Genomic DNA, 222,251 nt, shown 5'->3' on the forward strand with positions numbered 1-222,251 from the left:
TGCTGTACCGCATAGCAAAAAGTTCTTAATAGAAATCTCTCACCTGATTCTGCAGCCTTTGCCTCACACGTACCTTATTCCAGCCGGTGTCAGGAGGTAGAGGAAGATGTAGTGTCAGGCTGGGAAGATTCAAACAAATCCTTCCTCCAGGCCCCTCTTGTAAAGCTCATCCCTGATCCCCACCACAGGCAACGCAGCGTCAGCCAAGGAGATGTCTTTGTTTGCCACTTTGAAAAGCTGTTCCATTCAGGATTTCAGAAATTGGAATCCTTTCATTCCAGCTAAACTAGACAGCTTGGCTTGTGTTTCTGTGACAAACTATTAATCTCTCTCACAGACAACAAGCATACATGTTGGAGAGAAGAAAAGCTTTGCTTCTGGACTACTTCTGAAATAACACAGGGCTTTTACAAGCTCTTATCACCATCCCAGTAGAGCAGGACTAACAATGGCACATTTTCTTCTGGAACAATTTATTGTATCCATTTTTTTTTTGTGCTTCCAAAAAAGCAACTAAACTATTCTGAAAGGTTATAGATTATAACACTTCTTTAAAATAGATGAAACATTTTAGTCTGCCCATTATCTATTTCCATGAGAAAATCTCCACTCTTTCCCTTGAGTTCCCCTTTTGTGTGCAGTCTAGACTACCATAATAGATTTGCCTATTATTTTTATGACATAACTCTGAAAACCAGACTCTCATAGAATTTGGTTGTTAGAAAAATTCTGCTCTGAATAAGATAGGACAATGTGTGGCTTTAAAAAAAAAAATCATGAATTCCTCTATTGTTGGTTTGCTTTCAGAGTTGATTTCTCAGTCTAGAAAAGCTAAAGCCATTAAATGTATTTCAGATTGTGCCAAACATAGCAATATCTATAGGAACATTTCCTTTTCCTACGCTTCCTCCTGTGCATAGGGAAGTAGTGGAACTCCTTATGCAAGTAAAAATAGAATTTGGCCTTAATTCACTATTCATAGAATCACAGAATGGTTTGGGTTGGAAAGGACCTTAAGATCATCCAGTTCCAACCCCCTGCCATGGGCAGGGACACCTCACACTAGACCATGTCACCCAAGGCTCTGTCCAGCCTGGCCTTGAACACTGCTGGGGATGGAGCATTCACCACTTCTTTGGGCAACCGGTGCCAGCGCCTCAGCACCCTCACAGTAAAGAACTTCTTCCTTATATCTAACCTGAACTTCCCCTGTTTCAGTTTGAACCCATCACCCCTTGTCCTGTCACTCCAGTCCCTGATGAAGAGTCCCTCTCCAGCATCCTTGTAGCCCCCTTCAGACACGGGAAGCTGCTCTGAGGTCTCCACGCAGCTTCTCTTCTCCAACATGAACAGCCTATTCCAAGCGATAGTAAAGCAATCACCCCAAACCAACACGAAATACAATCTGTAGCCACCAGTACACCAAGCTCCAGAAACGGCTAAAAATTCTGAAGTAAAAATACTTTTTTCATTCTTTCTCATCATTTACTCCTACAGGCAGGATACATTTCCTACTGCTCTGAGGAATGAGGTCTAATAAATAGTAGGAAAGAAATTGGTTGGTGTCATGACCATGATACTACACTTCTTTACTAAAGAGCTCCTCACTGTGCCTTTCAACTAGACAGGACAGACAGGCAGCCTTACATAGCATCATAGAATAGTTTGGGTTGGAAGGGACCCCCAAAGCTCACCTGGTCCAATCCCCCTGCAATGAGCAGGGACATCTTCATCTAGATCAGGTTGCTCAGAACCACATCCAGCCTACATGACACACTCTAGTTTTGTATTAAAAATAAGGTTGCTTGAGCTGTGGTTTCTGCTGAGTACCTTTATATTAAACTATTCGGGGTGTTATTTTGACCTACTCCCCAACTCAACCTTCTGGACTGCTTCTTGGTACTGTTTTACAGTTGGAAAGGACAAAAGTCTTGTTAGTGGTGTTAAATGGAACAGAGATTCCTGCTGAGGAATTATTGATCACACTTGAGTGATCTATTGAGGATCACATGCAGGATGTCCTTCTCCCCTTAAGGTTTACAAATCTAATATATTACAAATATTAACATTACATGCTAATTATTTTCATGTAGGAAAATATTAAGCTGGGATGCACATCTCTGCTGTAAGAAGAAGATTTAACCATGGATTTTATGGAGTATTTTATCAAACTCATAGAACCCCTTTACCAAAAAAATCACTAAAAATCATTATTCTGCCATAACCACAACCTTGTTCAGCTGAAACACTTCATATAAAATAATTGTCCATCTCCCTGCAACCTTAAAACTAACAATTTTAAACACAGCAAAACACTGAGCAGATGAAAAGTGCAATTTTATTTCATGTTCACTGTCCTAGAAATCTCTCTTCAGTTTTGCAGGTTGCATGCTGACATGCAACTTAGAACTAAGATTCAGACCCAAAAGTCCTTTTCCACCTACAATCTAGGACGTATTAGATAGATTTGGGTTTAAGGCTAATTGCTGTTAGGTGACACTTAGCTAAATCGCTGTATTTCCTTCCTGTAGCTGCAGTTGGAAAGGCCAGTGTTTTATTTTTATAAAGTAAGACTAAGAATTTTACTTCATAAAAACTCTAAAAAGACGCTTCTCAGAAATAACTTGTGCAACAGATTGGTCAGAAAAAGTCATTTTCATATAAAATCCTGTTAGAGGGAAAAAGAATCCAACTAGAGTCCCTGTAAATACACTGATGTTCCAACTAAGTTTGTAATGAGGTTAAAGCAGTTAAAGGCACACCAGGTTTGCATCTGCACAACACTGTCACACTGCGATAATCCAGGCTTTCATTCTGCTCCAGACAGTTCACTGGAACACTTACAGCAGAACACATGCTTCTCATTACCAATTTTCTCTGCACAAGCAGCTCTTAAGACCTGCATTTCCCAAATTATTGAAATCTAACTCCATGGTAAGAAAACATATCCAGGAATCTTTCCTGTAGTCCTGTAAGGAAAGAGGGAATTATAAACAGCCTGTCCATCAAGGTATATGCACTGGCCGTCTATACCTGCTAGTACCTTCTTTGCACGTGTCACATTTTGGGAAGTAACTGGAGTTATTTTGGCAATGCTTGCTTACAGGGAGAAGTGAAGTTAACTTTTGACATTGAAGGTGTCACTGACATCCCCCTTGGAAGTGTGGTGACCTCTGTCACAAAAGGAATGTGTGGCGGTTTCTGTTGCAGTACTGTTAACCACACATAGCATAAGGTTCACACAGTGTCTCCTCTTTAATCCATCCTTTGGAAGACTTGAACTCTACTTCCCCACAGACCACCCTAAGCCAACAGCAAGCTTCTGCTTTCCAAAGGTGCTGAAAGGTTGTATCTTTTCCTTCTCATAGAGCTGTAGCTGCTCCTTAGATACCACCACATATAATGGAGGAGGAGTTTAGTCCACCACATAACTGTGACAGCCTCTAACCTACTGCTCATTTAGAGCAGGAAATTCCCAACAGTTTCAGCCCCACGACACTTCCATTTGCTTTGGGGTAGGATGATTTTGCTCTGTGTCCCTTTTAGTCTGGGATGACAAGTTCCTCATTCTATCCTGCCTACAAAATAAATTGCTTCTTGGTACCCTGGACACATAGGAACAGAGCTTGCAGGGATGCTCACTTAAACTAAAGCTATCCAGAGGATTCTCACAAGGGAAAAAGGATTCTAAGGATAGAAATCCTGCTTCTTTTTTAGTTCTAATTCTCCCTTCAGAGTGGAAAATGCCAACCACAAAGGAGTGTGATCAAAGACTAAGTTTAGTCACAGGTATGACAGAAAAAAGGCATTTAAAATATACAGCATTTAAAAAATATAGCATTTAAAAAATATAGCTTGCCAAAGGTTGAACATTAATTTATGGTGGACTGAAAAAGACAGATGAGTGAAAAGACAGTAAAGCTTATAACAGAAAAAACATCTCTAAATCAAGGACCTGACTGTGAAAACCTGAAAGAAAACAAAAATCAAGAGCCTTAATGAATTGGACCAAATTGCTTACACATAAATCATTTACAGCAGATAGAATCTGGAAGCTACCAGCTTGTCCTTAAAAAACTTGGGGAGAATGTTAGAGCTTTTACTTCAGCACAGAGTGCTATTTGCCTAAAACCAAAAGCTGCAGTTTCCTACAAACTGTTTCATAATCACTTCTCCAAAAAAAGCCTAAATAGCAGTTTGGTTTTTATTCCTTTCCTTTTCCAACATAAAAACCCTTTAGTTTATTGATTTCCAAGAGGAGCAAGCTAAAGAAACTTGGTTTGGAATTAGTCTTCTGTTCATCACTTGGGGAATAGATTTTCATTTCACAGGCTGTTCAACATAGAACTGGGAAAGCATCCTGTCATAAGGATAGCTGTATATATATATGACAGCATGGAAGGTAAAGACAATGCATTAAAAACATGTGGAACTGCCTAGGGGCAGTGCAGAGTCTAGGCTTGGCTATAATGCTGTCACTCGACTGAGATAAATCAAAGTTACACACCAGTCTCACTTGGAGGTAGAACCTGTGTTTTATCCTGATATCACTCACAGTAATATCCTTGCATTGATATTCTGTAATCCACAATCCCAGTTACAGAAGCATGCAAGAGACTGACTGTTGTTCCAGAAGGGGTGTTACTGTTATCTGTGGGTATAAAGTGGTGGGGTTTTTTCAGATATCCCTCTCTGAGGACAGTTTAAATCAGATTAATGACTGAAAGACACATGGTGAAACTGAAGCAGAGATCACTGGTAAGAAAAGATTAGCCCAGGGAGATGAAAATCAGTATTGTTAACATTTAAAATAAAAATAGTGAAAAGCACTGTAAAGTTTCCAAGCAAAGTTATCACATACCCCCTGAAATCATAGATGACACAGAGCTCCACCACTCTTGTAAATACCAAGAGTTTACTGAAGACACAGCAATAATCTTTGTTCTATTTACTCCTAAATTGCAATCTGAAGTTATTTTACTTGTTAGAGAGAAAAGATTGCCTCAAAAGTTAAAATCACTACATAAGAGCAGGTAATACCTCAAGTCAATATGTTAACACAAATATTAGCAGCTCCATTTTAAATAGAAAGTGGACTTCAGGAACTGGCAATTGCCAGAGGCCAGGATCAAGTCTATGCTGATGACGTTTAGAGCACTGGACACTATGGACTAGTCTGACTCAGATTTCCAAACCACCTTTACAACTTTATTCTTATTTTACGACACAAACCCTATTTCCCTACCTTTTTGTGATCCTTCAAAGTTACAATAGGTTAGACCCAAAAACAAGGCTAAGAAATAGTATCAAAAGCAGATAAGCCACCGACCTCCCAATATTAGAACTAGTGAGTGTTTCAAAGCTTTAACAGAAGGGTGACACCTTTGGGTTCACCTCCTTACAAGATTTTATTAACATGGCTTTATATTAGTCACTGTGTTAGCAGAACAGCTCTGTTCTGGGATATACACCTAACACTAGCTTCCCAACACAGTTCACAGCTACAGATACTGGAATCTTTCATAGGGCTTATCTTAAAATTTGGGTAAGGTTTATCACAGTTTCATAGTTCTTGAAGAACTTAAACAATTTAAAGACTTATTTCTTCAGTTACCATTACCGTATATAAATATTCCACATTACATACATTATCTCACTGTTTTCACTTGGGTATTTACATACTGGCTTCCATTTTAAAGGCTTGCAGTAAGAGTTTTGTAAACTCACTTATTTGAAGGATGTGACTGGGGGAAGGGGGAAAGTTTCTTATCTTTCCCTTTGCCTTCTGACCACATTTGGGCATCAGCATTATCCACATGAATATGGCAAGCAAGATTCGGCTAGCAAAAGAATTCCATTATCGGTGAAACCCCACAAAGATTACATCTTAAAGACTGCAGATGGATAATTTCTCCCTTGTAAGACACAGTCATTTTTCCCAGTGTTTTTTTTGGTTCCTTCTTAGAATCTATTTTTAATGGATTTGTACATACTGTAGAGAGTTCTTTTACAATTTTCAGTTTAGTCTATAAGTGGTCTCAAAACAACTTAAAGGTGGCCACTACCCTGCTGCTATTGTGATGCCCACAGATACTCTGTTGTCCTTTCCTCTGCCCTGTCACCAAGCAAAGGCCTATCTAATTCGATCTCTGTTTTCTCCCTCAGCTATTACTATTTTCCAAGCTTTCCCTTGTACTGAACTTCTCATTTTTTCCCAAGGACACATCAGCTTATATTTTTCCTCTCCGCTCAGTTACATTCAATTTCCTGTTTCCAAGATTTTTAGATTCTGTTCTGTTATTTCTTCCTACTCAGTGTTTGTAACACCTAACTTAAGATCATCTACAAATGCCTTTAATATTCTTATTACAGTCTCTCTGATCTGGGACATTCATCAAAACAGACGAGTTGCTTTCTTCTATACAAGAAGAAATTAAAGTAAATGCAAAATGAGTTCAGCTAAACTTAAAAAGTAGAGTTGAACAGAAGCCATTGAAGAATAAATAATGTACATGAGAAGCTCTCCCAAAAGAAAAACCCCATAAAACAATTAAGAACAGCAGCAGATGCTCAATGAGAAGAGGGACACTTAGGCAGGATTAGTTCTGCCATTTCTAGGATGTCATGAAGTAAGAGTATAAGGACAGAACAAGTTCTCTACATTCCCTTCATTCGCCAAACATATCTCCTGGTCCCGTCACGTCAATAATCCTAGAACTAAGCTGGACAGCTGCATGGGAAAGTGGGAACTACAAGGCTTCTTTCCCTGCTTTCAGGAGAAAGCTTTTGCAATGGACATTGCATGGTAAAGTAAAAACTCTGCAGTCATTACACACCCCCCCCACAAATGAATGGTTTGGAGAAAGGACCTTTACTGAAGAATGAGGTAAAAGCTGAAGTCATTTACAATGAGACTCAGGACATTAACAGATTGTTTCAGTTGTGTGTTGCCCAGACATCCTTGGAAATTTACAGCTGGCAATTTCCTCTGAATGCCTCATTCCTTTCATTTCAGCTCCACTCAACATCTGTCTTCTCTTTTCCTTTGCCTTATCTTCCTCAGCTGTATTTTTCTCCCTTCCCTAGTCTGTTTACTAGTCCTCCTCTAACCAGCAAAGAAATTATGAGAATAACTTGATGTTCTTCTCTTATTTATATGACTCTCTTATTTATATGACTCCTGTTTTCAGAACGAGCTCTCCTAGGTGCACACCACCTAGTGCTAGTACACTGTCCAAGGAAATAGATTCTGCTTCTGAAAAGCCCCAGGAGACTAAATTAACAGTAGCTAAAGAAGGTCTTCTGCTGAACTGCTAAAGAAAATCTACAGAAAGGGTGTTAAAACAAACAAAAAAACAGCTTTCAACAGTAAAAATATTCTTTGCATAAAAAGATAAAAGGAAGGAAGAGTAAGTGCTACACAGCTGTTCAGCTTCAGGGTGAAAGCTAGTAAGCACTACTTGCCCATCCACATAATCTTTATTTTGTGACAGGCATAGATAACAGTGGCCCATCCCATCACCCATGAACAGTATGTGCAGGGATTAGACAAGCATTCAAAATGTATCAGCTACCACAAATTGTAGGGCCCTTGCGAAGAACAAGCAGACTACAAAAGCTTATTTACTTAATTCTGCCCATATGCTTCCCACATTCCCCCTTGGGTTTGTGGCTTTCATGGAAAGCAAAGATTTCCTCAGAAAAGGTAGAAAATAGCTTCTTGAAGTCTCTAAAGTGGTTGTATGATATTGCACAGGACTATTTCCACACACTTTCTTTTTGCAAAGGAAAACTAAAGCTAAATAGTCCTATTAATTTCCAACTTCAGTCTATGTTATGTATTTCCTCCTCTGCCTTGGGAGTAGTACCAGCAATACTGGCAAATATTCATACACACTTGCAAAAAATCATCTCAGAGCACCCAAATTTCAGAGACAGTAAGGTAACAAAGGTTTGAATCGATGTGAAAGATCAGTGTATTAGACCTGTAAGCACTTCTCCAACATGGCTCCATGATATAATACATAGTAGAAGGGCAGTAGTAGGGTACAAGACAGCTGATCATTTCAGCATGTATTTCCTAGGCCACAAAACATTCCTGATAGTATTTATTAAGATTAAAATTAGTAATGTATGTCAAATGAAGAAAATAATTTGATCACATCAGGAGTTAAATTGTTGAAAGAGACCAGAAGTAAGCAACACTTTCGCATACAAAAATACTAGTGAAGAATGTCATACATAACTTCCAAGTTTTTTCAAGCCACTCAGGTTGGAAGGGACCTTGTGACATTCTCTTGCCCAACCTCCTAATTGAGGTAGGATCAACACTGAGTTCAGACCAAGATGATCTTGGCTTTGTTAAGCTTAATTATCTTCACAGTGAAAAATAGCCTCCTCATCTCCAGTAGGAGAGAGTACTTCAGTTTACACCTATTGACTCTTGTTGTCCTTATCATGCTCTCCATAACACTCACTATAGGCACTGGGGCTGCTAGTAGGTCTCCCCTACCCCTCTCTTCTCCAGGCTGAAGCAGCCCAGCTCCCTCAGTCTCTCCTTCATCTTGGTAGTTGGCCTCACATGGAGTTTTCAATCTCTTTCCTGTACTGATGGACCAAAAACCAGGCACAGTGTTCCAGATGCAGCTACTGAGTGCCAAGTAGAGAGGAATAATCACTTCACTTGATCTCCTGGTTATGCTCCTTTTGATACAGCCTAGTATGCAGTTAGCTTTTATCACTACCAGGGCACACTGCTGACCTGAAACCCAAGCAAAATTTTCCTACTGATTTCAGCAAGGCCTAAATACCAGACTGAACATCTAATAAAGGAGCCAACAGACAGGGAGCTGTGGTAACAAAACAGCAAGCATAAGCTTACAACAACTACTGATAGTATGTGTGTCAGAAAAGTTGAGCTCCAGATATACTCACCCCACTAAAACAGCTGCTTTTTGCATGGCAGCCCTCAGCATCTGAATCAGCCTTTACTTAGCTCCTTATGGAAAAGAGATCAGAAGTATTCTGCTTTCTCACCCTATAGCATGTTCAGCCACAGCTTACATAAAGATAGGAGGGCAATTTCTAAAAGAGATTAAAATGTTATACGAGATAAGCAGAGTCAGTGATACTGCTTCCCACTACAGGAGAGCTAGGAACCATCTCCCTACTCAAACACACACTTGCAAAACTAAGCTCTGTTGTGTTTGTTACTATTGCAGTTTATTACAAACACATTTCACTCTGGGGCATTATCCACACCTGATGAACATGCGAAAAGCTGCATCTACTCTTCTGCCTCACACAGAAGTAGTTAACATTCAGTTTAACAAACCAATCTGAAGGATTTTAACTCTTTTCTCCTGCACAAAACCAAAAAGCCCACAAGCCCCAAAACAAACAAAAGAAGGAAACAAACAGAAGTGAACCTTCAGCTCAAGCTGAAGGAGTTAAAAAAGAATATGACTTTTTGGTCTCTTACATTGGTTTGTTTTGAACACCAGGGCTAGCTAGAACATCAAAACACACAGACACACTGTTTATTCTAAGTGCTAGAGTTACAGCGCTGTTTTTAACCCATCAGCAGCTTGCTATTTCTATCCAATCTATTTGAACCACTTTCAAATGCAATCCCATCAACTACAATGCTACCTTCAGTTATGTTACACTGCAAAAACTAGAGATTTGTTAATTCTTACACAAGACAGAGCAAGATAAACAAGGCAAGTTAAAGCACTTTGTTACCATCGTGACAGAAATGTTACAGAATGCAGTTACTTTTATGCATGATAAAAAATGTGAGTGTTCACATTCCAGCTCTTCAAATCCTTAAATGCTGCAAAAATTATCCCGAGAGATTTGATTTATGCAGCCCTCTGCTGTGACTGCTGTAAAACAACTGTGGCTTGTAAGGAAAAAAGTCTCAAAGTTACAGCTTCCATTTATGAAAAGCAGAATAACTCACAGCCTGTGAACTTACAAACTACAGAGACATCACACAAACATGGGTCACAGCTTCTACAAACACCTTCTTGAACTGAGGCAAGCCCAGATGATGCACAACTCTCAGTCACACCTCCTCCTGCCCTCACCTCTCCAGCTGACCTGTGACTATCCCGGTGGCACAGCTCTTTCTCCAGCAATATATCACACAGGACCTAAATTTGGTATCAGATGGTCTTGAATCTCCTCAGCTTCTGCTGAAACATAAGTGTGTATTTGGACAGCAGTGTTGTTTCCCTGGCCATCCCAGAATTGTATCTATTGAAGCCACATAACACAAACCCACAAAATGCAGACTGAGGAACTGGAATCCCCACAGCACTTCTGGAACTTGTAAGGCAGTCAAGAACCATAGTTATCAGAATAGTGTAAGTACATGTAATTATAGTTTATGTATCAAAGTATGTTCTGATTTGCATACTACTAGAAATCTTTTAGGGATCACTACAGAAGCCTAACGTTAAATTGTTACATTTCACAGAAGGAAGGGATTAAAAAAATCATACGGAAAAAATGCAGATTTGGAGCATAATCCAGTGGTTTCACGGCTGAACTCACACTATCTGTAAAGCAGAAAGCTAAGAGAAAGACTTCAGAAACACACAACTAAGTTTCCTTACTATGATTTAGCAGCAACAGCACTGTCCCTGACTGCTGAGAACCTCCTGCTAGGATACAAACCTCACACCAATGGTAATTTAGCGGCGATCTTCATTTAAATCAGTTGAGATTTTCTGCATGATCATGCCCCATGTCCTACAGTATCAGCATTAGGGAAGGCAACTACACTGAACCTAAGTTTCCTATATAAAAGGAGCCTGGTGTTTCCAGGCTAAACTTTGATTTATTGATTTAGTTCTGACAAACTTTCTCTGTGGTGACTCTCCACCAGTGAGGAAATGCCTGTTCAAATAGGAAACACATCACACCACTGCTCAATATCTAGTATTAATTCTGTAAAATGTCCTCCTTGTTTGGACTGTGATCTCAAAAGCAGCCTCAGCTAAAGAAACAAATGCAGTGGGGAAAAAACCTTCTGAGAGGAGATCCTTCTTCAGTTCAATTCTGAACTACTGCACATACTTTGCAATGTCATACGTTCACATGCTATCATCGAGCTCATTTAACACAACAGAGCAAGCTCCCAGCATCAATAAATATACACTTGTTGATGGATTCTTGGTTGAAAGAGTTAACTCCCACATAAACCTTAAACTCTTTTGTAGAAGCTATTGATTTTCAAAGAAGCATGAAGCTTTCTTTAGAAGTCAGTTTTAAGGTATTGCCAGCAGGTAATCAAAACGTTATACACACAGCTATCATCTATAATGCAATGAAAATTAAACGAAAATCATGTAAACTGTAGAGAATCAATTGTTAGGAGAAGGTTACCAACGTCCTCCGATAAAACTTCAAATATTCATGTAGGAAAACTGGAGGAAAAAGCCTTATTAAGCTGGTGCTGTAACTATCCCTCGACTTAAGAAAACAAATACTGAAATGTCTTTGCTAACGCACACACTTTATAGGATATTAAAAAAATAAAAGAAGAAAATAAGATACAGGCAGCTTGAACAATAATCATTCTAATGTTATTGGACACTTGATGTTGGCATTCATAGCTTATAGAAAGATCCCAAAGCCCTTTCCTGGATTACTTTTCTCCCTCCCAAATGGGGTCTTGCAGGTGCCCCAGCCTGCCCATTATTATCCCAAGCATGTATGGCAGAGTACTTCTTTCTATAATCACTCCATTCAGTTCTGCTATAGATTTGTAAGCCTTGAGAACTTATCCAAGCAGGTTCAACCAAAAGCTTCTTAGCGCCTCCAGATGAAAAACAAACAGTAATTGAGAGGCTTATATTTCACATGCCAGGAGCTCAGACAACTACCAGGGCAAAACACTTAAAACCATAATGGAAATGATACATGTTAATATAGGAGCACAACTTCTTCCATTTTGCAATTCAGTTTTGTAACTTCTATTTTAAATAACTCATTGATCAGGAATCAAAGGGCTTGTTTTTGTTAAGCCAGTCTGTTAACTTCCATGAGTGCTGTTTTACAGGTTGCTATAGTTCACAGTGTAAGAAAGTAGTTCGGCAAACAACATCAATATAAAAAGTTAACCTCTCTATGTGCCACTGAATACTCTGGAGTGCTCTACAGGACTGCTAAGGACAATTAAAAGCTTTTCAAGAGATTAGTACTAGTAATTCCAGATCTTTGCTGTGCTTCCATTTTGAAAAAAAACAAATCAAACTCAAACAAACACACCCTCCCCCCAACCCCCCCCCCCAAACAACCTACCCACAAAAACCTGTCAGAGCAAACCCAAAGGATTTTCCCAGCTTCTCAAATACAACTCCATGGTTAGTTTTTACAGTCCAGAACAGAAATTAGGACAATGTAAAAAGCCTTTGTGAGCAAAAGTCAGCATTCTGAAAGGACAGACTGCTTTGTGAAGGCTCAAGCTGAACACACAAAAGAAAGCACTATATTCTTTTTTCTTTTAAACTGTGCAAAAGGGTTTTAAGAATAAGCTTCCCTCCTATACACCTGGGCATAGCTCACCCTGCCATGAAGCAAGATTCCTTTGGATACCACCAAGAGGACATGGCTTTCAAAAGTATCACTTCTATGACGAGTTTCACTGACAGTGTACTGCTGTCCCACAACCATAATCAGAGGGGAAGTTTTGCTTCAGACAAAGCGATGAGAACTTGTTTCTAGAAGGACATTTAAATACTTTATAATATCATCATGGAATGGTTTAGGTCGGAAGGGACCTTAAAGATCATCTAGTGTCCTCCTCATAGAAATTCGTTTCAAGTTTTCTACAGCTATCTTTTTTTTGTAATAAGGAGATGAAATTTTGAAGAAATGCATACGCAGGTACCAAGTACCTTCACTGCACAAGGGTTTTTCCATATGGAAGTTGGCAAGCGCATTCTTCCGCTCCTTCAGGTAGCAACAAGACATGCAACCATAGCCTGTTGAGTTTTCGGGACCACTGAAAAGCCAGTCTCTGCCCTGAGATCACCCCTGTTCACATCTGGCAGATGACCACAGTTCAAGATTTCTCTTATTGTTGCCCAAAACAACAATAAAGAAACCTCTCAACACATAATTTTAAGTGTTAAGAAGAGACAGTTCCTTTATTTCAGCGCTGGGGACACTGGGGATCGCTTCTGCAGTTGTGTCCTCTGAGCTCAGCAGGAGACATGTATTTATGCAGCTTAAACATACATATTTATTCTTTTTCCTGAAAAGTTATACATAGTAAAAGATTTCCCTGACCTCACCACCACAGAATCCTTCTCCCTTGCGCTGGCACATGAGTGTCTTCTGGTGGTCTTTGAGGGTTTCCAAGACCCTTGGTGGTCATTCTCCTGCTGTCTGCTGGTTCACCTCTCTTTGTTCTCTTTCTTGATTCCTTGCCAGAGGTCACAAGCTGCTCAATCCTCAAGAATGAGCCCGTTTGAACTGGGTTTTCTATACATTTGGTTGCCCTGGCTCGTAGTTTTCACAATTCTCGGGATTTTCAGTTCCTGTTATCTTGGCTTGCTATTGTTTGTCTGCAGCTGCAGTGAGTTGCATATAAGCTAAAACTAAGCATATAGCTACTGGCTCATAACACTTCCATTCTGATAAAAGAAAACCAACAACTAAACAAGCCCCAAGCAACCCACTCCCCAAAAAACCACCAAACCGAACGTTTTCCCAGTTTCTCAAAGACAACTGCCTCTCTAGCTTTTCCAGTTTAGAACAGAGATTAGGGCAATGTAAAAAAGCCTTTGTGAGCAAACACCAGCATTTCTGAAAGGACAGACTGCTTTGTGAAGTCTAAACAAGAAAGCACTATTTTTTTTCCTTTTAAACTGTGCAAAAGGGTTTCAGAATAAGCTTCCCTCCTATAGACCTGGGCATAGCACAGGTGAACACCACCTCGCTCTGCAAGTGTGGATACCACCAAGAGGACATGGCATTCTACAGATCAAAAGCATCACTTCTTTAAGGAGTTTCACTGACAGTGCACTGCTGTCCCAAAATCATCATCAAAAGAGAAGTTTTGTCTCACACAAGGGGATGAAAACTGCAAAACTTTTTCCTAGAAGGTCATTTAAATACTTTATAACATCATCATAGAATGATTTGGGTTGGAAGAGACCTTAAAGATCATCTAGTATCCTCCTCATAGAAATTGTTTTCATAAGTAAGTTTTCTACAGTTATCAGGTTTTAAAATGAGGGGATAAGGTTTTGAAGAAATGCCTACATACGTCCTGAGTACCTTCACTGCATAAGGGTTTTTCCATATGGAAGCTGGCAAGCACATTCTTCCACTCCTTCAGGTAGCAACAAGACATGCAACCATAGCCTGCTGAGTTTTCAGGACCACTGAAAAGCCAGTCTCTGCCCTGAGATCACCCCTGTTCACATCTGGCAAACAAGCATTCCTTCTCAGACAGTTCAAGATTTCTCTCATCTGCAGGCAAACCAACCTGAACATTGGCAGGCAGCTGTGAGAGCCTGAGGAACACAGCTGCTGCAGCAAGCTGTATACCCCATGAACACAGGCACCATAGAAGATGGGGCACACACCATCCTTCCAACCCATGCAGGCCTTGGAGGAGAGAACAGGACCGCCTGGGTAAGGGATAAGCCAGCAGCCACCCCTCATTGGTGCCTCTCCTGCTCACACAGCCCACTCTACACCCAAGGATTTAACCACCCACTGGCCTCGGGACACCCAAGCAGCGCCCCATCCATGGGCTCACCACGCACTTCACTGCCCGCCCCAGCTCCAGCGTATCAGCTGGGTTGGAAAAGACCTTTAAAATCATCAAGTTCAACCTCTACCCAGCACTGCCAAGGCCACCACTAACCCATGGCACTGAGGGCTTAGTTTACACTGTGAACACTTCCAGGGATGGTGACTCCAGCACTGCCCTGGGCAGCCTGTTCCAATGCCTGAGCACCCTCTGGGGAAGGAATTGGTCCTAATCTCCAATCTAAACCTCCTCTGGTGCAGCTTAAGGCCATTTCCTGTTGTCCCATCCCTTGTTCCTTGGGAGCAGAGACCAGCCCCCTCCTGGCTCCATCCTCCTGTCAGGCACTTGTAGAGAGCAAGAAGGTCCCCCCTGAGCCTTCTCTTCTCCAGACTAAATTCCCTCAGGTCCCTCAGCCGTTCCTCATCACACTTGTGCTCCAGGCCCTGCACCAGCTCCATCGCCCTTCTCTGGCCCCACTCCAGCACCTCAATGTCTCTCTTGCAGTGAGGGGCCCAGAACTGAGGCACAGGATTTGAGGTGCGGCCTCACCAGTGCCCAGTGCAGGGGGACAATAATTTTCCTGGTCCTTTTAATATAAAGATATTAAACAACACTAGCCCTAACACTGACCCCTGAGGGACACCCCTAGCGACCAGTCACCAACTCAATGCAACACCATTCCCCACCACTCCGAGCTCTGCCATCCATCCAGCTTTCAACCCAGCAAAGAATACCCCTACCCAGGCGATGGGACCTGTGAGGTAACGCAAAGCCCGCCATCACCACACGGCCCCCTCAGACAGAACCTCCCCTCCCCATATCCTTGCGGTCACACGGACACAGCACCTCAGCGACCCGAGAGGCACCCGGAGCCCGCCCGAACGGAGCCTAAAGCCCTTCTCGCCCTCAGGGGCGCCCCCCGCTTCCCCTCAGGGACGAGCCCTCAGCTCCCAACGGCCACCGCCGCCCCTCCCCCCCGCGCGCGCTCGCTCTCCCCTCAGCAGCCCCAAAAGCCGCGCTCAGACACGCGCGTCACGCCGAGCCGCCGGCCAATCAGAGCGCGGCGACACCTGCGCCCGCCGTTTGCGAACCGGAGGCGCGTCCGCCTTTTGAGTGACAGCTCCTCTGGGCCAATCACCGAGCAGCGCCCCGCCCCCCGCCCCCCCTCTGCGCACAAAACGCTGCTGGAGAGGGGGCGGATCCCTTCTATCTTATTCCCCCCCCCCGCTACCGCTCGCTCCCTCCGCCCCTCCGAGGAGCTCAGGTGATTGACAAGCTCTTCGACCAATGAGCGTGGAGGCCGCTTGCGCGGCGGCACGGCTCGGGACCAATGGGGGCGCCGGCTGGGCGGAGGCCCGAGGTTTCCAAACGCTCCGCGGCGCCATGGGCTGAAAACTAAACCGAGATGGAATCTCCCAGTCTGAACCGGTTTGAGCCGGTTCCGAGCCTGTGGCATTAGGAGGGGGAGACGCGCCGCGCTCAGTCCCTGCTACCACCACCGCTGCCTCCGCCGCTGTGCGTGTGACCTGCTCGTAGGGGGGGAGCCGCCGGCGCAGCTGAGGGGGGGGGACAAAGTTTAGTGCGAGCCCGGGGGGGGGTGGGCATGGGGCTGAACTGAGCTCCCGCCGGGCCTCGGGGAAAGGCGGCAGCCGCAGCGGCACCGACAGACCCGGCCCGGGCCTGGGCAGCCAGCGACGCGGGAGACAGCGCCAGGGCCCCGCCGGGCCAGCCAGGGCCGCCGGGAAGGTAGAAGTTCCCTCCGCCCTACCAGCGGCCTCGGGAGGCCGACCCCCCCCCCCCCTTCCTTTCCCTTCCCTCCTCCCTCTCCCCGAGCGAGAGAAGGGGAGCGCGGCCCGTCTCTCGGGAGCGCGGGCGGCCGAGCGCCTGGGCTGAGGGGAAGGCGCCGAGGGGAGCGCCCGCCCGGGGGCCGCGGGCTTGTGCTGGGCGCTTAGTGCAGTCAGGCCAGGGCACGCTTCTTGCAGGGGTAGTGTGGGGAGGAGTGGCGCTCCTTGTCCATACCCGGCAGGGAGGAGGAGGAGGAGGGTGCGCTGGTCTTCCCCCCCACACCCCTTGGGTTCTTTTTTGGAAGGGGGGGAGGGAGAGAGAGGGTTATTTTTAGTGGCCTTTTTTTATTTTGGAATTATTTTTTTGGCGTGTGGTTAGAAACTTCGCTCACCCACCCCTACTTTTTGAAGGAAGAGGCTGTAAGAAACACCTAGGTAAGTCCGCGCTCAGGCTGCGGGAAAGGGTAAGGGGGTGGGGGGGGGTTTGCCGCGATGAGGAACGCGGTGGGGGGGTATTGGGGGGGGAGAGCGCTCGGGAGGAGGTGCGGGGCAGCGGGAGGGGTACGGCCGTGCGTGTGTATGTGTGTGGAGAAAGTGGAAGGAGAAGGGGAAGGAGAGAAACCCGTGAGGGGCCGGGCGGGGGGTGCTTAAAATGGGGTTTGGGGTCTGAGCATCCTCGGCCTGGCCGAGCGGAGCGCTGATGCTGCGGGAAAGGCGGCAGCGGGGCCGCACGGCGGGTGGCTTTGCCCGTGGTTAGGAAGGGGATGGAGCGGGCTGGGGGCGGGGGGTTGGGATCGGGTACGGGCAGAAGCGGGGACATAATCTGTAAATTATTAGGAGTGGAAGTTTCCAGAAATATTTTTGTGTGTCTGTGCAGCAGTATTGAAACGTCCGCCTGGATCACGTGGGGGGCCCTGTATAGAGCGCAGGGCTGGAGCGGAGGGAGGGAGAGGAGGAGAGAGGGAGGGGCCGCGCCGCCGCCGGCCCGCCGCGCTCCGCAGGGCCCCGGCCCGCCCGCCCGCTCTCCGCGCCCTGCTCCGCCGCACCGGGCCTGCTTCCCCCCGCATCCCCTCCGTGAGCCGGGCGGCGGCGCGGCCGTGCGGTGGGAGCAGGGGAAGGCCTCCGCGCTAGGGTGAGGAGGTGATTTCGGGCGCGGCCGTGCCCGAAAATGACTGCTCCGAGGTGTCGGGAGGATGTCGGCGGAGCGGTGTGATTGCATCTCGTACATTCACGTGTGTGTGTGAAGTGGGGAGGGGAGGGATCGTCTCGTTGCGATTGCGGGTGTGTTTGAAGTGTAATGCGGCTGCGGTGTGCTCCCCTCCGTGCCGTGCAGCTGGAGGAATTCACAAGTGATGCAACTAATTCGTTGGAAGAGGGTCTCGGGGCGGTAATTCACTTGCGTTCAGTAGAGGAATTGCATGCTGAGGCATGGGGCTGAGTGACTCTCCCACGATGGCTTTTTTTGGGTTTTGTTTGCTTTTAATCGCTGCCCCCAGTGAGCTTTAAGGTTGAAGGTGCTCTAGGGTTCACTGTGAATACTCAACGTTTCTCACTGCTTAAATATATGCTGCTGTTCCCGTGCACGACATGCTTAAATGAGTATATCGAGTGTATCATAACCTAACTGTTGTGTTAAAGGTCCAGGGTCATTGGGAGTTGGGATAACTATGTAAACAGTGCTGCAAATGCAGTTCTTTTGACCTTCGGTAGATGTCAGATTCTCGCTATGTTGTACTTCACATTTTTTTTGGTTAAACTTTTTGTTTCTATTTCCCCCACAGTATTGAAGAATTGATTAGTGGTGGCTCTTAGAGCTGAGGTTTAAACCTGTTCCGGAGTTCAGGCATGATGGGGAACAAAGTATAGGAGTCGTAGTAAATCAAAGATTATAAGCTTCGTGTGGGTGCAGTGGAGTGAGGAGTAGGAAATAGAGTTGGTTGCAGTTGGTATTGACCACAAAGCCGCCATTTCTGTATTTCAGTTTGCCAGTAGGTAGGTCATTTCGAAGATAATGCTGGGAGTGGCAGAGGGCCCTATTCAAAACATTTCCTTTCTGCTTCCATGTGGTTAATAACTTCTCTGCGTCACGTGGCTCCTCGGTTGCGCTCTTAGGGCTGCCTAAAAAACACCCAAAAAGGCTTGAATGAGAAATGAATGGCCCTACCTGAGGAACGACCGGTTTACGAGGCTCGTTGTAGTTTGAAAAGCGCTTTCCCCGCTCCCGGTAGAGGCCAGATGTGAACAAAAAGGGGCGTGTCTGGTGGGAGAATTAACTGCGCTGAGCTGCAGAGCTTATTCATGGGGGCAGTTCACTTCTAGTAGTGCTGCTTACTGCCCCTCTGCCACATGAGATGTGATTTCAAGTGGCCTTTTAAGTTGAAAGACTTAAATCGGTCTTCCCTGCTGGTTTGTTTTGTTTCTTGCTTCTATATGTAACACTGGATTTTGTAAACTTTAGGAGTTGTGGGGAAAGGACAGATGTGGAGTGTTAGTTTCAATTTATTTATTCTACATGATGTTTATTTCCTTCTGTCTTTCCAGGTAGATGTTGTAAAAAGGCTGACTGCATGTTGAGATGGAGCTCTCAAAATGATTACGTTAGTGTAGTAATACTGTTTTACTTCAAAATACAATTAAAGCGATTGGGTTTTGAAGTTAATATCTTTCTGTATAGAAGTAAATGAAGTTCCTTGACACTCTTGCAAATAAGCATTTCTAAACAAAAGATTTTCCTTGTCTGTATGCTTCTGTAGGATTTTCACTTAATTAGTCATTGCTTGGGTTGAGGCACAGGTTTGTCTTGCTCTTAACTTTTGAGCATGGCTTAAACATGCAAGGCATAAAATGAATGCTTATTTACACATGGAGTTATTTAGTAAGAGCAAATCTGCCTTCTAGCTTACTCTAAAGGGGTTGGCTGGGTGTATGGGGGTGTTTCTGGAAGTTTCAGATGGTATCTTTCCAAGTATGCAGATATCACTGAAAAAGTTACAGTAGAGCTCTTGCAGTGTCCAGACTTCTGGCTAGTTCTCAAATGAAGCTTTATGGAAGATTCTGAAAAGGGGGGTGAATGGCAGAGAGCTGTTGTGGAGCGGAGGGTAGGAATATGTGTTACAAGTGCCAGTGCCTGTGAGAAGAGGGCAATGAACTTGGTCAGATGCTTCCAACATGGGGGGGTGGTGTGAAAAGGGTAGAGTGTAACTTACCATCCACAGTTCTGTGGCTTCTGGCTTGTTTTCTGGCTTTTCACAATTGCCTTGTACCCGTCTCTGGCGGGTAAGCATCTTAGATGCACACCCACAATCACATACACCCCACCTGACTTTCTTTGCATAATATCAAGGCTGCAGTATCTAGGACAAAGAGTTAATGCATGTGTGGCTGGTTTTATGGGGCCTGAAAGCTCCAGTAGAATTCCATTTCAGTTTGAAGTGGTCTAACGTGATGCATGGAGTAACCTGCCGACTTCACAGTCCTCTTACTTCATCCTCTCAAAGTGCCTTCAAACAGTCAACTACCTTAGTTTCAATGCTAGTTTTTCACTTGTATGTAGTTAACTTATAAGATTTTGTTTTCCCCCAAGTATTTGGAAAACATCCTCTGTCTAATTTCTTACTGTGTGTGTAGATCATGCTTCACTTCCATAACCAATTATCGAAAAGCTTTTTAGAACTGATCTTCTAAATGTGCGTGTTGGGCTTGGAAACTCAACATCTGACTGAGATTTCTAGTCTGGGTTTTGGTTGTAACTATATGAGGTGTTTGTACCAGCAAACTTGCTGGTTTGCATGTGTTTAGGGGCTGGTGGGGGTTCATAGCTGCTTTGAAATCAGTTTTAGCTTCTGATAATGCAGCCTGTTGACTAGCAAGACTTACTATGTGCTATACCTGCTGAAGACACTGAGAATTTGGCAGTGCTGGGTAACGGTTGGACTTGATGATCTTAGTGGTCTTTTCCAATCTAGTTGATTGTACAAATTTATTTGGGGAATTTGGTGAATTCTATGAATTTATTTGGGGAATTTGGTGAATTCTTCAGAAAGACTTTGTCCTGCTCCTTGCTCAGCAATTGAGTGTTGCGGTTAGTGCTGTCCAGTATTGCTAACGTAGCTCGCCTCATTCAGATGAGATGCTGAAGTTGAAGCACTTGCTTTATAACTACATAGAATAATAATGTCTTGATTCTTTTTTTGTTTGTTTATTTTGCAGTAATCTATGCCAGCAATTATGACAATGTTAGCAGACCATGCAGCTCGCCAGCTGCTGGATTTTAACCAGAAACTGGATATCAATCTCTTGGACAATGTGGTGAACTGCTTGTACCATGGAGAAGGTGCGCAGGTAATGTGGACTTAGAATCTATGTTTATTGACTATGTTTAACCTTGTAGCAAATCAGTTGAGCAAAATTAATTCAATAAAAATCAGTAGTATTAGTGAATTTACTCTGCTACTGACTGGAATCTCGCTGGTAATTCACGTGCCCTGATTTAAAGACAGGCCTCATGTTATGAACATTGGAATGACACTTGGAATGACGTTAGTTTAGCGTGTGTTCATTTCTGGCATGCCTCCTGCTGTTGAAAGGTGTTGCCAGGTAAAATTTGGTAAGGGCACTTCTGCTTGCAGCTTGCCTTCTCTGACTTAGTCCATCAGGAAGGTCTGAGTTACCTGTAGTTTATTACTGTAGATGGGATTGTGAAGCCATAAACTTAATGATGGCTTCACCGAAGGATTGTATTTAAAAGAAAAATGTTAATGACATTATTACTGTATTTGTACTTAGAAAGAATCATAGAATCAGAAAACCATGAAAAATCAAAGAACCATGTTGCACACAATTTAAGAGACGACTTTGTTCTTTCTTGTGTCCTCTCCCACCTCCCATTATTGTTTGTCTGGGGGTTCTTGCGCTCTTTCTTTGGCCTTAGTGCAGATTGTGAAGTCTTAAGTTCAAACTGGGAGAATGTGCATTTGTGGGCTTCCATATATTGTCTTGAAAGTGAATCTTGTATTGCTTTGATGTATTTCTTGAACTACTTCGGAAATAAGACTTAAATGTTGAAAGCAAGTATTGCTAGAAGGGTGTTGGCAGAGGTCCTGTTCTGGCAAATGTTAATTGTTTGTGCTTAACAAATTGGGAGTTTCAGTGTCGGGCATCTCTTCCTAAGATACTCTTGCACAACAATAAGTGAATTAAAATGAGACAAAATAGCTGATGCTTTTCTATTCCTTCCAGCTGTTATACTAAACAGTAATATACTTGTTTTGTGTATGTCTTAAAAAAAGCTTTTGTAAGACTTAATAATGTGAATTCCTACAGGTTCTGAAAATACTGTGCTGTTTCTTGAAGTATTTGCATTTTGAGTTTCCTGAATTCAGTTACTAGCTATAGTTTTTTAAATGCTGATATGACAGAAAACCACTTGTAGCTTTTGCTTTCAGAGTATGGAGTTCTGAGTTCTTGTTCTGTGATACGTTTGTGTATTGTACTGCCTTACAAAGTAGGTGGTGCTTGAAGTGTTGTTTGGTTTGAATGGAGTTAAAGTTGGGAAAGTTTATGAGGAGAATAGAAGATTCACATTAAATGAAATGGTTGAATTGCCATTGTTTTGGTGTTGTGGGAAGTTGCTTCACTTGAAACAAGCTGGGTATAGTCTCTGGTGTTCAGAAGATTAATGTAGTAAGAAGCAAAAATTCAAGAGCACTTAACTGGCAAAAGTGAATTAGGAGAGAAGCCTATTTTAAGTGCATGTGCTAATATGTGTCACTTCAGTGAAAGTTTGGTTTACTATTCTAGGATGTTTTCAAAGGTGGAGGCATATTTCAGTGAGTCTGAGCTCTTACCTCTTCCAAGGAGTTCAAAAGTTCCTGCTTCTCTGTGGAGCCTATCAGCTCAAATCATGTCCTAAAGGGTGACAGGAATAAGAGAAGTTGAGAAAACTAAGTATTAAAATTGGGAGATTAACAATAGTTTGCCTGGAGTAGATGAGTGTATGCTGGGGTAAAAAAGGTCTAGAATGCAGCCTGGATGGCCCGTGCTGAACTCGCTTTCAAAGTCACCTGTCTCCTCCTTCTGCTTAACTCTTATCTCTGCTTGCAAACCCCTTTATCTGCTGATCTCTGCTAGGCAAGAAAGAAGCTGTTTTATGTCCTAACTTCTGGTTGCTTTTTTTTCCTGTTCTTGGGGCTTTTTTTTCGTGTGTGACTCTGAAAAGAATAAATATCCCCAACCCTACCCCAGTGCACCAGACTTGAGACAACTCATAGATGTTTACCTGGGCTTATCCCAGGCCCTTAATTTTACTGGTCTGTTAGATCTTCACATGTCCAGAAAGATTATTTGTTATCTGATACCCTTTTTGGTAGCAACAAAACAGTGAGGCTTCAATCTTGATTCAGCATTACTGTTAAGTTTATACTGGTTTTAAAAAACTACAGAAATGGATGTCCAGAAAAGGGGTTAGTGGGTACGAGAGCAAACTCTTCAGTGCTTGGGAGAGGAATATTGAGCTGTGTGTGAGTTGTTGGTGTTGAAATTTGTTCCTGTGATATGTCAGCAGTATTAGAAGCGCTAAGGAGGCCGCTATAAAAACACACCCAGGCTGAACGTGGAAGTAATAGTTACTCTTTCCCCTTTATCTATTTATGTTAAAGCTCTGATGTCATACTGTGAGAATATGGCTGTACTGCTTTTGGAGTTAAAAGGAATATTTGTGTGGTACTTCTCCATATTGAATCTACAGGGGTTTCCCTGCTAGTTCGTGCCAGACTGGGAACTGCTCCCCTCTATATGCTCAATTGTATGAAGAAGGGATACCAGTGTTGTACAGATATTTTAGACATCCTTGCTCTGTACTGTTGGAGCTTTTAATTGTTACTTGTTAAGTCCCATACCCAATTTGTGTTTCTTGCATTATATGTGTATAGATTTTGGGTCTTGATGGGGTTTCTGTCTTATTGAAGAACATTATTTTCTTACACCAGTTGCTGATTAGCTCAAGTTTGTTCTTGTAGCAAACTAGAAATCTGCACAGCTGTAGTTAAGTTCTGTTGAAGTTTATCCTAAAGTAAAGCTTTAACTGCTTTGTAATTCCATTGAATTGGCTCTACAGTGAAAGAATGAGCTAAGTTGTGATAATTGTGATGTGAAATATTCATCTTGTTGGTAAGACAGTGTCTGATGGTGTAGATGATGCAATTTGCAGCAAGATTTGTCAGTGCACTGCGTTTTTGAAAATAGCTATCATTTGGCTCCTTAAAAAATGCTTATGGGCACGCAGGCTTTTGAAAGGATAGCTAAAATGAATTCAGCTATTTCAGTGTGTAACTGCTTCAGATGAGGTTTTGCAAGTTACTGAAACCATAGTATCTAGCACAAGAGTTGGTAACGTCAGTCCCAAGGAAGAACAAACCATTGGCATGACCAACTCCCTTCCTCCCCGCAACCAGTTTCTATTACTGTTTTGTAAGCTGTTAGATATATCAAGAGATTCCTCAAAAGTAGGGATTGGAGGTCTCTAATGCTCTGCTCCCTGGTTCTTCAAAATAAACCCAACAACTTCACAGCATGATACAGTACTCCTTAAAGCTGGCACTTTATAGGAATGCCTTCAGTAGAACCAGAAAGATTGGGTGCCCTTGAATACAATTTTACCTGGATGACTTTCTTGAAGGGGAGAAAACCTCAGTCTCTAGTATGTTTTCCCTGTAATGTGTGCTATTCTCACATGTCTAGATGAACTGTTCGGTATGGAAGAGTGGAAGTAAGTACAGGACTGTCTTGCATCAATGCATTTTTGGAGTTTGGTTGTTAATACTTCAGCTGTCACATGGAAGGAGGCTTAAGGGACTTGTTGCGCCTGCTTGAGTTCTGTAACGCTTGGATAAGTGGTTTAAAGATGTGTTTATATATTAATGTCTTCACTAAGAGTATGTAATTTCTTAAATGATCTAATGCTAATACTTTTTTTATTAAACTTGATTTTAGCAAAGAATGGCACAGGAAGTCTTGACTCATTTAAAAGAACATCCTGATGCGTGGACAAGAGTTGATACTATTTTGGAGTTCTCTCAGAACATGAATACCAAAGTAAGCAAATTAACTTTTATTTATTTGGATTTCCTCTTTCTTCCATTCATAAACTTTGAGGAAGGTATCTCATTTTTAGCCATAGACTTTCTTGATTCAAGCCACATTTTTTTTATTGTCTGGTTTCCAAAGTTGGCTTTAAACAAGAATTGTAAATGGACAAAAGGACAAACCTCCTTTTATATTGACAAGAGTTTCCCCCCCCTCCCCCTTTTTTTTTTTAAAGGAAGAGCTAAATTGGAAATACAGGGGTTTTTTCCAAGGCACATACAAGCATAATGTCGGTTCCAAAGACTGGTGTGTGTCTGTATACATCTGAGTGATGAAAAGTCTCCTAGAGCCACATTTTGTCCTTGGATAAGTGCTTGGCTGCTCTTGATCATAATGAGAGCCATGTGCGCGTAACTGAGGAGAGAATTTGTCCCTAGGTGTATGAAAGACAAAATAGAAACCTTTTTAGGCCAAGATTTTGAGCAATCAATGAAAGTTAAACACCCCAAACCCTTTGTAGTAGGAGATTAGTCTTTACTAATGTGCAGAACGCTTTACTTTGTACTGCTGGTTTAAATCCATCCATCGTGGTAGAGACTCAAAGGGGCAGCATTCAGGTTTTTTTTCTACAACTTTAAATGCTTAAGACTTCTGAAGTTTGAAGCGAAAAGTTGATGGAAATGTGTTTTCACTGTCTTTGATTATCTCAGATAACTGACATGCATGTTTTTCTGCTTGATACACTCTGTGTTCGAACAGAAAATAACCGTGTTTGGCTGGTTTCTGAAATCAGGGGTATTCATGAAGCAGTTCCATCTTTTTTTCATTGCTCTCTGAAGTTTAGGGGAAAAGAGTTTAAAGAACTTCCTCAAAGTGCTAACCTTTAAGTAACAGTGTTTGCCTGTTTGCTTGCCTGGTAAACTTTGCTTTTTATACTGACAGACATTACTAATGTTTAAGTTGATTTATCAACAGTATTTTTAAAAACTCAAAATTTGTCTTGTGAAAAATGAGATGATTAGAGGAACAGAAAGAAAGCAACAGGTAAAGAATTCTTCAATTTACATAAATTGCAAATGATTTGGTGCTAAATTTATGCACTATGACATTTGGCTTTTATGCAATCATATTTTTTCTTTAATTAAAGCTGTTAACACTACCTGATATTAATCATAATGTTCCATTATGTTGATTGCTTGTAATAGGAAGAAAAGGGGTGTCTTCCTGTGCAACTGACACAGCTAGGCTTTGACGGCAGGCCTCCACAAGGTCTACCCTTTTGATTCCCTTTAACTGAATTCTGTTCATCAATTGTTTTTGTTTCTTGGGAGGTGGGAGGGAAAGGGATTCGGTGCATAGAATAAGTAATAAGGGTACCACAGACATTTCTACCATAGGGATCATTTCATGCCTTTTTTTCAGTCTTTGCTGTTACCTGTCCCTCATCTACATAACTGGGTAGCGAATTGCTTTTAGTTAGAAATAAGCAGAACCAAGAGCAAATGAACTTTGGAAGACTTGTTTTATGAGCAGTTGAAATGCATGTTTTTGTGTTCTGTTGGAATAGTTGATTTCTTATACTTCCGATAGTTCAAATAGCAAAACTTTTAACTGGTGTCAGTGACTTCTTTTTGGACTTAGTGTATCTGATTATCAGGGAAATAAGGAAAATTAGAACCATCAAATCAAATGAAGCTAAAAAACCAAAATGAAAAACCCAGAAAGCCCCTTGCAGAGTGTTCAGGCAGGCTGAGGAAGCCTTCAGACATGGTATGTGTAGGTGAAGACTGCATACAGTGATTACATTACTGCTGCAGTTTAATTTCATATGCAAGTGTTAGGAAAAATGACTAGTACTGAGGAAGATATGAACAAGACACTAGCAGAGGGCAGAACTGGAGTCACATCTGTACAAAGGAATGAGTAGAAATCTAGACAGCATGAACCTCTTCACAGTTTAAGATACATGAATCTGAGTTAGATGCTTGAGCAGATGATGAGGGATAGGTGTAGCAAATTGCTGGAGGCTTCTCTCCTTTTCTTTGACTTAGAGGAAATCCTAAGCAGGGAACAGAAAGACTAAAGATGAGGTCTGGCCTTAGTTCAGGTCAGGATTTTCCTTTAGGTGGGAGTTGGTCATCTAGTAGTGCTTTTGTAAAATGAAACTAGGCTTGCCATTCTGGTCTTAAAAGATAAATAAGCTGACTTGTAGAAAAAAATCTGGAAGCAAAACAGTCGTGGTTAGCGTTATCTGAAAGGGTTAGTGCTACATGTGCCTGCAGAATCTAGAAATTTAACTGGTGTTTAGATCTGCTTCAGGAAAGTTAGCACTGTCTGATACCAATGTGTATACTTTCAGCATTGTTAGAAGCTTTTGTAAGTATGTTTTGTATTGTGAGCCTGGCTCAGTTGCAGATGGTGTCTGTGAATCTATAGCAGTGGCTGAAATCACTTCTTGTGAAGCAAAGCATTTTTCTTAAGAAGGTTTTCATACATTTCCTTCTGTGAGCATTCCCTCGATTTCATTTAATTATGTTAAATAATTTTACAGATTTAAAATCTAGTTGATAAACTTTTGCTGCTGACCATGGAGAAGAAAAATACCATTAACTATGATAATGCATACTTGGTGCCCAAGGTTTTTGGAAGATGACAGAATGCAAATGCAGGATGTACACGAAGCTCATGGGAACTGGGTCTGATAGAGAAGCAAAGGGATGTAGGTTATGTTGAGAACAGCAAAAGTGGTATTTTAATGCAATGTAGTTTGGGACAGTCGACGTTGTGTTTTTTAATTAAACTGAAGCGTGTATGATCCCTTTGGTTGAAATGCTCATGATCCTACTTTGTATAACAACTAACCGTTTTAAAGAGGAACTCTTATTCTCAGCCAAACTTTGAACTGTGAAAACTTGAGTTTTACCTTTCAGGCATTGATGTGATGATTTATTTTTTTTTTCTTCCTAATCCACTGCAGATAAAGTAACAACAAAACTCCTCGTCCCCTTTTCTCTCCTGTCCATTCATGTTAATGGGGTTTTACACATTAAAGTTCTTCATCATAGCACCACAAACTTCTTTCCCTGTTACTGTGAGTTGGCAGTAGGGACAAATGGGCAGAGGGACTGTGGCCTTACCGATTACTTTACAAACCTATCGGTTTCGGGTAAGAACATAGGAAGGAATTCCTGAAAGGTAAAAGGATTTCCAAGAGTTTATTCACATTTCTGTTATTCTTTGACTGAGCACAAAAGTTCATCTTTAAATAGTAGAAATAGCTGCCATATTGGGGTGGGTATTGAAATTAAATAAACCTGTGGGTTGTCTTGCTGTTCCTAAAGTAACACACCAGGGAAGTTTGGGAATTCCTTTCTGTAGGAAGTGCCAGTGTCAGGACATGTGATGCTAAGACAAGATCTTTTTTTTTTCAGCTCTTAGAAGAACGATAGGAAGCTTGAGAGCATCCAAGCTGCTAAATATTTTAGGAGCCTGGTTGTGTTAATACTTGAACATATGAGCAGTCATTTATGATAGAAATTCATATCTGGCTGCTACTTCTCCAGATAGCCAAAATTGTCTGCCAGAGAGAGGGCTTTTCATTAGTATTATTTCCCCCTCTCCCCTCCTGGTGTGAGCATGATCAAACAGCAGGACTTAGAGTAGTGAAGAGTAAAACAAGAAAAGAAAAATGCATGAAACCTCAGTAAATGGGTGAATAGACATATATATATATATTTTTAATAAAATTGTTAGCTTAATAATCTCGAAGTCTTAGACGTTAAGTGTGAATGTCTGATTGATTGAGAGTCCTGAAAGTTAGTTAGTCCTACAGTAATGTACTCACATTTTGTTCTTCTCCAATTTCAGTATTATGGACTGCAAATCTTGGAAAATGTGATAAAAACAAGATGGAAGATCCTTCCAAGGAACCAGTGTGAAGGTAGGGAGGGATTTTTGTCATTTCCTCTTAACTTTGTGTGTTAACTGAGATTTAGACTGTCGGTCCCCATTTAAGTCATTTTCAGCTTCAAATCCAATTAGACTAGTAACTTTTTGTCATGTAGTAAGACCATCTGTGCTTTTTTGGATGATTCAACCATGACTTTCCCTTTTGTGATAGTGGTCTAGGTGGGGTGGTGAGCACCTGAAATTCTGTGAAGGTAAAAGGTGTGACTGATGGTTTTGGAGCATCATTGGTTAAGTGTTGCACTGACTTACCTGAAGATGTCTAACCATAGGCAGCTTGGAGGTCAGCTCCTGGCTCTGAGGTAGAGGTTTTGTCTCTCTCTAGTTGGCACAGAAGTGTACACAGCCCCACCAGTATCCTGTCATGTTTCTAAGGCTACATGGTCCATCTGCTAGCATGTGTAGGTTTATGTAACTTTGAGATTGTAAGCTGTTGTGATGCTTTTAAAATAGATACACTAAGACTAAATGCATAGTCTTAACGACTAATGGTAATTCATTCTTTTAGGCAGTGAAATACTGTAAAGTCTGCTTTAATTCATGTCGGTGTATGTGCAGCTACATTGCTGTAACTGGCAGCACAGTGTAGGGAAAACCCCTAGTCTTCTGTCATTGCAGAGTCTGGAAGTCTTAACATAAATGCTGTATTGTTTAATTTATTTCAATTTTTTTCCTTCCTCCCAGCTTGCAATGTGTGCTGAATTTTAGACGTTACCTGTAGTAAATGGAGGTACCTCTATGGTACAGGATTTGTGCTTGTTCACACAGCTTTCTGTCAAGCCATGATAACTTGGACTTCAAAACATGAAGTACTTTAAATTCTTGACGTTGAATGTTGTTCCATGCTTTTTAGTAAATGCTGGTCTTGGAACTCATTAAAGTTATTACAATGTTCTGTGTTCTGCTGTGAATTTTTGTTAACGCTGCTAAGATGTGTTTTACATTTTTCCTCAGAGTGCTTTGGTTCTGAAACTGTATTGATTAAAATGTAAGTGTTGATGGAAAAAAGTGTGTAGAGGGAGACTTCCACATTTCTGTGGTTACTCTTCTCACCTTCCCTCCCCCATCCCTTCCAACTATAGGTTGACAGATAAAGCAAAGCTCTTTTTGAAAGTGAAAGTAAGGTTTCACATTCATTTTGCTCTTGGAAACACACTTGTAGGTTTCTAGGAAACAGGTTCAAATGAGGCTCGGACACAACTATGTCCTTCTGAGAAGCCAAGGGAGCACACTGAAGTTAAGTCTTCTGTGTACCTTTAGAGTATCTCAACTTACTTGTATCTTGTTGTATGAGCACTTAGTTTCGGTATTTGGAAGGTGCTCTCCTAATGTTTTTGGCTGTGGCAGCAGAGTAGGAAGAAAGCAAAGAGTCAGTAGTTTGAAGCAGTTGCTCAGCTTGCTACTGCCTGCTGGTGAAGGGAGGTGTATTAGAATAGGAGACAATGCTGAGTTAGACTTACTTGATAGTTTGGAACTGAACAAGTGCCAAATACAGAATATAATTCAGTAATTTTAAGTCTTATAAAGGGACACTCTTAATGCATAGAACAGCTGAGAAACCGTGGCGGTAGGGTGAGGTGGTTGGCGGTGCTTTGGATCATGTTGTCTCATTTAGTCTCAAGATGTCGTGGCTACATGGCTTAAATGAATTGTGGAACTGGTATATTTGAGTTGGTGCTTTAGATTTTTGTTACTTCACTGTGTGCAGGCACGATGGCACTGTTTGAGTGGTTCCTGTCACCTGAGAAGACACAATAACTATAGCTCAATACATTGCAATGCAAAATAAAGTTACTGTCTGTAGCTCTGCAGTCAATTTTAAGTATTATTTTTCTGACTTTTGTACTTTTTCTGAAGACTTTGGGGAGGGGAAAGTCCTTCATCCTAATGAATAAGGCAGAAGCTCTTCCCTGTGAGGGTGCTGAGGCGCTGGCACAGGGTGCCCAGAGAAGCTGTGGCTGCCCCATCCCTGGCAGTGTTCAAGGCCAGGTTGGACACAGGGGCTTGGAGCAACCTGCTCTAGTGGAAGGTGTCCCTGCCTGTGGCAGGGGGTTGGAACTGGATGAGCTTTAAGGTCCCTTCCAACCCAAACCATTCTATGGTTCTATAATGTGTGTCTTTAGTTTAGCCTTTTAAAATATTTTTCCCTTTCACAAAGCCAAACTAATATTTGTGACTTTTATTTTCACCTTTTAGGGGAACTGGGTTAGTTGGTTTTTACTTGTCTGGTTTCTCTGCTACATCAACAGAAGAGGAACTAAATATATTTAGCTACCATGGCATCTTGGCCTCGGTGGTTTAGGAGGGAGAATCAATGTTTAATCTCAAATCCAGTTTCATTTGGTCTGTGGTGGTAGTTGGTGTTTATTTTTTTGGCTGATGGTGCTGACTGGTACAAAAGAACTACTCCAGAGCTCATTCAGGTGCTTTGATTACCTGGGAGATAAGAAAACTGGTTAAATTGAGGATTTTTTTTCATCCTGGCTCCAGTTCTTCCTTTAGTTGACAGGATTTTCCTTTTGGAAGTGTAACTAGTAAAATATGGGTGCAGGAAACTGCAACTCAGTGTAACAAAGCGAAGCTTAGTAGCAATTCCTGCAGGTTATAAATCAGTTAATTTTACCTTATATCTTACTTTATAAGACTTAACATGTCTAATTTGATTTGTGTAGTAAATACAGCTGTCAGATCTTACTTTTGGGTAACACAAAGCTAAATCCATTTATGAGAAAATACTGTTTTCCCTTTTTAGCAATAGTAGTGCTTAAGAGTTGAAGTGAAGAACATCCTGAATTGAGCTGTCAGTGAATGGAAAAGTTGTATTTCTCCCAGATTTTTCAGGGAGGTTGTTTCAAAAACTGTCATTAATTATAGAGCCTGAACTGTAGCCTTTGAGTTGTGGGTTTTTTCCCAAGTTGTACATCAGGATGACTTGTTGTGTCTTGAGGTTAGCCAGGGTTTTGTTACTCCTTCAGTCAGAATGCCTGGGAGGTTTTAGCTTCCAAATTCGAAATGTCAGTAGGAAAATGTGTTCTTTAGACTTGAAACTCTGTTCTTAAGTTTGCTCTTATTTTAAAATAGCTTTTAGTTGGACTCTTCTGGCCATGGTACCCTTTAACTTGTAGTCGTGGTTTAAGCCCAGCCAGTAACTTGGTACCATGGAGCCACTCACTCACTCTGGGCGGGATGGGGAGGAGAATAGAAGTCATATAAACTCCATGGGTTGAGATAAGAACAGTCCAATAACTGAAGTATAATACAAAACAACTGCTACTGATAATAATGATAAGGGAAATAACAAGGGGAGAGAATATAAAACTAAAAGGGAAAGGGAAAAAAACCCAATAAACACAAACGCTGCTCACTACCTGCCAACCGCTACCCAGCCTGGCCTGAGCAGTGATCTGGGCCTTCCAGGTGGCTCCCCCAGTTTCTATACTGGGCATGATGTGCTGTGGTATGGAATACCCCTTTGGCTAGTCTGGGTCAGGTGTCCTGTCTCTGCTTCCTCCCGGCTTCCTGTGCCCCTCCTCACTGGCAGAGCATGAGGCTGAAAAGTCCTTGATCGGGGTAAGCATTCCTTAGCAACAACTAAACCATTGGTGTGTTATCAGCATTGTTTTCAGACTAAAGCCAAAACACAGCCCTGCACCAACTACTAGGAAGGAGAATAATAACTGTTACAGCTGAACCCAAGACACTTGTAAAAAGTCTTTCTATTCCTCAGGTGTCATTGATTTTGAAGGTTGAGGATTGTAAGCACCTTTGGAGAGCTGATCTGTATCCTCCCATAGTTCTAAAGCGGATATTGGGCAAAACAATGAGTTTACTTTTCTGAAATACTTATGTGATGAGTGTGCTTTTTCTTGTCCTTGAATTTTTTTGGTTTTTTGGAGTTTGTAGTTTGAACCAATGGGTTATTTAGACAGAAGTGGAATTTATGGGGCACAATTGGTAAAATTAGGTTCAATCTGATGCTTGGCCTGCGTGTTCAGCCATGAGACGTGTTTAGTCATAGACCATAGCAATGGGTTACACTTGCTCTTTATAATGCATTTAGTCCCTAAGAATGCTTTGGATTGCTTACATGTGTACAAATGGTGTAATGTGGTTTTCATTCAGACCTTACTGAGGCTGCTTTAGTGGAAGGTGGGTGGCATATTCCAGAACATCTCATGGAGTGGTGAACTTGCCTTATTTCCAGGGTATTGTACTACCATTCTCAAGCAAAAGTTTGCAGTTACAGAGGTGATATAAATTGTTTTAAATTCTGATATTCTGTAGAGTTGATTGTTCAATAATACCTACAAAGGATGTGATTTGATTAAAGTGCTGTGGTCTCGGGAAGATTTTCTCTTACAGTGTGAAAATCTGGCTAGAAATAAGGGCTTCTTGGTCTTCAATTCAGTGATACGTGTCATTAATCCTGCAATGGGTAATGAAATTCAGTTCCTGTGAACAGAGTGAGCTTGTCTGGAGTGTTTTGAGCTGGAATGGATAAGCATTTCTTCATTATGAAACCTGAATTGCTTGTACAACTTCCCTCAAAGTGAAGTGTTCAGAGAGCTGCAGTTTAGTGGCTCACAGGAAGGCTCTGGAGTTAAGTGTAAAGCTTTTGATGCAGTTTAAGCTGCTGTAAAGAGTGTGGAATGATGAGATATTTTAATGGAAATTTGTGGCCTGCTTCAGGAAGAGGTGTTTTTTGATTCTCTGTGTGATGAAGGGGGAATGAACTACAATGCACTTGTGTATGTGTGTAAGACAAGCTCTGTGCCCTTTATAAGAATTTTCATGATACCTCCTTTTGTGTTGAAAAGGAAACACATAATGAACTGAGTTCACTAATAGGGACAGATGATTTGTGGGACAGTATAGGAAAGCACTGTTTCTTAAGACTAAAAGTAAGATGGCATTTTTGGCCACGTTTTGGGACTGCTTAAACAGTTAGTATATACATGCATACAAACATCCCTGAAGGGGACAACTCAGCTTTAGGGTTTGACATCCTAATCTTGGTGGCAAGCTAACGTTAATTTGCTGAGTTCTGTTGTCCACCTGCTTTATTTATGCCTCTTATTCCTTAATATAAATGGAGAATTTCTTAATTTTAGTGCATTAGTGTAAACTTGCATCTGCAGCACCAGCTAGAATAGTTTTCAACGCTTGCTAGGTGCTTGTGCTCTAACTGCATAAAGGAATGTGCTTGTATGTTTTAAGTGTAGTAAGTGCTTTTGTCTACTTACTGACTGGGCATTCATGGTAACATGCTGTATTTGGTCACGATAGGAGCTCAGGTTAAACAGTTGATGAGATGTAGTTGCTTCTAAAAACACCTTCAAAGGTTGAACTCCAGGGTATTTGACACTGCTCGAGTTTAGACTGCAGAATTTACCAGTTTTGGATAATGTGATGTTCCTCAGTGCCCCTGTTCAGCTCTAACCATTGCATAGCTTGGGTCACTTGTGAAAACACTTTCCCTCCAGAAAGTGTTTCAATGTTACTGCATGTTTGCCTCTGTAGAGAGTCAACTTGCACAGAAGGACTACAATATCTAATGCTCATCCAGATAACAGTGGTGCTGGTCCAGGTCTTCTGCAGCTGCTGATGCCCAGCCTCACTGATAATTAGAACATATTTTGATGTTGCAACTGGGCTGATCTACTACTAAACTGCTGTGGATAAAGGTGTTCCTCACCTGAGCACTTTATTATGTCTTCGAGCCAGTACTGGTGCTTCTCTGGCCCTTTGGTGAGTTGGTTCAGGGGGCTAAGCTGACAGGAGACAGTTGCAAAACAGTTTTGAAATGACTGAACTTTTTGGTAACTATTTTCCTACTAGTTTAGCCTCCAAAAAAGTTCCTGAGCAGGTACTAGGACTGTCAGTGCTGTCTCAATGGCAAACAGGATCTGCCTCCCTTTGATCACAGGTTGTCATGGGATCAGTGTAGTTGTAATGTTGGATGGTCCTTGAAGAACACTCCATGTGTCCTGGGTGTTGTGGTTGGGTTTTTTGTGTTATTAGAAGGTCTGTTTTCCAGGAATGTCTGTCGCTTCCCATTTGGCTCCGTGAAGGGTCTGAACTTGGCACTTGTGTTGTTGCCATCTTCAAGACTTGTTCGGCTGCTCCTGTGATTGAAGGAGACCTTCTGGGCAGCGATGGTGGGGTCGTGCGTGTCCTGTGCTGCCTCCTTAAAATAGTACTTCCTTTAAGTTCTCAAACCACTGATTTTAGTAAATCCAATGGACTACAACCCTTGAACAGTTTCTTGGATGTATTTGCTGAAAAATGGTAACTAGCCTGGGTGTTGGTTTGTGCCAGAGCACAAAGCTGAAATGTTTGTTCTACTGGGAATTATCTTTCCTGTGGAATAAGATCACAGAATGATCGGGCTTGGAGGGGACCTCTGAAGATCATCTAGTCCAATGCCCTGCCAAAGCAGGGCCACCAAGAGTCAGCTATTAAATATTAAAAACCCATGATACTTCAGTTTCAGGTGGAAAATGCCATTCAAGCCAAAAAAGGTATTAGAGAATTGGAGAGCTGATGCTTTTAAGGGCTTAAGAATATGACTTTCTTCACTGGATGGAAGACCTGAGAAGCCTGCAGCGTGTGTGTGTGTGTGGAAATAAGCAAGCTTTTTAGGTTGTCTTTTGACAATTATGACTAATAATCGATTTTAGTTATTATTTTTATGGGTTTTTTTTTTGTTTCCCCCAATGGAGAAGCTTTGGAGTAGAATTACTCTTTTCATCTGCTGATCTCAAGGAATGATCTATGGTAGCACAACGTTCAAGTTGGAACTGAACTACATAGTACTACTGATGCAACAAGATGGAAAATATGTAGCTTTGGAGTCTAATAAGAACAAGACTCACTTTCTAATTCCATTTGGAAACGCAGAGTTGCAGCAGTACGCTTCCCTTAGTGGTTTGGCAGACAGTTACAATAGTTGAGTTTCTGGCACTGCAAACCCATTTCCATACTATTTTGGGGGCTTTCATGTGTCATTTGTGAATGACTGTACTGCTTCAGCAAGAGTGTGGGGTTTTCAGCTTTAAAATAGTAGGACAGGCCTATGATGTCAGACTAATGCTAGTGCTTGGTAAGAACTCTTGCCCAGTGACTGACAGTGATACTTACTGTCAGTGGCCATCCTTCTGGAGTGGTGGGGATTGATCCCAATTGATAGTGATGAATAGTTTCATTTGTTATCGGAACGACCTGTAGAACAGCTCCTCTCTAGTACGTGTCTAATGGCTCAAGGTCTAGACCTGTTTTTTCCAGGTTTCATGAGAATGCAGTTGCCAAACTATTTGTTTAATCTTGTTGCTCAGGCTTGAAATGCAAATAAAAAAGGACTAATTCTGGTAAAGACTTAGAAATGTTTTAAAATGTAGAATAGTGGCTACGGGGAAATGAAATGTCTTCAACATAAAGCATCCTCCTCAGTGAAGTGACAACTTGTTCTAAGCCTTCAATGTATGCTTTTGTCTGCATGAGTCAGGTGATTGTCTTGTTGAAGAACTGATTGAAACCAGATTTTGGGTTCCTGAATTTGAATAGCAAAACATGCACCTATTCTGAAACTTCCTTATGACAAGAAAACACTTGCCTGGTCTGAAGTATTTAATCCCTGCTGTGCTCAGGTCAGTCATTGAGTCAGAGCTGTGTCAAAGTAGAACTATTAGTAATGTTCACCTAGTTCATCACTGCAGATCCTCTGTGCATGCCTCTTCTTGGAGTCAGATGGTTTTGTACAGCCTGGCTTTAGGTATGGATATTGTGATGAAAAGTCACTTGGAAAGCCATTGTTTGCATGTCTTTAGTGAATGGTGAGGAGGGAGCTGAGCATTAGTGGCAAAATGAAACTTCAAGCAGTACAACTTGCTACAGTGTTTTGTTATGGTGCTTTTTGGGGGTGGTGTTTTCCTGTGGTGGAGCTGAAAGCTCTAAAGTCATTTAAAACCATTTGTAGAAGAAACACAACAGTTGATTTAAATACAGTCCGTGCCCCCAGTTGACAAAAAACCGAAAGCAATAAACTAGAATTCATTGGGAGCATTGTAATCCATAGCATCCACGTGTGCTGTAAAAGCACAATATCCAAATCCAAGGGCATTGTGCTGTATTGGTGAATAAAGTTTCAGTTTCGTTCTTGTAAGATGATGCAAGGAAAACTAAGCTCTGGCACAGTGTTTAACTTTGAAATGCTGTGCATGCTGTGTTTAAAATGGGTCACCTGGAGCACATCTGAACTCGTACATACAGTCAAGGTGATGTTATCAAAGCTTTCTGTGCAATTCTGGCTAAATTGGTGTTAAAACTAGAGTCATGCTTAAAAAGCTCTGTTGAGTCTTGGATTCCCTTTCTATTAATAAAGCATTAGTCAAAGGAGAGGTGGAGGACTTCGGTTTGTATTTTGTCTTGCCCTTGTAAACATTTGGCTGAGCAGTAAGAATATATCTGCCAGGTTGGAGTTGGTAGGTATGGTCTGAACATGCATGATGGGTGGAAACATGTTTCACTGGGGGAGCTCTACAGTTGCATTTGTAAGTACCTATTGCAGTATATTTCAGGGTCTGGACATCAGTGCTGATGCCATCTTTCCATCTTCAGCCTAATGTGGTGTTGTGCAGTCCCACCCATGCAACATTCCTCAATTTCTTGCAGCCTTTAGGAAGCTGATAGATTGATGTGGTGCAGATTACTACAAATACGCTCTAGTCCTTAGTCTGTTTTCCTTTTGTTTCACTGAAGTAGCTTCATCTTAAAGCCATTTTGTACATTTGAAATGATACCCTTGCCGAATAGATGCAAAGGTGGATTTTTCCATCTAGGAGAAAAATCAAGAGGGATGCTCACTAATAAATGCATATATGTTCCTTAGAAGTGTTTCTGTCTAAAATCATGTGAACAATCTGAATTCAGAAATACTTATGACTGTATTCATGATATGTGGCACAGTTGAAAATAAATTCCTAACTCTTCTGCAGGTATTAAAAAATACGTTGTTGGCCTAATTATCAAGACCTCATCTGATCCAACATGTGTAGAAGTAAGTGAATTCTCTTCAGGGGAGGAAGAGGGAGGGGGATATTATGCACAACCTGACTCTTTTCTTCTCTTATCCAGAAAGAGAAAGTGTATATTGGGAAATTGAATATGATTCTTGTTCAGGTGAGTTAGAGTTTATAAAGTTCTAAATCTTAAAGTCTTTTTGCCTTTGCATATGTATCTAACATATGGATGTTTCACTTTTCAGATACTGAAACAGGAATGGCCAAAGCACTGGCCAACTTTTATAAGCGATATTGTGGGAGCAAGCAGGACTAGTGAAAGCCTTTGTCAGAACAATATGGTGATCCTTAAGCTATTGAGTGAAGAAGTGTTTGATTTTTCCAGTGGCCAGATTACTCAAGTGAAAGCTAAGCATTTGAAAGACAGGCAAGTATATATATTTACATCTTAATAAGTAGGGTAGACTTTGTGCTTGCTGCTAAATAGTTGCTCTCACTTTTGAGTGAACACCTACAGCTGTCTGATTTGATTTATGAGGCCGAGTGGGTTACTGGTTCTTCCTTAAGCAGTACTCTCAGGTGATACCCAGCTTCTTTGTACACACATTTCTACCTTACTGCAAGCAGCATCTGTTGACTGATGGTTCCTACCCTTTTAGCAGAGCATTTCAGCATCGCTTACATTTCCAAGCTAGAATTTGCAGGCACAGGCTTCAAGTTCAAATTCAGGACCTGTTCTGTGAGCACAGACATTGTGATTAAAGTAGATATTGTGGAATGTGGAAACACTTAATTATTTTTATCTTTTACAGCATGTGCAATGAATTCTCTCAGATATTTCAGCTGTGTCAGTTTGTAATGGTAAGTCTTGTTTCTCTAATGATGTCTTTAAAGATTCCCCCATCATGCCCAACAGCGTCATAAACATTAATGTTCCTTTGCAGGAAAACTCCCAAAATGCTCCTTTAGTTCAAGCAACTTTGGAAACTTTGCTACGATTTCTGAACTGGATTCCTCTGGGATATATATTTGAGACCAAGTTAATCAGCACACTAATATACAAGGTACTCATGCCAGAATTGACAGCTCTTGAATGTAAATAGAAGTTGGAAATAAGCTTAGCATGTAACACTTTTACAATACTCTTTTCTTCTCCCAACAGTTCTTAAATGTTCCCATGTTTCGAAATGTCTCTTTGAAGTGCCTCACAGAGATTGCAGGTGTCAGTGTAAGCCAGTACGAAGAACAGTTTGTAACACTTTTCACACTGACCATGATGCAGTTAAAACAGGTAATGCTTTTTGTAACCTGTCTCCTGACTCTTCACAAAATCAATGTCCATAGAACCTACTTCAGTTTACATGTTTATATTCATTATAGGACAAATACTGTTCTTCAGTGGTATTTATGGCTTGATCAGAAGATGTTAAGTGTAGTTTTCTGACTCTAGATCGCACCTATATTTCTGTTGCATTGATCTGATGAACGTGAGAGGCATTTTGAGCACTAAGGCTGTGTCTGGTGGGGAAAGTTGAGAGACGCAACAAAATGTGCATTGTGAGCCTTGAAAGACCTGACCTGACCTGTCTTTTGCAAGTTGCTATTTAATGTTTGAAACTGAGAGACATGTTTGTCACATAAAACCCTGTTTTAAATTTATATAATTTGATGTTTCCTCTCCAAGCAGTTCAGATTCAGGTACATGTGTGTGTAGCTTTCCTCGTTGTGTGTGCATCTTTATGTGGACAGTTGAAGAAGGTTTGGTTGTTTTGGGGTTGTTTTGTCCTCTGTTTGCAATGTTAGTCCATGCTGGAGGTTCTTTAGAACAGGCATACTTCTTTTAATGCCTCCCCCTCTCCTCCAGCTTCCAGCAGAGCTATAGGGTTTTTATAGTTAAATTTAATCTGGCCTAAGTTGGGGTCTTTGACGTGTTTTGCAACCAGCAGGTTTTTAGCATGACTGTTGTGAATGGATTTGATGCAAACTGTTGCATTTATTGCAAGGGTTTGACTCGCTCTTATCTTTGTAAAATGAAGGTGGAGAACAATCAAAACCACGCAAAAGCTGGCAGCAGCCAAGTGTGTTAAACTTTGTTCTCTCTATTCTGTAACTTAATAGTGTTGACATTAGAGTGTAGTTCACTACTTGATGACAGTGTTGAAAGTGTTTTATTTGTATGATGATAGAATTTAAAAGCCAATGCATCTCTTAAAAGGTGGCAGAGATCTCTACAAGGGTATTGAAATACATATTCCAGTGTCCTTCAGAGCCTTCTCTGCTCATTTCTAAATATCAAGGAGGAGGCGTTTCATGTTGTTCTAACATTATGATGATGTAATGTTTTGAAACTTCATGTTACTAGGGGCAGGTAACAACCACATTTTTGGAACACCTTTGCCCAAAGCCAGTTGGAAATGTCTGTAACAGAGTGAATACTCTCCTTGTTTACAGCTGCTGCTCCAAAGGGTGGATAAAGGTTTAGTTCATTGGAACTTCTGGTGTCTGTTTGCATTTTTACTTTGCTGTCCACCTTGGGATCAGGCATGAAATGAAGGAGCTGTAAGACTTTAGTGTAAGAAAGCTCTGTAAAGAGGGGGTACCATGAAAAGCAGAAGGGCTTTCTTGTAAAAAGAGCAACATATTTGCTAAAATACAGTAGTTCTACTTCTGTATGAAAAGAGAAATCCTTGCTTAATGTCTGTGTTCTTTTTATTAGATGCTTCCTTTAAATACCAATATCCGACTTGCGTACTCAAACGGAAAAGATGATGAACAGAACTTCATTCAGAATCTCAGCTTGTTTCTCTGCACGTTCCTCAAAGAACATGGGCAACTGATAGAGAAAAGATTAAATCTGAGGGAAACATTAATGGAGGTACGTTGCTCAGTTTATCTGCTTCAGAGTGTGTCCTCGTACTCAAAGGATGTGGTTCTAATACAATCTCTAGATCGTTGTACTTAAAATGGGTCGGGGGGAAAGAAAATCCTATTTCCTTCATAATTAGTAAATCTCATACAAAAAAACCTTTCAAATTTGTTTCCTAATGTGCTTTAGTGGCCTTCTGTTTTCAGTGATCCTGTACAATGTCTGAAGACATAAATCTGTCCCTCCTCCCTCTTCTTACTCGTTCCTCATTGAAAGTGTTAAATACTGCTTTAAAATAAATACATATATTCTTTTTCTATGGGTCTTGATGTACTTTACTTGCAGTTTAACTCTCCTGGAGAAAGTGTTGCTGTGACTGTAATCAGTCTGTATGAAGCAGCTCAGTTAGGTTTTTATTTAGCACTCAGAGGTTACGCACATGCTGTGGTTCAGTGCTTCCGTCCTGGTGTAACTTGTTGCCTCATTTCCTAAAGATTAACTGAAAGGTTTTGAATGTCATCCTCAAGGATGATACTCTGTTTCAATGTAGTAAAAGCTGTGTGTAATGGCAGAGCTCTAGCAAGTGACTCTGCCTGCTTTGTTGTAGTATTACTGGCCTTGGAGGAGCTGGGCTCAGTTGCCAGCTGCCTTACAGTACTCGCTGAGAACAAGATCTGCAGTTGTCCTTCCTCTTGGCTTGTTCCCTTCTTGGAGACTGCTGCACACTTTACAATTTTGACAATAAAGTGCAACTTCCCTGTCAAAATCACTGGGATCTCTGGAAATTCAGCTAAGAATGAAGGGTGGAAAGGCTTATTCTAGGTGACTGCTAAACACTGAAGGTACTACCTCATGTGGTGGTGGAGCTGGGTCACAATATTAGGGAGTTTCAGTTGTGTTTTGTTAATCTCTGGGAAATGAGGCTATCCCTCTCCCACTGCTGAGCTCCAAGGGGATGAAACTGGCCCCATAGCCCCTTGAAGCACCACTTCCCATGCCCAGAACCAAGCCCTGTGCTCATATGGAGGCAATAGGGCAAGGAACTGACCCAAGACAGAGGTAGAAAAACAATACCACAGTTTAAACCTGGAGACCAGGTTCCATGGGGAGGGAGAAGTACATCTTGCAGGTGGATCAGGGGTTCTCTAGCATGTCCATCTCAATCCTAGTCTGTTTTCCAGCTAGGAATTCTCAATGTTTCTTCTAGAGGTATTCTTCTGCAAAATAAAAAGTATATTAATATAAGTTGGTTGCAAATACCAAACTGCAGCTCATTTAGAAGATGGACTAAGAGGAGTATCACTTTTCTGTTTTAAAAAGAACAACTGTCAACAGTTCCCAAATAATTCCTCAATTTGCAAATAGTAAGCTTTCAAAATAGCTGTGAATTGGGGGAGTGCAGCAAAAGTTTCCACTTTAGTTGAGGCTTTATTAGGAAGACCTGTATAAAAGGCTGAAGCTGTTGTATGTCCTTTGCTGTGGTGTGTAAGGTGGAGTGCAGTTCTTAGGTGCTGGCCTCTTCTCTTGTCCAGCATAACTGTATTAAATTCTTCTTTAAAACAGATATTTACAAAACTCAGAATGACTTTCAGTCAATTTTTCAGGATAATAAATGTTCAGCAGAATCCTTAAGCTGGCTTAAAATGGTGGCAAATTTCACTTCTATAAATTCCAGTGTAATGGAACCTAACTGCACAGCTTCTTTAAAGCTCTGTGTCATTTTAACCTGTTTCATTCCTGCACTTTGGATGTAACAGATCTGAAATTATTCCACAGATTCATTGGAGCTGTGTAGACTAGTGGAGGAAGCTACATCAGTTATTGCAAGTGAAATTGCCAACAAAAAATGATGGTCATAAGACTAATGTGTGGTTGTTCTGAATCTCTCTTTTGACACTGTAGATAGAGATGCTGAATCAATCAGGTTTTAACCATCTCAAATAAATGCTCTGAGTTGCTGCAGTACCTGTGCTATGAAAATGTCTTCAGATTTCATTGTTTCGTGCTGTTTGCCCACTGATGGCTGTTGCTTTAACATCTTCCACCAGGGGACTGAAAAATAAGCTGGGCAAAAAGCATTTGGCTGTGTAGTTCTTGAATTCTATGGTTGGTACCTCAGTCTGTCCGGATTGCAGCAGTGGCCTTCCCTCCTCAGCCTGCTGTGGCTGTTCTGTCAGTGAAGAAGTTGGGAATGTTCTGGTAGATGACTTGTGGAAAGCAGGGCAGCAGTATGGCTGTGATGGTTGAGTTCTTCAGGGTATAAAGATCCAGAACAGAGTAGCAGTAGTAGTCTTTGACAACAGTAGTCATTGCAGCTAGCTGTTGGAGGGGGTTTTGAGGCTCTCAAGCAAAATGCCTTGCAGAAGCTCCAGAGGCTGCAAGTTTGATAGTTTACCGATAGGCTGGTTTGGCTATGCCACCTGTAAAGATGTCTTGAGGTTACTTTACATTTAGAATTGATAGACATTTGGAAAATAACAGTAATTGACAGGGTGCTTTGGTTTTGAGTGGCTCTGCAGGTCAGAACTGACTTGTAATGTCACAGAATCATAGAATCAACTCGGTTGGAAAAGACCTTTAAGATCATTAAGTCCAACCATTACCCCAGCACTGCCAAGACCACCACTAACCCGTGTCACTGAGGGATTGCAATGTTATGCTGCTTGTTCCTAACTTTCATGTTAATGTGGCATTCTGTCAGTATCTGGATAACTGAACTTGAAGCAATGTGGTTCTATCCGCTGAAGTTACTAATCAGATGTTTCGACCACACTTTTCCAGGCTCTTCATTACATGTTGTTGGTATCAGAAGTTGAAGAAACTGAAATTTTCAAGATTTGCCTGGAGTATTGGAATCATTTAGCTGCTGAGCTCTACAGGGAAAGCCCGTTCTCAACATCCGCTTCTCCATTGCTTTCGGGAAGTCAACACTTCGATGTTCCTCCAAGGAGACAGCTTTATTTGCCTGTATTGTCCAAGGTAATCCATGCTTAAGAGAAGGAACTGTAAAGGTTTAGATACTGTTCCTGAATTGGAGTTTTTGCTTCATGTTAAGAGTGACACAAGAAAACTTTCCTTGCTTTGAGTGGTAGGTAATTGGTTCAACTCTAGTCATTTAATGTGCAAAAATACTTGAAGATGATTCCAGTCAGTATTAATAATGGTGTTTCAGTTTAAGATATTTGTTGTAAAATATAAGATGTAATTTAAAAGAAAAATAAACTCATATTAAACTGTTTCTTTAAACATATAAAGGTTAGAGGTTAAACATATAAAGGTTAGAGGAAAAAAGTGGGTGTGTGGAACAAGTGGTCTTCAAAAGGATCCCTAATGTGCATTTTGAAGCTCTAGAAAGTGTATTTCATAGGTTGGGGTTTTTAGCTACTCAGGTTGTAGAGAGAAATCAGCAGGTTCTGTTCTTAACAGCTTTTCGGTTAACGTGGCTCTGTAGAATCTTAATGTGAGCTAATCTCATGAAGTGCTGGATATACCCTTTATATGGGTCAGGCTGCCTGACCAGAGTGCTCTGACAACGCCTGTGGAGCTCTGGGTGTGTTTTCATGTTAGGGTTTGATTCCATTTTACCTTTCCTTTGCGCCCCACAGGTTCGATTGCTGATGGTCAGCCGCATGGCTAAGCCTGAAGAAGTCCTCGTTGTGGAAAATGATCAAGGGGAAGTAGTACGAGAATTCATGAAGGATACAGATTCCATAAACTTGTATAAAAATATGAGAGAAACATTGGGTAAGTTTTCTAGCTGGTGTTTCTGGGCTCTAGGTCTGTGCAGGTGCATGTTACAGAAGGTTAGCTTATGATCTGATTTATTATGTGTGTAAAATGAGTATCAGGGAGGAGTAGTACACAGACTGGAAAGAGGGGAGGTAGTGCTGCTCTGAAGTTTTCTGTTTGAAGCATGTAGTGTTGTATAACTTGGTTAAGTAGTAATAAACTACTTAATTTTTGTCCCTTGCCTTTACCCTTTTAAAACAGCTTTTGATATTTCTGTACCAAGATGTTTCAGATCCAATGGAATCTTCTGTCAGAAAGCTTTTAAACTGCAAGGGTTCTGAAGTGGACTTGCTGGTTATTACTGTAGTTGTAGTCTGGTGCAAACCAAGTGCTCCTCAGCAAAAATGGTTTCTCCTTCAATAGGTCTTCTGAATACTTTAAAATCTTGGTATAGTTTCCTTAAACACAACACTAAATTCCAGCCTGAACTAAAGCCTCAAAAGTCTTCTCCAGAGTTAGTGCTGAGGTCTTGTAATGACCTTGCTTGACAGTACAAAAGCTGCAGTTAATTATAGCTCCTGTAGGAATGAAAAATGGAAAGCTGTGAGCACACTGAAGAACACCAGAACCACTATTTTTACAGCATTTAATATAGCAAGGATGTTTTATTTTTAGTATGTGTATACTAGTATGCTGCTATCTTTAGAAATCTCATGTTCAGCTGTGACTGATCTTTGCATTGATGATCCCTATGTATTGTAGCGATAACTTAAGGGGTTTTTGAGTCCTAACTGCAACTTGAGGGAGTCACATATTTAGGACATCAAGTCTTCAGTACTAAATATTCTTCTATCGAGGGCACATGCTTTAAGGGAGAACACTGAGTGTTTAGTAAGAGGTTTCTGAACTAGGGGTTGGGGGAAGCTGTGTGATGCAAAGTGTTTGTGGAAACTTTCATTCTCACTTCTTTACTTGTGATGGAGGCACAGCCAGCTTTAAGGAATTGTTCTAACACCTTCTCATATGGAACATAAAGAATTGTTTTATTAAGTTTAATTTGCTGTATTAAACTTATGTCCTGAGCCTTAGTCATATTTCCAGTTACAGGGTTATTTATATGGAAGTGCAGATTTAGTTATGTGTGATTTCTGATGTTAACTATTGCTTATAGTGTATTACCTTTAAGATTCACTTGAAAGCAAGAATGTGGTGGAAGCTGTGTACTGAGGCACAGTAAAAACCTGTATCTGAATCTGGCCTTGAATTGCTTTTGACTTGGAAGAATTTTGGATGTGGTATTAGAGACACTAATCCTGTTGGGGACTGATGCAGGTGTGCGTGTTGTGATACTTGAATCTTCCCATCTAGACTGGTTCAGGAGTGCCATCTCCACTTCAGTGCTGGGTTATTGCAACCAACAGACTTACTGACACTGAAATAAAGAGTGGAAGAAAACAGACTGACTTCTCACACACAGTAGAATGTCCCCCATAGGCAGCCAGTCCCATATTCCCTGTAGACCATCACTATGTCTGCCTTGTGTTAATAATTCAGCTTACCAGCCAAATCACTTAAGTTGCTGAGACGTGCATTGCTTTAGACTCTGCACATCACTTGTATGTGGTGTTTTGCTGAGATCCCTTGAAACAAAAGTAAGTTCTTAATAAAACTTATTGTCTGTCTTTAAAATACAGTTTCAACCAATTTGTGTTTGCTTTTTAGCTCGTTCTGTCAGGAGTTCAGGCAAGAAGCATTGCCCTTGCCTAACAATTCGGTTGTCTCTTTCTTAAAACAAATATAACTTTGCCTGTGGAGTTGTGATCCAGGTTGATGCTTCAAAATGTGCCTGTTCTCTCTTGCTGTCTTTCAGTTTACCTTACACATCTGGATTATGCAGACACGGAACGAATTATGACTGAAAAACTTCACAATCAAGTGAATGGAACAGAATGGTCATGGAAGAATTTGAATACCCTCTGTTGGGCTATAGGCTCCATCAGTGGTGCAATGCATGAAGAAGATGAGAAAAGATTCCTTGTTACAGTAATTAAGGTATCGTGGTGCAAAACTAATGGCTTTGTCACACTTCAGAGTTTGTCTTTGAGAAACTAAGGTTACGGAAACACTGCTCTGTGTTCTTAGTTCTTGTGTGGCCAGCAAGTTGAGAAGAATAAACTTAAGGCTGATGAATTCATTGGCCATGAAAAATGTATTAATCTAAGTTGTTTTTTAGCAGTGAATATTTCAGGGATAAAATTGAGTTGGTGATGGTAAGTTTTTTGGGGATACAGAAATGGTGAAATAAAGTAAAATAACCTACATTTTTTAACTAGTCTGCACCCTGGTACTTGGCTTTCCATATAGTCATTGTCAAACTAAATGTTTGGTGAGTATCAGAGAGTCACAGAATGGTTTGGGTTGGAAAGGACCTTAAGATCATCCAGTTCCAACCCCCTGCCATGGGCAGGGACACCTCACACTAGACCATGTCACCCAAGGCTCTGTCCAACCTGGCCTTGAACACTGCCAGGGATGGAGCATTCACCACTTCTCTGGGCAGCTTGTTCCAGGGCCTCATCACCCTCACAGTAAAGAACTTCTTCCTTAGATTTAACCTGAACTTCCTCTGTTTCAGTTTGAACCCATCACCCCTTGTCCTGTAACTACAGTCCCTGATGAAGAGTCCTTCTCCAGCATAAATATGTGCATAGAAAGAGTGCAGGAACAAAACATTTTTACAAGGGCAGTGGACCTTTCTTTAACAAGTCATACAAATTCATACAGAAGATTTACTTTAATTTCTTCTATTTGCTGTGGAATCTATATTTTTATTGATATCAACTACTCAGTATTCCATACTGTGAAGCTGTGGAAGCCCCCCCTGCAGAAATCCTTGGTTCTATTTTAAAATGGAGATTCCATAGTTGAAAACACGGTGTTCCTGGTTTGGCTGAAACTTAAATAGTTGCATCACCCCAATCTTAACCTACTCTTTACTTATTTGGACTTTGACCTTGATTATGGCATTCCCTTTAATACAGCTCCTTGTAGGATTTTATACTTGTATTGCTTTGAATTGAACTGGACAAACTTGGGAGAGGAACCTAAAAATGTCCTCTCTTGTAGGATCTCCTGGGACTCTGTGAACAAAAGCGAGGAAAAGACAACAAAGCCATTATTGCATCCAATATAATGTACATAGTAGGTCAGTACCCGCGGTTTCTGAGAGCTCACTGGAAGTTTCTGAAGACAGTAGTCAACAAGCTGTTTGAGTTCATGCATGGTAAGTAATTTAAGAGTTAAAAAGTAATGATAAATGCCTGTACATGGATATGTACAGGGGGAAAACCACAAACTACAAAGCAGTAACTGCCTTGTTTTAATTCAGAAACCCACGATGGTGTCCAGGACATGGCGTGTGATACCTTCATAAAGATAGCACAGAAATGCCGCCGGCACTTTGTTCAGGTTCAAGTGGGAGAGGTCATGCCATTTATTGATGAAATCTTGAACAACATTAATACAATCATCTGTGACCTTCAGCCACAGCAGGTACGTTTCATTCAGCGTTGTGGGTAGTTCTAAACACCAATCAGAGTTACTTCATATTGAAATGGAGTAGTGATTTTCGAGGCTTGAACTGTATTCATGAGGTTTTTGTTAGTGCCAGTGTTCTGGTATAAATAGCACGATCAGGTTGCATCACCAAGATCTCAGTTGGGAAGCTTGGAAGGAGAATTGGAGCGTGTATTAGTTGGAATCTTGATTTCTGGAATGTTTTAGCAAAGAAATGAGACAGAATCTCATTTTGTGGTTCTGCTTCAGGAAAGAGCAAAAGGGCAATACCTATAATACCTATAGCTCTTGCGTTTGGGAACAATCCCAAAAGTGCCTGTGTCTGGGAAGGGCACTGCTCGTGGAGTGAGAGTGTAGTGCACAATGTGACACACAGAGATGTTGCAATAGTGTACTTTGGGCAGAGTGGATCTGGCATCTGGAAGAAGGTGCTTAAAAGAGTGATGTAACCTGGTCCACAGTATAAACATGTCTGGGAATACTTAGTTAAGTGGCATATGTCTGAGCTTCCTCACTTCAGGACGTGATGGCAAAATGAAGTACTCTGGAATGCACATAGTGGCATCTGAAGGGAAGGGGATGGAGGTTTGGTTTGTGCATGATGCAGGTAAGGAAAGAATGGAGAAGGATCTTGTGAAGGCAAGAGGGGAAAAGGGTATTTAGACAGTGAAACCCACTTTACACTTCAGAATAGCATAACGTTTTGCTTGCTCCTTTTTAACCTTCCTGTTTGATTTCCTGTTGTTGTTCCAATCAGGTGCATACATTTTATGAAGCAGTAGGATACATGATTGGGGCACAGACAGACCAGACTGTGCAGGAGCATCTGATAGAAAAATACATGTTGCTGCCTAATCAAGTATGGGACAGCATAATTCAACAGGCAACAAAAGTAAGCTCATAAATTCTAAGTGTGTTCTGTGTTCAGGTAAAGGAAACCTGCGAAATGTTTCTCTTACCCTGGGTTTGTTTTTCACGTGGCGTGACATTAAGCGTACGTGGTGAACATCACTCAGTAGTGATGGCAGTGATTGATGTGACAATAAAGGTGGTGTTTTGAGAGAAGAGACTTAACTGACAAAACACTCGTTTTAATCTGATTTAAAGGACAATTCTCTCTTACTGTACAGAATGTTCCAATAGGTTTTTTTTTTTTCCCAAGGCTCCCTTTTATCTGGCTTAGAAGTGGGTTTTCTGAATAGCAGAGAAGTTAAAATGTTAGGAATACAATTCACTCTTGCTCCTTTCCCTTCCATCATTCTCTTAAAGTACATCTTTATTTCTTCCATTTCTTTCAGTCTTTTCTCCACGTATTAAAAGACCAACAGTCCTGTACTGCACAAGAGAGCACTCCATTTGGAGTTAATCTGATCCCAGAACTTAAGCAGAACTTCAGTTCTGTTTCTTACCCTGGCCTCCCTCTTAAAACATACTCCCTTTTCTTTGGATCACTTCTGTCTGGTTTCACCTGCTTAATTTCCCCTTTTTGACTAGAGTAGTGCTTGTACCACTGCAGCAGAAATACTTCTGCAGAAGAGCAGAATTAAATGAATTGAAGCTTTATCCTGACTCTATTTAAGGTGGTGGCAAGTGCCACTGAAGTAAACAGTTATATATAAGTCTGTAAACTTCAGTGATATGTTCTTTAATGCAGTGTGTAAGGTAAAACGACTTAAACTTACACTTACACATTGAAAGCTAAGTGTGGTTTTACTCCCTAAACAACCTGGACTTTCTGTTTTTTCCAGAATGTTGATATTCTAAAGGATCCTGAAACAGTGAAGCAGCTCGGTAGCATCCTGAAAACCAACGTCAGAGCGTGTAAAGCAGTTGGCCACCCCTTTGTGATTCAGCTTGGAAGAATTTATTTAGATATGCTGAATGTGTACAAGTGCCTAAGTGAAAATATTTCTGCAGCTATTCAGGCGAATGGTAAGAAATTCCATGTTCTTCCTGAAAATGGGGGTTAGCTGTGTATGGCACAGGTCTTGGAGTACATTCCAATCAGGCTGATGTTGCTGTGTTCATTTGATGTTACTGTGTGTCTTTTATTGTTTGGGCAAGTGGAGAATGTTAGATGGAGGGTTTTTATCCAGATGTTTTATCACAATGAAGAACTGATTTTAGAAGGAAGGAGAAATACCTATAAACGAGAGCTTAGGAAAGATGCAAAGCACCAGAGATGCTTACTTAGAATTAATGGGCGTCTTGCTGAGACAGAGTTGTAGCATGTGTTCTTTTAGCTTACTCTGATTTTGACTATTAAAAGACTATCTTTAAATAGAATCTCATTCAAAAGACGTTGGCAGCGTTTTGGTATGATACTGTGCTACTAAATAGCTTTATTACAGCAATGTAACCGTAGTGAAGATGCCTGAAAGTCACAGTAAACCAGGCTTGCAGAAGGAATTCTCAATTGCCCAGCCTATTATTACTAGATGAAGTGGGTACTATGGTATCTCAGTACCATGTGCTTCTGTAGTAATTCATTTCAAGACTGAATGAGCTGGTTGCTGAGTTCTGTGTCGTGGTCAGTTTTCTTGCTGGTGCAGACCATGGTATTTGGAGATGTGGATGTTCAGTAACGTGGTAACTGAGCAGCTGGTTTACCTTGAATTCTGAATAAAACTGGCTGAGAAATCAATACCTTCTGATTCTGCAGCTCTGATGGCCTAGATTTGTCCTAGTTGGAAACAGGGAAGTTTAGGAAGCAGTTGCTAGGACAATAGTCCTGATGTGCTACTTGTGTCTTGTGACTGGTTCCTTGGAGTATGTTTTTACAACTGGCTCTACCTTGCCAGAGGTGGCTCCGATGCCAGCAAAAGTGATCCTACCCTTTTCCTGGCTGCACTCCTCAGGTTTTCCTGTGCATGTACTGTAATGGTTGCATGGCTGTGCAGGTCATTAAACCTGGCTTTGCTGATGAGATTACATTGATTTGGGGATAAGAAACTGAACTAAGGGTAAGGCTTCATAAGGATAAGTGCAGACTTCATACACAAAGGCAAATGGAAGGAGATTATTTCTCTTAGATGAAATGAGGAACTTTATTGTTTCTCCCCCCCATCACTTAACAAGAACCAGATGTAGGCTCAGCCCATGTGGTTCAGTGGATATGGGTGGGTTTCTCTTACTTGAAAAGTAAGTTGCAGCTTTGTTTTTGAACCCTGTAAGCAGGGTACTGTCAGTAGTAGTTTCGTAATGCTAAATGGCAACTTGGACCTGTGGAGTTGGAGTGGGGAGGTCTCTTACTTGCTAAATACGTACAAAAAATCTTTAATAGTCTTTGTAATTTAGATATAAGAATCAAGCATTCTCTGTTTTGTAGTATCAACTGAAGTTAATCTTTTTCTTACACCTTACCTGATTAACTAAAGCTTCACAACCTTTTCAGGTGAAATGGTAACAAAGCAGCCCTTGATTAGAAGTATGAGGACTGTAAAAAGGGAAACTTTAAAACTCATTTCTGGCTGGGTGAGCAGGTCCAATGATCCTCAGATGGTAAGTAGGTTCATTTTATACAAGTAACTCCTAAGAATTAGGAACAACTCTGGCTTTTGTTCTGTTGTTGACTGAAGCAGTGGGTCACAGGAACTTGCTTCAGGATGTCTGTAAGATACACAGGAGAAAGTATGATCATACAGAGGTAAGCCTGGGCTATGTTTGAGATACTTCAGTTAATTTTAGCTGAGAGTAATCCTAAAGGGAATCAAGGAGGTGTAAGAGAACCCCATTGGAAGCCCTGCTGGATGGATGGATGCATAGGGGAGTTTATGGAAGTGTATTTCAACTTTGTTAGGGACAGTATCATCTGTAACTGAACGATGAACTTTGTTATAAACTGTATGCTGGAGACTGTTCAGTAACTGCATTGTTATAACCATGGCTTCCTCTTTCAATTAGGTAGCTGAAAACTTTGTTCCTCCCTTGTTGGATGCAGTTCTCATTGACTACCAGAGAAATGTTCCAGCTGCTAGAGAACCTGAAGTACTCAGTACTATGGCTATCATTGTCAACAAGCTGGGTGGACACATTACTGCTGAAATACCTCAGATATTTGATGCTGTTTTTGAGTGCACATTAAATATGATCAACAAGGTAGGCATCTCCCTAGGGACTCAAGAGAAATGAGGTGTTAGAAGAGCATTAGTCTTGGCTGTGTTGCTACATCTGTAAGTGAAAGATACCCTTTCCTTGCAGTGAAGGGAGGCAGCCTGTGGTAAATGTGGAGTTATTAGACAGTTTTCAACTTACAGGAATTAAGTAGGGGTTCATGCCTTGTTTCATTGAATATCATTTCCACATGTGGTGTCTTGTGGATCGTCTCCCTGCTTTTTTGCAGTCACAAAGTGCATTTGTGGTGCTTGAAGTGGTCCCTGATCAAACCATGATACTTGTTTCGAAGTCTGTCTACTCAGATGTTTTAATCTCATTGCCTTAAATTTCTCTGTTTAGTTGTTGATATAAGTAATGAGTGATTTTTCTGTGCTGGGGACTCGGAATGTTGTGCTTCTGGAAGCAGAAGTGTCCTTCAGTCAAATATCAGCGTAGCACTAACTGCTGAAATTCATAAATACTTAAAATTTATGAATATACCTATTGATCAGTCATTTTGAGTATTTCCTCATTATTGCAGTTCTTACAGTGTGCAATATGTATTTGCATAATACTTGAGTGCTGCCAGCTGAGTTAGTGCTACTTTGCAACAGGGTGTAACCACAACTTGTACCCCTGTAGCAACATAGGTGTTCAACCAGTGCTGAGACCATCTGCCTGTTTGTCTGAGGACGGAGTAGTGCTGAAGGCTGTGTACTGACAAAGCGGGGCTCAGCCCGTCTGTGTGGTGGAACTCTAGAAGACGGTCTTAAGCTTTGGTGGGGAAAACTGGGAGGAAAAGTTCACTGAGAAATGTGATCTTTGCTTTGTGTCTAAGGTTATTTTACACCTAGGATCGAAATGCTGTTCTGTGTCAGTCATTGACTTGCTCTACTTAACAGATCTTACGATGGATCTTAAGGAAACATAACTTTTTCTCCCCTTCCTCCATCTAGGACTTTGAAGAGTATCCTGAACATAGAACAAACTTCTTCCTGCTACTCCAGGCTGTAAATTCTCATTGCTTCCCAGCGTTCCTGGCCATTCCACCTGCACAGTTCAAACTCGTTCTGGATTCTATCATTTGGGCTTTCAAACATACAATGAGAAATGTTGCAGATACAGGTAAACGGAAGGGTTTAATATGCAGTATTGGATGCTATCTGGTAGAATGGTGTTTTCTTGCATCTTCTTTAGTCAAACGTAACGTTCCAGCCACATGATTCTGTACTACATTTGCACAAGAATAATACTCTTCTGTGTCAGCTTCAAGCTGTCAGCCAGGTACACATGAATGGGCTGAAATACTTGGATGCCCTTTCACTCTCATCTGTTAAGAACACACCTTTATGGTTTCTACTTTCTTTTCCATGTGAGGGTTGGCACTTCTCTGAAACGGCTGAAGTGATGCAACAGCTCTGCCGGGTGTTCCAGCTCCTCTCTGTAGTGCTGCCTGCAGGGTTTGACAGTGCCTCAGAGAGACAGTTGTGAAGTAACCACGGAAAAGCCCAGCAGAAAAGTGAATGATTGGGGTAGGGGCTGAACTCAGAGTCTGGGAGTAAGGAAGGGGAAACACCTTAGATTGAGAAGGTAGATTCTTCTTCCTTTAGACAAGAACAAGCTTTTTAAACATGGGGTGAAATTTCATGGAGCAGCTGAATGTATCACTTGATTTAACAGATTGGAGTAATTAAAAGCCCTCCAGAATGACAGTTATCAAGGGAGACTATAAGTGAAGCTGTATAAGAGTCTCAGCTTTCTAAGATCTTGGGCTTACTGCACTACCTTGACTACTGGGTAGAATATTGTGAAGCCACTTAGTTTTTAGCTAACTGTCTTGCATCAGTGTTTGGAAGGGATGTGGGATAAAAAGATCCCTTTCAGTTGCATTTCACCTCGTAAAGTAATTGAAGCTTTCATGTAATCCTAAACATTAAAACATCTCCCTTTATTAAGAAACACTTCTTTTGGTGGAGGGTTTCTCTCACCTTCACTAGTACCACTAAAGTGATGCAATTGGGTCATTATGCTTCTATCATCTAATAATGCAGAGAAAATCAGCACGCTCTGTAAATGTGCCTGTGGCCCTCTGGGGGCTACTGGAGGAAGTGCCAGAGACAATCCTTACATGTGTAATGCTTCTCTTTTCCGGGCCTGTCAGAGTTTCTTGGGATACTTGTTTCATTTTGGAAAGGCAAAAATACACACAGATGTTTTAGTGTTGTTCCGTTAGTAACTTATGGGTTTTTAATGTGTATTTTCCAGGACTTCAGATACTTTATACTCTACTACAGAACGTTGCACAAGAGGAGACAGCTGCCCAGAGTTTCTATCAGACGTACTTCTGTGATATCCTTCAGCACATTTTCTCAGTTGTAACAGACACCTCGCACACTGCTGGTAAGAATGCACAGATGTGAGCTGGTTGATGAAAACAATCCTTTTGTACACCAAAATAGTGTCACACATCTGTTGATGAGTAATAACGGCCTGTGTATAACTTTGATCTGTTCAGGTTTGACAATGCATGCATCAATCCTTGCATACATGTTCAACTTAGTAGAAGAGGGAAAGATAAGTACTCCATTAAACCCTGGGAATCCAGTGAACAACCAAATGTTTATTCAGGAGTATGTTGCTAACCTTCTCAAATCTGCGTTTCCACACCTGCAAGAGTAAGTCTGCCACCATTCTTTAATGCATTCAAGTGGGTTCCTATGTCTTGAAATACTGACTGGTGTGTTTCCTGTTAGTGCCCAGGTGAAGCTGTTTGTAACAGGGCTCTTCAGTTTAAACCAGGATATTCCTGCATTCAAGGAGCACCTAAGGGATTTCCTGGTCCAAATCAAGGTATGTTTGTGTGCTTGCTTCAAGAAATGAAACAGATGGTGCAGGGCATCGGTGACATGGTCTAGTGTGAGGTGTCCCTGCCCATGGCAGGGGGTTGGAACTGGATGATCTTAAGGACCTTTCCAACCCAAACCATGGTTGTTGGCAGTGTTTCTCAGTGTTCCTTTAGGAGATACAAGTTATTTTGCAGCTGTTTAAAATTCAGTGAGAACTCTTGTCAAATGCCTTGCATGACTCTGGTGGATCATGGGATCTATTTCAGTGTGATTTAATTTTATAAACTGGGGTTAAATGCCACCACTTTACACAGCGCACACAATTTGTATGTCTGAAATGGCTGCAAAACTCACTCTAATGGGAAATAAAAGTTGATTTTTAACCAGATTTTGTTTAAATTCTGCTTAGGATTGGGATGTGTTTTGAAGCTTGCTGAATGCTATGCTTTTGTATTTCTGAAGATGGTAGAATTCAGGAATTTTGTAAGGAAGAGCTTGTTGTTCATTAGTTTTGAGGCTGCAATCAGCAGGTATTTTTGGATGGAGCTTTGAGCAACTTGGTCTAGTGTGAGAAATGTCCCTGCCCATGGCAGGGGGTTGGAGCTAGATGATCTTAACTTCCTTTCCAACCCAAACCAAACCCTGTTTCAACATTGTTAATGATACTGCTGAGCTCCAAACACTGGGTTACGATAGCACCCTGTTTTGTACGCACAGTGAACATCCTAAAATGTGTTCCACTCCTTGATATTAATTCTGACATTAGGAACAGAAGGCAAAGCAAATAGTCTGGCAGGGAACGTGAAGGGAAGATGTTTTCTGTGTCATTTTGGAAGCTTCTTACTCTGCCTTAAAGCACTCACCAATAAACTAATGGTTTTATGTGGATCCCACAGGAATTTGCAGGTGAAGACACATCAGACTTATTCTTGGAGGAACGAGAAACAGCCCTTCGGCAGGCTCAAGAGGAGAAGCATAAACTTCAGATGTCTGTACCTGGCATCCTTAATCCACATGAAATTCCTGAGGAGATGTGCGATTAAAAACAAAACACACAATAAAACAAGTTTTGCAGTTTTCTTTCTGTACAGCTACTTTGTTGTGATAGAAGAAAACAGCACTTGGATATTTGTTGACCAAAATGATGCCAATTTGTAAATTAAAATGTCACCTAGTGGCCCTTTTTCTTATGTGTTTTTTGTATAAGAAATTTTCTGTGAAATATCCTTCCATTGTTTAAGCTTTTGTTTGGTCATCTTTCTTTAGATTTGCATGAAGTTGAAAATTAAGGCATTTTCAAAGTAATTACTTCATGCCCATTTTGTGGCTAAGGGGAAAATAGGCAAAAACATAACTTGTAAAAGACTCTATTGCAAAATCCTACAATTTTCCTGGAAGAGTATCGATTTTTAATTCGGGATCATTTTCTTTCTAGCCTGTCCTGCAGCCTAGGAGGAAAGGGAATGAGTAAAAACGGATTGACTTCATTGTTAAGCAGAGGATTATAGCGCTGCGTTTGTTCTGAGCAGTTAGCAGCTTTTTGGACTGAGTGGTAAGGCTAGGCTACATGTATTTGCAAGTTGTATGGCAAGTTTGCAGCAAGATCATGTGCATATCATCATCCCATTGTAAAGCAACTTGGAAAGAGTATGGGAACACAGTACAGTTAGTTATTTTTACACAGTTCTTTTGTTTTTGTGTGTGTGCTGTCGCTTTGTCGACAACAGCTTTTTGTTTTCCTCAATGAGGAGTGTTGCTCATTTGTGAGCCTTCATTAACTCGAAGTGAAATGGTTAAAATATTTATCCTGTTAGAATAGGCTGCATCTTTTTAACAACTCATAAAATAAAAAAGAGAAAAAAAAAAAAAACAAAAAACAAAAAAACAAACCTCTGGCTTTTGAGATGACTTATACTAATTTACATTGTTTACCATGCTGTAGTGCTTAAAGAACACTACTTAAAAGCAAAATAAACTTGGTTTACATTTATTTTTCTTTCTTCGGCTTATTCTTTTCTTGGATGAAAATGCTGTGATCATACTTCAGCTTTGTATCCTGAAGGCGTAGGAAAAGTTCCTTGAGGGCTTAGATAACTGTTGCTTCTGGCTTGCCTCATCTCAAGGACTGTGCTTGAAGTTAACCTGAACTCAGTTGGGTTCCATTTGGAAGTACAATAGCTGTCCTGACTTACCTCCATAAATACTCCATACTACATTACTACAAAATGCCAGGAATAAGGTACTCTTGCTCTCTCTCCATAGGGACTCTTTGCAATTGATTCCAAAGAGGTATTGCACTGTATCTTGACTAAACAATTGATACTAGTATGTGTTAATGACACATGTAGACAAGATCTACAGTTATTTTTCTACCTAAAGTTTTGTAGTTAAATGATTTTCACAGATATATGAAGTATGGATACAAAAAGCAGTATGAACACTGTGTGTAGTCTCGGCTTCCCCGTCTTTGTTATGTCTCGTCTCTGTTTGCTAGCAGTTGATGTTAAGCTCTCCCAAAGTTTATCCATTTATTTGGCCTCTAATCTTCAGATTGTCACTACGATGCGAGGTAGAGCTGTTCACACAGAGCTGTAGACCAAGGTTAGGCAGCTGTGGAGGTGTTTTGTGTAAGTTTGGATACTGTAGTTAACTTTTGTGCTGTATATTCTGTTTAAGGTAGAAGTATATGAGTTAGCAGCGTTCGCGTAGAGTTCAGCTGTGACCAGGATGTTCCTGGTCTCAAGTATTGGCCCCTTTCTGTTAAGTGAGCATCTCTCCAGTTTGTTTTGCTTGGCTGGCCCAAAGAAAGCACAGTGGCTCCTGTGTGAGGATCAGTTGGCAATACAAATGTTGTGAGCTGGCAGTTGCTACTCCTTGGAGAGAAGGTTCCTCAAACCCTTCATGGCTAGGACTTAGAGCCTACCAAAACTGTTAACTGATTTGATAGTTACAGAGCTCGTTCCTTTCTCTCCTTAAAGCTCATGGTTTAAACTCGTTCATGTCTTCCTGTCCTGTTGATGTATGGCTCTGTTCTGTGTGAGGGCGGGAGCTTCTTTCATAGGCAGCTTGAAGTATTAGAAGTAGTGTTGAGGGGTGCATCCGGAATGGACATTAATGCTGAGGTGCAGCATTATAGGCCTGCAGATTATGAAAAGCTGGGCAGAGAAGTAAGAAAATCTTATTAAAATGGAAACACTGATAGTGTGACATCAGAATAATCACATCCCATGAGTCACAGAGCTAATACTGAGTTGGTTCTGACACGCAGTGGCATTAACAATACATTGAAAATGGTTGTGAACAAAAAACACTCATATGTTTTTATGCTTGTTTGTTCTTTGGGTATTGAAGATTCAGGTTAGTCTGAGGCTCGTGGTATGGTTGGTTACTGAAGAATTGAATCTGACCTAAACTCAACAAATCCAAAATGTATCTTTTAAAGTTGATGCAGAGTAGAGTTGTTCCCGTATTTTGCTGACTTTTGGATTATCTAGTAACACTTTAATCTTAGGTTTTGCTTCCCTTTTAGAGCTAAAATCTTAACTGTGGTCTTGTTATCTTAAGAATTGGTGCCTTTCACTGAGCTCTGCAGATGCTATAAAACTGCAGCTTATGCAGAGCTCTGGATACCATTGAAGATGTGATGTGTGTGTGTGCATATTTCTAGTGCAGTTACCCTGAATGTGGACAATACAATGTACATCTAAGGAAGTTCTAGTTCTAATGCACACTTTGTAAATGAAAATATACGGATAAAAAGCATGAACCATCATATAAACATCTACGTAACCTGTACTTACATGTAAACCAATGTTTGTGCATATTTCTATACAGATTTTCCAACCCCAACAGTTCTGTGTACTCCAGGTACATTCATAACTACAGATATTAAGGGTGTTTTCTGTGTTTACATGAAGTGATTGCCTGTTAGCTGATGAAGACACCCCCAACTACTTGTTTCAGGCTACCATGATGTGTTTGCTACTGTAACCGAAGCAGATGATTTTCCAAAGCATTTTAGGATAGTTTGGTTTTTTCCTTTTTTCCTTTTTTTTTTTTTTTTTAACTAGAACAATTTGGTGTGTGTTAATCTGGTTTAAGTGAACTATTTTCCAATAAAGCTAATATTTATGCAAAAAAGCTTTAGAAATGCTCATCTCTCCAGGAAGCTTTAAGAGTTACTTCTAATAGTCTTTAGCACTGGCAAGAAGACTTCAGCTGTGGGTTTCTTAATGGAATAAAAGATCAGGAGGAGATGCTGGAAGTAATGCATTAAAACAGAGAGAGGCATTGACTGAAGTGAGGAACTGATACCTGTTTTTGCTGGGAGGTATGTTTAGACTTTTCCTCTTTCTCCCCGCTTAGTAGCTTTGTCTCCAAGTGTTACGGAGCAAAATGGAAATGTTGGAGGTGGCTTTTTAATAAGCATTTTGGTGCCAAATTTGAGTAAAAGAACACACCTCTCCCCTTGGCTGCCCTTCATGAATGCACCTCTGCACTGGATTTCCTGACTGAATATATCTTTAGACTGTCAGATTTAGGAGATCCTTTGCTTCATTGTCCAAGGCTGATTCCTTTGGGAAAAGGCTTGGCTGTTCCAGTTAAAGGATTCATTTTTCAGGTAAGATTTAATGTGAAATGCACCTTAAAGCACAGGAAATCACTGATTTCCTACACACACCTGCCCTGTGTGCTGCTATTGGTCTTGGTACATGTGTTTCTCACTACCTGCGAGTGCTTGTTCGTGCTATAAGTGGGTATAAGAAAACGGCTGAGAAAAGATGGGGTTCAGGAGGAATGTTTTGGAACTTAAGAGTAGGGGTGGGAATGACAGAATTGAGACAAAAACAAGGCACTCGTATTGTCACTTTTATTTACCCCTTGTAAGTTGAAAGTAAACAGCACTTTTTCCTTGGCAGTGCATGGGGTATTCTCTTCCAAGTCCCCCATTAAAGTATGTTGAGGGGCCTGGGCTTTTATTGTGAACACCTTTTAAATCTTAGGTCTGTTTCTGACTCTAGAAGTCTGCAGTCTGTCATGGAGTCTGTAATTTCAGACTCATGAAGAATTGCCCAATTTAGGTTGGAGGATGGGAACAGGAGTTAAAATAGTTTTCTCTGATGTGACTAAGTGTGTATGTGCTGCAAAGAGCTGACTGCAGCTGCTTATTGCCACTGCTGGTTATTCTACATGTATATTGATAAGCAGGTAGTCATGACCAGAGTTCTCTTGTGGCATCTCTTCAGCATTGGATGTAGCTTGAGGGGTTTTGCATCAACCTTCAGAGCTGGTTTTAAGAACTTCGAAGATCTTTGCAATTAGCTTGTGAATTAGCAAGCTCTCCCCAGAGCTTTAGGGGTGAGCAGTTTGCTTTCAGGATTAACTTGACACTTGCAACTGTGCCATCATGAAAGTTCTCCAAAGGAGCATTGTAAACATGGGCTTTACCGGTAAAAAGCCTAAAAAAGGTCCAAATGTACAAGAAGAAAAGCTATCTGCAGTCTCTCTTTGTAAGATGGTTCAGTGGCTGGTGGAACTTGCTCATGCTCAGACACGTAGCTGTTGCCTTGCTTTCAAATGAAAGGGATAAGATGATCGGTCACCTGACAACTACTTGATAGACAGAAATAATCAAAATGAAAATTGAAATACGCCGAGGGATATTATCCCAAAATGAGGTTGAGAATATGGGTATAATCCATAGGCACTCATCTGGAAACAGGAACGGTTAGACTAGTAGCACTGAGTCTCAAGGTAATTCAGCCAATTCTCCAGTACTACAGAAGTACTCTAACAAAAAACCTTCCAATTGAACTGCTACCCAAGATTACAACCTCAGAAGCAGGCTTTAGGATGCAGTCTGAATCAGCTCCAAAACTGGAGCTTGCCCTGTTTACCACGCTGTACAGTGTGATCCTTCCCAGACCCAAAGCTGGTAATAACATTTATTAGAATGCAGACTATTCTCCTACCAAAATGCTGAGTTAGTGGATTTAGAAGCAGACTGTTTAACATAGCTTGATGGCGTGTTGAGCATTATCTTCTATTACATGAAATGTTTCTGGCCTAATAAACAGGGCTATGAATTACTTTGAGTGTATTCTCTAATGGGTAAGTCAGAGTAACTGTGTCTTCACAGGATGCTGTGATATCAAAGTCTACTTAGATGTGAACCTGTTTAAAAAGGTTAACATGCTGGTAGGGCAATGCAAGTCAAGTGCTGGGACTTAGAGTGTGTAAATTTAAACTGATTCTGTGGCACTTCAGCCAAGTTTCATTGGTAACTTACAAAGACTGACTGACTTTAGTGAAATGAAGGGTTTCCTAGGCAATGGATTCCAACCACTTCCAGCATCATTCCAGACCAGAGGTCACAAACAGAACTGGACTGGCTGGAATTACCTTTTTGACACCATTCTCTGTATAGCAGATATTAATTCCTTGCTTTCCAGCTGTCACAGCTCCCATCTCCTCGTAGCATCTGCTGATATCACTGGTAGTTTGCCTTTCATTGTAAATCATGGCAGCAATCCATTTGGCTGTCATCGTGAGAGGAAGGGGAACCTACAGCAGAGCAACAAGTTCAAACACAAGGTAATTCAGTCATCCCACATCAGACAAAGCTCTGGTTAAAGCAGTTGATGTGACTAATGTAAAAAAAATGTTTCAGTTAAGTCTTTCACATTCCACTATTACTGTTCTGAGGTCAAATGAAAAGTATCTATGTTCATACAGAAAATGAAAACTTCAAAATACAAAGTGTGAGGCAGGCTAGGAGAGGATGAAGTGTGTGAAAGAATGGGCAGTGATGGGTCTTGCTACCTTAACCCTTAATCCACCTCAGGGTTGGTTTGGTTTTGTCTTTTGGTAATGGTTAACTTCATCTTTACGTTAAAGAAAAACAGGGTTGCAGTATTAGTTCAGTGCTGGGACACAGTGGGATGTTAATTTTGTGAAGTATGTATATTCTCAAACTCTTCATCCAGTCCTACATTTGGATTTCGGATTTGAGTTTTGCTCAGGTCTTGCATTTATCCCAGTTACTCCTCTGAAAGAACTGTGCTGGCAGTTTACCAGAGCAAATATTTCCAGATGAGGAGCATCATAGTCCAGGGAAGGAAAGGGCCTCCTGGGGATCAAACAACCTTGCAAGGATGGCATGAGAATAAAGGTCAAAAGAAAAAGCACGAGGCTGATGATCACTGCAACCAGGCCAAGTTGTAGCTCCTATCTTCTGCTTGGAAGCCAACATTTAATTTAAACAAATCTGATTTCATCTCTATTAAGAAAAATTATAAATTCTTGTGTGCAGTAAAAATAATTCGGCAACATTCCAGACTGCACAAAAGGAGTGACTCAAGGTCACCCATACTCCTTTGTTGTATTCATTGAATTTGGCATGTGACACCACGCTTCAAACGGCCCCTTCCTTGTGCTGACGCGGGTGTTTATGTGGAGCTGCAATCACATCAAAGAGCTGATTTGTCAGAAAAACTATCTTTTAAGGTGCTTTGGCAGTTAATTTTGGTTCTGTTCTAAAATACACTGCAAGGTCTGTATAAGGAAGGAAAAGAGGAAAGAAAAGTGCAGATTCACATTGGATTATGCAGATTATAGAACTATGATTCTATCAAAAAATGTGGTCATCTTCCACATGCAGACAACTCCTTTCATATAGCCACTGATTCATTCCATGCTAGCAGGAATACCTGGGCAATATGATGTTAAAGCTTAAGGAAGCAAATAAGCATGACTTCTTGGAGATACAGGGTTTAGGTTATCTTGGTGTGACAAAGTTAAGATGCTTTCTAAGCTTCACCTTGTACAGCCCCGGCTTCCAACTTTAGTAACTCTTTTCTTCCTCTTATACAAGTTTTTTGGCTATCTGGAAGAGATCACGCAACCCCAAAAGGCCTTACAGGGTCGTTTTAATAACTAAACCACCACCACCACTGTAGTTTAATAACTAACTAGTTAGTGGTGGTTAGATTTCTGTCTTTCAACAGGAAAGACATTGTTTAGGTAAGACTGTAACTGTCAGGAATTCAAACATCTTTAGGTTGCATAACAGGAAAGCTCAGTAAAATGTTTCAGGGAAGTTTTTAGTTTATTTACTCGCAGTTCTCTTGCCTCTTGTATTGATATCCTTTGTTATGCTCAGAAATCCTGTTGGAAAGATCCTCGCATTAACAAAAAATGTGAATTAAAGTGATAGACAAGAAGGAATCTGTGTTTCATGTGGACTCAAAGCGGTTCCGTATTGGTTTAATTTAGTAAATGGAAATTTCAGCAGGGAGTATTTCAGAACAGCTATTCTTGTTGATAACCCTACCTTTGGAAAGTATTTAAAAAACAAGTAGTGACAAGAAGCCTGGGTGAAAGATCATTCTGGTATATTCCTGACTTCCACAGTAGTTGTTGTAGCTGAGACTGGGTCTGTTATTTACAGTAAGTTGTCTCTTGTTTTTAAACACCAGTGGGGTTCTTTGCTTAACAAACTGATGCCTTGAGGACTGTTAGGAGGAGAGTGTTCTGTGCGCTTCAGTGGGAGGCTACATCCACAACCACCAGTGCTGGGATCAGCCTGTGTAAATATGCCCATGGAATTAAGAAAACAGAACTGCATTTCCACGACGACATCAGACTTGTAATTTATATTTCTTCCATTTAAATCAACCACTGAGCAACTCAGAACAGGTTTGGTTTTTCTTTTCCTAGTTTCGCAATTTTATTTTACTTTCTACCAAACTGTACTGCGTCTGCATTGCGGCTATTAATAGATTTGTTTCCTTAATCCTATATCCAAGTCAGTGAACTGGAGGCATTCAGGATAATACACTAACTCGCCACTGGGTGGTACTACAGAAGTAAAAACCACTACACAACGCTAGAGAAGTGCCAAGATCCATCATGTGATCCCTATTCCCATTCCATGTACCTGGGAAAGGGAGCACGTTAGTGTGCAACTTGAACAGAGGGCAAAACCGTGGGGTTTTTGTATGGAAAACCGCCGTTTGCCTGAAAACGTGTCTTGCAGGGGTCTGAAATCTTGTTCAATATGTGCCCAAGACGGAGTTAACTCAAGGGCTGGTTGCCATCAGCATAAATTATGTAACTTTAAAGTTAATTTTAGGAAGTAAGACTGTGTCTTTTCATGAAAATGTGTTATTTCCAGCCCTTCAGGTGCTGTAGTTGCCCTTAAACATTTATTATGGAGAATAAATCACTAAGAGGAAAAAAGCAAGGTGGAAAACTGTATGAGGTAAAAATAATGTGATTTTTTTTGCATAAAACGCTACCTTAGTACTTTAAAAGTGTATTATGGGGATGCCGGGATCGGAGCTCCCCTCAGCCGGCCCCGGCTCGCCTCAGCCGCGCTGGGCGGGAAGGAGATGGCCGACGGCTCCTCCGTCCTGCGCCCCGCCAGCGGGGAACGCCAGCAACCACCTAAAAAACGAAAAGACCTGGAAAACCCGCCTGGCATGAGACCGCTTCCCCGCTGCCCAGCGTGCCCCTCAGGCGCCCGGCGCCGCCTGCCAAGCGCTCCCTTCAGGCGGGAGGTCCCAGGCACCCGACGTGGAGGCGGGCAAGGAGGGGGGGAAAAGTCCCACCGCGGCGACCGCTCGCATTTAAAACGGGAGAGGCCGCTCCTCCATCCCTGTCACAGCGGCGTATGCGCGGTATTGGAGGAGAAAATTCCCCCCTCACGGGAGGCGGGAAGAGGGCAGGGAAACAGCGCTTCCCGCCCTTCCCACCCCGGGAGCGCGCCGAGCCGCAACCGCCGCCGACCGCCGCCGACCGCCGCCATTTTACCCTCCCGGCCCCGGCACCCGGCCCGCCCCTTTCCTCCTCCTCCTTCCTCCTCCTCCTCCCCGCTCGCCAGCCCGCCGCTCGGCCCCGGGGTGGGATAGGCGGAGCGAAAAGGAAAGGGAGGAGGAGGGACTCGGCCACCTTCGCCTGCTGCCTGGTCGGAAACTGCCGAGCTGAGCCCGAGCGCCCTGTCCCCCCTCCTCCTCCTTCCCCCTCAGCAAAATGGCGGCGCGTGGAGTCACTGGGAGCCAGTGAGTGACTCGGCTTCTCCTCCCCGCCGCTACCGCCGCCGCCACAGGCTCATTTGCATTGATCAGCCGCCCCATCCCCCCCTTCCCCCGGATCCCACACCGGCCCCTGCCTCTTCCCCCCCCCTTCCCTTCTCTTCCTATTCCTTCCCGCCCCCTCCTTCCCCTCCCCCCCCACCCCCCCCGGCTGACCCCCGCCCCGGCCCCCATCAATCATCAATCAGCAGCACCGAGTGGATCAATCAATGGTCGGGAGGAGGCGGCGGCGGCGGCTGCTGCTGTTAATGAACAATGTGTGAGAGCTGCGCCGAGCTGCTGGAGGTGTTAAATGAGAGTAAGTGCGGCCGCCCTCCCCCGCTACCCTCCCCCCAGCACTCCTCGCCCCGGGCCGGGACCCCACGTACCCTCCTCTACACGGGCTGGGTTATAACCCCGCTTCATCTCCTTCCTTACCCCCCCCTTGCCCTTCCCTTCCCCTGCTCGCCGCCTGGCTCGGGCCTCCTGGGCGCGGGGTTACCTCTTCTCCCTCTCTGCGGGGTGGCCATAGAGGGAGAGCCTGCTCTGCGGCTTCCTTCTTCCCCTCCTCTCCGCACCGGGGCCGGGCGACTTGAGGCCTGGGGCGGGTGCGCCGAGGGGCTGTCCCCGACGGGCCTTTCCCTGATATCCCCCCCCCCTTCCTTCCCTTCCTTCCTCCGCCGCCTTTCCCCCTTTCCCGCCTGCCCCCCGGGTGTCTGCGTGTGGGGCCGGGCGGGGACGTGACCCTGCCGCCGGCGTGAGGAGCCCGCTCCTCGCCCGGCATCCCCGGGAAGCCGCGGCGGGGCCTAGCTGGCTCCTCGCTCGGCTGAGGAGGTGCCTGGGAGCCGCTCCGGTGGCTGCTGAGCAGCTGGAGGCCGGGCCTGGGCTGGGTCCCTTTTAAGCAGCAGACAAGGCGGCTCTGAGTGATCCTGCCTCCCCCCTCCCCCTCGCCTGTCCGCGGTGTGGTGTGGACGGGTGGGGGGGGGGCAATGGGGGACGCGGTGGAGATGGTTTTCGGGTACCTATTTCACCGAAGAGACTGCTTGGCTGTGAGGGAACCGGCGCCTGAAGGAGCCCTGGCTCGGCTTTGCGAGGGCCGGGCTGCCGGAGGGGGGGAGGTGGAAGGAGAAGGAGCTCCCGGGTGTTTCGCTTCGGGGGTGGTCTCTTGCTTCCTTCCGAAGTTTCCTCTTTACGAGTATTACCAGAGCAGCCGGGAGGGTCGGCGGGTTGATAGAGCAGGTATTCCCCTCCCGGTACCGCTGAAACCGGTCTTCATTTTGGGCACGGAATCCTCTTTACCTTTCCTGCAGTAGGCCTCGTGTATCCCTTGGAACCTGCTCCCAGCTCCCCGCGGCAGGCAAGGTACCTTCCCGGCCTCTCCGAGGCTTGTCTCTGGGCACTGCTTCATGAACAAAGACCAAAAACCAGCATTTGTAGAGATGCTGAGGAATTTAAGCAGCTGAAGTTGTGATTAGCGGGAAGTTTGGTTATCTCGAACCTTAAACATAAACATTTTTCCTGGTTGCACACTGCGGTCTGCTTAGAGGCAAATCGTTTTCCAGTAAAGTGAAGCACAGAATACTTCCTAGAACAGGATTTGGGGAGAGTTTTCTTTTCCTTAACTCTTGTGAGGCCTAGTTGCATGTGGTGGTTGTTTATTCCTGAAATATATCAGTGGATACTATGATAGTCCAATGTTGGTCTCTTTCTTGCTGGGGAAATGATATTCAGGGATGGCCAGTGTTTTATTTGAAAAGTGAAAATGTATTTGCAAAACTTAACTTTCAGGAGAGCCCAGAGGCTGGAATAAATCAGACTAAAAGCTTAAAGAGAACTGTTGGGTTGGTCAAAATGTTTGCCAAGTTTGAGTAAGCTTGTCATTCCAGTATCTTGTTTTGAACAATCGTTGTGATGTTTACTTCATTTACATCTTGTATCTTATCTTTCTCAACCGGAGAGGTGGGGAATGTGGTGTTATTAGTGACTGAATGTTTATTTAAACAGTAGGTTCAAAATGAGACTAAACTGTCAATGATACACTGATGACAGTTGTTGTTGGAAGAGAGAACTTAGTTTGGTTTGGATGGATGGATAATCATTGCTTAGATGTGATCAAGATCGGTACGATCGAACAAGGAAAAGAAGTTGTAATGTTAAATTTGATATTTTAGGGAATCTCTGTAATTCCAGTATGGGCTCATTTTTAGAACTGTTGTAAAGTAATTGGGATTTAGGCAGCTGATATTCCCCTACAGATAAAGCAATATCTTGAATCACTTTAACTTTTTCTTTTTTAAATCTATGACTAGGGTATGGGTAACTTAATGGTTGTGTGTAATTTAAGATATAAACCTGCTACTTATGAACAGGAAATCTGGCTTTTGAAGTCAAATGTATTAGGGAGATGGTGCACTACTATTGCTGTATACTTACCTGACCAGCTACCATCAGATTTGGCCTTTCATTCAGAGAAACAAGCACATAAATAAACATAACTACTTGGTGTGTGTGTTTGGAAATGAAGGCATATAGGATGGTGCACTGTGTGTGCCACCTACCTCCTCGCTGCATGAGAACGAGTTGCAAGGGAGGTATACTTCCTTTTCTAACTTCAAGTTGTGTTCCTTGCATTTCTGAAGCAGTAATTAGAGGTAGCACACAAAAATAATGTCAAGCCTTGGTTTTTAAAACGCTGCAGCAAAGATGATAAGTGGTAGTAAAGAATGAGGTCATGCCCAGAATGTGTGAGCCAGAGACTGCCAGCAGCTTCCTTTTCTGCCCGCCGAGCATTTGGGATCGCCTCTTCACTGAGACTACTGAACCAGGGTTTTGAAAGAGGTCCAGGAAACATAATCTAAATTGTGTTAGAGATTTCTTCCTAAACCAAACATTTTTATAGGGAACACGTACTGCCCTTTGTCTTCATTTACCTTAATGTTTACACCATAGTTATTTGGTACCACTTGTAACACAGGTCATGTAGAAAGTGAATTGACTAACAACTCTTGATGGATTGTTTTCAAAAGGACACATGGGAAGCTCCAGTTTTCTTCTGCAGAAGATACCCATTTATGGAGGACAGAAGGATGGGATTTAACAATTCTGCAAGCAGCCAGGCATATTTTAACTATAAGCCCCACTGTAAACTGGTACAGTATTAATCCACACCTCAGAACTGTGCAGAGCTGGAGCTTTTGTCTAGCACTGACCTTTGCATAGGCCCAGGGTTAGGTCTTGCTAAAGCTCAGTACAAGACTCCAGGTCCTTAGGCCTCATTTTGTAACAGGTAGTCAGTGGATCTGCCTCTGTGGCACTCCTAAGGGCCATCTGAGATCTGTGGGAGTGGAGACCTGTAGCTTGAAGGACTTTGGGTTTGGTCACATATATAAATATATATATATATTTAACACAAAGCTTCATTGCTATGCTTAAGCATGAGAAGTGGGCAGTGTTTTATGGACAGAAGCAGCGATGTTGGTTTTGTTGGGGTGTTTTTGTTGGTTTGTTTGGGTTTTTTTCCTTTTTTCCTCTTGCAGCATCTTTATTTTCAGCATTTGATCTAAGTATGAAACCCGGTGAACTCCCTGATCTTGAGGTTATTTCCTGAGAAGCAGTAGTAGTTTCAAGTTATGATTTGATCCAGGAACTCGGTAAAATACAAGTTCCTCAATGAAATGCCCAGGCTACAAAGCAGTTTTTTGCATTTCAAGACAATCTGTTGTCCACTGAGAGTGAACAGTCTTAATTTCTCACCGAGTGCTGGAAGTGTGTTAGCATCACTTACATCTTCCTAGGCAGGGCTTTAACAGGAATAAAGCCTGTAAAAACTCTGATTTCTGAAATGATCTTCCACAACACAATCATTTTTAGTAGCCTTAAATAGAGAAAAGAAGACACAATAGCTTACTATTTAAGATAAGGGCACTTATTCACAGAAGGCTTAAGAACAGATTCTCATGGCATGAATTACAGGGGCTCACTTCAACGTACACAGTTTCTACAGGAAGAAATGCGTGGAGGACATTATGTGCTTTCATGTTAATTTACAGCATTCTGTATCCCAGAATGAACCCTGCTATCGACACACTGCACATTCCTTGGTTTCTCTGGATGCCAGCTCTTGTCAGTCTAGGAGGGATTATATTGAGTTTCATTTGTTCTTTAGTAGTATTTACACTACTGTGCTGTCCGGGGGCCCTGATCAGGATAGTTCTGTTTTGGTAGGCACTGCACCGCCACCCATATAGTCTGAACCCTGAAGTAAGCCAGAATATCCAGGAATGTAACATCAAACAGGGATGTTGCTGCCTCATGTCTTTTACACCACAGTTTTGCAGGTTGCTCTGTCACACCTGAAGCCAGGGTAATAGTTTGAGCTACCTGTAGAACCAGGCTGTCTCTGGACACTTATACAGGCTTTGCTTGAAAGTATAGAGTATGTGATGCTCCATGATAAGTGTTTGAGTGCAGGGTCATTGTTTTAGGCTTGGGATGCTGCCTCTCAGCTTGAAATGGAAATTCCATCCTCAGGATGGGCCTGAGTCAGCTGGGTTTGTAGTCCTGGCTGTGGCGTGTCCCAGAGAGCCCAACTGGGCTTGGATACCTCTGAGGCTTCCCTTTGGGATTGCAGCTGGTGCTGATGTATGTTGACTTAAAACTCCTTAGACTATTTTGGTTTAGGTTTGTTTTGTTCTTGGTGTTTAGTTTGGTTTTTATGAAAGTGAGGAAAAAAAAAACCTACAACATGGAAAAATGAGGTTTCATTATACAGTGGCTATTGTGGGTTTAGGTAACTTTGGTAGGCCTGGATTATTCCTGGCTCTTGGTTTCTGAGAACTAAGTTTTTCTTCCCAGCATTCTGCTTTGCTTTCTTCAATGATCGCCTTTTTAGTGCATTTTTTTTTTCCTAGCAGCCCTGAAACTTTATAAAATCAGCTCACATTGATGAATAGAGGCTCCCAGGTATCATTCTATTACACAAGCTTGCAGGTCATTTTTCTTGTTTTCTGTTAAACCTTTAGTAAAATATACAATAAAACCCAAACCAAACCTGACACAGTTTAGTCAACCACAGGAGATGGATGTAGGCTGATACTTGTTGTTTTCTGTCAGTTACCACTGTCAGCTGGCCTGCAGAACCATTCCCACTATGATCAGGTCCATAAAACACTAGCTTCAGGATAGCCCTGAATTTGGATGCTGAAGATGCTTGGCTTGACTTCTGGTCATGTAGTTCTGGCATTTAAGGAAGTATGAAGAGTAGATGCAGAGGTCGAGTGAGGCTGTGCTTACTACCTTGAGGTGGGTTAGAAATCAAAGTATTCCTAAACCTTGCAGCATTTGGTTTGCTCTTTGGGGTTTGGAGAGGATGAATATTTAATGCTGTGAATATTCATGTATAATTTTAGACATTGAGTCTATGTTATAGTAAGATTATTACAAATACTGCATAATTAATATCACTTGGTCTCCAACAGCTGCTGTCACTTGTTCAGTGGTTGCCTGTAAGCTTCAGTATTGATTATTTGACTATCCCTAGTGTTTTGTGCAGATCTAGGGTTTCATTTGACTGATGATTCCTCTTTTACAAAACCATTAAAATGTTGTCTCTGTTTCGTGGCTTTTTCTTTTTTCTCTTTTTTTTTTTTAAGATTCATGTTTTCACTTGCATCATATTTCCATGTTCAGAATCTCTGCAGAGACTTTGCCCAGCTTTATTATGTTAACCTAAATCTTCACTGTCTCCTGTCGAAGAAGTTCAGTTACTTATAAAACTTAGTTCAGTGATTGTTTCATGTTGACTTTTGTATTTAACCCCTTTTAAAAGGGGATGAGCAGCCAGACTTAAAGGAAAATGAAAATGACTTTTCCTTTATAGCAGTAATGCCAAATTGCAATGATCATGGACTGTGGTGAAGGGCTACTCCAAATGAATCCCAGTAACCAGAGGAAAAAATATGGAACTTGTATCCTTTCCAGTTGCGAACTTTGTAAAGCAAAAGGGAAGGTGACACTAAGATGAAGTTGCTTTAACTTGTTGGTAATTGCAAAGCAACGAAGGGAAAACTCTGTGACTTTGATAGCTAAAAGGCTTTTCAGAGAGAGATTTCAGCTTTTGTTCTGTGCAACGGTTTTGGTTCATGTTACTTGATGTGATCAAAAATGATTTTGTCCTGAAACTTTTCCTGTTCAGGCTGCTTGAGACTGGTTCTTTCTTATTGCTCAAGCCTCTTGATCACTGATGCTGAAGATGAAGTTACATAAACCCCATTCTGCTGAGTTTTGCTGTGAGTTATGGACCGTTGACATGTATTTTCTGAGATCTTTCTGTTTGTGCGTAGGGAAATCTTCTGTTGGTTAAGTACTTGTTACATTATCTTTAAGGCCTAAGAAAGATGTGAAACAAACATCCTTACATTTCCTACCAAGGCGTCCCTGCCCATTGCGGGGGGGTTGGAACTAGATGATCTTAAGGTCCTTTCCAGCCTGAACCATTCTGTGCTTCTATGTAATATTAAGGAAATTATTTATAGTAAAGCTTCTCAGTTTTTATGCTGCACATGCTTTCAGCCTTCCTTGTAGCGGGCCTGCACAGGCTCTCCGGTTATATTCCTGCTTAGTTATGTGAATAACTTCAAGGAAAATTGAGAAAGAAAGAAAAGCATTCCTTGCTTTGCTTAGTTTTTCTTTAAAAGATATTTGACTAGTGTAGAACTTAAAGTCATCTTGTCTCCTGTGTAAAAAACCTTCCTGTTAGATACGTTCTTTCCATACCTTTTGTCACTGTATGGCCTTTCTTCTGTAAGGGTCATTTTCAAGGTAGAGAAGTCCTGAGCAATTCCTGAGACATGTCCAAGCTGATGTGGTTTAGCCTATCCTGGATGTTATCAGTGTCAGTTCTTAGGGGAGACTCACTGTTACAACTGTCCTTAGATGCTCAAGTGATGTGGAGCCTAAAGGGGGATTGGCAGTAAAAGGCTGCTCGGGCTGGGAATCACGAGCTGCGGTTGGAGGGGCAGTACCTTGGAGAGCAGACGCTGGGCCTGTTCCTCTCTGCCTGCCTGGGAGGCAATGCTTTGGCTTCTGGAGAACCAACACTTCTATCTTCCAGGGAGGGACTTGTGTAGCTTCAGGGGATTATGAGAATCACCCTTTCTTGTGATTTGTAGAATTCCCTTTCACTTATTTTTCTTCCACGTTAAACAGGAAAATCTCTTTCCTCATTGTTAATACTGACTTTTCACTTCGTGGCTTTTAATTCCTTGCTACTTTGATTTCTCTGTGTCACTGCAATTTGTGTCTGCCTTCCTGTGTTCTAGTAACACTGAGTCAGAAAAGAGATCTTGCTTTCTGGAATCCTGTTCTGTGGACAAGTGATGAGCAGTCTGCAATTTGGTGTTTTAGAGATTGGAAGGAGAAAGCAGTGTTTACTTCTTGGTTCCTTTAACTTCTTGTATTTCTTCTTTGAGTATTTAGTTTCATCTAAATACCTGACAATCATCCTCTGTCCTGTATCTCATCTTTCTTGCAACTCTTCTGTTAGCTTTCAAAGTTGTTCTTTTTCTGTGCTCATAATCTTTTCCATTTCTCAGTTTCTGTTCTGCTTACCCATATGCTCTTTCTGCTTTTCCCTCTCTCCTTCACCCTGCTTAATTCTTGGGTGCTGATGTATGTATAATCTTGCGTCTTCATATTACTGTTTCCTTTAACAGGCTTCCATAATAGATTTTTTTTCTTTTCCTTTCCAGTGTTCTCTTTGTGACTGTTCAGGTCTGATTCAGAAAAGATGAGAAACATCAGAAGCACAGTCAGAAGCTGCCTGTGGAGGATGGCAGTGCTACAGTGGTGTCCTGGTGCTTCCAGCAAGTCTTGTTAAGTCTCCCACTGTACAGAAGAGCGCTTCTTAGGGAGGGAGAGAAAGATTCTCTGTACAGAATGGGTGTATAGATGTACTTTTGCTTTTCTAAATTCCTTCTTTAAATGTAGCTCATCTGTTAGTTTTACCAGCTCAGGTAGCCAATAAAGCAGGATTTTTGCAAGCTAAGCTGTGCATTTGTAGTTGTCAGGATGCTGGGCCAACATGAAAAATAATCTTGCCATCTTCAGAAGCAAATGGTTGTGATGATTACTCAATGCTGCAATTAAACATAGTTGTGGCCGTTTAATTTCTGTTGTTTAAGCACATATTGGGGTAATTCCTCTGTTTCATTTTGTGTAGCTAATCAGCAGTTTGTAGAATCTAATATGTGAAAAGGTGAGAAGCCATTCTTAACTTCTTGTACGGGAATCGATTTGCAATCTGAATGTTAACCATGGACATGCAACTGTGAGGATCTCTGTGGGTTTCTCAATACTTGGTAAAATACTCAGCTTATTTGTAGTTTTCCAAAGTTTTACTTTTGGAGTTTTCCAGATCTGGCATGTATAGTGAAAGGTGGACTTGAGGAAATCTGGTGCAAGTGCCTTATAGCTATATGCAGATGCATAGAACTCCTCAGGGAGGTTTAGTGCTGGAACAACTGGTTGAAGAAGTTGAAACTTGCCAGAAAAGCCCTTGTGGAAGAGGTGCCTTTGGGTGTTGACCTTTATTTAGTGCATTTGCAGAAGGTCTGTAAATAAGACTTCAAAACCACACAACAGTTGAGGCACAGTTTCTAGATGAGCACCCCTCAGCAGATCATTGATTCCCATCTGGGAAGCGAGTGGCAACGCTTTTTGTTGCCTCTTTTCACACCAGATTGAAGAAGCCTCAGATTTATTGTGCCATTTGATGCATTGACTTCTACTTGAGAACTTTTAATCTGTGTAATTGTATATGGAAACAGGGAAAGTTCAGGATGAAGACTAAAGGAAGGCAAGGCACTGTGGTCGTTAATTATCTTAGCCAAAAGGCTTCCTGTATACTGCTCTTTAGCACTGTATAGATCCCTTAATAGCTGTGAATGTGCTACTTCCATACTGCTGTGCTATTGAGCAGGCAGGGATATTTCTTGTAGCTCCTTTTGGCAGGTTCATGAGAATAACTGGAGCTTCCTGCAAGCCTTGGAAAAATTGTCTGGTGGGTTTTTTTTCTTCCAGCTATAGAAGTGCATCAGTTTTAATTTCTGACTTGTATAAAACCAGTGCTCTCAAAACAGGAAGTATTTCTCTCCACTTAACAGGAGTAGAAGTCCCATTTTTAAACTGCAGGTGGATTTTTCTGGAGAAGGTAGTTTTCCATTAGCCTCCTACATGTTCTGCTGTAGGAAATGATAGGTATAAGAAGTGTACAAATGGTGTGGTATTAATGTGTGTGCCTTATGCTGTGCAACACTCTCTTTATCTCTGTTGCACTTCTCAACTCATTTTGGGGGGATTTGATAACTTTTAATGAGAGCTTAATTTCTTTTTCAAGAAGGGGTCGGTTGCCTGATGATTAATCACTGACACGTAACTATTAAATTCTTCCTTTAAGTCACAATACAACCCCCTTTGTTTTTATCACTAGTGAAACTCTGGGTTAAGTGTATGTGAACTGAAACCCCGGTGTTTTTCAGAATCCCTTTGTGCTCGTGGTCTGCTTCTTGCAAAGCTCTTGATCAGTTTTCATTCTAAACTCTCTGGGAATCAACAAAACCAACACTGCTTTCACTTTGGTACTCTTTCTGCTTGGAGAAGCTGTGGACAGTGCTGGAAAGTGGCATCTTTGCAAGGGAGGACAACTCCAGAGAAGCTGTAGAAGTGCCGGAATACCACAATCTACTGGGGAATTTGGGAATTGGTCTGTCTGTGAAAGACTTACGTATAGCACAGCTTATTCCACCCTTTTCAGTCACCTGGTGTTTTGACAGGAGGTGTGTGGTGGAATTACATTCTCTGCTAACATCATCAGTTGATACAAGAGTCTGAACACTTGAATTTTCCTTCTTGGGACTAGTATAGGATAGCACTGGGGAGTGTGAGTTCAGGAGCCCATTGAAAGTAAGCTCTTTTGCTTGGTTTAAGGATGGTCACTGCAGTAAATTCTTTGCTGCATTGGCCAGTCTCTGACTTCTTTCACAGTTAAGAATACGCTATTGGTAGTTTACTTATGGTTGAAGTAGTTGTGTTTTCTTTCTTTTCTGACCTACTTTTTCTTCTTAATCTCTGAAATTAAACTTTTACCACAAAGTATTTCAAGTCTCAATATTTGATCTGCTGATGTAATATTTAAAGTGATACAGTCTGATCAAGTTGATCAGATTTGAGATCAATTTTCATCACAATCTTGGAACTCTCTGAGGTTTAACAGTGCTAGTCTGAACCTTTCCAAAGTGCATTGGCTTTGTACATTGTGTTTAGCCACAGTTACAGCTCCTGACCCACGTGTCCTTGCTGATATGGGACTAAGGAAACAAAAATGACATCTCTGAATGTGTTTTCTGATGGGGGGAGGAATGCTTGTTATGAAACTTCACTGCATCTTGGAGATGCTTGTATATCTAGACCATAGGCTTTGCTTTCAGCCAGCTCTTATTTCTTTTAGTCTCCAAGCTTTCAGGAAAAAAAGAAATCAATCTACAATTATGTTTTAGCCAATAAATTACAACACTTTCAGTGGATTAGTAAATACAGATAATCTAGCAAAAGTCGAGTGCAGAATTGGAGCCTATGTTTGAAAGGTGAGGGAGAATGCAGCTTTCCTGCTTGCTTATCCTTAATATTCTCACTGGTTTATTCTCCCTTTGCAATGAGGATCGCTTGTGTCTGTGTTGATGGAAACAAGTAATACCTTGGAGTTCAGATGCTCAGCAAGCTCCTCTTAGAGCTGCCTGAAGCTCCATTTAGTATAATGACCCATTGCCCATTGGTATCTGTCTTACTTCCTTGCTTAAGCAGGCTCAGATATACTTTGCAAGAAATAAATTAATCATATTTGCCTCTCACAGATTTTGTCCTTAAAACCTGGAGCACAGTCATTTGGTGCTTTTGTTGTAAATCTACTGGTAATCTGTTGCTTCTTACTAGTTGTGGTGACTCAGTCATGGGCCTTCTCTTTATGGTGGTGGTGGGGAGCTGCTGTTGTTTTCTGTAGCTGATTCACAGTGTGCCAAGTGGTACAGCTGAACTCATTTGCAAGGTTCTCTCTTGAAAATAGAATGCTTCCTGGAGTACCTAGTTTAATTTTTGCATTCCTTGCTACTTTTAATTAAGACTAAGAGGAAGCCTCTTTTTAGCTGTTGGAACCTCGTTCATGCAATTAAATCTTTGTTCTACCTTTAAAAGAGTTTGATAAACTTTGAGGTTTATGTTCTCACCTTAAAGTAGTGTTCTAAAAGTTCAGAGCTGGAGTATTGAAAGAAAAAGAATTCAAATCCAGAGTCGTTCAGGTAGTGATGTTGTTGGTTTAGAAGTTAATATGTTATTAAAAGGAAAGAGTGCAAGACAGGCTGAGAGAGTTGGGGCTGTTCAGCCTGGAGAAGAGAAGCTGCGTGGAGACCTCAGAGCAGCTTCCAGTGTCTGAAGGGGGCTACAAGGATGCTGGGGAGGGACTCTTCATCAGGGACTGTAGTGATAGGACAAGGGGTGATGGGTTCAAACTGAACCAGGGGAAGTTTAGATTAGATATAAAGAAGAAGCTCTTTACTGTGAGGGGGGTGAGGCGCTGGCACAGGTTGCCCAGAGAAGTGGTGAATGCTCCATCCCTGGCAGTGTTCAAGGCCAGGTTGGACAGAGCCTTGGGTGACATGGTCTAGTGTGAGGTGTCCCTGCCCATGGCAGGGGGTTGGATCTGGATGGTCTTACGGTCCTTTCCAACCCAAACCATTCTGTGATTCTATGGTTCTATTTTAAACAGAAGGTAAGCAATCCTCTATCAGAGCAGTAGTTGACAGTCTCAGCCCCAGCTTGAAATGTACCTTGGAGTAGTTAGTGATATGCTTGGAAATTTAGGTTTTATGCAGTGCTTGTCCAATCCTGAATCGATTCCTTGAGAAACTTGTGGTGGCCGTTGTCAAAATATTGTGATGGGCAGCCTGACTCTCCACATGTAGTACAAGTTTTGGAGCTGTCAAGCAGATTTCACTGTATGGAAATACTACTTAAATTGAGCTGATTTATTTTCTTTTTATTGAAAGAGGAACTATAACAAGTTTAATATAAAGATGAAAACGCAGTCTTCCCAGAATTGTAGTGTCTTATCTTGGAGTCAAAGACAATTTACAATACTGAGTTAAAATAGGACTTTGAAATAAGACTATGACTTTTTTGGGGTTTTTAACTCCAGTGAGTGGCACACATGCTTTGAAATTGCTTTATAGGCTTTTTCCTTAGTAATATATAAGTTGTCTTTCCCTGGTGCGGGAGTACTGCAGGATCTTTGCTGCTGAAAACCCCAAGATAAAAGAAGCATTAGGAGGTACAGCACAAAGATACCACAGATCTTGTCACAGACACCTTCCGTCTGACATTAGCTACCACTGACCTAGAGCTGATAAACCCCACCAGAGCCGGGCTCACCCATGCTATACCTACAGGTGGCTGCTCCCCTCACTCAGGCTTCCATGGAAGTTCAAGAGCCTGGATGCTGTGCTGGTCTTAAGCAGGCTCTCTGCGTTCCTGCTGTGTGGTGCTGGGGGCAGCGAGCCCTTTCAGAAGCTGAGGGGTTGAAAAGGACAACGCTGGGACTTCTTGGGCCAGCAAAGCTAAAGCAATATCCACAAGCTGATGTTGCACCATTTCCTACTAGTGTTTGATCAAAAAAGCTGTATCCATGTTACACGGTGTTTAACTGATGCAAGCTCATTCTGCTCCTGAAACATTTGATGAGTAGTTTTACACCACTTTGTATCTGTGCCACTCCGTGCTGGGTGTGATACTGCTTGTTCTCCCACCACTGGCATAACCCAACCTGAATTGTATATTTCACATTCCCATCCCATCCAGACCAAATTGCTGCTGCTGAGTAGTGCTGCATGGATATGGAGTGTCTGTGGGCTTTGAACTGTGGCCAACTGTGTGTGAGCAGTGTTGAGTTTACACAGCATAGTAACTTTGCTTTGCTTTGTCTGAAAGATGCAGTGCTGCTTCTGGACCCGAGCTGGCTAATGAAGCAGCACAGTTGTGTTTTGTGTTTGAGATGGTATATCTAAGAGTTTATTTAGGTTATAACTCATCTGGATAGTTCTGGGTAGAACCAACTCCACTGTTCTGCATAAATTTTCAGTTGTTAACAGATTTGACTGCGTTTAAAATAATTTATGTGAACTGTTCTCCTTGGAAGCAGTTGCTGTGGCGTGTTCTATTTGGGAAGGTGAAAGTCATAAGATCTTAACATTATTAAGAATAAGGACAGTTGTTGGCTTAGGTAGATGTCTATGGCCAGTCTAAAGGTGGCATTTTAACCCAAAGCAATGACCTAATGCTGAAAACTTGAGGATGGCTTCACTTTTGGAAGATGACAGTTAAATTTCATGCAGCTTTTCAGAGTCAGCTTCTGCTGTTCTGCTCCAGACTGCATTAGCATAGCATGGCAAATAGGTGTTTGCTGGAGAAAATGAGAGAGCTAGGATGGAAAGGGAAATGTAGAGATTCGAATAGAGAGCTTGGTGGTGTTTGCAGGGGAATAGGGAGGTAGCTGGAGGTAGCACTTACCTAAGATCAGCTGATTTGCCCTATTCGGATGAAGTTGTACCTTCAAAGTGCTGTGTAGCTGATGACCGTACCAAAACTTGTGCTGCTCCTAGTTGTGTAACTATGCTATGCACTGGAATATGGAATTAAAACCCTTCAGGCCCTTCTGATCTGGTGGAGGCTATGAGGAATTGTGCAGGTGCTGAGGAACCAGCAGGTGACTGATTTGGGGGTTGGTGGGGGACCAGTTGTAACTGCCTTTTCCTCACTCTTTTGAGTAGCTTCTGTATTGCCATTCATAAGAACACAGTATTATTTAGACATTCAAATCTTTGACAAAGATTGAAATTGCTTTGATACTCAAAAGTTCAAGTGTCCGACAGAGGCTGGTAGCATGATCGCAGTTTGTTTTTCTAAGGAAATGAGACTTTTAAGAGGGTCGCTAATTTCTCTCTTGAAGTTTTTATGTTTTCTCTCTAACATTTGCTTTGTAATCTCTGTTGTCATCAAAAGCTTGCAGGAAAGCAATAAATTTACCAAGTTGGAATATTTATATATATAAGACATTTAGAGTTTGGTTTAGACTTCGAATGAATTCAGGTGTGTTGTGGGCTGGAAGCAGGTATAGTTATCCATAGTGCTGTGCTGTAGTGGTATGAGGAGGGGGGCATTGGCAACTTGGTGTCATAAAGATAACATGAAGGCACCCCTAAAGCACCTTACAATAGGATTATAGATTTTTATTACTACAGTATTTTGGGTTAGAGACCTGATTTAACCTAGCATTAGAACAATGTGAATAATACTGAAGAATTAACTTGCTTTTTTATTTGACAGTACATTCTACCATAGTGCTTCAGCATTCTTTGGTTATGTGTATCTAGTCAGTATTCTGGGGTGCTTTTGTTTTATGGAGACTGAAGAATGGAGAGAAGACTGTTTTTTCTGCACTGAAAAGTTATGGGGAAGCTTGGACAGTTAAACTGTCACCATTGAACTTCAAGTTGACACTGTCCTTTTAGATCCTTGTCAAAGATGGCTTTGTAAAGGCTTGGAATTGCTCTGGTGAATCAATCTGTCATGATTGAAGGCAGTCATGAATTCTTTATAATAAAACAGTAATTCTAATAAATGGAAGTAGAAGGGGATGGGAGATGCTAAACTCCGTGGCTATCATATTCCTTATTGATCATAAGCAAAAAGAAACTCCCTACAAATAACACAAAACATCTCGATGCATAGAAAATATTAATGTGCTGGTTCTCTGTGTGAACAGAAGATTGTGTATATATTTCTTTCAAGATTAGTATTCTTGTCCCTAATACTGTTTTTCAGTGCATAGCTCTGTCTCCTGTATTAGTCTGTGTCAGGGAACAATTTCCGACAAGAATGTCTTTTGAAGCGATCTAATCTTTCGCATGAGAAGCTGATACCAGATGAGGTTTTGGGGGAGAGCAGGGGGGAAAGGAAGCATACTCTGTATGCAACTGTACCTTGTTACACTTTGGAATATGTAGAAATTAGTTAAATCTATTTAAAGTTTTCTATCGTTGGCTTTTTAACTATATTTGGTTTCTGAAAGGAGGGAAAATATGCTTGGAAAATGATTCTTTTTTACTTGTCATTTGATTTTGTACTTAGTGTGATAAGTGACCTTTGGATATAAGATATTCCCCACAAGTCTAGCATGATAGTTGTCCTTGAGGTCTAATTACAGTCTGTTCCTCTAGCTCTGAAGTTCTTGCTAAAAATGCACTTATGACCTGAGCTTCGTTTGTTCACAGTTGAAATGATATTGCCCCTTCTTTGCAGTTGATTGATTTAGATTTTGTGTGTTTTTCTTGGGTCAGTAGTTTTTTGTTAATAGTTGGGGGTTTTTCTTAGCTTGGGAGATCGTGTTGTTTCTAGTACTATAATAAGCTTTTAGTAAATCAGCCTTTTGTGGAAGATGAGGTAAATTGCCCAAGTTTTCATTTAAAGCAAGCCAAGTAAAATGGGAGAGTAGGGAACGAGCAGGGAACTACTCTTTTTATCCTGAAATGTTTAAATCTTCACTTGGACCATCATGTGTTTTGGCTTCTTGTCAGCTACTTGAATAAACATTTGCATTTTAAGTCTGTCTTTTTTTTAAAGAACACCTGAAAACTTCCACACTAGAAGATGTTAAAAATCAAACAATTAAGAATTATTGCTTTGGGGTTTTAAGCAGCTCAGCTCTTTCTATATGGTGTTTTGTGACCAAAAAGATCTCTAAACCATCTTCTTGTAAAGATTCAGTGAAATGAGACATTGCAAGTGTGCAGAAAGACCCCATTTCCTATTTTGTGTATTTGTAGAATATATTTAGCTGGAATTTATATACATTCTGTCTGTCTTTCTGCTGCTTAGCTCTGTCTTGGATGTATCTGCTTAAGGTCTTCAACATTCCTTTTTTTTCCATAGTCTGATAGTAACTGTATTTTTGCTTTCTTTGCCTATAGATGGAGCAGCATTAGGGTGAAATTACTCCAGATGGGACGGGGCAGTTTTACGTCTGTAGTCACTACAAAGGTGTTCACTTCTCTCAGCCTCACACAGCTCCTACCCTGAGTATTCAGTGGCTTACAAAGCAAACAAAAATGGGGGTGTTTTTTGGTTAGATTGGTAAGTTGGGTTTGCTCAGTTCCTGGTCTGACTCTTGGGGTTCCTGCAGGAGCAGTAATGGTTTTTGAAGTACATGGCTACAGATGCTGTTAGTAGTGTGGGCTTGAAGTGGGTTATGTTGGTTTTAAAATTGGATCTAGTGCAGGATGAAGGTGTTTGTGTGTGTGGAAAGTTAGGGAAAAAGAAGGATTGGAGAGTAAGAAGGTCTAAGGGGCTTTAATGGAGAAAGCAAATTTGCTGGAGTGGATTTAAGGAAGGAGAAGAGGGTTGAGCCCATAGAGCTCAGGTGTGAGTTAGGGAAGACATCCCTAGTTGTGCGTGCCTGGAGAAAGAAGCAACTGCTGGAGACGGCGCGAAGGAGCTGAGCCTGGTGTTGGAGTGCCACTGCCGAGAGAGAGCTCATGGAATGTCTGGCTGTAAAGCTCTGGAGCACTTGGTGTCAATTCTCATTGACTAGAGCACACAGGCTGCATTTGGATGTGCTTCAGATGCTCTCAGAGCACCTAAGTGTGCCTTAGCACATCCTGTGGGAATCACTGCCTTAGGTATGAAACTAGGGGAAGTTGGATCCACCGAATCAATTTGCAAGAAGGAGGCTTGTCACAGGAAAAGCCTTTACAAAAGTTTGGTATGATGGTTGCTGCCAGGTTAGAAACACTGCAAGGGTGAGAGATTGGGGAAGTAACAGGTTAACAAGGATCTAAGGCATTCAGGGTGCTCGAGTATGAGGAAGAATAAAAGCACCTGCTTTATTTATGTGTGAATGGATCTGTTTTAACTACTGTCCCATTCAAGGTAGAAGAAAACTACTTTGAAAAGAGAGAGACATCATCAGTATCAATTGGAAGTGAAATCACATGCAGCAGGGGAGTCCTTACAGAACTGACTGAAATCAACAGATGTGCAGGAATGCTGATGAGTGTGTTCGTTTCTATCACTTTTCTCTCTGTACTTAATTAAATAATAGGCTTCATAACCAATTGTTGCTGTACTTCAAGCTGCTGTGTCCCTAAAGAGAAGTGCTGTAAATCAAGAGTATCCACAAAGTTGGTATTCTGAATAAGACAAGAAGTCAAAAGCCTAAGATTTAAATTCTGGTTGTGAGGACATAAATTAGCTGAGCTGAAAAATATCCTTTCTGCTAAGGAGCAAAAGAGAGAGCTCTAACTGAGGTTCAATAGGAGAATCACTGCCAGATGTGTCACTACCCGTCTTATAGTGGCACAGACTTAGATCAGCTCAGTGGAAAACTGCAACCTCAGTGTGGTTGCTCCTGTTTTGAGCTCCCTGAACAACAGGAACAACAACAATATTATTTCTACTTACAGAAAACAAGGGAAATGGTGTATGTAGCCACTGCATCAATTAGAATGATTAGTAAATGAGACCAGTTGAAGTTGGACGACATGTGAGATGTAGAATGTATAAACAGGAACATAACAGGTTTCTCCAACTAGTGCATATACCTCCTGAGGCATTAACTTCAGTATTTCCATAACTTCTACATTCTGTGCACCTTACGTGGAATTGCAGCTTTTAAGGGACCACTTTACTTTCAGTTCTTCAGGTTTTCTTATCTTCGTATAGAGGGAAATTTGGGATCATTTCAAACTATTGCAGTGCAAAGGCTGCTCTGGAAGTTAAGAGTTACTGTCCTACTTGTCAGTGTGTGTGTTTTAAGTAGGGTGATGTGGGAATGAAAGAAGTTTTATAAAGTATATTATAAAGAATTATATAAAGAAACCCAATTCTACAAGTTAGAATTAGGTTTGCTACTGAATTACTGTCAGTGGTTGTTGTGTCAAGTTTGAAACAATGCTCACAAAATGCTCAAAATGAAGATTTTATGAACCTTTTATGCTGGGCAAGTCTCTTTTTTTAGATGCTCTCTCTAGTTGAGGATCTTTTTGTGGTGAGCTTGACCTGAATTGTTTGACAGTTGTTGGTTTCTTCAGGGCTGTGCTTTGGCCTTAAGAGAGTCAAGTGCCATGGTAATTCATGGGGTTTTAAGATAAAAAGTATTATCAAGTGATACCCATCTTGTAGTCTGCTTGTCACTTCTGGACTGTGCCAGTGTTGTGTAGGGATCTTCAGAGCCTTCCAGGAGTGAGACAGCAAAGTGATGTTTAAAGTTTAATGGTATCCTACTGAGAGACTGCTTTTTGTGTATTTTTGTGTTTGTATGTGTGCATAGATATAAAAATATGTATGTATGTGCATATGTAATGTCCTTATTTCAAAGAAATCGTAAGTATTTGTTTTGTGGGATTATTCTCTGAAGTGATATTCCTCTGAGCTTCACTTTCTGAGCTGTGCCAGCAGAATTTCTCATTAGTTTTAGTTTTTGGAAACCTGAATTGATAGATGCTGGAGAGGGACTGTTCATCAGGGACTGCAGTGATAGGACAAGGAGTGATGGGTTCAAACTGAAACAGGGGAAGTTCAGGTTAGATGTAAGGAAGAAGTTCTTTACTGTGAGGGTGCTGAGGCACTGGCACAGGGTGCCCAGAGAAGCTGTGGCTGCCCCATCCCTGGCAGTGTTCAAGGCCAGGTTGGACAGAGCCTTGGGTGACATGGTCTAGTGTGAGGTGTCCCTGCCCATGGCAGGGGGTTGGAACTGGATGAACTTAAGGTCCTTTCCAACCCAAACCATTCTGTGATTCTGTGATCACATAGGACCTCATGAGGCTGGGGCTGGGAAAAAAGGTTGAAGTTGGGATTCTGAAGAGCTTGCTTCTGTTGGAGAACCTTTCCCACAGAGCTTGCTTGGGAAGTAAATTTGTGAGCATGTAATACTTGAAATTGCATGTGAAATGTGGAAATGATTACTTATTTTTGTTATAAATCAAACAGTTGAAAGGAATGCTGAGATTCTGCATTTGAGTAGCAATTAGATAATTGGAGAAGTGTATGGAAATTTAGAACAGGGAGGAAATGAGAATTGTGCACTGATGGTTGGGAAGAGGAATGTGGCCAGTAGACAAAATCCAGTGCCCTAATATGTAATTGGTTGATGGATTGGTGGAGATGTGACTGCTACTGAGAGTTGGGTTTTTACAGTGTATAAGCATTTTTTTAGATGGAAGTGGGACATTTGATAACACCTCATTGAAATAGTTGGGTTTTGAATTCAGTACATGAGTGTTCTGGTTCCTGGCTGTAATAAATGTGGTAAGCATTTATCCCATTGTCAATTAGTTATGGTTAAATGTCAGTATAGACGTGTGTATATGTGAAAGTAATAACCATCAATGTAACTAGTCTGAAATAACTCATGGTCATCTCAAAATGCAGATGTCTAATAAAAGCAGAGCAATTGCATGGGTTTTTTATTTGCTACTAATACATTCATGTTTTTGTTTTCTTCAGTATCAGACATTGAAGGTGCTGATGGGTTGCAGCTCAGAAAGGAACATGCCCTCAAGATATTTGCTTACATCAATTCCTGGACACAAAGGTAATTTTGGGTGGAGGTTGTTGACGATGCTGCATCTCAAGAGTAGTTTTCCACTCTTAAAAAATACAGTAGAATGAAGTAGAATGGGCAGGTTATTAGTGTGTAGCTAAATGATAGTTGGAGAGTAAAGGGCATTTTACTACTTATAAAGATAAACGTGTTAGTGCATTTTGGGCAAGGTGTATTTTGAATCTGATTGGCATTCTGATGCTGTAATAATTGTGTAGCAATAAATATGCCACATTGCAAAGATAAATGTGTTGCTGCTTTAATGTGAAATTCCCTGAGCAGCTTCTGTGGAAACAGTGTAAGGGAAGAAGAATTTTAGAGAAGATCACTCTGAACGGGACCATCATGTTCAATTTTTCTCAGTGTCCTGATACTCTGAGTCAGGATGATAAATGATTGCAGCCCATAGCTACTAAACTGATAAAGAAAACCCTTTGCACATGGTTCTCTTAAATCAACTTTATTATTCTTTCTAATCTATTTACTGTTGTTGCTGTTGGTTTTGTTTTAAAGGAGCTATTCTGCTTACCTCACAGCTACGTATTTTTTTCCAGCACAAGGAATTGTATGGATATTACTTTTTAGAAAGGATCTGCAGTAAGGATGTCTGGAATTCACTGTTCAGCAGTGGTCACAAGACCAAACTGGATCGTCAGAAGTGTTGGGAAAAGCATAGAGAATAAACTGGGAAAGATTATTCTGGTACTTAGGAGACTCCAAAAGAAAAAAGGAATGTCACATTTTGGATACCTGTGAAAGCAGAATCCTCTTCTTCCTCATCCTGCCCAAAGAAAGCACTCAGAGCAAATTCATTATCTTGTGCAATATGCTGTTAGACACAGAGAAGGATTTTTACATCAAAATAGAGAGCAGCAACAGAAAACAGAATAGTGTCATTTCTTGACAGGGGCTAGATCCCAAGTTTGTCTCAAAACAACTGCAACCTGGTCGTTTTCCAGGTCATCATCTGTTTAGTTTTGTTCTGTTCAAGAGCTATTGCATGACAAATCCAACCTGAAGAAAAACTGAAGACTGGATAACATTTAACTCTTTATCTTCTGGGTTTTTTTTTTACCTTCCATGTGTATGGTTTCCTACTGTAGAAGAGTAGGAAAACAGCCCTTAACCTAGTGAAAGCAGAGTCTAGCAAAGAGGCCACGAGGAGTTTTACTTTACATTTAGATTTCATGGCCTGTTTCTACTCTGCCAAATTCTTCTCTGCAGTTGAGAGTCGTGCTTGTTGTTTTGTGCTTGAAGCCCTCCTTAAGAACTACTTTTTGTTACCTGTAGTTCAGATCTCTGCTTTCCTTGAGAAGACCTGCTGGCAACTCAGCCTGAAGAATACCTTTTGATTTGTAGCACACTTATTTTTTCATAGATCTTCAATTTTTGAGGGAGTTCTTCCTGTGAACACATTCAGGTACATGAAGACCTAAAGGTTTTGCACAAACCTCTATCTTGGAACAAACCAAAGTGCCTTTGCCCAATAGAGAATTCTCCACTGTTGGTTGGCATTCAAATACAGATCCATGAGGAGTATTCACCAGCCTGTTTTCATTATTATTGAGAATAATTTGTTACAACCAAGTGGGGTAGTAATTTGTAGACATAAATGATGGACCTATTGTGCATAGTTTTCCCCAGGGATAAATGCTTGAGGATACACTCGGTTTTGCCTGCAGTTCCTGTTGTCGGTTTGTTACTATGAAAATACATTTACAAGTAAATCACAAGAATATCTTTCAAATGGGTGAAGGCACAATCCACTTACACACTGCTAAAAGGTTTTTTTTGTTCCTGTATAGATGGAACAAAACGTTTTAGATGCTTCCTTCACTGTTATCTGTGTTGGAATTAGAGAATACTGAATGTTATCTTTGTGTCTAACCCACTGAAAAGAGATACCTGTATTCAGTCCATATCTGCTTTAAGAGCTGTAGCTCAAGGGTATGTTTGTATTCCATCGAGAGAGGCAGCATGACCCTCTACCTGTCATAGTTCTGAGCTCTCTGTCTTGTTTTCTTACAAATTATAATTGATTAAGCCCAGTTTCTAGATTAAATGCTGTCCTTTGCAGAAGAACTTTTTAATCACTTCTTACTGATGACTTCTTGCTCTGTATCTGCTGTTTCTTTCAGAAATGATAGATGTAATTTTTATATTACTTTAATATCTGAGAACTCTCATCATGACCTGAAGTCCCTTGTTCTCCATCTCACAGGAGAAAGGTCCCTACTGCAAGTAGACCAGTTTACATAGCAGTTATATCATTAAGCAGAGTTTGAGTGAGAAAGAGCTGAGCACATCTCAAAGATTCTCTTACAAGCATGTAGCCTTCAATGTTAGTCTTCATTGGAAGCACCCTTATTGATTGCTTCTTTACATTCTCCAGGATTAGAGCCTTTTAGGGGAACATCCTCACCTTTGCTCATTAATGAGGTGGTTGCTTGTTTGTATGGAAGAAGCAAACATTCCCAGGCAGTAGGTTGTAGGGGGTTTATGCACCCAGAATCAGTTTGGCATATATAGTTATCCTTGCCCACAACTAGAGCTATATTACAGAGTTCCCTAACTGGGTGATTATTATATTGATAAAGGGATGGTGCATAGTTTCCCCCATTGTTCTTTTCAGTTTACAGTGTGTCAGTAGATACTCAGGGGAATAATCTCCGAGCCTGCAAAGTGAGGAAAGCCACAAGGATACTTCATACTGCTTTTTCCCACATGGGTAAAGGGCACCGATGTACACGGGGTTTCTATCCAAATGCAGATGAAGGAAGCGAGCTGAAATACTCAAAACAAAATAATTTTGCAGCCCTGTTGACTTAAAAATAACCCGAATGAGTTCTTACAGGGCCAGCCAGCACGTGAGGTGTTTATTGCAGTGAGTATCGCTAGAGATAACCAGACAGGAAGTGATTCAGAAACATACTGAGGAACGTTGCTGCTGTAGTAGTACAGTGACCTTGCTCCTAAGATTTATTTTGTATATTTTACTCCCAGTGGCAGCTGCTAAACGATAACAGGAACTTTATAGTTTTGGTAAGCATTTGGAAGTAATGGGATGGTCACAGGGTTTAAGAAAGGCTTTGTGACTCCCACTTGCTGCTGGGTAGAGCCTGTTTCAGTTGGATTGCTTTTCTTTTACAGATCTGTCAAACATTTTGTTGTTAAAAGTGTTTTAATGTGCAGAGTTCTTTTGGCCGGTTACTTGTTCTGCTTTTTAGCTGCTTCAGGAATCTTTATTTCTGTTTTTTTCTGTTCTCTTGCAGACAATGTCTGTGCTGTTTCAAGGAGTATAAACATTTGGAGATCTTTAACCAAGTAGTCTGTGCGCTTATTAACTTAGTGATTGCCCAAGTTCAAGCTCTGCGGGACCAGCTCTGTAAACATTGCACTATTAATCTCGATTCGACATGGCAAGATCAGAGTAATCATGCTGATGAGCCCCTGAATGTAGAAAGAGAGTCTCATGAAGAAGAAAATGGAGATCGGCAAAAATCTATAGAGAAAAAATTAGATGCTGCAAGAACTTGTATCCTGACAGAGGAGGAGTCTGCAAAGAACACCGATGCTTTTAGCTTATGGAGCACTGATGAGAAGGAAAAGTTGTTGCTGTGTGTGGCAAAAATCTTTCAGATTCAGTTTCCTCTGTACACTGCTTATAAGCATAATACTCATCCCACAATAGAGGTATATCTTCTCTTTATGTGTATATCGAATGGTTTTATTCTCTTTAATAAGTAGACTGTGTGTGTTTGGTGGTAAGTTGCTTTCACACAGGAGGGCACGTTCTGCCCGCCTGTTGACTGCAGTAGAACTTTTCAGAGAAACTTGTTAAATCACCACATACTCTTACACTTTCTTTAAAATATGCTTAATTGTTATAGGTAATATATTGATAAGTGTTGGATGGAACTGTACACTGAATTATTGTACTTTTAAATAACAGGAAGGCAAAAAGGGGACTATAGCGAAGCCTTTCTTCCAGGAAGGTAACCCATTAATAGTTTACTAATTTCTTTTCATTACAGTCTATGGGTGCTAGAAGCAAAGCTTCATAAACTAAACTTTGTGCAAGACCAAACTTACTTGTTGGACACTGCTGTTTAATTGACTGGAATAACTGAGCTCTACACAAGTAGCTTTGTTCTCTGGTGCTGATTTTCCTCTGTGGTATTTGTTATGGCTACCACTCACATTTCCATTCTTTTCTTCTGAAAAGGAAAAAAAACACCAAACAAAGAAAAAAGCTCAAAAAATCCTTCTATGTTTAATTCAGTTTCTGAAATGAAATACGATGGTGTTAGCCTTTTCTAATTGAAACAATGCAGTTCTTTGAAAGGTTGGACTTTGATCCAACTTGTGGTAGTCTAATAACAAATAAACAATTCTTGTACAGTATTTGTATGCAAAGAAATTGTGTATTTAGCTATTAAAAAAGCTTCTATCCAACAAACTTTTGAGAAAGTCAAAGAGAGTTAAAGTACCGGTAACTCAGTCTTAGTTTCTGTTTTGCAAGTTTTGGGAGTTCTGTTGGGGCTAGAAGTGGTTAAGTTTGCTTTTTAAGCCTAAGTCCAAAATCAGAAGATAGCAAGTTGTATGTAATATTTGGTTATATATGCTAGGCTGGTCACAAGATATGATCAGTTCTTGGTGAGTGAATCCTGCCATATCTGACAATAAATTCAGTTAAAACCCTCAATACAGTGGGGGTTTTGGGTGGGCTGGATTTTGGTTTCTTGTCTTGTCATAGAATCCCAGACTGGTTTGGGTTGGAAAGGACCTTAAAATCAAACAGTCCCAACCCCCTGCCACGGGCAGGGACACCTTCCACTAGAGCAGGTTGCTCCAAGCCCCTGTGTCCAACCTGGCCTTGAACACTGCCAGGGATGGGGCAGCCACAGCTTCTCTGGGCACCCTGTGCCAGCGCCTCAGCACCCTCACAGGGAAGAGCTGCTTCGTTATCCCAAAATATGTGTTACCAGGGGTTGTTTTACAAATACACATGTGTAGAAAAATGAGGCAAAGTTAGGATTTGTGGATTTCAGGTTTTCCATTGTTCGTTCTGGCCTGCCTTTTAAACTTCCACCAGACATAAATAAATCTGTAGTTCAGCCTCTGCCAATAGGAACTGGGGAGGGTAGATCCATCTTGTCAGTTAAGTAGTCATTGATTTATGTCTTTTAAGTGCTTTATCTTTTGTGCTCCCATGGGATGCCTACTGAAACCAGCTTCATAGGAATATGCAATGAACATTTCTGGAGCAGCTTTTCTATGTATAGGCACATTTGCTTCTTTTAAATGACAATTTCATATATTTTTTTTTTTGTTCTTCTCTTTCAATTTCATGTCCAAATGATAAAAGGAAATCTCAGTGTGCCTGGTGGGATTTCTCTTTTCACTTGATGTGCAGCCATAAAGTGATTTGGACACAGATGTGCTGCAGATTGCTGTACTGTGAGTGGCTCTCACTCTAGACATACTAGTATACCTAATTTGAATTATTGAATACATTCATTAGCTATCCTAAAAACATCATTTAAAGGAAGCTGAGATGGAAAAATACTTTCCTGAGGTAATAGACAAGTGAGGGAAAAGTTCTCTTACCTTTCTGCTAGACTTTTTGTGTTGCCAGGTATGGATTACAGAGGTATCTGCTAGATTTGTGGTGCACCTCTTCCCTTTTTGGGGGGCCATGTTTTATTTGCATTTAAAAGGTCTGAGCAGCCATCATCTTTCTCACAAGCTGAGATTTTCTGTATCTAGGACACACCAGGATTGTGTTATTCTAAAGCAGTAACATCAGCTGTTTTAATGTCAAAACTTCTGCTACCATGAGTAACTCATTTACTGAGGTTTAGAATTCAATTTTGCATTTCAGTCTAGAGCACAACTTAGTTGAATTGAGACAATTATTAGTCCCAGTAATGGGAGCACTTTTTGGTTTAGATCAGGCTGGAACTCAGTCCTCAAGGGATCATAAAAGAATACCCCCTGGTTTAAGTGTCTCTATACTTACAAGCTCAACAGATGCCTGAACAGACCAAATCAGACAAGAATTCCTTGGGAGGAGCTGCTGTAGCTCTCCCCCTCTCTCTAAGCATTTCTTCTGCCCTGGAAAAAGGGGCATTTTCTGATGCCAAACAAACTCCAATCCCCGCTCTCACTGTCTTTGGAAATTCCAGATTCTTGAGATGAATTTGCACAATTCCATTGAGTCATCACATCCAGTAAGGGTTCACTTTGCCTAGAAATGACCAATTAGGCTTTCACAGCGTATTACTACCTCCTGGTAAGGATTAGCAGTCAATATTGCTGTTAGCCTTTGCTCCCTAGACACCTCCAAGATCTTTGTTGTTAGGGACAGCAGACAAGTCTTGAAGTCTAATCCTCTTATCAGGTGCTTGTCAAAGCCATTTTACACTTGACCATCTAGTGGAGAAGAAAACCATTGGTGTGAAAGTAGGAGGTTTCCCCTAGTTTAGGAGTTCATGAAGTTGGATGAAAATGAACAACAAAGCAACGTTTGTTGGTAGTCAAAGGGTGTCTGCCTGTGTACGATCCTATAGATTCTTTCCTTCATAAATGTGGGTAAAGAATTATTTCTGTCCCTTACACCACTTCTAAAGTGAGAGTGTGAAGACCAGGGAAGCCTGAGGGGTAGCCAGAAGGGCTGTGGGCTCAGCAGAAGCTGCCTAGAACAAGTGACCTTGCAGAGGGCAGAAAGGTCCCTGAAATATGCTGTGTATGAGCACAGTGAAACTACATGATGTGGAAGTAACTCGAGCATATTGACAAGTATATAGTCTTGACTTGTGTAGCATGAATATGAGTCTGTATAGACTGAATGTTTGTCTCAGCTTTTCTTAAACTGATGAGGAGCCTAAAGAAAAATGTCTTTCTGCTAAGTTTGGGTTTCTAAAACAACACTATTAGTTGCAGCCAGTGACAGGTCAACCCACTCCAGGGCATAAATACTGAACAAATCTGTAAAGATGACATCTGGAAACACACCATTTGCTTCTGTTGAAATTTACCACTATTTTTGGTGCTGGGAGAGGCCTTTGTGTCTATTTTCATTCCAAACAACTAAAAATACTTTTATAGCAAGATTGTCATCGTACCTCAACTAGTACGTTTTATCACAGAATCATGGCATGGTTTGGGTTGAAGGGACCTTAACGCTCATCCAGTTCCAACCCCCTGTGACGGACAGGGACACCTTCCACTAGAGCAGGTTGCTCCAAGCCCCTGTGTCCAACCTGGCCTTGAACGCTGCCAGGGATGGGGCAGCCACAGCTTCTCTGGGCACCCTGTGCCAGCGCCTCAGCACCCTCACAGGGAAGGATTTCTTCCTAAGATCCCATCTCAACCTCCCCTCTGTCAGGTTCAAGCCATTCCCCTTGTCCTGTCACTTTATGCCTTTCTAAAAAGTCCCTCTCCACATTTCTTGGAGGCCCCCTTTATGTACTGTAAGGTTACTTCAAGGTGTCCTGATGCAATGGTGTTTTTTAAAGCCAGATTAGATTCCTTTGAGGAATTTACATATTTCCTTTTAAACTCGATCTTAAGGAGTTCTCAGTCTCTGTTCTGTTTCACATCTGCAAGAACACAACTCATGATTCCAGTCTCTGAACTGCCGTGCTTCTAGTAAGCTTTGCAGGACTCAGGTACCAGACCTTTGTGAGGTTTTGATTTCTGTATTTTAGTAACTATAGTTCACTTGACAACAAATCTCTATTTTATTCAAGAAAACTAATAAAATTTCTCACATTATTTCTGCCTAAGTTTTCATGAGCAGAGTGCTCAACACCTTTTCTTGCTACTTGAAAACATACCACCTACTGGCTTCAAAGCTGTTTTAAAAATAACAGAGTATCACGAGTTCAGGCATGACTTAGAGTTCAGCAGAAGGAAAAAAAAGAGAAGAAATGCTTAGCTAGAATATGAGCACATTGAATAATTCAAACTTGTATCACACTTAATCCATCCAAAATTGCTTGCCTCCAGCATCCCCTGGTACAGTTTTAAGCAGCTTACTCCTACGTAGCTATTTGAAATATAGTCAAGAAACTTCATTTTAAAAATGAACTTTACATTAAACTTACAATTGATGTGTGAATATGAGACCTGGGTGTTTGGCATGGAGGGATGGGAAGGAGAAGAATGTGTGCTGTAACTCCCTGCAAGTATCCATGGCAATGCTGTGGTTTTACAGTCACACTTAATGATACCTTCAGTGCCCTTCTGCCCCCAGCCCATGTGCAAGATACACACAAATACGTGTTACAACCCTAGTAAAGAAAATTCCTCCTTTATACTGCCCAACGAGTGGCTGTTATGAGCATTAAAAAGAAAAGCTATTTTTCCAAACCCTTTCGGTTTAATACTTCTAGAAAATAGATTTCTTCTTGCAGCAAATAGCTAACAGATTGATAGGGTGATAGAATTCCTTCCCCCTCTTCAGTTAGTTTAATCCTGTACGAAGTGTGACATTTATTTCCTATGATGTGTTTTGTTACATATAAAAGAGTATAGTAGTTGAAGGTAAAGAGTTTTAATATTCTAATGGGAATTAATGGTTTGACAGTTTAGCTTCATAATACATTAAAAGTGGGGTTGTAGAACATCCTACACTTCATCTAAATGCAGATGTTTGGATAGATGTCTCATCTTTATGCAAAAATTGCATTAAAAGCACCTAGATTGGGTCTGTTCTGTAATTCTCAGGCTGGTGTGCAGCCAGAGTGCCAGACTATCCCCTTGCAGTATTCCTGTTGAAGAAATTGGTGATCTGAAGGCAGAGGGGGGGGTTGAGGAATAATCTGTTCATCCAGCTATTGAGAGCTACTGCTGAGACACTATCCCAAGTGTGTATTTGTGTGCTTATAAATATATCTTAACACAGGTAAAATGATAAACTGGAGGAGTGTGTTTTGCAACGTAAAAATGGAGCAAAGCTTCAGCTTCTGTCTTCCTCTAAATTAGGATTTGGTTTTTTCTGTTAGTTGACTGTAACATTTGGTAAAGGTCAGTTGTTTTTATTCTGTAAATGTGTTTTTATTGCTTCAGTTAATTTCATTCTTTTTCTTTTTAAACAGGATATTTCTGCTCAAGAAAGCAATATATTAGGGGCGTTCTGTGATATGAATGTAAGTTGTCCATTTCTAAGTAGGTTCCCATTTCCTAGTCAGTTGAATAGCCATGTTCACTCCTCTGCATGGATTTGTGTTGTAAGCTTTAGAATTTCCTCAAGGTCTGATCTAGTATTAATTGTTTAAATTCTTCTCTTTTTTCCCTATTTCTAGGATGTAGAAGTACCATTGCACTTGCTTCGTTATGTTTGTCTGTTTTGTGGCAAAAATGGCCTTTCCCTCATGAAGGATTGTTTTGAATATGGAACCCCTGAGACACTGCCATTTCTTATAGCACATGCATTTATTACAGTGGTATCTAATGTAAGTATTGTCTTTAAATTGGTTCATCTTAAACATGAGAAGTAAAAGGACTGAAGTCTGGAAGAATTCTGTAGGACCAGGGAGGGAGAAAACCACTAGATTTTCCTTGTTAGGAACATGACATTTGCTGGTCCACCGAGCACTTTGTCATCTAAACCTTGTACATCTCCTGTATTTAGATAAGAAGCAAATACTTACAGGAACATTGTCAGAGGTCATTTCTGTCCCTGAAATTGTGTCATGGAAATGTTTTAAGCTTCCTCAGGTTATATTAACTTCTTACCTGTTTCCTATGTGGCATAAAGGAAATGCCAGTGGATTCCTTTTCTTCCAGTTTCCTGTGATTTTATATCGTTACACATGTTTGCAGCGTAGAGGTAATTATCTTTTATTTTCACTTAGCTTTAGAATACGTATCCTTCATCACTTTTCCACTTTGATATAATAGTGATTTTGAACTAGTAGAATTGTGAAATGATTTTAGCAGAGATTTGGAGGAAATTGGTGATAGTAATAAAAACCAGTCTCTGAGGAAGGACATATAGAGACTTAGTGTAGTGTGAGAATGTGAAATAGTGACCTGTCTTGTGGATGTTACGTATGGCCAAAAAGGAGAACAATAGTTCGTTACACCTTGTAGGAAGCGAGTTTAATGTAATTTTGACATTGATTGCAATTTTAAATACTTAGAATCAGATCCTTCCTTCCACACATCTTCCCTCCTTCCTTGTTGCTGTTACTGACCAGCCAGGATGATGTTCTAAAGAAGTATTGTAATATATTTGCATAGAGGGAACCAGTGACTGAACTAAAGCCAGTGCTGGTGTTCTCTATCACTCACTCCTGATCCTTTTAGCATAATGGTTCTTAACTTGCAGGTCAGAGAACAAATGAGCAAGGCCATGGTAAGCTCCCTTCCTGTAAGCTTGCACGGGAGGACTGTTGCAGGACCTCTGTATGTTAAATAGCAGAGCTGTGTACCTTCTGGCTCTTTATGATCTGATGAGCTTTCAAGTGATGATCTGATGAGCTCTTCATCTCTAGCTGTTGTCAGTGCAACATAGAGTCTTCATCAAACCATCTGCTGAAAATGTATAGTCTTGTAGGTTATTCTGGGTTAGATTTTAGTCATGGAGCCAAACGTTTTTGCATGCTGGAATTTTGGTTTACTTTTTTGTGAGAATGGGCAGAACTGTTCTGAACAATGAGTGGCAGCTCCCTGTCGCACCAGCATTTGTTTTCAGCAAGCATTCTGACTGCAAATCCCATTTCCTAGGTACCCCATAGATATCCCAAATCCTAGATATCCCATATACCAGTGCATGGTTATAAACTGCATCTACTTTTCGTCTTTGTCCTTTTTTCAAGTCTTTATTTTTCTCCACATAGATTATTTTCTTTATTCACAGTGATGTGCTCTAACCCAGAATACTTCTCAGCAAAGTTTCTCCTTCTGTATAATTACTTAGCAACTTTGCATTTATCTTTTGTTCTAGTAGTTAATACATTTAGCTGTCTCTTGCAGCTATTTGAGATGAATGCAGTGGTTAATCCTGCCAGATAAAATTAAATTCAACCCAAGCCACACCCAGTAGAAATACTGTTTCTTCAACCTCTTCCAGCATTATATCTTTTATCATTCAACTTGAATCTTTCTTCTGAGCTCTGCCTGGCTTTGCTGGCAAATCCATGTGAGTTAGAGGAAAACTGGTTTAAAAAAATTCCTATCTTTAGATTTTTCCTGTCAGTTCACTACGGAATAAGGAAATGTTTTATGTGTAATGTGCTTTATTCATCCACTTCCTGCATTTTGGTGTCACTCAGTGAACTTGTTAGCAGTGCTTCTGACTTTCAAATGCCATATGTTCATTAATTCCAAATGAGGCAGCTAATTTTTTTTGACAAAATACATTTTACCTTGCTGATATTAAAAGAGTTTTCTCTCCCTCTACAATGGTGCATAAGCTGCTGATTTTGATGTAATGTTTCTCTTTCCCTGTTTCTTTTTCCATCACCTCATTCAACCAACATAGGTGACTATAAATAGTGAATAAATGTTTCTGATTGCCTGTGAGATGATATACCAGACACCAATAAAACAAAAAGCTGTATTTTTTGTAGAGAAATATATTGGTGATCACAGTAAGAACTCTGCAAACCTGTCGTGGATTTATCCCAATGCATTTGAGTTGATGACACTTCTAGATTGTGTGAGATTTATGGATGACCCTGTCAAGAGCAGCTCAGTGAACAGCTCCGCAGTGTCAACTCTTAACTGGTTCACAGTGTGTTAAGCCAGAACCATAGTGTGTAGTAACTCTTAAGTACATTTTCACAGTTATACTAACTCTTGGGAATGGCAGTTAAGTAGCCATTATTGTAATGAATCCTAGAAATGTCCGTGCTGGAATTTGAAGTCTGTGAAATGAATGAGTTGTTTAACCACTACCTTCAATGTTCCAAAAATATTTTCAGAAAGGTTTGTAGTGTGGCTGAACCAATCCGTTTCTCATTAAAAAGTTAGGCTTAGTAGTAAGCTCCAGGAAGTAGAATAGGTGAAGCTGGAAATAGTCAACTGAAGTCAAAGAAATAATTTGCTATTAAGCACTAACATTCAGCTTCAGTGGTGTGGAAAGCATCTGCTCTGTTTCTTCCACAAAGGAAGGTGAATATCTCATTAAGTGCACTCTACAGGTGCATGTAAGAGAAGACCATTACTACAAATTAGTAAAGTCTGGGGGAGCTCAGCTACTTGTATGTGATTACTGATGTCTCCTTTATATAGAGGACATTACAATTATTGAAAAGGTGTTTCCTTGAACTTTTTTATGAGCAAATCTCATTTGAGTAAATGTCTTTGTCAGACAAACGTCTGTAGTAATAAAGCCAACAAATGTAATACAATGCAATTTACTTCACACAGGGAGTGTGTGAAGTTGGCACACTCTTGTTCTTCTCCAGCTCAAGGCTCTGCAAGATGCTTTCTTAGCAACCTGTGTGGTGGTAGGACTGACTGTTCCTTCTTAGGAGATTTCTTTGCTGTACTTTTTAGTTAGACACTTGGATCCTCCTTTCTTCCTGCATTTCTTATTCTGCACTGTTTACTCAGTCTAACTACCTTTTTTCCTGCTGGTCATCTTCAAAGCAGACGCAGAGAAATCAGTGACCTACAGCTTGTTCTGTGGAGGGTTGAAACCTCACTGGAAAACCTGTCATTACTTCATTCCGTACCATTTCAGTTTTGTGGATGCTGAGGAGGAATAACTGCCCTCTCAGTGGAGATGAGTGAATTGAAAGAATGCTGGTGGTTTCCACAATGTTGGTTTCATTTTCCTGTATGAAACTTCAAAACTTAAGTCAGAAGTAAAACCTGTTGAGAGATGCACTGCCTTTAGAAATTAAATACCTATGATAAAGAGCAAATCATACAAAACCCCAAAACCTCTGAAGCTTGAGAACAGAATAGATGCAGGAAATAGTTTGTTTTAAAAGCAGGTGGAGGCAAAAAGAAAGTATGTGAAAGGTATGGATTTTTAATGTAATACTAATTATGTTATTTTAATATATTTTTATATGCTATTTTATGTCGTTGTATTTAAATAATTTAGTATATTTAAGTTAATGGTGAAAATTACATTTTCATGTATGACGTAAAATTATCCATTAATTCAATTCAGAGGATGAAGGTTGTATTTAATGCAAGTATACAGGTGAATGAAATAGCTTTAGAAGTTTGAATTAATACAGAGTGAAAAATTACTGTGAACAATGAAAGCTCTACAAAAGAGATTATAAAACCATTTCCTCCTTTTATTTCACAGAGAAATATATTTGCTTTTGTGTTTCGTACTGCATAGGAAAAAGAGCACATCGTCTTAAAAATCAGACTGTGTCAATACAATGGTATCTTTGTCATCCTTGCAATCCCTTGTCAAAATGTTACTTCATTCCTGTTTCTAGAAGCAGCATCTTCTAGTTGCACTTTCTCTCTTTGGGATGTTAGCACTTTTTTCTTCTTGACACTGCCAGTTGGATCAGAAGCTTATTCCAAATGTGGTCTTTTTTGCAATGTGAAGATTTGGCTGGTTTCTTTTCAAAGTATTCAGATTTAGTGAGAATTTAGTCCTTGGCCAGGATTTATTGCATCAGTTGCAAAGATTAAACCATCCTTTTAAGAATAAACACGGAGATGCAAATTGCCGTGACCGCTTTGAGTGACTGAGGGCGTTAGGTAGTCACCCGACTTGTGTGCACATGATTAAACTTACGTGGGCAGTAGTAAGAGCTGCTAATGTTTCATCCACACTACATCCCTTACCTGGCAAGTAGTTGTCTTTCTGTAACAGGTTTAACAGGCTCGGCATTCCTTTTTGAAATGCAGATGGAACTCGTTACTGCCTAAGTAGTTTGGTTGGTTGTCTTTTCCTCACAGCGGGGCTGAATAGCTGGTTCAGGGGTTTTTTTTCTCTGCATACATTTTCTTCCTGCATACAGTTTTGCAAAGGTGGTAAAAGGCAGACTGGTAAATATGAGAATGCAAATGTGGTAGTGAAAATACTGCGCTTAAGCACTGGTTATGAAACATTGGTTTATAGGATATATAAGGACTAAGAAGCAAAACATCAACACAAGTCACATAATTTTACTTGATTTAGGAGAGATGTGCAAGGACCAGAAAGAGTGGAATCATTTTCTTGTAGACTTTAAAAGCAAAAGCAAAAAGAAACCCCACGAGGCTGAGTAGCAGTTTTTCCTACTGAAGAAACTACAGAAAATATGAAAATGAGACATCTGGGCAGTATGATTCTATTTATACAGAGTTTATGTTTTCCAGTTGACTAGAAGGAAAGATGGAACTCCTGTTGACAGTCACAGAAGCGTTTCTCAGATAGCAGTTTTGAAAGTTAAGAAGTGGAAAGAATTGAATGAGAAACAACAACAAAGCCTTTTTTAAAGTGGGGTTGCACGTGAAATGTACCATTCTCATTAAATGTCATTAATGAATTTTCTATCTATTTATGTTTTTGCATTATAGATCAGAATATGGCTACACATCCCTGCTGTCATGCAGCACATTATACCCTTTAGGACTTATGTTATCAGGTAAATTTTTACTTTTAAGAATTTTTCTTGTGGGACTTTCTGACAGCACCTATGAATAATTTCAGCTGATACACTTTTAATTGTTTAAGTTGTTGCTCTGGCTGTACCATTTCAACAAGGAGAGTGAAGGTAATGTTTCAGGGTAGTTTGGGCAGGTCCTTACATCTATCTGATTTCAGTATCAATCAGATCAATCTTGTTAATAGCATTTTCAATGTGACATTCAACCCCATCCTGACATGTTGTGTCAGGTTCAATTGTAATACAGTTGCACTCACTGCAGTATCTTCATAAAACTTTACATTACATTTGCAATGAGACAATGTAAGTAGAAGGGCAATATGTAGTCACTGAGATTTCATATATTGAGTTTTAACACTGCTTCACATTTTGATGTTCTGTATTTCCAGCTGGCAGGAACTGAAGTGTGATCAAAAGTCTCCTCGCACTTTTATGTATCTAAATATATCCAGTCCCAAAGATCTTCTTTATATCAAGCTGCCTATCATGAAAAATACTTTAAAATTAAAGTATTTGTGAAGATATTTAATTATATGAGCTATGTATTTTTATTGGGTTTCTCAGGACAATAGAAGAAATCCAACGAGCTGCTGATGAAATGATCTTATGTATGTGTATCTGTCTGGAGGTGGAGGGATGTGGTCACACCTAATTCCCCTTCTGGTGGCCCAACATTAAACTTCTGGTGCAGACAACCTCAAAGGCCACTGCTCTTGCATGGGCCCACAGCTCCTCCAAGGCTCTGGATTTCCTATAACTAATATTAGAAATGTGCTTATACTGGTTGTAGCTGACTTCCCTGGTAGCATGTGCCTTTATAGATTGTATTGCCTTAACTATACCCTTATAAAATCAGACTCTTAACAAAATAATTACATTGGCAACAAAGAAGTGCACAGAACAATGAGGCTCAAGAACTATGTTTTGTTTTATAAAATGTTCTGGTTTTAATTGTAGAGAATTTTGATTGTAAAAATTGAAGTACTGGTTTGGCTGTCAGTCTGTCTTGCTATAACATGGGCTCTACTAAATGATACCAGCAGAGAGAAGAGTATTCTGATCTTTCATTAAAACATATCACTCCTGAGTTACAGTGCACTCCTTTAATGCTGATGTGTTATCTTTGAAATCTCATAAAGGTAATTATTAATCACGGAGCAGTCTAGGAAAGACAGGCAGAGGATCTTCAAGTTCTTGTCTCCGTACATATTCTGCTAATGGTTGTTCCTGTACCTGGGAATTTGGGTCATGAGCCTTACCTGTCTTCTTGCAGTGTATGGAAATTACAGAGTGTTGAAGGATCAACAATTAGAGATAGGCTGATAAGAAGGAACTTGAGTGAGACAGAATAACACAACCTGCAGTCTTTGCTGTTAGTCCTCACTTGCTTGTCAAACTCTAATTCTTGTCAAACTCTAATTCTTAAAGCATTTCCTATTGTATAACTGTAGATGTGATTACAGGCACTGGAATGAATAGATATTTTTCCTGTGTTCTCCTCATCTCTTCCTCTTTACCCATAGAATATTTGCATCTGATTTGAAATGCAGTTTGTCAGCAGCTTGATGCCTGTTCTTAGCATTTACAATACATTCATGTCAATCTGAACAGTAATATTGCTACAGGATACATCTATGGAAAACACTAGCAGTTCAGAGAAGGAAGGGGATGTTCTCCCAGGTTCCATTTTTCACAACTGGATCCAGATGGGAGATCTGGGATTTCTCAGCGTCGTGAAATCCAAAGTCTTTTTTGTGAAGGTGCACTTACAGAGTGGGACATGAAGCTTGGAGGCCATATAACAAAAATCATCTCTAGTGCTATACCTTTATATGGGACAGAAGTTAACACAGATGCCTTTGGTGAAAGATGACTTCCTTGATGTATGCAGCTCACCCCATGTGGTTGTCAAGCTTACAGATCGTGTCTTAGCAGCTTGGGTCTCTAGGTCTCCATCTGCTTTTTACTTTAGTGAAAAGAAAAAGGCAAACATGATCCTGGGCACACAGCACCGCACCTTTGAGACAAATCCTGCCATTGCTTTTGCTGCTTGAGGAGGGTTTTAGTCTAGAATGAGTTCTCAGGACTCTAATTGACTGTTAGTCCAAATTGCTGGTCATGTAGATGCCTTGCAGGAACTGATCAGCATAAGCAGAAGGAGAGATCACCTGACTGACATCTTAGCAGCATCTTTTATCAGATGAGGTCATCCTTTATGTTCCTGTTCTGTGGTTATTTTTACTAGGAGTGGAGGAAATGAAGAGCAGAGTGTGTACTTGGGTAGAGGAGACCACTGCTGGAATTTGCAAAGATTATGGACACAATCCTGTCATTATTGCTGCTACTAAGAAAAGTAGCAATAAGAAAAGGCCAATGAGTGATATTTTCTGCCTGGGGAATGGAGCACTAGCATTCATATCTTGCCTCTGAAGGGCCTGTGTTTTTAAGGGGTTTAGGAAAGAAAGAAAGGACATGAATTAAAAATTACACCTTTCAATAAGGAAACAAAGTGGGTTTGACCCTCCTCAAAAGGAAGCTGTTATTGATCCTGATATCTTAGAATTCTGCATTTCAAATTGCAAAATTCTCATGGAAAAAAAGAAGAGACTGATTGACAAAGTGACTCAAGAAAATAAGTCATAAATTCCAGCACATATATATATATATGTTATAAATGAGGGCAAGTTGTTGATGATGCCTCTTTGTAAAGAGACATTGGTTGCATCTGACGTCCACCTCAAGATCAGAGATGAGAGATGCTCTGCATGGTTCCACATACTGAATGCCTCAAGAGAGCAGTAGCTATAAACAGCAGTGTTTTGAGGGCAGTGTTTCTTCAGTGGCAGGATTGTTGATTGAAAGTGTCATGGGCAGTTCTGTCCTTTAGAAAGAAGACGACTAGCGATGAAGCCCAGTTTTATGAGAAGGGATAAAGTTGTATGTCTGATATTTTAAGTGCCTCTATAAACCATCAATAGTGCTGGATAGGATGGAGGAAAAGACTTAAAATTCTTCTTTCTTTGACAGCACAGTTGATATCACCTACTTAATGTTCCTCTGGTAAAATCCGAGAGCTGTGTAGCATTAGCACTGACCAGTATCATAGTTCTAACCCTTTCGTCTCCCATCCCTTTTTCCTTTCTCCTGCTTCAAGATGGCTCTTGAGAGGTTTATCAGGAAAGATTCATGTCTCTGCCCCAGTTAGGGAGAAACAGAACGCTCTGTGCTCAAGCACATTGAGAGGAAATTGCTCCTGTTAGCTGTGTAGTCTCGGCACAGGGCACAACCATAGCCCTGGTATATGCAGAGGAAAGTACATGAAGTGGAAGCTCTGAACAGAAGTGTTGATCCTCAATGCTTCCTGTGGAATAGAGAGAGAGGGGACGCAGCTGGAAGAATTCAATTTACTCTTCTGCTTAAAAATACTTTTCTTAAGAATTTGGGGTTTATGGGAGTGCCCAAGACAACTCCTTGATACTAAAAAAACCTCCTGTAATAAGCCTCAACGTTTTCAATTGCAAAAAATATTTCACTCTTCCAAAAACGTGAACATTTCTACTGTAGATACAAAAAATAAACAAGTCGGGAGACAACAGCCAAGAGTTTAAGTGAATTCTTCCTATCACTGAGGAGCTCTGACTCATTCTGTTAGATATCCCTTCTGCAGCTGTGCTCCAGAGGAGTCATATTAAGGGAAAAATGGTTATTTCACAGCTGAGTAGCTGAAGTCCTGAAGCGTAAGATGTGATTGTAAGCGTTACATTAATGTGGAACTGCATGTTTAAAACTGATCTCTCTCTATCCCCAACTACAGCAACTTAAATAGCTGTAGTAGACTAAACCTGACTTTTTAAAAAGATCATATATATGTGTTGCTTAAATGTGGATAATACATACTCACTGATTATTCTAAGTATGCCAAGCTGGCAGGACAGGTCCTGGTACAGATATAGGCTGTCCTTTAAGTATATGTATAAAAAGAGGTATGTTTCTTTCCAAGAGTCTCATTCAGGCAAAAATTGTTCATACATTCCTTTAAGGCTTAATGCTCATCAGAATCAAAAAGATAAAAATTTAGGAATTAAAATAGTGCAGGACAGAACGGGAGCTATTATTAAGCCATTATAGGAGTCAGTCACATTCACATTTATATACTGTATATCATGTATACAGACATACATGATCGTTCCATATCCCAGAGGTAGTAACAGAACTAGGTATTATTACCTAGGTAATAGTACATTGATAGGAGGAGAGACATAGTCTAGGACTTTCTTTTTTGACAGGGAGATGGCTGTTACAGGAGTGATGAAGACAATAGATAGGGAATGATAATTCACAGGTTTTCAAAACCAAGACATGGTGAATCTGCAAGACAACTGCCAGGTTGCAGACTGAAGAGACATGAAAGGAGTTTGTTTTTCATGCAAACATAATTGTGAAACTAAGAGGCTTAGGTTAATGAGAGAGCATAAAGTATAAATAGAGATAAATTAATTCACAGTAGCAGGTAGATTCGTCCATTCTTTTATATATGGGATAAGTCTTTCATCTGCTTTTAGAGTGGCTATTTTGGGCTAAATGGACCTTTTGCCTTGCTCCAGTATCACTGTTTTTCTATAAAGTAACAGATGTAGTTAGCGTAAAGAAAGATGAGTGTTAATTGCTCATGCTATCTGACCATGTCTTTTTTGTTTAATAATAACATTCTACTGGTAAAAGCATGAAGTAGACTTAGTTTACTGATACAGATAGGTTTAGGCCACTGTATCCTTCCACAGTAAAAAATGAGCCTTGGCCTACTCTGACAGTTTCTATAGTTTTAATCCTGGTAGTAAAGATACGATCATATGTGATTTATGACTAGTATAGTAATACAAATATTTTCTTGTGTAGATGCAGTTGCATTTGTAAAGACAAATATGAAATCTTCATTGATACTAGGCTTGGGTAGAATAATCCAGTTGCCTTAAAGAAACCTAGAATGCAGGTTAATGAATAAAAAGTGCTCTTTGAGCTTTCTTTAGGGCCTTCACAAAACAGATTATACTGTTGAAGTACTTCTGTAGCTGTGAAAATGCATCTACATGGTGGTTTCAGTTATAAAGTGGGGTTTTTTTTTAAACAGTCTCTTAATGATGTTATAATACAGCAGACACGGCACAAACCTGATTCAGGCTTGGACTAAATGCAGTAAATGTGCTGGAAGAACCTTAAAAATGTGGTTGTAGAAAGAAAGTAGGTTTATAGTCATACTGTTGCATTAAAATAGAAAAGCTTTTGTGATATACACTAGGTCAGTATAGTTGCTTCACCAAACTTTGTAGTGGGAGGAAGATTTCAGATTGAAGTCCTGTTGCAGAAATCTAGTGAAGCCATAAAAGCACCCTTGTTCCTGTATGTGTAGATGTGTCCATTCCCACAGGGCTGTTGCATACAAGCGCTCTTTATCTGCCCTATGTAGGATGAGAAAACTCATATAATTCATTTGAACATCTTTGAGATCTTTAGAAATCCTTCACAAAACAGAGTGTTCCCTTCTCATTGCTGCTTTTGTTTAGAAATCAGAGCACAGAAGCATCAGTTTCTTGCCATGATCTAGTTTCCTGTGCCCCACCTGAGAAGACAAATTTCCCAGTTCATAGCAGTGGAGGATCTGATTGCCTTGGCCCTCAGTAGTCCTTCTTGTGTCCTACTGTTACATATCCGTGATTTCCATCATAAATCTACAGTCTCTATGATTATTTGCACTCAAGTCTCTTTTCTGTTTGACAATGTTAAGTATCATTTAAGTGTGTTTATTTTAAGGCCTCTGCATAAGAGCTATGAAAAGGGCCTCAATCTAAATAAGTCTCAGGGCCTGTATTTTGGCTTTTTAAGAAAAATTTACTGATGTTTATATGATGTAAATGCAAAGGAATGGTGCATAAATCTAGTTAAGTGTACTTTAATATCTCTTGTGTTTTTTTAAAAGATTCATGCATCTATTTGGCTGGTCTCCAAGGATAGATCCAGGCTTAGGCTGTCAAACAAATGGATTTTTAACACTTCTGTGTAGTTAAAGCTAGTTTGGATGTAGCTGAAACTTCAAAATGCTGAAGTACAGCGAGAAAAAAACAATGCTAACCTTGTATGCATGTCCCTGTCACTGGGCAATCTTTAATCCACAGTCCTTAAATCAAAATAAGCCCAGGATCTAAACATTCTTCTCTTATGCATTCAGGAATCCTCAACTGCGTCAGTGTTTTGTATAGATGTTCTTGTATGTCTTGATCTTGTAGTTGCTTGGGTAGGACTAAAGTTGGGCTAACTTCTAAAAGTTAGTGTTTATAAATTATTATTTTATTACCATTAATAATTTTATTAAGCATTATTTTAGGTGGATTATTTTCTCTGCCTCCCATTTGCAGAGCATATCTGTATTGCGACTCATAGCACGTGATTAGATCACCTTTTATGATGAACCTGTTGTATTTATTGTATCAGAATGTGATTGCACAATTATAATGTTTTTCTGTTCTGGGACTGAGACCACAAATAGGAATATATTAAACTTGAGAGTATCCTCACTGTCAGAGCGTGCTGCTTGTGGTCCCCTGACACTGTTTCCAGAAATTCAGTTTTAAAGTGTATTAATATCATAGGATCATGGAATGGTTTGGGTTGGAAGGGACCTGAAAATCATTTAGTTCCAATCCCCTGCCATGGGCAGGGACACCTTCCACTAGACCAGCTTGCTCAAACCCCATCCAGCCTGGCCTGTTTAAGCAGATTGTGACACTTAGTTTTAAATCAAGTAAATAAACATGATACAGCTATCCAGAAAGGGCACCTTGCCATGAAACAGATACAAGATTTAGGATTCCAACCTATATCTCTGAAGAACTCCATGGGTTTCTGTCATTTTGTGGAATGAAAGAAATCTGACGAGGTTTCAAATAAGCAATTTATTTACTTTTTAAAATACTATGTGTCATTCTGGTTTTCCTCATTGTTTTTTTATTGTTGCCAACTTCTGATTTTGGTAGACTAAGGCTTAGTACTCTTACAGCTATTGAAACTATCTATTTGCTATAATCAAGAAAGCGTTCCAGGAATGTTCTAGTTTGAATCATACCCTTTTTTTTCCCTTCCATTTGTAATTTATTCCAGGTATTTATGTAAACTGTCAGACCAGGAGTTGCGACAGAGTGCAGCCCGGAACATGGCAGATTTAATGTGGAGCACAGTGAAAGAACCATTGGATACAGCCTTGTGTTTTGATAAAGAAAGTCTCGATCTTGCGTTCAAATACTTCATGTCTCCAACTCTGACAATGAGATTGGCTGGGCTGAGTCAAATAACAGTAAGAACTTTTTAAAAACCTGAATAATATTTAGGAAAAAAAATGTTTCTTTTTGTGCTTTATGAGTTACAGACTTGTTTTGGGGGCTCTTTTAATGTGTGAAAATGCAGAATCCTCTTATATCTGCAGCCTTAGGAAATTATAGCCATGATTGTGAATATAGGATGCGCTGAGAGAGAACTCCAAGTGGTGGTTATGTTCTGCAGCATATGGAATGGAACTGTTGCACATTTCCTGAACAATTTACCATGCTAAAAAAACCCTCTTACAACCATGTTTTGTGACAGCTATGTTGAAATCAAGTCCCTTGACATCGTTATATTTGTTGTTTACACAGGCTTTCAATCTGTTTTCATTTTTACCTTTACAGTGTCTTGACTCTACTATAATTAGCTGCTTCTTTGTATTGTACATACCTCTTTTTCCTGTTTGTTTAGTATAGTCTGTTTCTCAAGAGAGAGCACTTTTGCATTAATTAGCAAAAGACTGAACTGAAGAGGTAAATATATATAGCATCAAATAGAAATAGATTAAAACCAAAACCCCACTTTTCCTTTTCCTATGGAAATGCTCCACATTGCACCACCCATTAAGATCTGTTGTACATCCTCTGTCTGAAAGTCTGAAAATAAGAATCCACCAGTTGTTTTATTTTTTCAAGCATGTAGTTCATTTAGGACTGTGAAATCATGTCATTTTAAGTAGTTCTATGTTTTGACCTGTCCTGATTGATAAATCTGAATGTAAAAGTGAGGTTTTAATAACGGGACATGTATTACCAAAAGCAGAATTTTACACCCTCACAGTAAAGAACTTCTTCCTTATACCTGACCTGAACTTCCCCTGTTTCAGTTTGAACCCATCACCCCTTGTCCCTATCACTACAGTCCCTGATGAAGAGTCCCTCTCCAGCATCCTTGTAGCCCCCTTCAGACACTAGAAGCTGCTCTTCTCCAGGCTGAACAGCCCCAACTTTCTCAGCCTGAAGCTTTATTTTTGTTGTTACCTTGTTTCTCTTTGATTTCATCTACCAGTCATCTGTTGAGGTGGTTCAGCTCCAAAGTACACTCTTCTGTCTCTCCTAGTCCCTCACAAATAGGACTCTCTGTTTTCCTGTCCTTTCAGTTACAGGTGAACTGAAGTATGTGAAAATGAATACTCAACTGATGTGGTTGTCCTTCCTGTTTCAGTTTTTCAACCCCTTTTTATTTGGTTCTGTGCATTAGTGAAAATGAAAGTGCAGCCTTGTTGAGTGTTTCCTGAGCAAATTCAATACAAAATTTGAACAGTGCACATTTCATAGAATCCCAGACTGGTTTGGGTTGAAGGGACCTTAAAGCTCATCCAGTTCCAACCCCCTGCCATGGCGGGGACACCTTACACTAGAGCAGGTTGCTCCAAGCCCCTGTGTCCAACCTGGCCTTGAACACTGCCAGGGATGGGGCAGCCCCAGCTTCTCTGGGCACCCTGTGCCAGCGCCTCAGCACCCTCACAGGGAAGAACTTCTGCCTAATGTCTAATCTTAATCTACCCTCTCTTCTTGCATTGGTTTCCTATGTAAAGAGTTTAATTACCTTTGATGCCTGAGTCTTCAGACAAGGCTAACTTGAGAGATGCCTTTTAATTCTCACCTTCCTTTGCTGAAGACTTCATACCTTTGTTGTACTTCATAACTAACACATTTCTGTTACATTAATTGAGTACAGGCATCTTTAGTTCCTTCAGTGTTTCATATATGGTAAAACATTGTAAAAGTATTTTATTCACTCTGGCATTTCATGGTAAGGAAACGTGAAGTGAAAGAAATTGCTAGGAGGTGACGAGAATAAGGTGGTGCGACACTGTCCCGCATGTACTTGGTTTTGTGAGGTTGTGCCAGAATTGTACAACTTCAGTTGAAATTACTGTAAGAACTGTTTGAAAATTCCAAAATCAAAAAGAACACCTTCTGTCAAAATTCCTTTGGATAAGGATTTCGTATGGGAAATTTGGATCAACATGTGCCCATGGATTTAAAATTGATAATGGGGACAGTTCAATACTCTTCCACTCTTTGATCCCTTTCAAAATAGTCTTGGTAGGGGCACAAGTCTTCAGAAAAGCCAGTGAACTCTCACTTCTTCATTTGACCCAATTCTAACTACTTACAATGATTTCTTCATCAAGTTCTGTTCACATGTTTTTCCACTCCTAAATATGCTTCATTTGAAAGTATCTATTAATAACTTATCTATTAATAATTGTATAACCAGGCTCTCATCTCTCACTAATTTCTTCAAAAACACTTTTTCCCCTGAAATTTATTGAGATCAGACATGAATAAATCTCTGTGCAAAGGCTGCAGGATATTAGCTGTTACCCAGGTTATAGAATGCATGTACCAGGCTTGTTTCAAGAAAGAAAAGAGTAAATATTTTGACAAAGTTATGCAACAAATTGAATTTGAATTTCAAAAATTCACATTCCTTTGTCTTTAATATTTTGAAAGCAAAGTAAGAAATAATTCTTATTACGTAGTTTTAAACGTTTAAAAACTATTATGCACAGGTAAAGAGCTGGATGCAAAGCCACCTCTGTATCTTGAAAGCTGAGTCTGAGGAAAAGGGGGGTAAAGAGATGGAAACCTTTAACAGGCTTTTGTTTTTCGATGAGATATCTTGAATTTATCAGTTCCTATACGTTTGAAAGCTTCATTTCATATGAAAATACATAATTTTCACTCTCCACTTTTGCAGACTTTCACACTGATAATGTGACAAAAGAAATCCTTGCTGTTGTTGTGAATGTTACAATAACGGGGAAACTCATCTTAAAACACCAGTTTCCAGAGTGTGTGTTTCATTCCTCATGAAAACCTGGGTGCAAAGTGACTGCCTCACACCTTGCTTTGATTTCTGGAGTGGGTGGAGTTTTGTAACATCATTTAATTGCTTTAGTGAAAGAAAGGTCAATTGAAAAAGAAAAGTGATGCCTCTTGCTACTGGAATGCCTGTTCAAAGTTTTGTCAAAGCAACGTATTTAAAAGCATTGAAAGTACTGGAAGAAATTGTTTACAGTCACTGATACTGTTTATAAATATAAGAAAACTACCTCACAAGGTGTCTAGATAAAATGTTAACTTTTTTCTTCCTTTTTCTAACTGTAGAACCAACTTCATACCTTCAATGATGTGTGTAATAATGAGTCATTAGTTTCAGACACAGAAACGTAAGTAGGAACATTACTATGAATACTTTCAGTGTGCTATATAATTGCAGTTCTCCTGTATTGTTGTTGTGGATTATACAAAGTGGGGAGTGGTGATAATCTGAGGCATTTATTAGAAATATTCTAAGCAGAGGTTTAATAAATGTTTTTAAATGTTAACTTTAAAAACATTTCTAAATGTCTCTGGTTTTTTCACTGTCTTAAAGCATAAAAGCCAACGTAACCTTTAGAAAAAAGCAGATGCTGAAGTAATAAATACCTATAACAGGCCATTATCTCCATTATGATGTATAAATAAGAACCAACTAATTCATATCCAAGTAGTATTTTTGCCATATTCTTATTTCTCTTGATTACTTAGTTAACAAAACTTGTTGTGCCATCACTGGCTCTCAGCCTTGTGATTAGTTTTCCACTGAGTCTGTGAGGCTGTGCTGTTGGTTTTCTTCAAAGTCCTTGTTTGTATAATTCAGGTGTGTTTAACAGTTCTAAAAGGGACTCCCATAAATCTTAGAGAAGATTCATGGGTGGGATTATGTTCCAGTGAGGAAATGTACTCATTTTTATAGTAACTTTAATCTTATTGTTAGAACTCTCCAGAATTTAGACAGAAGTATGTCTTTTGCTAGTTGAAATAACTGTTCTTTTGAAATCATAGGCAAAGTATGTAAAATCTAGGATATTACTTGTGACTCTTTGCATTTACCTTGGGGGTTGTATTGCATCTGTCTCGCTACAGACACACTCCTGTGTCTTTTGCTCATCAATGAGACGTCTGTTGCAGCAGCAGTCGGCTTGCTTTTTTGTCTGGGTACTTTTATTATAGCTGGTTTTATTTGAACACCTGCTTATTGAAATGTGGCAGCAGTCAGGACCACAACACTGTAGATTTCATGTAAATAACAACCTGAATATTTGAAGTGAAATTTAGGGGAATAGGTTGATGTTTTAATAATAAAGGAATCAGAATCTAGGGCAGCTTTGTTTCCATAAAGATGTGAAAATACCTTGAGAATAGAAAAGAGAGAACCACTTGTGATCAACTTTTTCTTGTCCTTTGTTGCTAAATCAGTAGGTGAATGTGAATCCATGCTCTCCATTTATTGCAAAGCAAATCTTGATACATAGTGCCAGGACAAAAATAAAGGACTCTCATTAAGTGTGACATAAGTATCTAACTATGACCTAATGAAACCTGAATGTCATGTCATTAAGCTCATGCACATGTCAAAATATTTGCATTACTGTAATAAATGTATTACTTTAATATATACATAAAATTATATATATTTTATATATTATCTCACATATTTTGTGGCCTGGGAGAGGTGTTGGGTTTTTTCCAAAGCCTCTAGTTCTGTAGCAGTAGAAGTAAGTACTACAGGAGTATGACACGTTGGGTATGTGAGGTGGTTTTGGTTGGCTGGGGTATTTTCAATGTTGTACTGACAGTTTATGGTGTATTCTTACACCGGGACTGCCAAACCTCAGTTTTACCCATTTTTTCTCTTCCTTCCTTCATGTTGAAAATCTGAAACTGAGGTGTTTCTTGGTTAGTTCATCTGAAACACATTGCAAATGAAATAATTTGTAACTAGGAGTAACTAATTAAAGAACGTTAACAAGAAGTTATTCCACCAGTTAAACCTATTAAAAAAGCTGTTTGATTTTCTGTTTCAAATGTAAAAAACGAAAGTTACCAAGAGGAGGAAAAGAGGAGGCTGCTTAAATTTCCTTGCAGAAGAGCAGATGTACTGTGCAGGAACATCAGTTATTTTAAAGCTGAAGGAAATTGTCAAATTCTCATTTGGGCTATTACTTTCTTGGCAAGGGCATCTGTAAACAAGCTGTCATTTGAAAGGAATGCAGCATGAACAGAAGACCTTCTTCTCCACTTTTGTAGTATGTGGCTTTTTTTAATCTGAATTCCAGTCATTCTGGTGGTTTACCTGAAAAGTTGGGTACGAATCAGTGTTGAGTATTGCTGCTCACCTTCAGATGTCTTTTGGAATCACTGATTTCTTCCAGCCAAACCATGAGGAAAGGCTGGTGCAGAAGGATGGAGAAAGCATCTCACTTCTACAGTTTGTTCAGTACAAAGCTTCCCTCTCATTAGAGACTCTGTTCATGAGGAATTTTTGGATGAGAAGGCACTTACGGAGTTGGCAGTGATTGAATGAGCAGCAAAAGGGAAGCTTTTCATTCCTATTTTCTTTCCTTAGTGGAGAAAGGAAGTCTAAGATTTATTTTGTACCTTTGTAGCCTCTGCAGATTTATCAAAGGAAGATGTTTTGCATTATGCCTGGTCATCCCCATTATGTGTTTTGACTTTTCCAGATGCGTTTGGAACTGTCAACCTTTGGGATTTCTCCTTCTGTATCTTGATAAGGTGGGTTTGCGGGAGGTATCTTCTCTTTTTAAGAAAGAGCTATCAGTTCTAGTTCTTCCCTTTTATTTGGGAGAATCATCAGGATTTTTCAGCAAGTATTTTGCAAGAGTAGCCTCCCACCTTTATCTGCATGGTTGCAAATTTTTCCATGGTAAGATAAGCTAAAGCATCTTTTGGCTAGGAAGTCATTGGATTTCACAATGTGCACTTGAAAACAGCAGAAAGCCAAGAGAGAGAAATCTGTTTTCTCTCCGTAGGTATTTGTGTGTCTTTTCAGCTTTAGTTTACTTGACTGTCTTCTCTAGGCTGTGTGGTGACTGAGTATGTGTATTGTCAGGACATGTGCAGTGTCTCAGTGACTCAACTTCATAATATCCCTCAGAGAGATACTTTTAATTTAACTGTTCCTGGCTTTTAAGATAGAATCAAACTCTTTGCAGTCTGAGGTACTGGAGAGTATGAAATCTATTGAAGCTAAAAATAACAGGACTGAATAGAAGAGTCTTCAAGTCTTTCAGTAGTGATTCCTCAAACTATTTTGCTGATGTTGGTTAGTGAAAACCGATCATGTCTTTCAGGAAAGGAAAGATGGTTTTTATGCTATTTGGACCACGAGAGGAAAAACTCTTGTTTTTTCCTTAAAGAGGACACCACCAGCTGGTGGAAATAACACATGTAAGGAGATATTTGTTTTGCTCCTCAAGTGGAAGGCAGCCAAGAACTTGAGTTTCAGGTTTCAGGTTGATGCTGCCACGACCTCCTGCCTCATTTAAAAAACTTGACTACCCTCACTTAGAAATCTTCTTAAAGAGTGATTTTAGGTGTGCGAAATTCCTTCCACCTGTGAATGGAAAGGTCTGGGCTGTTTCTTCTCATTTCTTTTCCCACTCTTATTTATTGAGATGTGAAACTGCGCATTTTGTATTGCTTTTTCTGTTCTCTTAGCTCATGTTAACTCTTGCTTTCTCAATTTTTTTTGTCTAAGCTCACCAACTGAATTTATGGCAGCATCATTTAAACGCCTCTTCCCATCTCTCTGTTCCACATTCCTGGGATCTTCTCAGCTTTTCTTTGAAAACAAATAGTAGTAAAGCTTTTCACCCAGCTCACTGATGTTTCTTTCTAATGGCATAAACCTTTCTAGTGGCACACGCAGTGGTTTAATAAATATTCAGGATGATGTCAGAGTGGTGGTTTTGGAGCCTGCAGAGCATCACATAAGAAGATGGATGCTCACAAACAAGAACGTGTGCTTGAATGTGTGTTGGGAAGGTGTCTGCTTTATCCTCGTCACATTTCTGAGCCTAAATAGTTGAGATCAATATTCTACATCTGCTGTTGTGTTGTAGATGCTATTTCAGTGATTTTGTCTTCATCCCTTGCAAGCTGCTCGTTCTATTGCTACATCTTTCCTGTTGAGGTTTGACATGGTATTTTTCAGTGACGTTGCTGACTTGCTGTTGTATTTCATCCAGCTTTGTAGCTGCGTGGTGAATTGTGTTGGGAATTGGCTGGTCGGATAAATAAGGTTTTCTTTGGGGAGGGTTATTTTGATGTGGGATTTGTTCCTGGATCTGGGTCACCATGTGGCTACCAAGTATTGCACCACAGCCTTAGATTAAAATGTTTCCAGGACTTTAACCCAGTCCTCTTACAGAGAGGCATTCTTTGACCTACCAGGAGAATGCATAAACTGTACTTTCCTTCCAGATAGTTTTATTTACAATAACAAACAAAATACAAGCTGTGGTACTCACCTTTTGTAAGTACAGCTCACAAACATCAGGTTGTATCACAACTGCATAGCTGCCGCTCTCTTCCCTGCAGACTCATGGAGTGCCTGGGGAGATGAATGTCAGAAGTGCTTGAATTTCATTTCTTGGAAGTAAACCAGTTATTTTTGACAGATATGAACTGTCACTGAACTTAAATTAAAAGTGTAGGGAGAAATTGAGTCTAGAGATCATCTAGCCCAGTACGTTGTGGAGATTTCCAGTGTAAGAAAGATTTAGAGACAACTAAACCAGAGTAGATGCTACTTTTACTTTTTCATTCTCTTCTTTTCCTCCCTCACCCACAACACAGACTCAGAGAGAGTATCAGGTTCTTTAAGCGACTTGTCCCTTGCTATTCCAATTACTAAATCCATGAAAAACAGCTAATACGTGTTATTACCAAGGTGAATGTTATTACTGCTAAGGTCTGTATGACGTAGGTACCCAATTTATAAAACCATTCTTTCTATAGCTGCATTCACATTAGAGGGAAAAGCATATCTATGCTTTGATCATAATGCATGTTTTCCACTCTCCCTGTTTCCTTCCAGAAGACATCCTTCATTTACACTGAAATTAGCTTTCTTTGGTGAATCCTTCAATCTGCTGTCATAATTTCTTAGTATATCAGAGAACAAAATACTTGGTGCTGCTAGTAACATCATCCTTTCAAAAGACAGTATATTTAGTGATGGGTGTGCCTTCAGCAGAACTTTCTGGGAGGAACAATTCTCTCTGGGAAACACAAAGGCAGCATTCTGCCTTTCACTACAAGGACCTACTTGTTTTTGGTCATCCTCAACAAATCCATATCAAATGAATGTTTACCTTCAGAAATCTGAGATGTCATTTTATCACAGTTGAGCTCACCAGTGGGATAAAGAGGTTTTTACTGCTGAGAATACATCCATTAAAAAAAGGCAGTCCTGCAAAAGAATAATCCATTATTTCTGGGAAGAAAAATGTTGCAGATTAAAGATAGGGAACTGCCATACCAGTTTAATAAAATGTGAAGGAACTCACTCTGTAAGGGAGTTTTTGTTCTTTCCTTTGAAGTAGCTAAAATACAACATATGACTCTGGATACAATGTCTAATGGACATTGTGCCACTAGCAGAACTACTTGGTTTAAGGAGACACACTGAGGAGCATGTCCTTTCGTATTAACATCACCTAGTGAATCTAGCTGCATTTAGCTGGGATTCATTCTGAAAGCTGGGATTCATTCTGAAAGATACAGGTTTAAAAATTCAGATCCAAGAAGAAATGAAGTGGTCCTGGAACAAAATTACCTCCATTGACCTATGACTCTGTGTTAAGGCTTTTGCCTCTCACAGAGGACCATATGCACTGATTTTTTTCACATCTCATAACCAGAAGTGCATCCCTTCAGGTCTCCTGCATCTAATGGTTATATGGTCACTCACGTCACCAGATCCATCTACCTTTTGTATGTGCACAATGCAAGCTATGAGGCTTTCTACTTATATTTTGGTCATGTAGCAGGAACGCTTGTGCCCACAGCAAGGAGAAGCACTGTAAAGCCATAAGAAGGAGCTGAGGGTGAACAGGACCTTTTTTTGCGGGCTGCATTCAGTTTTCAGAGTGTGAGTTGGGCACTTGGTGATTTAAGATGAATCTGTAATACCAGGTCTGCCAACTGTCTGACAAAACATATAGTAACAGAGCTGTAGTCTCTTGAGCTCCATGGGCAATGCCACTGTGGTCACTTGGGCTTGTCAGCATGGAGGCACGTGGCTAAGAGCGTTTTTTAGAGCCATATTTGTTACTAAAGGAGACTGGTAGCATATATTCAAAGGAATAATGAGTTCCTTTAGCTGTAAAATCTGCAAAGCCACAGCTTGCATGTGGAAAGGTCTTACTTCAGTTTTTATTAGACAGAAAGCCCTGAATGAGTCTGTAATGTCCATGCTCCAAAGTTTGGCCTGGGGTAGGCATCTTTGGGGCGCTGGGGTGGTGGTTGGGTTTTGGTTTGGTTTTGAAATGAGGCGGTAGGAAGTTAAGTAGTTTTTGATTCCATGGAACAGATACGTCTTCTCTTTTCATCCCTCTTTGAGCAGATACCCTGACAAACTGACTTGACTTTAGAATGAGAACTGATTTATTAATAAGCCATAAGTGATATCGCTGGTAAAATGTTGTACCTTGCAAGCCAGTTATTACTTAAGTATTAGGAGACATTGTCTTTTTGAACAATATAAGAATATTTGATTCCCGATATCCTGGAATTAGAATAGAAGATGACAGGATAGGAATGTGTTGTGTAATAGGTTCTTTGCTCCTTGAGTTCATCCATAGAGATCAGGCAATTCTAGACAACTGAAGAACTGGCAGCACGCCCCAGGAAAGTGAATCCTGTTTGGAAAACCTAAAAGGCATCTCTTTTTACCTAATGATTCCCGTTCTCTTATTGCGAATGATCCAAGATCGGCAATCCTGGAATTTTAACAGCAGCCATAAATGTGACACAGAATCATGGAATGGTTTGGGTTGGAATAGACCTTAAAGCCCATCTAGTTCCAATAGCAGCAGTAAAAATACTTCTTCCTGTAGTCCTCCAAGACACCCCCTCCCTCCCATCCTCTCCTCCTTGGGAAACAGAGCGCTTTTATTCCAGGGCCATTTAAACTACAGGCTGTGCTTTAAATACTGTGATGTCTTCTAATTGCTTCTGGTGCCAAAATCTGGGTAAACAAACCTTTGCTTGAAAGGAAGGAATAAAAAGGAGCTTATGCACTAGTTTCCAGACAGGGCAGTCCTTTCTGGAAGTTCAACTTTTGTTTTGGAAAATTTGGATTCCTTGTCCTGTTCTGTTGGAGTGTTTGCTTACGGATTGGCAGTGGGTAAAGTTCCCTCTTCTTGTGGATGAAACAAAATGAGAATTTTGAAGTACCTTTGTGCTACATGTGTGTAAGTATGACCATGTAAAACATAGGGGTTTAAAGCTGGATGAGCTGCTCTTTATGAAAGAGAATCTAAAAATGTTTCTATTTCTAGCACTCCCACCTTTAGCTGCATTTGGGAACTCAATAGTTCTGGAATTTCATCATAAACCTGGGTTAAACAGCAGTGTTTATCAAAATCTTACCTGTGAGGACTTTGAAAGTGGTCTGTTGAACTCTATTAATGGGTCGAGTTGTTGGTTACCTGTTTGCTAATGATCCAGGGGGGTGAGTGGGAAATGGTTGGTGTTTGGCATTAGTCTTCCAGCTAAAGAAAAAAATAGAGAAATCATTTTCTTCCTACCTGAATGAATGAACTTTGTACTCAACGAAGTTTTCCTATGCTTACTACAATTGCAGATATGAATTTAAAAGACATGCTGTGCTGGGGCAGAGCACAGTGTATATATTGTGGGCAGATAATTTCACATGTTCCCACTATTTTTCCTCTCTAGGTCAATTGCAAAAGAGCTTGCAGACTGGCTTATCAGCAACAATGTAGTTGAGCACATTTTTGGACCAAATTTACATATTGAGGTTTGTATAATATTATTATTTATAGTATAAACGCGGAGGAGTAACTAATTGTTCTAGTAAACCTTTCCTCAATATGTTCTCCCTTTGCAGATCATCAAACAGTGCCAAGTGATTCTGAATTTTCTTGCAGCAGAAGGGAGACTTAGTACTCAACATATAGACTGTATTTGGGCTGCAGCACAGGTAGATACAAAACTTTCCTAATCACAGGAGTGATAACTAAAACCCAAATAGAAAATGCCAAGTTGTTTTTGGTTTAGCTTTTTAAAGTTGAGTTTCTTTCTTCTTCTTGTCTGTTTTGCTCACCAGAATTGTAAGTTAGGTAACTTCCACAGTGACTGGGGTTTCATTAGATGCAGAAATCCACCTTTTATACAAGAAAAACTTTTATAAATGCTTTTATACAAAGGAATAAAAAAAGGCAGTTGTATAGCAAGGACATAGTATTTTCACTAAGAATGGGGATAAAGATTGTAAGGTAGATGTAATGTTTTTACTGTTGTGCTAAATCGCCTTGCTCCTGTGTATTGTAGCTTCCATTTCTGTTCCTCCTGGTGGGTACAATCAGGTGACGATTGTGGCAGTGAAGTTTACAGCTGTGCTACAGTGCTGGTGTTAAAATGTATAGAAGGCTCTGAGGTTTTATTTTTAGCTCTGATACTCTGATAGGCTTTTTCCCTTCAGAAAGATGTATTTGTTTGCTACTTCTCAGGGATGGATATGGTTTTTATTTTAGGTTGTGAAATGTTTTATTTAGGGGCTTTGAGTACAGGAGACATTTTGATTTCCTGTTGTGGAAACTGTTTTGCTGTGGTTTCATTCTGCCTTTATTATTGAAAAAAGCCACTCAACAAACAAACAAAACCCAGAAAAAATCCCTCAAGGTTTCAGTGTCAATTTTTCTGAAAAATCCACACAAAATGAAGGTCAGAGAAATAAAATTGATCTTTCGAACAGGAATAGAGAGAATACTTTTATACAGGTTAGCATTTGAAAGGGGTTTTTTATGTGTTCAGTGTTTCTCTGTGATTTGTTTCAAATACTACTTTATACACATTCTGAACCCTCTATATTCCATTGTCATTATAACATGCAGCTGCTCACTGTAACAGCATTCCCTCCAAAAAGGCTCCAACAATTCTCTGTATCAAAGTAATTAATATTTATTTATTGGACTTCTATTTTTAAAGCAGTATTTTACCTTCCTTAATGTTTTCACACATGCAGTAACTCACACTAGTATTAGACATCTGGATTTTTCCTTTCATCCTATGTTAACAACTTAATATAATTACCCAAATGAGATAATCGTTTTACAGTTCACATGTTCATTTTGACATACTGATATATTCAAAATACATGTTTGATATCAGACTGAAGTGTGTCCTAATCACTTCCTCTAAAAGGTTTAAACCTCTCATGTTGTTTAAAACGCCAACACCTTTAGGCTAAAAGAATAGGAGACCTTAAAGAATGTATTTTCCACTATTTAAACTAACTTGTGGGCAAAAGTTTATCTTCTCTGAGCTGAAGCAGCTATCTCAGGATGTTTAAGTGCATCCTTGTATAGAACCCACATAATTTCATTCCAGTTCGAATACTGTGAAAGGTAGCCTGTACCCCATAAACTGCTGACACATATTTTATATGCTAGAAAAGCAAAATAAAATAAATAATGAAAAAATTGAAACCCCTTTTGAGGTGCACTTGTGGTAACCAACGTGAAAAATGTATTTTCTAGAAGATCCTTGTAACTGTTATTTAGTTTTTGAATATCAGCATCCTTACGAACATAATGAAACCCTTTGAATGACTATGAAAAGCGGCATTTAACCGAAGAGGAAACATCTAGGAGCACTGTCACTTTAATGTGTAAATAGAGTGTACTGTTAGCTAAACACATTGTCATATTTCTTGACATCCATTACTGGAAAGACAAAAGAATTATAAATAATCCTCACAGAGTTCACACAGTCTGTTCTCTCAGTCTCACATTAGCCTGTAATGTCTTCAGTTGTATTTACCACTTCATTGCAAGTGTTATTGCCCTCAGAATTTAGCATATACACTACTATTTTAGAAGTTCTATTTAAGTTAAAATCCAGTTGTTCCCTTCACCAAATCTCTTAGAACTGGAGCTAAGGAAGACACTGTCACATTGGATTTCACTAAACTTTATATGCTTTACAATGTAAAAGTTAAGTTTGTTCAGAATTAAAAGTCTGATGTAGTTTGGAATTCTTGGACAAATGATTCCTGAGAATTTGTGCAAGTATGTTGTTTAATAATATGTTATTTAATAATTAATTTTATCCATCTTTGAATTGTTTTTTGAGTTTATTTTGCTGTTCCTGTTACCTTCTCTGTTTGTACTTCGTAGCTAAAGCATTGCAGTCGTTACATACATGACTTGTTTCCTTCCTTGATCAAAAACTTGGACCCTGTCCCACTTAGACATCTTCTTAACCTAGTCTCAACTCTTCATCCAAGTGCTCACACTGAACAGGTAAAGACAAGGCAAACAAAATCACTGTAGCAAGAAAAGAAATTACGTTAGTGTATTAGACAAGCATTATGGATTAGTCTTTGTGTTTCTAAAGGAATGCATGCAAAAGTAATATTCACTAATGCATAAGAGGGAAACCATATGAGTGAAGTCATGTTTCTTCAAGTAGGCCTTTTCTGGCTTCTGAATTAAAATCTTTCTGAGAGATTTTTGAAGCACTGCATAAGCACTGTAGAAGATTTTAACTATGTCTGAAGTTAGAAAGTGTTTCACATGTTGTTTTGTGCATTCATTTATTCTGATGACTTTATGTTGGTGAACTGCCATATAGAGAGATTAGTGGCTTTTTGATACAGAACCTACTGCTTCTTAATAGCACTATTACCTGTTTCTGTTTATAGACCTTGTATTTGGCCTCAATGCTTATAAAAGCACTGTGGAATAATGCACTAGCAGCTAAGGCTCAGCTGTCGAAACAAAGCTCTTTTGCATCTTTGCTGAGTACCAATCTGCCCATGGGAAACAAAAAAGGTATGTGGTTTTCCAATAGATCTAGTAGTTAAATTTTCAATTTTCTCCTTGTTGCCTTTGGACCAAAAGGATGTTTAGAACTTTTTACTTGAGGTGTTTTTGAAGAGTGTCATGCTGACATTTTTCAAGCAGAAGTTGAGGATAAAGACAAAAGCATTAAAGCTTTGTGAGCCCATTTGAAAAGCTTTCTATTTCCAATCAATTCTGTTTGTATATCTAAAGTAGCATGTATTTTTGTATTACTTTTTTTCTTTTTTAATTCAGAGGATGGTCCATAACTCATCAGTTAACTTTTCTTGTTCTGCTGAACATCTGTAACTTACATAGCTCCATAAAATCTTACAAAGGCTTATCTAATTTTTACCTAGTTTTTGATATTCCATGCTATTTCTGGGGTTTTTTTGCTTCTATTTTTCCTTGACTGTGTATTTCCCCACAGTCATTCCTAAAGATGCTGCCAAGCCATTTTACTGTAGTTTCCTTTTCTTTTCCTACTGCTGATTTTTATGAATCGTGGACAACTATATGCTGACAAAAAGATTTTTAGTCACTTATTTTTCCATCCTGCTTTTTTCCTTCAGAAGAAGAGGAGCTCAGAAGAGCAGCCCCTTCACCTTGTAAGTATAGTTCTAGAAGTACACCCCAATCTGATACGTTTGATACTACAGTGGTTTTCTACAGCTATGGAATCTGAGTAGAGGAAGAAATGGTAGAAGTTTGATGTTATGCTTTTATGGGAAGTCAAATGAATCTTATATTTCATATAGAATCTAGGAAATTCATAGAGCTGTGCTGTGTACTGGCAAGAAGAGACATCAGAATACAAATCTTGTAGTAAAATGCTCAGTGTTCTAAAAAGGGTTTTTAGTGTTTAGGTACACAGACTGTTGGGGTTATCTCCCTTGTTTAGCTGCTTGCAGGAAGAATGCTGTTGAGTTCAACATTTGAGGCAGATTTATGTAATGCTGTTTCATTCCAATTAATATATGTCACAAAGTAACTGGGAAGTGTGGTTTTGAACTAGGGTCACCAGCAGCCAGCCCTCAAAGTAGTGACAACAGTGACACCCATCAGAGTGGAGGCAGTGATATTGAAATGGAGGAACAGCTTATTAACAGAACAAAACATGTACAGCAGCGACTTTCAGATACAGAGGTAAGAGCTTAAATCTTAGTCTGTGAATTTTGTTACTGAGTTGCTTATCAAGCTATAGAAATAAATTATTACATTAGAATGTTGCTCAGAGCATTTTGTCATTGGCAGCCAAACAGAGAAAGAATGAATGCAAACTTGCAGGTTTGACATATTTCCTTATAATGAAGAATGGTGTTTGGATGGTGATGGTGTTGATTATGTATTTTCAGTGTTGTTTTATTTTGTCATCAATCTTACTGTAATAATTTCAGGAATCCATGCAAGGAAGCTCTGATGAGACAGCCAACAGTGGTGAGGATGGCAGCAGCGGTCCTGGCAGCAGCAGTGGCCACAGTGATGGATCCAGTAACGAGGCCAACTCCAGCCATGCAAGCCAGTCTGCTGGAAGCCCTGGCAGCGAGGTGCAGTCTGAAGACATTGCAGATATTGAAGCTCTCAAAGAGGAGGAGGATGAAGAGGAAGAAGATAGGAGTCATAATCCCCAGAAAAGCAGTAGGAGCACAGATCTACAAAGCAGGAAACTGGAATCACAAACAGGCATTTGCCTGGGAGATTCACAAGGGGCATCGGAGAGGAGTGGTGCAAATAATGGGGCAGGAAAGGACCACGTTTTTAACACTGACTCTGTGACACCAGTGGATAATCGAATTAGAATGTTAGATGCTTGTTCTCATGCTGAGGATGCAGAGCATGACATGACAGGGGAAATGAGCACTGCTCACATTTCACAAGGGTCTCAAGATTCTTGTATAACTCACACAGGGGACTTCCTTGGGGAAACTATTGGAAATGAATTATTTAACTGTCGACAGTTCATTGGGCCACAGCATCACCACCACCACCATCACCACCACCATCACCATGACGGGTAGGTATTTCTTCTGATTCCTCTAGAACAGAAATAAAAGTGGTAGCAAAATACTCCATTTGGGCAGACATTCGTATGGACATTTTGCTGTGGTTCAGGATAATTTTGTCTGACACCTGATAGTTATGGCAGATAATTACACAGTGATCTGTTTTGTTAACATCTGATTAAAGTCATCTATAAAGGTTTTGTACTGAATAAAGAAGACAACATTTAAGAAGATGATAAAATTGTTTTGGCAAATGCTGTATTTAATTAACATTAAAGAAGTCAACACAATCATTATGATAGTGAGACCTTCATCTGTAATTGTTTTCCAAATTCATATGCAGGTCTGCTGTTCAGACAGGCGATTCATCCTGACTTCAGCTTTAGGGAGATGTCTTCTCGCTTGTAGTCTGCTAAAAACAACTTCCTCTTTGATATTGTCCATTCTAATCTTCTTCTTTTCCAGGCACATGGTTGATGATATGCTAAGTGCAGATGATGTCAGTTGCAGTAGTTCGCAGGTCAGTGCAAAATCAGAGAAAAATATGGCTGATTTTGATGGGGAAGAGTCTGGCTGTGAAGAAGAGCTCGTACAGATCAATTCACATGCTGAGCTAACATCTCATCTTCAGCAGCACCTTCCCAACCTTGCCTCTATTTATCATGAACATCTTAGTCAAGGTAAGAAAAGAAAAGAGAAAAACATTATGCTTCTAACCCAGTTCTATATCATTTTGAATTAGTTTCCAGTAATTAAAATAATCATTTTATTTTAACCATACATATGTATTTGCCCAAAGAAACCGTGGTGGCTGCTGAGATTTTGCTGTTTCTCCAAGAGATTCATTTTTGTATGACATTAGGTGTAGCTGTGTTTGCCTTTTTAATTCCCCTCCCCGCTCTCAAATTTCTACTGGAACTTTTTAGTGCAAGTTAAAACGAATGAAGGCACTGAAGAGCAAATGTTGTTTTCTGAGAAGGTATTAAAGCAAAAAGAAAGGTGGTACTGAAATGCAAAGGGGTTTTTTCCTCTCTGAACCCTTACATGATTTTTCTTCTGGTGGGTGGATCTTACTGTGATTCTGTACATTTGTCATCTGAAATGAATTAACCATAATGGGCTGTAAAGAGGATAATTTTGGAATAATGAGTTAAAATATAACTTGATATCTTCGGGAGCTCGCTGTAAAGGGCATTTTATGCTATTTCATCTTACGCTGCCGAGTCTTCGAGTTGACTTCAGGGTGCAATTTTAGATGCTACTAAAACACTCCTCAAGAATTATATCATCTTTCCATATGCTATTGTGGCAGCTTTGTTTTCTGTTTTATCCTCCTTTTAAATATAATGGAGGGTATGGTTGCTGAAGGTTTGACATTTTGATTCACTGGTCTGGCAGAACCAAGTTTGCTATCTTCCAGCAGACACTAAAACCAGTATTATTTATATCTTTCCCTGAAACACAGTGGAGTAAGAAGTTTCTTTTTCTTTAGGCTTAACATTCCTTCTTATGTGGAACTGAATTATCATTCCAGCCTGACACTGAAAATTTGGAAGGCTTTTTCTTCTCCACTCCAGAGTTGAATAAACTACTAAAACTGCAGTTAAAACGTGCTGTAAATCAGCATCTTTTTTCAATGTTTGCCATAGCTATTACACGTTTTACTGAAGATCCAAATTGCATGAGACCTTCAGTGCAGATTGTTCTTGACACCTCTAGTTTTGCACGTGCAAATAACTACAGTGTTCTGCATGTGGTCTCCATTTTCTACTTGACTTTGCTGTTACATGAAAATAGTATCAAGTAGTAGATAAATGAGTGGTGCCAGCTGTGGCCACATAGAAGAAGGGAGATGTCTGTCAGTGTTTATGAAAACATGATGAGTTTCTGTATAAAAAAATGGTGTTTGTTTTTCCTGTTTTTTAGTTAGTTATAGCAGATCATGGAGGGAATTTACTGCAGTGTGCTGCTCTCTTGCTTTCCAGCCATGGTAGTTATAAAGATAGCTCTCTTTGGACCACAGAACTATAGAAAGACTTAAGAAATACTTTAATTACACTACAAATTGAATCTAATCAAATTAAAAAGCAGTTGCACCTACATCTGCAGTTCCTAAATACTGGTTTTATTGCACCTTGCCATTAGCCAAAACCAGTGTCAATATTGCCTTAGCTGCCCTGTTGACTTCCTGCATGGTCATAAGGTTTTGTCTTCTTTTAAGAACCCATGTGTGGAAAAAGGCTGCAATTGCAATGTTGTTATGTGCACTTTGAAATAGCCAGATTTACAGATAAAGCATCTTGTTATTCATGCACTTAGGGAAGAATGTTCAAGACTAGATGGTTCCTTCTGTTTGTTCAGTAATGGTCTTTATCTTTTGTTCCAGGACCAGCAGTTCATAAACATCAATATAACAGCAATGCAGTGACGGACATTAATTTGGATAATGTTTGTAAGAAAGGAAATACCCTTTTGTGGGATCTGGTCCAGGATGAAGATGCAGTAAGTTGAATACCAGAAAACAATGTTTTTTAAAAGAAAATGGATATATAGTCTTCAGTAACCTTTCTTTCTACTTGCTGTAGATTCATCTCTCTGAAGGGTTAATAAATGAAGCAGAGAAGCTGCTCTGTTCTTTAGTGTGCTGGTTCACTGACAGACAGATTCGAATGAGATTTATTGAAGGCTGCTTAGAAAATTTAGCAAACAACAGGTAATTCAAATCATAACTTATCTGGTTTTACAGGTATCTATTTTGTGACATCCAGGAAACCCAAGCTGACTGTAATGGTTATTTCATTTTACAGGAAGACAAGTTAAACCAGACACAAGTGAAAGTATAAAAATAGTTTTCAAGGTGTCATAGATGTATCTGAGCTGCCATTGTTCTGTTCTATCAGTGTCCTGAATTTCTCATCTTGTTGCATTTGTCCTGCCTTCTGCCAGAGGTTCCTTCCTACCCTTTGGTAAAATCTGGACCACATCTTAGCCAGATGAGTGCAAGGTCAAGTGCCTTAGCATAAGCATTTGGAGCTGAATATTTAGATTTTACATGCAAGTGGCTGAGGAACATTCAAGTTCTTTTCCACCAAGTCTGTTGTGGGGTCTGTTCTGAAGAAGCACCTGGAGGTAGAATTAATACCTTGACCTCAGATAACTTGTTTTAATACCCACCAGAGCTGTGGGATGTACAGTTAGAAGACTGGCAGAGGTGGAATGAATTATGTTGATACAGCTAATCAACTGCTGGACATCACCTGCAATGTTATGTTGTTACCTTCTGGCTAAGTACTGTATTTGTGAGATCACTTAGGAGTATACTGAGATGTTAATAAAAGAGATATGAAGACACTTATCACTGATACAAATGTTCTGTTACATGCAGTTTAAGCACTTCTTGAGTTTTCGTAGATAACTGCCTTGCAATACACACCTACTGGTGTCTATAATGAGTTTGAGGCAGGTTTATTTCTGCTGTGTCATCCATTTGTAGGAATATGTTGCTGGAATTTCAGAAGAGAAGTTTTATGAAACTCAAAAATAAGATTGTATCTTTCGAAATGTAAATAATTTTTAACAAGAAAAAGGTATACTCTTTTCTTTTTATACTTGTCCCACAGCTGGTGTCCCAGGTATTACATGTAAAGAATTTGAAGTACTTGTAGTTCAGATTCAGAAAACTAATTGGCTGACGTGATGGTGAATTTCACATGGGTATAGACAGTGCTTTCAGTTGCTCACTGAACCCGAGCTGCTCAAAGCAATTTTAAACCTGACTATTTTAATTTTGTAGCAATCATACATTGTCATCATTTCTCTCTTTCTCCTTCAGATCAGTAGTAGTTTCACTTCGTCTTCTTCCAAAGCTGTTTGGTACGTTTCAACAATTTGGGAGCAGTTATGATACACATTGGATAACAATGTAAGTAGCCTCCTTTCCCCAAGAGCCTGACCCACCAGAAGTGATGACACTTAGAGGACTGCTGCAAGGCTTGCTCCTTTAGTGTGGTCCAAATTAATAATGACCTAAGGTTATCATCTCTCTGTTGCGTGGCTTAGATGTATAGGCTAATCACTCAGGCCTAGATTCCTTCATAATACACACTACACTCCCCCCAGTCCCAAAGGACTTGCAGGCAGCAGTAGACATCCACTAATAGTATGTTATAAAAGGCTGTAATAACTTGATATTACACCATTCTGTTCTGATTGTATATCAAATGCTTCTCAGTAATAAAAAATATGATTTATAAGAAAACCATTGAAATGTGAAGGTATCTAGAACAGACTATATAACTAACTGCTCTGACTGCAGAGAATGGACTACTGGAACATCTGGGAAAGATTACAGTGAGAATCAGCAATTCAACTTGGCCTTTTGGACATGACACTTAAATATATGCCCAGTTCTGAGTTTTGGCTTAGGCTTTTTCTGAATTAGGGCCTTTAGGAACAATTTTCGTGGTCTCAAAAGGGAATGTTCTGTCAGTCCTGAAAATAACAACATTGCGGAGCCTTAGGGATGACAAGGAAGAAGAGAGTAGGTGTTCTGGAAAATACTCCTGAACTCATGGTAGATGGAAAATTGAATGTTTGCTTTGGGTTTATGTGTCTGCAATTTTCCTATAATAGCTGTCTAATTTCTGCAGCTTTTCTGATCTTTTTAAACAAACCATAAATCTTTCTGCCTTTTCAATTGACACAGGTGGGCAGAAAAGGAACTTAATATGATGAAACTTTTCTTTGATAATTTGGTACACTACATTCAGGCAGTCAGGGAAGGACGACATAAACATGCATTGTAAGTATACAAGTGACTGACTGATCTTTTATGTTTGTTAAATGTTTCTTTTTTGCTTTCCTTCTGGTGCTTCTGATGTGTTCTTAGATATAAATACTTTCTATAGGGACATTATATGCTTAGGGAGGCAAAGGTCTGTAAAAACAATAACGACTTAAGTAGCTTCCTTTTCCTTTCCAATCTGTATGGTTAACATGAGGTGTATATAGGTAATGGGTTCAAACTTAAAAAGGAAAGTTCAGGTTAGGTATAAGGAAGAAGTTCTTTACAGTGAGGGTGGTGAGGAGCTGGCACAGGTTGTCCAAAAAAGTGGTAAATGCTCCATCCCTGGCAGTGTTCAAGGCCAGGTTGGACAGAGCCTTGGGTGACATGGTCTAGTGTGAGGTGTCCCTGCCCATGGCAGGGAGGTGGAATGGGGTGATCTTAAGGTCCTTTCCAACCCAAACTATTCTATGATTCTATATACAGAAGCAATACAATTCCTAACTTCCCAATCCAAGAGGAATAGACTGTTCATGTTTTGAGAGGTGTCAAAGTCAATGTATAAATATGGTCATCCATAATTAAAAAATGTTGCTATTTTATGGGTCATTTTTTTACTTCATCATACTCCGTTATACTGGACATTGAATAGTGAGAAATGGCTTCAAAAGCTGTTTGAAAGTGGGAAGAATTGCTTTAAATTCAGGCAAATTGATACATTGTTCTGCTCCTTTGACCATTAGGCTTCTACTTTTGTAAATAGAAATAAAGTTAATATTTTTATGAGTTCTGAAAATATTTTAATAAAGAACATGTATCAGCAAGTTAGGGAAAAAAATTAAGATCAGATCCTGCAAGATACTAATGACAAAATGATGCACTTGATGCCAAAAAACTTCACTCCCACCCCCCAAAAATAACAACAAAAAAGGTGCCTTATCTTGTAGCGACTAGTGTGTCATTCCACATGTTTCTTGTGGTTCTGTAGTGGGTACAACCGGAGCGTAGACTATATTATGAACTAGAAGTTCAGAAGGAAACCCTTAAGAAAGAATTACTTATGCTTTTAAGAGGCACCTGTGTGAGTGGGGAAAACAGTTCTGACAATAAACAATGAAATAAACTTCTGTTTATATATAAATTTAAATTTCAGGTACAGCCACAGTGCAGAGGTTCAGGTTCGTCTTCAATTCCTGACATGTGTGTTTTCAACTCTAGGATCACCCGATCATTTCAGTAAGTATTTGAGGTGACCTTATCAGAGAAACATCTCGTAGTAAGGCTCACGTAGTTATAATAATCAATGTTAGCTTAAATAAATATATTTTAAACATACAGTTTAAATAATCTCTGATACCGTTTCCAAAGAAGAAAGATTTTTCTGGTGAAAGCACAGAACCAACATTAGAGTTTTAATTCTGTTGTTGTTCTGTGGGAACAAATTTTTATGTTCTCTGTGCTTCAGTTTTTCTAAATATTAAGGTTGTAGTAATTACTGAAATGAAGAGAATAGATTCTGTATTTGCGTGGTTTGGTTCATGTCCATAGTGTTCCCAGAGATCTTTACTGGAGTGCACTGTGAGTAAATCGTGATACCAAAAAGGAATAATTCTTGGTATTTTGATACTGTCAGAAATTGGTTTCCACTTTTGCAAAAGTAGTGTTCTGAGTGATAGTTGATCTGCACAGATGCTGAAATCTTTTTGCTCTAAAAGTTAAAAATAGAAATCTTTTGTGGCTGATGGAATTCGGAGTTGAACATAATTTTCTGTGGTTTTAGTAAGCCGTGGTGACTTTCACTTCCATAAATTCTTTTGGCCACTCTCAGTCCCTTCTAAACTAGTAACCTTCAGTGTTGTGTCAGCATCGGCTCTGTACAGACTTAGAGTTGCTTGTATGTTGAGGTCAGTTATTAGAATGATTGAAGGGAGGAGTCATTTGGGTAGCCTCATTGTAGGTAGTCAAAGTTGGCATACAAGACGTGGCTTGTCCCTCAGGTCATCAGAGCAGAGCAGAGTGCAGGAAGGAGTGAGAATATCTGTAGCCAAGAGACAGAAAACTTGTACCACCATACTTGCTATCGTTGATAGGACAGGTAGCCACCATTCTTCTTAAAGAAATGTTTTGGGATAAGAAATGATCATATGCTAGCTAAGAAACTAAAACTACTGTTCTCTTGAAAACAGAAGCAATGAAATCATTACAGAGATACTATTTTCAGCCACACTCTTGATACCCAGCTCAAAGCTGGACTTTAGGTTGTGCTCAATAATTACTTACAAACTGGGAAACAACCTGCTGTTTGGTATCAGATTCCAGGTCAGCTCATGCTACTCATTGGTTTAGTAATAACTGACAGCACTGATGACCAAAACCTGTAGCTGATTGCCAGGGGAAAGTGTATGATTCCCAATGGTGGTGCATTTTTCTTCTGTTGTTTCTGAGAACTACTTGTCCTGACAAAAACTATACTGATTTTTCCATATGTCTTCTTAGGGTTTGTAGAATACTGCTATATATTTGATGCTATAAAAGAGTAGTTAAAAATTCTCCCCTGATTTTAGGGTTGAGTTTAGAACAAGTGGACATACTGTGGCACTGCTTAGTAGAAGATTCTGAATGTTACGACGATGCACTACACTGGTTCTTAAATCAAGTGCGAAGTAAAGATCAGCACGCTATGGGTATGGAGACTTACAAGCATCTTTTTTTGGAAAAGGTATGTAGGAGAATTAATTGCAAGCTTATAGTTATGGTAAAAGTGTTTCCATATCAGCAATCTTTAACATATTTAAAATTGTTTCTGTGAAAACTATGTTTTCAGTAGTCTGGGGGGGGCCTTACTTTTCATATAATGATCTTTCTCTGCTTGGAGGGAAGAGGGAAATGGATTGGCATGAATTCTTTTCACACTAGTATTTACTTGAGTGTTTCTTTGCAAATTGCCTGTATGTTGTATCTGAAGCTATGTAGCACTTCATCTCAATTGAAAAAAAAGGCCACCCAAAACTATACTTTCTTTTATGATACATATGATAAAGCTTACCTGCCTAAAAAATTACCATCCTTCTTTTTGAGATGGGTGTAGAAATCTCATCCGTACATCCTTTGAAAACATGAACATGCAGCAGTAGAGCTTTTTGCAAGGGGTCTCATCCATTTCAACAGATGGCAAAATTGATAGATTGGGCAGTAATTAACGTGGTCTAGTTCTTTTTCAAGGTCACACAGTTTTTTGTCTATTTTTGTAAGCATATGAGTGTTTTGAACAGGCATGTCATGTATGTTAACAATTTGTCCTACTGTTGATAAGTTAAGGAGCTGATGTTACAACATTAATTCTCGTTCCTTCTGCAATTTTAATTGCTCTACTACATTTAAATATGAGTGGTAGTAACAGTGACACTTTTCTGTGCTAATGAAATAAATACCCTGTAATAGCTACCTGTGCTATCACTGAATTTTTTTTCGCTACTAAAGTGCATTCATTTTATTTAGATGCCACAACTAAAACCTGAAACTATTAGTATGACTGGCCTGAACCTCTTCCAGCATTTGTGTAATTTGGCTCGATTAGCAACTAGTGCATACGATGGTGGCTCAAACTCAGAGGTAAGCCTTGATCCTGTGCTCATGTTTTCCTTCTTTCTGGGGGAAGGGGAAACTTAAATTACTTATCTGCAATGGTGTATCTCTTGAGAACTTATTGGCTTGAATATTGCTTACTGGTTTGAGGTAGTAATGCCACAGCTGGCAGTGGTGAGGTCTGTACAGATTACTGCCCTGGGAGCTCAGGACTCAGAAGTTCCAAAATGGGACAATGAAATGGAAATGAAAGAGGGCAATGATCCTGACCTTCCCTCATGACTTGGAGTGTGTGTGGCTTTTGTCTCTAGAGGTAGCATTAGGAAACCACAAAGAAAGTGATACCTGTTGCCTGCATGTCTTTGTGCAGTTGATCATGTTCTTAGTGTCACTGGACTGTATTCACTATTGTGTTTAAAGAATGGGTTTGTAACATTTACTTTTCTAAATAAGAAGATTCAGATGACGTTCAATTAGGAATATTTAATAGTGACTACAAATCCGTTGTAAAATGTGTCTCAGTTTACATATGATGTGCTTTAGAAGCTTTTCTTCTGTAGTGTTTTATACAGAGAAACCATCTCAGAAATAAAATCATGTATAGGGTATCTTTCTGTGAATAGATTTTATTATAACCACAATTATAGCTGTGGTTTTAAGGCTTTGTTTAAAAGTATTTTTGTTTCTCAAAAATGAAAATTCACTCTTTTGAATTTTAACCAGTTCTCCTTATGCTTCAAAGTATGAAAATGCTTCTGTGAAACTTAGAATTTTATAGTAATTGTGTGCAATGAAAGCCCAAGCACAGGAAAAAGTGAGATATTTTTAGTGACTGCATCAAGAAGCAAAGAAATCTCTGAGGTCAGAAAAGTATCATTCCTAGTAAAATAATGTTTTGTTTCTGTGTTTGTTTTCCTTTCCTCAAAACAGTTGTGTGGCATGGACCAGTTCTGGGGTATTGCTTTGAGAGCACAGTCTGGTGATGTCAGTCGAGCAGCCATCCAGTATATCAACTCTTACTACATCAATGGTATGAGTTTTCACTTTTAGTTTTGTTTTCTGTGTAAAATGTTGTAAAGACTATATAGCGTTATCCTCTTTTTGTTCTGAGTATTAAAATGCATAGTCCCAGGGTTGTGCATATGTAATTTACTTTAACTGCTGTTACAGGTAAAACTGGTCTGGAAAAAGAACAGGAATTTATTAGCAAGTGTATGGAGAGTCTGATGATAGCTTCTAGTAACCTTGAGCAAGACTCTCATTCGAGTCTGACCATTATTGAAAGAGGACTCTTAATGCTGAAGACACACCTGGAAGCTTTTAGGAGAAGGTAAATAGCTCTGCTGATATATTTGGATGCAGACTTTAGTTCCATTCCTCTTATCATAATGATGAATGAGTAATGAGTTATTTAAGTAATAGTTTCTTTGTTTTTCTTCATGTAAAGACAGTAGTGGATAATTCTAGAAGGTAATATATCAGGTTTAAAGAGTTACCACAGTTGGCCCTTGTCCTTGTATAAATATGTATGGATGTAGCTCATGTTTCCTCATCCTTCACCAAAGAAACTTCTTCAAAGTTATTTTAGTTTTATTTGAAAAACAGTGAGAATATCAATAACTTCCTCTTATTTTGCAAAAAACCCCAGTGAATAAAGGCGCAAGTTTTTGTCTGTGTCTCATTTATCAAACATTTGTGTGAAATAGGCTTTGACAAAAATACTTTTTCAATGTTTTTACCTGCTTCTTAAGGTTTGCATATCACCTGAGACAGTGGCAGATTGAAGGCACTGGGATCAGCAGTCACTTGAAAGCCCTGAGTGACAAACAGTCACTACCACTGAGAATTGTATGTCAGCCAGCTGGGCTTCCTGACAAGGTAAGTTAAAAACCCTTTTCCAGGCACATCCTACGTGGTTAAATTTCAGGAAGTCCGTTGTGTGCTCTGAAAAATAAGATACCTGTTTTATTTCAGATGACTATAGAAATGTATCCGAGTGATCAGGTGGCTGATCTACGGGCAGAAGTCACCCACTGGTATGAAAATTTGCAGAAGGAGCAGATAAATCAACAAGCACAGCTTCAGGAGTTCGGCCAAAGCAGCCGCAAAGGGGAATTCCCTGGTAAGCTATAGGACTCGGACCTGTATCTTTTTGCCCTTACAAGGGTTCATCCATTTACAACTTGGAAGATTATGCTCTTTTTCTTCCCCAAATATCCTAAATAAGCAAGCATTATGTTTTGTTTTCTTCTTGCTGTAATTATCGTTAACATCACCCTGACTTTTAATTAATAGTTTCTTAAGTGCTATGATTTATTTGAAATAACAAAGAAAATGTAAATCTGCCAAAAGTCCTTAGATCTAGCCAAGATCCAATAGACTTTCCCCCATATTTTTTTTCTTCTCGTTGTTTTAATTGATCGTAATAGTTTCTGTAGTTTGGAGATTCTGTTACATAGAAACCTATTCTATGTTTACTGAATTTCAAACATTTCTGGCTGTCATTGATTCAGAGTTTGGAGTTATAATTTAGATTCATTATAACCCACATACATGTATTCCAGTCAGGTGTCAGATTTTCCTTACTCCCACAACTGCTTTTTAATTTATGATCACCCTGTAGCAAAAATGATCATTCATCCTGGTTTGATGCTCTTAATTTGAAATGTCACCTTGCTCCTGAGATGGTCATTGCTTGCTTAAAGTGTGATGAATATGCATCCTGTTGTTGTTCCCTTTCTTTATGTGTTTTTGAGTGAAGTGTTTATCCTTTATGAGAAGGATGTTTTCTAAATCCTGCTGATGGTATACATTATAGTGTTCTTATCAGTTCCTGCTGTTCAGAACGTTACTGTTTTCTGAATTATCTTCTCCTCAAGGTTTTCTTGTTCTTTCTTTCCCATTATGAGCAAGAGTTTGCATGTAATGCGTATTATCTGAACAAATTCTGTCATAGGGTTGGAAAGACCTTAAGATCATCTAGTTCCAACCCCCCATGAGTATCTTTTTCCAACACCACTGACCATTAGCGTATGGATAAACACGGATCTGACTTTCTTTTCAAAGTTTAACAACATGCAAAAAATGTTTTAATGAGATACGCTGTCAGTAAACCAGACTGAATTTTAGACATCTTCATTCCTTCTTTGTGAAGCCCTTTTCCATCCACTTATCAGAAGCCATTGCAGTGAAGAAAGGATCTCATTTCCCACCAAGTATACCCACATAGCGGGAATTTTTATGTTTGTGATAGCTGGGATTTTAGAAACATGTGATACAGACAGTTCAGAGTTGCAGTCCTACAGTTCATTCATGTTACATATGTACCAAGTCTTGTGTCTGTGCTGATACCCATAATTTTGTACACTTTTTGTGGATGATGCTTTAATATTTTCTGTGTTTATTAAACTAATTATGAACCCACCATAACTATGGGAAACTGGAGAACCATAACATTTGTATCCATTGATTCATAAACTCAGTGTCCTTTGCTAGGTTTAAAACCTGTTTTAATGACTCTTAGTGCTTTGTCTTGTAACTGATACCTGTGTTGGCTGATAAATGCATAAAATCCACCAAGAGGCTAAACCTCTCATTAACCAGACTCCTGAAGGAGTGTTTCTGCATTGTTCTCTGCATGCCACCCTATGTTTGGAATATTCTACTTTACTTTTCAACTAATCTTGAAGAAGATAGGATTGAAACTGAGACTTGTGGTTAAACCTGCAGTTTTTCTCATTTATACTCTATTTTGGGGACTGTTTTGTATAGATTTAAAAAAAAAAAGTGACTTTTAATAACATTTTGTTGGTCACAAAGATCCTTCTGAATTATTGCTCAGTGTATTGACTGTTTACACTTAGAAACTTGGGTCATTCTGCATCATCGGAGATGTGTGTTGTAAGGTACATAGTGCACACTTCTGTCTCGGTGACCTTTACTATGTCCATTTTAATACAGCCGTATTAGTTAATCTACAACAAAAAAACAATTCCTGGGTAGGAACCTGAAAATTAAAGGCTTGCGACATTAGAGTACCATTTTTTCTCATCTTGTCCTTACAGAGCTAAATCTCATTGTCCTCAATTGATTTGTACTTGTTTTCTCAGGTGGGTTTCCAACAGAACAGAATTTTTGTATCAACTTTTGACTCTTGGAATTCTAGGCTTGCACTTTTTAACTTGTTTGTTTCATGCGGTGTTAACTGGACCTGGCACTTTCTTAGGCTGCTGGGCCTCCTTCAGCCCTTCTCTTAGCCTCCCTTTTCATCATTGTGTAGTTGACTGTTTCCTTTCCAGCTGCTTTGCACAGAGGGTTATTTTCATTTTCCTGCTCTTGGGATTCATGAACTGATGGCAAGTGTGACGTGATACCAGTCACATCTAACACTTGTTGTCTTAGAAAGATATTTAGTTTGAGAATGCGGAGACACTGAAAGTTAATGTTAAACAGATTGTTACAGAGGTGAGGTAACTGTTAGTTTGGAAAATGAAGCTGCAGGTCATGAGATGGGCTACAAGAACCTTAAAGCATTTATTAGTTACAGATACATTTTTGAGGCTTTTATCATCATGCTTCTGTCAAGGAGCCCTCCAAGAACACTAGCCAAAACTTTGGGAGTGTATCTGTAAGCAGTAGACGCAGTCACACTTAGTAAATGTTCCTTTTAGTTCTTATTCACTACAATAACTTGGTTTTTTTTTTCCTTTTACCACATAATTCTTTTGAGGTTCCAGTACCTTTTGTAACATCTTTTGCTCATTTGAAATCTGCATTGCTCAGTGAAACATGAGATTGCATTTGCTTCTCCTTCAGGTTGTTTGTTGTATTCTCTCTTCTGAAACCTGTTAGTAGTTTGCTGAGGTGCAGAGGATGGTAGATTGCTGTGTTATTTTTGTGGATGATGTGTTTGCCTGCCTTTATCACTTGGAAATTATTTTGTCTGACTGCATTGATAAGTTTCAAAGCAGCCACTTGGGGAGGATGGGAACAGTGATAGATATGTGAAATCATTCCCAACTCTATATAAAACCTTCATGGTTTTATTGCTAACTGACAGATGTCTTTGGAGGGCTGCTGTCTATCCAGGTTTTCCCAAGAACATCCTGGAAATTTTGTTTGGGCAGGATTTGAGGATCATATATATGTATTTGACTGATACCTCCATTTATCTGGCAGTCCCATCAAAGTTTCTGTATGTACATCTCACTGGCCTGCTCTAGTTTGGAGATGTCAGCACTTGTGTGCATATCTCAGCTGGTTTGGGAAAGCACCACAGCGTGTATGTCTTCATGATAGTGAAAGAATTAAGTATACATAGGCTTTTTGTTTTAACCCATGTCTTTGAATACTGTGTTCCCATAGCCAGGTAATAGACTGTTTTGAAGCATTTTCAGGTTACAGAACTCCGAGTACTTCCCAGGATTTCTGCAAGAGGTTCAAAAACCAGGCTTTTCTGCAGAAGCCTCACTGAAATCCCAATGTTGAAGTATAATGGGATAGAATATATATGCTTTTCACTGGTGTGGAGGAGCAGGGCCTAGTGTACTTGTGTACAATGAAGGAAGAGCGTACTTGTGAGAACAATGGCTGAAAAGCACAGCAAATGTCAGTCCATGACAAATATCTTTGTGTACCAGAGTTTGATTAGAACTATATGAACACTCTTGAGTTATAAAGTCATTGTGCATTCTGATTCTTGGTAACTGCTCGATTCTCTGCACCAAATGAAGTTTAATTCTCAATTTTTCAATTGTTCAGATTTCTTGTTCAGTGTTGAGAATTCTTTGTTCTCAGCTTCTCCTTTTTGAGTATATGACATCTTTACTTTAGACTTACATTTAAGTAAGATTAATCACTGCTTCTTTGCCTTTGCTGCCTTTATCACAGGTATGTGATACAAAGGGATTTTGTGGATGATCACAATTATTTTCCATTATCCTTCTCTGGCATAGCATAAATTACTACAAAATATGGAAGACGTGTTTTAATCTGTATTGTGAACACTTCTCACTACAAGATTGGGTGGACTTTTATGGGAAAGGTTATTTCTGAATACATGCAAGTAATCTAGTTTAATGTAATATAATTTCTTAAGGAAATTGCATGAACTTTTTGCCTTGTTGTAATTGCTACTGAGGAGTAGACTATTAAAAATAAGTCTTAGCACTTTGAGTAGAAAATGAAACCATGATTCCAGAAATTCACTGAATTATGTTTTTGTCCTAGGCGGCCTCATGGGACCTGTGAGAATGATTTCATCTGGGCATGAACTGACAACTGATTATGATGAAAAAACACTTCATGAATTGGGCTTTAAGGATATGCAGGTATTACCAGCATATAGATAGCAGTTGCTGAAAAAGAATGGTCGATATGCTGCTTTTGTCTTGTGCAGTTGAGCATCAAGACAAAGCATCCAGTACTTACCTGAAACCAGTTGTTGCATGCCATCCAGTACGTGCCTCCTGCAAGCTGAAACTGATGCTGTCAGTCCTTGCTGCTGTCAGTCTTTAATTAGCAATTTTAAAAGCCTAATTCTGGTTATGTGAGCAGATGAGAAAACTCAAGGAATAAAAGAAAAAATGCAGGATTTTCATTCATCAAGGAAAAAAAGGGATGACTGAAAACAGAATCAAATGTGCATGTTTTGTCTGAATTGTTGAACACAGATTCCATAGAAGCAGTGACTAGCTCTCTCCTTTCACAGGAGCATTTTTTCAGTGCTCATCTGTAATTCTTATCTCAATTCAGAGCTCCTATTAGAGTGGTCTCCTCATAAGTGTGAAGCCTGAGCGGATTTGTTTAAGTGTTGAATGACATCATGACTGTTTTAGGGAGGTGGGACTGTAACAAAACTTACTGGCAGACCATCACACACGTTCTTTCTATCTAAAGGAAAACGAAACTCATAGTGTACACCTTCAAGGATCTGCTAACATGCTTTTAGAAAGATTATTAGTGGCTGTTAGCAATTGTAGCAGTTAAGTCTATCTTGACTCTTGCGGTTCCACATCGGATGATCTGTTGAACTATGTCTTCAATTTTTTGTCAGTTCTTTTTGCTAAATGAATTGGGTTAATTCAAAAACAAAAGCAGGTTTTAAAGCATTTTTTTTTTTCCTATTAACATAGATCATTTTTGCACAATTGAACTATGGTGCAATCAGATGAATTCTTACGTCTGCAGAACTTGGGAGGAAGCAGGACCTTCTGCTGTAGCAGCAGCAAAAAGTACATACAACCACCCCAGGAATGCCTTAAGTGAAAGAAAAAACAAGCTTTAATTATAGCAGTTGCTCAGAATGCTGCTCAGTAAAGATTTGACCGCAAAGATATTGATGTAGTCTTTAAGCTCTTAATAGTGATCCTGTTGAAAACATTCCATGGCTGATCATATGCATTTTTAAAGTTGTCTCTCTCCTCCTTGTTGTTTCCCTCTGTTTCTAGATGGTGTTTGTATCTCTGGGTGCACCAAGGAGAGAACGTAAGGGTGAAGGTGTTCAGCTTCCAGCATCCTGCCTACCTCCTCCTCAGAAGGACAACATTCCAATGCTTTTACTCCTGCAAGAACCTCATCTTACCACCCTTTTTGATTTGTTAGAGATGCTTGCCTCTTTCAAGCCTCCTTCTGGAGAAGTGGCTATGGAAGATAGTGAGGTAATTTAATTTTATTAGAATAATTACATTTAAGTCTTATTGCATCTATTTTTCCTATCTAGCCTCCTCCTGTGTACTCTGTCCAGTCACTAGATATGTTTATTGCCTGCAGATTCACATTTCACATATGGTATAACCATTACTATGATGTTTCTGATCTTTTTAACAGCATTGTTCTGATATATTTATTTTAAATGTTCTAAATAGTAGAAGCTATAAAAAATTAGTTCTTAAAAAGAATATTGATTATTTAAATAGATGTGGTGACTAATAATGGGAATTGGCTTGAAGAAAGGTTTGTAAAGGTATTCATTGCAAAAACTCAAGCTGTATGTCTTATATGCCATCATTAGCTTGTGGGAGATTAAATAACTATTTATTTGAACCAGTAGCTTATTTTCAAGTTTTATTTACGCTCCAATATTCCAAATGTGTAGATGTCACTTAGTTTCTTGCAGGTTCAGTGAGACTTCAGTTCTTCTTCATGTTCTATTTATAGATTTGCATGAGATAGGAAACATCTTGTTCGTTAAGAATAAATACATTTTGTGACTTTGAAATCTTATTTTCACGCTGAAATTCACAATAAAAATGGTTGTTCTATGGTTTGTCAGAGTGCAAGGTGTGAGGAACTCCATCTCCATGCAGAAAACTTATCCAGACGAGTCTGGGAGCTGTTAATGCTTCTGCCAACGTGCCCTAATATGTTGCAGGCATTCCAGAATATTTCAGATGAGCAGGTGAACAAAGAATGCTTGTTTTATATGTTTATCTTTATTTTATGTGGCTGTTTTAGTGTTTAGTGGTTTAGTTGAATTTTTCCCAAATAGGAATGTTGAATTGTATATATGTTAAGTATGCGGAGACCTACGTAAACCTAATAGAAAAACCTAATAACTCATATGAAACTAAAGAGAGATGTCATTTAGCTCTCAAAATTTGTTTTCATGATTCCTTTTAAAAAACTATTGAATAAATGAAAAGAATAATCAATACTAATTGTCACAATGTTTTGGCTAGAATTGAAACAGCAGCTTTCTTCATCTGCAGCCTTGCTTTAACATTATGACTCTTGTGATAGTAATCCTTTGGTACTCTGTTCTATAAGTTCAAATCAACTACTTACCTAGTTGATTTCTTGCCCCATAGATGAAAATTTTGCCTCTTTTGAAGTTGTTGAAATTACATATTAACAGTTGTTAGATATTGTGGATCTTTATGGACATGTATCAAAATATTGGTGGGAATTACAATTTAGACCGTAACATTTGGCTTCCTCTGCTTTAAAATTGTGTGTAGCTTAGCTTATAATAACATTGGAGGTGTACTCAAATTTCATTGTGGGATGCACATTATTCAAACCATTAATCATCTGTAGAAATACGCTTGAAATTTCTTCATTTCAAATAATAAATTAAATTAAAACCCAAATACTTTGTTCATGTCAATTTAAAAATCCTCTCTTTGCATTTTTTAGATAGCTCAGCATTGCATATAATTGTGTTAATTGTTTTCTGTCTTTTTGAATCTTTTAAGGGTAATGATGGCTTTAGCTGGAAGGATCTTCTGCGAATAAAAAGTGCCCATAAACTTTTGTATGCCCTGGAAATTATTGAAGCTTTGGGAAAGCCCAACAGGAGAATAAGACGCGAATCTACGGTAATAGAGTTTCTTGCACAGAATATGTGGTTTTCATTCTGAAGCAAAGTGTAGATTGAGGAGTTGATTTTTAGTATTTTAATTCCATAACTATTTTTGCAACAAATTGTTCTTGTTTATCTTTAGGGAAGTTACAGTGATCTTTACCCAGACTCTGATGACTCGAGTGAAGATCAGATAGAAAATAGTAAAAACACGTGGAGCTGCAAGGTTTGATTTTCCTACAGTATTCTGTGATACAAAGTATAGTTTTTCCAAGAAGATATAAAATGAAAACCCATTTAAAACATTATCTATCTTAGAGTTTTTGATCTCAGATTTAGGTTTAACATTTTAATTTTTTCTGTGTTATCAAGCCTGTAAATTTCTTTTGCTTTTCATAAAATACCCAGGTGAATAGTTTATCATTTATGTATTTATAAAGCTTAGATTGGTATATGACTGAACTTCGTGATATTTCTGTGCTGGCTTTTTCTCACATTGGTTCCATACTATATTTACAGTTTGTTGCTGCTGGAGGGCTCCAACAGTTACTAGAAATTTTCAATTCTGGAATCCTCGAGCCTAAAGAACAAGAATCGTGGACTGTGGTAGGTGTTCATTCCAGAATGACAGAGCTGTCATTTGTTAAGGCTTTCGTTTCCTTCTGCCTTTGTTATAGTTACTTTTCTGTAATAAGTGAAATAAATGAATTCTGTAATTGAAACCACCAGAGTCTATGCAATAGCATCTTTTTCTTGAATATTTTCTATTCCCAAAAGAATTTCTTTTCTTTAAAAAAAATCTTCATACTTCTGCTTTTTTATATTTTAAAACCACCCTTTGTATTTCTGTGTAGTTTTGGTTTAATTTTTTGCCCAGTCTTAAAAAATCTAGTTTGTAGAACATAAAATTGTAGATCATGGGAACAACTTAGAGCAAAAACTGTGTTCCATCTTTACAGCTGATTGCAGCTGCATTGATAATACTATTGCATCTCCCACTTCTTTAACAAAGTCATAATCTGCCAAACAAGGAGAGGATGCTTTATTTTGCCTTTTTCCTGCTTGTTTCAGGGAAGGTTATTATTTGGAAACTTTTAGCATAGTCTGTTTTAAAAGCAGTAATCTCTTAATTATCTTTCTCTCTGAAGAGGCCAAAGAAATACCATTTCCCCTTGTTGGCACTGTGACAAAAGTGGTAGCATTGTGGCTGTGGTGTCAATAAAGACACTTTTCAATGATGAACATTATTAGTCATTCTTATATAATACCTTTTTCATCATTATTCTGTTAATTAGCTTGAGCTAAATTCATACCATAATAAAAACTTTTTTATATTAGAGATGGAGTTAATTTTTCTCTTTTATTTTCAATTCTATGGCATCTGATTAAAAAAATTATATATCTCAAGCTCTTAGTCATAGATACATAAAAAAGTGTCTGCACAAGCATACACATGTATGTATAAAACTGGTGACAGTTACTGAAGTGCTAAAAAGAAGGCAGGTATAGTCTTTATCAAAAATTTGATAGTTTCTAACTAATTTTGATGTATTTGTTCTAAAATTAATTATTTCAATGCTATAACAAATGCTGTGACATGGTGCTCTCTTGTATTATCCCTGGCAGTGTTCACGGCCAGGTTGGACGGGGCTTGGAGCAACCTGGTTTAGTGGACTGTGTTCCTGCCCATGGCAGGGGGTTGGAACCAGAGGAGCTTGAAAGTCCCTTTTCAACCCAAACCATTCTATGATTATTGTCAGTTTCACTCTCATAACACACCTTCTTCTGGTGGAGCTGAGCAGGTGCTTGTTTGGTCGTAGCCACACAGCTGAGCACTGTGAAAATTGATCTCAAGAGTTACTGAATGAATGAGTGGTTTTCATCTGACAAGAGATGTTACAATACAAAATGGTAGTTCTGTCTCTGCATGGTTAAATAACACTCAGCTTGAAAGCACTTCTGTGTCCCATACTTTAAACCCTGTGCTATCATTGAATACAATGCAGGAAAGGCTCTTAGCTATTGAGCTTACCTCCTCTGTGTGATATCATGCACTGCATAATAGAATGTCTTGAATGCACCTTTTAATAGGAGTAGGTCATGAAAATGTTTTCATTCTAACAAAGCTTTTTTTAAATACCCTTCCACTTTGGTGTCTATTCTCATGAGGTTTTGCCACTTAGTTCTAGCTGTTTATACCTCACTTAAGCTTTTCATTTCAAACCCATAGTAGGCACAGGATTATTTGTAAAATAAATCCCTGAAAAGAATAACATTTCATTTTCTTCTTATCCACAGTGGCAGCTAGACTGTCTTGCTTGCTTGCTGAAGCTGATATGCCAGTTTGCAGTTGATCCTTCAGATCTGGATTTAGCTTACCACGATGTCTTTGCCTGGTCTGGTGTAGCAGAGAGTCACAGGAAGAGAACATGGCCAGGCAAATCAAGGAAGACTGCAAGTGACCATGCAAAGGGCCTTCACATACCTCGTTTAACAGAGGTAAGAGATAAACGGTGTCCCAAATTTGTGAACTTCAGAAAAATGACTGCTTTGTTGTGTGAAGCCTTTATTTCGGTAGTAAAATAATGTAGTGGAAAAGTTACTAATATTAATCTAGATCCTACACGTTTTTCTCCTCTAAAAAGTATTTTAATTGCTTTAAACCTGGCAGTTTTAAAAGCTGCAACCAAAAGGGGTTTTGTTGACTGGTGATCACATGAATTAGTAATTCAGAATTGCAGTGCTTTATCCCTATTTGTTAGATTTTGTTTTCTAAATTAATTACTCCTTTTTTTTTTTATGGTAACCTGTTATATGGGCTGTCCCCATGCTCACTGCATCCATTTTCAATTCCTTTAGTAAACCCTAAAATAACTTACTCTACTACAGATCTCTGATTGAGAGAGAGATCTCAATCAGAGAGTATGGTAGAATTACCTAAACTGTGAACTTTCCTACCACATCCCTGCATGCTAATTTCCTAATGTTGACGAAGCAAATGTAGTATTTTGGCATCAGAAATACATTCACTGCAAACCCATTGCTCCTTGGGCACAGGACCAGCTGTGGTGCCAGAAAGGATAGATCTGAACTGTGAACAGGAGGAGAGCGTTGTGTTCATCATTGTTATACATGGAAAGACCTTAACTGTTCTATAAGTATTAAGATCTGGTTTTGAGAAAACAGATCCCTAAATTGCCAAAGCTACGATGATACAGGGAAATTATTAAATATATTAAATTTTTTAACATTGGCTGTAAGTGCTGCTACTGGTTTTCAATTTTTAATTGTCAATTGATGAATATTTTTGAGTGCAGTGGATTTGCTATTGAAATACTTTAAAAGACCTTCTTTTTGGAATTGAAAATGCTGTGTAGCCTGTCAGGTTCTGTAAAGATGAAGAATTTAAGTGAATGTATAGTCAATAAAATGTGTTGATCACAGAGACAGGTGGAATTTATATATCCAACCTCATCCTCAATCCTGTCTCCTCAAGCCTAAGATTTTTAGAAGTGAATAGTCTTTTCTTTTTAAAAAAATGCTGTGGTTTTGCTTAAAGGAATGAAGAAATGATTGATTTTTCTATTAAATTAAATTGTCTTTCTTAGAGAACTAGAATTACATTTTAGCATATTGACTTAGTCAATGAAACACAGGGTTTTAGATCTGCTTTTATAAGAACAATATGTGTCGTAACTATGGAGATGCTATGATTTGTCTTCTGCTCTTCCTCCCTCTGCACAGGTGGGTTTGTTTTAGATTCACACAGTGTGTATAATTTAAAAACAGATCAAAAAGCTTGTTGTTATATTAACTGTTGTTTTTTTTTTTTTTCTTCTTTTGACTTCAATTTTTAAAGGTGTTTCTTGTACTTGTCCAGGGAACCAGTTTGATTCAGCGACTTATGTCAGTTGCTTATACATATGACAACTTGGCACCTAGGTACAATATCTTCTTTTTTTTGTAATCAAGCTAATCAAGTGTGCACATTTTCATCCCTGCTTTAAATACAGTATAAATAGCTCTTTCAGTTGTAGTCCCCATTAACACCCATATCAGAAATGTAGGTCTGTAGGCATTAGACTTGCTTTTCTTGGTCACCTTGTCTGGTATTTATCATACCCTTATAGGAGTGAGAGCGAGGAGAGTGGTGAGAACTCTCAATGCTCAGTGTATAAGACATAGAGCACCAGCCTATATGTGTTATGCTCTCCTAAATTCCCATGCAAAACTGTTCCTTTGTTCTCTCTGTAGTAATTAGCATTCTCAATTTCAAAGTAATGTAAAGGAGAAATGGAAATAAAGTAACTTTTAAGTTGCTTCTTCGTCTGCTGGTTTTGACTGATTTTTCCCATCCTAATAACATTAGCTAATTACTGCTGAAATTACCCTGATGGCTTTAGTGAGTGTTCATGTACTGAAGGCACAATTTTACCTTCAGAAACAGGCTATTAGAAATATTTGTCCTTTTTGCCTTTTGTCCTGAGAAAAGCAATTCTCTGTAAAACTGCATCGAGAGTCAGCCTGATGGTAGGGAGGTCAGGGGTTTTTGCTACATTTGATGTTGTAGAATTACTTGATTCCAAGTAACAGACAGTGTGTTTTACCATATTTTTAAGACTATTAAGGACATTCAGAGCATTTCCAGTCAAGCCTGCAAATGTGCCTAACTTTAAGCTCTAGTTATGTTGCAGGAGTAATTTTGGATATATACAGTAAATAGTTTTGGTTGCATAAACTTCTACTGCAATTTCTAAAAATGCAAGTAGATAGAAACATGTAAAGTTTGTCTGAAGCTTGCAAATGTTTGTTCCAAGTGCAGTTCTTTATGAAGAATAATAGGTTTCTTCTGTATTAGGTCAGTTCTTGGGTCTGTTTCACATCTCTTTTTTAGATAAAGGGGTTGTGGGTGTTTTTTCTTTACTTTCTTGTAGTCAGTAAAGCTTTAAGGGGGTGACTTGAAGGTTTTCATAGTTCTATATTGTTGCTTATTTTGAATATTTCAAGAAATTAATCCTTTTAAGATGAACATTTTAGTTTTCTTAGCGAGTACTTAAGAGTAACTGTGTTGTTACTTGTGTGTACTTGTATTTCTAAGTTATACTCTGTTATGGTCTGTGACAAAGTTCAAACGGCTCTATCCTCTTTCTGTTTAGGGTGCTGAAAGCTCAGTCTGATCACAGATCAAGACATGAAGGTTAGTACTGCAAAACAGCTATATGTTATGAACTAACAGTAGTGAAAACATATTGAAGACAGCTATAAAACTGTGTTCCTTGGTAGTGTGGGGGCTGTTACATGCCAAGTGGAAATACACAGAGGTCCCAGAAGACTTGCCTGGCTTTCCTTCTCTGGAAACTGTTTTATATGAATTGCAGTTTTGTACTGTTGTAGCCTTCATCTTCAGAAGAGCTGGTAGTGGTAGGAAAACCAGTTGTCAACTTATCTTTCAAAGAGCAGCATATATAACATAATAGAGTCACCAATAGTCACCTTTATTCTGGTTTACAAAAATGATGCTGGGCCTAGAATTCCTTGGAGCTCCCCCGTCTATTCCTTTTTTGGAGGTTTCTTGCAAAAGGTCTAGATGACCTGTGTCAGATTAAGTCTGTGTCAAAGTAATTGTCAAAAATACATCATAGGTGTATATAAATAAAGGTATGTCCTGTTAGGCTTATGTATTGTCTTCTTTTTTTCCACTGTGTTCTGTCCTGTGGATGCTAATGTCCATGAACTCAAATTCTCAGTAAATGCTATGTCTAAAGTCTTACTTTTAGCCCTTAAGAAGAAAGGAGCAGATATACAAGTTAGTCCAGGGAAATATTCATGTTAAGACATGATGCATCCCATTAGCAAACTACCAGCTCACTGCTTAAGAAGTAAGAAAGGCAAGAAAATTTTGTGCCCAAGATTGGTAATAGTTAATCTAATTTAATTGCCATCGATAGTACGATAGTCAGTATTTAGTGAGCATATTGGTAAAATTCTGAGTTTAGGTTGTATCTGATGTGCCAGTAAGGATTTAGTCTTGTACATTTGTATGACTAAAATGTGTCATATGTGCTAGAACTATGCAACTCTTCACCCTGAAAAGCCTGTTCTGTTAGTGACAGTGTGATTTACTCTGTTTTCTTTCAGTCACTCATTACTCAATGTGGCTCTTGGTGAGTTGGGCTCACTGCTGTTCCCTGGTGAAATCCAGTCTGGCAGACAGCGATCATTTGCAAGACTGGCTGAAGAAACTTACTCTTCTTATTCCAGAGGTATGTTAAGCGAGAGGTTATTGCATTACTAATTAGTGCATAATATGGAACAAGCTTTACTTCGGTTTCAAGCTGCCATTAAATTCAAAACATGTTGTTTCCTGAGAAAAGTAGGCAGGATCTGACTCAGTGACTTGCAATCCTGTATAAGTAATCTGTTGCAGTTAAAATACCATGTAAGAAGGCACATTTGTGGTTGATTGCAAACCAGTGTATAAACTCTTGTCTTTGTTCTTGGCTTCTGTGTGAAGGTAATTTTTTCATGGTAATTTGTTGAAATTTGTGGGTGATGCCATCTAATGTGGATTAGTCTACATATGCTTCCCCAATTATATGTTCCTTTTTCACTTTTACTTTTTATCACAAAAGGAGATGAATGAGAGTTAATATAAAATTTGGTTTGTTACCAAATCTTTGCTTGGCTTGAAGTAATTCTTTCTGATGTAAGAAAAACTTGAATTGCATGAAGATCTGCACAGCATAAAATGTTTGTATTTACTAGTGATTGCTTAAAGGTGCAATATGGACATGATGTGGCAATTATTATCTGTTGCGTTATTACTCAAGCACAGAAAAAGCTTACATGCTCTCTCTGTTTAAAAACTCTGGAAGGCAAAGAGTGCAAACTTCCAAAGCTGGGTTAGAGAGAGTTTATGGATACTTTTCTTAGAAAAGGAATAACAGAAAGAAGAGAATAATTCTTCTAGGGAAATTAAACCAAGTAACCATGTAGTTAGGAATGAGTAAGTGCTGGGTTCAAGCATCACATAGATTTCCTCAGTTTGCACAGATGTGCAATACTTTCTATTCTAGTAACTACTTAGTTTTCTATTTAGTAACTGGCTGTTATCTTTAATGTAGAAAACACATAACTCGAGAGACAAGGGGCACAGGCAGATCAGCTTTTTTGTTAGGAACAGTATCTTTTGTATGTTCATGCAAGTAATTTAAATGTATGTTATTTGTAATATGTGTTTTTAGGAAGACATATTCTACCCTGCATAACATGATAGATTTTGAGAGGAGCTTACTACGTACATGTGAAAGAAACATCAAGAAGAAAACAATCTTCTGATTTATGTTTGTAATCATTTAATTCTTTTGTTTTTCATGAAGACTGCTGTTCGCCACGAGTCTTGCAATGGTTTGTACAAGTTATCTCTCTCTGGTCTGGATGGAGGAGACTCAATTAATCGATCCTTTTTGCTGCTGGCTGCATCAACGTTATTAAAGTTTCTCCCTGATGCTCAAGCTCTGAAACCAATCCGGGTGAGGATTTAAGAAATAACAGGATTTTGTCAAAGATATATTTAAACTTCCTTTTGTTAATACAAAAAGAAAAATGATAGCATTATCATGTCAGACAAATTATCTGACTACGTCTGACATAGTGTTTCTGATACACTGAGATATGAAGTCTTTTGTTCCTTTGTCTGATGTGCTTCAGACCAAAAGCAATTTCTTTTCACAGATAGAGGATTATGAAGAAGAAGCAGTGCTGCGACCAGGTTGTAAGGAATATTTTTGGCTGCTGTGCAAACTGATTGATAACATACACGTCAAAGATGCAAGTCAGGTAGGGTTTGCTTTGTATTCACATGAATGTTTGCTTTTTTAAATGTGAGTATTCAAAGCACTTTTTACTGCAGTATGAGACATTTTTACTGAAGATATGGTGAACTGCTGTGAACAGCTCTTGGATCTTCTCCATCTCCCAGCTTTCCCTACTCTCTGATGTGTATTTAGTAGTTCTTGGCCAAAGGAAGCTTCAGTTACTGAACCTGTAGAGTCAAGAAGGGGGAATGGGTGTAATACACAAAGAGGATGAACTTATGTGAAGGTGACAGACATTGGGAATACTGTAAATATCTTGACATTCACTGTTGATAATTTCAATGTGGTCTAAGGAGAAGGTAATCAAGTATTTGACTAAAGCTGAAAGAGGAACAAATGTCAATTAACAGCCACTTAACACAGGTTAGAAAACTTATTGACAACTCTTGTAACATTTCAAGAGGGTTAAATTACCTTTTGGGCAAACTCTGCAACTGCTTGTGCTGGCTCATGGCCCTACATAGATCTTTCTAGTTCATTCTCAGACTTGTGGCAGGAGTGTGGAAGGGAAGGAAGATAAAACCTTAATCCTAGTTTCTCCAGAACGGAAGAGTCTTGTCCTCTCCTGACTCTGAATATTCTCAATAGAGGCAAAGATTTTGCTCCCTTGTTCCCCCCACCCCTCTTCCTCTGCTCAGTTTCCTTCCATTTCTGTTTTATTACTTGAATCTCTTAGCTACAGGCTACAGTTCTGCCTGCTGCTGCTGCATGTTGCTCAGCAAGAAATGCTAATGGGACTTGTAAACCTTCTGACGACAAACTGTTGTGTTCTTGTGAGAAATAACAATGAAACATTTCTCTTTAAAATAGTGCTATTCCACTTCTTTGGGTATGGTATTACATTTGTGGGATCTGGAATTGAAAGAATAAATATTACTTAATTTGAACTGTATTGCATTGATTTTAAAACAGTTTCATCTCTGTATAAAAATGCATTAAAATATTGTTGCAAGCGTGCTTGAAAGATGAGTTTTAATTGTCCCTGTGTGCAATAACAAAATTTCATCTGAAAGCATAACCATAGTTTCAGACTAGTCTTATAAGTTGTAATTCATGGAGTTCATCATTATTTTCCATTTATATTCTATTTTCTTTATTTTTAATCAGACAACACTGCTTGATTTAGATGCACTAGCAAGACATCTCGCTGACTGCATTCGAAGGTAAGGTTTGCTAACAGTAATTTCTCTTGAAAGCTGCATTATATTTATTGTTAGTGGGATAGAGTTTTAACATTTCTTTGTATATATGTGTATATATAGCAGAGAAATCCTTGATCATCAAGATGGCAACATAGAAGATGATGGACTTACAGGACTACTTCGCCTTGCAACAAGTGTTATTAAGCACAAACCACCATTTAAATTTTCTCGTGAAGGCCAGGTAAGAAAAGACCACAAAGAGATCCAAATAGTGTCATCTCTTGGTACTGCACTTTCTTCATTTCACCTATTTTCCACCATTTTGATTGCAGGGCTCAGTTTATCATATTTCTAGCCTTAGGATGATGGATAAAAACACATATGGAATCATAGAATGGTTTGGGTTAGAAAGGACCTTAAGATCATTCAGTTCCAACCCCCTGCCATGGGCAGGGACACCTCACACTAGACCACGTCACCCAAGGCTCTGTCCAGCCTGGCCTTGAACACTGCCAGGGATGGAGCATTTACCACTTCTTTGGGCAGCCTGTTCCAGTGCCTCACCACCCTCACAGTAAAGAACTTGTTCCTTGTCTCTAACCATATTAAAAAGTAGCGCATACAGTCCCTTTCCTTTATAACCATATTAAATTTCAAGGTAGAGTTCTTGCATCCTTGAAATGTTGCTTGTTTTCACTTATTGCCTTTAAATGTTTTTAGTATTGATCAGCATCAACTGATTTAAGTCATTAACAACAGCTGCTTTTTGACCAGATCCTGGGTCAGTTGTGATCTAAAAGTAGCTTTTAAGCTCTATATCTCTATACAGCTGCTACAAGACTATTGCATTCCACCTGTGCTTGTAAGATGGGAAAGTGGCCAAGCAGGGGAAGTTGCTGAAAAATTTCTACTTTGTGTTTCAAGGCCATATTTGTCCATTAAATAAAAACCAAATAAAAACTTTGTGGTGGTGTTTTCACCTGGTGTAAAACCTGATTTAAACTGATGGGTTTTTCTGTAGACTGCTCGGAGCTTATGATTCAACCTTTAGTGAGGTTTCACCAGGAAAAGAGTCCCCTATATCCAATTAGGTTGTATCTATCCTGTCTGTCTACTTTGTCTGTTATCATAAAACTGGCCCTGAAGGTAGTTTTACTGACCAAAAGTTTTAACAGTGTCCACATTGTGCACTACCTAACAGAAAGTTACATTGCTAACAGCATTTTAACAGACTAATACTATGTAATTCTCCTGGAATAAGTGTCTTTTCAGTATGGAGAGCTTGTAGATTAAATTAGAGCAAGAATTCAATTCACAGAGTGCAGCGTGGAGGCTGATGTAGAAATTCAAATAGTAGAGGTACATAAAGATCAGATTTATGTAGCTTGGATATGTGGAAAGTATAAGAAGAAAACAAAAGGGAAGCTTAAGTAAGGGGGATTGATATTATACAGAATGTAAAATATATTGCATGTATGTAGTATATCACAGGGAGACCAGGAATGTGACTGGAAAAATGAATGAATGTGAACAGAGTGGTATCCACAACAAACTGCTCACAAAGAACTTAGCTTTGCTGGGACAGGAGGACTTAGTTCGTTCTCTGAGACCAAGTCATGATCTAGTATTAATTTAATTCTATGTACAATTAAGAACACTTATTAACTGCGCATTATCAAGTGCATTAGTGAAGAGCTTTGTATTGTGTTCAGCGTAATAGAACAAGGTTGTGAAACCACACACTTCTCTCTGAGCAAAGGCTGGTGGAAAAATAGCCAGGGAAATACACTAGCAAATACTGAAGATAAGTTAGGCTTGCCCACAGGATTCTGATGCTCTGCTGGGCCTTTTCTTCCCTGCTAATTCCTTCTCTGAGCAAAATGATCTCTAGCATTGTCTTCCCTGCTCCAACATGTCAGAATTCAGTGAGTACAAACGCAAGATTGGAAGTATTAATCAGAAAAAGATAGACCCAGGTCTCTGAAGTTACTGCTTTTCTGGTCTGGGACACCTTAAGGTGGCTGGTGTGTTAACAAACCTTATTTGAAGAAGGCTGCAGCTAAGAGCACAGTCTGAGTAGATTAGACTGTGGCTTAGTAGATACAGCTGGTCTGCTGATGAGCTGTAATCATCTGAACCTGAAATGTATGGTTAGGAGTGAAAAGGAATCAGACTCTGCTCCACAAGCATTCCTCATGCAGACTAGCTACCGAGAAACCAGGTATATATTTACTTCTAATTCTACATGTTTTCTTTCTCCAGAGTGTGGAGAAATCTGAAAGAACTTTAACTATATTGGCAGGGAGAAGACCATTCCATGTTATTCAGTTATAACCATAAGACCCTGGTTGTAAGATTTTCTATGATTCTGTGATTCTATAATTTTATACTAAACCTGTAGGAATTTCCCTGCACACTGGAACAAGGCTTTTTATGGTGTTTTTGCTGTGTACTCTGCAGAAGGCCATTTGTTGAAATATTTAGAATTTAGATTGTACAGCAGAGCCTTCCTTTTAATATTTAAAGGCTTCATAATTGAATATACCTGAGCAGGGAAATACAGGAAGAAGTTTATTAATTACAGTGTAGGAATTGTAGAATGAGGTGTAATAACTGGATTGGCAACTTGTGCTCTGCAAATGGGGAAGAATTTGTCCCTAAAAAAATCAAGATCAACATCTTTGGGGGGGAAAGACGCAACGAAAATTCTGCAGAGGTAGAGGATATATTGTCTGATTATATGGACAACTAAAGTGATACACTGTTAATATGATTTAATGATTGAATACAGTTTGTTAAGGTTGCAGACATTTTACAGAAGCAGCAGAGTGCAGGTGATGGATCATATCAGCAGCCCTAGACATAAAGTGTGCACGTGAATTGCTGGTTGCTTATGGGTGTTCGTCGAAAGGCTGCTTTATAAATTCTGCTCAGTTTCTTCTTCCATGGTCTGTCATTGTACCACTGAAATTACTAATAAACGTTCACTTCATATCTGAAAGTTGGCCTTTTCACCATTCTGCACTTCTTTGAAGGTGCTGTGGTTGTGGAAGGAGGTACTGAAGTTCAGACAGATCGATCTTGTTGTTTTAGTGTAGTAATTTAACTTAGTGTATTAATCTGGGACAGTAAAGATAAATAAGTGTATAATAAGCATTTATCATCCAAAGGCAGCCTGGCTGGGCACAGCTATCATGCCTTTTATGTTTCAGTTAATATTCCAAACATGAAACATTACAAAGATACACTTGCAGTACACATGGTACATAATTTAGTATGTGTTCTAAGGTTAATTAGCAATTCATAAAACTCAAATCGAGTTATTAAGGTTATGTGCTGTCTTTCACTAGGAGAAACTGGTCTTAAAGTTACTAAAAACGTGTGTGGTTTGTGAAATCAATCATGAATCAAGCATAACTGGTCATTCTTTTTCACTGGACATGTTTCTCTTTAGGCTACAGTATGGTTACAGTGCACTTTATGTAGTATAAAGAAAGTTATTGAATTTTCTAATTCAGAGCTTGTATACAAGTGAGAAAGTTGTGTAAATCATAGAGGTCGAGAAAGTCTATAGAAGATTCTAGAAGATTGTTAATACATGACTGTTATCTTTTAAGAATGTGTTCAAACTGCTAAATGTGCCAATTGAACTGTTTTACAGGAGTTTCTGAGAGACATCTTCAATCTTCTGTTCTTGCTGCCAAGTTTGAAAGACAGGCAACAGCCAAAATGCAAGTCACATTCTTCAAGGGCTGCTGCTTATGACTTGTTGGTAGAAATGGTAAAGGGGTCCGTGGAAAACTACAGGCTGCTCCACAACTGGGTTATGGCACAGCACATGCAGTGTAAGAACCTTCATTCGTATACAGATTTTGAGTATCCAGTTTTCCACAGTGAACATTCTCTGTTCCTTTTGGTTTTGTTTTGGATTTTTGGATTTATGAAGTTCAGTAGAGAAAATATTAGTGTACTTGTAATATGGACTTCCATTAAACTGAATAGTCCCACTTTCCAAAAGTAGCAATGAAGCAAGACACTGTTGCCACTAACACTGTTCTTAAAATTCCACTTTGTAGCTCTGCTGCTCATCCACCATCACTTACAGCAGTGTCACAGAGCAGATGTTGGCATCTCTTGCTCACTTAGCAAATGAGTGGCTTTAACCCCATCTAGGATTTTCAGATCATCTGTTGTTAACTATGGGTTATTTGAAGAATGGTGTCCTGTTAAATGACACCGACACACAAATAACTTACCTCACAGATAATTGTGAGAGTGGATTTTCCATGTTTCATCAGCTTGTGCTGGATTTTAATTTCTATTTTCCCTTTCTAACATGAAGAAATGTGGTAAGTTTGTGCATAAACCAAAGTCTATAAACCACACTGAAGTGTGTTGGTTATTAACAGCACTATCGTGTTTCCAGAGTCTCTGATTAATCTCTGCAGTTGACTTCAGTCTGTACCCACATGTCTGCATACAGTGCTAATACAATTTTGTTCTGCCTCTTGGCTTTCATGCTTCCTGTGTTTTGGAAACACAATCCCTATGTATAATATGTAAATTACCAGAATTTGAAGTTACTTAATATTTTATCTTTGATTTGCAAATTCTCATTATGCATTTTTAACTTGATAGATTTCCTTTCACATGCCTGGTTTAAATTCCTGTCACCTGAGGATCTGTAATGTATTATAATCTATGGAACCGATTTAGCACCTCACAATTCAGGAAGCAAAGGAGAAATCTGATCGTATTAATGTTTTGTGTTCTGTACTCTAAAGTCTCCTGTGCTCAGGGAAAATAGTATGAAGAATATATTTTATGGAAATATTGGATATTTCTGTTTGCTGTGAGTACACCTTCTGCTGCTGAGGTTGTCTGTATCTCTCTGGGTGCAATCATTCATTTTTCACAGTTAATATCTTTCTCACTCCAAACCCCAGTAATTCCTACGTGCTGAAGTTTTCTGTCACATCTACCACACTTGTTACTTTCTTCCAAATACTCTTCTCTAGATTTTTTTGTTCCTTCCTGAGTTCTCTAGAGCCATCTGGTCTGTGCTCCTGCTCCATATTCAGTGTATCTCAGTTTCATGAATGCTAATTTTATTACAACTGGCAGAGTGCCATTGTCTCTTCCTGATGTGCGACTGACACAGGACTTCTGATACCTCATTTGTTTAAAGTCTTATTATTCCACTGATGTGATCCAAAGATGCTTAAAACTGGATTTTTCCACTTACCTCTGTAATCTTATTAGTCTTTAAAAATCTTTGTCGTAGGTCTGTCTCTCTGTTCTTCTTAGGAGAACTATTAAGGAAAATATTACCCGTTCCCATCCTGAGTTTGGTTTTAACATTTTCATTTTGTGGTTCATTGTAGAAGTTTTTGATCTTGCCACTCATACAGTTGTTGTCCTCTGTTCTCACCAGTTGCTGTCTCTGCTATTCTACCATGTTTTCTTCCTTACTGATTGGAGTCAGGATGCTCTTATGAGATGGCTTTAATTTAATGCAGCAAAATAAAGTAAATATTTTCAAAAGGAAAACATCTTATTAAAGGATCTCTAGTCTGTTTTCCTTGGGACAGAAAAAGATAATAAAAAAAAATAGAGCTCTAATTAAAAATACTGTTACTAAGACTCTATTCTGGCATTCATATTAAAATGTATGGCTGTACACTGTTGTTCAGACTTACAGTAGTATGAATAATGTAAAGTAGTTGTAGTAAAGTTTCGATTTTGGCAGTATTTTTCTTCTTGTTTCCACTAATGGAGCTCCCTTCATTGATGGGTGGAAGAAGAGAATGACCTGGGTGCTTTTTTCTACTTCACAGAACCTGGTTTTCACTGAAGACCTTCGTGCATTTTCAGCATGTGATACTGTAGGAGATGAACTGCTAAGTAACTGAGTCAGTGGTCTTTTTTCCTCCTCTTCTCAACAGGGCTAACAATTAATGCAGACTCTGATCTTCCTAAAGAGGGGATTTAGATACCCTCTGTTGTTGCTCATAAAATTGCAGCGTTTTGGAGTTTCGCTTGCTTCAAAGACCGAGACTAATAAAAGCATTCAGTTCAAAGGAGGGAAACAAGACCAGCTGCTTTGCTTCCTGGAAGTTTAAGATAGTGTCTGGTGTTACGTTTGGAGCAGAAGCATGATGAGAAGGTGGAGCAGGGAGACATACACAGTCATTCAAAGAGGAAGAAATTAAGTTTCTTTTGCTTAAAACAGAATGTGAATATTATAAGTTTGGTTACAGGTTTCTCTATCTTTTCCTGAGAAGCGGCTGATTTCTGTTGCGACAGTGAGGAATAAAGAAGATAGGCTCAAATTTACCTTTCTGGTTAAGATCCATGTGGAAGAAGGAAAGTTTTCATTATGAAAATGAAGACAAATCACTTAAAAATCCCAGGGTGGAGAAAACAGAATCTTCCTGATACATTCCTTGTCAAATTTCTGAAAGCTCTTTGTCAGACTGAAGTAGGAAGATGCTCCCGACTGTTCTCATGGAGTATAAAGTAGTAATTTGGGGTTTTTTTGTAATTACAACTTGATGAACTATAAGCAGCATGATAGTCGCTGAGTCCTTACATCAGAACGGGTGAATTAAGATGTCGCAATTTAAGGGTTTCAGTTAAAGGAGGGAATTTTGTGGTGTTCTACCATGCTAATTACTATTTTAGGAGGGTAAATGTGGAGGAGAGCTTTGTTTCAACTGGTCGATCAGCCCAATGTAACCAGGTAACATGAGGTCACCCGACTGAGATTTGTTGAAATAAAAGAATTAAAACTTTTTCCTTCTCTTCTTGAAGCTGCAGGGCTAATAGTTGTTTTGATGCCAATGCCAAAATGAAGATTACAACACTTATTTGTTGTGCAACAGAACATCTTGTGGCTCTGGTTTCTGAAGATGTGAGGATCTGTTCAGAGGATGCCAAATAGTTTCCTGAATTTATAGCTGGTAGTGTGAATTGAGAAGAATCCTTAATGAGCCTTTAATCTGTGACAAAATAATTAAGGATTTAAAATTCAAATCTTGAACCCATGTGGCTTTTGTGGATTGCAAAAGGAATCCAGGCTACTTTTTTTGCCTTTTTCTCTGTGTATCTGAACATATACTTCAATAGAAGAGCTGAATTGCTTGTAGGGACACTGCCTTTTTGGAGAATGGTATCTTTGGGTAGGAATAGCAAAGCTAGATGTAAGTTTTTGTGTCAAACTTCTTGCATACCAAGGAAAAGCTGCAGAATTTCTTTGGATACTGGATTAGTTCCTCTCTAATTCAGTGCTTGTGTCATCTAGTTGCCTCTGCAGCTCAAAAGAATAATTGCCCATTCCATTCTCCTGCGTGGGATGCTAGAAAGAGAAGCTTGTCAGTGTCTAGAAGCACTACTAATCACTTACAAATGGTTTGTCTAGTCTGGTTACCATCTTCTTGACTGGCAGATGAGGAGAACTTTCCCATTCTTCCAATTTCTTGGCAGCCATATCAGAACAAGGCTTATTAAGAAGACTCTGTCTAGTGCCACACTGTAAGAAACAGATTGCTACATCTGGTATGAAATACAGAGGAATAGAAAACTTACAGGGAAAGAAAATGTAGTTTCAACCTAATTCTCTAGGCAATTCCCTTCTTGCTCACCCTTGTTTTTCTCGTAGATTACACATTTCTTTGGTGTATATATGGCTTTGAAGTGCAGTAAAAAACATTCCTTCTCTTCCTATAAAAACTGTTCCCAAGTTTATTCAAGCTTGTGTGTAGCCAACCATTTTATTTCACTGTAGTTTTGTGTCTTACCTCTGATAAGCCTCTATCCATCTTCTGTACTGCTCAAAAAGACCTTTGCTAGTCTGGCATCCTTTATAGTATATGTCATTCTGAAACCAGCTTCTCTTCTGGAAGGGGAGGTCTCACATCATGTGTGGTTATCTCTGATACTAAATTTGTGCTTTGTTACATGAAGCTTGTCTCTGTGGGTGCAAAGGCTTGCTTTGCTCTATTTCAGTGTGACATAGGGGTGTATGAGAATGGGTAGTAGAAACTGAGTAATTTTTGTGCTGGAGGAATGACTGGTGTATGTTTGGGAGCTCCTAAGTGTGGTATGTGATGAGTTAAAAGTATGTTCTCAGTGGTTTAGGCAGTGCGAGTATTAAGGGAGCTATGGTTGGCTTGTATGGAATCATAGAATGGTTTGGGTTAGAAAGGACCTTAACACCTGCCATGGGCAGGGACACCTCACACTAGACCATGTCACCCAAGGCTTTGTTTAACCTGGCCTTGAAAAACAAATGATAAGAACAAATTTCATATGTTTATTATGTTTAGAATTTATGGATGCTTGATAATGAAAACGCTATGTTGTGGTTTTACCAAGCTTCAGTTTAAAGGAAGAGATTGGAAGACCATTACTATGTGTAATACTACCACCAGAACAAGTGTGAGAGATGATACTTGCCATGAGCAATGCTTTGGAGCACACAGCAAATCACTTTGGAGCCCAAAGCAGCGTGGCACCTAGAAAGGCTTGCTGCTGTATCAAGTGATTTTCCTGATGTACTTACAGTGCATCAGGTACAGTCTGGCTCATGTCTGTAAATGTAGACTGCAGAAACAGGATGCATTTTATTAATGTAAACATAAAGCTTTTAATTGTATTTATGTATTTAGTTGTATTTATGCTTTTTTAGATTGTATTTTGAATTTATGTCTTTTCTGCACATGATTCACATTTTTTACAGCTTCCCATGCACCTTACAAGTGGGATTATTGGCCACACGATGACGTTCGTGCTGAATGCAGGTTTGTGGGTCTAACTAATCTTGGAGCAACGTGTTACTTGGCATCCACCATTCAGCAACTGTACATGATACCAGAGGCCAGACAAGCAATATTTACTGCAAAGGTATGCTTCTGATAGGAGTTTAAATTTAGACTCAGTGCAAATGCCGATAAAGTATAAACTTACTTTTAAGACTTGATAAAGAATATTTCTTCAAGATTTAGTTTGCTTTTAGTTCAGTTGGATTCTTTTGCTGGTGTCTGAAGTGAAGAGTCATCTTTTTTATGTATTCATAATGCGGTAGGACCTTAAGGTGCATTGTAATAAAACATATTCTCAAAAGCATATTTCTGTTGCTATCGCCTAGATTTATTCATGTTTGGTTTACCTGTTCCTTAACTCCTCATTTGTCATTTTATTAGGATAAATGTCATTCTCATCAAATGTTTATAAAGGCCCACAGCATAGAATCATAGAATAGTTAGGGTTGGAAAGGACCTTAAGATCATCCAGTTCCAACCCCCTGCCACGGGCAGGGACACCTCACACTAGACCATGTCACCCAAGGCTCTGTCCAACCTGGCCTTGAGCACTGCCAGGGATGGAGCATTTACCACTTCTTTGGGCACCCTGTGCCAGTGCCTCAGCACCCTCACAGTAAAAAACTTTCTTATATCCAGCCTGAACTTCCCCTGTTTAAGTCTGAACCCATCACCCCTTGTCCTATCTCTGCAGTCCCTGATGAAGAGTCCCTCTCCAGCATCCTTGTAGCCCCCCTCAGACACTGGAAGGCATGTATCTCATGCTACCAGAAGTACAGAAAGTCCTGTAAATTGTCATACATTTATGAAATAGAATATTACTTCTAGCTATTTACTGTAAAATAGGAAACTTTGTTTTGGTCCCTGTCATCAACAGGGCATGTAATAATGTGTGAAACAGCCTCATTTCCATGATGTCATCATTTTTTGTTATTATGTTAGTGGTAGTATTCACTTCATTTAGAGTTACCCATTTATAAAGAAACCAAAAAATTCAGTAAAGCTGCTGGAGTGTATGTGAAATGCATTATATAGTGGGTTGAATTGATAAAAATTACACCAGAATTACTGCAGTCTTTGTAATACCTGCACAAAAGCTCCCAGCTGCAGGAAATTTTTAGAAAATAGAGTTATTATTTGACTTGGGTTTAATATTGACATGCCATAAATTTGAGTAGGTGGTGCTTTATATACAAGTGTAAAACAGTGCACTGTGTGTTCTTGTACACAAGCATTTTCCTTAATTGTCCATAATAAAGTGGTTGGGGTTTTATTTAAAAAGATAGTTATTTCATCTGTTTAAGGGCTGTTTGGGTAAAGTTAGAAGCCAAAAGATAAAATCTTCTTTTATGAATTTCTTTTAGTATTCAGAAGATATGAAACACAAGACCACTCTACTAGAACTCCAGAAAATGTTTACATACTTAATGGTAGGTGCAAATAGAGGTTACTTTATAAAGTACCTTATTTTTTAGGGGGGGGACGTGATAGGGAGGTGAGGGCAAGAAAAATGTAGTTACTATTCTATATGTTGCCATCTTAAGTCCTTTCTGTCTAAGTTCTGTAAATGAATGTCTTGACTGAAATACTTTTTACCCACTTAAAAGTTGTTACTCAGCAAATCAGTTAAGCAAACATAATAGTTTTCACGAAGAGACAATGTAATCCTAGTCTAAGATAGGCTATAATATTGGGCACAAACTATAATGAGCAGGAACCAACTCTCAGACACTAGTGATTGTCTAATGTGTCCTTAAGTATTTGTGAAGTGAATGTATGGAAATGTCAGGATCAGGTGCCACAGTCCAAACAGCCTTCATTCATTTAAACCTTTCAGCCCCAGCACATCAATGCTCAGGTGAGCACAGGATGTTACCATAGCTATGGGACTTCAGTTACAAGTGAGTTACAAGTCTGAAAATCAAGTCTGCTTCTTAGTTACATGTTGTGGCTGGGCTGTGCCCTGTGTGGACACCCTGTGCAGTTCCATTGCTATATCTGAGTGGCCCAGGAGCTCCCTGGCCAGCCATCTCCTTGGATGCAGTAACAGGGTGGATTCAGACAACACACCAGTTTGAAACTGGGTAATTGTGCCTTCCTGATGAAGTATTTGATTGTTACAGGAGCCCTGCAGGTAAGAATCTGGGACAGTTCTGCTATTACACTGCTGTGTCTAGTCCGATCTCCAAACTGACTTTGTGAATAGTCAGTAGAAACTGTTCCAGCAGAAATGACTGCATCAGTCTTCTGTATGGATTTAAGATATTTTAGATATACTTTGTACGTAATAAGGTGAGTAAATAGTCATGCATTACACAGATGCTGGGGAGGTCACAGAAGGCTCCCAACTGGATTATAAGAATTTAGCAAAATGGTGCTTCAAGGAGCCTCCCCAGGTCTAACTGAAGATAACCACTGGAAGGACCCTAGCAGCAGAGTTCCACCACCACCAAACACCGACTGGCTGTCCCGTTAGGATGTTTTGGTTCCATATGTGAGCACTTTGCCAAGATCCCAATAAATTACTTGTTCTTTTTAACAAACACTCTGCCATGAAGGACTGTCCAACACCATTGACATTCACCTTGTTTCACATGGACCTTGATGTAAAGGGTTCTGAGCATGATTCTTTGTTTAATCATGAAACAACTTGTTTGCCTCAGTTTCCCTGGTGATAAACTATATTGTTTTGTTCATTGCATTTTCCTTGCTCCAATATTTTAAAGGTTAATTTTTTTGAAATAAAGCATTAAAAAGCAACTAAAAATTTTGAAATTCCAGAACCAAACAAAATTGAGGCAGGTCACAGGTGTTCGCTGGGGTTAAAATAGTGAAACATTCCTGAAATAATGACAAACCTGAGGAGAGCTGAGTGGTTTTGTTCTTGGCACTGGCTTTTGTGGAAGAAATTCATGACCACTTTGAAGACAAAATAGAGGAAAGGAATTTAGGCATGTAGTGCCTGCCATGAATCATAATAAAATAAATCCATGTATTTATATAAGCATAAAATAACACAGGAACATAAAATCTTATGATGATTTATCATAACTTAAAATGTTGGAGAAAGACTTTATTCCAAAAAAGGTAATATCTACAGGAAGCACTGTCTTGCCACACATTCTTAAAGAGAACATTATGTATGTTGTTATTTACAAGAACAAAGTTCCTTCTGCTGTAAATAAGTTCTGCATTCCCAGTGTGAAAGGCAGTGGAATGGGGGATGTATTCTAAAGAACTGCTTTATATGGCAAATTCTTTTCTCTGACTAAACACATGCAGTTAAGAACTAGGTGATAAGTTTATACTATAGAGAAGTCTGAAGGAGAATGAAGCACTTGTCAAGATTTAAGTCAGTGATGTCCAGAAATACATAAACACAGGCTGATGTCTTTCCTATTGTGTTTTGTATCTGAACCGCTATGCGGAAAAGGGATGTGTGACGTCTTCAGCCATATTCTTTTACTGAGTCATTTTATTAAGTATTTATTAAATATTACTTAATGATATTTTATTAGTGAATATCATAGTAATGATAATCTGTTAAAAATGGCTTTACATTTCATCAGAAGCATTTAAACAACTGTGTTGCCTAATGCACATATGGAGATATTGTATGTAAAAGTATGTCTCTCTTTAAATAGACATTTGTGTGAAATGTATGTTTGGTGTATCTGGGTAACTTAAAATAGAAGGATTGATGTTGATTAGCTTTGCTTGGTATTCTTTACCTCAAGGAAAGTGAGTGTAAGGCATACAATCCAAGGCCTTTCTGTAAAACCTACACCATGGATAAGCAGCCACTGAACACGGGAGAGCAGAAAGATATGACGGAATTCTTCACTGACCTAATAACAAAAATAGAAGAAATGTCGCCAGAGCTGGTGAGTTATTAAGAGGGAGCAAAAGGGAGCTTGAAAAGTTACAGATTTGCTCAAATTTCCTTGACAGAATTTATTAATTCATTCACAGAAAAACACAGTGAAAAGTTTGTTTGGAGGTGTTATCACAAACAATGTTGTTTCTTTGGTAAGTATTGGTCCCTCATCCTTATCTTTTAAAGATTTGGGGTTTTTTTAACTTCTTAAAACAGTTATTTCATTGCTTTCCTCTTTCATTGCTGTGATTCAGGACTGTGAGCATGTAAGTCAGACTGCTGAGGAGTTCTATACAGTAAGATGCCAGGTAGCAGATATGAAGAATATTTATGTAAGTACCACCAGGCTGAGATGTGTAGCATAGCTCACAGTTATAACCAGGTGCAGTCGAGTATAAAAGACTGTACCATACACTGTTGAATGTGTTGGTGCTTTCTGTATCTAATTTTGGTGTATTTCCAGGTTTATATTACTAGGTGATTTGATTGAATTGTTTCATCTTTTCAATGCAACATGCTATCAGCTGGTGCCATTTGGAACTGAGTAAAGATTGTGTTACAGTCAGTAATTGCCACTTGCTTCTGTGCTTTAAAATACCATGGCCATTTTTATATGAGAGAGTTGTAAATATCAAAAGGTTTTATATATACATGTACTATTGCTTATTAAGTTAATTTAAAACTTAAACCAGCATAATTTTAGGTTTTAAGTATTAATCCCCACACTTGGAATTTGAATTTTAAGCGCTTGAATTCTTTGGGACAGCTTTGAGTGCCATTTTTCTGAATTGGTTCCTGAATTTTGTGTTTGGCTTAGGAACTGGTTTTCCTGCCAAACTCTTCTCTTAATTCAGGTACATGTACTTCTTGCAGACTTTTTGATGCCTTTGGCCACCTTTACTTTCATAACTTAATGGCAATGTTAAATTTACTGTAAGGTTAAAAGAGAGGGGTTTGTAAAGCAAGCCATGCAAGCGCAAGATATAAATATCCAAGAAAAATGTAAGCTCCTTCTTTGTTTGTTTATTATATTAGGAATCTCTTGATGAAGTAACTATTAAAGATACCTTGGAAGGTGACAACATGTATACATGTTCACATTGTGGGAAGAAAGTGCGGGCTGAAAAAAGGTATGATTGAGAAGAAATAAGCATTCCTAATGTGTCTTTTTAGTAAATTACTGAAATTACTATTGGAATGAGAATAATCCTTTAGATAACAGAATAATCCTTTAGATGTGTGCCGCCTTGTATGCCTGTGAGGATGTGGTCCCTTTGCAAGTGAGCACATAACTAAGAAATCAAATTGCCAAAACAAAGAATGTAAGGTAACTTAGCAAAAGATCACCTGCACAGTAAAATGGTCATGACCTTTTTCAATGTAAATAAAAGTAAATTTGCAGAAATTAGTGCCTTTTCAAAACTGTTACTTCTCCTGTTATTAAAAGATCAAATTCTTTCAGAGGAGGTTGTTCAGGACTTGTGTTATTCATTATACTTCGTAATTGCTTAGGGTTTCATACGTAACCCTGAATTTCTTAATTAAAATTGGTAGTTTTAAAAATCATAGAATCCCAGACTGGTTTTGGTTGAAAAGGACCTTAAAGCTCATCCAGTTCCAACCCCCTGCCAAAGGCAGGGTCACCTTCAACTAGAGCAGGTTACTCCAAGCCCCTGTGTCCAACCTGGCCTTGAACACTGCCAGGGATGGGGCAGCCACAGCTTCTCTGGGCACCCTGTGCCAGCGCCTCAGCACCCGCACAGGGAAGGACTTCTTAATATCTTACCTAAATCTCCCCTGTTTAACCCATCACCCCTTGTCCTGTCACTACAGTCCCTGATGAAGAGTCCCTCTCCAGCATCCTTGTAGACCCCCTTCAGATACTGGAAGGCTGCTCTGAGGTCTCCATGCAGGCAAAATATCCTTAAAAATTCCATATTTTAAAAAGTCTGCTAATAAAGAGAAAACTGTTATAAAATATATATTGGCTTTATATTGCAACTGACAAATGTCTGGTTTAGACATGAAAAACCTAATTGTTGTTTTTGTAGCTGTTAAAACAACATGGGTGAAAGAGAAACCTACTTTAAAATCAGTATTGTGACGTTTATGAGATTTAATACACAATATGTTCTGCATTGAAACTCATCAGTTGCAGGAGAGTAACTCCATGTAATGAGGGGATTCGCATTGTTAAATACGTTCATGACTCGTTTTATGCTATCAGTTTACAAAACTGTCATTCATGCCACGAATAAGTTTGATGTTTCTTCCAAGACATGATGATAGGCTAGATAGAATTGTTCAGGAGGCTGAATCTGACCTCCTGCTGCCCTGCTCCAGGGCATTCCGATAGCTGAATTTTATATTCATGTGACTTAGCAACTCCAATTTTATGTTTGAAATAAATGTGTTTAAAATCTTTGTGAAAATACAGGTCAACCTGCTAAGCTTTTGCAAATCATGATTATTTCTAATCCTGCAGGGCATGTTTTAAGAAACTACCTCGGATCTTAAGCTTCAACACAATGAGATACACGTTTAATATGGTAACCATGATGAAGGAGAAAGTCAATACACATTTTTCATTCCCCTTACGTTTGGATATGACACCTTACACTGAAGATTTCCTCATGGGAAAAAATGACAGAAAAGAAGGTATGCTTCTTAAGACAAATTCAGCAAGCTTTGCCTCTTTCAGCTGTACCATACATATGTATGTATATATACCATATATATGTATGTATGTATATGTATGTATAACATAAGCTAATAATTCATTTTAAACAAAATCAAAGACAGTTTTAATCAACCTATTTCACTTTCTATTTAATATGAGAAAACTGGCCACTTATTTTTGTTTTCATTTACTGTTGAATTTGAATTATTCTTACATTTGTTTCTAAAGTATGAGAGAAATTACAACTAGTTACCTACAGTTTGTTGCTGGCTTATTTTGATTTTGCAGAGTAATGCTTGACTTCAGCAAATGGCTGGCTAACTGCCATCGTAAATAAGATGTGCTAACTTGGAGTAACTTAGTCCTCATCTCTTCAGTAGTGATATTCTGCTGGAACTGTTTCACAAGGGTTAGGGTCTGTGCTCCTTGTTCTGGGTATGGAGTTTTTGTCTGTCATCATGGTGCTGTGCTGAAAAGAAGTGCAACTATAGGAAATGTGTATGTAAGACATACTCGTGTTGGAGTTCAGGTGTTTAGGAAATAGCATTAAATATTGCATTAAATTATTTCAGGTTTCAAGGAAGATGGTGGATATCTGAAAGAAACTGAAAGTTATGAATACGATCTGATAGGTGTAACGGTTCACACAGGAACAGCAGATGGTGGGCATTACTACAGTTTTATCAGAGATATAGTCAATCCCCACGCTTACAAAAACAACAAATGGTGAGTTATGCCAAAAAACATCTTATAATTTCTTATTTTAAAATAACTAATATTATTTGACCTTGTCAGACACAGTCGTATAGGAGATATGTGCTGTAGGTTCTTCTCAAAAGCACAAGAAGTTGGGATTTGATGGGTGTAAGTATGTTAATTTATTAGCATTCATATTTGTGTGCTGTAGCTGTAACAGTTGTGGGGTGCTTTGGACACAGGAGAATGACACGCTAGCCTCACGTTACAGCCAATGCTTGTTTCTTGACAGGACTATCAATGACTATAAATCTATTTCAGTCAAAAATGAACAGTAGGATTTAATAGATTGTCCTTCAGAAAATCTGGTTGTTGCCTTTGGTGAGCATACAGCTACATTTATGGTTGTGGAACTCAGTCCTTTCAATTTTGTCCATTTTCAGTGAAACAACAGCTTGAATTTTTCTTCACTTTGCCACACAGGATGCAGTGAGTTTAGAAATGCTGCTACAGCAGCTAAGTTATCTGAATCTGTTCTTACTGTGCTTTTTATATATGGAATTGTTTTCACATTTGATTTTCAAGTTTATCTAGCTGGTAATCTTCTCCTATTGCCAGCTCCTCCTAGATGCAATTTAGTGACATACTGAAATGTTCAGCAGCATTTGTTTTTCTATCCCTTCTTTTCAAAGATTAAAAAAAAGAGACAGGATCTTACACATCAGTGATAGATGAATAAATAACTGTGACATCCCACTTCTGATTTGGAAAATTCTACGTACATTGGGCATATGATGGTTGTGAAGAGGAAGAAAAAGTTGGGAGAAGTAACCTTGGAAAGGGCTGAGATATGTGCATAGAAAGGAGGAGGGTCTTGCTAGGTGACATAAAGCAGGGAACACTCTCTGCCTGTCATTTCTGGATGTCATATCTCGGATTCCCATCTTAGGCCCTGGCATAGGAGACAAGATTTCCTCTATTCCCATTCCCCAGAATAGCTAGCTGGAGCATTTTTTAGCAGTTCCAACTTGTGACCCAGTCCCTGCTGCAGAGGGAATCTAACACAGTGTGCCATCTTTTCTGCCTCGTTCCACTTTGAGTTCTACTGTTCTATGGAATGATTCTCTATTTAATTTTGATTTCCATGACACTCAGATTGAAAAGGAAAAGGCAAATCTTCTTGACTGCATTAAAACCCTGTCTGTATGAAAGTCAGGCTGGAAAAATGAGGGAAATAATGTGTCTCTTGATAAGAAAAAACAAGAACTGTTGAACGCTGACTTCTTGCTCTTCCTGAAAAGGAAGTCCCTTTTGGGATCAGTTAGTTTAGTTTGCTGTGATTCAAACAAGACAGTAGAAGTTAATAGGAATACTTAAATCTGAAGAATAGTTTAAGTACTTGTTATGCTTTATTTGCCCTTAGAGACGAACAGCAGTTGTTTCAAAGCTTGCTGTTTTTACAGGTATCTTTTCAATGATGCCGAAGTGAAACCATTTGATTCTGCCCAGCTTGCTTCAGAATGTTTTGGTGGAGAAATGACAGTAAGTTCTGACTCTTATTTTTATCATCTTCAACCATTACAATAACTGTTCTCAATACTTTCGTGAAGAATTCCATAGTGCTTGCCTTTGGTCTGCCATCTGTTGTGAATGTATATGAAACACAAGTGTTAGCTGGGTTTTATTAAACCTTTGACACCTTTGTTGTGCAGGTGATATTTTATCTTATGTTGATGTAGTAGCTGGCTGCTCTTCTACCATTGATCTCTTCAAAGGGTCTCCCTCTCCTCTGGGGGCTGAAAGACTTGACAAAGAGACTGCTTGCAACTGGTGATGCAGCTTTCTGGTTTTTCTGCACTTGCTGTAGTAAAAGTGTGTAGAGCAACAAGTGTAGTTAGGGCAATAAAGGAGAAGGGTTTTAATTGCTCCTGTACCAACTATTGTAGCATTTAATTTATGAATATGAATACAAGCATTTTTATGTGGTTTTGAAAGACAGGTATCAGAAGTACAGTGTAGGTATTGCTAATGAATAAAAATAAACTAGGGGAGCCTCTCTCCAGAGTAGAGGTATTTCTTCACTGTATCTGATTTTATCACCATATTATATATGTACTTATTGAAAAGTGAGTATATAATTTAGGAATCCTTTGCTTGGATGTCTGCTTTGCTCAGACCATTGACTGAAGGAGTAATTACTTCAAGTTTATGCCTCTTCTGGAAAAACAGGGCTTCTTGATCTTTGTCTATACCTTGTGTCAGTAATTTCCATATTCTGGTCTGTGAATCTCTTGTGGTTAGATCCTTTTTCACTGGTGACAGACCTGAACTAAAAATTTGTCAGATCTGTGAACAGCTTATGCTGTGGTTCAGTGGGAAAGTTTGAGCTCTGATGTTAGTAAGTGGTTTTCAAGCCAACAGATCTGAAGGATTTACGAGCTTAAATAGTTTTGCTTTTACTGTAAGGAGATAAAGTTTCTTAAGTTGATGTTTGCTTGCTTTCAGCAGGGCAAGGTTTTTTATTACACACTCAAATTTGTCTTTCGGGTCAGCCTACTGCCCTATGACATCAGTCTGAATATTTTTGTACGGTATTAATACAGATAACTGTTGAATGACACTTAAATGTTCTCAGGTTATGCTTGAATTGATCACGCTTTGTGGTTATATATCACTGCATAAAACACATCATGAATAATGCAGTATCTTACTAGAACAGTACCGTGCGTAAGAAAACTCCTCTTGTCTGATAAAGACAATAAAACAATAAAATATGTTATCTGTCAAATGGATAAAATACCTTCAGGTGCCTAAAAGGAAGAAGTGTCAATGAGATGGGTGAGACAGGAAATTGCAGGAGATAGAGATCACAATATTGCATAGCAACTCTGAAAAATCAGAATAGGAGAAAAAAAGAAAGAAAACGACTTTAAACAAGAAATAAATTGTCAGCAGCTTCTCTCCACATGTCCTGATATAGTTCACTTGCACATTTATCACAAACTGTCAATAACCAGACCATTAAGAAAGTTGTAATTAATGGTTTTGCTTTCTTCTTGACAGACAAAAACTTACGATTCTGTTACTGATAAATTTATGGACTTCTCCTTTGAAAAGGTATTTCTCTTCCAAACACTTGTTACACGATTATATTTCTACTTGCATGATTTATGTCTCAAAGCAAAAATGATACAGATGTTTTTTTCTTAAAGACACACAGTGCTTACATGCTGTTTTATAAGCGGATGGAACCAGAGGAGGAAAATGGCAAAGACTACAAATTTGATGTTTCATCAGAATTGCTGGAGGTACAAGTTGATTTGTTTTAACATCAATTTTAAAATACCATAGGAAATACTAAACAAATCAGGAATCTGCATAACCATAGGGAAGTGAATACAGTTTAAATCATGAAGGTGACAATCCTTCCATTGAGCTGCCCGCCTTAGGACTATGTTGTTTGATAGGAAGTAAATTCAGATTTCCACTGAATGTAAATTTTAGACATTTTCTCATTTCTGTCCTGTATTTTTTTTAATTCACATACCTGAATCATTCTGCTTCATATTTGTAAACAATGGTAGAACACTGTTGATTTGGTTTTGTAAGCATTTACCAACATTTTGTGAACAGTTGCCAATACTACAGGAAGTGTTCTCATTAATCACTGTCCTTTTCATCCTTTAATACCTCAGCAACTTCTTGCTTTGAGGTGGGACAAGATAAGAGAGTAGTTCCAACTCTTTGTTTCCACTTTTGTCTAGTGTGTTGTGAAATGCCAAGTGAATGCATCAGTCAGAAAAGGATCCCTTCCTCCCCATAGCCATAGAGTAGCCCAGGTGTTAGGAAAAGGAGTAGGGGAAAACAAACCCCAGTAACAGCTACACCTCCTTGTTCTCCTCCAGTGATGGGGCTGTTTTTAGGACACCTTGCTGTTTATATAAAGATGCTATTTAAGCCATGTATGATCTGAGGAATTGGAAAAGGTAGAGCACAGGAGCAGAGTGTTTCACTAGGGATCCCTCTGTGCTAGGTACATCCCCAATATGGGATTTGTTAAGACATTTTCTCCCTTCTTATCTCCTGAAAAGCCAGTTTCCCCTGCTCTCTCAGAAGTATTGCTTTTATCACCTGTGATGTGTTAGGTTCTTAACTTAAAGAGACTCATCCCTAGCCAGCAAAGCAGATTGTGCTTTTCATCCTTCTCAGTCTTAAAAATCATAACAGATTTTATCAAAGTTAAACTTTTAAACTATATTTATGTGAAAAACGCTACAGATGTGGTCAAAAACATCATTTTGGAGAGAGGAACGGAGAGACGTGGCATAAAAACCTTTTCTGGTTAATGATGGAGAGTCAAATATTCCTCTTTAAGAATTTATCAAACGTTCACAGAGCTCATCAGGCTTTGGGTCAGAACTTCAGCCATACCTAGCTGGGCTGGTGGAAGGTCTGACTGATTGCAGTTAGTGAACTGTGTTTTGAGAGGTTTGTTGGGTTTTAAGTTACTACACTATCACAGACATCACAATAAGGTCTTAACTGTGGTTCTTTTTTAACGTGTGGACCAGTTCTCAAAAAATTTCAGCCTAAAAATGTGAAGTAATTAAGAGTTGTAAAATGAGATCACTCAGAAAGAAGAGATTTACTGTGAGCGTGGTGAGGCGCTGGAACAGGCTGCCAAAGGAAGTTGGTAAATGCTCCATCCCTGGCAGTGTTTGAGGCCAGGTTGGACAGAGCCTTGGTGACATGGTCTAGGGTGAGGCGTTCCTGCCCATGGCAGGGGTTGGAACTGGATGATCTTAAGGTCCTTGTCCAAACCCAAACTAATCAATGATTCTATGATTCTGAGCTCTGTTTCACAGTCATACATCAGGCAAACTAATATTCAGTATAGTAATGAATAGCACAACTTGGACGCTATTCCTTTAAAATAAAGAAAATGTTTCCAGAAATAATTTTTGCATAAGAAAAAAGCCTGCTTTTTTAGCCATGGCAAGCGTTTAATATCTAAATCATGCCTTATGTAGTGAAATAAACTGCTTTCTTGTATCTGATGTAGCTATTTTTCTTCAGTGGGATATGGCATGATAACATGCAGTTTCTTCAAGACAAGAACATTTTTGAACATACATATTTTGGGGTAAGTTACATTTAAAATGTAATATTAATGCTTCTTTTTCTTCCTTGCAGATTTTCATTATTTATTTTAATTAACAAATAAAAATTACTGACTCTAGGTTATGTGGCAGTTGTGTAGTAGCATCCCAAGCACCTACCAGATCAAAGCGGTTTCCCTGATGACGCAAAAGTAAGTACTTCAAAAATGTATCATGCTTATTCATATTTACCTTGTTTACATTTAATTCAGGGCATTATCTCTAATTAATGTGCGATGTTGTTATTTTTTTCTTTTCAGTTAAGCACTTCCTTTGTGCTAGAGACATTTATTCATTCAAAGGAAAAGGTATTCCATTTACTTGTAAATTCTCATTAAGTAGCTGCATGAATATAGCGGGAAGGATGTCTGCACTTTTTCAAAGCCTGATTTTGAGGTGTATTAAGTACCACAGATGATACAAAGTTAATGTAGAAATCTTGTTATTTAACACATTTAAAATAAGCACTGCACCATGATAAAAGTGTGGGTTCTGGTTTGATAAATTTGTAATAAAATCTGTATTTATATATATCAAAATATGTATAAATACTCACATGAACAGCAGGAAAGTTCTGTCTGAATCATCTTTATTCTCAGTCAAGTGTTGCTTCTTTCTTGTCTGTGGTGACAATGCTACTAATTCTAGGTGGTCTGGGATTAGTAAGAATTACATTTGGGTAAAATTACATGAGTACCTACTACACATTGCATGCAACTTGCATTGATTTCAAATGTATGTCCTGTTATTTTTGTGTAGGTGCAACTTACTACCAGTTCATAAGGCATTTATTATTTGTATGCTTAAGATTTGTTGTTCTAACAGACTGTTTAGAAACGTTTAAGGATTAAGGAGCAATTTATCATTCTAAGTTATAGTTTTTTCTGTATTTCTTTTTGCAGCCTACAATGCTTCAGTGGATTGAACTGTTAACAAAACAGTTTAATAACAGTCAGGCAGCTTGTGAAGTAAGTGACTTAGGAACTCAGCAAAGTACAAACCAACTTTCTATATATTGTTTAACTTTCCTGGAGGTTCGTATCCCTGGAATATTTTGGAACTACTGTATTTGGCATATTTGTGCACTGTGAGATGAAATTCATCCTCTCTGATTACTGCAGATTCTGGGGAATGGCTTGACTTTTATTTTCAGAAACCTGTGGTGAGATCACAGCCCCAAATTATTTTGACACTGAATAAAAAGAGACACAGTGTCACCACCTCTTTATTTGATTGATTAGTACATACTGATTCGTGTAATTAAGAGGTGTTTAAATGAAATCACACAAGAGAAATGGAAAATCAGACTAATATTCAAGGATTTAGCAGGGCCTGGAGTTGGATCCAAGGGGAGAGGGCAGTGGGATAAAAGGCTGTGGTTCAGTGGAGAAGCTTAGAAAGGGAGTAAGAGCAGCTGAAGTCAGATTTGGCTGAAAACAAATCAATATAGCACCTTGCTTGTGAAGCTGTGGACCTTGAACCCAATGTGTAGAAAGACTTAAAACTCCTGGAAGGAGGAGAAAAAAAATAAAGGAATGTTTTTATATGAAGTTTGTCAAATTCTGCCTGAGGGAAGTCTGGGACAAAGTGGAGAGGGACTGAGAAACCCCAGAGAATTCACTGTGGTGTTAGTGAAAATAATATTGGGATGCTGAAGAAAAGTTTGTGGTAGACTTTCTGTGATAGTTTAAATGCACAAGGATCCCAGTACATACTTTATCCTGCACTGGACCTTATTCAGTACAAAAGAATTAAATTAATTATTCTTTTATAAATTGAATCTATATTGTTTAATTATTATGGAACATTCAGTAAGTGGGTGACAGTTTTGTTTGTGTGGTGTAGTCTTAAGATGCTTAGGACAAGTGAAGACATTTAATATAGTAAAGAATACTTGAGTACAATTGCAATAAAAAGAAGAACATCTTGGATTCTTGATTTTAAACTGTCTTTCCTTGTGATTAAGACAAAATCCTGGGAAACTCAGCTGTATTATTTGCTGAGCCTTAACTCTGAATCATTCTGTTAGTTTTATACCTTTACTGTCTGTGGAGGTAGTAAGGCTTTTCCACATGTTAAAATGCATAAAGGATTAATTCAGGAACTTCATTCTTGTTTAAGCCTATCCCTGTTCTACAAGATTCATTGTAAGCATTGTTTTTTATTCTATTGACATCACTTTTCAGGATGAGCATGTTCTTCCAGATAATTGAACAATGACATGCAGAACACAGAAGAAACTGGATATAACATTATGTTGATGTTTACTGCTATTGATCTTTATTCCTTTCTTCTCATGCACAGAAGACATTTAGATTTCCCTTGGATTAAAACTCGCTTATTCCTTAATAATAGTTACATCAATTTCTCTTCAGACTTTAATATCATGCAAAAAGAAGATTGGACTAGAACAAGTTTGGAACAAAACTAACAAAGTATGTATCTTCTGCAGTGGTTTTTGGATCGTATGGCTGATGATGATTGGTGGCCAATGCAGATTCTAATAAAGTGTCCCAATCAGATTGTGAGACAGGTAAGAAAGAATGTTCCTTTGTAAGTCAGGTGACTGCTTGACCCATGAACAGAAACGGACAATTATTATGACACATTAAATGATTCTGAAAGTTTCTGTTAATTCCTGTAATTGTCTTATTCTTTTCCATTCTTGCATAGAACATAGAGAATATATTTGGCCATGGGAGCATTATTGTTGTTTGAAACAAAATTGGTATTAATATAGTGCTGTAGTCACACAATGACACAATAGATGCAGATTCTCTACAACTGCCTCATGGTGTCTTAATTTGAACACATTACATAAAAAGATCTTTTTTTCTGAATTAGTTCAACAATAATGTGTCAAAATACACATTCATCAAATAAAAAAGAATCGATTATGTACATTCACTACTCCTCAAAGCTTCAGTTCTAAACTTCTGCATTTGTTTTTTGTGGGAAGATTTAATTTTATAATATTATGGCACAAAGTTTTGTTAATACCCTTTTCTGGAAATAATTCAAACTGGAAAATAAACCCAAACCTATATGGATAGCATTTGATATTCACAAATATAAGTACTATTAATAGTTTCACTTATACTTTCTTTGCAAGTTGTTTAGGTAAAAACAACTAACTAGCAATTACTTTCTCACCTGAGTACCTCGATTGGGTTTCTGATTATTAAAGTAATACTTTGATACAAAACCCTGCGTAGTTCCTGTATGCAACATGTCATTAAAGGAATCTATTCTGTGGGAAAACTCTATGTCAGATCTCAGGCAAAGCTCTAATCCTGATGAATGTTTTACAAATTATAAATTACTGGAAGGAATTTCCTTAAAATTTATACATAAATTCTTATAGCCAGAGGCAAAATAAAAAATAGCTTGCCAAAAATATCTTAAACATTCCAGAAAATAGAGATTGAAGAAACAATAACGTTTAGCAGCAACAGTCTTAAGTCATGTTTCAGTAGTGTACAGCGCTCACCAATATTAAAAGCACTTTTTAGGGCTCCTCTGTCAGATGTGTTTATAAAGACCTGATTTGACTATTCTCTTAAAATACGACTTGTCAGTACAATAAGAAATGGAATGTGGGTGTCCCAATCCCAACTTTACCTTTGAATTGCACAGAGCTGGTGGTGCTCAGCGACGGAATAGTCTTTGCTTAGAAAATCAGTGTTGACATCTATGTAAAAGAATGAACATGTGGAGTTCATTTACTTGTCCATTTGCAGATGTTCCAGCGTTTGTGTATTCATGTGATACAGAGACTGAGGCCAGTGCATGCGCATCTCTATCTCCAGCCAGGAATGGAAGACTGGTAAAATTAAAACACCTCAGCACTTCTACTTATTACACACACTACCACAACTGCTTTTGTTTAATGAATTATTCAAAGTGGGCTCATAAAAATAGTCCTGGTTTAGTTTTCTTTATTATTCTATCCAGAGTGCTCTGGTTTATTTAAAAATACTACTATGATGCAAAAGCCAGTGTCCAAAAAGACATTGTTGAAACATTTGTTCCCTTAGCCTAGGTTTTCAGCATGGTCTTTTCACTACCAGTAACATGCTGCAAGTGTAAATCTCGCCGCTCACACTGGAGAATCTGATTGTAGATTGTAGGTTGGATTCAGAGGCATATAGGTGCAAATTGTAATTTGTAAGTCTGGTTGGAGGTTGGAGATGAGAGGCTTGTCCTGTAGCTTGTAAACAAATCACAGGTTTTGTCAAAAGTAGGAAAAACCTGTTGGATCCATTTTTGTTCTGCTAGATATCCAGAAAGCTGTCACTTCGTCTCCAATTATGAAATCCTTTTCCTTTTCGATACATCATAAGATGAAGAAAGTGGTTTTTCTTTCATCTCTTGGGTTAAACTTGTGAATCCTGCTAATAACTTTTTTTCCAGAGCAAAAATGGCAGAGTTTGTAATAACTACACTGCCAAGACAAAATTCAGGACCTGAAGATACAGTTTTCATAGCAAAAAGTAGTATTTAATTTTCTCTGGAAACCTTACTTTAAAAGTCACTTGTTTTGTTTGGTGATAAGGTCCGACTTCCAGTAGATGAGTAAGATCCCCTTCATCAAGGGAATGATTTTAAGTAGGAGATCCCCTAATACTGTTTTTCTAAGAATTCTTTTCCTGACTGGAATCTTGACTCAGAATACTGATTTGATTACCCTTTCAACAATTCGGGTGGCGGATGCTGCCATGATGTTATGTAGGGTATACTTGGCATAAGAGGAAGTGTGAGAGAGCTGCGTATGATAGCAGGGCAGAGTAGAAAACTGCAAGTTTGTCTGAATATTTTATTGTGTTCCTGATTCTAGATGATTTTATGCTCCATGTATTGTGTGAAATATCTAACTTGAGTTTCGTTTTCAGTTCGGATGACATGGATGGTCCTGTGGAGGACATCGGCAGTCGCTCTTGTGTGACACGCTTTGTGAAGACGCTCTTGTCAATCATGGAGCACGGTGTGAAGCCTCACAGTAAACATCTCACAGAATACTTTGCCTTTCTTTATGAATTTGCCAAAATGGGAGAAGAGGAAGTGAGTATAGCCTGGTAGTTTGGGGAAGGAGTTACGTATATGCACGTATGTATTTTCGAGTAATTCAATATCTGCTTGTTTCAGAGCCAGTTCTTGCTTTCACTGCAAGCCATATCCACAATGGTCCATTTCTACATGGGAACTAAAGGACCTGAAAATGTAAGTTTGAATATCTAGTGTAACAAGAACCAGTCTTTCCGATTTTACATATGTTACCATTAGTGTTGTGTCTCTTGAACCATCTTTCAGCTGTTAAAATTACTCCACTTGTGCCATTTTTTTCAGTGTTTAAGGGAATATTTTTTTTAAAAGCATGAATTGGCTATTTTTATTTAGTATAGAACAGATATTAAGTAGAACCAATTAAAGTTGCCCTTACCACACTATTAATGGTAATAACAATTGATTGCTTAATCCCATTGTATGACTTGAGCTTTTAAATGTCCTTGCCTTTTTTATTACATAGACCAGCATATCAGGTTGTGTAGTGCCTTCAACCAACCCACTTCTTGTACTTGTAAATACAGTTTAGCTTGTGCAAACTGAATATTTTAATGTGAAAATTAAGTGATGAGGTATTCACCTGGTTCGATTCATGCAAGTTTATTAAGTTGTTCTGGGTAAGTGACAAAACCCACATACAGGCTCTTTGAAATTAAGTCTTAAAATGTCCACACTGAAGTTATCTGTTTTTCTCCCTTCAGCCACAGGTTGAAGTACTTTCTGAGGAAGAAGGGGAGGAAGAAGAGGAAGAGGAAGATATACTTTCTCTAGCAGAAGAAAAATACAGGCCTGCTGCACTGGAAAAGATGATCGCCCTGATCGCTCTCCTAGTCGAACAGTCTCGCTCAGAAAGGCAAGAGCTTCTGAAAAACCAAAGTAAATTCTAATCTGAGTTAGGTCAGAAAGAAATTACAGATTTTGTGGATTTGTTGGTGTCGGTTTTTTTTCTTGTGGGCTTCTTTAACAGTATAAATGAGCTTGTGTATGGGCCCCTTATATTTCTAACCCTTTAAAAGGTAAATATTTAGTCACTGTTGACCAAATAACACTCAGGCTAAATCCTCAAATACGTTCAGTTGCCCATATATGAATTTCTTCTGGTTTAAGTACAAAATATTTTCTTTTATTCAGCTTTATATCAATACTTTTTTTTTCTTTTATATATTGTGATACCGAAGAATATAAACTAACACTCAATCCTGTATTTCTCCTTAACCTTACTTTTCAATTGCTGAAGTAAAATTATTAAGGGTTTTTTTTTGTATTTTAGGCATTTGACCCTGTCACAAAACGACATGGCAGCATTAACAGGAGGAAAGGTAATTCCTTTAAATATGACTGTATAAGCCTCATAGAAAAGCACAGATGCATGTGCACGTACATAACTGTAGACAGTATACTAGTATCTCATTGTTTGTTGCAGGGTTTTCCTTTTTTGTTTCAACATATCCGTGATGGTATCAACATCAGGCAAACTTGCAATCTCATTTTCAGTTTGTGTCGGTACAATAATCGACTCGCAGAACATGTAAGTATCAGAGACTGTAGCTGGTTGTTGAAAATCTTATCTTGTAAAGTGTAATGGGGTACTTTTTATTCTTTTAACTGAATAAGCACAAGTCTAAGTGAGTTTTGTTTGTTTTGTTTTTAAGATTGTGTCCATGCTTTTCACATCTATAGCAAAGTTGACTCCTGAGGTATGTAAACATACTACCTGTATATTAAATCATCCGTGTTAATATTTTTCTGTTTTAAATTACTTCATCCTTCTCTAACCAACAATCTTGCATGGAAGATGATCCATGGAAGTTTTTGTGACATTAAATGAAGTCTAATTGCACTGTGTATTAAGTTTCTAAATCTGGTATGCAGTTTAAGATGAAGGTTTTATTCAAAGACAAGTAATGTATTTCTACATTCTCCAGCTATATGAATTAAAAGAATTGGTAACAATAATCATAATTATCGTCTGGTTGTTCAAGTTTTGGGGCACTGCTTTGCAGTTCTGTGCATGCAAACATATTTCTCAGTCAGAATAAATTCCTGCCCTGGTAATAACAAAAATGCTGAGAGTTCCAGATGGATTCCACATGAAAAATAGATGGAGCGGAGAAGTTTATGCTCACACAAGGAAGTTCTTATATAGTGCTGTCAGAAAAGGAAAAATAATCAGGAGAAATTGAGGGCATGTCAAGCAGAGGAGTTATGATCATGGTTGGAAAAGAGGCACGTACGAAATCGCTCTCATGACAGCTTTGCTTTGTGTGATGGAATGGGCACTATCGGATGACAGTCTACTTCCCTCCTCATGCTAACGTATGCTATGTTTTTATGCTTTCTTTGCTTTGCACACACACAACTGCACCGGAGACGTTTTTGATGAGGTGCAAAATATATAACAGCAGTAGTAAGCACTTTCTTGAAGCATTGTTTAAAGCTGGGTGAGTCTTGGCAAACTTAAACAACAAAATTCGTAATAGAGCCAACACGGTAGTGTAGAACTGTTAGCCGTTTCAGAGGAAAACAGTGTAAACCCTCAGAATATGCTGCTTTAGGATAAACTATTCACAATCCATGTTACATGTTATGCAAATACCTAAGAATAATATTTTCTCTGAGATAGGAAAATCTTCTATATATATAAACCAGGATAAATTGGTGAATTCTTCAGCACCATACAGCTTGATCCCCCTTCTTTGTTCAGGATAATGTGACTTAAAATGTGAACTGTTACTTCCTCGCACCTATATACTTCTACTAGGCTGATCCTAGCTAGTACGATCATGTTGCCTGGCACTAGCTAGAACCAGTGGCTTAATTCTGTTGTACCCACATGTGGATATCAGCATATATGGATTATTTACAGATGAAATAATAAGGGATTAAAACTAATATAAATGTTCATGTCTGAAGTTTGTAGAAATCTATTTTTATACAAACAGTTGGGCTATTTTAAAAAGACTATACAAAAATTAGTGGGTGAAATAGATCAAATGGACATTTTTCTTCTTATGCATTCCAGGCAGCCAATCCTTTCTTCAAATTGCTGACCATGCTCATGGAGTTTGCTGGTGGACCTCCAGGAATGCCACCCTTTGCTTCTTACATTCTGCAGAGGATATGGGAGGTACAACATGTAAAAGAAAACAGAAGCCAAATTGGTTTTCTCTTGTTTCTTTTATGTCTATGAAAAAGTTTTACGTTTCCTTGTCATCCTTGCTGCATCAATTCCTGATTTTATTTTCTATTATTTTATGACCATGTCTCTTCCAAATAAAGAGCAACAGCTAATAGACATTTAGAAGTTCTGGTGTAACTTTTATTTTAACAGCATTTGGGTTAATTGGTATTTCAGTTTAGCTTTAAATTTCAGTTTAATGAGAAATTATTTGATTCATAATAAGGGTCTAGAATGCTGCTTCTAGGCAAATTCCACTGATTTTTCTCAGTTGTCCTTTTGCAAGGACTGTAAAACATTTCAGGGGACGTTGTCCATTACGTACTGGTTCTTTGAGTGTTGGTTTGACATTTTTTGTTCTCTGTAAAATGCGCATTAACATTTTTCACCCCTAAAATAGTGCTAAATTGCACGTAGCGGATAACTGCTATGGTGCAGGACCATTCTTGCTGCCATTTCTAAAGCCAGTAAGAGACTTTTTAACCAAGTTGGCAGAGAGAGGAATTCCTAGCTCTGAGCAATAGAATAGGAATTAAGCTTTCACTTCAAGTAGCTGCTCTTTAAGTTCCAAGTACAATTCACTGTCTTTATCACTGCCTGAGCACAGTGTGTCCAGCCTGAAGACTGCTGAGCACAAGCTGCTGAACACTCATTACTTTAATACTCTTCAAAAAGTGGGCCTGGGGCTTGTAGCAGGTTATTACTGTGCAGAATTGAGCCCTCTGGTAAGACACAAACCTGTCTCACCCACTGAAGCGCTTCAGGATAGAATATTCAAAAGTATTTTACTCCTGGTTAGGAGCAGTTACAGGATGGGAACCACTAGGTAACCTGGGAAGGCACATAACAAAGTGTTTGCTAGGTGTCTGATTGGAATATGAATTAACTGTGACTGCTGTACCTCAGGTAAAGAGATTTCGAACAGCAGATCTCAAGGTCAAGAGTTACATCTAGCTACTTTCTGTATACAGGGAAGTGGTGGATTATGAATGTCTCTTGTTTTCCAAGAGAGTTTTTGTAATTAAACTCCTTATGACGCTATACAAGCTGTGGTGTGAAGCGAATACCCATGCTTTATGCTTCTCTTAGCCACAAAGTTTAGGTATATAATTGGTTAAGTAATCCTCTTTTATTTCCCTCTTTATTCTGACTACACAAACTGAACCTACAGAGGAAGCGAGTCAGTGACAGGTTTCTGCTGGGAAGTCACACTTTCAGCAGTAGAAGTCACAGGTTCAGTCTCTGGTGTTGCCAGCATTTTTATCCTTCCCTTGTTGACACAGGTCTAGAGACACCAGTTGTGCAGACAGGGAGGAGAGGCTCAGTAGTTCATGCAGAGACAGGTTTGGGATGTAGAACCTACTTTTGCAGCCACTCCAGCTTCTGGAATTCATTAAAAAGTGATTGAGCTGTGAAGACAGTGACCAATGACAGTCTCTTGGAGATAGCCTCCAGCTATTGCAAAGGAAATTTAACAGATCCATTTGTCATTTCTAAAAAAAAGGAGGAGATTGTTCTTAATGTATTTATTTTTAAACTGTCGTTAATATTTTATAAGCAAAGGTTTGGTCATTTCAGCTGCTCATATTCTTCAGGTGGATTGGAGTAGTTGAGAACAGCTTCAGCAACCCAGTTACTGCCTGTGGTTCCTTAGGTAGATAGACAGAATTCCTTTTTCCTTGTCTGAGCACCTGGGTCTCAAGGTAAAAAGAAAACAGTTTTTAAACACTAGCACATGAATGAACTACATTTATTGGCCTGATGTCAGCAAATTTTCAACTACACAGAGCCAGAAAGCCAAGGAAGCCCCATTTGGCCTTGTTATCTGTAAGGCTTTGATAACTGTACAACAGAACTCCATTGTGCTTGTGACATGGGGCTTGTCATTACCTCTGCAAAGCACGAGATGAATTTATTTCTTGAAATTGTCTTTTTATAAGAACCATAATGGTTACCCTCAGCATGAAGCTATATGCGCATATTTGCATACCATTCGTGTTCTTTTGATAGAACTCATACAAAAATACTGATTTGATGTTAAGATTTTGTCTTAGGTATTTAAAATACAAAAAGCTTTATTTCTTTATAAAGACAAGATTGTTCAGTTTTCTAAGTGCTTAACATTTCAACTCTGGAGTATTTCAAAACATAGAATCACAGAATGGTTTGGGTTGGAAAGGACCTTAAAGCTCATCCAGTTCCAACCCCCTGGCACGGGCAGGGACACCTTCCACTAGAGCAGGTTGCTCCAAGCCCCTGTGTCCCACCTGGCCTTGAACACTGCCAGGGATGGGGCAGCCACAGCTTCTCTGGGAAAAGTCTGTGCCAGCGCCTCAGCACCCTCACAGGGAAGAGCTTCTGCCTCAGAGCTCATCTCAATCTCCCCTCTGGCAGGTTAAAGCCATTCCCTTTGGCCTGTCCCTACAGGCCCTTGTAAAAAGCCCCTCTCCAAATTTCTTTAGGTATTAGAAGACTTGTTACAAGGTCTCTCCTGAGCCTTCTCTGAGGATGCAGAAAGGATTCACATGCAGAACGGATCTGGAGAGTAACTTTCTGGACTTAGACTGAACTTTCAAAAGCTCTGAACTTTGATTCAGAAAAGATTCAGAAGCACAAACCAGGGATATCCAGGCTTTTCTTTGCCTGCCAGGGCCACCTCGTTCTTGTCAGTGCTTTGATAGCCCTAAGTGATTTTGGAAAAGTATTTTGGAAGTCTTAGTAGTTATTTTTAGGGTTGTGGGGTTTCTTAAATATACACAATCAGTACATAGGATCAAGGCTGATGTATTCTTTTTGATTTTTCCACTCCTTTCAGGTCATTGAATACAACCCATCTCAGTGCCTGGATTGGCTGGCTGTGCAAACACCTCGAAACAAACTAGCTCACAGCTGGGTGCTGCAAAACATGGAAAACTGGGTGGAACGTTTTCTTCTGGCACACAACTATCCTAGAGTCAGAACTTGTAAGTTAATTTAAATTGAAGAAAACTATTCTTGTGTTGTAGCAAGTTACTATGCATAGGGCATTCCTCTCACAAATAAAGTCCATGCCCTCGTGCTTGTCTTTTCTTCCTTTTCCACTTGTAGAATTGCTGTCTGTGGTGCCTCATCAAGATATGCTGCCTGGTGTTGATAAAGACTAGGTTTTGATTTCATAACTTGAATGATACATTAGTAGGTTCTTTATCTGATGTGCTTCATCTACAAGATCCAGGAAAACCCAAAGAAGAAAAAGAGCCAAGAGGATCTCCATAGTGTCCATCACAGAGTTGTGCTGTAGATAGTAGTAGTTCATGTTCATCTTTCACCCCTCGCAGAGTGATTGTCAGTTGAGGCCTTTGAACTGTGGGTCAAGGAGAAGCAGCCTGTGCTTCTCCCCAGCTCCAGGGTGTCCTGGCTCTAGTTCTTTCTGCCACGAGTCATACTGTCAGATTGCCAGATCCCATTTTCAGCCTTTCCTGATTCCACAGTAACAGGCCACACGGAACTTTATAGGTTTTCTGTGATTGAGGGAAACTGGAGGTACAGCTTTGCAACAGACTGGTTATAAACATCTCTGAAGAGGTAATGAGATCTTGATCAAGCAGTAGACAGTTTGCATTGACAACTAGGTTTGCATTTCTGTGATGGATACATTGTGTTAGAACAGTTAGAACCAAGCAGCAGGCAGGAACATGGGGGAAGAGGCCCTGAAGCAGATCTCAACACCACTTGCTTTGTGCTAGTCTTATCCACTCTGGTTTTTTTTATTTCGGCTCTAGTGTGAATGTAGTAATACCAGATTCTGTAAAATGCTTTGAGATCTGTGAATGGAACATATGATGTAATTTAAGTTGTGTTTAAATGGCTGTTAAGCATGTGTGTCACTTTCAAAGGCGTAACAAATCTGTTTTCATTTGAAGCTGCAGCCTATCTCTTGGTGTCGCTTATTCCAAGCAATTCCTTCCGTCAGATGTTCCGATCGACCCGCTCTTTGCACATCCCTACCCGCGACCTGCCCCTCAGCCCAGATACCACAGTAGTTCTTCATCAAGTCTACAACGTGCTTCTTGGCCTTCTTTCAAGAGCTAAGCTATATGTCGATGCTGCTGTTCATGGCACCACAAAACTTGTGCCCTACTTCAGTTTCATGACATATTGTTTGATCTCCAAAACTGAGAAACTCATGTTTTCTACGTACTTCATGGACTTATGGAACCTTTTCCAGCCTAAACTTTCTGAGCCGGCTATAGCCACCAACCACAACAAACAAGCTTTGCTGTCTTTTTGGTACAACGTGTGTGTCGACTGTCCAGAGAACGTCCGCCTTATTGTACAGAACCCCGTGGTGACAAAGAACATTGCCTTCAATTACATCCTCGCAGACCATGATGATCAGGATGTGGTGCTCTTCAACCGTGGGATGCTGCCTGCCTACTATGGCATCCTGCGCCTCTGCTGCGAGCAGTCCCCTGCGTTCACGAGGCAGCTGGCTTCACACCAGAATATCCAGTGGGCCTTCAAGAACCTCACGCCACACGCCAGTCAGTACCCAGGAGTAAGTAGATGGATACCAAAATGTACCCTTAATGCGGTCTCAAGAAAAGAGTGTGTTGCATTCTAACACACTAAGCTGGAGGAATTCCCAGTGAGTTTCTTCTTGGCCTTCAGTTTGTGGAGTAGGACTAAGATTGATCTTGTGGCATTCAAATGGAGGATGACCTGGGGTTCACTTCATTTCTGTTGAAACACTCATGCTGTTTGCAAAACATTGGTACACAGGGAGTTGCACCATCTCTGCAACGTGATGACACTTGAGGTAGAGAGGAGGTGCCAGTTAAAATAGTCTATGCGTAATGGTGAAAAAACAGGTTTGCAAAGCTTTTAAGAGACAAAGTATGTGGTTTGGAGTGATTATGCTGCTTTGGGGTCCTCTGTGGGTGTGCAAGGACAGGAAGAATACAAAGTTTTCCTTCACTGTGAAGCGGAGGAGGATGTGTAGAACAGGGTGCCCAGAGAAGCTGTGGCTGCCCCATCCCTGGCAGTGTTCAAGGCCAGGTTGGACACAGGGGCTTGGAGCAACCTGCTCTAGTGGAAGGTGTCCCTGCCCGTGCCAGGGGGTTGGAACTGGATGAGCTTTGAGGTCCCTTCCAACGCAAATCATTCTATGATGATGAGCTTTTGTCTCATTCACCTCACAAAGTTACACTCTGACAGTCCTGGGCGTAGTCCTGCTGGTTTCATTGTTTGCATCTCCCTTTGGAAGGCTCCAAAGGTTGTCCAGCGAGGGCCTTTAGTTACTCCACTGTGTTTAGTATTTCCTGTGCATATGTGGTTTCAGCGAACTTTTAGCATAAGCAACCTTCTGAATTCTGTTACTTAGAATATAGTATTACTATCATCAGAGAATGATGAAGATGACCCCCTTTAAGGAAAGCTGGGAAGTTTGGTCACATGGATCAGAATTTCAGATATGTATTTTTTTAATATATGTATATGTGGCAATGGGCTCTGCTGTTAGGAAGCCTCAAAACGTCCATTTCAGGTTCAGAAGTGTTATCTCCAATACCTGTGTCCTAATCCACGCAGTAAACAGTAAAGGCTAAAAGCAAACTACGTTTGAGATAGGTGAGAAATATCCACAGTTTCTCTGTCACAACTTTAGTTTGTAAGAACCATTTAGTTTGAATTATTTAAGGTTAAAATGTTGTCTGCTGATTTTAGAACTTTGTTGTAATGCTGAAGAATGTATTCCCATCCATATTTGCTTCTGTATGTGTTCTGCACACTCCTCAGCAGAAGCAATATGCAGTACATAACACAAGATAGCTCTAAACCATCACATACTGAGAGAGGTTACTCTAACCTAATATTTTTCGTGTTTCAGGCAGTAGAAGAGCTGTTTAACCTCATGCAGCTGTTTGTAGCTCAGAGACCAGACATGAGAGAAGAGGAGATAGAAGACATCAAGCAATTTAAGAAAACAACCATAAGCTGTTACCTGCGCTGCTTGGATGGACGGTCTTGTTGGACAACTTTAATAAGGTACGGTCGAGGTGAACTTGTACTGAAATAATCAATCCTGTTTCAGTAAGGACTGTATTTCACCAAATGCAAAGTACCATAAAAATTAGTGTTGTTATTTTGGAAAATATATCTATTCTTTTGGAAAAAGTTTGGGGGATACTTTTATTCAGAAATAAGCAAACAGAATGTTACAATTATAAGTTGGGGGGGGGGTTTCCCAAATCCATTGTTTGTGAATATAATTTATTTGAGAATGTTTCATCAGCTGAAAATTCAGAAACTAAGCAAATATTTTACTACAAAAGATGTAAACCAAGATATGTATATTGTTGGAGTCAGAAAGAAACACAATGACAAAATTGCATCAATAGAGCCCTTGGGAAAAACCTAAAACCAAATCAGTCAATGTTCTGCTTCAGCATTTAAGCTGAAATTCCATTCTCAGCCTACCATGACTAGTCTAGGATGGGCAAGGCAGCAATCTGAGCTGCTGTCATTGACATCTGTTATTTGGAAGCAGAAATGGTTTTTAGGAATTGTGCCTGTGGGACAGTCTCATTGTAGCGTATCTTCAAACAGTTTTTCATATTAGTTGTACATCTGAAACTGTTGCTTGGTTATTTTCGGGATGACTGTAAATCGGTCAGGAATTGGGGGTTTAAATGCAACTGTTGAGGCATTGAAATGATTAGGAAAAGGAAAATGGGCCTGTGTTACCTGAAGGGATTACAGTCTGTCACAGTGCACCACCAGGTTTTCCCAAATGCTCTGGAAGAATCGAGAGGAACTATTCAGTAGCATAATCCTTTATTTTCCATTCTGCTGTAAGCATCAAATATTCTGTCAGAAGCGTCATTATACATTTGAAAGTCCAAATATATGCTTAACTGAACCTATTTAAATGGGTCATTTCACAAGCATAAACTTCCATCTTTTGAAGTATTTTATTTTCCTCCATTTTTAGCATTTTTGCAGACATTATTTGGGAAATATTCATGTAAAGGTTGTTCATAAATTATTTTTGCTAATGGGAAGTTGACATCAGAGGCATTTTAAACTGAGAAAGTGGGGAGAAGAAATGAAGAATTTGGGGGGGTTTGGGGTTCTTTTGTGATTGTTTTCCAAAATACAGCATGAGCATAACAATGTTGAGCATTTGTATGAATTAGATGATTTATAATTTTCAGTGTTCTCAATATTTGGATTTTTTTCCTAGTGCCTTCAGAATATTATTAGAATCTGATGAAGACAGACTTCTTGTTGTGTTCAATAGAGGAATTGATCCCTGATGACTGAGGTAAATTGTTATTTAATCATAATAAACATCTCGCTTTCTCATCAAGTCATCCCTTCCTTCCCAACAATGTGTTTGCTTTAAATTCATAGAATCAATTGTTTTAATGTGGTGTCATGTGAAATAAATGAAATATGGTGGTTAAGCACTGACATACATGATACTTAGATCCTAAGAATTGTAGGAACACAAAAAAAAGCTTTACCAGACATTTTGGATGTCTAAACACTAAATGTAGGAGGCTCAGTGAGTATATTTTGAGGCAATACAATCATAATGGAGGGTAAAGATAAACAGGTTAGTTGTAACAGTGATTTGGTAGGATAACTAAAAAGGATGTGCTTAAATAAGGAAAGGAACACGACATAGAAGGGTGATGTGGCACCTCATCTATCAAGGATAGATACAATTGCAGTAAGGTTCATCATGGAGTGTAAGTTAAGTCTACTGAAAAAGGTGCAACTAGTAAGAGATGTCATGAGTAGGAAGTAATCAGTCTTTGCTTTCTTCACGTAGATACTTCCCCTGTTGTCTTTAGTAAGATTTCTTTAGTAGTAAAAAGATCAGGACAATGTTTGCCTGGTTCTCAAGACATGGGGGAAAGCCACCAACAGATGATTTTGAGAGGAGTGAGTTTTATGCTTGTTTGGTGTCATTCTTTTTGTTACAGATCAACTGAGCACAGTCACACAATTATTACTAGTTATGAAGTGTTAAGGCAACAGGTTAAAATACAGAAATAAAGGATCCTCACGTGCAATTGTGATTAATATTTCTGGGCACTTCTGAGGCAGTTCTACCTACCCTTCCTGCCAATTGTGCTTTTGTTTGCAAGGAGGAGTGGTCTCAGGACACACGAGATAGCTTTCTTTCTGATGAGACTAAACCTACGATGCATTTCTGGAGCACATACAGTTTATTCCAGTTGTAAATGGGTATTTGAGCCATGAGACCAGACCAGAGTTAGTTCAGAAGAGAGGGGAAAAAAAATAATCTTGGATTCTGTTCAACACTTCCATTATAGAGTTAATGGATGAGAACGTGTGTTTATTAAATGTACTGGCAGTGCAAAATGGGGAAGGACGCAGCTCCTTTTGAGAACAAGAATAAAACCCAAGATTGTCTGGATGTGTTGGAGAAAGCGTAAAAATCAGGTGCAGCTCATTCTTGGCATATGTAGAATGGTGTGGTCAGGGAGACATGGCAAACTGGTGCAAGTCAATGGTGCAAGACCAGTGGGCAGGAGGTACCTGTGGCTGTTGGAATGGATTGCATCAGATGGTGCCAGCAGGCACAACTGGAAGTCATCAAGAGGACTTGGAGCAAACACCTGTCAAGGCTATGAAGATGTTTAGTCTGCCTTAAGGCATGTAGATACACTAGATGATGCTTGGAGATTGATTCCAATCCCATTTTTACATGGTTTATATACAAAATTCTCTTAACTTTTTTTATGTCACTAATTTGTATTTTCTGGGGAAAAGTGTGACAGAAAAAGATGGAATTACAAAATCAGTTAGAAAAATGAAGGCACTGCAGTGCTGTTTGAAAATTTATCAGGAGCTTATTATGAATGTAAGGCTATTGATTACTTAAGTGTAGTTAATGACTGCAGAATATCTGTTCCTCCTTGGCTTACATTCAAAAAACATGGGCTTAAAAGTTAGGAACTAAGCTGTAACTTGATAACTTGTGAAACTCCTAAGTAGACTAAAATACATACATACATACATACATATAAAAAACTTGTTTAACAGCTTAGTTAAGCCTGATCCATACTGACAGTGGCTAATAAAGTTTATGAAGAATGTGTAGCATAAGATGCAATTTATCCTATGTAAAACGTTGCTAGATATTAGCTAAAACTAGTGTTGTCTTACAGCTTGAAATTACCAGGGCTCGTATTTTCACTTGTTCCCTAGAAGTGTTTTGCTTGGTGGAAAACACTGGATCAAGGAGTTGGAACATCCAGAGAAGTTTTCCACTTAGCAGGGTTGGCCACGTGTCCTTTAGTGTCACTATAATATGAAAATGGCATATCAAGATTTTGTGTTACAGGGAGTGAGATTATTGTTCCTTTATCTTTAAAATATCAGCAGGTTAAATATCTTCTCTCACATCTTGTTCTGGAATTTTTGCAGTTCAGAAACAAGCTACTTTTCCTTCCTAATATTTCTATAAATCACAGATGCCCAGAAGGTATTTTAGTTATAAAGGAGAAGTAATTCATCTGATGTACAATCATATAGTGTGAGTCCTTAAGCAACACTTTGAAAAATGACTAGCATCTCTATTAATCTTAGGATTTTTTTCCCCAAATTCACATATCCATGTCTGTCTTGAAAAAAACCCTAATATCACTTTGTTTGTTGGCTAAGAAAGATTGGGATTACAAGTATACAAAAATACTCTCAAATTATGCTTTGCTTACTGGGTCTTAGGTAAATGTGTGGAAACTTCGTTATTCTTTTCAGCCACTAATATAAAGCTTTTACCTTGAAAACAAACTGAGGCTGGTTTTAAATGTCTCTCAGCTGTATTTGGATGAGCACACCAAAACACCCATTTCCTGAGCTGAGAGGGATTGATGTTACCATACATTTTACATGTGCAGTTTCCCTCTGGCCTGTACATGAAAAACCCTGATATGACTCTAGTTTTTGGTTTAGATGAGCAGAACAAAACGGGAAGCTTCAGTTTAACCCCACATACAAGAGTGCTTGGTGTTCATTGTTACCAGAACCACATGTCCAGGTCAACAGTTACATTTGGTTGTTACAGAAGATACCTGGTCATTCAATTGTTCTCTCTCTTTCCTCCTCCCTTTTTGTCCCTTTCCCCTGTTCCCCACTCTTTACTTTTATTAGTAAATATCCTAATTCTGTACTCAGAATTATTCTCTTTTAAAACATCGTTATCTTTGAGTAATTTGGTGCTTGCATCTGGCACCGTCTATTTTGGTACATCTTGTTTGAGCATAAAATAAATGTCAAAGTGGTTTCTGTAGGATAGAAGGAGAAATGATAACAAGTCAAACAAGTCTGTTAATGTGTCAACATAAGGCTTTGGCAATTTTTTCTTTGCAGTCCTTCAACACGTTGCACATGATGTACCACGAGGCCACAGCTTGCCATGTGACTGGAGACCTGGTAGAACTTCTGTCTATTTTCCTTTCGGTTCTTAAGTCCACACGTCCATATCTTCAAAGAAAAGGTTTGATTATAACTCTTCAAATGACCCAATCCCCAGTATTTTATCTTATTGTCTGTGTTTAAATACTTCCCATACAGTAGGGGATATGATTATTAGAAGTTGTTAAATTGGTACTTACTAAATTATTTCTTAGCAGACTGAAACTAGATAAAGTAACTTTAAGAGCAGTAGACAGGTGAGATTTAACAGATTTCTAGATGGATTAAAATCATACTGGAGGAAAAAGAGTAAAATTCAGCAGTAAAATTCTGTGCTTTATTTAACGAGCTTTTGAGAAATGAACTCAAGGAATTGCTGTGTGGTTTGCCTCTGCAGATGTGAAGCAAGCTCTCATTCAGTGGCAGGAGCGAATTGAATTTGCCCATAAGCTCTTAACTCTGCTGAATTCCTACAGTCCTCCAGAGCTTCGGAATGCTTGTATCGGTAAGTCAGAACAGCGTAACTGCAGCCAGAGAGGAATTGCTCTGTGCAGTTACCCACTTTGAGATTGAAATCCCATTCTTGCAAGTGCAAATGCTTCATAGAGACTCTGTAGGTTGGGGTTGTTTATATTAAAATTGTCAATACATAAGTATTGCCACTGTTCTAAATAATTATGCTTTTGTCAGGTTAAAATTAGCATTCTCACTTCCCCGGGCATGCAGACGTGCACAAAAGGCATGGCCAAAATCATTAGAATGGTTGGGTCGGAAAGAACCTTAAGATCATCTAGTTCCAACCCCCAAAAAGTCAGCCTTCATTTTGAGAGACCAGTTTTCTCCCTCCTAAGGGGCATGTTAAGGAATAATAACTCCTGAATTCAGGTGTCAGTGAGTTTAGAGTCAAATCCCAAATCTTACATTAAAATACTAACACTCCACTCAGAAGGGTGCATGGTGACTGAGTTAGTCTGAATAACAGCTTTTATGTGCTTTATGATCTGTTACTGGGAAGTAGAACAAAAGTAAAGCTTAAATAGCTTGTAGAATGGAATGGATTTGCTTTTCGAAGTTGTAGATGTAGACATTAGATGTAAGTGTCTCTCTTGCATTGTATACAAGGCCTACTTTTCTTCTAGTTTGGGCTTTTCTGATACTGTTTAATGGATATAATCTGCATTTTTATGCATGCTGACAAAAGCCTAAAACTGTGTCCAAATTACTTTTTGTGTGTGATTTGTGTGCATTTTCCCCTTATTTTGAGTTCCTTTCTCATTGCCCTCCTGACCGCTGCCGGTTGACTTTTTCCAGGCATCAAACCAGATGGAAAGAGGGTAATTTTACTGAGCTTCTACTTTCTACAAGCTGGCACCCCTCTCACTGGTGGTTGCTCCACCACTGAGCAGGTCTTCTCCCAGTGGCAGAGGTGAAGGGAATCGTGACTGAGTCAGGGGTGTTCACGCCACGGTTACTTACAGTAGAACCTACCTCCACAGCGCACACTAAGTGCAGCAAAAGTGATACAAAAGCGAGTTTGCAAATGCATGAGCCTGAAGTTAAACTGCTTGCTGTTGAAGAAATAACAATATGTAATAGCAAAAACAACTTTTTGTTTGTAGATGTCCTCAAGGAGCTTGTACTTTTAAGTCCTCATGATTTCCTACATACTCTGGTTCCATTTCTACAGCACAATCATTGTACATACCACCACAGTAATATCCCAAGTAGGTATTTCAGTGATTGTATTTTGAAGTTCTCTTACGCTATTATTACTCTATCGTGTTCCTTGCTGATGCCAAATATTGACCTTTTTAATATATCCCTGTTTTATCCTAACTTATACTACAGTGTCTCTTGGACCTTATTTTCCATGTCGTGAAAATTTGAAATTAATAGGGGGAAAAAGCAATATTCGTCCTCCACGTCCTGAACTTAACATGTGCCTCTTGCCCACCATGGTGGAAGCCAGCAAGGTAGGTAAAGCTTTGGGCTTATCAGTAGCCATTTCTCTATTGTTTTCCCATATTTTCTAGAAGTATAACAAGAATCCAGTAGCATGATGCATTTATATTTTCTTTGTAAGCAAAGCGTAATTCTTCTTCAAGATGTGTTGTCCTCATATACTCCATTCTAGATGTGCACTCCAGAAGCGCCATTTCCCTGCCCTTGGTGACACACAGCTTCATATTCCAGACATGATAAGGGGTCGGACCTTGTATTCAGGAAAACCCTCCCAATCTGCTTGTGGCATTTATAAAGACAATTCAGGAGCTGCCCAGGGACTGTCCAGATGGGTTTCAAGCTGTGTTAAGGTTTATTACCAGGCACCTGAGTAGATCCTCCAGGTTTCAGTAGAGTCCATTCAGCAGGACTGAAGTGGGATCTGCTCTTTGTTTGGGTGAAATACCAGCACCTGAAGTAGGGTACAGGGCTTTCAGTCTGTCACTGTCACGTCTGTGGGCTTCCTGATGGGATGCCAGCTCTGGTGGGGCTATTTTGTAGTCACTCACCACATCCCATTACTACAGTTGCAGCAGTGGTGGGATTCAGCTCACGTAACTTTGCCTATCTAAAAGCTCGAATTGTCCAGCTGTTTCTGTGGTTAATGGTGCTAAACAGTTACCTGTGGAAGGAGAAAAACAGTCCCCCTCCTTCCTGACCTAGGCCTCCAAGTCTGATGGGGTGACTCTTCCTCCAGAGGAGTCTGTCTCTCCACTGGCTGCAGGGAATACTGAAATGACTAGATTTTAGATGGCTAAAGTCAGGTAAGGTGAATCCCACCCTAAAAGGAATATGTATGGACAATCATTTGAAGAAGGAGAACTGGTTACTTGCTGTACAGTAACTGTGGTTCTTCAAGATGCTTTGTCCACACAGATTCTGTAGTCCCTCCTCCTCCTGTGCTGACTCCGAGTCCTGTCATAGGGGATTCTTATGGGTGAAGGAATTGAGTGGTGGTTGAAGCCGCCATACCCCTTATGCCCTCAGGTACAGTGGTCGCAAGGACACACTGGGTGCAGGCACAGCCCCAGTGGACACTGCTATTCAGAAAGAATCCAATCTCCTGCACATGGGGCCTATGTGCACGTAGATGGGAATCTGTGTGGGCAACACATTTCGAAGAAGCACGGTTACTGTAGGGTAAGTAACCCTTCTTTTTTAAAGCTTTCAGAACGATGCTGTGTATATTTGTGCACCATCAAGTCTACTGTGTAACCAAAGCTTTTAAAACATGCATAGAGCCAGAAATTACCTGTAGCGGTATTTTCCATTGTGTATCCAGAGGTAATGGATGCAACACTAAACAATGTAAATATTGGAACTTAAAAACTGTCATAGAATCACAGACTCGTTTGGGTTGGAAAAGACCTTAAAGCTCATCAATTCCAACCCCCTGCCACGGGCAGGGACACCTTCCACTAGAGCAGGTTGCTCCAAGCCCCTGTGTCCAACCTGGCCTTGAACACTGCCAGGGATGGGGCAGCCACAGCTTCCTTGACAAAGTATTTGTAATGAATTCATATACATTAGGAACCAAGAGATTTTGAAGCCCCTTCAACCACATCCATGATTACAGCTTCTTGTGGTTGTGCATGCTTATTTTTCATTCATTTGGTATGAGGCTGCATTCATTTGCTTGAGTTTTTGAGATTTCCTTTTGGCTGTCTGCTCTACAGAATCTGATACCATTTTAAGTGTATACATCCAAAATACATGCCAATATTGGCAAACTAAACCCATGGCATATATTTATCATTTGGTTTGAGGCATTCCCGAAAACGCTGCTTTGAAAGCTTGTGAAGCTTGGCCTTAAGAAAATCCTGACTTCCGCAGATCATAACTGACAAGCAATGATTTAAAAAGCAGTCGTGTGTATGTATTTAGGTATCTGTATGGGATTTAAAATCACTGCGTCCTTGTCATCTCCAAGATGTGGGATTCACACAGCTTGGCACCTTCTCGGTCTGTTCATTCAGAATCCTACACTGAAAGTTTTCACTGGTGGGGAATCGCCTTTGCCATCCCTCCTCCAGTCTCCCTGTTGTGCTTGCCAAAGCAAAGAGACACAGGTTACACCTCGAAATGCCCATTGGGGTTTCCCCTAGTACACGATCAGACAAGTGCAGTGACATTAAGCTGGATGCTTAGGAAACCTGGTTGCTGTCCAGTTGCTTATGTAGTTTAAATGAAGCTCTCTTAAATCTTCAGGGCAAAGATGATGTTTACGATCGTATGCTGCTAGACTACTTCTTTTCTTATCATCAGTTCATCCACCTACTCTGTCGAGTTGCAATCAACTGTGAAAAGTTTACTGAAACTTTAGTTAAAATGAGTAAGTATGAAGGTGAAACAGCCGAAGGATTTTTGTTCTGTGATAACTGTGAGCGCTTCTCCACTGAGTTTTATATTCAGAATCCTTAAGAAAAAGCAGAGCTTGGGAAATTTGCTGCATTAATTGTTCTGGACATTATTTTGTATCCACAAATAATGTGGTTTGGTGTGTATGATGTAGTACAGTCTTACCTACGTGACTGTCCAGAAAGGAGCTGAGGCAACCAGTGAGAATTCAGTCTCCTTCCACATTTAGAGATTAACACAGGGCTCGCTGAAGCTGCCTTATGTTTTGGTTGGCAGTTTAAATGGCTTTGGATCAGATCCTGAATCCTCAACACTCACATGCAGTTAATGGCATTAGTTGACAGCCTGCCTAGGGATGAACATGACGATGCTGGTTCTGTTCTTACCAACCTAGGTTGATTTTACCCCATATTTTTGGGAACCATCACAACATTCAATTACAGTTATAACCATTCAGTCATGTGGTTTGTACCCAATACTTGTTTCAGCTCTGCCCGTAGAACCACCAGTATTTGAGTTTCCTCCTGTCACAATGTAAACCCATTTTTGGGGGTGCGAACAAGGCATTTGTGGCTTTATCAGATGACTCCAGCTATTCAGCTGGCTCTGCAGCACCACATCCTGCCTCCAGTTGTCCCATTACGTCCATGTGCTGCTCCAGAGGCACAGTGTGGGGGGGTTTAAATTCCTTCCACCACAGACCCAGGATGAGACGAGTTACCCAGCACGGTAAGTGCAGGGGCACAGAACTCAGTGCCACACATACAGTTACTGCAGGGACACACACACTGGCAAACATCTCACTTCAGTTGTGTAGAATTTAGCTGTACAGCCAGATCTCTCTGTGGAGAGACATAGATTATTTCCAAGAGAAACTCAGTCTTCTGGTGCTTTAATATCTTTAGCAGAATGAACCACCTCCTGAAAATACCTGCTGCTTTTGTTTTCTGTGCCTGTAGAAGCTGGCTGGCTATGATTAAATACCACTCCTAGACAAATAAAACTATACAAAATTAATCTTTTCCAAAGAGAGATGGTAGTTGCAATGTTCTTTTGATCCCCAGAACAGTCCATCTGCCCATTGTTTGTCACACTCTTCTGATTGTAACTGTAGCGTGAATACTTACTATAGGCTGTGTTAGTGATAAAATTACTATAGGTTGTGTTAATGGTAAAGGTAACAGTGGTGCTTGGGCTAGTAAGAAAGATTACCTTTATGGTATTAAAAATACCTTTATGGTATTAAAAAACGCTGGTTTTAAAAAAAGCTATTTAAAACCTTTAAGTTCTGTACTGACCAATTGCAGTTGTGAGGCAGTAATAAAATAACCTGATGACAAACCCAGAACTAAAGCCAGCTCTTCAGCTTTTTACATTTCACAGGAATACTGAAGGGATACTTCTGTTTATTAAATGTACTGTAAAAACTTCAGACACACTCTGGGTGTTTCAGATTGTAAAAAAGGCCTAGAATGTGGCCTTGTGAAATGATACGGTGCCTTGGTACTACTTCTATCAGGAGGTGAGGATCTCCAACTAAATTCTCACAGACTATCTTATTTTCTCCTAAAATTTCAGGTGTCCTAGTTGCATATGAAGGTTTGCCACTTCACCTTGCGCTATTCCCCAAGCTTTGGACTGAGCTTTGTCAGACTCAGGTAAGAATCACTGAGTTTGAGAGCTAACGGAATGGAAACACAGGCAAAATACAATGAATGGGAAACAGAGATTAACCCGTAACTAGTGGCTATTGTTTAATCAATCAGATTAGCAGTATTCTGAATGGAAAATACCTCTGCTGATGTTGTCTGTCACGTGATAAAACCTGATAACTCAAGTAAAAACACCCGTGCCATGCAAAAACTGAGGCAGCACCTTCACAGAGTGTGTAACATTGGTTATGTGGTGGTCTGTGCAGTGCACAGAAGCTGCTGCATCCTGCCTCGGTGAGCTCCCAGCTTTTTGTGTAGCTTAAACACTTGTCTGATTGAATAAAAACTGGATGATCTCCAAGCTTGGTCATCATCATGTGCACACTGCAAGTTGGCTCACAGATGAGGAGACATCGGCCCTTCGTATACGTACTGATTGTGATAAACTGGCATTCCTATGGAACAAATGTCATAAAGGAGAATGTGAAATAATAATTGACAGTAATTAACTTGTTCCATGTACTGGTACCTGATAGACCTGAAATACAGTTACTGGTAAGAACAGTCCAGTACCGCAGCGCTGTACCTCCAGGGATGACTTTGCCATCTCCTCTCTCTCTCTTCCCCAGTCCCCGATGTCGAAGAACTGTGTGAAGCTCCTCTGTGAAGATCCGGTTTTTGCAGAGTATATAAAATGCATTCTGATGGATGAAAGGACCTTTCTTAACAACAACATAGTGTACACCTTTCTGACCCACTTCCTTCTCAAGGTACGTGGGCTTTTAGCAATAATTTCTATTTCAAGAAATGCATTCTGGTGTTTTTTGTGGTTTAAACAAAATACATTCTTTTCACAGGTCCAGGGGCAGGTGTTTTCTGAAGCAAACTGTGCCAACTTAATCAACACTCTAATTACAAACCTAATTAATCAGTATCAAAGCCTAGAATCTGACTTCAGCAACCAGAGAGTTGAAATTTCCAAAGCAAGCTCTACTTTAAACGGGGTGAGTCTTTTCTAAGCCCTTCAAGTAGGAGGCGGCGTATTTGCTCTGGAAACTCCTCAGTGCCACGTGCCAAGTTCTGATCAAAGAGGTGGTGTTGTTACCTCTGCTCTACCCTCACCTGTCCGGTGGGAAATGTCACCCCTGCCAACAAGATAACTAATGGTAGAAACATTCTAATCCAGCAAAAGATTTCATCTTCCAATGAGCAGCGCACTGTTGTCTGCTTAGGACAGATCTACGTTAAGTACTACTAGCATTAGTAGTGAGTGGGAAATTTCAATAGAGTAAGTATATTTAGAACTTGATCTTTTGGATGTTCAGAACATGAAGCCTCTGCTTGTTGCACAGATCTCTGCGTGTAGGATTAATCAAACATGAGTTTGAAATTAGTTTGCTTCTGTATTTTTAGGACCTCCGAGCACTTGCCTTGCTGCTTTCGGTGCACACTCCCAAACAGCTCAATTCAGCCCTGATTCCAACCTTACAAGAGCTTTTGAGCAAATGTAGAGCTTGTCAACAACAGAGGAACTCACTACAAGAGCAAGAAGCCAAAGAAAGAAAAACTAAAGGTTTGCCTTCTCTTATGGTGTCACTCAGACTAAGGTTTTACAAACTTCTACAAGATTAATGTGCACATTGTTTTCTCACCATAGTAGGTTGGGCCATTTCTTGGCTCCAATCCCCAGTGCTACACAACAAGTAGTATTTTATTATGGAGCTAAAACTCTACCCAATTACATGCCTAAAAATGTGAGAGGCCTATCACTTGGGTGTATGTATGGCACGAAAAGCATAGAATCATAGAATGGTTTGTGTTGGAAAGGACCTTAAGATCATCCAGTTCCAACCCCCTGCCACGGGCAGGGACACTCACACTAGACCATGTCACCCAAGGCCCATCCAACATGCATTTCCCTAAGCGAGTTTCCCTGTTCCTTGCAGATGATGAAGGAGCTACTCCTGTGAAGAGGCGGCGGGTGAGCAGCGACGAGGAGCACACTGTAGATAGCTGTATCAGTGACATAAAAACTGAACCCCGGGAGGCCTTGACCCCAACGAGCACTTCGGATAACGAGACACGGGACTCTTCCATCATCGACCCGGGCACTGAGCAAGATCCTCCTTCCCCCGAGAACAGTTCTGTCAAAGAGTACAGAATGGAAGTTCCATCTTCATTTTCAGAAGACATGATGTTAGCGACGCGGCCGCAGCACGCGGACGAGCAGGCAGGAAACGGTAAATTTGAAGAATGCAAAGAGTTTAAAGACCTGCAAACTTCCAAGGATCCCATTGGAGCCGAGGAGGACGCGGAGTTTCCCTCCACATCGATTTCAGCGGTTTTATCCGACCTCGCAGATCTGAGAGGCTGTGATGGTCAAGCCTTACCATCCCAGGACCCCGAAACTAGTTTATCAATCAGTTGTGGCCATTCCAGAGGACTCTTTAGTCACATGCCGCAGCATGACATTTTAGACATCCTGTGTAGGACCATTGAGTCTACGATTCACGTGGTCACAAGGATATCTGGAAAAGGAAACCAAGCTGCTTCTTGACATTAGATGGAGCATGTCTGCTTTTAAGTCTTTCTTTTATTTTTCTCTCCTTCCTTCCTTCCCCCTTTCCCCCCCCCCGCCCCAAAAAATGCTGTTTGTATAAGTTTTGCTTATTTCTGTTTTTGTGCTTCAGTTTGTCCAGTGCTCTCTGCTTGAATGGCAAGATAGATTTATATGCTTCCTTCTTGGTCAGGCAGAACTCAAGATTTGGGTTGGTTTTTCTTTTTTCATTTGATTTTCTTTTTTCTTTTGCATCTACCGTACACTTTCTTAAAGGGCAATCAGATAATGGGTATGTTTTATGTAATTAAGAGTTCACTGTAGTGGCTTTCATTTAATATTGGCTGTCTGGGAGAACAGGGCCTCCTGGCCCTGGATGATGTAATTTAAACTTATGGCATTTTTACTGTGTATAATATGGTGTCCTCTGTGCCAGTTTTGTACCTTATAATAGAGGCAGATTGCCTCAGATCGCTGTGGTTCTTATTATCAAAAATTAAGTTTACTTGTATACTAAACAACCACAAGAAATTTGATTCTGTAAAGAATCCTCTTTAGCTGTGGCCTGGCAGTATATATATGGTGCTTTATTTAACAGAATACCTGTGGAGGAAATAAAGCACACTTGATGTAAAATTAATTGTTTTATTTTTATTGACATGATCAATTGCTATTCTGTGCACTTCATTAAACTGATTGTGATGACTTTTCATTTGTTTATAATATGTGGCTTCAGTCTTTGGATTTCCCAGCAAAGACAACTTGAGAACTGAAACGGCTGCAGAGAGGAATGATGATCAGTTGTATATAATCGATGTAAATCTTGGTCCTCTTCTGGTTTACTTTGCATGGATGTTCAGTCACACAGTTGAGAGGGACTGGTGGTTGTTTGCTTTCTCCCCCCTATGTTGGAACATGAAGAGGTGCAGAAGCCAGTGGAACTTTTCATTTCCCTAACTCTGACCTGTGTTAGCCATGTTTTATTCCTGCACCATCCATAGACTTGCTTCCTTTTCCCCTCTACCTGCTGCCCAGGGGCCTGCTCCCTCTGGCTGTTGCTTTCTTGATGGCTTCTGCACCCCTCAAATGCTGGAATGACTTTATCATCTCTCCCTGTCCCACTTCCTCCTGTGATTTCCGAGCAATATCCATTATTTCCTATGTGACTTTTCAGACTGTCAATGATACTGGTTTTAATATCTGATTAAACTCCATTTTCAGCTTCATTTTCCAGTTGCTTAGCTCATTTGTTTCTCTATTGTCTTCATAATACATCTATCTGGGCCTTTTTTCTTCCAAATTCCTTCATTCTACCATTTAATGTAGTTGAGCATCATTTGCCTCTCCACGATTCTATTATGTGATGCTTTTGTGACTCCTCTTACTCTCCTTGAATCTACTCTCCATATTTTTAACCTTCTGCAAGTAATAATTTGTCTTTAAAGTTTACACTTGATATTCCCCTTGATTAGCACTTTTACTCCTGCAGTTACACACTGTATTGATGCTGGTGAGTAGTTAAGTTGGTCTTCTTGTTATTGAGACAAGTAATTATGGTTTCACTCCCTTTAGGAGTAATTTTATTACTGTTTCTGATCAACCTCTTCATAGATGGTAACTTCAGAGAAATCATTCTGCTCAAAGCTTCTCCGTAACAAGTTTCAGAGTTCATCTGTCAAGTCTTCTACCAAACCTCCTAATTCGCGGTTGGATTAAGGTGCGTGTAGGAAGATACCTTCAAGATACACCTTCAAGAGATGGAGCAGCCATTCTAACCCTTTGGTGAGTAGACTCTGTTAATTAATTGCTCTTATTAACAATGTGCATCTGGTTTTTGGCACGTTGTTTGATATTGCACTTTGTTGGCTTTAGCTTCTCATACAGGATGACATCACACCGTAATTCCATCACTAAAGCAAGAAAGTCTGTCTTTTGGGATGTTTCTTTCTCATTATTTCGACCCTCCCTTTGTGAAGTGTACCAAGTATGAACAGTATTTAATGATTATTTCATTAACAATACGCCCTTCTTGCTCTCCTGTGCTCCCAGATGAACATCAGCACTTTGATGTTCAGCTGGTCACTGACTAGGTTTTAGTCATTTTTAGGGTATTTGCCTTTACAGACCTATATATGTGATTTGCCAATGCTATTAGTAGTTGTTTTATATATTACTGTCAATTATTTTCTCACAAATACATAACTGGCCATATAGAATGCCAGGACAAGTCCAGACAAGGACTCTTGAAGTTACAATTCTGCGTGATGTTTCGGTGATGTAGGGCGTTGGGATTTGGTGGCTCTCTAGCCAAAGCACCTTTATGCAGTAAGACACTATGAGGCCAGCAGTTCCCTTTGCAGCCTCTTCAAAAACCTTGAGCAAAAGTGACAGCTTTAATTATAAGATTATCCTGTAAATCCAAACTGAGTAAATTTAATACCACCTTTTCTATTATTTTGCTTTAAAAATGGTGCCAGGATTACAGCAGTGTAACTGTTCTTACTGCTCTTCCCTCACATTACCTTCCAACTTCCCCCCTGGAGTATTCCTGCAGATTTTACTGGGAATTTTTCCCACTATTCTTGTCTCCTCTTCCCTACTCTTGTGTGCACCAGTTGCTTTATCTTCCTTTGGGTCCCTCACGTTCCATGCTGTGTAAGTCATGATTTTTTCCACAGTGTTCCCCTTCTTTAAATCATTTTCTGGCTTGTATTTCTTTGCATTCCAGAATGCTTTTGTATCCCTGTCTTTGAAAACCCCATCTTTAACTGACATCCTCAGTCTCTCAAAGCTTTTACTCTGTTCCATAGCTCATCCCACCTCTCATGTAATTGTTGTGGATTTCCTCCTGGAATTCCCCCCTTCCTTTCAACCCCTTCACAATTAAGCTTTTAAAATACTTTCTCCTGTCCCTGTGCACAGTCCCCAGCAGCCAGCCCCTGCTCCTGCACTCACACTGCCAACACCATCCTCTGCTCTTATTTTTGGCTATTGCCTTACAAATCATGTCCTTCACAGTTGTTTTTCCTTTTGGCTTTCTCAGAGACCAGGTGGTTCTCCAGAATCTTTTAGATCAGATATAAGGAAGAAGTTCTTTACAGTGAGGGTGCTGAGGCACTGGAATGGGTTGCCCAGGGAGGTTGTGGATGCTCCATCCCTGGCAGTGTTCAAGGCCAGGTTGGACAGAGCCTTGGGTGACATGGTCTAGTGTGAGGTGTCCCTGCCCATGGCAGGGGGTTGGAACTGGATGATCTTAAGGTCCTTTCCAACCCAAACCATTCTATGATTCTGTGATTCTATGATTAATCTTACCTCATTATAAAAGCACTACATCACAAGCAAAACTCCCTCTTTTGGCTCTGTTGCTTATTATTTCATACTGTTTACTCTCCCTGGCATGCCCTTTGTGCTCATTAGTCTCTCTAAAGCATGAATTCCAGTGAATGTGAACGTATTTTCCACAATCTCCATACATCTGTCTCCACTCCTGCCATTTCTCTTCAGTTATACTGAGGAAAATATTCTTCAGGACAGGGAAGTCGTCATGGGGACTGACTTAGAAAACAAGCTACATTTATGATACTGTAATTTCATCATGTATGATACTATCATTATCATCATACTGTTACTAAATGATGTGTGATTCCTAACTCTGCTCCCTCCAGCTCAAGGGCTGGGGATAACAAGTTTAACACTTTTTGGGTTTATTAAACTCTTGGAGAGTCTATGAAAAATTTTAGCACTCAAGAATGAATTGTTTTGCTGCTGTAAGATGGTGATTGCCCCCTTTATGCTACAGCTGATAGTGCTGGGAACCCTCCTGAGGGCTGCCTGCTGTGGGTAAAATGAACTTCTCTCTGGTTTTTCTCAATTCCAAAGTAACTGTGTGCAGAAATTGAACTTCCAGGTTGGCAATACAACACTAGTGTCAGCTACATACTGTGAGGATGGGAAGAACGCAGGAATGCTGCTGAAGGAAAAAGAAATCACATCCCTTTTTTTGGCTGCAAGGACAGCCCTACCAGCAGGATGGAAGGGTAGGTACTTCATGGGTTTAACATAAGAAGCTTGTACATGTTATCAGTCCTACAGCAGGGAACAAGAACACTGAAGAAGACATGTCCAGTTCCCTGCCCATCCTTGACCCTCCCAGCAGCCACTGCCGCAGTTCTCTGGGGGCTTTGGCAGTCCCACCCCTGAAGTGAGTGGAGCGACACTGGATGCACAAGTAAGTCACTTCTTTAACACCCATGGTCAGCAGTTGGTGCAGCTGAATACTGAGGAAGGACACAAGAGAATTGAGACTAGCAAAACATACGAGGTGTGGGCACTTGTGACCCAAAGGTGGAAGGGCTTTCCTAGGCAGGAGAGCTGGCAAGGAATATTTCCCAGAGAAGTGTAGGATACCTGTAGTTACATGTAACAGCCCACTCTCAGATACTGAATTGTCACAAAATGGGTCATTACACAAAAAGCTGTTCAGCCTGATCTGTCTTAAACCTAGATTTTCTATTTTTATTTAAAGGTTCCTTCCATCAACCAACACTCTAAATCACTTTTGTATTCCAGATGTTAGGCTCCTTGTCCTTGAATGTTTATTACAAAAGGTTACTAAATTCTGAGCGTGCAGAAAGATGCCAAAACATGCCCCTTCTCAAGAGGCTGTTTTCTACCCTCTATCTGGACACCTGCAACACCAGCAACACAACACTTAGTAACCAATTCGTGCATCTACTTTGTGACTATGGGGTGTTCATTTGTGTTACTACAGCAAACCTCACTGAAGTGCACAGGGGATGATAACTGACTGCAAACCTTCCAGGGAAAACTTTGCCCGTGGAAAAGAGCAGCACATCTCTACCTCCTGGGTGATGTGAGGTTATGGGTGGTTGCCATATGCTGGTGTCCTGTAAAAATGAAGTATGTAGGACTTGACTTAAACTTCTACGCAGACTCATTTAGTTTGGCAGTATCAGTTAATGGAGAAAACAAACTGCATGTAAAATAACATTTTATTGAGTCAATCACATTTTCCAAAGGCAGTTTGCCCCTTTTTTTTGGTCAATTTGTTTCAAATTGCATACTTAATTCATAGACTTTTTATAAAGCATTTGAGAATTAAGTTATCCTTGCTAACCTCAACGTAAGAGTAACAATTCTTTACTTCCAGTAGCCCAGCTACGCTCCTGTCCCATTTCTCCAACAAAGAGTTGCTCACTTTAATCTGAGCTACAGCATTGCAGAGGCCCATAAATGACTGGAGGGGAAGGGTCACAGGATTGCAAAAGGAAAGCATTATTATTGTTGGTTTCTTCCAAAGGAAATTTCACGCTGAGGTCAAGTAAGTGCATGCAGACTTACCAGTGGTACCTGTTGTACCCACCACAACATGGCGTTGGTAATGACCTTTCCCTAATATTTTCTACAGAATTAGAAACAAATTCAGTTTGCAGTTAAAGCCATTTTAAGAAGTATTTCAAGATGCTGTAAATGAAATCCCTCCCAGCAGTTTTATAATCCCTTCTAGTTCACCTCTGATGGGGACCCAGTGTCCTCGAGGGATTTAAGTTTGCCACTGGATACACTGAATAGTAAAGAACAGCAAATGTTTCCTACTGATTCATGTCACTTACCTACCTCCCATGGTGCTTCACTGCAGCTGAATTGTTACTACTTTAGATTTAGTTGCAAGCAAGCAGAAGAGAGATTGGTTTCCCCCAGTAAAGCTGTTTACAGACAGTCTGCATTACGTGCCTCCTCATTCACTAAAAATCCATAAATAATGCTTAAATTATGTACAGTATCAGAGAAGTGGGTCTTTGTTCTTCCCACAAATAAATTACTTCTTTTAAAAAACGAAATGTTAACAAAGTATAAAAAGTAATGCCCTAACAAAACTACAGTGCTCTTATCATTCCATGTTGTCTTTGGATTGCTGGAGTAAAATATGTATTTCTTCAAAATACTGCTGCTTCCAACATTGTCTTGTGCTGTCTTCACTAGAGATGGGAACTCCTTTGCACTCTAACTGCAGTTCTGTTTGAGTAGCCAGATCCTGGAAATTCAAGGCTACCACTGCATAATGTTCTGGGGGAAGAAAATAAGACATTTCAATAAAGTGGTTTTTAAAGGATTAAGTCTGTTGTTGCTAATTTCCTATCTGCTTCTGCCTGTGAGCAAAGCTTCTTTTCACAGACCACAACCGCTATGGCCATGAGGCTGCCTCCAAAGAACACAGACTAAGCTCCCAGGCAGCAAGGCTGGCTCCGGTCGTGTTTGCTCCTTCTCCCTGCAATGTGTAGCTGCTGTAAGAGGTCCTCAGAAACACTCACCATCGGGCCAGCTTCTACACCTCCACTTCAGGACAATTCTTTGGCTTGGCACCTGTAAGAAGAGCAGAAGGTTCTCCTCACTAGCGTTGGAGACCAGTCACATTATGACTACTCAATGCTAACTCTCCCCTGAGAAGTGAGAGGAGCAGTGTTTTATGTAATAGATACTATAGAGATTGGGGTTTGGTTTTTAAATAAACTCTTCATCAAGGTCTCAGCTTGCTGCCTTCCACTCTTTTGTTTTCCAGATGGGGTAAGGTCAGGCTGATTAGTTATTAAACATAAAACATTGGTTTTCTTGCAGACTTTGAAATGGGCACTGGGTAAAGTCACGGTTTCACCTCTCAAATCTATAAGCATGACAGAGCATGCTCATATACAGGTTAGGCAGCACTGCATGAAAATGATTTACAGCCTGCCACCAGCTCCTGTGCAAAGGGAGGCAGCACATCGGCATAAGCATTCTTACAGCTGAAGTCTGGCCCAAACCAGCTCACTGTTTTCACTAAGCCATTAAGTTTGTATCTTGACTGTTTCACCTAAATAGTTCCTCATCTAATTGCAAAGGTTGATGACTGTAACTGGCTTCCCTCAGCTTCCCTCATGGGCCAATCTCAGGTGTGTTTCCAGACCAAGCCCTTTCTGGAGTCAGAAACAGATACTATTAGGTTGAACCAAGAATCCAATTTTCCAAGTCCAGCTGTCAGTGATACTCAGTGCCTGCCATCTGGATGGACGTAAGGTACCAAGTCTAAGCTCAGCAACAGTGAAAATGGATTTCAGAGGTTTCACAAATAGAGCCGAGCTCAAATTGTCAATTTTTCCCTTCTATTTCCAAAAGCATTCAGTCAGGGAAAGCGTAACATCTGCCCCGAATGGAACAAAGATCCTTTTTCCAGTTACGAGGAGAACTGATATGGGAGGTGGGAGATAAACCTTAAACCTGCTTTCTCACCCCACCCCCCCCCCCAGTAAAACAGGATGGTGCTGAGAGTTTTCTCCCCCAGAGCAGGACATTAGGTGCGCTGAGCACCTGCTCTTTTGATAGGGAAGAAAAACCACACAACATAATAGCAATTTTCTGGCTTTGAGAAAGAGGAACTGAACATGCATTACAGATGCTGAACTGTCAGAAACTTCCTTACGCTACATCCCCATTTTGAAAGTGCAAAGCAGGAGCTTTTTACCAGTTCTGTGTATTCACCGCTGACAGAGCCATCAAACATCTGAAGTTTGCCTCCTTTCTCGGCTTCAATCACAGCAGGACGCTTAGAAAACTTCTGTACCAGCTACCAAAACCAGAACACAGCACAAGTCACCTCACTACAATTCTACACTGATACATAATGCACATAGTATGAGACGAGAGAGGTTTGCTGAAGAAATTAACTAAACTGTAATATATACAAGAGTGTTTAAGCAACTAACTGGACTGTTCATTTTATACAGCACTCCACTGAGCTCCACGGTGGTAGCAGGGTCCAGTGAGGTGACAACAATGTACTGGTAAATACAAAGACCAGTACAGGCTGTGGCCACCTGCAAGGGGCAGGGACAAAGCACACAGAGACTTATATATAGGCATGACTGCCTGTTGCTAGGTTTGGAAATGAGTGAGACCGAGCAGCAGCTCCAGGAAGGTGCAGAATTGCTGCTGAGAGCCATTACTGTTTCCCACTGGAGGCACTGGGATTGTAATTTGAAGTTCTCTGATACCAACCCAGGCTCTTTTGAATTATTAGTAATTTTCTATTTCACACCCTGTAAGCAACAGCATCATCTCATCCAGTAGTTAATCTAATTAACCTGCAAGCTGTGGATCACATCAGCACCATCACTGAGCACTTCAGGCTCATGACACAACTATTCAGCTGTAACAGCATCCACATGACATTATACTGCCCACTGAAAGTATCCCTTACCTCCTTAGTTGTGAAGATGCTGTAAAGTTCATCTGCTGGAGAGTTGAAGATTTCTCTCATAAGTATCTTCACTGTTGGGATTTTTACACCAACCATATCCTGTGGTGAAACAGAATCCTGCAAAGCAAAAACCACTCGTGTCAATGCATGCAGGATCAAACACAAGTCTGGAATGGTGTTACCTGTGCATTCTTAAACATACTGTGTTGTGAATATACATTCATTATACAACGTACTTCCATATTTATTTCATAGTATTATTAATTAGGATTCACTAAATTAAGTAAAAAAGTGTATGATCTGCTCCAAGACACCTGAAGCTAACACCAGCCTGGGGGGAAGTGATTTGTACAGGTGGATTCCAGCCTCACCTTGCTGAAGCCATCACAGAACAAAGCCCTGAGGGGTACATGAATGCTGTGATCCTCCTTCTGTGCCCGGGAGCTGCGATGGGTCATTTCTGTATTGCAGGCCCTGATCACAGCAGTGAGGAGGTAGTTGCACCCCAGTGGCTTTCACTTCTACAGGTGATCACAGGAATACACAGTTGTGACCACAGCAAAATCTGGCAGGGCTACACTTATGGTAAACTCATAAAGCCAACATACTTGCATGGGGTGCGCACTTAGTTTTCGCTCAGCGGCCAGCTCCTGACCAACAGCAGCTTTTGTTGGCAGAATCATTCCCAAGGTAAACTCTGGAATAAAGAAAAGCACTTTTCAGCATGAAAATGAGCTGTAAAACCACCCTGGCGTTTAGATACTTAACTAAGACTGCTGGTCAAAACTGTGGAGAATGGGAGCACAGAATGAGATGTACAACTCCAATCCAGCTTCCTCACCTCACCTACATGCTTTATACTAGTAACAGAGCCTAACAGTGATGTCCTCTAAAAACACAGGCTTTTCAAAGTTACCTGACCCCAAATTACATCTGCCCATTAAGGACTGCGCCATCTCCACAAAGTTCTGACCGGTTTGGCAAAGAACCAACAAGCGGAGGGCCAGGCACTGCTTTGCCAGCCAAGCAGTCGTGCTGCAGGGCTGACAGTGATGGCTGTGGGCAGAGTGTGTAACACAATCCAGCCTGGGTCACTGCAGAACCTTCTGGACGCTGCCACGTTTGACAGCAATAGAGATTTTGACTGGTAGGTTGACTTATTTCATCTCGGCTGGTGACAATTAAAAGTAAAACCAATACAAACCCAAGGACCTGTCGATATATCACTGATCTGTTCAAGAAAGAAGACTGTATGAAACCACACCTAACACAAGGGTTTAGTTTACCTGTTTTAAGTGCTTTCAGATAATCTCTCAAGGCCTCTCTGACTTTTGTGGTTCCTTCAGTTCTCATAAGATCCTTCAGGACATCACCTTCCCCTTTCTTTTTGCTAACATTTATCTAGAAACAGAAAAATTACAAGATCTAAGAGGCGTCTAAACATGAGCATTCCGGGTTCTGGCAACAAAAGAAAGTATTTTGGCTGTTTACTACATTCAGAGGACAGCTTCAACTTCGTTATCTTCCCAGTTTATCCTACCTTTGCTAAAAACACATTCTCTTGGGTTCTGACTTTAAATGTAGTATCTCCACAGTAGCTTAGTCAAGTTCACCGAGTATAAGCAGAGCTGCCCACTATGCAGGCGAGGCTGAGGAATCTGTGGAAGCCACAGTACCAACTGCTGCTACACAACCAACAAGGAAGCTCCTTAAGTTCTCAGGGTTTGGGTTTTTTAATACTACAATGAGCAAAGTTCTTCTCAAACTTGTGGTTAATGTATCGTCACAAACAGTAATTAGCAGAGTAAGTTGTGCACATTCCTAGTAGGTAAATTTGAGAACAGACATAAATCATTATCCCAAGTATAAAAACCAAAAACATGAAATAAACTATCCGAGGGTAATTATCCCACTTAATCACAGGATAAACCAAAATATGATGCCTCTATGTTGGTTAATGCTTTATATAAGAATTCTGAACCTATACAGCCATATCAGTATTTCACACCTACCTCTGTATCATCTACCTCATTTTCTTCTGACAGGTTAGGAATTTCAACAGATCCCTTATGTTTCTCACCAGACTCTTTCACTGTACCTGTATTAACATAACGAATTCTTAAATGCATTATTAAAAACTATTTCCCCCATAGCAAGACTTTTATGCTTGGAAATTAGCTGTACAAAAGTGTTACTTGAAGCAAGCTGCCTAGAATGTGATTTAAAGGAACTGAACAGCAACCAGAAGTCTCACAGGTAAACTCAGCAGTGAACTTTCACAGTAAACTCTTCCCAGGACTGCATATTCCTGTATGGATGCACTAAGATCATTACATGCACACAGGTACGTCTCACTCGTTCTGCCACTGCTCTCACCTTCAGCTGTCTGCTGTTCTGGTACTCCACACTTACAACAACTTGTGTCTGCCAGCGTGGAATGGGTATCTAGAAGGGGGTAGGGGAAAAACAACTTCCTCTTCCCTAAACATGTCTGCCCTTTATTTAGAAGCTCCCCAGAATGCTCTTATCTGCTTCCTGAGTATCTGGAAAGCTCCCAACATACAGGCATGTTACTGTAAAACATATGTAGTGTAATAGGTATATAATTGATATTTGTTACAAATAGGGAACTTGACATGCACATAACACTGCTAACAGCTTTACTGCAAACTGCACACACCAGAGGGACTCTGCAGAACAGAAGTTACGCTCTGTTCCTGCATCCCTCTGGGCAAAGGCGCACCACCACTGACTGGGAATGGATATGGGATACGACCCTGCACTGCACCTCCCTGCCTCACACCTTACAGTGAAAAGGCTGAATTTAAGGTCTGATGCTTTTTTCCCCCCTTCCACTGAAGACTCTTCCCCCGGCCTTGCAAAGCATTTAGTTATTTAAATTAGTTCACTATTTAGATCATGTCAAGATCTCTTTAGAAAGCAGCAGCAGAACATGCAGTTCTACCCCAAATCCAGTTATCTCCATGCTGTTTTATCAGCTTAGTTGTCAAAACACACAAAACACAACAAGCTTTAGCAGTCTATCAGCAGAACTCTAACATACAAACAACGCAGTGTCAAGCATGACTGCAAAAGGGGAATTACCAGGAAGGAGACATAATACTTGTTTGGATTCTCTCACCCTCAAAGGAGCTACTTAGATCCAGCTACTGCTTAACATCACTCTCCTTCCCTTATTTTTAATTACTAGCCTGAAACGACCCACATAGGGGTAACCTACGCATGGATATAACCTACCATGCTACTGGCCAAGTACATGAACAAATGCTCAGATGTTTCTTGGCAAGACAAAGAGCACATGATGGTTACTAACAGCAAGTGGAGCACGGTGCAAAGATCCCTTCCTAGTCGGGACCCAATGAAGCACAGGGCAATATGCAAAGCCTGCTAACCCAGACACAGACAACCACGTCCACACAGGGAAAGGCTAAGCTAGACCTCCCTTGGGCTTCTCCAAGTCTCCCAGGAGAACTTTGTAGAGCAAGTATGAAGCCATGTGAACTAGTTCAATTATACCAGTAAAACACCTCTGGGCCCAACACAAATCACACACATCCACCTCAGTTTGCTCTTTACTGCTTTCTCCCAGCTCCAGGATTAGCACAGGCAAAACCACACAACGTTATCTTTGCAGATAGCAAAGCAACTCTTATTTCAAGCTACTCTCCCCAAGAAGGAAGTGCAAGTACACAGGAAGCAGATTTTTAGGCACAAAGCACAAACCTGACTTCTACCCACTCAGCTGATTTCAATAACAATTTCCACAACTCTTACAATAAAGAATCCCAAATAACGCAGGCCAGGCAACAGCTTTAAATTCATTAAACCAGTAAATAGATGGGGTTTTTTCCCCTTCAAAAGACTGCCTGTCCAAGGGGTGAATGCAGACGGTACTGTGCTGGACAGCAAAGTCCTGTCAGCTAACAGAGCTGCTGATCAACATTTCGTAGGCAGAACGTGAGCGCAGCTTTGCATTTTTAGTATAACTGTAACACAGGCAAAACTAGTACCTTTATTAAAGAAATCATCAGATTGTTGGCTTGGAAGCCCCTGGGACTCCAATAACAGACCTAAGAATACATTACTTTTTTGTTTCCTAACAATTAGTGCTTCGGAAAGTTAATAGTGAAAGCACAAGTGTCAGAAAGCCCTACCTATAAAGCACTGTTGCAGCAGCTAACTTTTAAAAGGACACACGCGTTTTCACAAAGCTTCCACCACAGTGTAGAATAAGCCATAAAAATCCTCATTACATCTTCAAACAAACTGCAGAAAAGCCATTTTGTGCAACTTTAGTGCCATTAATTACCCCTAGTTCCTCACTTTCTTGTTGCTCTGTACTCAGAATTGCTGCAGGAAATGTTTTTCCAACATTAGACTCTCCAAACTGCCTGCAGATCCTTATGTACCCACATTTTAATCATAGCTTGAACTCCCAGCTACGCTACAAGACTTGTAGCAAGAACTAATTACAGCAATTAGTGTTTTCAGCGGTTCAGTTTGAACTCTCATTTCTAATTCAGAGCTCTCAGAAAACACTATCGGATTAAGAAAGAAAATCATCAGCCCCTGCTCTTTTAGGGTTTCAATGCGTAGTAGCAAACTCCTTTAAACTGAGCTCTCAAAGACATTATCCACTCACCACAACACAGCGAAGTACCTCATCAAAATAGAGCTCTCTATAGCTAAAACACTGAAAAGCAGAAAGACCTATCAGAGGAAAAAGACTGTAGAAAGGATTTGTATAGAAGTACAAACAAAATACTGCTTCTGCCTACTTCTAGGCTTCGTTCACTGAAATAAAACCAACAAACTAATCAGTGTTTAAAACTTAATCTTAAAAAACCCAAACAAACTAGACAACAAAAAGCTGATTTCACGTATTTAAACTGCACTGATACAAACCGCAGGACAGAGTATAACGTTTGCCGCCTTCTCTGTTAGTGTTTAGCTCACAACTCTAAGCATGTTCTTAGATTATAACACACTTGTAACATTTAAAACATAACTCTCAATGTGAACTTCCTTAAGTCCTCTACTACTGTGGAAGACGACCTCAATTCCAAATCTGTTCAAGGAAGAGCACTGGTCTCAGCATCCAAAGAAACATTAAAGTTCCAGCCAGGAAAACTGTAAGGAAACAGGAAAAAGTCTTTAAGAACTGCACTGGAGAGGGCACCGTGAAAGAGAGAAGTGCAAAACACAGACACCCGCTGCAATAGCATCACCTCAAACACTGATCCAAAGAGTACAGTCCTGTTCTGGGACACAGGAATGAAGAGCAGGATATTAAGCATGGCCCTTGGTATTCCCACCTCCTACAGTAACAACTGAGGCCTGACAAGCAAGTGCAATATTTTGGGGAGGAACAGCCTGTCATTTGGCACTACAATATCCAGGCACAATTTACTGTGCAGGCGCTTTTTATCAGCTCCTCCTGCTTCCTACTCCGACATAAGAGATGGTCCACAACTTGCCATCAAGTTTTAGCCATCTAATAAATGGAAGTAATTCTTTGATACTACTAAAAGACACATTATCAGGTCAGTCTGCAGATAAAGAGATGCCATGGGACAAGCACAGCAGAGGATGAACCTCCAAGAGTTGGGGTTGCAAGCAGATGCAGCACAGCCCCTATTATCCCAAATAATCAAGATTTCCAGCTTCCTTATTCCCACTGAATCTTTTTTTCCCAATGCAATTCATTATCCCCAATGTAAAGTATACCAAATTTTTGGAAACATCTGCACTTCTACACTTCTTTGGTTCTCCTGCTTCCTGCTATAAGCACAGCTGTAATTTGCAGAGAGATTCAAGCCCACTGTTGTAATCAATACATATCTCACCACAACAGAAGTATTTACTTCCTGCAAAGCAAGACGACGGGGCTTGGAGCAACCTGCTCTAGTGGAAGGTGCCCCTGCCCGTGGCAGGGGGCTGGAACTGGATGAGCTTTAAGGTCCCTTCCAACCTATTCTGTGACTCTATGAATACTGTGCTGACGTGCTGTTAAAAGAACACTCAGAAACATGTGTGGTACAAAAAAATGGGGCGAAGGTGAGGAAAAAAAAGAAGCTAAGCTTTCCAGATTATTAAATATAAGCAGAGAATTCAGGCCAATGCAACTCCTTATGACTCTGATTCAGTTCACTACAACACTCCTGCCTTTCCAACCCAGGTCACTTCCCAAAGCCACCTCTCCGAACACATCAACAGAACCAGGTATACAAAGACCAGGACAACCTCCAGGACAACCCCCGTCAATGCAGAGGTGAGGGCACACAGCGGGCCCCCAGCCCCTGCGCTCCCACCCCCGGCAGCGGCGGTGTCCCCCCTCACAGCCCGCCCCGTACCTCTCCAGCTGAGGCGCAGGTTCCACTCGTAGAAGAAGATGAGTTTCCCTTTGCGGCTGTTGCAGGACGCTTCGCCTTCCACGTGCTTCAGGTCGCTGATCTCGCAGCGCCCGGCCTCGCCCTCCACCACCAGCCCCACCAGCACCTCCTTCAGCTTGCTCTTCGACCAGCTGGTCGCGTCCCGCTCCGTCCTGGCCCGGGGAAGCCAGTTAACCGCGGATCCATGTGTCCCGTCCCCCCCCCGATTCCCCTTTCTCCCCCTCAGGGGCCGCCTCTCACCAGTGCCAGTTGTTGACGTTGGTGGCGTCCGCGCGTTCCTCCACGATCCACCGCGGGTCCCCCTGGCCCCACTTGGCCATGGCGCCGCCTCAGCCCCGGCCCCGCGGCACAACCGCCGCCGCCGCCCGCACCGAAGGTGCCAGAACCTTCCCCGCCCCCGCTCCGTGCGCCGGAGGAAGAGGAAGGCGAGCCCGCGCCGCCCTTCCTCAGCCCGCCCCACAGCCCGCCCGCCTCAGGAGGCAGCGGGGAGGAGGGAGGGAGGCGCCGCTGGACGCGGCCGGGGAAGGCGGCACCCGCGGGGTCGCTGCCCGCCCCGCTCCCTGGCACGGCCGGGTTCTGAGCCGGAGGGGAACCGGCGCCCCCCCCGGGGAGGGCGGGCGAGACGGTGCCGGGTGAGCGGCGCCGCAGGGCGGGAGCGAGCCGGTCATGGAGTTAACCGGGTTGGAAAAGAGCTTTAAGATGATCAAGTCCAACCGTTCCCAGCACTGCCAAGGCCACCACTAACCCATGGCACTGAGGCCTCGGCTGCACGGTGTGTGAACACTTGCAGGGACGGTGACTCCAGCACAGCCCTGGGCAGCCTGTTCCAATGCCTGAGCACCCTCTGGAGAAGGAATTGTTCCTCAGCTCCATCTAACCCTCCCCTGGAGCAGCTTGAGGCCGTTTCCTCCTGTCCCATCACTTGTTACATGGGGAAGTCTTGCTCTGAGGAGGAGTTCCGAGCAGAGGAACAGCGAAACCCACATCCGAGGTGTACTTCAAGTAACAACACGGCAGCACACGGGGAAGCGGTTTTATTGTCTCGCCCTTTTACACGTGTGAGAAACTATGGACTAGGATATTGTTTATTAAGATTTATGTTAAGCTCAATGTAAAGGTTAGGCAACAAAAGATGTGAAATCGCTTATGCAAACAGCTACCAGACACCGCTTGCTTAAGATAAGATAACCACAATCGCGAGATAACCGCCAGACTTCCAGGAACCGACAGAAATAGGACAAACAACCCCATATAAGGACATATGAATGAGGGGTCAACTATGGGACAAAGGAGGAAGACTTCTTACTTCGGCCTCAACGACCACCAGGAGGCAGAAAACGACCCCCTAACAACAACTGAAGCATGCGCAGAGTACCTCCACTACTTCATGAACACGGAAGTAAAGATGCACAAAAGGGACTGTTTGAACTGCTCAGAACGGCAGTTGGCGGAGCGCAGACTCCCCTGTCGTCCAGCGCTGTTTTTGCTCATATTCTACTTGCTATAATTAATAACATTTTAATTGGATTATGATCCGTTGTGGTCTCAATTTATGACAATTTCTGGTGCCGTGACTCGGATAAGGAACGGTGGGCTTTGGTCCTCCGGGGAGGCGCCCCGCGACATTTCGCGGCCCCGCGACCAACAGCTCACTCCAACCTTACCGACGAACCTAAATTCTAGGATATTGAGCAAAAAAAAAAGACCGGTAAAATCCCATAAAATTCTGTGCACGGGAGTCCGGACGAAGACGCAGGACGCGTAAGTATATTGCGAAGTTGTTCGCGGGTTTGCCGTTCGGGCGGGATTGGGTTTCCTGGATTATAACGAACGAGAGGTTCGATATACTGAACCAAGCGAGTGTGGACCCTTTAGTACTGCGTTTCCCACCTCCCGCGAGGGACTGGGCCAGGAACAAGGGGAGCGAGTGAGTGTGTGTCTGTGGATAATCCAGAAGATGGGGGCGAAGGGCAGCAAGCCTTCGACTCCCATGGGGAGGGTACACACTGTACCTAAGAATACCCCTCTGGCATATATCTTAGACAATTGGAGATATTTCCCTGGAACCCTAGGGAAAGATAAGCAAAAAATGATAGAATATTGTACTAAGATATGGGGAGGGAAGAAGATTTCTAAAAATGTCTTTTGGCCAGTCTATGGGTCAGAAGAAGATTGGGTAAGACAGCAATTAAACCTCTGGGTTAATAATAAAAAACCTCTTAAACCGGAGGAGAGTCAATATGCGGAACTGTGGCTAGAAAGACCGGGAGCTAGACTCTACCCGCTGAATGAAATAAAAACTAAACAAAAGAAAAAGAAGGAAGAGTTAGATGAAACCCTTCTAACCCCCCCTCCTTACATTCCTCCTCCTGCTCCCGCAGAAGTCCCCAGAGCGCCCACTCCCCCACCAGAGTCGGAACAAGGGTCTCCCCCTCTTCCTAGACGCGTAACTAGAAGTCAAAAAGGGGCAGCTCAGATGTACCCCCTAAGGGAAATACCCATGGGGGGACCTCAACCTGTGATCGGATATATTTCCGTACCCCTAAACTCGGCTGACCTACGAGATTTTAAAAGAACCGAGATGGGAAACTTAATTGAGGACCCACTGGGAGTGGCAGAAAGATTAAATCAATTTTTGGGACCAAACCTTTATACTTGGGATGAGATGCAATCTATCCTTGGTCAATTATTTACTACCGAGGAAAGAGATATGATTAGACGAGCAGGAATGAGACTGTGGGATGCTCAACATGCCCAGGGACCCCAAGCAGATATTAAATGGCCACTTCAAAGACCTAATTGGGATAATCAGGATCCGGTGCATAGAACTCATATGCAGGACCTGAGAACTATAGTAATTCAGGGAATTAGAGAAGCAGTACCCCGTGGCCAGAATATCAATAAAGCATTTAATGAAATGCAAAAGAAAGATGAAAGCCCTACTGAATGGCTGGAACGACTGAGGAAAGCCCTTCAGCTGTACTCTGGGGTAAATCCAGACGACCCTTTAGGGCAAGCGCTCCTCAAAACTCAGTTTGTGGCAAAATCATGGGAAGATATCAGAAAGAAGATTGAAAAGTTAGAAGACTGGCAGAATAGAGGGTTGGATGAATTATTGAGGGAAGCTCAGAAAGTCTACGTAAGGCGGGAAGAAGAGAGCAGCAAGCGACAAGTAAAAATGATGGTAGCAGCGGTCAGAGAGGATCGCAAAGGACGAACTGGTGAACACAGATCTGCTGGAACGAAACAAGGGAACGTAATAGTAAAGAAGGAGCAGAGATGTTGTTTTTACTGTGGAAAGAAGGGACATATAAAGAAGAATTGCAGAGAAAGGATCAGGGATGAGGAAATATTGAAAACGGAATAGGAGAGTCAGGGGCTCTATATCTTAGGGGACCGGAGTCATCATGAGCCCTTGATAAAATTAAAAATAGGTCCCCATAAACAAGAGTTCACCTTTTTAGTAGACACTGGGGCTGAGAAATCAACTATTAAGCAAATACCTGAGGGATGTAAAGTTTCCCCTGAAAAAGTACAAGTAATTGGGGCAAAAGGAGAACCCTTTAAAGTAAGCAAAATCAAAAATGTGGTATTCGAAACTGAAAATAAATTTGGAATGGGTGAACTCTTGCTCGTCCCTGAAGCAGAATTTAATCTGTTAGGACGAGATTTAATTGTTGAATTGCAATTAGGAATTAAAGTGAAAAATCAAGAGCTAACAGTGTCTGCTTATCCTTTGACCGTGGATGATCAAAAACAAATTAACCCCGATGTCTGGTACTCTCCGGACACAATTAGTAGACTGAAAATCCCACCGATTAAAATCCGACTTTCCGAACCCCACATACCTGTGAGGGTAAGGCAATATCCCATATCCCTAGAAGGACGGAGGGGATTAAAACCAGAAATTGATCGATTATTAGCACAAGGAATCTTAGAGCCTTGTATGTCACCCTTTAACACCCCCATTCTGCCTGTAAAGAAACCAAATGGGAAATATCGACTCGTACATGATTTAAGGGAAATAAACAAAAGAACTATCACCCGGTTCCCTGTAGTAGCAAATCCATACACACTGCTAAGCAAGCTAGGACCCCATAACTCCTGGTATAGTGTGGCTGATTTAAAGGATGCCTTTTGGGCCTGTCCACTGGCAGAAGAATGCCGTGATTATTTTGCTTTTGAATGGGAAGACATAGAGACAGGCCGTAGACAGCAATTGAGATGGACTGTGCTTCCCCAAGGGTTCACTGAGTCCCCTAATCTGTTTGGACAGGCCCTGGAAGAGCTCTTAAAAGAATACCAGGTACAAACGGGAAACGTGCTGTTACAGTATGTAGATGATCTGCTCATAGCAGGGAATAATAAGGAGGATGTAAGAAAAGAAAGCATTCAACTCCTAAACTTTCTTGCACAAAAGGGACTACGGGTATCACAAGAAAAGTTACAATTTGTGGAGGAAAAAGTGAAATATTTGGGGCATTATTTGTTTAACGGCAAGAAGATATTAGATCCAGAGCGCATTAAAGGAATTCTGGAATTACCTATGCCTGTCACTAAGAGGCAAATTCGGCAGGCATTAGGGCTGTTTGGGTATTGTAGGCAATGGATAGAGAACTACAGCTTTAAAGTTAAATTTTTATATGAACAACTGTCTAAAGACAAAATACCCAAGTGGACCCCTCAGGATCAAGAGCAGTTTGTCAGTCTCAAAAGGGAGCTAAGTCAAGCACCGGTTTTAAGCCTACCAGATTTAAAGCGGCCATTCCATTTATTTGTTAACATACATGAAGGAACGGCATTCGGAGTATTAACTCAGGAATGGGCCGGACAAAAGAAACCGGTGGCATACCTATCAAAGCTGTTGGACCCTGTGAGCAGGGGTTGGCCGAGTTGTTTACAAATCATTGTTGCTGCTGCCTTATTACTTGAGGAAACGAATCGCATTACCTTTAATGGAGAAGTTGCCTTATATGCGCCTCATAACATCAGGGGAGTGTTACAACAAAAAGCAGAAAAATGGCTTACAGATAGCCGATTATTAAAGTATGAGGGAATACTTATAGAATCCCCTAAACTATCTTTGAAAACTATTGGAGCAGTTAACCCCGCTGAATTTTTGTACCCAGGAGAAGGTAATGAACTATTGCACAATTGTTTTCAAACAATTGAACAGCAGACACGCATTAGGCCAGACTTAGAAGAAGAAGAACTACAATGTGGAGAAGTATTATTTATAGATGGGTCATCACGAATAGTGGAAGGTAAACGATTGTCCGGATATGCCATCGTTAAGTTGGAAAAAGGAGAATTTAAGACAATAGAATCAGGCCCCCTGAGTGCCAGCTGGTCGGCTCAAGCCTGTGAGCTGTATGCATTGTGGAAAGCATTAGTGTCACTGAAGGGAAAGGATGGAACTATATATACAGACTCACGCTATGCGTTCGGAGTAGTACACACTTTTGGAAAAATATGGGAGGAAAGAGGATTTGTTAACTCACAGGGAAAAGAACTGATACACCCGGAATTAATTCGGCGAGTTCTGGGGGCATTGAAAATGCCGAATAAAATAGCAGTTGTACATATAAAGGGACACCAGCGAGGTACAAGTTATCAAGTTAGGGGAAATAATGCAGCTGATACAGAAGCAAAACGAGTGGCAGGCAATTATAGTATGATTTTGACTATGCAACAAGTACCTGTTAGCAAAAATTTGAGTTTTGAGTCTGCAGAAAAGGAAAAACTAGAACAAATGGGAGCTAAGGAACAAGATGGTAAGTACATATTGCCAGATGGGAGAGAAGTCTTGCCGAAAGGCATAGCACTCGAGATATTTTCAAAAATACACAGTAAAACACACTGGGGAACCCAGGCGTTAGTTGATCATTTCAATCAACAGTTTGCCTGTATAGGCGTATATAACATAGCAAAGACAGTCACGGCAGCCTGCGAGACCTGTCAAAAGGTTAATCGAAGCAACATGAGACAAAAACCTCTTGGAGGACGTTCCCCAGCATACAGACCTTTCTCACACATACAAGTGGATTTTACTGAACTACCCAGGGTAGGGCGTTACAAATATTTATTAGTAATGGTGGATCATTTAACACATTATGTTGAGGCTTTTCCTACCTCCAAGGCAACTGCTAACCAGGTTACTAAAGTGTTACTTGAACACATTATACCTCGATATGGAGTACCTGAAGTAATCGACTCGGACAGAGGAACACACTTTGTGTCAAAAATTGTTAAAGATCTAGCTGAAAGCTTGGGGATTAAGTGGGAATACCATACACCATGGCATCCACAAAGTTCGGGAAAAGTTGAAAGGATAAATGGAGAAATCAAAACTATTTTGACTAAATTAATGATAGAAACCAAATTATCATGGATTACGTGCCTACCCATGGCACTATTAATTCTCAGAACCAGACCCCGAGCAGATGTAGGAATATCAGCGTTTGAAATGGTGTATGGAATGTCTTATAGAATTGAAAGTCCACAAACAAATGTTTTAATTCGAGACCGTATGATTAATGAATATGTTTCACAATTAGCAGAACATCGTAACAAGCTTTGGGAACATGGACTGATTGTACAACGACCCCCGTTGGACTTAAAAATTCACAATGTTAAACCTGGGGATTGGATATTGATTAAAGTGTGGAAGGAAGAAACCCTAAAACCCAATTGGGAGGGACCTTATCTTGTTTTGCTTACAACAGAAACAGCTGTCCGAACTGCTGAGCGTGGATGGACTCATGCCAGTCGCATTAAAGGCCCAGTGACGAGACCCCACTGGAAAGTAATCAGTACTCCAGGTGACACCAAGATAACCCTGAAAAGATAACGTAATGATAAAGACTTTATTTGATTATTTTGCCGCATTACCTTTCGGTATAAAGTGTGTATTGCTGTTTATATTTGCTATAATTATTTCTCTTTTTTTCTATTATATATGGAAGCGTACAAAGTGTGTTGAAGGAAATTGCTAAACTTATGCAACCTCACAATATTAAATATAGAAGATATGTTGATGTAAATAATATATGCACTCTAGATATACGAATTAGGTGTAATGATTTGAACTGCAATTGTTATCCATTTGCTTGTTTTAGGTGTAAGGTATGCCAGGATAAATGGTGGACACATTGTGAATGTGGATACCCTCCAATAGGAGTTTGCACACAGTGTTGGAAAATCCAAAGAACTCTCACTGAGTGGAAATTAAAACAATTAGAGTCTAAACAAGAAATTATTCGGGAATCCCATGAGTGGTGGGAAATTTTTTGCCAAAGGAATAAACCCTCAATATTATTGCTACCACTCCAACGAACCAGTCCCCTTTGTAGCTGAAATTTTGGTTATAAAGTGCAGAAGAGAAGTACTGACAAAGCAAGAAGTACTCTTGCTTTGCCCCATTAGTTAAAGCTGCAAAGTGGGAAGCCTATATAAACAGGCAGAAAGCCCGAAACAGCTGTTCTCCTGAAGAATTCCCTTGCTGCCAAGAAGATGGTACACCCCGTGGCTCAAAGCAACCGAGTCGACGGGCGAGGCAGAAGAGCAACAAACTGTGGAGAAAAGAACCAAAACAATGGGACGCAAAAGCAGCAATGGTCGAACTTCCCCAGGACTGGTAAAAATATACTTAAATTGACAAAATTGACAGACACCCTTTTTCCTGGTATACCGTTAGTTTTGTTATTGATAATAACCCAAGCAAATGGAAACCCTCATGAACCTATGAACTGGACAATAACAAACATAAAATATCCAAATAATCCAATCCAAACACGAACTACACCGGGCACAGTTAGTTTCAATGTGAGTTTGCATGATCTAATTACTGAAGAAAATCGTAAAGATGAAGCGGATATATGTAAACCAATTTATATATGTCCAGCATCAAACCCTGGTAAAGGATACTGTAATTGGCCAGGTCATTATTACTGTGCATATTGGGGGTGCGAAACATGGGCCTCTGAGTGGTCCGCACCTGGAGACCAATATCTAGAAATAAAGTGGTCACCGGAAGGATGCCAGAGACCTAAATTAACCGGAGACCGGTGGGGTCATTGCTTAAGTAAACCGATTCCTTGTGTGGGCATCAATATAACTATAAAAAATCCTGCTCAGGACTTTTGGCTGGCAGGGAAATATTGGGGAATTAGATATTGGGAAACAGGTGCAGACAGAGGAGGAATTTTTCAAATAATGAAAAGACCGATGCCCCACGATCCCTTACCAGTAGGACCAAACCTGGTCCTGAATCCACCCACTTTCTCTGAAGAAAAGGTTGCCCCCGCAAGCGTCGCAACCACTTCTCCAAACTCCCTTTCGGAAACAACTAATGACATTGTGACTGAATTCTCCTCATCCAGGGATCTAGAGTTGTCAGAATCCAAAGACCCCTTATGGAATCTAATGCAAGCCTCTTATCGTGCCCTTAATGAAAGCAAACCAAATTTAACTGAAGAATGTTGGTTATGTTATAATGTTAGACCACCATATTTTGAGGCAATTGGAAAACCAGGTAGGATTCAATGGTCTAATGGTTCAAACCCACGAGAATGCCCATGGGATGACCAGAGGAACCATATGCAAGAAATTACTATTCAATTAGTAACAGGTCAAGGAAAATGTATAGGTACAGTTCCCGAAAAGTATCAGCCTTTGTGCAACCGAACAGTCACTAACACCAATATAGAGAAACACAAGAATCAAAATGACAAATGGGCTATCCCGACACCAGGAGCTAAATGGGTTTGTTCAGACATCGGAGTAACGCCTTGCCTATCCCTAAACGTGTTTGATCAATCTCAGTTTTGCGTACAGGTGATTATTGTTCCTCGTCTGATCTATCACACCTCTGAGGAGGTGTTACGCCACTTTGAAGGAGACCTGAATAGACAAAAACGAGAGCCAATTACAGCAGTAACCCTAGCTACCCTGCTGATAGCGGGCAGAGTTGGAGCAGGTACAGGCATAGCCTCCCTAGTAAAAGGTCAGGAGTTACAAAGTTTACAGATGGCTGTAGATGAAGATTTAGCAAAAATAGAACAATCTATCCAAAATTTAGCCACTTCAGTAAAGTCTTTATCAGAAGTAGTACTGCAAAATAGAAGAGGATTAGATCTATTGTTCTTAAAGGAAGGAGGGTTATGTGTAGCTCTCAATGAAGAATGTTGCTCTTTTGCTGACCATACTGGAGTAGTCCAGGACACCATGTCTGAACTCCGGAAAAGGTTAGATCAACGTAAGAAAGATCGTGAGGCGGGCAAGTCATGGTACGAAAACTGGTTTAATGTTTCACCTTGGCTAACCACTTTGTTGTCCGCCTTAGCAGGACCGCTTATCATGTTGATTTTGGGACTCATATTTGGGCCTTGTATATTACGCTATATTTTACACTTTATTAAAGAACGGTTTGACATAGCTAAACTGCTTATTTTAACTACGAGGTCTGGGGCAAAATATAAGAGTGTATCTATTAATGAGGATGAAGATTGTTGTGAATGCGTTATGCCACGTGAGAACTATGCCTTTTGTAATTGTGAGGTATTACCTTGTGAGTGTTATGATAAATGTTGGGATTGTGGAAAAAGGTTTGTTCGCAGTGCCGAAAATGAAAGTAGCATCTAATAAACAATAATAGGATAAAAAGAAAAAGGGGGGATTGTGAGAAACTATGGACTAGGATATTGTTTATTAAGATTTATGTTAAGCTCAATGTAAAGGTTAGGCAACAAAAGATGTGAAATCGCTTATGCAAACAGCTACCAGACACCGTTTGCGTAAGATAAGATAACCACAATCGCGAGATAACCGCCAGACTTCCAGGAACCGACAGAAACAGGACAAACAACCCCATATAAGGACATATGAATGAGGGGTCAACTATGGGACAAAGGAGGAAGACTTCTTACTTCGGCCTCAACGACCACCAGGAGGCAGAAAACGACCCCCTAACAACAACTGAAGCATGCGCAGAGTACCTCCACTACTTCATGAACACGGAAGTAAAGATGCACAAAAGGGACGGTTTGAACTGCTCAGAACGGC

At 39.9% G+C, this 222,251-nt stretch overlaps 4 protein-coding genes and 1 long non-coding RNA gene across 12 annotated transcripts; 3 read left to right on the forward strand and 2 right to left on the reverse strand.

Annotated features, from left to right (window-relative positions):
• Positions 1-16,134: 16,134 nt before the first annotated feature.
• XPO1 (exportin 1) lies at positions 16,135-56,727 on the forward strand. Of its 7 annotated transcripts, none has more exons than XM_030490269.1 (26): positions 16,135-16,522; positions 16,940-16,995; positions 20,770-20,901; positions 24,550-24,651; positions 28,510-28,582; positions 37,602-37,663; positions 37,741-37,785; positions 37,871-38,052; positions 38,438-38,486; positions 38,570-38,689; positions 38,788-38,916; positions 40,342-40,500; positions 43,273-43,470; positions 44,097-44,235; positions 46,091-46,272; positions 47,347-47,503; positions 47,609-47,772; positions 48,554-48,688; positions 49,545-49,728; positions 51,191-51,297; positions 51,700-51,894; positions 52,848-53,016; positions 54,157-54,291; positions 54,407-54,566; positions 54,645-54,741; positions 55,634-56,221. In XM_030490269.1, the coding sequence occupies exons 3-26, from the start codon at positions 20,776-20,778 to the stop codon at positions 55,778-55,780; spliced, it is 3,216 nt and encodes a 1,071-aa protein (XP_030346129.1). In that variant the 5' UTR covers positions 16,135-16,522; positions 16,940-16,995; positions 20,770-20,775; the 3' UTR covers positions 55,781-56,221. The 7 variants fall into 7 exon arrangements, with proteins under 7 accessions (XP_030346129.1, XP_030346131.1, XP_030346128.1 ...); XM_030490271.1 differs by having other exon boundaries at positions 16,972-16,995; XM_030490268.1 differs by having other exon boundaries at positions 16,135-16,291.
• Positions 55,191-66,347, reverse strand: LOC115609702. Of its 2 annotated transcripts, none has more exons than XR_003991968.1 (4): positions 65,313-65,440; positions 64,037-64,184; positions 61,140-61,301; positions 55,191-57,892 (listed from the first exon to the last, which is right to left on the reverse strand). It is a non-coding gene; the product is annotated as an uncharacterized LOC115609702 (long non-coding RNA). The 2 variants fall into 2 exon arrangements; XR_003991969.1 differs by lacking the exon at positions 65,313-65,440 and adding an exon at positions 65,833-66,347 and having other exon boundaries at positions 56,635-57,892.
• Positions 66,348-70,596: 4,249 nt separating this feature from the next.
• On the forward strand, positions 70,597-203,655 carry USP34 (ubiquitin specific peptidase 34). The gene is given in 82 exon segments (XM_030490276.1): positions 70,597-71,097; positions 84,413-84,500; positions 87,782-88,202; positions 93,614-93,664; positions 93,821-93,970; positions 99,006-99,073; positions 106,247-106,439; positions 109,585-109,646; positions 117,229-117,310; positions 117,401-117,493; positions 119,691-119,816; positions 120,218-120,347; positions 120,929-120,964; positions 121,372-121,502; positions 121,754-122,370; positions 122,825-123,039; positions 124,746-124,861; positions 124,945-125,072; positions 126,192-126,281; positions 127,065-127,160; positions 128,296-128,378; positions 129,707-129,861; positions 130,641-130,754; positions 131,658-131,757; positions 131,898-132,057; positions 132,479-132,605; positions 132,702-132,849; positions 136,956-137,056; positions 138,176-138,385; positions 139,000-139,125; positions 139,922-140,044; positions 140,171-140,254; positions 140,548-140,634; positions 142,327-142,527; positions 143,888-143,970; positions 145,185-145,225; positions 146,167-146,291; positions 147,408-147,560; positions 147,763-147,867; positions 149,013-149,068; positions 149,168-149,288; positions 152,709-152,892; positions 157,788-157,951; positions 159,234-159,299; positions 161,607-161,753; positions 161,842-161,898; positions 162,001-162,078; positions 162,782-162,876; positions 164,232-164,404; positions 164,999-165,152; positions 166,586-166,664; positions 168,186-168,239; positions 168,335-168,430; positions 170,185-170,265; positions 170,363-170,437; positions 170,542-170,589; positions 171,184-171,249; positions 172,734-172,814; positions 174,022-174,107; positions 175,174-175,342; positions 175,427-175,501; positions 176,047-176,198; positions 176,616-176,664; positions 176,769-176,873; positions 176,998-177,042; positions 178,368-178,472; positions 181,339-181,486; positions 182,426-183,060; positions 184,390-184,547; positions 185,746-185,809; positions 185,812-185,826; positions 188,910-189,036; positions 189,352-189,459; positions 190,574-190,678; positions 190,803-190,927; positions 193,164-193,287; positions 194,892-194,971; positions 195,595-195,735; positions 195,823-195,969; positions 196,379-196,538; positions 196,912-199,304; positions 201,415-203,655. Coding segments are annotated over 81 exon segments (10,674 nt in total). The 5' UTR covers positions 70,597-71,051; the 3' UTR covers positions 197,523-199,304; positions 201,415-203,655.
• Positions 202,517-212,692, reverse strand: LOC115609700 (activator of 90 kDa heat shock protein ATPase homolog 2-like). Its single transcript, XM_030490274.2, has 9 exons — positions 212,430-212,692; positions 212,151-212,341; positions 207,789-207,874; positions 207,063-207,177; positions 206,385-206,473; positions 205,777-205,893; positions 205,042-205,143; positions 203,855-203,906; positions 202,517-203,609 (listed from the first exon to the last, which is right to left on the reverse strand). The coding sequence occupies exons 1-9, from the start codon at positions 212,507-212,509 to the stop codon at positions 203,434-203,436; spliced, it is 1,008 nt and encodes a 335-aa protein (XP_030346134.1). The 5' UTR covers positions 212,510-212,692; the 3' UTR covers positions 202,517-203,433.
• A 1,264-nt stretch (positions 212,693-213,956) lies between these two features.
• On the forward strand, positions 213,957-219,110 carry LOC115609697. The gene is made up of 2 exons (XM_030490266.1): positions 213,957-214,959; positions 215,557-219,110. Exons 1-2 carry the CDS (start codon positions 214,147-214,149, stop codon positions 219,037-219,039), a joined length of 4,296 nt encoding a protein of 1,431 aa, XP_030346126.1. The 5' UTR covers positions 213,957-214,146; the 3' UTR covers positions 219,040-219,110.
• The last annotated feature ends 3,141 nt before the right edge of the window (positions 219,111-222,251 follow it).

This window comes from Strigops habroptila, chromosome 6 (assembly GCF_004027225.2).
Source record: "Strigops habroptila isolate Jane chromosome 6, bStrHab1.2.pri, whole genome shotgun sequence".
In the NCBI taxonomy this organism is placed as follows: Eukaryota; Metazoa; Chordata; class Aves; order Psittaciformes; family Psittacidae; genus Strigops; species Strigops habroptila.

Bases quoted from the DNA above. Each gene is read 5' to 3' on its own strand.
- LOC115609697 (XM_030490266.1), top strand. From the start codon at position 214,147: ATGGGGGCGAAGGGCAGCAAGCCTTCGACTCCCATGGGGAGGGTACAC. The intron at 214,960-215,556 runs GATATTAAATGG...AAAACGGAATAG, and splicing joins ATGCCCAGGGACCCCAAGCA to GAGAGTCAGGGGCTCTATAT.
- XPO1 (XM_030490267.1), top strand. From the start codon at position 20,776: ATGCCAGCAATTATGACAATGTTAGCAGACCATGCAGCTCGCCAGCTG. The intron at 38,487-38,569 runs GTAAGTCTTGTT...GTTCCTTTGCAG, and splicing joins AGCTGTGTCAGTTTGTAATG to GAAAACTCCCAAAATGCTCC. The intron at 51,895-52,847 runs GTAGGCATCTCC...TCCTCCATCTAG, and splicing joins CATTAAATATGATCAACAAG to GACTTTGAAGAGTATCCTGA.
- LOC115609700 (XM_030490274.2), bottom strand. From the start codon at position 212,509: ATGGCCAAGTGGGGCCAGGGGGACCCGCGGTGGATCGTGGAGGAACGC. The intron at 207,875-212,150 runs GTACGGGGCGGG...ATGTTAATACAG, and splicing joins CCTGCGCCTCAGCTGGAGAG to GTACAGTGAAAGAGTCTGGT. The intron at 206,474-207,062 runs GTAAACTAAACC...TCTTTATTCCAG, and splicing joins TCTGAAAGCACTTAAAACAG to AGTTTACCTTGGGAATGATT.